The sequence below is a fragment of the Artibeus jamaicensis genome, unplaced genomic scaffold (assembly GCF_021234435.1).
Source record: "Artibeus jamaicensis isolate MK-2021 breed Jamaican fruit bat unplaced genomic scaffold, CSHL_Jam_final contig_391, whole genome shotgun sequence".
Classification (NCBI taxonomy): domain Eukaryota; kingdom Metazoa; phylum Chordata; class Mammalia; order Chiroptera; family Phyllostomidae; genus Artibeus; species Artibeus jamaicensis.
Window position 1 is genome coordinate 9403015 of NW_026521814.1, and position 288358 is coordinate 9691372.

At 39.8% G+C, this 288358-nt stretch overlaps 3 protein-coding genes across 14 annotated transcripts; 2 read left to right on the forward strand and 1 right to left on the reverse strand.

Moving 5' to 3' along the window:
* Positions 1-43404: 43404 nt before the first annotated feature.
* Positions 43405-146594, reverse strand: METTL8 (methyltransferase 8, methylcytidine). 5 transcript variants are annotated; one of them, XM_053665078.1, is made up of 10 exons: positions 146574-146594; positions 90708-90862; positions 67329-67420; positions 57658-58025; positions 55999-56048; positions 51054-51117; positions 49707-49846; positions 44860-44966; positions 44654-44719; positions 43405-43893 (listed from the first exon to the last, which is right to left on the reverse strand). In XM_053665078.1, the coding sequence occupies exons 2-10, from the start codon at positions 90854-90856 to the stop codon at positions 43703-43705; spliced, it is 1227 nt and encodes a 408-aa protein (XP_053521053.1). In that variant the 5' UTR covers positions 90857-90862; positions 146574-146594; the 3' UTR covers positions 43405-43702. The 5 variants fall into 5 exon arrangements, with proteins under 5 accessions (XP_053521053.1, XP_036995426.2, XP_053521051.1 ...); XM_037139531.2 differs by lacking the exon at positions 146574-146594 and adding an exon at positions 127215-127405; XM_053665076.1 differs by lacking the exon at positions 146574-146594 and adding an exon at positions 126685-126747.
* DCAF17 (DDB1 and CUL4 associated factor 17) lies at positions 127612-160077 on the forward strand. Of its 8 annotated transcripts, none has more exons than XM_053665072.1 (15): positions 127616-127826; positions 128439-128542; positions 128614-128733; positions 132313-132403; positions 134749-134885; positions 135635-135695; positions 136816-136905; positions 139304-139408; positions 139700-139805; positions 145609-145751; positions 149040-149149; positions 152067-152154; positions 152863-152946; positions 154462-154617; positions 155453-160077. In XM_053665072.1, exons 4-15 carry the CDS (start codon positions 132344-132346, stop codon positions 155588-155590), a joined length of 1278 nt encoding a protein of 425 aa, XP_053521047.1. In that variant the 5' UTR covers positions 127616-127826; positions 128439-128542; positions 128614-128733; positions 132313-132343; the 3' UTR covers positions 155591-160077. The 8 variants fall into 8 exon arrangements, with proteins under 8 accessions (XP_053521043.1, XP_053521044.1, XP_036995419.1 ...); XM_053665073.1 differs by having other exon boundaries at positions 128439-128527; XM_053665068.1 differs by lacking the exons at positions 128614-128733; positions 155453-160077 and adding an exon at positions 154704-155442 and having other exon boundaries at positions 127612-128036.
* Positions 160078-196541: 36464 nt separating this feature from the next.
* LOC119044948 (plasma membrane ascorbate-dependent reductase CYBRD1) lies at positions 196542-228433 on the forward strand. The gene is made up of 4 exons (XM_037139547.2): positions 196542-197009; positions 211364-211572; positions 224183-224337; positions 225183-228433. The coding sequence occupies exons 1-4, from the start codon at positions 196817-196819 to the stop codon at positions 225481-225483; spliced, it is 858 nt and encodes a 285-aa protein (XP_036995442.2). The 5' UTR covers positions 196542-196816; the 3' UTR covers positions 225484-228433.
* Positions 228434-288358: the final 59925 nt, after the last annotated feature.

Consider the following 288358-nt stretch of genomic DNA (forward strand, 5'->3'; position numbering starts at 1 on the left):
CATGAACCGTGTGCCCCACCCTTCTTATTCACCCAATTTCAGTCTGAGTGAATTCTTTTTGTTTCCCCAGATGAAAAACGTCTTCAAAGAGAAACATTTTGCTGATGTGAAAGACGTGAAACAAAAAACGGCAGAATCACTAAAACACATCAAAGTCAATGAGCTCAAAAACTGTTTTGGGCAGTGGAAAAGATCTCAATAGGTGTACTGCATCAGATGGAGAGTACTTTGAAGGTGACTGGAGTTTAAACATGTAACAATAAATATACATTTTTTTATAAATAAGTTCTGGGGTTTTTTGGTCTCCCCTTGTATTTACTTTAGAGATTTTTTTCACTCTCTCATCACCCTCTTTATCTTCTTCAGAGCTCATTTACCATCTATAAGTAAAATATTTATGTACTTGTTTATTTTTGGACTCCTCTCTTAGAATGTAAACTCCATGAGGCTATCATTGACTACTCTATCACCAGCACCCACTACAGTGCCTGGAACATAGTAGATACTGAGATTTTTCTCCTGAGTGTCTGTTTAGCCAAAAAGAAAAAAAAATAATTCCCTTAAGAAGTCTTCCCCCACGAGAGCCCAGGTCCAGTTCCCAGTCTTCTTAAGATTCCCGATCTCAGACCCGGGTCCTGGAACACATCTGCAATGGATCTCGCTCTGTCACTGGGGGAGGCAAGCTTGTCAAATGATTAAAGCAGTGTAGTACTTGCAGTCTCTTGCAGGAAGTGACATCATTAAACCACGCTGGTTTGTGGGTCTCAGAGAGGCCTGTGACGGGTTTCCCAGGATCCCCATCTTCATCCAGACAGCCATTTGCAGCCAGGACTGACCATCCACTTTAAGATCATCATTTCTGTAAAATCTTGCTATTCCAAACATTCAGCCACAGACCAATGGTTTCCAAATACTTGGATTTGTTGTAACACTACATTTAGCTTTTTGGTCACTCCCTCATCTAAGAGCTACAGGTATCTATTTTGATTTTCCTGAACTAAAAAGAATCATAATGAAGTGATTTTTGAAAGCGGTTTTGAGACTTCTGCCAGTTTCTTGAAGCTTGATAAACACCCTCAGGTGTCAAAAGACCAGCAGTCCAAATCACTCATCTAAAGGCCTCTCGACAATTTCATTAGTACTAAAGGTTGGTTACCATTTCATTTGGCCTTATCAAGTGTTATTTTTTTCTCTGTAATTCACACTAGATCTTCAGCCAAGAAAATGTACTCTCAGCTTCCCTTCAAGGAAGATTTTGCTCTTATTGCTTTTACTGAACTTCTTTTCCCTTAATTTTTTCTTACCTTGTGAGAACATGCCATGTTCCCTCTACATTTTATTCTGAAATTTAAGCCCTTCAAATGGTATTTAAGCCCTTGACAACCTGCTACCTTTATCGATAACCAAATGGTGACTTATTTGTCTCTTCCCTTTGAAACTCAGGAAGGAATTGTCAAGTGTGACGATTTTAAAAAAACACAACAACCAATAAACCAACTGTATGGCTTTGGCAAAGCTTCACTGCTACATTTGTGAATCTCCTCCCCAGTACTTTTCCTGGGACTGACAGTTTTTTGGTCTGTTTCACTGGCTGCTGTAACATGTTCCCTTACGCTGTCTCATTCCCAGTGGTTTGGTAGCAAGGTTGTGAGGAATGAGTCATGGTGAACTAGAAACTAGAGTCAACACTCGGAGCCCTCCACTCTCTCTCTTGACCCTTGTATAGGCCACCTCACATCTCTTACCTGCTGCAAGGAGACAGCTAACTTGCATTAATACTTAGTCATCTGTCTACAAATGGAGGTTATGAAATCTTTGTGAGAACAAAACATGGCTGCCATATCTAAATTTTTTCTGCTCCCCCTTTCCCTTGAAGAGTTTACACTGTTTAAAAATTTAACTTTTCTGATATTTAAAAGACAGTTTCCTTGTTAGGAAAAAGAGAGAGTGAATGTTAATAAGCAACATTTTTAATCAGTCCTCTCAAGCTTTACCCAAACCAATCAACCATCTTACTGCTAAGAAGCATTCTACAAACACTTTTCCGGACGGAAACCCTTTGGACTGGTGCTTTTCAGATCGACCTTGGGAACAATTGAATGGGACTGGGTGCTTATTGTGTTCAGTTTCTTCAAAGAAAAGTAAATATTTACTATATTTGATACTTTGTCTCTACTCAACTGCTTTTTTTTAAAGACAAGGTCTTTCTGAGCACTTTATTTCCTCCTAAGAAGTCTGAAAAGCATTCTGTTTTGCAGTGCTCTTCATAATGTTCCATCTGTTCTGATTTTTCAGTTTTTAAAAGTCTCCTCAGAAAATTCAATGAAAAAAGGTAAAAGGCTTTTTTGCCAGTAAATTTCTGTTTCTCTTCTTTCTGGGAAAGAGCCAGTTTGAGTTTAAAAATAGACCTGAGAAATGTCTACAGCTTGAGATTCATTCAACCCACTAATATTTCCTCTAGAATAATGAGATTTGATACATCTGAACTGAAATGATTCTCATATTTGTCACCTTTCCATTTCAGATCAGATAAAACACCATAGCAGCCTTCTGTCTGAGCAAATTCCATTATGTTAACCACCTCCTCTCTCTTATTTTTAACTTATCCTGAAAAAAACTAAAGTTGGCAATTTAGGTCATTATTAAGTGTCCCAGGTCAAACATTTATCAAGGGTTGTTATTCATTATTAATTTGCCGTATCAGTTACTATGGCCCTAACACCAGATATCCACTGGGATAAAAATATTGGGGCAATTAAATAAAGAATGATAATTTTAAAGTTTAATACTTTTCTAAGGAAGACATATAGATGGCTAACAGATATACGGAAAGGTGCAGAACTTCACTAGTTATAAGGGAAATACAGATGAAAACCACTATGAGATAGCACCTCACACCTGTGAGAATGGCTATTGCCAACAATAACAAGTGCTGGAAAGCATATGGAGAAAGGGACTCTTGTACACTTCTGGTGGGAATTCAAATTGGTGCAGCTGCTACAGAACACAGTATGGAGGTTCCTCCAAAAACGAAGAATAGAGCTACCACGTGACCTAGCAATCCCTCTTCTGTGTATTAACTGGAAAATTTTGAAAACATTTGTAAAGAGATATGTACCCTTATGTTCATTGCAGCATTATTCACAATAGCCGGGATATGGAAACATTGTATTGTTTGACCAGTGATTGGATGAAGATGTGGTACATACACACAACAGAATACCACTTGGCCATAAGAAGGTGAAATGTTGCTGTTTGTGACAACATGAATGGATCTGGAGGGTGTCGTACTAAGTGAATAAGTCAGATGGAAAAGGGCAAGAACCATATGATTTCACTTATATGTGGGATATAAAACAAAAAGCAACAAATGAACAAACAAGACAAAGAAACTCATAGATACAGAAAACAGAATGGTGGTGACAGAGAAGGAGAGAGAAAGAGAGAAACACTGATGTGAGAGAGAAACATCGATCGGTTGCCTCTAGTACCCACCCCTCCCTGGGACTGAACCCACAACTCAGGCAGTTGCCTGAACTGGGAATTGAACCAGTGACTTTACACCTTGTGAGACAATGTCCAACCGACTGAGCTATACCAGTCAGGTCCAGAAACTTTTTTACTTCGATATGATTTCAAACTTATAGAAAAGTTACCAGAATAATACAAGGAACTCTGACATTCTCTTCACCAACATTCACCAATTTTTACATTATGCCGTAACTTGAATTTTACATTTAATTTTTTTTATTTCGGAAAAAAAATTAAGGTCTGGTTCTTTCTGAAGTTTTTAGTTCACTTATTTCTAGTGTAAGTGGTAGAAAAAGTAGCCACAACATTTTGATTTTACAGCTTGGGAGACTGAGAGGCAAGAGAATCTTGTCGAAGAACTTTGGAGACTCAGCACTAACCATAATGAAGCCAATCACCATTCAGCTTTGTAGCCCAGCTTTGCAGCCCATTTCCTGACCCCTTCTTGGTACCCATGGCTCTTGCTTGAAGCCCTTGTACTTGACTCCCATTTTGATAACCAATATTACTCTATAGTGCTCTCATTATCATCATCGTTGATGTGTCCTCTACCATTTGTCGTTCTGGGAAAGAGACTACTCAGTTCAGCCCATTAGAGACCGTAACCTGGTATCCTGTTTTGCCCGAGCCCAGAGAGCAGGCAAGGGGACAAGCAGCAGTATCTTCCAGGCTGCACAGCCAGTGATACCAGCCATCCCAGCACCCAGAACCAGAGAACTGAGACATATCAGTGCTGACAGCACCATTAGACCATTCAATGTAACTCTTTCATCTTCAGATCAGGACGCTGAAGCTCCAAGAGATTTAATATTTTACCCAATGTCACACAGTGAGTGGGTAGCAAAGGCATGACTAAAATTCTGGCTTCATGTTTTTTTCTACAATATGCCACTGTCTCATGGTGTATGCTCTCCACTGTTAGTCACTTAGTAGGTATTTCGGTCTTTTCCCCAAGAATAAGGGTCTTGTTTCCCCAAATAGAAATCAGAGTTCTTGATGATAGGAGAACCTTGTGCCTCTCTGAAAGTACAGCAACTAGTCCATGGTACGTGTACAAAATGAATAAAAAGGAACAGTGCTTCATAGATATTCACATGAATATAAATGAATTAAAAGTGGATACGTTGTGAAAGGATGTTATGTGTTGTTGAGTTAACAGTCAGGTAACAAGATAGTGTGCAGTGTGGAAAGATATTCACCAAGCTGAGTGGTGCGACTTGTTTGTTCATTTGCATGTTCTACTTTTTAGAACAAAAGAATACATTTTACTTACAAACCTAGGAAAATATTATACAAGACTTAAAAAAAAAATCCTTACCCAAGGACATGCTTGTTGGTTTTAGACAGAGGGGATGGGAGGGAGAGAAACATCAACTGGTTGCCTTTTGTGCACTCCCCTGACTGAGGATTGAACCCACAACCTAGGCATGTGCCATAACCAGGAACTGAACACACCAATTTCCAGTTTGCAGGATGATGCTCCAACCAACGGAGACATGCTGGCCAGGGCTGTACTTTTTAAAATTGAATGAAATTCTGGATTCCCACTGAAAATTTGGACACTCAAGAGACTTTTCAAAATTTTCACCCATCTTTAATGGCTGAGGGATGTTCTTACCTGGTGAGAGGGATGTGGACAAATTCCCTTTAACACAGGGCTGTTCTTTAAACACCCCAGGCCGCTTTTGAAGAAAGAAGGCTAAGGTATCCTCAAGAAACCAAAAGGGAAGCCCTAGGAATATTAGAAGCAACCTAATGGTCTAACATTATGGGATTTTAAAAGTAAATTATGGTACCTCCAGTAATTAGAACATTTGCAGCCATTCAAAATCTATAGTTTATAAAAGTATTTTCTTATTGACATAAGAAAATGCTTACATTTTAACTAAATTTAAAATGTTATATGTAGTGCTATGCTATTTGAAAAGAGAATTCTATATGTAATTTAATTTCCAAGAGGAACTAGACCCAAATATTAATAAACATTATCCCTCAGTAATAAAAATATGAATAATTTTGGCTTCTTTGCCACTTTCTCTATTTTTAAAAAACTCCTACCATGACTTACTTTTATAATTAGAACACACACAATCTTATAATTATTTTTAAAGAAGTTGGCTTGGTTCCCAGTGAAGATGGCAGCACAGATAAATAGGGTACTTGCATTCTCCCACTACCACATCAAAATTACAGCTATACTACAGAACAACCATCGTTCAGAACCACCTGAAATCTAGCTGAATGGAAGTCCTACAGCTAGGGACTTGAAGAAGTCACATCGAAATGACAACAAAGACACAACTATCAACAATCAAGCCTAAAAAAAAAAAATCAAGCAAACAGCTAGAACAGGAACAGAACCACAGAAATGGAGATCACATGGAGGGTTATCGGCAGGGGTGGGGGAGGGGGAGAAAGGGGGAAAAGGTACAGGGAAAATGGTAGGTAGAAAATAGAAAGCGGGAGGTTAAGAACAGTATAGGAAACGGAGAAGCCAAAGAACTTATATGTGCAACCCATGGGCATTAACTAAGGCAGGGGTGGTAATGTGAGTGAGAGGGGGTGTGCATGGTAGAGGGGAATAAAGGGCAGGAAATGGGACAACTGTAATAGCATAACCAATAAAATACATTTAAAAAAATTTGAAAAGACTGGCAGAAAGGGTGGAGACACAGAACAGGCTGGTCCTACACCCACATGTGGCAGTTTGATGTTGGGAGGGATATCTCGCACGGTGGAAATCCCCAGAGGAGCAAGGGGTCCCAGCCCCACACCAGACCTCCCAGCCCATAGTTCCAGAGCCAGGAAAGGAAGTCCCCATAACTTTTCATTGTAAAAAACAGCAGGGATTGTGGCAGAGTGAGGAGAGCTGCTGCAGTCCCAGGCAGTTCCTCTTAAAGGGCCCATAAAACAGACCTACTTTGACTCACTGCCTCTGAGCTCCAGCACTGGGGGAGCAGTTTGGGACTACAGGGAGGAAATCAGGGCAAGAGCTGGGGGGCAGTTTCCTGCCAAATATAGCTGCTGGCAGACGCCATTTCTGAGCACTCCCCTTACAGAGCTGATAGGATGGTGCCATATATGAGTCTTTATCAACCTGGCTCACACTGTTTGCCCCACCCTGGTGATTCCCTGAGACCCTGCCCCACCCTACTTTTGGACCCACCCAAGTTTCTAGTGGCTTTTCCATACAACTAGCCTATCTTGTCTTATGCTTTGGGATTTCCTAAAAATCTCTCAAACAAGCAGCATATGGCCTTTATGTTCCCAATACCTCTTGCTAATTGGCCCCAGGCCTTGCACTAATGGCAGTTTGCCTTAGTTTGCAACTTGGCCTCAGCTTGGTCCAGCTTGGCCTGGACACCTCTAAGCCCAGCACAAGTAGCAGCCATTTGCAGATCACTCTGTAGCTTGTTCTGGGTAGCCCCAGGCAAGTGGCTGACCTTGCACCTTTTGGGAGGACCCAGAGCCAGTACACTTAGTGGACAGCTTCACACTATGCTGGATTGCAACCCTACTACCAGTATCACACTCAAGGGGTGGACTTGGTGAGCACCATAGCCCCACTAATGCAGTTCCTGCTCCTGAGCAGCAGCTCCTCCACTGTAGTCACAGCCGGTCCTCATAGCCTATTGGCCTGGGAGTCAATCACTCCTAGTGACGATAATACCAATCCAGACTCAACCACAACAGCACAAAGCACACAGCCCATACAGAGGTGCACCTGGAGTGCCCAGCTCAGATGACTGTGGAGCTGGGCCACTGGGCCCCATAGGAAACCTTCTACACAAGGCCACTCTACCAAGTCAGGGAGACATAGCAGCTCTGCCTAATACACAGAAACAAACATGAGGAAGCAGCCAAAATGTGGAGACAAAGAAACAGGACCCAAATGAAAGAACAGGAGAAATCTTCATTAAAAAAAACACCAAACCTAACCAAATGAAATGGAGTAAGCAGACTACTAGATACAGAGTTCAAAACTATGGATATAAGGATGTTCAAGGAACTTAGTGAGACCTTCAAGAAACTTAGTGAGAACTTCAACAGCATGAAAAGGGATATAGAAAGCATCAAAAAGAACCAGTCAAAAATGAAGGAAACACTAAATAAAATGAAGAATAATTTACAGTAATCAATAGTAAAGTAGATGATGCTGAGAATAAAATCGGGAATTCATAATATAAGGAAGCAAAAAACACTCAATGAGAAGAGCAAAAAGGCAAAAAAAATTTAAATGAAGGTAGTGTAAGGAACCTCTGGGACAATGTCAAGTATACCAACATTCACATCATGGGGTGCCAGAGGGAGAAGAGAGAGCAAAAAGTTGGAAACCTATGTGAAAAATAATGAAGAAAATCTTTCATAACCTGGTGAAGGAAGTAGACATACAGGTCTAGGCAGTGCAGGAAGTCCTAAACAAGATGAACCCCAAAAAGGCCCACACCAAGACACATCATAATTAATATGCCAAAGATTAAAGACAAAGAGACAACATTAAGGGCGGCAAGAAAAAAGCAGTTAGTTACCTACAAGGAAATTCCAATAAAACTGTCAGCTGATTTCTCAACAGCAACTTGCAGGCTAGAAGGAAGTGACAAGAAATATTCAAAGTGATAATAAGCAAGGACCTATGACTAAAATTACTCTACCCAGCAAAGCTATCACTGGGGATAGAAGGACATATAAAAATCTTCCCAGACAAGGAGAAGGTAAAGGAGTTCATCACCACCAAACCAGTATTGGATGAAATGTTGAAGGGTCTTCTAGAAGAAGAAGAAAAGATAAAAATATAAACAATAAAATGGCAAAAAATACATTATCTATCATCAATTGAATCTAAAAATCAAAATAAATAAGCAGAAAAGAAACAGACTCATAGATACAGAGAACATTTTGATGGTTGCCAGATGGGAGGGGAGTTGGGGGGAAGGGTGAAAAAGCTGAAGGGATTGAAAAGTACAAATTGGTAGTTACAGAATAGCCGTAGGGATGTAAAGCACAGCATGGGGAATATAGTCGATAATATTCTAATAACTATGCGTGGGTGAGATGGATACAAGATTTATCAGGATGATCACTTAGTAAGTTATATAATGTCTAATCACTGGGGTGTACACCTGAAACTAATAGAATGTTGTACATCAACTGTAATTAAAAATTTTTTTTTAATTAAAAAAAAAAGAAGTTGGCTTATAGAACTGGAGAGCAGTTCATGGCACAGGCTCTGAAGCAGACAGCCTAGGGGTAAATCCTGGTTCTCCCAGCTCCGCCCATCACTATCCCTCTGTGTGCCTCCCTTTCTTTATATTAAAACAGAGATAATGATACTGCCTCCCTCATGGGGTGGTTATAAGACTACATGTATTAATTTACAATAGAGTACTTAGCATAGTGCCTGGTATATAGGAAGCAACCCCCAAAATATCCTGTTATTATTACTAATATTGTAGGTTGAAAGTTCCAGCCTTCTACCTATTTACAAGTTCAGCTATTTCATTAAAGCAATTATCTGAATATAATCCCTGACCTCCAAGACTCAGTGGGGCCTGTATACAATATTTATTATTAGATTAAAAAAAACAACATAAGAATTTCCTTGATCATCAGGTGTTTAGCTTGCTGAATTAAGCAATGAAGAGCAAATGAGTTAGAGACCACCAAGTGACTTCTTTGCTTTTCTTTGTGGCTTTAATGCTGCAGGGGTGATCACTGAGTCACACTTCTTTATTCAAAGAATAGAAGGGTAAAGGAACCCTCTGCATTTCTGTTTGGTGGACTCTGATTTTAGAACTCTGAGAGTCTTTTTCAATCCTGTGGTCCTGAGATTCCACGCCCAAGATCACCCAGCTAATGAGAGGCAGATGTGGGATTTGAACTTGTATCTATCTAACTCCACACTTAGGTTTTAAGTTATATCTTATACCTTCCAACTAAGAGAAGAAAAGCTTCAAGAAGGATGTTTTGGGACTTCCGCCAAGATGGAGGTGTAGGTGGAGGAACCACCTTGCCTCTGTGCACAACCAAATCTAAGAACAACTATTTTTAACAGCAGTCACAACCAAGCCACACGGAAAATCGACAATACGGAGTCCAAAGGACAACTAGATACTCAGCTGGACCGGTACGAGGAGCGAGGCCAGCAGCAGAGCAGGTTAGCAGGAAAAAATTCCCGGGGCGGTGACCGGCGCGATCGCGAGCGAGCTGGCTGCCGGAGCGCACAGGGAAGAGGCGCGGAGGATCCGTCGGTCGTGCATTTACGTGCGGAGAAACCAGTGAGAAGGGAAGCCTGCGCGGGGAAGCAGCCTCGCACAATTCCGATCGGATAAACAAGCCCGAGGCGTGTGGTGTGACTGGACGGGCTGGGCTAGAGGAGAGGAGCGCCATTGCTCCTTCTCTGACCACGCCCCCCCACACACAGCGTCACAAACCAGCGACCTGGGTCTCCCCGTCCTGGTAAACAACTAAGGCTTCGCTCCACTTACTTAACAGCACGAATAGACCAAAAATGGCTCTAGGACAACTCAGAGCCCCAGAACCGATAGATCTAAGCGATGAAGAAATAGCCAGTCTTTCAGATGCACAGTTCAAAACACTGGTTATCAGGATCCTTACAGAACTGGTTGATTTTAGTCACAAATTAGAGAAACATATGGAAGCTAAACTAATTGAGATGAATGGTAATACAAAGGAAACCAATAGTAATGGAAAGAAAATTGGGACTCAAATCAATGGAGTGGACCAGAAGGAAGAAAAAAATGATCAAACAGAAAAGAATGAAGAAATAAGAATTCAGAAAAATGAGGAGAAGCTTAGGAACCTCCAGGACATCTTTAAACGTTCCAACATCCGAACTATAGGGGTACCAGAAGGGGGAAAGGCACAGCCACCAGTGGAAAACTTATTTGAACAAATAATAAAGGAGAATTTCCCCAAGCTGGCAAAGGAAATAGACTTCCAAGAAATCCAGGAAGCTCAGAGAGTCCCAAAGAAGTTGGACCCAAGAAGGAACACACCAAGGCACATCATCATTACATTAGCCAAGATTAAAATGAAGGAGAGAATCCTAGAAGCAGCAAGAGCTAAGGGGACAGTCACCTACAAAGGAGTTCCCATCAGACTGTCAGCTGATTTCTCAAAAGAGACCTTACAGGCAAGAAGGGGCTGGAAAGAGGTATTCCAAGTCATGAAAACCAAAGATCTATAACCAAGATTGCTCTACCCAGCAAAGTTTTCATTTAGAATGGAAGGACAGATAAAGTGCTTCTCAGATAAGATCAAATTCAAGGAGTTCATCATCACCAAGCCCTTATTATATGAAATGTTAAAGAGACTAACCTAAGAAAAAGAAGATAAAAAAGATGAACAGTGAAAGGACAGCAAACTCACAGTTATTAACAACCACACCTAAAACAAAAGCAAACTAAGAGGACAGCTAGATCAGGAGCAGAACCATAGAAATGAAGATCACATGGAGGGTTAGCAACAGGGGGAGTGGGAGGAGGAGAAGGGGAGAGAAGGTACAGAAAATAAGTAGCATAGACAGTAGATAGAAAATAGATAGGGGGGAGGGTAAGAATAGTAGGGGAAATACAGAATCTAAAGAATTTGACACACATGTTCATGAACTAAAGGGGGAAATGGTGGGGGAGGGGTATGCAGGGTGGAGGGGAAGGGAGGGGGGAATAGAGCAAATGTAATGGCATAATCAATAAAAAAAGTTAAAAAAAAAGGATGTTTTAACTGTCAAAACTTGATAGTGGGATGTAGAAGAGATCAGTATGTTTCCCACTCCTCATTCCTAAATGTCATCAACATAGTTCAAATCAGGACCCAGCGTGGCATCTGTACAAAGATAAGCTCCTAAATTATAACAGATGATGGTGCAAAGGGACCTACTTTCTTCATAAAATGGAGAAGGAATTAGAAAAGGGGCCCCATGTGCACCATGGATTGGGCTAGAAGTCTGTGTCCCAGTGTTGTTATCTCAGGAAAACTAATCTTCTCAGTTAGGCAGCAACTGTAGGTGAATGTTTGGGAAAGCCGGGGCACTTGGTGCTCTGAGAGCCTGGGGTTTCCCCAGCTCCTGCAGCGATTTACAGGCTGGCTATCAATCCCTATCTGTCTGTTGCCTGTACCCCTGCCTGCCTCGCAGTGATCTCTTTTCACATGTGGTTATCCTAGAAGCTGTCACCTCTGTGCAGCCTCTGGGAATAGCTGGCCATTCCCTGCCTCCTGAGCTAGCAGCTCTGGGCCTGTTTCATCCCGACATGGCTTCTCACACTATGTATTTTTGTTCTCTTCTTGTCACACCCCAATTAACCTGGTGAAGTCAAAGAGTACTACATGCTTTAGGATTGATGGGAGACAAAACTGAGATGATACAAATAAAGTAACAGACAGTGTCTGGTACATAATTGGTGCTCAATAAATACTCTCCCACTCTGTTGGCTTTACCTCTGGAAGACCCGGCACTTGGTGCCATTCCTTCAAGGCCGTGGTTACTAAACAGTTTTCCTGAGTAAGTGAATGAGCAAATTAACAAATGCATTTCACCCCTGCCTTGAGGGCAGACATCACATCTCCTGTGATGCCGTCTTTTATTTCTATCCTCTGCACAGAAATACCTATCTTAGTTGTAACAACTGAAAACAGTAAATAACTGGATGGATTTTCTCTTGTTGCAGGGATGCTGGTAGATTGAACCTTTTCCTCTGGGACAGTAACAGGAAACATGTCTTCCATCATCTGTTTCACCTCAGATGAGTGGGATTACCAGGGGCCTTAGACATAGAGCTCTCGTCTCTTGTAGAACTTTAGCGTAACCCACTTGTTAAGGAGAGGACTGTTTTCCTTCCTTTCCTTCTAAACAGTTAATGACCAATATAAACTCCAGAGAAACAGCACCCCAAAAGTGCGAACACTGATGGAATCCAAGTATTCACTGTTATGATCCTAAACAGGCCTGGGAAGTCTCATTTATTTCATACCCCCCTGTGCCAGCCTAGTATTTAATGCATTTGAAGCACTCCAGAAGTTTTCTTTAATAAATGAAGTCCCTTATAAGGAAATAAAGAGGAGGAAAATAATGAACTTTACAGTTTAATTTTGTGATAACCCATGACTTTAAAGCCACAGTGCAGAGAAGAGGTGAGAAAATAATAATTCACATATTGAGATAGCATTATACAATTGTAAAAACATTTTCCCACTTGTTTTATAGTATTATTTAGGTTCATTAATTGAGCCCCTACTGTATAATCGGTGATTTACATACCATTATGTTACCAATCCTGACAACAGATACCAGAATTAGTATCTGTTGCTGACAATAGATACCAATTCTTAGAACAAATCTTGGAATGTTATGATATACGAATTTTACAGTTGGAACAAAACAAGCTTAGAGGGGCTCAGCAACTTGCCCAAAATCTAAGACTGATACTAATTCCTCCCTGCCCCTGCGCCCCATTAAAATGTGAGCTTCACAGGGAAGCACCTCTGACACCGACAATAGCACCTAGCAGCGAGTAGATGCTTCGTCACACAACTGGTTTTCTTTTAATCATTTCACTTCAGAGGACCATGGGCCTTGAACTTTTCTGTGAAGAGATATGTATTCAATAAAACTTCTTAAGTTTATACAGACATAATTACACACACACACACACACACACACAGATATATGTGTGTATATATATCCAAATAGATTCTTCTTCTCTTTATCCCTTCTATTTTAGTACAAAAGAAAATGTGTGTGTATATTCTACTACTAATATAAGTTAGTAGCTGCTCTGGCAGGTGTAGCTCAGTGGATTGAGTGCTGACCTATGAACCAAAAGGTCACCAGTTCAATTCCCAGTTGGGGCACATACCTGGGTTATGGGCCAAGTTCGCCAGTGTGGGTTGTGCAGTGTGTGAGAGTCAACCAAACATTGATGTGTCTCTCCCTCTCTTTCTCCCTCCTTTCCATTCTGTCTAAAAATAAATAAATAAAATATACAAATTAGTAGCTATGGCATCTCCCAACTGGGTATGTCCCTATGCTAGGTATAAAATGAGTAAGTAAGTACATACACAAATAAATTAGTAGAAGTTCACACATTCTATACTTCATTGAGGAGCATGTAGAGAAACACATACCAAACCCACAGACAGTCAAATAAACCCATTGTCTGATATAATGGTTGATGAAGTATTTCTAACTATGTAAGCCAAGGGACTAGCCCATTTCAGTATCATTTCTTCCTTGCATTCAAGCTCTCTATTCTTTCACCTTTTTCTGTCTTTCTTTCCTTCCTTCCTCTCCTCCTCTTTCTCCCCTCTCTCCTCCTTCTTCCTCTCCTTTTCTTTTCAAAAAATTTTGGAGTATTTCCCCAGTCAATCTTTTCAAAGCATCAATATGTGAGTAGAGACAAACCAGAGCCTATTCTGGTTACATCCACCTCAGGAATCCACACGTATAAGTTTCTGGCAACAGCTGGCAGAAAAGCCATACAACCCACTCCTGGTAGGGAAAGAGGTGGTCAACCACGGCAGCAGTTCATGTGCTGACAGAGCCCCAACAAAGGAGATTGTGTGTGGCCACAATCGCCAGTCAGATATGTCTGCCTTTTGCAGCTGACACATGGGTTCCTGAATTCTCACATTATGTCTGGTGTGTGCCCTGACAAAGCTCACTCTAAGAACGCCATGGAGTCCTGGAGCTACGTCTTCCCTGGCAATTGTTTCTCTCCTCACCCCCATACTTAATGACTCCCCGGTGCACGGAGAAATACTTGGCAAGGTAAGAAAGAAATCCAGTCTAGATGCCAGGGGTGGCTCCCGTTAAGGGGCAGGGTCTGTGATTGTCTCTTGCCCTTCTCACTTCTCCTCAGTGCACTTTTGCTCTCCACTAATTTTTCTATCTTATATATCTTTTATTGTTTTCTAAATATAGACATGCTACAGCCTCAGTGGAAAGACCATCTATTGAAGCAAGACTGATAGCAAGAGTAATGTGCTCAGTAGGCAAATTGTAAAACAAACAGAGGGTGCACTCAGCATTTTTGCTTTTGCTGCACAAAAGAACCCAAATAAGGCTCCTGGAAACATGGGTTGAGTAATCAAGTCCTTTTCCTGGATGTACAACAGCACAGCTTTGGGAGATAACGAATTCAGCTCGTGTAATTGTACACCCGTCTGGGAGAGCAAAAAGAAACACAAAAAGAGAGAAAAGGAGAGTGGGCCAAACTTTTAGCTGCTTGCCCTCCTTCTGCACCTGCCATGACTTGCAAGCATAATATCGTGTCCCAGCTGGCCACTTGTCCTGAATTCTGACACCCCAAGACACCCATTTTCCTTGGAATTAAAGAATTACAAATGGAATTCTTGCACCTGCAAATTAAAAAAAAAAGATAGTGAGAGGGCTTAGAAAAGACCCTTTGAAACATTTCTATCACTCTTGTCAGGCTGTGTTTCCTGCCCCCAGTGAATGCTAACCAGACATATGAGTAAGGACTCTTGAGGACCATTTTGCTGTTTCACTGAAATTAATTTTGGTTCTTACAGATTAACCATAAGAACATGTACTGGCTGCAGGTGTGCCAAATCCAGCATTAGGAGCAAACCCAGAAAATTTTGTGGAGATGGTTAATGACTCCTGCAAAATTAATTTAAATCAAAATAGGATAAGAACATATGTAAAGAATCAATCATTTCCTATTTTGAGTTCATATTATTTTAGCATGCATATATTCCTGATAGAATTTTCTTCATTTCCCTGAAGGGTTAGGATATACTCACACATTAAGTCATTTTGCAAAAGAGTAGATTCCCTCCCATCCCCAGGAAGGAGGAGATAGGTGTTTCATAAATCTTTCTCCTTGTCTACCGCTAACATGTGCACTCAAGGCTCCAGAGACAATGGTGAAAGCCCTTCCCAAAAGCACACCTCTGCTCTCAGGGTATTCATGTTTTCCTAGTGTCTGGCCACCGGCTCTGGCTTCCATTTAGAACATGATCTGGGCCCACTTGTTATTCATGTCCGCATGAGCTGGATGGCTTAAGGAATTTAAATGTGAAATGAGAAGAAAGCAAAGAGGCAATCACACTAGAATGGAAAATGTAAGAGAAAAATATTTTTCCAGTATTTGGAAGGAAATGACTACATTAACAAAAATCCCACAGCCACATGTTCACATTCTTGCACTCCCATCGAATGTGCAAAGCCATCTCCAAAGTGCAGCTCAAGTGTGTGTCGAGGGGATGAAAGCAGAGGTGGGCACCCCCATTCTGAAAGAAGGATTCTCAGGGCAGGACTTCCACCAATATTGTCTCTTCTTCTGTATAGACATTCTTCAAATACATTTATAGTTTACTTACCTAAATCACTCATACTGCAGATACTTACAGATATTTAATTATATTTATTCATTCTTTATTTAATAAATTTGGATTAAGATTCTGCTCTGTAACAGGTATTATGTTAGGCACAGGGTAGAGGAAGGTAAGAAGAAGAAAGACTAGGTCTATTCTGCAGCATCATATACATTGGGGTCAGACTGACACATGACCCCTGAATTTAAATATAGCAATATTGTTCATGCAAAAATGACCTACTGTTATTTTTCTTCTTTTACTTTGGATTTATTTTCACATATCTTTATTGGACATCTTTCATGTGCCAGACAGGATGCTAGGAATTGGGAATATAAATTTGGATATAAAAAATTCAAAGAAGAATTTCAAAACAACATTCCGCAATTCTAGGGACAGCAGGAAAGAAATCAGAAGACATCTATTTGGAGTATCTGTGCCAATGGAGGTAGAGCAGAGAATTCAGAAAATACAGGGAAAAAAATCGTTCCTATGCAGCTTTGGCAGAGATCCTAAATGCTGTGGAAAGCCCGGGAATAGGCAGTTGTGAGGAACTAATGACTATCTAATTCAACTTTCCTTAGGCTGATGTTACAGCTAATCCCTGTTCCCTAAGCATTCATTAGCTGGAGGTGGGGGCCTGATGGGGAAGATTAAATATACAGATTCCAGGAGCCAGACCTCAAACATTAATTGTATAAAGTCTACAAAAGAGATCATCTGGAATTGGCTGTATAAATAGTAAAAAGTAGGGAAAAAAAAGGGGACATGAGATTGCCAGAAAAGAAGTCCTCAAGAGAAAAAGAAAGCCGAACAAGAGTAAAATAAAAGACAAAAGTCAGACAGTAACAGACCAAAACAGCAACACTCTTCTTCCGACCTCACCAACCAGAACCCTGGTGCTTGAGCACGCAGCCAGTTGGTGTAACCAGTGTAAGTGCTCCCTTCCCCACTAATCCTTTGGGGCTATGATTGTATTCTGGTTCCCTAAGTCTCCAAACCTCAGCACAGGGCCAAGCCCAGGGGTGGCCTTCAATAAGTGTTGGTTAAAGAGCTAAAAAAGTGAATCAAGTGAAGGAAAAGATAGAAATAAACACACACATGTATTCTGTACATAGAAGTCATCTGCTGCGTCCCATAAGTTTTAGTATGTTCTGCCTTCATTTTCAACCATCGCAAAGTAGTTTCTGGTTTCTTCTTTGACCCATTGGTTATCCCAGCCATATGGTGTTTAATGTCCACATATTTGGGAGTTTTCCATATTTTCCATAGAGAAATAATAATTTTGAAGGGCCTCAGCTTGGGGGGCCCAACAAGAACAGCATTTAGAGAGGATACAGGTTAGAATGAGCACAAGGTTTCCTGATAACCTCTGGTCGGGATGAACTCATCTGTACAAACCTGCCCTCCAGTTCTCCACTTAGAGAACACAGATGTGCTCAGCAAGTGCATATTCTTCCACATCATAGGAGAGAAACATACATCCAGTCCACACATAGAAAGGTATGGCCCAGAGCAGAATCATGGTTCTGGGCAGAATCATAGAGCATCAAGGTTAGGAGCTTAGTTTCAAATTCCTATTTTTCTTTCTTTCTGGCTGTATGATCATCTTTGGAAAGGTACTTAATTTTCTAGGTTTAAATTTCATCATTTGTAAAATGGGGATATCCCTAGTACATCCCCCATAAGGTTATAATAATAATAATAAGCATAGAACCATAGGAAGTATTATTGTTAGCACTCTGGAGCCTGGAGTCTGAAGCCTTTAGTAGCACCTATGCTGCTGTATTCCTGGGCCCCCTCTGAGTCCAAGATCTGGAGCCAGACCTCCTGGGTCTGAGTCCTGGCTTTCCCATGTAATAGCAATGCAACCTGTACCAGATTACCTAACTTCTCTGTGTCTCAGTGTCCTCATCCCTGAAAGGGGGTTAGAACGTTGTTGTGAGTAGATAAATGAATAGAGGTACAGCTCTGAGAACAGTACCCTCTGTACCCATGCTGAGTAAGGACCCAGTCCCTGCAATGATATCAAAGATTTAAATTTTTTTAAGGAAACAGACAAAAACCAATAAAGAGACAATTTAACACAACGGTCACAAATTATGATGAGTGATGTGAAGGCAATAAAATAAGAGGATGGGAAGGGAACCTAATTAAGATATTAGGTGGTCCGGGAAGCCTTTCCTGGGGAGTCAATGTCTGAACTGAGAACAAAGGAGAAAGGATGGAAGGGATGGTCACCCTTGCCAGGAACTGAAGGGGAAACTTCCAGGCACAGGGAACAGAAGATGCGACGGCCAGAAATGCATTTCTAAGTGAACTCCTAACAACATCTGCAATTGTCACATTTCCTTAATGTGCATATAGCATGTTCACAGAAACAGGGGTTCAGACGATCTAACATGATGAGATATGGGAACAGGTGCTACATATACACAGCTGAACTTTGCCTGGCACTTCATTGGGCTATGCACATGTGCTACTGTGGTATACAACCATGTACAATGTTATATAAGGGGACATGTGTTGACCTCAATTTTTATCAAAGACTAATGCAGACCTAAACCTTCCTAATCAATGATACATTTAAGACATTCAAATAAAAGTCCAGAAGAGGCAGAAGGGCTCTTATTTCTAGGCTTGACCCAAACCAAATTTACCTGGCAGCACAAGGTATTTCCAGTATGTTCAAAATTTTGATATGTAACACATCTGGTGTGCCTGTTGTTTTAACAGAGTACTTTAAGTGGTTGGAAATATAAAACACATTAAGAAGTGCCTGTGGAACCCCTAAAGTTACTGCACTAAACTCCTAGTGTGACAGAGCAGTTTGAAAAGCACTGCTGCAAAAAGACCCCAGGTGGGAAAATTAATGTATCAATGTCCTCCAACCTCTTCCCATTGGCTAGTTCTCATTCATTCATTCAACACATGTATTAAGCCCTGTGCTGATTAGTCTTCATCCTCTGCTCCCTTCCTGCTCTGATCTATTCTCCACTCTGCACTGCTTAGTGCCATGCAGAGTGGGAGGCGACTCCTAAGGCCTCCCTCTTCAGCCTCCCTGGCTCGCAGGTTTTTCTTTCCCTGCAGCCAGTGGAAGCACAGCAGGTCAAAGATAGGTTCTCCTTGGTTCTATGGTTCTGGCAGTGGCTGGGCTCTTTTATAATCAGAAGTCCTGCTACATGATCCTCTGAATGCACCGCCATGCTCATCAGCTCTAGTAACAGCACTTCTTCCCCATCTTCTTTAGGTGGAGTGTTAACTGCTTGCCTCTGTTGCTAGTCACTTGGTGCTTCAGCCTCTTTGTGATTTCTTAACCTGCTCATACTTCGGTAAGTTGTCCCTTTGTTAATATCTCTTCAAACCGAGTATATGATTTTTTTCCTGCAAAGACCCTGACTTGAACAAGCCTCTCCTATGTTCTAGACCAACTCTGTCTAAAAAAATATAATGGGAGCCACATACAGAATTTTATTTTTAAAATATTTTATTAATTTATTTTTAGATAGAGGGGAAGGGAGGGAGAGAAACATCCATGTGAGAGAGAAACATTGACTGGTTGCTTCTTGTATACAGCCTGACCGGGGACTGAACTCGCAACCCAGGCATGTGCCCTGACCAGGAATCAAACCAGTGACACTTTGCTTTTCAGTATGTTGCCCAACCAACTAAGCCACACCAGTCAGGACCACATATATAATTTTAAACTTTCTAGTAGTAAAAAGAAATGTAACATTAATTTTAATAGTCTATTTGAACTCATCCAAAATATTATCATTTAAATATATAATCAATATACAATTGGTTGAGATATTTTACATTCTTTTATTCATACATCAAAATGTGATATGTATTTTACACTTGCAGCATGTCTCAATTTGAGCCGGTCACATCGCAAATGTCTAATGTAGTTGGTGGCTACTGTGCTGGACAAGGCAGCTCTGGGTGCTGTGTTAAGGCTGGGGAGACAGAGAAGAGATGCTGTTCCTACCATCATGGAGTCAGTGGTCCAGTCATGACGCTGGACAAGCAAACCATTACAAAACAATGTGCGTACCAAATGCATAGTCAGTGCCATGCACCAGATGCTATGGAAGTGGAGCTCTTTCCACCGGTGAGATTTACAGGAGGTAATAAGCAACATCTGAGTGGATCCTGAATGTTTAGTAGGACTCTGCCAAGAAAACACAAGTGGAAAGGACGATGCAGGCACACAGAGACTCCTCACCTTTCCATCTGTCCTGGTTACACCAGCTCTTCTCTGACTCCACACCCGAGGGGCACATCCTGACTACCTCGCGTGGACTTGGATCTCCCTGGTTATTCTGGTCCAAATTTGGATAGATCTCTGCAGTCTTAGCACAGACTCTGAGATGAGAAGTTTTCAAAGGAAACTCAACTTGGAAATAAAGAGTGGGTGCTGGTGAGATATGTATATGAGGAGAATGCCTATAATCAGACACATTGAGAGAACCCGGATCTGCTTCCCCAAGTTAACGTAAATCTGGTCACTGATTGGCTTAGTTGGCAAAGGTTCCTGGGCATGAAGCCCAGCTTAACTTTCCTCATCTCATCTATTTCTTTTGCTATTCAGTAAGTGTTGTCACTGGACAGATATTAAAACTCATTGTTCCTACACTTTGGAGATGCTTCTATTGTTGTTATTTTTCATCACTTGTCTTTATGAGCCTCATTTCTCTAGTGGTTCTGAGGACTTAAGGCCCAGCATCAACATCCCTAATTCTGTTTCTCACATGTAAATCCCACTGCCTTTAGCCAAGTATGCCTGTCTTTTCCCACTTGAAAATGCACACTCTCTATATAAAACAGCTCAAGTTCTTGCTTCCTGTCTGAGAGGCACTGCTGGTGCTTTGCCCTTTGAAGGGAAGAGATAACTTAAATGACATTCAGGAATGGTCTCATCTGTCCTACCTCGACCTACCTTCTCAGCATACATCGTTAGGTATTTTTGGAAGACTCACTTGACTCTCCTGAATCCCCCAATTTCTGTGTCTAGAATAAAAGTACTTGACACATAACAACAGTAACAAAATAGAGATGTCACCTTATAAGCTGAGGGCCATATGCGAGGTTCCTCTGATCCTCCTTGGGAAGTAATCAAGTGCCCTACACATCTCTTTGGGTGACTGCATGTTGCTTTCTAGCTGGCAGGAATTTTTAAGGATATCCAAACAGTAATGGGGAAGGAAAGGAGAATGACTATTCTTAGATTCTAAAAAAGAAGTGTGCACTTAACTCAGGCAAACATTCTGGTGCCTTTCTGTGTGCGCAGAGCTCCAATTTCTAGGAGGTTGGAGAGCGATGGCTGTTTACATCCTTGTCTACAGCAGTCAGATGGTATGCGCTGTAGCCTTCTTTTCCTTGTCTCCTTCTTAAAGCAACCATAAATCATTTTCAATGCCGAGCTTTCCACAAAAATTCCCTGTGGTTTCTTTCAGTCTCTCACTCCAACTATCACATTGTGATTCCCATTGGCAATTATGTCAGCATCTGTTCTCCATACCAGCACTATTTGCAAATACTTTGAAACCAAGTCCTTGATTACTACTCAAAAGTTCAACTTCTGTTTTCTCAGAACCAAAACACATACTGCGTTACCCAGTTTAAATAGCTTCCAGTCCTCATCACGGCAGTGGGCTTCTTCACTTCCTCCCATTACTCATGATATTTAATTTATTGCTCTTAAAACTTTCAATCCACTCACTGTATGATGATTAACTTCGGTCTTTTTAAAAATATATATTTTATTGAGTATGCTATTACAGCTGTCCAAATTTTGCCCCCCTCTGTCTGGTAACCCCCATTCTCTCCAGCATTCTCCCCCTTAGTTCATGTCCATGGGTCATGCATAAGTCATTTGGCTTCTCCATTTCCTATACTGTTCTTAACATACCCCCTTCTATTCTGGACCTAATAATTTGTACTTCTTAATTTCTTCATCTTCCCCCAAACTTCCTCTTTCCCCCCTTCCAACTGATAACCCTCCAAATGATCTCCATATCTATGATTCTGTTTCTGTTCTGCTTTTTTGCTTAGTTTATTTTTAGATTCAATTGTTAATAATTTGTGAATTTATTGCCATTTTAATGTTTGTGGTTTTGATTGTCTTCTTTTTCTTAAATAAGTCCCTTTAACATTTCATCTGATAATTAAATTTTGGCAGCCTCCCTGTGTTTTGTTTCTATGTATTAGGTACAGCTGCTTTGACTCCCTGGCTCAGTAGCATTTAGAAAAATGCACCTGTAAGTTGGATGGGGCAGAGCACTAGGTAACTGCCATGGTAGGGCAACCTGTGTGAACCAGGTTGCGAAGGTCTCCATATGGTGTGATTGCTCTGTGGCTCTGTGTGGGGAAGGCTCAGAGAGGGAACAATGTGGCTGCCTGGTCTCTGGACTTTTGTCCAGGAGGAAGCTGTTCCCCAGCACTTGCTGTGAGGCCAGACACTTAATTTTTTCCTTGTATACCACTGGTGCCCTTCGAGCTTCTGCCCAGGTGCTGGAGCCCAGAAAGAGTGAGTCTTTGTAAGTCCTACGTCCGTTGTGAGAACTTTAAGAGGAGACACCTGGGAATCCCGGTTTCTTCCGCCATCCCTGTTCCAACCCCGACTGGTTTTTACAGCAGAAGTTATGGAGGCTTATCTTCTTGGCACTGGAACCCTGGGCTGGGTGGTCTGGTGTGGGGCTGGGATCCCTCGCTCTGGAGGTACCCCTCCTGACTTTTATCCACCACATGTGGGTGTAGGACCACCCATTCCACACCTCCACGTCTGTGTGTCTCTGTGTATCCTACTCGTCTGGATGAATGTGACTTCTTTAATGCCATGGTTGTCAGACTTCTATACAGCTCAATTTTCTGACAATTCTGGGTGGTATTTGTTTTGCAATTTAGTTGCAATTTTTGCTGTGGTTGTGAGAGGAGACAAACCGTGTTTACCTACACCTCCATCTTGACAGGAAGTCCCTTTCACCTGACTTTCATCTTGAGCACTACTGACTCGACCCTTCGGAGCTGTGTGTGATGTGAACTCTGTGAGTTCTTTCACTCTCAGAGGCAATTGGTTGATACCACCTTTTTGTTTTCCTACCAAGTAGTCAGAGTTAGACTTCTCTATGCCAGGAGTCAGGCAATGATTTTGCACAAAGAATCAGTTACTCTTAAAGAAAAATTTCCATGGTGTGCATCTAACTTACTTTCATCTCTCTGGCTTAAAACATCTGTAGTTTCATTTACTTGTAATAGATGTGTGTGTATATACATGGTCTGTTTTTGTTTTTGGCTTTTGAGTGTATGCATATAGTTTGACTTTGGTTTTGTTTAATTGTTTTTCTAAATGACTTGGTTGAACAGTTTTTCAACAGAGCTGGGTGTATCGTTCTGAGCACTGTCTGCCATCAACATTTTTATGAGCTTCCCCTTTCACACAGACTCCGTGTTTCTGGACTTGTGAGAGTACATAGTCACACGCTTAGGTGTACAGGGGTATCATCATACATATGCAAAACAAATACCAAAATTAAAACAACAATCTGGAGAAAACGTTATACCAAACCAGTGACCAAAGAAATCACATCTGTAACATAGGAAGAGCTCTCTTAAAACTTAATCAAAGATATGTATGCATTTATATAAGGACTAAAAGAAATCATATAAATTATAAAGAGTCCTGGCTGGTGTGCCTCGGTGGATTGAGCACTAGCCTGTGAACTGAAAGGTTGCTGGTTTGGTTTCTGGTCAGGACACATGCCTGGGTTTTGGGCCAAGTCCCCAGTGGCGGGTATGCAAGAGGCAGCTGATCAGTGTTTCTCTCACACATTGACATTTTACCCTCTCTTTTTCTCTCCCTTCCCCTCTCTCTAAAAATAAATAAATAAAATCTTTTTTAAAAAAGAAAAATTACTAATATCCTATTAGATAACTAATAGTAGTGTTACTACTAACTTCAGCATTTTGGGGGGCAGGTTTTCCATGTGTCAGGTACTATTACAGATGCTTTATATTTAGAAATCCATTCAATCCTTACAACAACTCCATCAATGGGTTATTATCCTGTTTACAGATGAGAAAACGGAGCCACAGAGAGATTAAATGACTTATCAGTGGTTGCATAGCCAGGTACGTGGGAAAGGGCACAATGAGATAATTCACAGGAGATAACATGCAGTCACAAAGGGAGAAATACGCAGGATTGCCAGTAATCAAAGGAATGTACTTTAAGACATTGTCATTTCATGCCATACCATTGGCGAGGCTGCAGTTAAACTGTCAGCCTCAGATACTGTTGAAACAAGGTAAATCAATGTAAACTTTTAGGAAAGCTGTTTGCCAATACTTACAAATAGTCATCAAGAGGCGCCCTTAAACTCAGTAGTCACTCCCCTAGAATTTATTCTTAGAAAGTTATTCAAAAGGAGAGTCATATGAATAAAAAGTTTGCTGCTGCATTTTTTATGTTATCAAATATTGAAAGCAAGCTAAATTTCCAAATACAGGAGATACTTAAGTACATTATAGTATGTCAGTGAAATGTGTAATATTATAGTAGCCATCTAAACTATAATTATGAGTGATAACAGTAATATGTTATATAATGTCTATTTCAACTATAATTATGAGTAATAACAATAATATAAAAATGTTATATAATATCAAATGAGCCAAATATCAAATTTTATCTATCTTATGGTTGCTTATGTATACACATGTTCATGGACCAGAATGGCACATAAAATGAAAACACGTGAGATGTTAGGATGGCATAATTTGAAGTCCATTTTTTCTATTTTTAATTGTCTTTATTTCTGTTGTTTTCCCTATGATGGCAAAACCACGAGTTGGGAAAAAATAGGTGATGCTGTTTTTGCCTTTTGATAATACATAATTTACCTGAGAAGTCCTACAATCACTGACTTTCAGAGACAGAAGAGAACTTATTTTACTATTGGTACGACTTCCTAATTTTACAAATACATCCTCTGAGGCAGAAAAAGACTGACTTGCTCAATGACACATTTAATTAGGAGCCACAAATTCCAACCGCAAAATGACTCTCAATCATTTGGGTGTATTTGTTGTAGAGCAATGTTGTTAGGACCCTATCTTGAAATATGGCACATCACTAAAAATGACTACTTTAACCCAATGGACTTTCTTATTTGCACTACCAAGTGCCTCTTTTCGCCATCTCATATAAGCTTTATGCCAAAGCAAGAGCCCTAAGTCTTTACTGTATCATATACTGCATGCATACCTTTGACATTTCAAAAAATGTCAAAATATTTATATAGAGAAGATATATATTTCAGTAACAATGGGAAAGCTGCTAGTCACTTTCCTGTGATGGTAACAGCAAGAACTCAATTAAGATTTGATAAATCCATTAAGTTAAGTTTCACTTTGAAGTATTTTAAAATGTTTTCTAACACTGTTGGACTAAAAAAATATTTAACCCTCCAAAAAGCTCGTTTTAGTGACAGAAATGGAGAATACGAGAGAGTCCATAAACGTTCACATAAGCCTTGCAGAAAGGCCCTCATCTACTCACCTGTGACCTCGAGAGAAAAGCACATCTTCAGGAAAAGAGAGACCCACCTGGCAGGTGAAGTTCTGTCTTCTTCAGCCCATTAGATCATGATAGGTTCTGGCTGGGCCCTCTGAGAGGACAGATGAAAAACAAAAACACGTGAGAAGAAGCTAAAGAAATTTTGGGATTTGCAAATTGGTATGGGGATACCAAAGTTGTTCCAGTTTTTACTTTTTTTCCCTTTTGGGGTGGGGGCAGCTTATGTCAAGCCCACAAGGCTGACTTGCAAGGTGTGTGTTAAAAGGACATCTCGAGGCCACGATGTGCTCACTACTGGGGTCAAACACACCTGGGCAGTGCGGCTTTAGCCTACAGAGTGGCGGGGGGGGGGGGGCAAAGTTTGCTTTGCCCCGAAGCTGCCTTTTGGTATATGGATTTTAGGCTGGTTAGTATTAAGCACCAGAAAGAACTTTTGGCCTTCTTCAGGAAGGAAATCTTAGGATGTCTGTGGTAGCCTAATTTGAATCGAGTATGGTGGGTGGGAGGGCTCCAGGCAGGGGCCTGGGAGTTAGAACACCCTGCGTTCCACTGAAGCAAGACTCTGCTCCTCATCGCCCTGGGTGGTGTAGCTCAGTGGATTGAGCACCGGCCTGTAAAGAAAAGGGTCGCCGGTTTGATTCCCAGTTAGCGCACATGCCTGGATTGCAGGCTGGGTCCCCAGTAGGGGGCACATAAGCGGCAACCACTCATTGATGTTTCTCTCCCACTCTTTCTCCTTCCCATCCCCTCTCTCTAAAAATAAATATATTTTTTAAAAAGACTGCTCCACAGACCCTATGCTCCACTTTCCCTCAACTACCTTTAAATTGCCTGCTTCCTTTGCAATCCCATCACTACCCACCGGCTTCTCTCCTTTATCCAAAGTGATGTATATACCGAATTTTACCACTGTCTTTGGAATTTTCATGCTTATGTGGATTCCCCTTGTGCACATATTAAAATATGATTTCCTCCTGTTAATCTGTTTCTGCTACTTTGATTATTAGCCCAGCTACAACTTAGAAGGTAGGGGGGAAAGTATAGTTTTTAGCCCCCACAAACCAAACAGTACCAGCAGCCAAAGTGTGCGTGACGGCGGCTCCCCACAGCACTGGCACCTGAGCCATCAGCAGCAGCAGGAAGCAGCACCAGCTTCGGGCACCAGACGGGCGCGCAGCTCTCCCACTGGGCTGCTGCTCTCCTCCCCCATGAGCCCAACACCACTTAATACAAGACAGCTGTGCAGACGCTCTAAGACCTGGGGATGTAGGGAGGAGAAAACGAAGACTTAAAATAAGAGAAGATGTTTAAGGAGAAATCGCTTGTTACATACCATCTGTAGTTTCAAGTTGATTATATATATATTTCGGTTAAGAAACCTATTCAAATGTAACATTCTGGCTCTGCTTTTTGCAACGCTAAACCAGTTCAAAATTCATGGAATTCTCTGTGGCATTTTCCTTGAAGTCATACTCTAACCCAGTGCTTCTCAGCCTTGGCTAAATAACAAAATCTCAAGAGGACATAAAGCAAACACACACCAATACTCAGGCCCCACAGAGGGTGAACTCAGACTCTGGTGGTAGGAGAAGGCACTGTATGTTCGAAGGGCTTCCCAGGTGTTTCTCGTGAACGACCCTGGCAGACGTCCGTTTCACCGACAGGAGCAATCAGAAACTTTCCAGAACAGTTCTGGTTTGGGTGTGTATATGAATTATCGGAGGTCTTGTTAAAATGCAGATGCTGATTTGATAGAACCTCTGGGCTGGGGCCTGAGATTCTGAAATTCTAACAACTTGCTAACAACCTCCCCTGTGATACTGATGCTGAATCACATTTGAGTCAGGAAGAGATCTATGGACATGAAAATAGGTGGTTTATCCCAGAACAGAGTGGGCAGAGATAAGCAACTAACAAAATAGTGACCATTTTTCTAAAAAATAGGGCAAAACAAAGCATATATGACCTCTTTTGATCTTACCCAAGCTTTTAACTTGGTCCCTTAACCTAAATATTCTATAAAGCCCAGAAAATATTAATATTGGTAGCAGAAGTCCTACCTCACAGGTTTATCATATGTGACTTGTAGTCATGTCATATTTGTTCAGGAGGGCCTGCTGGGAGTGACAACCCTTAGTACTAAGCTTCAGGCAGCACAGTTGGAGGGGACATTTGGATTGAAATAGCAGGGAAGCTGAGTTCATAGGTGAGAAGATTAATATGAACTCTGAAGGGAGATGTAAGATCAGAAAAGGGGAAATGAGTACTTTGGTCAGAAGGCAGAAGACTAGAGAGCTGAAAAATGTATATACAGTGCTTAAAACTTGAAACTAAGGCCCTCAACAAATGCTGGGTTTCTTCCTTTATGTCCTGCCAGCACACTTTGTGGGGATGGTCAAGCATCATTCCCAACCACGAGTGTTGGTGGAAGGGCTGAAAGTCTTCTAGGTTTGCTTGGTAAAAGGTTTTGATGATCCATACTTAGGGGTGGGGAGTTATGACAAGCGACTGTGGTGATGGCAGCCCAAGAATTCTTGTACTTAAATTAAGCCCACTCTCCTGGGACTGGGCGATGAGAGGGTGTGCAAAGTGCTAGGATGAATCCAAGTGGGCAGAGGGAGGCATCGTGGGGGACAGGATGATGTGTGTGGGAAATGGGTGGAAAGAACAGAGAGCTGGAGAGAGAAGACAGCAAGTTCATGATTTTGGAAGGTCAGGTTGAACATAGAGCTAGGTGGTTAGTTTTTAAATTGTGATAAGATACACCTAAGATAAACTTTTACTGTCCTAACCATTTTTACTGTTCAGCACTCAGTAACATTGTGTGCCACCAGCACGACTGTCCACCCACAGAATTCTTTCTCATCTTGCAAAATTAAAACTCTATGCCCATTTAACAATAACTCCTCATTCCTCCTGTCTTCCAGGCTCTGGCAGCTGCCATGCTACTTGCTGTCCTACAAATCTATTCTAGATACCTCAAATAAGGGGAATCATATCCTATTCCACTTCTTTGGTGATTGGTTTATTTAGCATAATGTCCTTAAGGTTCTTCTATTTGCAGCATGTGCCAGAATTTCCTTTCTTATTAAAGCTGAATCCTGTTCCTTTGCATGTCCATACTGTGTTGTGTTTACCCACGCCTCTCTCTGTTGATGGACACCTGGGTTGTTTCCACTTTTTGATTCTCACAAATAATGCTGCTATTAACATGGGTGCACAAGTATCTTTGGTCTCTGCTCTCAGTTCTTTTGGATACATATCCATAAATGGGATTTCTGGGTTATATGATAACTCATGTTATCATATGAAATTATCCATATACACTGTGGGGGAGGGAAAAAATTTCCTTTCCCTTCTCTGGCTCTTTTTGGCTGGCCAAATAATCAAATGGAAGGAGGCGGACTGACAAGAGAAAGTAAAACTTAATCTTGTGCATACAGGAACCCCATGTGCATGGCAGAGTGAGTGGTATAAAAGGGGATTGAGGTATATAAAACACCTTGAGCTAGGGAGGAAGTAAGATGCTTTAGGGGTTTCAAAAAGTTATTGCAAACTTCCACCAAGATGGAGGTGTAGGTGGGAACACTGTGCTTTCTCGAACAAACAAGTTTAAAAACAACAAAGTTTTAGCAACAAAAACACAGCCAAATCACAGAAAATTGAACTATATGGAAGTCTGACAACAACAAACCCTTCAGCCAAACCGGTAAGAGGGGCAGAGCCAGCAGCAGAGTGGGGTTGGGCAGGAAAGATCCACCAGACATACCTGGGTGTGCGATCCAGGTGCACCAGCAGCCGTGGGCAGATCCCAGGTGTGGAGTAGCGGGTGGACCCACTGAGGGCGCAAGGTGGTGGACCCACTGAAGGCTAACTGCGGTCACATGTTCGCACGCAGATAAACCAGTGAAGGAGCAAGCAGTGAGATGGACCACAAAGGCCCCAGCGGCGGGAAGCGGCAGAGGGGACCGCTATTGTCCCTCTCTGACCCGCCCCCACATACAGCATCATAAACTAGCGACCCGGGTGGCCCCACCCTGGTGAACACTTAAGGCTCTGTTCCTCATACGTAACAGGCACAAACAGATCAAAACATGGCTCAAGAACAACTCAGAGCCCCAGAGCCGATAAACCTAAGCGACAAAGAAATAGACAAACTTTCAGACGCACAGTTCAAAACACTGCTGATCAGGATGCTCACAGAACTGGTTGATTTTAGTCACAAATTAGAGGAACATATGAAGGCTAAACTAATTGAAATGAAGGGATTAGAAAGAAGGAATGCACAGGAAACCAATAGTGATGGAAAGGAAACTGGGACTCAAATCAAAGGAGTGGACCAGAAGGAAGAAAAAAATGACCAAACAGAAAAGGATAAAGAAACAAGAATTCAAAAAAATGAGGAGAGGCTTAGGAACCTCCAGGACATCTTTAAACATTCCAACATCCGAATTATAGGGGTACCAGAAGGGGAAGAGGAATAGCCACCAGTGGAAAACTTATTTGAACAAATAATGAAGGAGAACTTCCCCAATCCAGCAAAGGAAATAGATTTCCAGGAAATCCAGGAAGCTCAGAGAGTGCCAAAGAAGTTGGACCCAAGAAGGAACATACCAAGGCATATCTTCATTACATTAGCCAAGATTAAAATGAAGGAGAGAATCCTAGAAGCAGCAAGAGCTAAGGGGACAGTCACCTACAAAGGAGTTCCCATCAGACTGTCAGCTGATTTCTCAAAAGAGACCTTACAGGCAAGAAGGAGCTGGAAAGTATTCCAAGTCATGAAATCCAAAGACCTACATCTAAGATTGCTCTATCCAGCAAAGCTTTCATTTAGAATGGAAGGACAGATAAAGTGCTTCTCAGATAAGATCAAATTCAAGAAGTTCATCATCAACAAGCCCTTATTATATGAAACGTTAAAGGGACTTACCTAAGAAAAAGAAGATAAAAAACATGAACAGTAAAAGGACAGCAAACTCAGTTATTAAGAACCACACCTAAAACAAAAGCAAACTAAGAGGACAGCTAGATCAGGAGCAGAACCATAGAAATGAAGATCACATGGAGGGTTAGCAACAGGGAAGTGGGAGGAGGAGAAGGGGGGAGAAGGTACAGAGAATAAGTAGCATAGGTGGTAGGTAGAAAATAGATGGGGGGAGGGCAAGAATAGTATGGGAAATATAGAATCTAAAGAACTTGAGACACGTGGTCATAAACTAAAGAAGAGAATGGTGGGAGAGGGGGTGTGCAGGGTGGAGGGGAATGAAGGGCGGAAATAGAACAACTGTAATGGCATAATCAATAAAATATATTTTTTTAAAAAAGTTATTGCAGGGTAAGAAGAGTGGACGTTCAGTAATTGGTAGTTTGCCCTGCCCTATAGACAGATCAAAAGAAGTTATCTCTGATCATCTCTTCTGGGGAAGGCCTTCAGTTCAAATTCTTCTGTGTAAAGCAGCAAGGGTTGGGGGGTGGTTCTTCTGGAGCTTAAAATCTGTAACTGTCTTTAGTTCAAAGTAATCTGCATACCACTGAGTCACATCGTGGGGTGGCTTGTTCTGGACCCCCACACCACCCTACTGTTTTCCATAGATATTGCCCCATTTTACATTCCAACCAACAGCGTGCAATGGTTCCAATTTCTCCACGTTCTCCCCAACACTTGTTATTTTCTTTTTGATAGTAGCCATCCTTATAGATGTGAGGTGTTATCCTATTGTGGTTTTGATTAGTGATACTGAACATCTTTCCATATGTTTACTGGATATTTGTATATGAAGAAATGTCTATTGAATCCTTTGTTCATTTTAAAATGAGTTTTTGTTGTTGAGTTGTAGGAGCTTTTTACATATTCTGGATACTAACCCCTTATCAAATAATTTGCAAATATTTTCTCCCAGATTGTCAGTCCTACATTTAGATTTCCCATTCATTTTGAAGGGCTAGTTTTTGAGTTTATGTGACAGTCAGGTGTGACAGCAGCAAAAGGTGAGCCAGACCAGGTTCGTTCCTTGGATTACTAACTCAGATGAATGGTGCATGGTGAATGGGATGGGTCTTTGTAGCACTATGAGGGGGAGTTTGCAGATCCCTTGTAGTCAGCCCAGGTCCTGTTTCAACTGTGACCAGTTGGATGGATTAAGGTGATGCTGAATGTTGCTGAGAGGTATTGTGAGTGGAAGCCCTAAATGCTAACACAGGGGGTGGTCTGTGTAGAGGCATGAGTAGCATTGTTAGATGCAATCTTGAACACCAGAGGGTATGCAGCACAGGGGACACACCTTGAGGACTGTTTCACATGCTTTCTTTGGCTTTTGCTGGGTAGCGCATGACTAGATTTATTGATGGAGAACTTTGAAAAGGGTCTGTCAGTGAGGATGGCATGAGAGACCACATCTCAGAGAAATGGGTACCCACTCTAAGTTGTAGGCATCTAAAGAGCAAGAGCCAAGCCTTACTCATTCCAATATTCCGTGGCCAGCACAGTTTCTGGTACATAATAGATGCTTAAAAAAATATTTGAACTAAATTGGACATAAGCCAAGGACATAGCAATGACTTTCTGAAATAAGAAAACTGAACTCTTCATAATTAGTGTGAACCCTGAGGACTAAGAAGTGCTTCTGGTGGCTAACTGGGCTCAAATAAAAAGCAAACACACACACACACACACACACACACACACACACACACACACACACACACACAATCCCAACAAAGCCATTTCTGCACAGGTGCCACTCAAACAAACTGTACTTTCCAGAGAAGCCTCTGTGCTAAACTGCCTGCCTGCACTACTGTATTTCTGACATCTAAGCCAGCCCTTACAAATGTTTCCTGGAATCCTACTTTAACCAATAGGATTGAAGCTTTCCCTATCCAATCAGAGCTGCACAGTTCTGACAAATCAGAGGGTCTCTGTTATAATCAATCTGGGAAGCACCTTCTGGACCAATCAAAATGAGAGAATTTGGCATCCTCTTTTGCATGAAAATGGACCAATCAGGAGCCAGGGGTGGGGACCTCTGTCCACATTAGTCAGCTCCCCTCTGGCTCCAAAAGTGCAATTTCCACAGAAGACTGCATATTCTGGCTGGAGCTGAAACACTGAATGTGTCTCCATGTATGGCAGCAGTTCCACAGCAGTGTTTTCTTTTTCTTTTTTAATAATTTTATTTATTTCTTAGAGAGAGGAAGGGAGAAAGAAGGAGAGAAACGTCAATAAATGGTTGCCTCGCACACTCCCCCTACTGGGGACCTGGCCCACAACCCAGGCACGTGCCCTAGACCGGAATCAAACCAGCGACCCTTTGATTCAAAGGCCAGCGCTCAACACTGAGCCACACCAGGCAGGGTCCACAGCAGTGTTTTCACAGGCATGCTGTATCACTGTTTGCACTGAAGAACGTTTCCTTCTTCATTGCACCCCAAGTTGGGGGTTCCTGTTGGCGTTGAATTGGCACCAATGACCGTCAGTGGATATTAGCAATGGTTACTTATAGCTAACTTAAATTATTTATACTGTAGGAAGAGTCCATTTCTCCTCTCTTCAAAAGAGATGAAGACTTAATCCCTTGTTAAAAACTCCTGTTAATAATGATATTAACACTTATTAAGGACCAATCATATCCAAGCATCATGCCTTGCACTAGAAGTGCATTATATTTAGTCCTTGCAACAGTTCTCAGGTAAGCAGCATCTCCAATTTATAGTTGAGGATGGGAAGGCTCAAAGATATTAAGTGTCTTGCTTAAGGTTATACAATCAGCAGTAGCAAAGCTAGGGTTTACATCCAAATGGGTCCCACGCTTCTTCTCTGAGAACCTTTCTATCCCTTTCTACGTGGGAGCTGTCATTTTCATGTACTAGTGTGCTCTTCTTCTGGGTGAATAAACACACTTCCTTCCGCCTCTATTCATGACCCTTATAAACAAACTATTAATAATCTTTTATCTGTCTCTGGCCTTTCCCTAAGTTCTCCATGTTCCTTAAGTTTGGCATTGATCCAGTCTTTAAAATATCATTCAGTGGGAGAAAAAAAATCATAAGTTTTGACTTTAACAACATAATAAAATCATCTCCATTTCCATTTTAAGTCAGCACAGAAACTATTTTGCACCTATTTACACATTCACAAAAAGTCAAAATTTTAAAAGTGAATGAATAATAAGAACAATAACCACCAGGAGCCCCGGTGACAACCAGGTGGCCAGGTGTTTCCTATGCTTAACACAGTCAATTGCATGAAAAAGATACCAGGGGCAGCACAGCACAGAGCATCTGGGCCAAATATTTTCTAGGAGCAATATAGCCCAGGTCCTGGCACTGCACACTTCGAGGTGAAGAGACACCTCAGGGTTCAGGAAGCAAAGCAGGACCAGTACTATGATGTGGCTGTTTTGTGCCCCTGTGGTCCAGAGAGCAGAGCAGCAGCTCAAGGTGGGGGCTGTGGGCAGGTGCTGGTCTGCGAACTGTTTCACTTCTCAACTGTGACGAGGTAAGTAGAGAAGCCAAGTAAGTTTACATTTGTTGAATCTAATAAAAGTCTTGGGCTTACGTATTATCTATCTTTATTCTTTCCTGTCCATCCCTTCATTCCCAAAACCAAAGTGGTGCCTGGAATGCACTGACTGGAGGTAATAAAGAGAGACTCTGGGGAGAGGGTGGAGACCAGGACACAAAATGCCAGGAACTGGAGTTCATCATTCTTTTTTTCCCCCAGTACTTCATCTTCATTGTGTTTTACAAAAGTATTGGTCTGCAACAGGCTGGAAACCGGCAAAACAAAACAAAAAGCAACAACTCTCCCTTCGACTCAGGTATTGGAGAACTGGTCTGAGCCTCGGCTGTTTGTTTTGCGAGTCCGTGCAGGAATGGTGCTCAGCAGAGATGCTAGACTGCCTGGCCACTATTTATCAGTCCAGTCAAGATTTCAGAGTAGTGACATTCCCAGAATTAAGTCACTCGTTATAACTTTGGAAACTCATTTTGTTTGCCACGTCCAAGCGTCAGCACATACCTGGCAAGTTCCAACCCCCACTAAGGCAGATAGATGCTGACAGGTCGGGTGAGCTGCCCTACGCTTACAGGTAACGCTGAAGAACCACTGACTATCCCTCTGCGCAGACAACTCAGCAAGTGACAAAGAGACAAAGTATTTTGCCCCTTTCCCCATTGTTCTAGCTTGGTCAACGTCCCCTTCCACCTGCACCTCTCTGGATGTGTTTCTCCTACAGCTGTACCCCATCGTTTCAGGTTCTTAAAGATCAATCAACTCATATTTTCTGACATGTCACGGTAAAAAAACAAACACAAGGGCTCTGGAATCAGAAGGAAGTGTCAGGTAAAGGCAAGTCTGGTCTTCCACAAAGTGTCAACAACAAAATGTCTTACTAGCGGCTTCTGTGGTATAATTCAGGCAAGCAGAAAAAGCTCACGGCCTCTGTAGGCTTCCCATTCCGCAGGCTCAGTTAGGGCTCTTTGACTCTGCTGAGCCAGGCCATGGGGCATTTCAGCTGACAGTTCAGTTCTCCGCGATCCAGTTACAAGTCACTCTTGCCACAATCTTCTCTGACGTTGTATTTTCCTTCGGATCACTGGAGCAGTGTTTGGCTCATCTGCCTGTGAACACTGTCTATTTTCTCTAAGCCAGAATGTGGCTTGCTCCTGCCGGTAGGCTTTTGCAGCAGTGCCTGCCTGTGCCTGTCTGAACTTCAGAGGAACGGCTGACCCCACACTCCTTGTCACCATATGGACATGGTACATGTCCTCAACTGGACCTTGCCTATGCCGATGGCTTTGTCTTTGTACTGCTGCTCCCCCAAATATGGTATTTTATTTGCCATAGTGCCCTATATTACAGATTAAGGCCTTAAAGAAAGACAAGACCTACTTTAGATCCTTGTCAGTTGGCGTTTCTTATTTTTATCATTCAACTTTTCTAGTCCAAGCATCTTTTAATGTAAAAGTGCATTAATATATATAATTATAGGCTCCAGGTTTAGAAAGCCTTTCTCTTTGGATAGTTAGTGACCACATAACAAACTATGAATAAATTCTCCAAGGTAGGATGAACAAAGAGTAGCTTATATTCATATATAAACATTATTATAGTATGGATAGAGTTGCATACCTAGAATAAAATTTAATGTAAATGTGCCAGAGAGAAGAAAGCACCAAAGATTTACAAAACTTACATAAAATAAGACAACGCTCAACTGAGTATTAACCAAAATGTCATTAACTCAGCAATCTTGGGGACCCAGGAAGTGAGGTGGCCCAAGCCGAATTCCTCTGTGTTCCTGCTCCTCCTGTGCCAGGCCAGACAACTGGCAACGGAACGGGAGTAGGAGTAAGTCCTGCGTATGTTGCGCAGCACGCGTGGCGTAGGTGAAGAACAGCAAGCAGGGAATTCATTATTCTTCAGCATTTCTCTGTGCACATGATCAGATTCTGCATTCACTAGGAGGAGAAACAACCCTATTAAAACATCTTTTAAAAAAGTCAAAGCTAAATAACTAAACATGACAACTTTGAGAAATGGGGGAAAATCTATGAGGGAAACATCAGCTCACTAATCCAGGGAATGAGCAGAACTTCCTTCTCATTCTAGCAAGTGGCTGCCGGGCACCCAGCTCCTTTCACTCCCGGTAGAAAACAAATCCCCAAGTTGCTACTGAGCCAAACTCTAAAGGCCAGTCAGGAAACGAGCAGCACTCCTAAACGAGAAAGCCTGGGTCAGTGTTTTTTTTCTTTCTAAAGTAAACAAAAGATCTGCAAAAGTATTTCCTTCCACTCTTTGGCAAGGGAAAGAAGCACCTGGAGAGTGAGTCAAACAAGGATGGTTGAAAACAGGGCCGCATACTAAACCTGACAAGCTCAGAGGAGGCCTTACAAACTCAGAGACCTAAAGTAACCCCGTAAGATGGTCTGCAATGAAAACTTCCTGATAAAAGGCAGTTCATGGCAGGTAGTCAGGTCCTAGACCTACATCTTCCCTGACAAAGGTCAACCTTTACCTCAACTGAGTCTGTCTGTTGTCTTTTTGCACCTACAATAACATACATTTAGAATATCAGGGTAAATTTCCTTTTCCAAACCCCTCAGGGCACAATCTCCTACTGGAGCATCAAACCACAGAACCCCTCACTGTTTGTACTGTGTATACCGTCTGTCTCTATGTGCTATAAATGTTAATTGTTAACTACCTTTTGCCCACCAATATGAAAGACATGTGTCTATCCATTTTACTCTTTATGCAATCTCAGAGATTCCCCCACTGTGCTTTCTCCCGCCTCCCTAATCTATCACCAGTGGATTTCATGGAGCCCCCTTATGCCTTCTCCTTTGATTATGATGTATAAAATAAAGTGAAAAACTGCCATTCTCTGTAGCCTTTCCTCAATCCATTGAGATTTTGCTTCCTGGCAATTGTTGTCAGTTTGGCTCAAATGAACTCATAAAAATTCTCTACAGGTTTGGACGTTTCTTACTTCGACAATGGTTATAATGAAGCTTTGTTTCACTAATCTCTAGAGCCCAAGCGTTCTATTAGGAAACAAGGCTGCAAATGAAGAGACCTTGGAAAGGCTGATTAAGAACACATACGTTCATAGAAAGGATACACTCATAGAATAAATACTTTTCTGGATCCTCAATCTCATCTTTCACTTGGATTTTTAAAAACACCGTAAAAATATCTTCTAGAGGGTCAAAATGGAATATATACATGAAAAGAAATGAGGGCTCTGAAAGAAGAAGTGTGAGCAATGAGAAAAGCAATTATCCTTGGAGACAGAAATTTCCTTGCCTCAATGCAGCATGTGATGCTGGCAATTTCAGCCATTCTCTTTCAGGTGATTTTCGGTGCTAGTTCCAAATGCAGCTTGAGGGGACACTGCCAAGGGAGTGGGGCATAACTGAGGATGTATGAAGAGCTATCACATTCTTTATGCCAAACATTCTGTTCAGCAGGACAGCCTCGGGAGAAAGACAAGTCACTCTTGGGAAGCAAGAGATGAGAAAATGTGAGAAAAGAGGCAGCAATTGCAGAGTGTTGGTTATGTTCAGTACATAACATTAACAAAAAAAACTAATGCAATTGACACAACAGTATCTCATCATTAATTTTAGGAAGTCACTTGGTTTTAGCACTTTTCCCCTATGAAAAAGGTTTAAGATACATGGCATGATAGCTGTTCCCATATTCTTTTTGAAACAACCAGTAATCAATATATAAAGATTAACTGAGAAAGGAGGAATGGGTTGAAAACTGCCAACAAATTTGTAAAAGGGTAACAAAACTCAGTTTTCGGGGACCAAACCCCATGTGCCCAAGCAGGAAAGATGATGGTAGGGGCTTTTTAGGAGGTAACCAATGGCCTAGCTAGTTTGGCAGGGAACAGCTGATAGAAGAGCATATGTTTTCTGGGGCCCAGGCTGCAGAGGAGCCTGTCTGCTAGAGAAAATTAAAGATAAAGACGCAGATCACTGGGATGCCAAGGACGTAGCTAACTGGACACTGTTTATAAATGTATGGAGTCCATGTACTTTTCAAGTATTGATCTTTTTTCTATGTAGAGGGGAGCAGAATTTGTCACCCCAAAATACACCTCTTTGGCATACCAATTATTTTAGGCTGATTATTTTGAAGAAAATAGCAGACAGAGAAAAAGCTCTGATAACTGAGTAAAAGTTACTCTTATTTGTAAAAAGATTTTATTTATTTATTTTTAGAGAGAGGGGGAAAGAGGGAGAGAAACATCAATGTATGAAAGAGACATCGAATGGTTGCCTCTGGCATGTCCCCACTGGGCACCAGCGGCAACCTGGGCACCGCTCTAACTGGCAATTGAACCTTCTGGTTTGCAGGGCAGCACTCAATCCACTGAGCCACACCAGCCAGGGTGAAGTTACTTTTAAGAGACATTTACACAAAGCGAATATCCATTTGTAACACTGTCTCCCTCTCAGTAACAGAAAGGGAAGGATGACTCTAAATCTCTAGAAACGCTTTCAATGGAGAAGGCAAGAACTCTGCCTAACAACCTTGCCCTTGTTTACTGTGCTTTTCCTGGTTACCTCCCTGAACTGGCTCCCCAACCCAAACATCTTTTGTTCTCAGCCGCAGGTGGCATCTAAGGTGATGGCTTGGCCATTCTGGGGAGTTACCCAGTTTACCTGGGGTCTCTCCCATGTACAGAAGAGGTATACATGGTATTAAACTTTTGTTTTTCTACTGCTCATCTATCTTTTAATACAAAGATGTCTTAGCCAAGGACTTAGAAGGGTAGAAGAAAATAGTGTTAACGTGTATTTACTCATTCACCTGCCTCTAGCTACTCCTTGCTAAAGGTTAAGTGGTTGTGAAACCTCATGTGCTGTAGAATCCAAGCAGCTGTTCACACTCTTGGACAAGTAGTGGTACCTTGTAGCTGTATCTGACGAGTTGCAGAGGCAGTGGAGGGTGGGCTCTCTTCCACCATCTGGAGGTTTTAATAGGCTCCATCAATCTCATGCCAACCTGGCTTGCCAGAGCCCGGGTCGCCGTGCTCTGAGACATTTCAGGACGGTACTCCCGGGAGCGTGCTCCGCAGCAGCCTGGGCCCCTGCTGCAGGTGCGCTTGCCTTTTCAGTTCCGTGCTGTTTTTCTTACCCTCTGTGGGCACTCACAGCAGAGCTATTATTACTTGCTTGTTATTGCATGTTGCTGATTCATACTCAGAGGAAAAAGAAATTTTGTCTCCAAGACTCTTCCCTGTCACTTAAGACATGACAGATTTTGGCATCCATTCTTCTCTGTAGCTTTGAGGCCACAATATCGATTCATTATAAATGAAGATGCAACTGTTATTTTATTTCTATTCATATTTATAACTACACCAAAGCTATCCTGCTAGTACCTTTGTGTCTCTCAAATCCCAAACCATATTCTAAGAAATGCTCAATATTTCATGCTCGAATTGACACTGAAGTACATACAATGTTTTAAACAAAGATGTTTTTGCTTGTATTTTATTATTGACACTCTGAATTCCTCTATATTAGATTAGGCTAGAGCTGAGTCCCTTTGAAGGCCTTTCCCCCCTTGCTGTGTGGACTAATTTTTCCTTTAAGTGAGGAGTATGCAAGTATTGGGTGCTTTGCTTACTCAGAAGAAAGCCAAGTGCAAGGCTGAAGGCTGAAGGCTGAAGTGGGTGGGGTGAGAGCAGAATTAGACAGAATGCTGAAAAGAATGAATAGAAAGAATGTGCTTCATCATTCCTCCCAGTTCCTTTTCTTCTCTTCCTTCCCAGTTTGTTACTGGGGACAGGTGCAGCCTACTTATTTCATAGACCACTGGATCTGGAATGAGCCACAGTAACCTTGAAGGCTGTCTGATCCAAATTCCCATTCATCACAATTCCCCATTTTACCCAGGAACTCTCTTCTGCAGCAGCTTTCTGAGCAGCGTGCTCGAGCCTTTCAATTAAAAGTGCACGGATGACAGGGCGGAGGGAGGGGGATGGTGTACAAGGGACACGTGGTAATAGAAAAACACAATAAGATGCATTCAAAAATTTTTTTAAATGCAACTTCAGAAAATAAAAAAATATATTTTAAAAAAGTGCACTGATGAGAGCAGAGGTTTTGGAATCAGGTTTGAGGACAAAGTATAGCTGTCCCCAGAATCTAGCCAGCATCTCAGTCTCAAATGTTAGTCATAATAAAAACTAATTCACAGAACTGCAAGGATTACATGAAGTAAATAAAACTGTAGCACATAAAAAACTTGGCGGGCAGAGCTAAACGGAGGGTAGCTAAGTCTTTCAATAGGCCCAGGACCCACGCTTCCCGTCTGTCGCCAGACCATACTCTTCCGCAGCACCTTACTGACTTTCCCACAAGGTCTCTTAAAACCATTGAAAAAGTCCCTATTGCTGGAGTCCTCAGCTTGCTGCCTGCAGACTGTAAATGTTTTTATTAATAACAACACCTCACATATATTCAGTGCTTTAGAATTGACAACGCACTTTCACAAGTCCAGAAAAATACCCGAGCCAACACTGTACTGACGACTAACCAAGGCAGGAAGCAGAGGGGCAGGGGTTCTGCAAGGTCTACTAGGGATGCAAATGGAAGTGATTTGCACTGGTGAGCAGCACAGTAAACATTAAAACCAACTAGAAGTAACAATGCAAGATACGTTCCAGCTTGGGAACTTGGCTTTGGCAAATCAGAAGACCATAGAAATATAGCATAGGAATTTTGGGGCCAAGAATTTAAAATACCTGAAGTTTAACCATCCAAATGGTTCGATGTCCAAGGGGGCAGCTTTTTGCATATGGGTGAATTTTCACTTATAAAGTAGAGTATAGCAACAATTTAGATTGCATAATGGTAGAAGCTTCAGTGTGTTCATAATTTAGAGACAAAAGCAAATGGAACTGAAACAAAGAGCAAATAAGTTCTCAGAAATCCACATTAACTGGGTGTTTCAGTACGACAAATGTGTCATGCTGCATGCAAAACTTTTATAAATAGAAACTGTTACCTTGGCTTTTCTCACAACCTTCTCAAACAGTTCTTCCTGTGTGTGAGGATTTTTACATTTGGAAAATGCTCAAAAGTGAGTTTTTAGAAATGGAAAAAAATGAAGGTGCATTTTTTAATATAGCATATTTCATTGTTTCTGTATTCTAAGAAGATGAAGGAAAATATCTTTTTCTGTTAGAAAGAAAATGGTCCGTTTAACATCTAGCTCCCTCGGAAGATGAATTTTAAAATATCAAACACTGCCTAGCTCACTAGTCCTAGCTTTATGGACACAAGGGAGGAATTAGAATTACATGCAATTGTCAAATATTTAAAATTAATATCCAAGTACATATATTCGCAACACTTCATGGTATCTTAATACCTATAGACAATATTGCAAACCAGGTCTTTCTCTTTTTTTTTCCCCTCTGCCGAAAATCTACATTTTGTCTAGCAGCAAACTCGAAGCTGGTGGGGGTGGGGGAGGTGGGGTTTGATTCAGGTCAGCTAATGCAGAGACAGACTGACCATCAAGCTTCAGACGCTGGTAGAAATGGCCCTGCCGAGCAGCTGTGGGGAACAGGTCTTCACTAGACAGAGCCCAAAAGAGGACAGTTTATGTCTCACAGTCCAAATTTGGTGGATGTATTTTTGAAGTTTCTAAAGGTTAACTACATGCTGTAATACACTATAGAAAGAGGCGAAGATGAATTTTACTGTGCCAGTCAAGAGGCTGGCTTGAATCTGCTATTTAGGACTAAGAGAGACAGTACAATTTACATGTGTGAGGATGTGAGAATAATTTTACCTTCTGTTGTTTTTAAAACCACCTTGGGCCATGATTTTTAAATTGAGACACGAGAAGATCTCCTGAGGTTCCCATAGCAACATTAACTTATCTAACTGCCCTTGCGGTATGTAATACTTTCATCACTAGTTTGGCTTTTAAATGTACTTTTTACTTATGAAGTACAACTGAATTAAGAGTCTCAGGCAAATTTTTAAGTTTTATGTTTACTGACTGATGCATGTTTAAACAAACCTTGATATTGTACTTGTGAAGACTTGCTACCAAGTAACTGGGCTCAAAAACCTTTATGCGGTCTTCCTTGCTCCTGCCTCACTGCTTTCCATCCCACAGATGACCCCTCACTTGATTGCTCTAAATACACTGATGACATGTTATGACTTGGATAAAAGAGAAACCAACAAACCTCAGATGGCTCAGTCTGGAGATTAGAACCCAACGTGTCCTGTATTCCAGTCTTTCTATAATGGGCTGAGCCCCTCCCCATTTTTTCCCCACCATTCTTCACCATGAGTGTCCTACACTGAATACAAGTGTTTTCTAACCATCTGAGAGAGTACGTTCAGGGACCAGCCTGGGACCTGCCCCTCCCAGAGCCCTGGTTCTTCCCCCGTCCTTCCCACAGAGGTCCTTCTCTTCTCAGAACCACTGTTACTACTGGGACCACCACCATGTGATGTGTTGTTTGTGGCTGGGCAGCATGCCTCCCTTTTTTGAATAACAGTGTCTTAATTTTCCTTTGAGGAACTTTCCTCCATTCTATACATTGTGGTGGTACCAACAATTAAGCTGCTCTGCCCCAGCCTGTTAAGAGATAATCCATGACCTAAGTTGGACCAATCACATTCTTCCAGGAAGTTAAATTTTAAGTAAATTCAAAAAAGGAACAAGAGTGGGAACTGAATTATTTGAGTGCCCATTTCTTCCAGATTTCTGTCACTCATAATCAATGTCCACTAGTTGTTAAGCTCCGCATTTGAATACTTGTTCATATATTATCTTAAATATTGATTTAGAGGCTTGGGATGTGTACATTTTCTTTTGCCAGCTAGATACTATTTATACTGTGACCTCTGAAGACAGGGCTGGGTCTGTCTGTGTTCACCGTATTATTCCGCAAGACTCAGCACAATGTAAGTACTTAGTAACAAATGGAAAACCAATTTTAGAAACTCCATTCTAATAATGTGCAACATGTAAGCCAATTTATATCCTTTCTGAGGCAGGGTGGTAAATAAATTTTTAATTGCTACAATTGAAAGTTTTTCATGGGTATAACAGTTGTCTTATGTAGAATTTACAAGGACCTGTACACCTAATAATCTGCAAATAATGTTAGCATGGGTACTACTTCCCCAATATTAGAAAAGGAAAGAGAAACTAAAATTCTATTTCAGACATTAGTTTCTGAATTAAAAAAAAGTTTTGGGGAAAACAGGCAACAAAACAAAAACCAACACATCTTTGCCTTGGGTTTGTGATTTTCCCTAGAAACAAGGTGAGCTGCCTCTCTCCTACCAGATAACACCAGAGGGGAGTGAAATTTTGTTGTTTGACTAATATATAGAGTAGGTGATTTTTTCCACTTCTAAAAAATAAAAGGTTATAGTTTCTCAGAATCATCTGACTTATAACAGTAATTTAATTGAATGCTTACAAAATTCAAACAAACAAAATGGTCTGACATCATAAACCCAAACAAGCTTGATCATATTCAGTTCTGAAAACAGAATATGGTGTACTCTTCCAAATCACTCACATGTGCTTAGAATACACATGAGTTCGCCCACGATAAACAGTAGAATATATACATTTTCTCCTTCTGATTGTCTTTTCAAAAATGAAAACTTTATGGAAGTCTTTGAATCATGTAGTCCTGTGGTTTGTACCTTAACATGGTACATAGCTCAGCTATGATAATGGTGTGAAAATACCAATTTGGAGCTTTTTTGAGTCAAGTGTAATGGTTTCTGGAATTTGCCTTGAACCCACACTCGGTGCATTTTCACTTGTTTTTTCCTATTAACTTGCAAGCGATGATCAACCAGATTTTGCTTCTCGTCTAAACCAGCCTTGCAGAACATACTGTGGACTTCCCCTGTGGGACAAAAAGAGCAATCAAATGTATGACGTGTGACTGGGGTAGGGGGGAGCAGTCAGGGACACAGAACAGTAAATGGAATGACTGACCATCTCACTTTCATTCACACTAACAAACACTCCAGTGTAAACTGGTGAAGGAAGAAACATGTGAAACCAAGTGGGTTTCTTCTACTTCACACAAATATACCAAATGTACACAGGTGACCACACCAGGCACAGACATACACCACTATTGGTTACAACTTCTGATGTTTTGAAGGTTGTCCCTTGTTTGAGATTTTGTTGGTTTGCAGAGACCCCAAATGACACACTGGAATAGTTTTCACAAAAGCCTGGGGAAAGTCTCTGAATGCAAGATTCATGTTAAATACTTTTTTAAAATGAGAAATTAAAAGGAGCTAAGTAATTTTCTACAAACTCTTAAGATCATATTCCTTCCTTTGGCTGTGGCATATCATCAACTTTTTTTCATATCTGGACTAACACTACCTCCAGAATGGAACAGACTATCTTTTCATTTGGTTATAAGGATGGAACAAGTGATTATTTAAAGCAGTTTCAACTGGAAAAAGATTAGAAGGCAAAAAGGCCATTTTCAAGCTTTTATGTAGAGCAGTGTAGCCACCAAAGTGTGAAGACATCTAATATTTAATCAACTACTGAAGCCTCATTTTCAGAGCTTTTGAATTTTTTTCTGCAAACAAAACCAAAAAGATTTTTTACAGCTAATTATTTCCTCTTATAGATAAGCAAACCTTTTGTAAAGAAATAGGCTCTGGTACCATCTCCTCGAACATAAAAATTTTCAGATAAACAATGCCCTGGAAGGAAAAAAAAAACAACTGTGAGAAGAGAAAGTGGTCCTTAAACTACAGAAACAAAAACAAAATCTTGGCATAAAATATAAATAAGGCATTCTTTAAAATGGATGACAATGATTTGAAGCAGAATATACTGTTACCCCTTCGGAAACGCAGCTGAGTCTTATCATATCTCCCATAGTCCCGAAATAGCAGCATCCCACCAGGTTTCAGTAACTTGGACAACTGGTTTATAACACCTTGCATCCTTTGAAAACAAAGCAAGTTAGTGTTTGCAGAAATCTTGTTGTATATGCCACATTTAACTTTCTTAAAGATAAAATAAGAAAAGCTCGCTCAACAAGGCCAAAGAAGTCTAAACCACAAAAATAAGGGCAACAAAAACAAAAAATATTTTGTATAGAAGGAAAAAACAATACCAACTTGCTGAATTATCAGATTCAAAAGGCAGAGTATTTCTTGATCCCACATGACCAAAGTGGTACCTTTATAGAGCTTGACGTACGAGGCCAAATCTCAACTACAAAACCACCTGGACATTGGCTCTGCCTGGGTAGCTCAGTTGTTTAGAGCATCATCCTGAAATGCCAGGTTGTGGGTTTGATCCCCAGTCAGGGCACATGTAAGAACCGACCAATGAGTGAATAACTAAGTGAAATAACAAACCTCTCTGTCTTCCCCTTCCTCTCCTGAAAAATCAATTTTTAAAAAAAGCCTACATAGACATTTTCTGATATTTATAGCAAATTAAGGTAGTTCCAAGTCAAACAAAAATGGGTGTTGCTCCATTTTCCTTGCAAGATGAACACAGATGCCAGAGCCATTCCAGGTTGTACGTATCCAAACAGGGTTCACCTCTCTTCCACAGCTCCCTCCTTTTACTCTGACTCTTTAGTTCAAAGGCACCATCACTCAGGCATATCCTTGACCCCTTTTATTTTCATAGTCTTCCAAGAGCCTCTCCAAAACCATCTGGTCATCAAATTCTGTTTTTTAAATGACATCCCTGATACTTTTTTCTACCTTGTTTCCCATTGGTACTCCCATAGGCCTGCTACCTCCTCAGGCCTGAAAACAGAAAAGCTTCCTATCGTGCTTTATTGTTCTCCTTGTCAATTCTTTCTGCATATTACTGATGAACTGTTCTGTTTAAAATGATGGTTTTGTCAAATCATTACTTTGCTCAATTAATTTTTACGACCTCTTTCCCACCACTTCCTAACCTGAAGCATCAGCTCTAACCCAACTATTACAGGCTTGGCTCGGAGCAGCCCCCTCCTTTGTTCTTGTGGTTTCCCCTAAAAGAACTCTTTTCTCACTCTCTATTTAAATTCCATTCACATTGCAAGCCCCAGCTCAATAGTGGGAAGCCTTTACTCTTTCTATTATTATTCATTCCATTCATCTGGTTCCCCCATCAAATAGGACCCCTTGTCACTGCTCTTGACATAATGTTTTTGGTTAAGTGTTCATGGACTTACATGTGGTTATGGGCGAGAGATGGCAAAGATTTCAGATCTTATATCCATGCCCAGTGTTTGACACTGGCTACCCACTGAGCTGTATTGAGAGGAACTGTTAGGGCTCATTGGGAATGAAGATCAGCACAAACCAGTTATCGATGTCTGCCCGGGGCAAAGAGTGGTCAGTAGGAGCTGGCACGCTAAGACCCCACCATCTTTGCTTTCTCCACAGTACTTAGAGCTTCTGAGACTTTTTATTTTTAAAATGATGGGTTTGGACCAGATAATCTGTACATTCCTTCCAATTAAAATGCTGTTCAGTGGAATGATAGGGTGAAGAGCCTCCAGACTCTGGCAGGTTGTAAAAGAAATGGACAGTAAGAAAATGAAAACAACTGTGTAAACAAGAGAGAGGCATAGAAGAAAGAAGTGGCATGATCAGGTGAAAAGCTCTTTTAAAAAAACTGGAGTGTAAGTACATGAATGGGAAAAAAAGTACTTTTCCTTGTTTATTTTATTACAGTTTTTTTCACTGTGCTTATATCTTTAGGCTTTGGCAATTAAATAAAGCTACACCTAAACCTTAAAATAACTCACTTTCAGGGTGTTTTATTTATAGGGAAAAGTCTCTTTCTGCAATTATTAGTAAAATGAGCATGAAGTAAAAATACAAAAACATAAACAGCCAAATACAGTTGACCCTTGAAAACATGGGTTTGAGCAGCCGGTCCACTTATACATGGACTTTACCCATAAATATATTGGAAGCTTTTTTGGAGATTTCCTTACCACCAGGAAGCAACAGTATTGATCACTCTAGGTTACCATACAGCTATCATATTGCTGATGATGTTATACCTCTAAATAAGTATGGATTTCTCCTGCATAGTATCTTTTCATTTTTGATGTCTAGTGTTAGTAGTATTTATAACATTGACAGAGTTTCATATCATGTAAGGTAACACCGATGCAGGTGCTGACAATCCAGCTTGGAAACAGATGACATAAACTTACAGTGTCAGCACATACAACACAGCGCTGTAAATGCATCTCCTCTTCCTTATGCTTTTCTTAACAATATTTTCTTTTCACTAACTTTATTGCAAGAGTACAATAACATCCAAAATATATGTTAAGGTTTGACCATTTGTGGTAAGGTTTCTAGTCACCAGTAGGCTATTAATAATGACTGAGTTTTGGGGGAGTAAAAAGTTATACGCAGACTTTCAACTGCGTGGGGGCCAGCACTGCTAACCCTGCTTTGTTCAAGGGTCAACTGTAGTTTAGAAGGTAGCTGCCTCCTTCTGTAAACCCTTCCTTTCCAACTCTCCTTTAATGTCTGGTGTTGTGGCTAAAAGGCAAGGGGTGGGAGCTGCTTTTCTTGAACCTCCCGTGGTAGCTCATGATGCAGTTCCAGGGCCAGGTCCTAGGAGCTGTGGGTGGAAGCAGGCTGGCAGTGAGACGGGCCAGACAAGAATGGGAGAAAGCCCCTTTTCTTTCTTTACCTGACTTGGGCCAATTCTGCTATCCTCACCTGTCTCTGGATGAAGGAAAAGAAGATATTTTTAAAAACACATATTGACTGCCCAGTCTATACTTGGGTCTTGGCAAACATATTATACTTTCTTTTATTTTAGTGACAAGAAGGACAGTAAGCTCTTCTTTTTTAGCCTCCTATGGTTTATTACCACCAAAGCTGGGACGCCAGCCCTGGCTGGTGTGGCTTAGTGGGTTGAGCATCGGCTGGGGAACTGAAGGATCACTGGTTCAATTTTCAGTCAGGGCACATGCCTGGATTGAGGGCCAGGTTCCCAGTTGCGGGTGTGTGAGAGGCAACCAGTCTATGTACATCTCCCACGTCGATGTTTCTCTCCCTCTCTTTCTCTCTCCTCTCCCCTCTAAAATAAAAAAATTTTAAAAAGCTGTGACTTGCAGACTCAAGGTCTAGCTGAATTTTTTGCTGTTCATTTGTGCATGGATTTTACAAGCTGGCAAGAAGCTACTTTTCTAGAAATTTCTTGGGGCTGAATCTACTACCACAGTCCTAAATGACCCTAAGATACTGCCTTGCCTTTTTCTTTACTATTGCCCTCTTTCTACTCATTCACCTTATTTTTAGATCATTCCCATGTAGGTAAGAAAGTGACATGATACATCTGAGTTTACTCTACAATAAATAAATAGAATGAACATACTGAACTATACAAGCAATCTAAGACACCTGTTTTCTTTTCTCTTTAACATTCAATTGAAATCATGAGAAAAATATTATCTAAACTGATTTCAAATAGTCGTCTTGTGGTCTTATTGGGAATTTAAACATTTCCTGTTATGAGTGTCAAATAGAAAATCTTGTTCTCTAGCCACCTACTCCATCCTTTTTATTATGAAATGAAACACATCACTACCACCTTTCTACTAGTAGTACCTGAATAATGCCAACAGTCTAAACGGATTAGCCAAAAATACAGGTTACGGAGACTGGGAGAAGAAGTAGCTTCATGGAATCTGATACAGTCACTAAGTACAAATAATATCTTTCATTCAGATTTATTCAGAAATCTAATTTGTTTTCCCACAAGTAATCGAAGTGCTCACCTCTGAATGAGAAGTCAAAGGACTGTAAAGAGTCCTAGTGACCTTATAATTGCAAAGAAAGAAGCGCATGGTAACTCAGCTTCTTTGGGAAAGGACCACACTCATCAGACAGAAGGTGGCCGAGGTCAAGTCTGCACCTGCCACCAGAGGCTCCTTCCTGGAGCTGCATCTACTCCCACAGCAGAAAACCCAATTTTAAGGAAATTTACGAAAGCACAACATCCCCTGACACCACACATGGGCCTTAATACATATGAGATGGCAGAATTTTTAAGAAAAGTGATCATTTTAATTGCTGGTAATAGCTCTTTGTGCTTCCTCTAAGGAGAAAAGCTGTGTTTACTGTTTCAGAACATTATGTGTGAACCAAAAATTTAAGTCATAAATATTTAAATAATTTCGCTAGGTCATTGTTAGATTATAAAGGTCCAAGGTTAATCTGGCATATCTTGATAATCCATAATTCCCTAGTGGGCTTGTTTAAAACAACTTTCGTAAAGCCCCTTGACAGATCTGTGTGAAGCCACGTAGATTCCCAGCCCACCTCTTCATGAACGTTCAGTAAGATGCTAAATCAAAGATGTCTGCTTCTGATCACCAAGTACAGTTTCCCTCTTGGGAGTCTATTAGGCTGCTGGGAATTTGTAATTTCCTTGAAGCACTGTCACTTTTAATAGGTATGTGTTTTGTTGGAACGTGCTCACTTCATTCTGACAGTGACAGAAAGCTCACTAATGAAGTCGTTTGACCAGTTTCTTTCTAAAAGTCTGAAGAAAGAAAAAACTGTATTTAAAAGGATGCATATTACGCATAACGTAGTTCACTGAATATATTCAAAAATTGTCAATTTTGCCTTGATAGTTCTAAAAACCACCACTGACAGAGGGGCTTCCCACACGTGCTTTGCCCTTTTCGCCACCACTCACCTGTCGGGGTGGATGGACGAGAGCACGAAGACCAGGAGGATGACGTCCAGCGTCCCCTCCGGGAAAGGGTAGGGTGCGCTGTCATCACAGACGTCCCGAACGAAGGCGCAGCACTGGGCTGCTCTGTAGGACGGGTGCGACTGTCGGGATAAAGGGATACAAAGAGAGAAAGAAGACTAGTTAGACTTATAGTATTCTTCTTAAAATAAAAAGGTCAATTTTTTACTTCTCCTAAAGAAGTAAAAAGTACGCTCCCAAGTGCCTTTCCTCTATAAATGTGAATGCACTTTATTTCCGATTCAGAATTGCTAGCTTATTTCAAAGCTGCCATCAAAATTCACTTCTAACACTTGGACTTGACTGCAATCCCTCTTTGATTTTCACGGCGGAGTGGGGCAGTTTTCCTGACCCGGCGGCAGGCGGCAGCGCTGCTGGGACCCAACCCTGTGTAGGTCACAGGCTCCACAGCATCCTCCCTCACCGCTGGTTCCCCGCCTCATCTGGCTGTCAGTGTCTGACACAATGAAGACCAGATAGTGGTGATGGTCGCACAACTTGTAAATACACTAAGAACCACTGAATTATGTACTTAACATGGAGAACTGTAGGGTATGCAAACTATATTTTAAAAGATTGCACTAGAGTCTACACACGCACGCAATTCACCTACGAAAACAACAGTACAAGGACATATACCAAAATGTTGACCTTGACTTACCCTCGGACTCTAGGAAGTGTAATTGTAAGTAAATTCGGTCTTCCCCTTTAGGCTTTTCAGTATTTTACAAAAAGTCTAAGATGAATAACTTTTACTCTTATTATCCGAAATTATGTTCCATATGTTCAATACACATTTTTGTTTGCAGGATTTCCCTTCCTTTTCCATTTCCTAACATTAGTAGTACCACTCCTTGCTAAGGTTATGGTCACTAACATTTGGGGACTAGTCAAATAAGCCCAGACTCCCCACTGTTTTCCTTACCTTCTAGGACATTTCAGTTGTTTTTTGGTCAACATTTTAAACATAATGGGCACCTACTCTGTGCCAGACTGTGTGTAAGGCTTTGGGGATGTAAATATGAACAAGATCGCCTTGCCAGAGCTACTGGCCTTTCTAGCTGTATTAGTCCCTTCAACTCTACGTTAAATTCAAAACAACTTTTACTGTTTTAGGGTTATATCTTAGGCATCAGTTGATCATATGGTTCCCAGAAATAGTAAAAGTTCAGTTAAAAATGGTCACAGATAACATCTGAGGGGGACACACCCTCCCCACCTCAGCCAATCACTTCAACAGCAAATAAATCAGATTCTTATGTGGCTGTTTAAAGAACATGCAAGGCATACCTTTACCAGCTCCACAGCTCCAGAAGCAAAATCACAACAGTAAAGAAAAGACTCTGGAGCATTCCTATAAACACAAATGGAAACGCTGAAATCCAGAACCCAGATATGCTCAGACTACAAAAGAACAAAAAATAGGTTTGAACTAGTTAATAAGTACATCCTTAATAGACTTCTGGATGACACTTGGCTTGTCGTTACTTTTTTGTACATATTGTTCTCTATATAGTGGTTTATGGGTGGCCTTCATGTTGCTTCTGGCAGTAGTGGATTTTATAGCCTACTCAGGGACATAATTGGTTTTAATGCAACTACTATAGGGGTGTGGATAGGACTGGCTCCTAGAAGTAGAAGTCTTAAGAATTTTGAAGGAGGAGGATAGCATTACTAAGCAGGGAGGAGGGGAAGGGAATAGGGTTTAGAGGTGGGAGTCACACTCCAGGGATGAGAAGCAGAGCTGATCCCAAGACCCCAGACTGGTACGAGGCAGGAAAGGCAGGAGGGTTTGAGGCACACAATTAGAACTTCTGATTTGATTCAGGAAGCACCTCAAACAAGGAGGACTTTAAATAAATATGGAATATAAGCACAAATATGCATTTAGCAAAATCTCCCCCAGGCTCAGATTACACTCTTAAATGCTGCGAATTGATGACTACTATGTTCATGTATAATTCACTTGTTCTGTGGCACTAGGGATTGACATTTGATTTAAGATCTGCCCAAATAAATTTAAGTTTGAGGAACAGAATTTGGTCACACAAAGTTAACCAGCACAGAATCGAAGTTCAAATTTGCTCTGGTTGTTTTCCCCTGTCTGCCCCACATGAACCCAGTGACTGACTGTAGCCATACTCCTCTCGTTTCCTATGAAATCCGTGTATTTGTGACTGGTAATTGCTGGCAGCCACAAGTGTTTGAAATGTTCTCAATAAACACTTGGATGCGCACAGCACTATGCCATACGATGGCCAAGGTGAGGGCTCTGGAACCAGACTGCCTGAAGCTGGAGACCTGGCTTTACTACTTAGTTGTGGGACCGTGGAGTGTAGTACATCTCTCTGACACTCTTGTTTCCTCATCTTTTAAAGAGATAAACATGGCACCTGAGGTGGTTAGGAGGATTGATGAGTTCATGTAAGTTTCCAGAAGGCTGCCTAATTTAGAGCAAGCACCTAATAACTGTTAGTCATTCTTATGCTATTACTATTGCTATTACTATTATCACTATCATAATATTAAAGGAAGATCTCTCTCTGCCTTCCAGGAACTTAGAAAGGTAAGAATTTAACAGGGTTCTATAAAAACTTCCACTTAACTCAAAATGCTGCTCTGGACACTGCCACGTGTAGTTCATTATGAAAGCTATGCAGCCTGCCTTTGGGCAGTGGTCACTAAAGGCCCACACAGCACAGCAGTCTAGTTGCTAAAGGAAAGAATGGGCCACTTGCCCTGTGTCCTACCAGGGCAGCAGCATGACCTCTGAGACTGAATTTCCACTGTACTGGCAGCCCGAGTTGAAGTCTTGTGACCACTCAGTGATATTTCAGAGCTTTTCTGTAGTCAGCTGACCGCCTTGGCCCTTCTCCCAGCAAGCAGGTGTAAATATCACTACTACCACCAAGCACTATCTTGGAGGGGGGGTTAAGCATTAAATGATCCTTGGAGAATGATATGACTTCTCAATTCTGAAGGTGTAATTATAGTAAAATATTCTGAAAATGTAAAACATTAACTCTATACTCTCCAAAAGTATAATAAAACATAATTTCTTAGGTGGGGAAAAAAGTCTGATATTTCTCTGGGAAGGTTAATCACTCACTGGTTGCCTTTTTAGAATATTTAAAAATATGTTTATTGATCTGAGAGAGATAAAGAGAGAGAAAAACATTGACTGGCTGCCTCCCATAGGCACCCTAACCAGGGATCTAAACCCTTAACCCAGGCATGTGCCCTGACTGGGAACTGAACCTGCAATTGTTTGGTGCATGGGACGATGCTCCAACCAATGGAGTCACACTGGCCAGGGCACTGCTTGCCTTTGAAAGGATGAGTTAGTGAGCTCAGATTACTGAGGTACAGTGATGTCTAAAATGGGAATATGAGGCAAAATAAAGACACAGACAAGAAAAGTCAGGGAGTGGAGGAAGCCAGAGCTTGCAATTATTAGTTAAAGGAAAAGTAGAGAGGTAAAATTACAACCAACAAGTGGGGAATAAGAGATATTAATGAGTCAATGTGTACTGAGCTCAAACCATCTATATTGTACTGCTAGGCTACCTGGAAAAACAGATTAGGGTAAAATATGCTCTCTCTCAAAAGGAATATAAACAGTGGTTGGAGAGATAAGATAAAAAGAAATGACATGCTAAATAAAACCTTGAGATGAGTCATAAAGTAACACATAATTGACTGCCAATGTAATAGATTTCTCTGTATTACAAGCTTGGAGATCACTGGCTATGTGCTAAAAGAACAGAAAATTTCAGCCCAGAAATTGGAAAAGAAATAACAGAGGAAATAAGTACAGAAAGAGAAAGGCCATTCAGAACTGACAATTTGCCAGCATCACTTCTGCCTGCCTACTTTAACCAGTGAAATTTGATGCTATTAGGGAATACTTACTCTTCATTATGTTTGGTTTATAATACTACTGGAGAATGTCCTGATCTTCTGGGGATACTTCCTAAGACCCATCATAGTTAAAAATAAAGTGTCATAATGTTGGCTTTATATTAATAATTGTTGAATCAAGGTGGTGGGTACATGGAGATTCATTGTGTAACTCTTTACTTTTCTGAAAGCATTTACATTTTCATAATTAAAGTTAAAATAGCATCTTTAAATTAAGAAATATGCATTGAGAAAAGACTGAAAAGAATGACAACAAAAATTCTGTCAGCAGCTGTTAGGATCATTCCCCCACCTCCTCAACGCCCCTCCCATTTCCTCTAATGGAAATGTCCTGGAATGTGCTTATGCTGATTGATAAGGGAAAAAGAATGTAAAAGCTATTGTGTAAACTTCCAACAGAGGTAAAAGGTGTTAGAAAAATTTTGTAAGGTGTGTTCTGTCCTGGAGATACTAAAACATACAGGTGAGGTGTGGAAGAGGAAAGGCAGGGCAGGCAAACATCTCCGTCCCCACCCTCGACTTCTTTTTTGAGTATTAGGGTTAGTTGCTGTTAGCCCCAAACAATTTCAAGTCTAGAGACAATTATTTGACATCGAAAGGTTTTATCCTGGGTGTGGCTCCAGAAGTAATAACACAATAAAATGAGGATTATAATATAAGCTTTAAACGCAATTCTTTAAATGTAAAATAACACCTATATGCCCCGGAGGAGGAGGAAATCTTTGAAGTTTAGCAATTCATAGCTTAGTAGAAGGATTAAATCTCTTGGCCTTTTCTTGCTCTTTTCTTATTTACTCTTCTACACAAACACGAGCTTAAGAAAATACTTCACTTTGAGGTGGACAATCCATGGCTGCGAGACACTATTTTCACAGTAGTTCCCAGTTCACTTGAAATTAAGCTCTAAGACTAAGACACTGCTTTTGAAATTTGCCTTAGTCTTTTAAAAAATTTATTATTTTTTATTGAATTATTCTTCAAGTAGTCTTCTGTCTTTTATGCCCATCCCAGCCCACCCCCCCACCCTGTGCTCCCCACCTCCCTCCCATTTCCATGCCCCTTAATTGTTGTCCATGTGTCCTTTATATTAGCTCCTCTAAATCCCTCCCCCTTTTCCCCTGAAATTCCCTCCCCTCTCCCCTCTGGTCCCTGTCCCCCTGTTCTCTATTTCAGTGTCATTGTTTTTATTTTGCTTGCTTGTTTGTTTTGTTGTTTAGCTTCCTGTTAAAGGTGAGATCATATGGTATTTGTCTTTCAATGCCTGGCTTATTTCACTCAGCATAATGCTTTCCAGTTCTATCCATGCTGTTGCAAAGGGTAGGAGCTCCTTCTTTCTGCTGTATAGAATTCCATTGTGTATATGTACCATAATTTTTTTATCCATTCATTTACTCATTGGTGCTCAAGATGGGCACCTAGGTTGCTTCTAGCTCTTGGCTATTGTAAATTGTGCTGCTATGAACACTGGGGTGCATAGGTTCTTTTGGATTGGTGTTTTAGGGTTCTTAGGATATAATCCTAGCAGTGGAATTGCTGGGTCAAAAGGCAGGTCAATTTTTATTTTTCTGAGAAAATTCCATACTGTTTTCCATAGTGGTTGTACCAGTCTGCAATCCCACCAACAGGGAACTAGGAGCCCTTTTCCCCACAACCTCTCCAACATTTGTTGTTTGTTGCTTTGTCTATGATAGCCATCCTGACTGGTGTAAAGTGGTATCTCATTGTGGTTTTAATTTGCATCTCTCTGATAGCTAGCAATATTGAGCATCTTTTCATGTGCCTCTGGATCCTCTGTATGTCTTCATTGGAGAAGTGTCTGTTCAAGTCCTTTTCCCATTTTTTAATTGGGTTAGTTGTCTTAGAGTGGAGTCATGTGAGCTCTTCGTATATTTTGGAGATTAAACCTTTGTCTGAGGTATCATTGGCAAATATGGCTTCCCATACAGTTGGTTGTCTTTTTATTTTAATACTGTTTTCTTTAGCCGTGCAGAAGCTTTTTATTTTGATGAGATCCCATTTGTTTATTCTTTCCTTTATATTCCTTGCTCTAGGGGACATATCAGTAAAAAAGTTGCTGTGTGAAATATCTGAGATTTCCCTGCCAATGTTCTCCTCTAGGACTTTAATGGTTTCATGGCTTATATTTAAGTCTTTCATCCACCTTGAATTTATTTTGGTGTATGGTGTAAGTCGGTGCTCAAGTTTCATTTTTTTGCCTTAGTCTTTATTTGTATGCAAACAAGGACTCTACTGGTATATACATGACAACATTCTCCCAGAATTTCTCAACATCCCATACATATATAAAACTTACTGCAAAGTGTTCAGAATTGGAAAAACGCTATTTCCAGCCCCACAGCCAACCTAAAATCAAAGAACAAATAAATATCATGAAACCAGGTTAAATGTTCCTAATGTCAGATTTTTAATGAAAAAAAAAAAAAACTCCAAGAAATTTACTGGATCTCTGGATATAGGAGATTTTTCTAAACTCAAAAGCAATGGAATTAATCACAAGAAAAATACTGAGATATTTGACTATGGAAACATTTAAAATTTTTACACACCAAAACCAAAATAAACTGAATTAAAAGATGACCAATATAGTGTCAAAAAACATTTGCAATAAATATGATAAAGGATAGAGAGCTCATAAAAAAAAACTATGGGTAAATAAGCAAAGAAAATAAAGAGAACACAAAAGAAGTACGAATGGCTTCTAAACATCTGAAGGACTATCCGACCTGCTTAATAATCAAAGAAATGAAAATTAAAACAAAGTGTAATGTTTTGTCTTAGAAAGTGGAAAGCAATAAAAGAAGAGTATTCTAATCAATGCAGATGTAAAGAAACACACACAGGTTGCCATGAACTGTGTGTGAACTGTGTTAGTACAGCTTCTTACACAGCAATCTGGTGGTGTATCTTAAGAGTGTTAATTCATTTATATAAATTATGAATCAGTAAATCTACCCAAGATAATAAAAGAAAATGTGAGAAAGTCTATACCCAAAGATGTTTGCTGTAGAAATCTCAAAACAACTTAAATGTCCAGTAGTGTAAAAAAAAAATAAGTAGAATTATAGTACTCCACATAGTAAAGTATTTTGCTGCCATGAAAATATTTATAGAAAAATTTTATAGATAGGAAAAACAACTCATGAAATAATGTTAAATAGACACAAAACAAGACCCCAACTATAGCTCAATTATACAAAACAGTGTAAATAAAAAGAGAAAATGTCAGTAAAATGTTAACAGTGCGATTACAGATAATTTCATTCTCTTATCTACTCTTTAGCAAATTCTCTGTAATTAGTATGTTCTACCTTTATAATCAGAAGGAAGAAGTATATTTTTAAAAGTAGAAGATCAAAGTCCACACCAAATCATAGCAAATTATATATCTGACATTTCTATTTCACCTAAAAAGGAGTAATAACAGAAAAAGATGATGGAAGTTAAGGCCAAAACTTTATTAGTATTTAAAACTGCCTTCAAATTAGATATTAAAACTGACAAAGTAAAAAAAATTAATATTACACACTTAACACCTGACTAATTAAAGATAAGAGTTCCTTAAGTTTTTTTATATACAAAAGTATCCTGAAAATAGCCCTAGCTGGTGTAGTTCAGTGGATTGAGCGTGGGCCTGGGAACCAAGCAACCATGGTCTGATTCCCAGTCAGGGCACATGCCTGGGTTGCAGGCCAGTTCCCAGCAGGGACGCACAAGAGGCAACCATACATTGATGTCTCTCTCCTTCCCTTCCCCTCTAAAGACAAATAAATAAAATCTTTAAAAAAAAGAATAAAAAATTAATTTAAAAAAAGCATCCTGGAAATTTATTTAGTTAGATATGATCACTGTCTCCTGAGAAAAACCTGGATCACTAATAAAAGTGCTATGGAATGTGCACCTTAAGGCTACTGGCCACCTCCCGCCTCTGCCCTACAGCACATTACACACGTACCTCTAGGATCCTGAACGTGGCTTTGCTACCAGGAAACAGCTCAGTCTCCGGGGGTCCTTTTCTGTGTGCTTCAAGGTCAAGTTTGGAAAAATCAGATTCCATCTCACTTTGACCATCTGACAAGCTAGAACTTTCCTCACAGTGTTTTTCTTCGGGTACAGTAGGACAGTGCTTTCTTGAGAAACCATTTGCAGCATTAGTTTTCACATGGTCCCATGATAATTCTTTTGTCTTCTCTTCAGTTTTTTGATCAACTGGAAGAATTTCAGGAAATTCCCTCAAGAGCCAATTTCGATCCTTGAAAAACTTATTCTTATGAATCTTGTAAAATGTGTCCCAATATTTATAAGCTTCACTCTCATACTTAACTAAAATAAAGAGAAAAAAATTATTTTACTATGAATACTATTAATTATTTTAATAGCAAGATATATTTAATAATTAAATCTGTTAAGTATATTATATCCATTATTTATCATTTATAACAACCATATTTACTAGGAATAACTTTAATATTATAATTATCTGATTTTTTTACTCTTAAAGGTTAAAACTACAGAGTATTAATTCTCTCAAAGTGTGTCAATGTGTGGGGTATTTAGTTCATTTGTTTCTGTCTCAATAGTTTGGCCAGTAGGTTTTTGTGAGGAATATATAATTATTGCAAACAACTTTCAACAGTCTAATCTTGGAATCTTCATAATCACATTTTTACCAATAACCTATAAGGCTCTTTATTATCTTAGAGAAAGGACACCTAATTTCTTATCTGTGTAAATGCAGTTTCAACACAATGTCTGTGCAAGTTGGTAATCAGACAGGAAATTGTGGTATTATAAATTACATAATCTTAGAGCTAGAATGGCCCATTGAAATACTCTACTGCAATACCCTTGTTTTGCACTGGAAGAAAAACAGCAAAGAATAGATGAACCCAGCCCCAGGGCCTGGAGTCTTATCACAGCAGAACCAGGACCCTGTATAATATGTGCCCTGGCTCCTGGAATCTAGGGGCCATCCCATACCCCCATTCTTCCCCCACTTCCAGAGACATCTCTTCCTACTGACATCTCCCAACATGAAGCCCTGAAGAGAATTTCTGATGGCTTTTTAAAAAAGATATGCCTTTTGTGATGTTATCCCTTAGATTTCAAAGGATCCCAGGGTCAGGGTTAGGTCAAGAGTCTCAAAACTTGAGGGAATTTTTAGCTTTCTGCCTCTATCCTATTTGTACCTTAAACTAATAAAATAATTCACTCACTTCCTCACTCACTCATTCAACAAACATTTCTTGGATACTGTTATATACCAGGCCTACTCCCTAGGCCTAATCGATGGCTTAAGAATTCCTTTCACCAATGTAGGCACATGATATTTTTAAAGTGCTTCAAAAGAATAAAAAACCTAGTGATACAGAATTTCCACGATGCAATGTTAGGTGAAAATCAAAATGTAGAACAGTATGTTATGATGCATCATTGGTTACAGGAAAAAGAAAAAAGAAAACGTGTGTGTGCATACACAGAAACACACGTGCATGTATATATACACATTTACTTGTGTCTGTATAGAATAGTTTGGGAAGGATAATCACCTAATTAGTAATACTGGCTGCCCCCAAATAGGGGAACTCAGTGGTTTCCTAATTTTCATTTGAATTTTGATCTGTGTGCAATTATTGTAAACCAAAAATAAATTAAACTAAACTAAAATTAAAAATAACAAACTCATTTCTTTCACATGTTTAGAGAGGTCCCTACACTCAGAACAAGCAATGCCAATAATCGGGCTTATTGTTGTTACAGAGCTGCGTCCTGATGCCCTTGTTTTTTCTTTTCTTTCCATTTTTATCTTTATGACCTTGTACCATGGATCTCCACCCATTTGGCCACAAGACTTCCTTCCCATCAAGGCTGAACTGTATCTGACAGCAGGACTGCTATAAAGGCAGAAACTCCCATCTGTATTTAAGGTCTGAAAAATGAAAGTGGAGCTCTGTAACAAAAGAATTATGTGATGCTGAAGTCCAAGACATACTCACATCCACACTAATGGAAGGAAGACTATTTATGATTAATCTAAAACTGCTACATATTTATCTTCACAACAGTCCTCTCTACTTTTAAGACTTGGAATATACCTGATATACAAAGAAAACAAAACAACATTCTGAAAATCAGACTCAGGGGGAATTAGGAACTGCCTAATTTCCCCAGGGTCTTCTTGTACCTTATATCTTTCTTTTTACCTTAAAAACTCTTTGTAACTTACTCTATGCTGGTAGAAGATTTTCCTGCTTCTAAAAAGCAACCACCTAACAAGACCTACCTTTAGTAAAATCTATAGTACTTGCGTTTCCATTAGCAAGCTACTTGTGAAGTGAGTTTGAACCTAACTACCAGTAAATAGAATGTAAAACACACCTTGATTAATGTGCAGAATATTCCCCTAGGAATTAATTGGGGGTAGGGAGGTAGACAGCAGGGGAGTAACTTGAAAGGAAAGATATTCATAGCAGTGCTATTTGTGAGAGGAAGAAGTGGGAAATATCTCAAATACCCAACAAACCGTGGCCAAGGAAACTAGGCAGGTCAAAACTGAGTAACCTTATACAGAAATCAAAATTTAAAGAATGATAATGAGACAACATTCACACAGAATGGTCTCTACACTGACTGCAACTCGAAAATCTATTTTACATTCATATATTACAATCAGATGGAAATTTGGAGTGATAACAACAATTTGATAATTATTATGTAGTTCTTCCTTTTACAAAGTTTTATCTATATCTTACACAAAGGGAAGGAAACTTAGTTGATTCTTCATTCAACTTGCCTACACGGTTTCCTCCTTTGATGAGGAGTTGAATGTACCTCTATATTCAAGCCCTAAAAAATCTGTGTACTTTCCTATTAAACCCCATGAACTTACAGAGAACATTAAACATTATCAGTTCTACAAATTACAAAATCTTGGGTAAGACTGCTGTTACAAATATAAGCCTATATTATTGTTTTGATTTCTACAATTTAAAGAGAAAATGAATCTGTAGCAAGTGACTGGAATCTGGTTCAGATACCAAACACATCAAGTGTGTAAATTCAGGCCTGGCCCGCGAAATCTTTAACAGGATCTGATGACTACTAGAAGATGATGGTCAATGTCTGCGAATGTAGACACTCTGAAGCCTTTTTCAAGTATTTCCTTCTCATGAATTAGGAGGAAAAAACCCAAACATTTACATAAATCATTACACCAGTAACATCATTGAAAATAACAATTATATTAACACATACTAAGTGTAATTTATGTGCCAGGTGCTTTGTCCAATGCCTTCCTTGAATTTTTCTTCTCATTTAACCCTAATAATACCTTTCTAATGGGCATACTATTATTCCAATTTACAAATAAATTCAAGGTCGAAAGGGTTAAACAAATTATTCCAATTTACAAATAAATTCAAGGTCAAAAGGGTTAAACAATTTTTCCCAAGGGCCAGCAAAGCCAGGACCCAGTCCAAGTCTATTAAACTGTAAAACTCATGCTCTTAACACAATTACAGTACATTGCCTTCCTAACACAAAACAGTAACTCCCTCCAAAATACCTCTGAAAATATCTGTTTTTCTTTTTGTTTTCAGGTTTCTGCTGATACTTTATTTTTATTTTTGTATTCAAATTATTTGTATTAGTTTCAGGTGGACAGACAGTGGACAGACATTCATACAGGTTACAAAGTGTTGCCTCTGACAGTTCAAGTGCCACCCCGGCACCACAGGCAGCTGTTACAATACTGTTAACCAAATTCCCGGTGCTCTACCTTACATCCCCACAACTGCTCTGTAACTTGCTGCCAATCTGTACTTTTTACTCTCACCACTTCATTTCACCTCGCCCACCACCTCTCCTCCATCAGTTTGTCTTCGGCATCTGTCTGTTTCAATTTTGTATGTTTGCTTACTTTGTTCTTCAGATTCCACATACTTATAAGTGATATTAGATCGTATCTGTCTTTCTCTGACTTATTTCACTTAGCATAATACCCTCTAGGTCCACCCATGCTGTTGGAAATTAATCTCTGCTTTTCTGATTTTGTACTTTCCTCTCCTTATGACGCATTAAGTTAAGATCAAAACTTTGTCGACTGGAGTGAATTTTCATAAAAATAGGTCAGAAATACAGAATTAATTAAAGCTCATTTGAATAATATAAAATATAAATTATGCAAGGCTATATGATGAAACTGAGGTGAGCAATGACAACATAAAATGCTCTATGAGAATAGATAGATTTGTGGGACAAAAATCAAAACAGAAACAGCACCCAGGATAGGCCGGGGAAAGGTTAACAGTTTGGGCATTATTTTTTCTTTTTAAAGTTGCGTTTTCAGCAATGCCTCCAGTCAATTCTGGAAATGCCGTACTTCCCAGCAATGTGTGACAGCTTCTGAGACCCCACAGGAGTTCAATCAAACTTGTAATTATGTTTATGAGACAACATAAACACCTTCAGTGTATGATTTAATTTCCTGAACTGAAAGAGTATCTGTGATAACAGGGGATTTTGAAGAGTTACTTTCTTGACCATGAGTGAAACATTTAGTTTCAACCTACTGTTAATCTATCTCAAGTTCACGCCAATAACGAAAAAACAATATAGTGTGAAGAAATCTGCCCTATCTTCACCTTGTCTAACTGGCCTTCTAAACAGTTCTATTAATGATCAGTTTTTCTTGGAGAACCATTTTTTCCTTTCACATTCCTAGGTTGCCATATCAGAATTAATTGCTCTAAGCCAGTGGCGATAAAAGGGATGTAGTGATCTGTTTAACCACAGCCAGATGAAGCAACTTCTCAATTATTCACTTATTAATACAGAACTGCTGAGGGGAAGAAGGAATATGATACAGTAATAACCATGCTTAAATATTCAGAATTCATTCTGAATCACACTGAATATCACAACTTAGAAAAAGAATTAAACCACTTATGTATCTGACATATATGATATGATTAATATGAATTATGAAAATTTATTCTAAGTTGCAGTGAAACAAAAAGCAATTTAAAGTTATTTTTGCTCATCAATTACGCAAATACCTGAGCTCTCAATGCTGAAAATTTCCACATGTCGCTGATAACATTCACTGTCTAATAAAGAAAAACTTTTAAAGTTATGAAATAAAAAGTACATTTCTAAGAGCACTGCATGAAATTTTAAACAACCAAAGCTGACTTATAAACAATACCCTAAATTTATTGGCACATGAAACTTTTAGCTACTTTTTTTTTCCACATAGGATATCTCCTCAAGTGGTAAGGTATTCACAAGAAGGTATAGTGGGATTCTTTTACTGTTTTGCTTGACATAGATAACTCATCCTAGCTAGGTAGTTATTTACCAAGATATTTTAGAGTAAAAATCACAGCTGCCATTGGTATTAAGTTTTAAAAACCCATTACATTTGCTAAATAACCAGCTGAGATATAACACACTGGGGATGTTTTTAGAAAATTATAAAATAATCATGTTAACTCAAAAACTGCCAAATGAATCTTGCCCATTTCTCAAATTAACCTGCTTTTAAAAGAAACATGAGCTATAATAAAATATAAAAGATATTACCAAAGGATATGTGGAATTAAAAATCATTAATCTGGGCATCTAATTGAAAGAAATATTGCTAATGAAAACCTGGATGCTATATATTTTAATCACAAAAATGAAATGTCAACCATCTCATAGCAAAAAAGACTCTTAGTTGTGATGGATAAGTTCTTATTTTCAGAATTGTGAGGGTGTTTTCCTGACTTCGATTCTCACCAACAAGTGAAACAGTGGATGAGAAATGGGATACAGGAATGACAGGACAGACTGACACACACAAAGACCGAAAGAAATGTACTAGGGAGTTGGCCAGCATGGGAGATCAACCAGTATTTCCTCCCAGTGGCATTAAAGCCAGTGAGATAAAGTCAATAAACAGTGATCATGTTGTATAATAATCTGCTAATGGGACACTCTGTGATGGGAGAAAACTGGCCCCTTAACGACGTAGGTCTGTCCTAGGTAGGAAGAGATGGTGGTTAAATGAGGTGCTGGGAAAACTGGGTCAGAGCTTCCTTTGGGTTTTCACAAAGGTTGGGAGGAGAGCTTTTAAACAGATCTATTCCCCTTGACCCATATTCATCAGAGACATTAAATATCAAATCAGAAGCCTCACCTAGGGCTTCTGCAGACTAGCAGCTCTATGATCCCTGGCAGAGACTGGACTGGGTGGCTGGGTAGGCATTTACTCTCATTGTAATGTCCTGTCACTGAAGTTTCTCGAAACAGAAGTGTTCTTTCTTTGCCATCCTCACAGCAGCCCCAGCTGCTACTCTGTGCAACCCTGCTTAAGTGTGATGAACCAGTCACCCTCCCTGTGTGTCCCTCTCCTTGTTCCCTGACAGGCAGGAAGTCCACCGCACTGAGTAGTGTTACAGGGGGGACGCACATGGGACCCAGCAGAAACCGCGATCACTTTGAGTCATTTTAAAATGGAATCTTTTGTTCTGTGTCTCCACAGCAGCCAGAAAACTTGCTCAAAAAGAGACTGGACATGCTAATAAGCAAAGCAAATGCTTCAAAGCAGCAGCATCAGTCTGCTCCAGCCTGCTTTTCCTGCTTCTTCCGAGAGAGCCCAGTCACCACCTTTCTATTTCAGTCACACTATGGTTCTGTGGGAACTGTCATTTTCCTTTACTGCGGTTTCCAAGGCCCTAAAATAACCTTCTCATTAGCTTCACTCAAGTTCATTGTTAACATAAATAGGCCAAAATAGGCAGCCGCATGCAGAGCACTGTAAGGGAACATTATCAGCACTGCTCATGTATTTATGTTCTAAACAGAAATACTCAAAGGAGCATGAAAAAAATCCTTCGTTTTTCAAATTATCAGGAAATATACTGTGTATAATTTTCAACTTCCTGGAAACGAATTAAGATGACTGATAACTTTTAATTCAGTTTAGGCTTGACTCTTTCTGTCACATCCAGGTGGCCCCTAGCAGAAGCTTGAGTAATGTGGAAAATATGTCTGTGCAGCTGCTGGCAAAGAAGCAAAATTATACTTCCTCAGAAACAGTGTGACAGAGTTCCTGCAGAGGAATGCAATGCTGGCTGATCTGTAAGCAGAACTGCCGCTGGTATGCACCCTCAAATCCAACCCCAGCACTCCCTGGCCACATCCCACTCAGGGGTGCATGGCCGGGGCTCAGAAACACAGAACGGTTCCTCCATGGATCAGGTACTCTTCTTCCTTGGCTGCCTCCAGGACACACTCAAACTTAGAATAAGAGAAGAGAACAAGCTCTAAGGAATAGCAAATGATGCCAGAGGGTAAGAGGGCAGCACAGTCCCCTTCAATGGTCACTGGCAGCCAAAGAGGGCTGTCTCATTAGCTCAGTTTCTTCAATTATAGACTAAAGTCACTAGAACAATAGTTAACTACCGATGGGATTAGTGATTTTCACAATGCTTGGCTTGCACAGAGGAATGTAACCATCTTTCCCTGGGGAATCTCAGGACAGCTGATCAATCTATCCTGAAAATTGTGTCTCAGGGGTTGGCAAACTTTTTCTGTAAAGGGCCAGATAGTAAATAGTCATTGTGGGCTATATATGGTCTCTGTTGCCATTATTTAGCTATGTAGACAGAGCTCAAAAGCAGCCATAGAAAATATGCAAAGAAATGAGTATGTCTGTGTTCCAATAAAACTTTGTATGAATTGGCAGTGGGCTGGATTTGGCCCGCGGCCAAAGTTTGCTGACACTTGCTCCATCTAATGGGGACACTGTTGCTACAAGAGTGACTACAAAATGGTCATGACCAGAACCAAACTGTTCTGGCAAAACTAACCTGTGGTGTTGGAAGCCAGAATAGCAGCTGCTTGTTTTGAGGTCTGAGGGGCTGGGGGAGGTGTGGTCATTGGAATGGAACATGAGGAAGTTTCTGGGTTCTAGTAATATTTTATTTCTAAATGTGGGTGTTTGGAAAATTCATTGAGCTTTGTGAGAATTAATTTATAAGTTGTGTAAATTTCTGTATTTGGCATTTCAATAAACTTTTTTTTAAAAGAATAAAGAACCAAGATGTTTTAAAGAAGTGATTTTCAGAAAGATAAGGGTAAAAATCCTATCTAGAGAGTGTAGGTGTTTGGCAAAGTTTCCCAGCAATGTAGTGAGGACAGAGGCCATTTTGGAGGGTGCTTTTTAAAAAATTGTGGTTAAAACAACACCCAATGTAAAACTTACCAGCTCAATCATTTGTAAGTGTACAGTCCCACAGAAGTATATTCACACTGTTGTAAAACAGATGTGTTGAACTTTTCCACCTTGCAATTCTGGAACTTCATACTCATTAAACAACGATTCTGTGTTTCTCCTTCCCGCAGGCCTTCATAACCACCATTCTACTTTCTGTTTCTGTGAATCTGACTACATTTGATAGCACATATAAGTGGAATCGATACAATATTTGTCCTTCTGTGACTGGTTTATAGGGTTTTCTTCCTTTTTAAGGCCGAATGATAATAATCCACTGTATGTATATACCACATTTTGCTTATTAATTTATCTGTTGATGGACATTTGGGATGCTTCCACCTTTTGCCCAGTGTGAATAGTGTTGCTATGAATATGGATGAGCAAATAATCTCTAAAGACCCTGCTTTCAAGTTTTTCTGTCTTTCTTTTTCTTTTTATGCCCACAGGTGAGGTTGCTAGTTCATATGTGGTAGCTTAATTTTTAATTTTTTAGGGAGCTTCTATACTGCTTTCCATAGAAGTTGTACCATTTTACCATTCCACCAACAATACGTAAAGGTTCCCACTACATCCCCACCAAGATATTTTCTGTTTCTGTGATAGTAGCATAGATCAGTTTTTTTTTAAAAGATTTTATTTATTTATTTTTAGAGAAAATGGAATGGGGAAGAAAAAGAGGGAGAGAAACATTGATGTGTGAGAGATATATCAACTGGGTGCTTCTTGCCTGCCCCCACCTGAAGATCTGGTCTGCAACCCAGGCATGTGCCCCAACTGGGAATTGAACCAGTGACCTTCTGGTTGGTTCACAGGCTGGCATTCAATCCACTGAGCCACTCTAGCCAGGGCCATAGATCAATTTCTTAGAAGCCATTTTTGAAGGTTGGCAAGGCCTTATCTAAATTAAACTTTAAATATCAATGGCTTTCAAGAAAACTACTTTTAATCCTTATTGGTACTTTATCCTAAAAGACCACCAACGTTTTGATATGACTTTATCTTCTTTGCTCAAAGTTTTTTAATTTGTTGAACTTTCCTAATAAATGAAATGCATAAAAAAAGACTTACAGCAAGAGGAAAATTTTTAAGTTATATTTTCATATCTTGTTTGAAATGCCACCCATGTGTGTTTCTTCCAGAAAAAGCAACTATATGACAAAAAAAAAGAGCAAGAATGAGGCCAATATATAATTTAGTTCATTAACTTTGGTACTGCCACAGTGGAAAAATTGGGAATTCTCCCAAATGAAACACGTAGATTGGCACAGGGAGAAGAAAAGAACCCTCCAAAGTAATGACCGAGCTGAATTAGCAGGTCAAACAGAAGAGCCAGGCCCCAGGCACCACAGCAGTGAGTTGCCCACCTTGCTCTTCCGGAAGGACTCGCACAGCCGAGTTTTCCTCTACTTTTTTTCTGGCTGCTGCTGCTTCTTCTTTTGACCACTGCATATGATCCCTAGAAAAAAAAATAAGACAATTGTGAAACATGCTTTATAATTGAAAGAACCAGAAAAGGGAGGCAGGGGATACATCTGTCACTCTACATTACTCAAAGACAAATAATACAAATTAATTCCATGATGACTGAATATATTTTGTATCAGATGTTCCTTCTGATAAGTGCTGGTACAACCCTGAACTCTTAAGGTTTCTTTGTCTAAATCTGGTTGTGTTACAAGCCCCAAATCACCTTTTGGACATAATTGCTGAGTGTCCTGGAAGCAGTATTATGGCGTGTGGTTATCTGTATGCTGGCGTGGTTTATCGTATTTTACTCTACAGCTAAATCCATTTGCTTTTTTGTTAATTTATTAACAAGGTATTCTTTTTTTTTTTTTAATATTTTATTTATTTATCTTTAGAGGGGAAGGGAAGGAGAGATGGAGAGAAACATCAATTAGTCCCCCACACCAGCCAGGGCACAAGGTATTCTTTATAGTTTTTGAATGCTCTTTTTCCAATAGTTGTAAAATATTTTGCACTTACCCTCAGTTTTTAAAGTAACTTCAGACTTTTCTTATTGGCTGCCTTAATTCTATAATTGGTTTCATTTATAATTAAAGTATAGACTACTTGATATAGCATATAAAAGGGCCACCTTCCTAAGACCTGGCATTTTCCTCAGAATTTACTTTCACTATACGAGAAGAGAATTTATTTTCTGCCACACACACAAGCAATGTCTTTCTTGGAATAAAAGCAGAATTTTTTTACAAAGAGGTGACTTTTTAATTTTGTTTTTACAAAGTTTTTATTTCCTTTTTGCAATGGGTAAAACTATAGTGAGTGATGTGATTTCCTGGAATAAACCATTTTTTTTCTAAGCAATAAAGAAATCACATACTAAAAAATTCAAGTTCTACAGAGCTGATTGATAATTGTAAAAAAATCACTAACATTAATATCGCATGATACCTGTAGCTATCTCATTGAGGAGAAAGGGGTAAATGATCAAATTCCTGATATGCATCATTATGGTGACTGATAAAAACTAACTGATATGTGTATGAAGTCAAGGGTATAGACGGTTTATACAGGAAACAATAAAAAAACTCATTTTGATTGGTTCTCTTGGGTATAATTGCAGATGAAGTTAGGAGCTGGGTGTGGCCAGAATCAGAGGACCTCAAGTGTGAACAGCTTAGTAGTGTGCAAGAACAATTTATGGAAGAGGGACTGGAGGGAGGCCAATTAGAAGACTGTGGCAGTGATCTGGGAGTAATGAGTTCCCGGACTAAGATGGCAGCAATGGAAAACAGAAAGGAAGAGTGGAAGCAGAGACACTGTGAAAAAAACCTGTTATGTCCTGGAGATTAAATAGATGTTGCAGGAGTAGAATAAGAAGAGTCAGAAATGAATTCAAGGTCTCAAAACTGAGTATCAAGAAAACTGGGACCCTGGCCAGGTGGCTCAGTTGGTTGGAGCATGGTCCTGTGCACCACAATGTTGCGGGTTCGATCCCTGGTCAGGGCACATACCTAGAACTGATATTTCTCCCATCAATGCCTGTCTGTCTGTCTGTCTAAAAAAAAATCTACAAATATATCCTTGGATGGGGATTTAAAAAAAAGAAACTAGGGGTAACAATGACAGAATATGGAGTTGGTTTGGGTAGAATGATGATAAACTTGGTACTATTTTAAGTAATATGTGTGCAATCAGATATGAGAGGGTGTATTCCAGTGAACCACCTATAAATACACCCATGAAAGGTAAGAAACTGCTTTCTTTACAAAGAATGAAAATTGGTACAATGAAGTCCCCTGGAAAAGCAAATGATAAAATGTAAAACTCAGTTTCACAGATGAAACTTTAACCAACATTATTTTAAATAAAACCTAATTTTTTATAACCCAAATAATCATTAAGCAGCTTTGCCACTTGCTTTAGTAAGATTAGAATAGATTTTGTTTTGACTTACTTTAATACATATGAACAATCCCATAAATAACTCTGAGCTGGTAACTATATACTTACTGTTCTGTATATATAAATATACAGGGTGGGGCAAAAGTAGGTTTACAGTTGTTCACATGAAAAATACTACAGTTATTAATAAATAACAATAAGAGTAAACTCTGTTTCATGTACTCACAACTGTAGACCTACTATTCCCCTTCTGAATATAGAATATTATTAAAAAGAACAAATCATTTATTTAAAAGGTATTATTATTAAGGCTGGGGATAAGTCTCTTCTGTAACCCTCTACAACATATAGAAAACGATTTCCCTGTAAAGAATCAAGCTCTGAGACAATGAGAGCGTACGTGGTCTTTAGCTTTAAGCGTGTTTTAAACTGTTAGTTTAACCTGTTTCATCCTGAGTATTTAGTAGATTTAGTTATTTCTTAAATTGCTCTAACTAACTCCCTTACACTGTTCTTTATGTCACTTCATTTTCTTAACTGCTAAGTGCGGGTAACATTACACCCGAAGCCATCGCAGAACAGATTTTCCACTGTACAGTCACAGAAGCCCCACCGACACCATAAAATGTTCCTACTGTATTTATGGGACTTCCTGCAGACCTGCAGCTTTATGGCAGTTTTTATATCAGAGACGTCTAATTCATGTATACCAAACCCCAACAGACAGCAATAAGAATCACTCAAGTTTATAAGTAATAAATACAACTGCAATAGAATTTAAGCATAGAAACAACTAACAAATGAGGTGAAAATAATCAGGCATTTAACAACAGCCACCACTACCACTACCCAAGGGAAAAGAACAGTTTACACTGTTTGACCTATGTATTGCCCCTCTGGGAATTTATTGTCACAAAGTAACTCCAAAGAACAGTGAAGTTCCACACAGAGAAGTATTTGAACCATGATATTCACTGGAATACCAAAAAATAACAGCAAAAAACTGGAAACAACCTTAGTGATAAGGTAGTGAAAAAATTATGGTGACTCAAAGGAATGATATACAGACATTTACAATGATAAATATGAAGGTTATGTAATGATGTGGAAATATGTTTATGAAATAACATGAGGTTAAAACAGCAGATTCCAAAACTATATATGTATTACAATCACAGCTATATAAAGTTATATACATATTGGGTGAAATGAGTTATGTTAGAATAGTGGAGTTAAGAGATAACTGTCTTAAAATTACCTTACTATTATATAGCTGCTTCAACTAGAGAGAATTTTTTAAAACTACTTTTACAAGCCTGGCTGGTGTGGCTCAGTTGGTTGGAGCATCATCCTGTCCTGTAACCGAAAGGTTAGGATTTGACTCCCAGCCGGGGCACATACCTAGATTGCAGGTTTGATTCCAGGTCTGGGGTGTGTACAGTCCCCAGTCTGGGCACACATGATCCTGGTCCAGGCTCGTACAGGAGGCAAGCAATTGATGCTTCTCTCTTGAACTGGTATTTCTCTCTCTCCCTTTCTCTCTCTCTCCCTGTCTCTCTAAAAAGCAATGAAAAAATATACCCCTGGGTGAGGATTAAAAAAAGCTATATTTACATGAAAACAATACTGTATGTTTAAGGCATGTAACAATGGTCATTAAAACTTTACATCACACTCCTTGGGGGAAAGGAAACCCAGCAATCTTTATATTAAATAGAATATGTTTTCTTAAGAAAATATAAAAAAAGTAAAAAAACAGAATTGAGCAGAGAATAGTATTAAATATACTGAATTTTTTTCAAAACTTGAATTTGAGAAAGAGATATCAAAACTAAAAGATAGGATTTTTGAGTAAGAAATTTTCATAAAATGATTGGTAGAATTAGTTTTATAATTTTGTGGTTGTCATAAGTTCTATTGTAACAGAGCAGACAGGGGGCTGTCCGAATTGTGCCTTAGCCTGTGACTCAGTAATCAGCACTGGAAGGAACAGATCTTTTTTCTTTTTTTTATAATTAATTTTATTTAGTTATTTTTCAAGTACAGTTTTTTGTCTATTTTTCCCATCCCAGCCTCCCCCGCCCCTTGCTCCCCACCTCCCTCCCATTTCCACCCCCCCTTAGTTCTCGTCCCTGTGTCCTTCCTATTTGTTCCTCCCAATCCCTCCCCCCTTTTTTTACTTAATTTCCCTTCCTTCTCCCCTCTGGTCACTATCCCCTTGTTCTCTATTTCAGTGTCTTTGTTTTTTTTTCTGCTTGCTTATTTGTTTTGTTGTTTAGCTTCCTGTTAAAGGTGAGATCATATGGTATTTGTCTTTCAGCACCTGGCCTATTTCACTCAGCATAATGCTTTCCAGTTCCATCCATGTTGTTGCAAAAGGTAGTAGCTCCTTCTTTCTCTCTGCAGCATAGAATTCCATTGTGTATATGTACCACAATTTTTTGATCCATTCATTTACTGATGGGCACCTAGGTTGCTTCCAACTCTTGGCTATTGTAAATTGTGCTGCTATGAACATTGTGGTGCATAGGTTCTTTGATATTGATGTTTTAGGATTCTTAGGATATAATCCTAGCAGTGGAATTGCTGGGTCAAAACGCAGGTCGATTTTTATTTTTCTGAGAAAATTCCATACTGTTTTCCATAATGGTTGTACCAGTCTGCAATCCCACCAACAGTGAACTAAGGACCCCTTTTTCCCACAACCTCTCCAACATTTGTTGTTTGTTGCTTTGTTTATGATAGCCATCCTGACTGGTGTAAAGTGGTGTCTCATTGTGGTTTTAATTTGCATCTCTCTGATAGCTAACGATATTGAGCATGTCTTCATGTGTTTCTGAATGTTCTGTATGTCCTCCTTGGAGAAGTGTTTGTTCAAGTCCTTTTCCCATTTTTTAATTGGGTTGGGTGTCTTCTTAGAGTGGAGTCGTGTAAGTTCTTTGTATATTTTGGAGATTAAACCTTTGTCTGAGGTATCATTGGCAAATATGCTTTCCCATACAGTTGGTTGTCTTGCTAATTTAATACTGTTTTCTTTAGCCACGCAGAAGCTTTTTATTTTGATGAGATCCCATTTGTTTATTCTTTCCTTTACATTCCTTGCTCTAGGGGACATATCAGTAAAGAAGTTGCTGTGTGAAATATCTGAGATTTTCTTGCCAATGTTCTCCTCTAGGACTTTAATGGTGTCACGACTTACATTTAAGTCTTTTATCCACCTTGAATTTATTTTGGTGTATGGTGTAAGTCGGTGCTCAAGTTTCATTTTTTTGCACGTAGCTGTCCAGTTCTCCCAACACCATTTGTTAAAGAGGCTATCTTTACTCCATTTTATGTTACTGCCCCCTTTGTCGAATATTAATTGACTGTAGAGAGTTGGGTTGATTTCTGGGCTCTCTTTTCTGTTCCATTGGTCTATGTGCCTGTTTTTATGCCAGTACCAGGCTGTTTTGATTACAGTGGCCTTATAATACAGTTTGATATCAGGTATTGTGATCCCTCCTACTTTGTTCTTCTTTCTCAAAAGAGCAGCTGCTATTCGGGCTCGTTTATGGTTCCATATAAATTTTCTAAGTGTTTGTTCTATGTCTGTGAAATATGCCATTGGTACTTTAATAGGTATTGCATTGAATCTGTATATTGCTTTGGGTAGTATGGACATTTTGATGATGTTAATTCTTCCAATCCATGAACAAGGTATATGTTTCCATTTGTTTGTGTCTTCCTTGATTTCGTTCTTCAGGGCTGTGTAGTTTTCTGCATACAGGTTTTTTATCTCCTTAGTTAGGTTTATTCCCAGATATTTTATTTTTCTTTTTGCTATATCGAATGGGTTTTTTTTCTTTATTTCTGCTTCTGCTGATTCACTGTTGGTATACAAAAATGCCTTTGATTTCTGGATATTGACTTTGTAACGAGCTGTTTTGCCACTCATTAATTAGTTTGAGCAGTTTTTGGGTAGAGTCTATAGGATTTTCCATGTACACTATCATGTCATCTGCAAACAGTGACAGTTTTGCCTCCTCCTTTCCTATTTGGATGCCTTTTATTTCCTTTTCTTGCCTGATCGCTGTGGCTAAAATTTCCAATACTATATTGAATAGAAGTGGTGAAAGTGGACAACCTTGTCTTGTTCCTGATCTTAGTGGAAAAGCTTTTAGTTTTTTCCCATTGAGTATGATATTGGCTGTAGGTCTCTCATATATGGCCTTTATTATTTTGAGAAATGCTCCCTGTATTCCTACTTTGCTGAGTGTTTTTATCATAAATGGGTGTTGTACCTTATCAAAAGCTTTTTCTGCATCTATTGATATGATCATGTGATTTTTGTCTTTGCTTTTGTTTATGTGATGTATTACATTTACTGATTTGCGAATATTGAACCATCCTTGCATACCTGGGATGAATCCCACTTGATCATGGTGTATGATCTTTTTGATATATTGTTGGATGTGATTTCCAATATTTTGTTGAGGATTTTAGCATCTATGTTCATCAGCGATATTGGCCTGAAGTTTTCTTTCTTTGTTGTGTCTCTATCTGGTTTTGGAATTAAGATGATGCTGGCTTCATAAAAAGAATTTGGGAGTTTTCCATCCTTCTGGATTTTTTGGAATAGTCTGTGGAGAATAGGGGTTAGCTCTTCCTTAAATGCTTTGTAGAATTCTCCTGTGAACCCATCTGGTCCTGGGCTTTTGTGTGATGGGAGTTTTTTGATTACTGCTTCAATTTCTTTTGCTATTATTGGTGTATTTAGGTTTTCTGCTTCTTTTTCACTAAGTTTTGGAAGATTGTATTTTTCTAGAAATGTGTCCATTTCCCCTAGGTTTTCAAATTTCTTGGCATACAGTTCTTCATAGTAATTTCTTACAATCCCTTCTATTTCTGTGGTATCAGTTGTAATCTCTCCTCTTTCATTTCTGATTGTGTTTATTTGTATCCTCTCTCTTCTTTTCTTGATGAGCCTAAAGGCTTGTCTATTTTGTTTATCTTCTCAAAGAACCAACTCCTGGATTCATTCATCCTTAAAATTGTGCTTTTAGTTTCTATGTCATTTAATTCTGCTCTAATCTTGGTTATTTCCTTCCTTCTGCTTGCTCTGGGCTGTCTTTGTTGTTGTTCCTCAAGTTCTTGCAGGCGTAGGGTTAGATTGTTTGTTTGAAATGTTTCTATCTTCTTTAGGTAGGCCTGTATTGCTATACACTTCCCTCTGAGGACTGCCTTCGCTGTGTCCCATAAGTTTTGGGTTGTTGTGAGATCATTTTCATTTGTTTCCAGAAACATTTTGATTTCTTCCCTAATTTCATTCTTGACCCATTCATTGTTTAATAGCATACCATTCAGTCTCCATGATTTTGGGTGCTTTGGGTTTTTTTCTTTGGGGTTGGTTTCTAATTTCAGTCCCTTGTGGTCAGAGAAGATGCTTGGTATGATTTCAATTTTCTTGAATTTTTTGAGGCTCGTTTTGTGTCCTATCATGTGGTCTATCTTTGAAAATGTTCCATGTGCATTTGAAAAGAATGTGTATTTAGCTTCTTTGGGATGAAGGGCTCTATATATATCAGTTAAGTCCATTTCATCTAGGGTGTTGTTCAATGCCACAATATCTTTGTTGATAATTTGTTTGGAAGATCTGTCCATTTTTGATAGTGGGGTGTTCAAATCCCCTACTATAATTGTGTTGCTGTCAATATCTTTCTTGAAGTCCTCTAAGATTTTCTTGATATATTTGGGTGCCCCTATGTTTGGTGCATTTATGTTTACAGTGTTAATGTCTTCTTGGTGGATTCTTCCCTTGAGTATAATGAAGTGAGCTTCTGGGTCTCTCTTTATGACCTTTTTTTTGAAGTCTATTTTGTCCGATATGAGAATTGCTACCCCAGCTTTTTTTTCTTGTCCATTTGCTTGGAAAACTTGTTTCCAGCCTTTCACTTTTAGTCTGTGATGGTCTTTTGTCCTGAGGTGGGTCTCTTGTAGGCAGCATATGTGTGGGTCATGCTTTCTTATCCATTGAGCTATTCTGTGTCTTTTGATTGGAGCATTTAATCCATTTACGTTTAAGGTTATTATTGATAGGTACTTATTCATTGCCATTTTTGTACCTGTGTTCCTCTCCGTCTCCCTCTTATCCTTCTTTCCCTTAAAGCAGTCCTTTTAGTATTTCTTGTAGAGCTGGTTTGGTGGAGGCGTATTCTTTTAGGCTTCTTTTGTCTTGGAAGCTCTTTATTTGGCCATCTATCTTGATTGAGAGCCTTGCTGGGTAAAGTAGCCTTGGTTGTAGGCCTCTGGTTCTCATTACTTGGAATATTTCTTGCCATTCTCTTCTTGCTTGAAGTGTTTCCATTGAGGAGTCAGTAGCTAACCTTATTGGGGCTCCCTTGTATGTTATTTCTTTTTTCTCCCTTGCTGCCTTTAAGATTCTCTCTTTCTCTTGGAATTTTGCCATTTTGATGATGATGTGTCTTAAAGTGGGCCTCCTTGGGTTCCTCTTGATTGGAACTCTCTGTGATTCCTGGATTTGTGAGACTTTTTCTCTTATCAAATTAGGGAAATTTTCTCTCATTACTCGTTCAAATACGTTTTCTATCCCTTGTTCTTCTTCTCCTTCTGGTATTCCTATTATTCAGATATTATTACGTTTCGTATTGTCTTGCATTTCTCTTAATCCCTCTTCATTCTTTCTGAGCCTCTTTTCATTTTCTTGCTCTTTCTGTGAGATGTTTTCTACCTTGTCCTCCAACTCACTAATCCTATCCTCCGCTTCATCTATCCTACTTTGGAAACTTTCTACTGTGTTCTTCAATTCGGAAATTGTATTCTTCATTTCCTCTTGTCTCTTGCTGATGGTTTCCATTTCCTTTTTCATGTTGCTGTAGTTTGCAGAGATCATTGTAGTTCCCCTGTAGTTTCTGGTAGTTCACTGTGAGCTCTTTGAACTTCATAATAACCAGTGCTTTCAATTCACTGATAGTTGATCAGCCTCTATTTCATCTAACATTCTTTCTGAATTTTCTGCTTTTTCTTTCATTTGGGGATTGTTTCTTTGTCTTCCCACTGTTTGAGACTCTTCTTGTTAGTCTCTGCTTCTAAAATTGATCTGTTCTGAAACCCTGGTTTTATGGTGTAAACTTCTGTGGTATGATCCTTGTGAAGTTCAGTGGTGCAGACTCCTTGAAGTTTCTTGATGTTCTTCATCTCCACCTACACTCACACTGGTCCTCGTACTGGTCCCTGCGTTGGTCGCCTACCACTGCTGAATGTCCCGGCTCTAGTAGCTGCCTCCTCAAGCACCCAGGCCCGTTACTACAGCAGGGGCACAGAGGCTGGGAATGTCCCGGCTCCCATATCTGGCTCTCTCTGCTGCCCAGGGCCGTCACAGGGGTTTGGAGTGTCCCGGTTTCCGCACCTGACTCCCCGGCATCTAGTCCTGTCTCTATGGCAGTGGCACAGAGGCTTAGAATGTCCCAACTCCCGTACCTGATTCCCCAGTGTCCAGTCCCGTCGCTATGGCAGCGACACAGGGGCCTTTGGTGTCCCAGCTCCTGCCACTGACCCTTCCATTGCCCAGGCCGGTAGCTATGGCATCAGCACAAGGGCCGAGAATGTCCCTGCTCCGGTTCCTGACTCCTCTGTCTCCCAGGACCGTCACAGGGGCTTGGAGTGTCCGGCTCCCGTACCTGACTCCCTGGCTCCCAGGCCTGTTGCTCTGGTGGCAGCACAGGGGCAGCGTGAGACCCAGCTCCAGTAGCTGACTCTGCTGCCGTCTAGTGTTTCAGCGTCGGTCTCAATCTCTGGTCTTTTAATTTCATAAATGCTGGGTAACCGATGGTTTATTGTGCTGTTTCTCTATAGATCTGCCAGGATTTTCACCCATGAGTACAGGAGCTAGCATCAGCTCCATCTTACTCCGTCACCATCTTCCAGCATGGAACAGGTCTTTATATACAATATTCCAACATGGCAGGCACTCAGCACTTCTGCTCAGAGCCCTGTTTTCCTACGAGACCCAGCACTTCTCTTGTTCCCTTATAAGCCAAAAGCAAACCCAATAGTTCCCCCATATTCTTATCATAAGCCAGCTGCACAAAGAGTTCTGGCGAGCCCAGATGGGACTATAAGAACCTGTACTCAGATTCCAGCCACACAGGCCATACCCACAATCTCTTTAGCATGGCTGTGGGGACTTCCCAGGCTCAGGGAACTGCCTTGCATCCCAGCTCAAGGCGCTGGTCTCCAGGAATGCCAGAATGGTGTAAAGGAGCAGGGGAGGTGTAAATGGTGTGGGGAGGAAGGGAACTCCTAGGTTTTTGTGAGCCGAGCCTGCATGCATGCTGGGGTTTGGACATTAAGAAGCATGGGTACACCTGAATGTTCCACCATGGAGGCTGAGTCTCAGGGGCACTCCACTCTCTTTAGTGTGGCACGTGACCACTCCACCACACTGGAAGTAGGCAAGGTGGTGGTTGGGTGTGCTCTCCAGGTTATGTGCTGCTGCCACGTGGGAACTGTATCAGACGGGTTCTCTGTGCAACTGTGTTCTGATAGGGATGGCTCTGGTCCTAGGGCCATGAATTGGCATCTAAGAGTGACAGTGTTTCTTGTATTTATGCATATGCTTGTAAAGCTAGAGACTTTCAACTGCCAGATACTGAGTTTGAGCATAGTTCTTCCCAGTGTAGAAAAGAACAAGGATTAAAAGCATTTATGGTTAAATCTGAATGGGTAAAGATAAATGGAAAGGTTGTGGAAGTTTTACACCTGAAGGAAAGGAAACTTCAGCTCTTAGGTATGGTTATTCTTTATTTGCTTGTGGGTTTCTGATCTTGTGGGCCCCTGTTTTGAACCTTGCTATTTTGGGTACACTAGGAATTGTCTGTCTCTGCTTTTTGGTCAGTGAGACCTAGGAGAGGTTGTCTGTAACCGGCTGGGGAGAATACCTTTGCCATGGAACACCAGGAAGGGTCATTTGGGATGCGGATGAATATGCCAGCCTGGGGCAAAGTGAGCGTGTCTCTGTGGAAAGAGGCTGAACCTGAGAGGGCCTGCCTCTGCGAGAGGGCGAGAGGGCGAGAGGGCGAGAGGGCGTCTCTGCCGCTGGAGTGAGGAGCTGTGGAACACCAGTAAGTGCACCAGCTGACTGGTAAGGACAGAGACGAGGTTCTAAAGATACTCTAGTCCCCATCCTTTTGGGACTCTGTTTTTGTTTTCAATTTTGCTGTTTGCTCTGGAAGGAAATTGAGGTTTCCCAGGAGGAGTTAAAACTTCACACTATGTGAGGATGTGAACAAGGGAAAGCATAAGGGATGAAAATGAAATTTTAGTGAATCTGAATGGGTAAGAAGGTTTGTAAAAGGTATATAGAAGGCTGTGGAGGTTTGTGAAAGTTTTGGAGAAAATTGTATGGTTTTAGTAATTATAGATATAATGTGTGGAAGTGCAATTTTGACGGACAAGGACTTTCCTTTACACTTTACATTTTTCTCTGTACCTGATCCAGAATTTGGCATTCTGAAGGAATAAGTGATGATATAAGGTTTCTTTGCATAAAACCAAAGAGACCAGTTGCCAATGCTGATTTTGCAATCCAAGACTTTGATTGGAATGTCATGCCTGAAGGAGGTGTGCCTGGGCTCTGGGTGTTACCAAAAAACCCCAAGGAACTAGGATCGACTTTTGAAGCTAGTGAAAGCCCACAAGAGAAAGCCTGGTCCCTTGACTGGTTATGTGGTTCATGGCAGTCCTCCAGGGAAGGCATGAAGGCTGCTTTCCTAAGAGATGGCTGGGAAGAATCTTAAGGCACAATGGAAACCTCAAGGACTTAAGAGAAGCGGGTGGTACAAGCAAGGCCAGATGGCAGGTGGGTGTGGCTCAGCTTCTGTGCCCCGAAGGGTGGACTGAAGAGTCAATCTAAATGTTCCCTGTATAAAGTCCAGCAAAGCAGACTTAAACATCACATGTGATCAATTACTGCTCTGGCTGTGTTTATGCAAACAAACAGGCAAAATTAAAACTGGACTTAATGCACTCCCTTTAATGAAAATGAGGGTGATCTTAGGGAGAAAAATCGTGATTCAAAGAAAACCACAATGCTCAGTGGTGAATATTGGACTAGTGCAGTTAGTTTTCGAAGTTTGTTTGCATTTTCAAATTGAAACTGGGTTTGTGACATCACCAGAGATCCTAGATTTACAGGCAAGAAGGATCTGTCAAATTGTCACTGTTAAATGTAACGCCAGCAAAGTCCTTGCAACTGGACGCCTTCCCAAAAGATAGCCTTGCAAACTCAGAGACTGGTTTGTGGGTTGTGTGAATTAACATGTGTGTCTTCCTCCTCTTTTCATAGGACATAAGCCTATGATCTCATTACATGAGTGGTTGTTCATACAACGTAGGCCTCACTTAAGAAGCCCATCTGCAGCGCCACCTCCTGAGCCTCAACGGTTTGACTGAACTGAGTGGTTGGATTGGTGAAGTATGGGGATTCCTGTGGGCTTCACTTTAAAATTGGTTCCCTTATCTGCCCTAACGGCTTGGACAGAAAGGGCCCAGAAGTCAAAAAGGGGGAATCCTAAAATATCCCCCTCAGCCCAGCTACGTACAGTGAGCAAAATGGCTTTGGGCAGGTGTGACACGTGGTGCACACCTTCCTCCAGATGAGCCACTCTTCCTAATGTAGGCCATTGGAGAATCGGTCCCTGCCCTTGTCACTTAGTGATTATGGGTTTACTTGTGCCTTCTAAGCCTCTTGCCAAATCTCTTGCCTCCAGAATATGACAAGGATGTCAACATGTTGAGGAATGCCCGCCCATGGATACCGAGCATGCCATCCTTCAGGGACAGCCAACTGACCTGCACGGTGCACGGTCCTTCCCTACATGTGAAGGCCACTCCCTGCCCCACACGCCCACTCTGCTAGGGATCCCTGGATCCAGGGGTAGGTAGGATGGCAGCTATGGCCAGCAGGAAGTAGCTCCCGAAGATTTCGAGACTTTCTCCCATTGTCCTTTATAAGATTAAAGAGGGTCCAATATCTGAAAAGGGAGAATTGTAATGAGGTATAGAGCACAGGTCAGAGAATAATCCCCTCGGAAACCTTGGTTGGGGGGTGGGGGAGAGTGGATGACGGGATTAAGATACTTTGCATATCTACAGCAACTTGTTTAACAGCTGTGTTAATAGTTGTGCTGCCACTTTGGGACTAGGTGGATATGACTTTAAGGGTATATCTCGACTCATGACATAGCCAGGGAGGCAGGTTCCCCTGGATCACTGAGTCACTCTTGCCCTGGCTGGGAATGGCAGCCGAATGAATGTAAACTACATGAGAAAACTGGCAAATGCCACTCATAGTGGGAGGAGTTGGAGATGAGGTCATGCAGGAGACTCCAGACCAGGATTTGAAACTAAGGGTGAAGAGTGAGGCAGGAGCCATGTTGTTGGTAGTGAAGTAGCAGCTATGCAGTTTGTAGGGGTGCAGCCGTGCAGCTTGGAAGCAGGTATGACAGCCATGAGGGAGGAGTGATGTAGCAGCCACATGAGAGGGAGAAGTAAGCAAGCAACTGTGTAGTTTGTAGCCAGGATCTGCCATGCAGCCTGGTGTAGTAGGGAAGGAGACATGTTGCTGCTCTGATCATACCTGCTCTAGCTGACTCTGGAGCCACCGAGGACTTGGCCTTGTGAGATGCTGACCTGCTGCCATGCAAACCCGAACTCTTTCTAGACTCTTGAGACTTGTGCCTTTCCTGGACCTGGCCATGATCCAGTGTAATACAACACATACTTTGCTGCACTATAACACAGAGACTGATGACAATGTACCCCAGATTCTGAAGAAGAGAACTGGTGTGTGAGGATGGCAACTTTGGTACCTTCCAGAGGGACTGGAGAATGTTTGCACAGCTGGCTTAAGATAAGAACACGGGGCCCTGGCAGGTGTGACTCAGTGGATTGAGTGCTGGCCTGAGGACCAAAGGGTTGTCTGTTTGATTCCCAGTTAGGGCACATGCCTGGGTTGCAGGCCAGGTCCCCAGTTGAGGGCGTGTGAGAGGCAACCGCATACTGGTGTTTCTCTCCCTCTCTTTCTTCCTCCCTTCCCCTCTGTCTAAAAATAAATGAATAATATCTCTAAAAAAAGATAAGAACATGGGGGAACTTTTGGTATTTCTGGCTTATAGCCTTTTGGGGAACAAGGGAAGTCCTGGGTCTCATGGGAAAGGTGGGCTCTGAGCTGAAGTGCTCCCAGAGCCCCCAGAGTTAGAATATTGTAAATAAAGACCTGTTCCTTCCGATACTGATTGTTGGGTCATTTACTGAGGTGCCATTGTGGACAGGCCCCTGTCTGCTCGGTTACACTATGACTTCAGTTCGTACTTGTGTGTGTGTGTATTTCCTATTCCTTTATAAGAATGATGTACTTCAATGATGATTCCTTACTTTAGCTTTAAGTTGATGGCTATAACAGCATAAATAATTGTGTATTTGTCTTGCTTTGGAAAAGTTAAAACACACATATACATGCACATACCAATTGTTTACCTTGAGTGCTAATGTTATTGAGGATTCTACCTAAAGACAATTCTTCTGAATGTGATGTCACTTCCTCTATAATTTTAACAATCTGATGTAAACCAATCACCCATTGTAAGCTATGTGGATAGAATGTTTTTGTTTTTGACATTTATTATGTATGTGAAAATCTCATTATACAACAAAATTTAAAGATAACTTTAACAGATGTATTAGGTGACTAGTGAATTAAAAATAAAATATTATTAGGTAAAAGAAGAAATAGAGTTTATTAGTTTCAGCTTAAAACTATTTCAATAATCCTTAATTCTACAATAATTTATATTTATGACATAATTATAACAAAAAATTTTAAAGATAAAAAGTCTTGCCTGTCATTTACATATGCTAATAAACTAAGTTAGTTTTTCAAGTTCCCTTCCTGTGTCTGTGTATATACAAATACACATTTTTCTGCATAGCTACAAAATCTTCATAATTAGGATTTAAAACTTCTATATAGGACTTGTGATTTTGGCCCTGACAGCATAGCTGGTAATGAGCTTACCTTCCTGCCATAAACAATGGTGAGACTGGATAAAGTATATAAAGCAACTGTTTTTAGACACTGGACTACATATCAGACAGTGAGGGCTGTGATACTCAAGAGTAGAGAAACATAAAAGGTCGTCTCCACACTCGCCCTGTTGTCTGCCTGGGGATGCATTCTTGACTGGACTGCAGAGGTGGAGTCTGGGCAGAGAGCGGCTGCCTCACGGAGCAGCGGTTTTGTGTCTTGAGGAGGTGGTAAGACTTTGTACAGCACAATGTTGAAGAAGAGGAAGCTGGACAGAGTAGAAGGCCCTTGAAGCCTGCGAGAGTTCTCCTAAGGCTTTTAGCTAGTGGTGGCTGTTCGCCCACAGGACAGACTCCACTGGGCCTATGAAGAGGATTCTGGGGTGATGGTGGAGAGAGCTGACTGGACACAGGTGGTGCTGTGCTGGGATATCCGAGTCTGGCTAAGGCAGAATGGAGAGATCTTTCTGAACACCTCAGGCACGCAGTTAAGTCCTCAGGGATGCCATGCCATGGAGGGAGAGTCATACTATAGACAGGACAACACCAAAATAGTCTCACCCTAACAACACCTCAAATTAAACGTGACCTGACCAAGATTTGGAAGTACTTTAACCACTTGCCAGAAAATACCTCAACCTTAAAGGAAGACAACATAATCCAGATTCATACAAGATATCATCTATAATGCCCTCCCTATTATCAAAACTATGAGCGTGTGAAGGTGTAGAAAAATGTGACCTGTCACCAGAAAAGGCCATCGAACACAGACTCTGAGAAATCTAAATGCTGGAATTAGTATATGAGGACTTTAAAATGGCTTTTTAAAATATGTTCAAAGATTTAAAGGAAGTCATGAACAGAATGAATAAATAGATGTGGACACCTCAGCAAAGAAATTGAAGCAATTAAGAGAAAATTTCAGAATTAGCCCATATCCAATTATGAAATTAAAAATTAATTGAGTTGGCTTAGTAGCTAATAGATATCACAGAAAGAAAGGATCAGTAAGCTTAAAAACTTAAGATGTATAAATTGTTCAAACGGAAGAACAGAGAGAAGAAAGAAAGTACGAATCTTTGTAACCTGTGGGATAATTCAAATTGGTCTAAGAAACGTAAACTAAAGAGCTATAAATTGAAAAGGTATAAATAAGGAAAAACAACTGAAGAAATAATGCCCCAAATTTCTCCAAAATTTGATCTTTTAAAAAGGCAACCATTAATCCAGGAACCACAGCAAACTCCAGGCAAGAAAAATACACAGAAAATTATTAAACACCAAAGATAAAGAGAAATCTTAAAGAGAGCTATTATATACAGGAAAAAGCAATGTGAACCACAGCTGACTTCTCATGGGAAACAATAGCGGCCAGAACTCAAAATGACATCTTTAAAGTGCTGAAAGAAAAAAATCTGTTAACCTGGAATTTACAGGCAGTGAAAATATCTTTCAAAATTTTAAAATAAAGATATTTTTAGATATGCAAAATTTGAGAGATTTTTTTTTACCAGCAGAATTCACACTACAGGAAATGTCAAAGAAAGACTTCAGGGTAAGGAAAATGATACCAGATAGCGACTCAGTTTTACAGGGTAGAATAAAGATACCAGAAGTGATATAAATATGTGGGTAATTACAAAAGGCAATTGTTTTTATTCTTTCTTAATTTCTTAAAAAATGATTAACTGTAAATAGCAAGAATAATAACAATGAATCGCAGAACTTAGAACACATAGAGAAGTCAGTTATACGGCAACAATATAATTGAATGGATAAGCAGAATCATACTGTAAGGTTGTCACATACTAATTCTAAGTAGACTCCTTAAGTTGAGGAAGCATTACACTGTAATCTCTAGAACTGTGGTTCTCAAAATGTGGCCTTCCCTTTCAGGTGGTCCAATAAGTCAAAACTATTTTCATAATAATACTGTTACTTGCCTTTCTTGTGGTGTTGACATTTGCGCTGATGGTACAGAAACAAAGGTGAGTGAAACTGCAACCGCCTTCACATGAGAAAAGGTGGAGGCCCTAGTGGTCACTGTACTCCACACCTCCATCCAGCAGGCGGTAAAGATATACTAATTTTTCTTGGAAAAATTCAATTCATTGAAGAATGCACTTGATGAATCAGTAAAAATTATTTTATGAAATGCAGACCCCTGGGTACACACATTGTTAACAGGCTTTGTGACAAACTGGGAGGCACACACAGGGCACTGCTGCCGCACACTGAAGGACAACGACTGACTTACAGAAGGTCACTAGCACAAACGTTCGCACTGTGAACTTAACTGTCTGCATTTTTTTCCACAGAATTCTATTTTTACGTGAAAGAGCAACTGTAGACAAATTATAGTTATTCAGATGTGGGTATTTGGCAATCTTAAAAGTAAATGACACAAACCTATTACTTTAAGAAAAACATGTGACACGATTTGGTGTTAAAAATAAATTGTGTACTTTCGAGAAAAAATTAGAATTTTGGAAAAATTATGTCTACAACCATAAGTTTGAGAACTTTCCAATACTTAGGGACTTTTAATGATGAGAATAGTGATGATATTAACAAATGCAATTTTTCAATATTGTATAATGAAATTGTCAGCATTTGGAAGAGCTACATAAAACATAGAACTAACCTTTTCCAAATTATCCATGCATGATATTATAAAATATGCGTAATTAAAAAACCCTCTCAAAGTGCACAGTGTGCCGGTGGATTATAATATAGCAGAGGATCAACAGCTCATTAGTATGTGGGTTTTTTTTGGATATGGTTTTACATTAATATTGCAACTACAAAACTACCATAACTGAGATTTAGTGGTAGTTTCTTAGTTACAAGATGGAATATTGATAGTGTAATATCAAGAAAAATACCTACAAATATCTTAAAAGGCTTTTAAAAAACTCCCTTCCTTAACAAGTACATACCTGTATGAGGCCAAATTTTCTTCACATAATTCAACCTGAATAACATATCGCAACAGATTGAATGAAGAAGCAGATATAAGAATCCAGATTTTCTACTAACCTAGACGTTAAAAACACTCACAAACATTTAAATCAATGCCACTCTTTGTAGCATATTTTTTGAATAGATATTTTCATTAAAATACATAATTTCTGTTAATATGTAATGGGTTTATTGTCATTTTAAAATGAATTAATAAATACTGGGGGGGAGAAGTGGGAAGAAAATACAGACAACTATAACTGAACAACAATAAAATAATTAAAAGATAAATAAATTCACAATGAAAAAATGAATTAAAAATACTTTCAATGTTTGTTTTAATTTTTATATGGAATATACACAAATAGATACAATCCACACAAATAAAAGGTCTTCAGGGTCCTCAGTGATTTAAGAGTGTAAAGGGGTCCTGAGATCAAAATGTTTTAAACTATTTTCTAGAATGACATCTAAAAATAAAGTAAAAATGTATAGCTAAAAAGCCAGTAGAGAAAATAAAGGAAAAGATGAGACCAAACAAACAAAAAAGATAACCAAACAGCCTGTATTAATTTACAATGCTACCAGGATTTGGTGTTCTTAACTTTCTCTCTCTCTCAGAAGGTACTGTATTATTTATTTTGTCTTTCCTTTGTTGCTGTACATTGTCCCATATGCTCAAATGTACTTCCTACCTGTTGCCCATTTATCCATATAACAAAAGGTCTTCATACGTTTCTAATAATAAAACAAATACTCAAATGTTAACCTGAATGTATGGCAGTAGAAAATCAGTTGAACTGTCGCAGTCATACAATAGATAGATCTCATTTCTATTAACTGCTACATTCTTTCCTAATATATGGATGTAACACTATTTTTAATGGTTTTATTGAGGTGTCATTGACATATTGTAAATTTCACGTATTAAAATGCACAGTTGGATAAGTTTGATATACGACATCATTACCACGATCAAGACAATAAATACTTGTATGTTTAATTTTTTTTTAAAAACTGCCAAGCTGTTTTCCAAAGTAGTATTCCATTTTGTATTCCCACCAGCAGTGTGTGCAAGTTTCCATTCCTCTACACCCTCATGAACACTTGGTACGGTCAGTACTTTGAACTTTAGCTGTTCTAATGAGTATGAGGCAGTACTTCACCCTGAAGTACTAATGAACTTTAATTTGAACTTCTGTAGTGACCAATGTCACTGAGCATCTTTTCATGTACTTATTTACCATCTATGTAACTTCCTGGTGAAGTGTCTGTTCAAATATTTTGCCCATTTTTATTGGGTTTGTTATTAAATTTTGAGAGTTTTTATACAACTGATTATGAGTCTCTTATCAACAATAAATATGAATAAAATACTGGGGATATAACATATAGCATGGTGAGTATAGATAATAATACTATATTTGAAAGTTGCTAAAAGAGATCTCAAAAGTTCTCATCACAAGAAAAAAAATTTATTTTACTTCCAGCTAAGATAGAGGCATAGGTGGAAATACTGTGCCTCCTTGCCCAACCAAATTTAAGGGCAACAAAGATTTAGAAACAAAAACACAACCAGAACAGACAGAAAATTGAATTGTACCGAAGTCCAACCACAACGAACCATTCATCCAGACCAGTTAACAGGGGCAGAGTCACCAGCTGGCCGAGAAGGGTCCCAGCAGGAAAAGGCAGTGGTTGGCAGACACAGGCTCGGGGAGGAAACGAGCAAACCCAGTAAGGTTCACAAGGCAGCTGGTTGATCGTGGTCACACATTCACATGCAGATAAACCAGGCAAAAAATGGGCAGTGAGACAGACCGCACAACCCAGGACTCCAGCAACAGAAAATAAAGCCTAAAAGCACCAATTAGAAAAATTTGCAGGGGTTGAGGTGCCAGGAGTGGCTCCCAGCCTCACAGGAGAGTTTGTGGGAGAGACCTACAGGGTCCTAGAATGTACACAAGCCCACCCACCCAGGAACCAGCTCCAGAAGAGACCAATTTGCTTGTGGAAAGTGGCAGAGGGGACTGAAATCTGAGAAACAGTAGAACAAGTGCCACTGCCCCTCTGATCCCTCCCCCACATATAGCATCACAACCCAGCTATTCGGTTGCCCCGCTCTAGTGAATACCTAAGGCTTTACCCCTCACATGTAACAGACGCAACCTGACCAAAAATGGCTCAATCAGAACAAATCAAAGCCCCAAAGCCAATACTTTTAAGTGACCAAGAGATGGCCAGCCTATCAGATGCACAGTTCAAAACACTGGTGATCAGGATGCTCACAGAACTGGTTGATTTTGGTGACAAATTAGATGAAACAATGAAGGCTACACTAAGTGAAATGAAGGCAAATGCACAGAGAACCAATAGTGATGGGAAGAAAACTAGAACTCAAATCAAAGGAGTGGACCAGAAAGAAGAAAGAAGCAACCAAGCAGAAAAGAATGAAGAAACAAGAATTCAAAAAAATGAGGAGAGGCTTAGGAACCTTCAGGACATCTTTAAACGTTCCAACATCTGAATTATAAGGGTACCAGAAGGGGAAGAGGAACAGCAACAAGTGGAAAACTTATTTGAACAAATAATGAAGGAGAACTTCCCCAGTCTAGCAAAGGAAATAAACTTCCAGGAAATCCAGGAAACTCAGAGAGTCCCAAAGAAGGTGGACCCAAGGAGGAACACACCAAGGCTCATCATAATTACATTAGCCAAGATTAAAATGAAGGAGAGAATCCTAGAAGCAGCAAGAGATAAGGAGCCAGTTACCTACAAAAGAGTTCCCATCAGACTATCAACTGATTTCTCCAAAGAGACCTTGCAGGCAAGAAGGGGCTAGAAAGAAGTATTCCAAGTCATGAAATGCAAATACATCCAAGATTGCTCTATCCAGCAAAGCTTTCATTTAGAATGGAAGGGCAGATAAAGTGCTTCTCAGATAAGGTCAAGTTCAAGGAGTTCATCATCACCAAGCCCTTATTCTATGAAATGTTAAAGAGACTTATCTAAGAAAAATATAAAAAATATGAACAGTGAAAGGACAGTAAACTCAGTTATTAACAACCACACCTAAAACAAAAGCAAACTAAACGGAGAGCTAGATCAGAAGTGGAGCCACAGAAATGGAGATCTCATGGAAGGTTAGCAACAGGAAAGTGGGAGGAGGAGAAGGGGGGAGAAGGTACAGAGAATAAGCAGCATAGACGGTGGGGAGAAAATAGACAAGGAGGGCAAGAGTAGTGTGGGAAATGTAGAAGCTAAAGAATTTATGACACATGGATGTGAACTAAAGGGGAGGAATGTGGGGGAAGGGAGTATGCAGGGTAGAGGGGAATGAGGAGAGAAATAGGACAAGTGTGATGGCATAATCAAAAAGATATATTTTAAAATTATTTTATTTTATTTATTTATATTTAGAGAGAGGGGAAGAGAAGAAGAAAGAAAAGGAAAGGAACATCAATGTGTGGTTGCCTCTTATATGCCCTACACTAGGGACTTGGCCTGCAACCCAGGTATGTGCCCTGACTGGGAATTGAACCAGAGACCCTTTGGTTCACAGGCCTATACTCAATCCACTGAGCTACACCAGCCAGGGGAGAAAAAAATTTTTAACTGTGTGTTAACTAGATATCATTGTGATCATTTTGCAAAATACACAAATATTGAATTAGTATGTTATATACCTGAAGCTCATATAATGTTATATGTTAATTATATCTCAAAAAATGCAAAATAAAAGAACAAACTATGGATACATACAACATGCTAAATGCAAAATAATTATGCTAGTGAAAGAGGCCAGACAAAAAAGAGGGTACATATTCTCTGGTTGGCTTAATATAAAATATTGGAAAAATCATACTAACCCATAATGCATGACATGTTCTTTCTTCTCTCTTTCTTTCTTTTCATTCTGTTTTTCTACAGATAAATTATCTTTTTTTTAATGGTTTCACTTCTTTTTTAAATTAATTTTATTTATTTATCTTTTGAAGGGAAGGGAAGGAGAGAAGGAGAGAAATATCAATGTATAGTTGCTTCTGGTGCATCCCCTGCTGGGAACTGGCCTGCAACCCAGGCATGTGCCCTGACAGGGAATCGAACTGTGATCTTTTGGTTCGCAGGCCCATGCTCAATCCACTGAGCTACACCAGCCAGGGCCAGATAAATTATCTTGATACTCAACCTTACATAGAGACCTATTTATCTTTTCATATAAGTTCCAGTTTGAAGCCTGGGTGTATTTTCTCCAGTTTTCTGTAACTTGAGAGTGTCAGAGGTGGCAGGGAAAGGGGAAAACTCTGCTGGGTAGTAAGCAGTCTTTATGAGGGTCTGCTTCTTTTTCATTTTTTTTTGTGAGGTTCATTAAGTCCTATGCTAGGTTTCATTTACCTAGTTAGGATGTGTCCTTGGGAGTTGGATAGTTTTCTTAAAAACAAAACAAAACATAATATTACTTATTTATTTTTAAATCCTCACTCAACGATATGTTTATTGATTGGCAGGGAGGTGGGGAGAGATACATCGATCTGTTGCCTCCCATACACACCCTGGCTGGGAACGAACCCACAACCTAGTATGTGCCCTGACCGGGAATCGGACCTGCTACCCTTCAGTGTATGGGTTGACGCTCCAACCAACTGAGCCTCAGGGTGAGAGATCTTCCTTTATGTGTCAATTATACTTCAACAGAGCTGAAATTAAAAAAGAAAGAAGAGATCTTCCTCACTATGCCAAAACAGAAGTGATTTTGCATTGCTGAATTGTTCTTACAAGGTGTATACCTATATGCTTTATAAGAACATGCTGGGCCCTTTCAGTTTACTGCCTTGCATAGCTAATTATCAAAATTTCCTATAAATCTCTGTCTTCCCTGGGAGAAGGTGAATTTCCTGAAAGCATGGACTAGGGCCACACCAGTGTGTACTCTCTGGTGTTTATTCAGCAGCAAGGATTGAATACACATTTGCCCAGTGACAAGGACTTGCCGAGAAGAACGGCCTGTGGGCAGGAAGAGGATTCTAGCTAGAAAAGAGGCCCAGAGTGATATGCTAGCAAAGCAGGGTGAGCAGGAAGGCCTGCAAGAACCCCAGAGCTGAGGAAAACACTTGAAAAGTTTCACTTTTCCAATTTTATTTGCACAGAATTGAATTTGAAATTAGAATTGGCAACTCTTAAGTTAGAAGTGCCAATTCTAACCCCTCAGTTGGCCTCAACACCGTAAGTTAAGTGATCAGCACTCAAAATCCCTTCTTGGCACTAAATAAAAATAACAACATTGGTGATGTTTGGTACACATACATAATACCAGACCTAAGAAGACAACTCACCACATGTTGTGCTCAAAAACTTTAGCTGGGTCAGTTAAAATCCTCGATCCCAGAGGGGCCACTGGGTGACGACCACTTTGGTATCTGCGTGGCAGCTTTCTTATCCTTAGACAAGAAATAGAATTTCTCCAAATCCCATTCATCTTCATCGGTACCTAAAAAATTACAAACAATTAGTCAATATGCATTAAACAGTGTATTGTTTATCTAATAGCCAAAAACTGGTCCAAAAGGTTTACAACCTGAACAAAGGACATGAAAACTAAATGCTTTTAAATGAAAGGTGGGCGTGATAGCTTTTATCTCCAAGTATTTTCAAGCTATGAGAAGGAAAAAGAATATTTACAGTGTGTGACAATTTCTGGCATTCTTTTAAAAAGCTTTTTATTTATTGATCTGAGAGAGAGACAGAGATTTGTTATTCTACTTATTTATGCATTCACTGGTTGATTCTTATCTGTGCCCTGATCGAGGATCAAATCTGCAACCTTGGAATGTTGGGATGACACTCTAACCAACTGAGCTACCCAGCCAGGGCCCTGGTTGTCATTCTCTATAAGCCGCAGCCTGGCCAACTGTGCTTTGTTTGGTATTTGCTTATTTAATATTAGTATATGGCCAGAGCATGTAAGCCCAGAACATGGATTTGTGTGTTAAAAAGTTTTCTTAAATGATTTTATTATTTTTGTTTCGGAATTCTAGAAAAACATGTTTCTAGGGGATATTTTGTGACCACGAGACCAAAACCCTAAGTACAGTAGCAGAATAGGTAAATAAACCCATTGTCTCATTCCCTGGGCTGAACTAAATAATATGAAAAATAGTCAAATAAATAAAGAAATACTGTATTGAGATATGATCCCAGCAATTCTTAACTCTAACAACCCTGTATATATATACTTTTAAGAAGTCAGTAATATACTTGCAAAACAGGTTTCCCTGTAGAAAAAACACGCTTTAATTGTAGCTCATTAGTTGACTAGCCAAATTCATCCCCATTTCTGGAAGAATAAACATTTAAATAGTATGTCATCTTAATTATGTATTGGCAAATATATCAGTTTAAAATGTTTATGGAAAACTATCAGAAAGAAGCTCTGAAGAGCTTACTTTCCCCAGTGAGGACCCATTGCAACACAGGTGGACACTGCACCCCCATTCTGTTCGTCTCAAGGCTCAGCCAAACGCTGGAAGCTGTCAGATGCAAACAGATGCTCTAAGGTGTGTGTACATAACACGCATTAGAGACTGCCCACAGTGCTGTTAGGCATAGAAATGACATGTATTGTACACCCTTTACCACCTTATTGAAAGTCAATGGGTTTTAAGACCATGAATTCCAAAATGAAGTGTGGAATAACAAAAACATCTTGTGTTTTTGTACATAAAACTCAAGATACTCCTTTTGAAAAAAAAAAAAAGCTTAGTTATACACACCAAAAAAGACTGTAATGGTTCGATTCAAATGTGACTAACAATGATGAGAAATGAAACATTCAATAGCTAGTGCTGATCTCCTGTTTCTTGTTTATTTTTCCTTCTCCACTAAATACAAGCTTTTTGGTGGAAGCAAATGAAGTTAAACGCTCCGCCTACCACTACCTTTCCTCTGATGTGCCTTTGTTCTTTTTCCCTGCCAGTGTGCAGCGTAAGACTCACAAAACCCTACTTGCACAATTATTTTTAGAGCTCTCTTTCTGCACTGAACACTACTCATAAAATCTTCTGTATGCTGAAAAGAAGAAACTGATTACAACTAGAAAGAGAGGCAATTCATGCTCAAAAGTGTAAAATGATGTAAACATATTCCACCCAGGAAATCTGAATCAAAATGAAATTTCAATTCTTCAAATAATCATAGGGTGCTTTTCTATATCTATATATAAAAGAGGAGGAAGAGAGAGAAAAATATATATGAGTTCCTCTCACTATAATTGACCAAGAACCTCTATAGACGGTTGGAGACAAAAAGTCATAACCAGACTGGATATGAGGCAGGCAATTCAGGAAGATGTAGAGATGTGTGTGCCTTGCAGGCTGGCAGTCTGTAGAGAGAGAGTAGAATGCAGCCAGGACCTAAATATGTGGCAATTTGTCCTGCTCAGGCAGCTGCTTTTCTAACTAACCACGTAAGCATCTTTATCTATTTTATTATTTGTAAACATCACTCTTTATCTTTATCTTTTGCATTGCTTTTTATTTTTTATTATATAAATATACAAATTGATATAATAAATATAATACAAATACATGATAAAATTACATAAGTGCCTTTTCATCAAGTAAATTGCAAGCTTTGAAGGGTGGCCTCAAACAGCTTGTGAATTATTTGACTGATTACACACAAAAGAATGATACTTGTCTGATATAAATTTAATTGGGAGAGAGATTACTTCATATTTTCCAGGATAGCTCCTAAGATTTTTACAGTGTGGAAAAAGGAAGGGACAGAAGAATGTGACAGTCCACATGCAGCTATGCAGTTGTATTGACCACGCTGATTAAGAATTGCATGCTTCATGTTAGGACTGTCGCGGTAGCGTAATGTCTACTAGGCCATGGTTCCATTTGGTGATGGGAGAAGAGCAGGGTTAGCCAGAATTCTGGAGGAGAAAGTTGGTTTCTGCTACCATAGTGTCCATTCACTTTATGTGCCCTCTCTTAACTCTCTTTTGGCATACTCTAATTTGAATACAGGTTTAACTAAGATACTATTTGCAAAATGAAGCTGTATGGGTAAGTAGTATTTTTATTTGAAATAACACAAAGAGGTACAGCTCAAATTATTCCATCCACCTGAAAGAAGGCAAGAAAGGAAGAACAGAGGAAAAACAGATGGGACAATTAGTAACCAAATACCAAGATGGCATATTTAAACCCAACCATATCAGTCATTACATTCAATGTAAATGGAATCCAGTTAAAAGACAGAGATTGTCAATATGCATGAACTAACTATATGATGTCTATAAGAGAGGCACTTTGCATATAAAGGGACAAATGGATTAAAGTTTTAAAAAGAGGTATCATGCAAACAGTGCATGAAAATTACAGTAGAGCTGTATTAATAGACAAAGTAGACTTTTAAAAAAAGACTGTTATAGAGCTAAAATGGAACATTTAATAATGATGGGCCAATGTGTCAAGACATACCAACCCTAAATGTGCATGTACTGTATGTTTAGGATGGTAAGATGCACTGGACCATAAGATGCACCTGGGTTTTAAAGGAGGAAAATAGGGGAAAAAATTGGAAGCAAAAAATGTGGTAAAATATTTAATAACCTGTGACCCTGCTCCCCTCCACAGTGAGCCAGGTAAGCTACATTTGGACTATAAGACACCCCCCCTTTTCTCCCAAATTTGGGGGGAAAAGTGCATCTTATAGTCCAAAAAATATGGTACATAATAACAAAGCTTTAAAATACATGGAGCAAAAATAGACCGAAATTTTTAAAAGAAGAAATTAACAAATTCGCAATTAGAGAGCTTAATATTCCTCTCAACATTCAGTTACTATCAAATATCAACAAATATATAAAAGATTTGAACATAAGCAACTTCAATGATACAGAAAGAACATTATATCTCTAATGACAGCAAAATACACATTCTTTTCCAGTGAATGTGGAACATTAGCCAAGGTAAACCATATATCCTAGGCTACAAACAAGTCTCAATACATTTCAAAGTTTCTCATACAGAGTATGCTTTCTGATCATAATAGTATTAAAAGTTGGTTTTTTAATGAATTGACTTATAATAAATATCCTTTCTTATGTCTGGTAATAGTAATTTTCTTGAAGTGTGCTTTGTCTAATATTAATATAACCCCATAACTTTCTTAAGCAGTGGTGCGCATGGTAAATCTTTTTAAAATGTATATGTGTGTTTACATTTAAAGTACTTCTTTCACAGAAGCATATTGCTGATTTTTGCTTTTTTATCCAAACTTAAAATAATAATAAGATATCTAGAAAAATTCCTAAGCATTTAGAAGTTAAGCAATACACTTTTAAATAAACTATGAGTCAAAGATTTACATGAGTTAGTAAATGGTAAGGTAAATTATACAATATATTAATTGAATAATAAGGAAATCTTAAAACATCAAAATTTAGAAATTCTGTACAAGGTCACCACCAAAAGTAAAAACAGAAATTTACTTGTGAAAACGAGTTTTGCTGTTAAGTGCTGCTGACTCACACCTTTCAACAATAGAATTGCCTAAGAGTTTAGATTAATTTTCTCATAGAATATGATTTACTTGTACAGTCACCTTTTGTGACTGTACAAGTAAACATATATATGTTTATATATATATACATACAAATATATCACAAAGTTAAAAATTAAAATTTATGGGGTATAACCAAAGCAATATTTAGAGGAAAATTCATAGTTTTAAATGCTTCTATTAGAAAGGAAGTAAGATCTCAAATCAACGATCTCAGCTTAAATCTTAAATAGAAAAAAATTAGATAAAAAATAAGTAGAAAGAAGGAAACAATAAAAAGCAGAACTCAATAGAAAATGGATAAAGCAGGGAAAATCGAAGTCAAAAGTTGGTTCTTTGAAAAGATTTTAAAAACTAATAAACCCTTGGCAAGACTGATTTCAAACATCTTTGTTTCAGAAAATACAAATTTCTGCCCTGGCTGGTGTAGCCCAGTGGACTGAGTGCTGGTCTGTGAACCAAAGGATCGCCAGTTCAATTCCCAGTCAGGGCACAGGCTTGGGTTGCGAGCCAGGTCCCCGTTTGGGGCTGTGCAAGAGACAGCCACACATTGATATTTTTCTCCCTTTCTCCTTCCCCTCCCCATCCCTAAAAATAAATAAAAAAGAAAGAAAATACAAATTTCTAATAATAGGAATGAAGGAAGATATCACCACAGACCCTATAAATGTTGAAAAGTTAGTAAGGAGATATTATAAGCAATTTTATTCTACTTATTAGATGAGAAATGTTTTGAAAATCACAACTTACCAATAATAATATACCAGAACAGCACAAGAAAAAATTTAAATAGCCCTAAATCCTTTAAATAAATTAATTTTGTAATTTAAAAAATAACAAGCATCATACCCATTAGGATGACTATTATTTTTAAAAAACAGAAAATAAGTGTTGGCAAGTTTGTGGAGAAATCAGAACCTTTGTGTGTTGCTGGGGGAACATAAAATGGTGCAGGTTCTATGGGAAACAGGATGGCACCTTCTCAAAACAGGAAGCATGGAATTACCATACAACCCAGTAATTCTACTTCTGGACATATGCCCACAAGAAGTGAAAGCAGGGACTTGAGAAGGCGTTTGCACACTATGTCTGTAGAAGTATTATTTACAAAGACAGAAGGTAAAACAAACCAAGTATCCATTGGAAGATGAATGGATAAACATGATTTATACATAAAATGAGTATTATTCAGCCTTTAAAAATTTTTTGACATGGTACAACATGGATGAGTCTTGAAGATACTATGCTAAATTAAATAAGTCTATCACAAAGGACAAATGTATCACTCCTCTTACATGAGGTTCCTAGAGAAGAGAATGGGGAGCTAAGGGTTTCATGAGTGCAGAGCTTTAGTTGAGGAAGATGAAAAAGTTCTGGAGATGAATGATTGCGATGTTTGCACAACAATGTGATTGTTACTGAACTGGACACTTAAAAAAGATGAAAATGGTAAATTTTATGTATATTTTACTACAATAAAAAACAAGCCGGCAACAACGAAACTTTCCTATGAATTTAACCACAAGCCTGATAGCTTCACTAGCGAATATTGAACATTCAAGGAAAAAATAACACCAATCTTACACAGACTCTTTTAGGAAATAGAGAACACTTCTCAATTTTGTTCTATGAAGCCAGTATAACCCAGGTAAGTAGTACATTTGCAGGAGGTAAATGTTTGAATATTGGCCATGTTGTTATAATGCAGGTTTACCACACACTTAGTGCTTCTGTTTATAGTATCAAGTGTTTGTCAGGAATAAACGAGGCTGTCTGAAAGGATGAAACCCAGGTAACAGTTTTCCAGGCATGTCTCGGTGTGCCTTCGCTGCTGAGGCTGATACTTAAATTGAGTTACTCCAGTTCAGGGCAGAGTAATATGAAGGCAAGAAGAATCTGCACAAATCCTTATTAGGTGTTTTTTATTTATTGTTTGTGGCCCTGATTCTTCACTTAATTTAGCTCAAACTAATTCTGTGATATCATATTCTAGTCCATGTAGTCAAGCGTCATTTGTTGTACTTACAATGCCTATAGGTTCCTGCTTTCTTCCTCTCAGTGACCTTAGGGCCAGGTCCCTCTGAGATCTCAAGACTAAGACTCAGTTGTGAAGTCAACTGGCTAAAGCAATCCCTGAGGAATAGATCCAGAAAGAACTGAAGCTCATATGAGTGCCGAAGTGACAGAATTTCATTATAAATAGCACTTATTATACTATCAAGTACACAGAGGTATGCCATGAGGAGCTGACAGACTTCCTGCCAGCTCTGGGCCTATTTTAGAATGCAAGGAAAAGAACACACATATAAAATGACTTGGGTTTTGCATACAGTATGATAAGCCAAAGAGAAGATGGCTTTAGTATTTAGCAGTTTTCTGGGCCCACCATTACTGCCACATTGTGCTTGTAAGCAGAACAGTCCTTGGTATAGAAGAATGACTTGCAGGGAAGCAACCTCTGCCCTCTCTCCAGATTTGGGCTAGCTACTTTGCTTTCCACTAAAATGGAGCCCTTTTCACAATGACTCACACCTCTGCCTCACCATACCAACAAAATATAACATACGATAGCAGAATAGGTAAAATATATATGCAAGGATATTTCATAGTACAAGTGTGAAAGTATGTCTGAAAAAACTGCAATTTTTATTTTTGTAGAGTAATTGTTTTAAGTACTTTTTAAATAAAAAGGATGATTTTAGTTAAAGAAAATACTCCATACTAGACTTTGCAAATTGAAAAAAAAAACTTTGAGGAAATAAGGCACCAATTCCAATTCATTTTTCATGTAAATCTGAATTTTTTTTTTAAAAATTAAGTGTTTAGTGCCCTGGCTGGTGTGGCTCAGTAGGCTGGGTGTTGGCCTGTGAACCAAAGGGTTGCAGGTTTGATTCCTAGTCAGGGCACATCCCTGGGATGTGGGCCAGGGGTAGGGGGTGTGAGAGGCAACCAGGTGATGTTTCTCTCACATATCAGTGTTTCTCTCCCTCTCTTTCTCTTTCCCTACCCCTCTCTCTAAAAAATAAATAAATAAAATGTTTTTAAAAATTAAGTATTTACCATGTGTAAGGCCTTGTGCAAAAGCACTTTACATGTGGTGTATTATCTTATTTAATACTTCCCATCCATGTTACAGAGGAAAACCCCATATAGGATGAGGTAACATAGTAAAGCCCCCATCCAACGACTGATGGGGCTTCCATTCGAACCCAAGCAGTCTAACTGGAGAGACACACTATTTTTTCTAAACATCTTTGCTATTCACATACATATAATTCATCCATTTGCATTCCATGTTTATATACTCACACATGCAAGAAGGATCACAGTACTGACTCTCCAGTCTGTACTGGGGTTTCTAATTTGTTGTAACTGATTTAAGGAGGCCACAATTCCTTTTCTCCCTTCATCTCTCCCAATTCTGTTTCTTCTCTTGGGCCTTAATCAAGTAGCAAGTAATGCCACTGCAAGACACCAGGCCTCAGATTTAGGAGAGCAGTTATTCTTTCTAGTACTCAAATCTCAAGATACAAACAAAGCACTCTTGCCTCACATAAATACTGTAACACTTTAACACCCAGTTCTTTTTAACTGGTGTGCTTTTACACAGCTGAGGAGAAGCAAAGAAGGGCTCATTTCCCTTGCTACTAAAGCTTGATCCTAAGATTGCATTCTCACATCTCAAAACTATTAGCAGAGAACCAAGGAACTAGAGCAAACAATACTGCTCGTTGTGTGGATCTATAACGATTATCCTTGGAGCACTTAGCCAGCTCTGAGAAAAAACTATTTGTAAGGCTCTCCAAGAAGGATTCCCAGTTGTCTCGCTCACCGAAATCTCAGGGGAAAAACAGTGCTGTTAATCATACACTAAATGTCTGCCCTCCATTTAAAAGTTAACCTCCCTTTGATATTTCTTGGTTTCTAAGCATCCTTTAACTAAATAAATTAGACATTCATGTTTTTACTTTTGTAACTGTTTAGCTTTCCTTTTCAGCTTGGAAGATGGTACAAAGTTTTCACTCAAAGGAACAAGCATCATCTCAACAAACATTACCCGAGAGGCTGGCATTAATGAGAGCAAATTGAAACAGTATTGTTGTACTGTGTTGGATAGTGAAAGCCAACAGGTAAGAAACACTTAAGTATCAAATGCACTGCTATGAAAACCGAAGCTTCAATTAACCCTGCAAATTTCAGTGAACTCCGAGGGTGACCATTTGTGAGGCAAACACTTCAGACAACTCATACATCTTGTTTTAATCTTTCTTTGGATGATTACAATTTGGGAGTATAAATGAGGTTATTAACGAGAACAGCAATTACAGTAAGTATTTACAGAGCACTTTAATCGCACTTTGACGTCAGTCCCTCTGCAGCTTCTAAGTGGGAATCTCAAGCTCAGAGTTTGCTCTCTGTGACCACCCTTAAAGGTGCCCATCCCAAGTACTCACACACAAAAAAGGCTTAGTTCTTTAAGGCATTCCATGTAAACCCATCTCAAATCTGGCTCAATCCAAAATATCTGAAGGGTACACTATTCCAATTACTCTGGAAGTTGTCTCCAAAAACATTATGCTGGACCAGAATGAAATCTGTTTTAACTCATCCACCTGGCATTTCACATTTGTGTGTGCTACAGAAACTTTGGGAAGTATTAATCAGGCTTATAAAGGATATTAAGTTACACTCACACTTAATGCACTATCAGTCCTTACAAATTCCAGTAACAATTCACGTAGATGAGGTTAATCTACATGAATTTTCTTCCCTTAATTGGACTTCTGCTTTCCTATTCATTGCAAAGGTCCCTCAGTATACTAGTTGACAGGAGATGCTTTTACCTTTATGCAGGATTTACCCAATCATGTTTGGACTAGAGTATCCATAAGGTAGCCCTGGCACAAAACATAATATTATTAACAAGTCAAGTCATAATGAACATCAGGTATGAAAATTTGAACAATAACATTAGGGAATAAAAGTGTCCAAATTTCACTTCCAAATAAAAGTGAAATTTCCATAATTTCAAAAGAATGTGAAATGTAGGTAGGCAGAGGTTATAGCATTTTGTAAATTCCATTTTAAAGAACCACAAATAGTTACAACTTGCAGGAAAAGCAAGGCAGACGGAGCCACAGGCTGGCAGGTGAAATTCTGACCACCACACCATAGGAGATGCAGTGTGGACAGAAAGGGGACCAGAGAGTGGAGAGTAAAAGTCGTAGGAATGGCACCATTTCTACATGAGAACAGATAAGTTGAAAGTTTCCAGAGAGCACTCAGAATTCTGTATAATTATAGAGTGGGAGGCCAGAGTATGTTAGATTCCTCCTTAGCTGCATCTGTGCTTTTTACCTGTAACAGTCAGATGCTGCTCCCACTGGGAGTCACTCCTTTCCTCTTCTTATCTTAAAGAGGTGCATCTTTCCTCAGGCCTTTTATCCAATAGGAAACAAATCTCTGATTTCCTTGTGGCCTTGTGATTACTTGGAGATTAACTCCAACATTTTGTTCTTATTCAAAAGATTAGTTTAACTGACAATGACCAGAAGGGAGTGGGAAGGGGGATAATGGGGTGGGGAGAAGGGGAGAAGGGAAGAAGGGGAAGGTCAAGTCAAGGAACTTATATAAAGAACCCATTGGACAAGGCCAACAGGGGGCAAGGGGAAGATTGAAGGTGGGGGGATGGGTAGGGCAGGGGAGAGTAATGGGGAAAACATGGGGACAACTGTAATTGAATAACAACAACAAAACAAGAAGATTAATCATTCTAAAAAACTCACTTCTCCACTACTCTCTCAGCTAGAGCAGACATGTGACCATGTTCTGGCTAAAGCCTTTGCTTAAACGGAAATGGGCTGGGAGACAGCTAGCTGGTATCAACACACCTGCCTCTTTCCTCAACTTAGATGTGATGCTGTGTACAGAGGAGGAAAAGGATCTGGTTCTTGATGGCATCACTGAACAGGTAAACAAGCCACAGTTAGGTACCATCTTCTTCTGGACTTTTTGCTAGGTTTAGAAAAATAAATCCTTATATATTTTAGCCACTATTAGGTTTTCTGTTATTTTCATCCCAGAGGATTCTAACAAATAATTACCATTACCATTAAGCCCTGGGAGTCCAGGGATAAATTCATTTGGTTCCTGCTCCCAAGGTTCTTACCATCAAGTGAAGAAGAATGAGATAAACACAAAGATACGTCTGCTACATGTAATGCAGACGTAGGTATAAGGTGATATCAGAGTACAGAGGAATGAATAGATCTATTGGTAGTGGCTAGGAACAGTTTCCTAGTAGGAGCAACATTTGTGCTGGGGATATTCCAAGTAGGTAGGGGTGAAAGCCAGGGCATCTCAGACAGAGAAAGTAGCACAAATAGAGACAAAGAAATGTGAAAGTGCACGGTATTTTCAGAGAATAAAAAGTAATTTGGAAAAATATGCTAAGTAACTTTAGAAATGAGTCTGTAAGTCTAAAGGCAACAGAAACTATAATTAGCACTGTACTCCAGTTGATAAAAGGTCAACAATTCTGAGACCAGTATACACATACACTGGAACAATTCAGAAATAGATAGCAGATGGTGGGATCCAAGGTTCCCACCAGTGTAAATATGTATTCCTTACTTCGCCAGCTGACAGTGCCCAGAAGCACCCGTACCCCAATGCAAAAACCACGCCAAGCACCCTGACTTTGTTTTCTACCCCCCGATCTCTAATAAAAGGAACCAGGGCACTGTGGAGAAATGGCTGATTACAGGACTGAGGTAGGGAATATAAACTAAGTCTATAGCATCTTATAGTGCCGGAAGGTAGGAAAGTGCTTAAAACAACAAACAAGACAAAACAAAACGAAACAAAATCACACCCCTGTACATCATACAGGGGTATGTCAAAGCCCTGTCAAAGGCCAAATGAAAGAAAGAGCTCCCACTGGCAAAAGCTGAAACACTCTGAGAAACAAAATAAAGCAGTTCTGGATCATAGTCCAAAGTATAAATAAATATACATATGTTCATACTAATACAAATGATTACTTGAATAAGTAAATAAAAATGGAAGAAAAGACAAATCTCCCATGCAAAAGCATTCCAAATATTTTATGGAGGCACTGCCCTCAAAGAGGTGGGGCATAACTCCATGCCTTAAATGTGGGCTGTGCTACGTGACTTCCTTCTAAAAGTACAGTATGGAAAGGGGGACACAACTACAGTGGAGAAGCCTGACCAGCGCTACCTCAGTCAGGGGATCAGGGTTAGCAGCAACAGTGACCAGTCACGTTGAGAGTGGGTACTCTTGGAACACGATGAGAATGGCACTTTACTTCTGTCTCATCCTCCCCAAAGCCCCAAACCCCAGTCTAATCCCAAGAAAAACATCACACAAACCAGCTGAGGACCATAATTGGGGGAGGGGGGACACACAATTCAGGCTATAACAAAAGCTGTCTTAGAGCCATCCATGAGTGGGCCTGCTTTAGGAGGGCACAGTACAACTTGAGCATGAAACCAACTCTGAGGAAGGTGAATTGGGAAGATTAAAAGAAGTTAGTTGCCATTGTTAAGTGGCTGGATTAGGTTTCATTTCAAGCCAGTCCCACCTCTGACTTTTTCAGTTACTGAGACAAAATATTTTCTCAGTTTTTCAGTTGTCTGAGTTTTCTGTTATCTGCAACCTAAAGTAATCTGATAGAGAAATTATGTGATTTCTTCTACCACCTGGCAGTCTAGGGGGGAAACCTTTGGTTTTATCTGGATTAGGCCTGGCCAGGCTGGTAGTACAGAAGGCGGTGATTTAGGATGATAACATTGAGGGAAAATATGACTGAGGCAGTAAGCCCCAAGTGACCAGAAATCAAACACAAAAAGCAGAAGCAGGGATAAAGGGGTTTTGGGGTGGGACAGAGCGGTTGATGAACTTGGTGTGGCTGAAGTCTGGATTCAACAGAAACAAGGAGAAGGGAATGCCGAAGGTTCTGGTTAGTAATTAGGCTCTCTGAGTTTGTTAACCAATGTTGCTGAGTAACAGAAACAGTAACTCTAACAATGTGAAGGAAATCCTACTTTGAATGAGAGGCTTTTGCAGTGTGGTTAGAGAGAACCACCAGGCCATAAACACCTATAAAAGAGAAACATTTTGGACCAACGCGAAAACAAGGACTCTCCTCAATCACCTCATTTTAATCTGAAGGTCATCATAATAGATCGCCAACCCTCACTCTTCAGGAACAAGCTCCCACTGGCCACGTCTATTAAGCCAGAGTTTGTCAAACTAAGGTCCCACAACAAATTTTGAAGCTCTGTTTTTATGATGATAATAATCTAAAAAATCAATAGCAGCAAATGGAAACTGCTAGTTGATTTCAGTGCTTGTATTTGCATTTATGATCTTGCTAGCAATAAGCAGCACTGAGATAACACGTAAGTGGTGCGTCTTAGTACACGGCGCACTGTAAAAGACTCTGCAGTGCTCCGGATGGAAAAAGTGGTGAGCGGACCGAGAAGACGCACAGCACACAGCACAGTACAGATGGCTGAAATCAAAGGAACCTGAGAGGCGGTGGTCAGTACCCTGTGTATAATGAGCACTGCAATTTAGTTTTGGTAAAATATTAGCAGTTACATTACAGTACTGTTAACTGGAATTTTATTGGCTTTGTGGTTATATCTCTCCACTTATTTTGATTTTGTAGTTGAATTAAGAGTTCTGTGCAGCCCCGGCTGGTGTAGCTCAGTGGATTGAGCACGGGCCTGCGAACCAGACAATCACGGTTCGATTCCCAGTCAGGGCACATGCCTGGGTTGCAGACCAGTTCCTTGCAGACCAATTCCCAGCAGGGGACGCATGAAAGGCAACCATACATTGATGTTTCTCTCCCTCTCTCCTTCCCTTCCCCTCTAAAGATAAATAAATAAAATCTAAAAAAAAAAAAGAGTTCTGTGCAAAAGAAGCTTATACCTGATGTATGTAACAATACACTAAAAATATTTTAAGTCAACCTACAGATCTGAGATTTTTTCCTTTTAAACAGATGTTTATACACATTTCAAACTGAGAAATACAGTATTAGAAGATTCTGTTCCATAGCATTCTACTCTTAATCCTCCTTATTAGCAGAAATAACCCAAGAAGAGCATAACCACCTCAATTCTTCTTAGAAAGTAATTCTAGGTGAATAGGTAAAGGGTTTGGACTAGGTTGAATCCAGGCTTTGCCACTGGCTACCACATAACTCTGATGTGATACTTAATTTTGTGAATCTCAATTTCCTCAATATGATGTGGCTAATAAGATTATTTCAAAATACAAGAAGGTTACAGGAGGTGATCTCTGTAGCATATCTGTAGCACAGTACTGGGTGCGTGGTGCACATACTCGGTAAACTTCAGCTGATATCACTGTTATCATTAGTGTGGCTCTTCTTACAGTTCCCATGGGGCTTCGTGAACACCACAGGACCAACCCTTTTATTATGTTCCTTAAACAGCCCTACGTAGTACATACTTCCCAAGAAGGTGAAAGACTCTTTATCATTGAAATAGGAGTTGTGTAATAGCAAACACTGAATATAATAATATTCAGACTATAATAAGCCTCAAGTCCAAATCCTGGCTCAGCTATCTACTAATCATAATTTGGGGGAAAGTCACTTATTTTGCCTATAGGCTCATCTGTAAATTGGAGATAATTCCCAAGTTACAAAATTCTTACAAAGAACATTATAAGCTACCTAATGTTTTACAAATATAAAGTCAAATTGTTAGTCAGTGAATTCTAGAAACATTCCTGAAGGGCACCCCTTTAGGGTGCCCTAAAAGCCATGAAAAATTCATAAATTAGGAACAAACACTATTCCCATCTCTCACTGTTGAGCCAATCAGGTGTTGAGATGGCCGATTAGGCCAAAAGCCAAACTGAAGTGACGACCAAGAGTGACAACTCTTACTGTAAGAGTGTAACTAAGCAAGAGACCAAAAGAGGCATGAGCTCACCAGCGCTCCATTTCTCTGTGTGGAATGGCACCAGGTGAGAAGCAAGTAGATGCAGCACAGATGGGGAAACTGTCCTGCTGCCCAGGAGCCTGGGGTGTGGGAAAGGGAAAGGGCTAAAAGTGGAATGGTCCTGAGCCAAAGTGGAGAAAGTGTCTATGCAGAAGCCACCAATAAGGAGTCCTCTGAATGCAGTCCTTTGGGCTTGGAATTGTTTCCAAGCCCAAAACTAAAAACTAAACTAAAACAATCATGTAACAAGTTTGATGTCCTTTACTCAAAGGAAGCCAATCCATGGATTGGGGATGTCGACATATGAGATGTCTAACCCCATAGAGAATTTTATTTGCCAAACTAATGACATAAACTAGGGGCAGGGGAGAGGGGGGAGGTGGATGGGTGGTAACCAAGGCTGGGATTTGATTACAAGACAGTTAACAAGATTATGTGTTTTCTTGAGGGTTAATACCCCCAAAGTTGCACTAACCTAGATGCACAAGAACAATGGGCAAGTTTGGCTTAAAACCTTTCACTAAAGAAGTTGCAGGCCTGGGGCATGACTACACACCTTGACCTGCCCAGTTAGGAATTTATGATCAGATCACCCTTGAGGTTATTTTCCACAGAACCCTTTTCATCCACAGGGGAACACAGTGCCTCACAAGCAGTGGAGCATTCTTCCCAAGGGACTTGGGGCAAGAGCAAGAATTTATAGAAACTTAGAAGAGGCAATAAGAAAACAGAGCATGGTTGGCTAGAAGAGCAGGGATTTCCTTTTAAGACTAGCAGGGCCTATTTCCTAGGAGAAGGTAAACTAGCTAATGGTGAGCTGGAGGATTGCAGTTGGTATATGTTAGGTTTCCTCAACAGGTATTTCCTGAAAGTGAAGGCTGGCTAGGCCATAGCAGAAACCACTATTTGTGGGTCTTGATATAAAAATTAACTTTATCAGAATACAGATACACATATGAACATGGCTGCCCAGGGGGCCTTGACAGAAATCCCTCCAGAAAACTGCAATGCACTGGCTGTGCATCGGTTTTGGTGTGGGGAGGTCAGCTTCTCCCAACAGGCCTTCCAGGAGAACTCTTGTAATTGCCTGTGGTCAGGCCTGAAAGACGAGGCACAGGAGTCTGAACTGTAGCCCGCTCCTCATCCAAAGAAAAAAATATATAAATATTCTTTACCCAACACATAATAAACGTTATTCCGAGAAATTATATAAACTAAAATCCAATAAATTTAATGTGGATGAAAAAGGGGTTCTATGGAAAATAACCTCACGGGGTGATCTGACTATAAATTCCTAACCGGGCAGGTCATGGAGGGCAGTCACCCTCCAGGCGTATAAATTCTTCACTGAGAAAAGTTTAGGCCACCCCTGTTCATTGTTCTCCCGCATCTAGGTTAAGACAACTTTGAAATGGTCTTAGCAAGCTGACAAATTCCATTTTCCTAAAAAGCTGAAACACTGCCTGGGGAAACTTAAATCTTATTTAATATAAAAACAATCTGATTAAATGATCCTTTTAAAACAACAACTCATTATTACCTATTAGCCAAGCCATCTCTTTGCCACCTGATCACACAAGGTGTGTCTATAAAGCAATGCTGTTTAACTAAAAACTAGATCTGTCCATCAAAATAAGTGTTTCCCCTTCAAATAAGTCACCTTAAGGGATTACTATTTACTCTAATAATAGTAAAACATCTTTGAAATTCCATTTTCAGATAATGTCCTCATTGCAAGCTTATTGATTCTTTTTCATATCCTCAGTGGTGGCAAACTATTTGCTTTAAGATATACGCCTCATTTTGTCTTAGAGTAGGCTGTTGTTCTTGCTGCCATCAATGTATAGACTCCCAACATAATCGCCATGGAAGAATCATATTCATTGAGAGAGAGCTCATGGAATGTTCTGTTTTCTTAAACAGTTTTAAGCCGTCAAATCAAGTTCACACAGTACAAACTGTACTACCACAAATGATAGTATCCTTTTTGCTTATTCTTTTTTAAGAAGCCAAAACTATCTGGAAATATGAGCTAAATGTTTTTTTTTAAGTTTTAAAAACATATGTATGGATAGCAAAGATAGGAAATTACAGGGAAAAAGGTCCCTCTTATGATTGCAACAAAAAACAATGTGAAATACCTAGGTACAAACAGCCAGAAATGTACAGGAATGACATAAAGAAAGGTATACAACTTAACAAAGGGGCGTGGCACATAATTTTACTAAATCATGTATAAAATCATCTACAAAACTAAACTAGTTCCAATCAAAATTCAAAAAGTGTGTTTGGAGAACTTGAACAAATAATTTCAAAGTTCATTTGGAAGATAAAATGTAGGGAACACCAGGAAAATCCTGGAGGGGAAGTAAATGATGTTGGTTGTGGTGAGATAGGGTAAAGTGGGCTGGGGGGGTAAGTGCTACCCTTCCAGACATGAAAATATACTATGAGGGATCCAAGATGGCAGCGGAGTAGGTGAAAGGTACACTCACCTTCTCCCAGGACCAAACTGGAATTACAACTAAATTATAGAACAATTATCCTGTATAACCAACTGAAAACTAGCTAAGGAGAAGTCTTATAAACAAGGATTCATAGAAGAAGCAACATCAAGACTGATAGGAAGGGTGGAGACATGAAAAGGGCTGGCCCCACTCCTGTGGGCAGCTGAGGCTCCAGAGGGATATCTCAGCTGTGGGGGTTTCTCTTGAGAAGCTGGGGTCTCAACCCCAAGCCGGGATCCCCAGCCCAAAGAACCAGAGCTGGAAAGAGATGCATATACAACATGTGGCTGAGAAAATCCGCAGGGATTCTGTCCACCAGGGAGAGACAGGAGTCTGCTAGAAACACAGGTGCCCTCTTCAAGGGCCAGCACACACAAAAAAATCTCATTTGCAGCTACTTACCCTGAAGAGACAGCCACCAGAATTCCTGTGCTGAGTCACACTCCTGAAGTGCACAAACCATCTTTCTTGGGTAGAGCACTACCCTCTACAAAGCCTCAGTCTGGGAAAGCAATAGCCCTACCCTCTGGGCTCGTTGTCACTCTACCCTGTGGAGCTTCTGTCCTGCTGAGGAGACAGAATCTGTCTTGGTTGGGCAGATTCAATAAGTGTCAGTGACTGAGTTGTGTGACTTTGGAGCAGCAGACATTTACCTTACTTTCCTATGAACTTGACTGGCAACTCCCTCTCATGAGAAATCCACTAGCCCCATCATCCCGACTCCCAGCAGCCCTGACCTGTTGAAATTGGGCTCCTTGAAGAATCTGGGACAGACTAAGTTGTGTGGCTCTAGGACAGGGGACACGTTCCCCCCAACATGTCCAACTGGTGCAGAGCCCTCTCTTCACACAGCAAAATCTAAGCCTGTTTGGGCCTGATAAACTCTGCAGGCCTCACTCTGGTGACTCCCTGAGACTCCACACCACAACAAAGGTGTGCAGCCCAAGCGGGTGGCAGGTAGACTTGGTATACCCTGGAACATCTGACCTCAGACCCAGCACTAGCACTGAGTTTGAACCTGTATCAATCTGGTCACTAAACACCACTTATCCTTACCTAGTTACTCACTGAGAATCTACTTCATGCAACTCAACTACTGCCAAAGGCTCTTTCAGTGCCTGAGCCTAATAGGCAGGTAGCAGGTGGAGACAAGTGGAGGTGGATCTTGGGGTGCCTTGGGACTTTTGCAGACCTACATTGAGGCCTCTGGTAAAAGCCAGCCCTCAGCTTGGTACACAGCTTGGTCCTTCCCATGCACTTCCAGGCCCAGAAGAAGTAGCCACAAACTACGGATAGTGTTGTGGCCCCAAATAGGTTGCCCAGGGCCAGTCACAGGCCGTGTCTCACACTTGTCTATACCATAATCCCTCCCAAAAGGCCCCACAACCAACACACCCAGTGGGAATAGAGGGAACATAGCTCAACTTAAGAAAGGCCACATATGACAAACCCACAGCCAACATCATATTCAATGGGCAAAAACTAAAAGGGTTTCCCTTAAGATCAGGAACAAGACAGGGATGTCCAGTTTCACCACTCTTACTCAACATAGTACTGGAAGTCCTAGCCACAGCAATTAAACTAGAAGAAGAAAGAAAAGGCATCCTAATTGGAAAAGAAGAAGTATTACTTGCAAATGGCATGATACTGTATATAGAGAACCCTAAAGATTCTACCAAAAAACTACTAGAACTGATAAATGAATTCAGTAAAGTTGCAGGATACAAAATGATTTCTGATTTCCAGAAATCAGTTGCATTTCTATACACCAATAATGAGCCAGCAGAAAGAAAAACTAATGCCCTGGCTGGTGTAGCTTAGTGGATTAAGTGCTGGCCTGCAAACTGAAGGGTCACTGGTTAGATTCCCACTCAGGGCACATGCCTGGGTTGTGGGTCAGGTTCCCCATGGGCGGTATGCAACAGGCAACCACACATTGATGGTTCTCGCCCTCTTTTTCTCCCTCCCATCTCCTTTCTCTAAAAATAAGTGAATAAAATCTTCAAAAAATAAAAAAAGAAAGAAAAACTAAGAAAACAATCCCACTGACAATTGCTTCAAAAAGAATAAAACACCTAGGAATAAATTTAACCAAGGAGGTAAAAGACCTGTATTGGAAAATTATAAGACACTGAAGAAACTGAAGAAGATACAAATAAGTGGAAGTTATACCATGTTCATATATAGGAAGAATTAACATCATTAAAATGTCCATATTACCCAAAGCAATCTACAAATTCAATGCAATTCCTTGTAAGTTACCAATGGTGTATTTCACAGAACTAGAACAAATATACCAAAAATTTATGAGGAACCACAAAAGACCCTGACTAGAAACAGCAATGTTGAGAAAAAAGAATAAAGGTGAAGGAATCATGATTCCTGATATCCAACTGTACTAAAAAGACATAATAAGACAGCATGGTACTGGCATAAAGATAGGCATATAGATCAATGAAACACAACAGGGAACCCAGAAATAAACCTACACCTTCATGGTCAATTAATATTTGACAAAAGAGGCAATAACACACAATGGGATAAAAATACCTATTCAATAAATGGCACTGGAAAACTGGCCCGATGCATGAAAAAAAGGAAACTAGACCACCTTCTTGCACCACACACAATAATAAACTCAAAATGGATTAAAAACTTAAGATTTGAAACCATAAAAATCCTAGAAGAAAATATAGGTAGTAAAATCTCAGACATTGCTCATAGCAATATTTTTCTGATATATTTCCTTGGGTAAAGGAAAAAAAGAAAAAAAAACAAATGGGACTACATTAAACTAAAAAGGTTTTGCACAGCAAAGGAAACTATCAATGAAGTAAAGAGACAACCCACTGAATGGGAGAACATATTCACCAATGATACACCTGATAAAATGTTAATATTCGAAATTTATAAAGAACTTATAAAACTTAACAACAACAAGCAAGCAAACAAACAAACAATTAAAAAATGGTCAAAGGCTCTGAATAGACACTTTTCCAAAGAGGACATACAGATGGCCAGTAGATACATGAAAAGATGCTCAATGTCACTAATCCTTACAGAAATGCAAATAAAAACCACAATGAGCTATCATCTCACATTTGTCAGAATGGGTAACATCAATAAGTCAACAAACAACAAGTGCTGGTGAGGATGTGGAGAAAGGAAAACCCTCGTGCACTGTTGGTGGGAACACAGACTGGTGCAGCTACTGTGGAAAGCAATATGGAATTACCTCAAAAAATTAAAAATGCAACTGCCTTATGATCCAGTTTTGGAAGTAACCTGAAGAAACCTGAAACACTAACTTGAAAGAATATATACACCTCTGTTTTCATTGCATTGTTATTTACAATAGCCAAGATTTGGAAGCAGCCCGAGTGTCTGCCAGTAGATACATGGATATATAAAGCTGTGGTACATTTGTACAATGGAATACTACTCAGCTGTTAAAAAAAAAGGAAGTCTGCCCTGGGCAGGTGGCTCACTTGGTTAGAGCATTGTCCCAATATACCAAGGCTGTAGGTTCAATCTTCATTTAGGGCACACCCAAGAAGCAATCAATGGATGCATAACTAAGTGCAAAAACAAATCAGTGACTCTCATGTCTCTCTCTCTCTCAAATCAACAACTAAAAATTAATAATAATAAATCAGTAAAAAAGAAAGAACTCTTACCCTTTGTGACAGCATGGATGGATCTGCAGAGTACTGTGCTAACTGAAATGAGCCAGTTAGAGAAAGACAAGCACCATGTGATTTCACTCATATGTGCAGCCTAATGAACAAACTGAACTAACCCAAACTAGAAACAGACTCATAGAGAATAAACTGACAGCTGTCAGAGGGGAGGTGGGAGATGCAGGGCTGGATAAATAAGGTAAAGGGATTAAACAAAAGGAAAAAAAGAAATTCATATACACAGACCACAGCATGGTGATTACCAAAAGGGAAGGAATTGGGTGTAAGCAGAAGAGGGTCTAGGGGGGTGTTAAATGGTGATGGAAGGAGACTTGACTTGGGGGGGTGAACACATAATACAATATACAGATGATGGGTTGTAGAATTGTACACCTGAAACCTATATAACTTTATTAACCAATATCGCCCCAATAAGTTCAATAAAAAATAAAGTACAAGACATATCTACAAAGCAATCTCAAAACAATATACTACAAAACAAGTATATCTTGGCCATGTTCGTGGAGCTAGGATATACAATTCAAGCAGTGGAATGGAAGAGAAAGTCCAGAAAGTAGTCAAAATGTACATAAGAATTCCATTTGTTACTTGATATCAAACTATATTGCAAGGCCACTATAATCAAAACAGTCTGGTATGGCATAAGAACACACATGTAGACCAATGGAACAGAACAGAGAGCCCAGAAATAAACTCATGTAAATATGGTCATTTAATATTTGACAAAGGGGGCAGGAACATAAAGTGGAGTAAAAATAGCCTCTTCAACAAATGGTGTTGGGATATCTGGACAAGTCCACGCAAAAAAAAAAGAAAAGAAAAAAAAAAAAGAAACTAGACCACTAACTTAACACCCTGCACCAAAATAAACTCAAGATGGGTAAAAAAACTTAAATATAACTCGTGACATCATAAAGGTCCTAGAGGAAAACATAGGCAGGAAAATTTCAGATATTCCATGCAGTGATATTTTTACCAATACATCCTCTAGGGCAAGGGATATAAAGGAAAGGATAAACAAATAGGACTACATCAAACTAAAAAGCTTCTGCATGGCTAAAGAAAACATCAATAAAATGGAAAAGGAACCAACCTCATGATACAGAAAACATATTTTCCAATGATACCTTGGACAAGGGTTTGATCTCTGAAATATATAAAGAACTCTTACAACTCCACTCCAGGAAGACAATCCAATTAAAAAATAGGCAAAGGACCTGAACAGACACTTCTCCAAGGAGGACATACAGAGGGCCTATAGACACATGAAAAAATGATCAACGTCACTAGCCATTAAAGAGATGCAAATTAAAACCACAATGAGATACTACTTCACACTGGTCAGAATGGCCATCATTAGTAAATCAACAAACAAGTGCTGCCGTGGTTGTGAAGAAAAGGGAACCCTAGTGCACTGCTGGTGGGAATGCAGACTGGTGCAGCCACTCTGGAAAACAGTATGGAATTTCCTCAAAAAACTAAAAATGGAACTTCCTTTCAATCTAGCAATCCTATTGCTGGGACCATACCCTAAGAATCTTGAATCACCAATTCAAAAGAACCTATGTACCTCTGTGTTCATAGCAGCACAATTTACAATAGCCAAGTGCTTGAAACAGCCTAAGTGTCCATCAGTAAATGAGTGGACCAAAAAACTGTGGTATATTTACTGCATAGCAGAAAGAAAGAACTCCTACCCTTCATGACAGCATAGATGGAACTGGAGAGCATTATGCTAAGTGAAATTAGCCAGGTGGTGAAAGACAAATACCACATGATTTAACCTATAAGTGGAACCAAATCAACAAAACAAACAAATGAACAAAATAGAACCAGAGACACTGAAAAAAAAACAACAACAAACTGACAGTGATGGGGGGGGAAGGGGCAGGGGGGAGAGAACAATGGGGAAAGAAAGTGAGGAGGCAAGCGAAGGAACAGGAATGGAGGACTTATGGGCACGGACAATGGGGGAGGACTGACTGTGGGGGTGAGGTGGGGACAGGGCAGGAGTGAGAAATGGGGAAAAAGATGGGATAACTGTAAATGAACAATAATAAATTTTTTTAAAAAAGGAATTCCATTTGTAATAAAGATAGTATTTCACTTTAGGGGGTTAAGGCTTGCCTATTTGAAGAACTGTATTAAGAAAATGGCAGGAACTGGTATCTGCTCCGTCCTATTCCACCTAGCCAAGAGTTGGAAGCAACCTAGGTGCCCGTCAGTAAATGAGTGGATCCAAAAATTGTGGTACAAATACACAATGGAATTCTATGCAGCAGAGAGAAAGAAGGAGCTATTACCTTTTGCAACAACATGGATGGAACTGGAAAGCATTATGCTGAGTGAAATAGGCCAGGCATTGAAGGACAAATACCATATGATCTCACCTTTAACAGGAAGCTAAACAACAAAACAAGCAAGCAAACAGAATAAAAACAAAGACACTGAAATAGAGAACAAGGGGATAGTGACCAGAGGGGAGAGGGAAAGGAAGTTAAGGGGAAAAAGGGGGAGGGATTTGGAGGAACAAATAGGAAGGACAGAGGGACGAGAACTAAGGGGGGGTGGAAATGGGAGGGAGGTGGGGAGCAAGGGGCGGGGGAGGCTGGGATGGGAGAAATAGACAAAAAAACTGTACTTGGAAAATAACTAAATAAAAAAATGATTAAGAAAATGGACTACCTATTTGGAAAAATTAAGTTATATCCCTACCCTATATCTAACATGAAAATAAATTCTAGGATGTATTAAACTTTTTCATATAAAAATACTTCTAATGTGTGGGAAGACATACTATAACCAAACACTGTGTTGTGATGGGCAGGAGGCAGGGACAAGCTCCCTCACACACCGTCGGGGAGATGCACTGAGGGAACTGTGGCAACACATGGAAAATTTTAAAGACAAAGTTTTATGGAAAATTCTGTTTATAGAAATATATCCTAAGAATACAAGCAGAAGGATTTTAAGGATTTGTCACAGCAGTGTTTGTACATTATACTGAAAATCTCCAAACAATCTAAATACTCATCTTTAGAGGGATGACTAAATTATTCTACATTCATATAAAGAAGATTATGTAGCCATTTAAAATGTTGCTAAAATATAAATTTATTGACATGTAAAGAAGTTCATTATTTATTAGGTGGGGAGAAAAGGCAGGTACCTTTAGTGTGATCTTATTTTTAAAAATTAACATATATACCAACAAGTACAGAAAATGTCTAGAAGAATTCACCGTAGTTATCTTTCATTAAAAGGCTCAGGAAATTCTAGTATGTCTTCTTGGTACATCTGGAAGTGTACTTTTCCCTTTCTTTTTAAGTAAACTCAAAATACCTTTATAATCAGAAAACATAAAAATATTTTAAAATCACTAAGTATACAATTCTATATAATATTCATGGGTAGAGGATCCATGCTTGAGAAAAAACAAACAAACAAACAAGATAGCATAGAAAACACTAGAAAGGTTTCAAAAATTTCCTGGTAGACACCATGAAAATGTATGGAAGAGGGCATGGAATTTATAAGAACTGGTTAATGGTGGTTAATGGGACCCAGAAAGGCTGCTTTAAAATAGCAGGCTGTTTTGACATGGGGGTGGGGAGAGGGGTCCTGGTGACAAGAGGCGGAGCATCGCTCTTGGACGGTTCTTAATAGGCCCCAACCGGTACAGGTCTGAGGCCTGCGGGGGTTGGGGACCCCTGCTTTAAAATACCCCAATTTGTTATACCAGGTAAGGAATGCAGATGCTGAGCAGGTAGCGCAAAGAACCTTGAAAGAAATTATTGGAAAAGGCAAAGAGTAGCAGAAGATGAAAAAAGAGATAAATAATCCATACTAGAATGTCAAATTCCAGTTACCCAGAAACTTCCTAGTCACCAGATATGGCAGGTACGTGCTACTTGCTGCACTGCTGTTTGACATTATGGCTGCTCTCTCTTTCCATTTGGTAACTGTTTCTGATGTGCCAGAACCTTTTCATTTATAGTACTTGTTAATCGTCATCAGGCAGCAAACACAGATGGCACCAGTCAGGTCTGCCCAGCCTAACTCCGGGGAGAGCTCGCGCGCCCTCTGCCGGTCAGCTGCACGCCAGAACAAGAGGGTGTCTGAAGGAGACAGCTTCCCCAAGCACAGGGATACCCTGGTGTTCTCCACACAGCTAATTTCAGTGAAGAGTTTGGAAACCATTTCCTCCAACTGCATCCCCACCCAAAGAGACAATTCCAGATTAAAACGACGCCTTCCTTTGTTACACCAGAGAAAACCATAAAAACCAAAGTTCTATGAGAAAATACAGCATGAAAAGTGTTTTAAATTCAAATAATTTCACCTTACTATATAATAAATAAAAAGGTATGCAAAACAATATGACTACAGAGCCCATTAGAGTTTTATTCTGGTTGAGAGCCTGAAAATTACTGTAACAATAAGATTTGTATAGGTTTTACAACTTACAAAAAGCTCTCATTTTCACACCTAACCCTGAAAACCATCCTATAATCCAGGGAGGAAGGCAAGATAAGCTTTTCTACTGTCGCCATTTTACAGATGTGGCAGATGAGACTCAGAGAGATTCCCTGAGTTGCCTTGATCACACACATACAAGAGCCAGGGTCCAAGCAGGCCTCCTAACCCCAAATTCTACGTTCTACTCACTGCACTATTCCACCTGTGCTGCTGATCTCTAAAGAGTTTTCCAAAGAGTTGGCATGTATATTAGGTAGAGAAGTAAAAGGCCTAAAACACATGCCTTCTATAATACACTCCATTTTGTTTCAAATACTACCAAAAGTTTAGGTGCTGAATCTGAGGGAGTTTTGCATTGGAGGCAGTGCTTTGCCCTAAAGGAACATCAGTTTGACAAGGGAAGTGGTCACTTTAGCAAGGAATCTCCTAACAAACAAACGGAGTTAACTAAAGCGTTTCTATGTGCAGCTTGTCTGTGCCCATAAAAAGGAGATCCCGTCAGGCTTTCTGGTTTCTGCGTTCACTTAGTCATGCAGCACGAAACTAGCATTGGCAGGCCTCAAGTTCCCGTTCTGCTTTCCCTTGAATCTTTATCATCCTAATGATTTTCCTCTCATAACCAAAGCATTATAGATACTGTTTTGTTGGAGTGCCAAACGAAAAATCAGTATGCTGAAGAGAGATTCAGTGAAATTCAGCTATTATCACAGAGATCCCCCAAACTAAAGAACAAAGCAAAGTAGTAATGATAAATAAAATCAAAGAATTACATAGTGCTGACTAAGGGCCAGGCATATTCCAGGTGCTTTACATACAATAACTCATTTAGTCTTGCCAAGAACCCATTAACAGGCAAATACATTGAGGCACAGAGAGGTAGTAATTCTAGTTACTTAGGATAACCGTGTTTGCACAGATAGTAAATAGTGAAGCTGAGACGTGGACCCAAGCAGGCTGGTAACTGAGTTCCTTAATCAATAAAGCTATGTTGCCTCTATACAGTGGTGTTTTCCATCTTGTTTTTGTGTTTTTAAAGTATACTTTTAATTTTAGAACAGTTTTAGATTTACAGAAAAGTTGCAGATAGTACACAGTTCTAATATATCTGACAGTTTCCCCTATTATTAAAATCTCACACTAGTAAATTAAGCCGATATTAATACATTATTATAAACTTTAGTCCATACTTTATTCACATTCCCTTCATTTTTATCTAGTGTTCTTTTTCTCCCACAGGATTCTATTTGAGACATCACATTACATTTAGTCATCAGGCCTCTTAAGGCTCCTTTGGCTCTAACAGTTTCTCAGACTTTTGTTGTTTTTGATGACCTTGGCAGTTAGGTTTGGGGAGTACTGATCAGTTATCTGGTAGAATGATTCTCAATAAATATTCATCAATGTTTTCTCCTGAGTAGACTGAAGGTATGGGTTTTAGGCAGGAAAACCACGGTGGTAAACTACCATTCTTACCACATCATATCAAGAGCAAATGATATAAACATAACTTATTACTGTTGATGTTAAATAACCTTGACCACTTGGCTGTAATGACTGACAGATTTCTCCACTGTAAAGTTGTCCCCTGCCCCGTCCACTGTATTTTTTAGAGGAAAATCAAGCATATACACACATCTTTACCGATAAATGTTTCTCATGTATCTGTCTATATCTACAGTAAGCTAAACTGGAGTTCATACTAACATCTCCAACTCTAATCCATTACCATGGGGATGGATCATTCTAGCCTTTACCTCTTGTTTGTCTATAACTTCTCACTCCAACAGTAAGAAACCTAGTTCCCATCATCCACCAACCAGTTATTAATTATTCAATTCCAGTACACATGTACTGTGGTTTCAGAATTAACCCATGCCTCTACAGGAAACTACCAACTACAGTACAGTGCATATGTACAGTTCCTATTGTCTTTAGTCTTCAGTTTTACTTTTGAAGTTACTTAGATCAGCACCTTTCCCCTGACCCCTTTCAGTGCAGTTATTGCCTAGATTTGTAATGCAGTTAGATTCTTATGGTGCAGCCTGCATTCCATCCTGGAGTCCCCACTTCACCTTAATTATTTTTTAAAATTTTACATTCATTAAGGTTTACTCTTTGTGCTGTGAAGCTCTATGGATTTTAACGAATGCATAGTGGCATGTATCTGTCATTAGAGAATTGTACAAAACAGTTTCACTACCCTAAAAAATCCCCCATTCTACTAATCAACCCTCACCCCTCCCCAAACTCCCTGTTTCTGTTACATTTTCCTAACAGTCAATGCACTTGACATCATTGCTTCTCATCCTTTCCCCTTACAACGATGTGTTCACATTTATAAACTCATGTGATTCTCACTTCAACCCTGAGTGTTTCCACTCAGCAGATGATTGAATGAAACTCATGAGAATAAGTGGCTTGGGCAAGATCTCACTAAGTGGTGGTGATTGCTGGAACTATAACTTGTGCTTTTTAACTCCTGGTATGATGCTCTCTCTACTATGCAGCACTGTTTTTTTCAGCAAGGAGGGAAATGGCTGTGCACAGAGACAAGAAGAAGAGAAGACAGAAATGATGAATGGTAAGCGATCATATCCGACATTAATGGAAACTTTTAGACTAAATATATAAGACAGGGGAATTCTAGTTCCGATGATTTGGTGAACTCACACTCCAAAAAACCTTTCTGCTATAAAATACTCCCAAAAGGCTAGTTAAATTCATTTAAAACTATATCTTGTTAACTCTGTCATTGAGTCAGCAAGAAGGAACGAGAAATCTTCAAGAAGGATCAAAACCTAGCAAAGGTCCAGAAAGCCAAGTGACAACTGAAGCCATTACCTGCCCTAATCCCACAAGGTATTAAACACACACAACTTCTCTAAATAAACTCATTTGGTTTAATATTAGAAAATATTGTTGTGTAATTCACTATATTATCAGATTAAGGAAAAACAATTATATGACCTCCTCAACAAATAGAGAAAGTAGTTGATGAAATTTTACACCCATTTGTAGCTAAAAATCACATAAATAAAACTTTTAGCAAATATGGAATGGATGATAATTTCATTAACCTGATAAAGAGTGGCTACCAAAAGCTTACGTCATCTTCAATGATAAAATATTAGAAATATTAAACATGAATAAGACAAGGATGCCCACTATCACTGGTTCTATTCAACTGCACTACAGGTCCTGGCCAGCCCTGGAGAAAAAAGGAGAAATCAAAGGTAAGAGTTGAGAAGGAGGTAACAGAACTATCAGGGTTTCCTGAGGTCATGATTGTCGACACAGAAAAATATCCAAGCCCTACAAATGACAAGTATTCCTTTAAAAAATAAAGCCTGGTAAGGCTGCTAAATCAATATACAAAAGTATATTTTATTGATTATGCCATTATAGTTGTCCTATTCCCTCCCTTCATTCCCCTCCCCTCCCCCACCACTCCCCCCCCTTTTCGTTTATGTCCATGTATCACAAGTTCTTTAGATTCTGTATTTCCCATACTATTCTTGCCCCACCCCCATCTATTTTCTACCTACCACCTATGCTACTTATTCTCTGTACCTTCTCCCCCCTCCTCCTCCTCCCACTCCCCTGTTGCTAACCCTCCATGTGATCTTCATTTCTATGGTTCTGCTCCTGATTTAGCTGTCCTCTTAGTTTGCTTTTGTTTTAGGTGTGGTTCTTAATAACTATGAGTTTGCTATCCTTTCACTGTTCATCTTTTTTATCTTCTTTTTCTTAGGTAAGTCCCTTTAACATTTCATATAATAAGGGCTTGGTGATGATGAACTCCTTGAATTTGACCTTATCTGAGAAGCATTTCATCTGCCCTTCCATTCTAAATGAAAGCTTTGCTGGGTAGAGCAATCTTGGATGTAGGTCTTTGGATTTCATGACTTGTAATACTTCTTTCCAGCCCCTTCTTGCCAGCAAGGTCTCTTTTGTAAAATCTGCTGACAGTCTGAATGGAACTCCTTTGTAGGTGACTGTCCCCTTATCTCTTGCTGCTTCTAGAATTCTCTCCTTTATTTTAATCTTGAAGGAGATTAAAGCCAAAACTCTTGGCTAATGTAATTATGATGTGCCTTGGTGTGTTCCTCCTTGGGTCCAACTTCTTTGGGACTCTCTGAGCTTCCTGGATTTCCTGGAAGTCTATTTCCTTTGTCAGACTGGGGAAGTTCTCCTTTATTATTTGTTCAAATAAGTCTTCTACTTGTAGCTGTTCTTCTTCCCCTTCTGGTATCCCTATAATTCAGATGTTGGAATGTTTAAAGATGTCCTGGAGATTCCTAAGCCTCTTTTCATTTTTTTGAATTCTTGTTTCTTCATTCTGTTCTGGTTGAATGTTTCTTTCTTCTTTCTGGTCCACTCCCTTGATTTGAGTCTCAGTTTCCTTTCCATCACTATTGGTTTCCTGTGCAATTCCCTTCATTTCAGTTAGTTTAGCCTTCATTTGTTCCTCTAATTTGTGACTAAAATCAACCAGTTCTGTGAGCATCCTGATCACCAGTGTTCTGAACTCCGCATCTGATAGGTTGGCTATCTCTTAGTCGCTTATAAATATTGGCTCTGGGGCTTTGAGCTGTTCTTCTTGAGCCATAATGTTTTTGTTTGTTTGTGCCTGTTACATACTGAAGGGTGGAGCCTTAGGTGTTCACCAGAGCGGGGCAACCCAGTTGCTAGGTTGTGACACTGTATGTGGGGGTGGGGTCAGAGAGGTACAATGGCTTTTGTTCTGCTCTTTCTCGGATTTTGGTCCCCTCTGCTGCTTCCCACAAGCAAACCTGGCCCCCCTGGTGCCGGCTCTCAGATATGTGGGCCTGTGCACCCTCCAGGACCCTGTGGGTCTCTCCAATGAACTCTCTGTGAGCCAGGGAGCCTTTCCTGGCACGTCAACCCCCTGAAAGTTTTTCCAATTGGTGCTTTTAGGCTTCAATTCCTGTTGCTGGAGCCCTAGACTGTGCGGTCTGTCTCACTGCTCACTCCTTCGCTTGGTTATCTGTGTGTGAATGTGTGACCATGGTCAGCCAGTGCCTTGAGCCCCCACTCGATCCGCCTGTCGCCACCCCACGCCTGGGATCTGCCAACTGCCACCTGCACTCCTGGTTTGGTCCAGCTGCTTTTTCCTGCCTGACCCCGCTCCACCAGCTGCTGACTCTGCCCTTCTTACCGGTCTGGCTGAATGGTTTGTTGTTGTCGGACTTCCGTACAGTTCAATTTTCTGTGTTTTGACTGCATTTTTTTTTTTTTACTAAAACTTTGTTGTCTTTAAACTTGGTTGTGCGAGGAGGCACAGTGTTTCCACCTACGCCTCCATCTTGGCCAGATGTCCAACAATTACATTTTTATATCCTAGCAAAAAATATAGGTAGAAAATCTAATTTTTAAATATACCATCTATAACACTAGTCAAAAATATAATAATGTTCTTAGGAAGCTGCAAAATATGAAATCCTTTTAAAAAAATTACAAAACTTCATTGAAAGACACTAAAGATATACATAAATGGAGAGACATATTGTCTACATAGGTAGGATAATTTTATATGGTAAAGATGTCAGTTCTCTTCAAATTGATATACATATTTAATGCTATACCAATCAAAATTCCAGTAAGGGTTTTTTTTTGTGGCACTTAAGCTGGTTCAAAAAGATATATGAAAATGCAAACTACATTAAAAAAAAGGAATAGATACTCCTGAAGAAAAGGGATAAGCAGAGGACTTGCCCTATTAGCTCGCGATCCTTACTACTGAATTGGTCAGGTATTAGGCTGAAAACAGAACAATGGAAGAGAACACAGAGCCTAGAGACAGACCTGACTATAAAGGCGAACTTGACACACAACAAGAGTGAGCACTGCAGATCTGTGGGGAAATGAGGGACCCTCCAAAAAATGGTTCTGGAAGAAGTGGTTATTCACACAGAAAAGACACAGGGATAATAAATGGCACTGGGTTAGGCTGCTACATTTTGGTAATTTATTACACAGCAATAGAAAACACATACATGCTCTAACAAGTGTGCCAGGAGGCAGGTTTAAGAATGTCTATAGCAGCACTTTTCTAGGAATAAAAAAACCTGAAAGAAACTAAAGCCCAGCCAGTAGGAAATGGGTAACTTGTAGTAAATTCATACAATGAAATACTATACAGCAGTAAAAATAAATGCAATGAGCTAAGGCACTTTGTCAAGTGTACTGTTGGAAAAAATAGGCAATTTGTAGGGGAGTATATATATATACAATATGATTCAATTTATATGGTGCCCAAAAACATTAAAAACTCACAATATTTTATTTATATAAAGAGGAAAGAGGGACTTGGGAACCAGGAGGGGCACATGGGGGTTGTCCAAATTTTAGGTAATATATTTTTTTTTAAGTTGGTGATAGATAATATAGGTATTCATTTTATAGTTATTATTTATATATTATGCTATGTTGTCTGTACATATTCTTTGAATAAATAAAATACTTTATCTTTTTTGGCTATGACTGCAACTTTATTCTTTCCAATGTAAATAAATTACTGTTTGATATTTAATGACACTCATCAATAGATAATATGAAATACTTTTTAAAATAAGAGGAATAGTTTGCAAACTTTACTACCAATCCTTTAAACCTAATTCTTTCTGAATTGTATATATGTATTACATGTTATACACACACACTCACACACACATACTACATATGCAGACAAATAAAATATATATAGGAAAAATAACACAAGAACCAAATTTGTGGTCAAAAGCCTCAATAATTTTTTTTAAATTTTATTTATTTATCTTTAGAGGGGAAGGGAAGGAGAGAGGAAGACAAATATCAGTGTGTGGCTGCCTCTCATGAGTCCCCTGCTGAAAACTGGCCTGCAACCCAGGCACGTGCCCTGACTTGGAATCGAACCTCGATCCTCTGGTTTGCAGGCCCACGCTCAATCCACTGAGCTACACCAGCCAGGAAAAGCCTCAATAATTTTGAAATAAATTTCCAAAAGTGACTCTCACCTGAACTACTACAATTACCTGCCAACTGGTCTCTGTATTTTATTCTTGTACCTATTTCTTGTCTCTATTTCACACTGTTCCCAACTATCTCTTAAGGGGTATTATCACTGGTGATTTTTACATCACATTATGATGATACCACATGATAATAACCCCTCTCTACTTTTAGGCTCTGATTTTATTCCCCTCTTTCCACATGCCACCACCACAGAACAGATCCTAATATACTTTAGCATTAATGTCTAAAATACTGATGTGTATGTTTAATAAAATATTGACATTGTATCATGAATAGTTCCCTGTTTTTCATTTGTTTTGGGGAACCTGGGGATGTTTGTTTACTTGTGGTTCTGCTTTGTGATGATTTCACTAGAATGTTTTTTCTTCATCATTAATATCCACTACAGTAGAAATCCTGTCATCTCTACTTCCAAAATATGTCCTGAATCTGTTCACTTCTTTCCATCTCTCCTGCAAGCACTCCAGTCCAAACACTATTATCTTTTACCTGGACCAACAGAACAGCCACCTGTCTCCTTATTTCCATTCTTGCCCGCTGCCCATTACATTCTGCACACCACAGCCACAGAGACCTTATTATAACACAAATTAGATCATGTCACTCTCCTTCAAAAGGCTTCCCATTATAACAGAGTAAAATCTGAGATTCCTTACATCGACATAATTCAATTCCAGCCTACCTTCTCTAAGTTCATCTCTCTCATGCACCATAAAGAGCCACACTAGCAGTTCTGACAGTTTTAGAGTAAGCCAAAGTTGTTATTGCCTTGGGGGCAACCTGCATTTAAGCAAGCATCTCTCAACCTGGACTATTCTAACCTTTGTTCTTTGCAGATTCTTTCCCACCATTCAGGGTTCAACTCAAAGTCCATCATTCAGAGAGGCCTTCCCTGACCACTCTGGCTAAAGCAGGGCTCCCGACCCCTGTCTATCAAGCCTATCGCCCTGTTTTATCTTCTTCACAACATTGTCTATCTCCCCAACATGTAGGGACCTTGTCCATCCTGTTCACTGCTATACTCTATGCCAAAATATTTCCCAAAACGTTGTACATAAAAATAATTACATGTTGAATGAATGATCTCTCATGAACCAATGAGAGGTCATTCATTCAACAATTTGAACCAATGAATGACCTTGGTTCAAATTGTTTGGTCTCTGAACAAATGTTCAGGTTTAATGCCTGAGTGTTTATATATTGATTTGGTTATAACATGCTTCATTAAACAAAACCCATTTTAACTTCTGATTTCATTATCTTCTCTTCCTTGTCTTTAAAATATGGAAAAATGTCTAAGTATTTTATAAACACCACATAGATACAGACTAAAAAAAAAAAGGAACCAAAGTTTGTTCTATGCCCAAAATTAAGAGAAATCATTTCCAAATCCTAAGCTACGGATATTTGTTCATGCCATTTGACTTTCAACAAATGGAAAATAACTACTTTATGGGTAGAACTGTTGGGATTCAAGTTTTTAAAAAGTTATTTCTTCTTATTAACCTTGTGGTTTCCTACTGATTTAAAGATTGAAGGAAGACTAAATCTGTATCTATGTTAAAAATACTTAGTTGCTGATAAAAGATTGCCTACAAACATTGTCTTTTTTTTAATCCTCACCCAAGGACATTTTTTCATTCCTAAAGAGAGAGGGAGGGAGGGAGGGAGGAAGGAAGAGAAACACTGATGTGAAAGAAACATCAATTGGTTGTCTTTCTTGTAGCCACCCTGACTGGGGATCAAACCTGCAATCTTGGTATGTGCCCTCACCAGCCATCCAACCCGTGACCTTTCAGTTACTGGGTGAGGCTCCAACCAACCGAGCCACATTGGCCAGGGCCAAACATTGTCTTTAGAGTAGTCCATTCATTCCATATATATATGCATCCTTAGTGCACTGCCTGAGATAGTTAATGCACATGCATGTTGAGTAAATGAATGGACTACCTAAAAACAATGGTGGGAAGTCAAACAACAATTCTAATATAGTGCCACAACCTCCATATGCAGAGTAACATGCTGGAAGAGGGCAAAGCTACAACTACAGAGGAGGGGTCAGAAAAAGTGTCTGAGTGGTGCTGTCACACTTGGGATGAGTCTTGAGGTAAACAGATAAGAGATGGAAAGGACGGGAGCTCCAGACAAAGAAAATTTGAAATGTAAAAGCATGCTGGCTTTGGCAAGTGAGCGACGCAGCAGAATCATGAGAACAAACATGAAGAGTGGAAAGAGATGAGGCTGAAAATGTGCGCAAGTTGCAGATAACAGAGTACTCCATATACAGTACTAAGGGATTTAGATTTTGTCCTACAAGGTACTTAATACAGATCCCTATGGAATCATGTATGTAGCCTGTAGGTTAAGAGATTTCTCTTAAAGAAACCTTTAATTTTCAGTTTGATAAAAACCTAACCAAAAAAAATGTTCCTAACAAGAGGACACTCTGGATCACCTGGATGACCAGCTTTTAATCAAGTACTGTCACAAGATTTCGGTTCACATTTGTGTTTAGGAGTGCACTGGTAAATAAGTAGTACCATTTGTCATGGGCACAGGTTAATGAGAAAACAACCAGGAGTACTTCATGTAAATGATGTTGTTTGCCAAGTGAAAGTCAAATAAAATCCTGACACAGTGAAGGACTGAAGATTTTACAGTGGTTTAAGGAAAGAAAAGGGTGAGGGCATTGAGCGAACGATCTCTCCACACAAAGACAAAATGGACGGGACTTTCTATAATAAGGAAGTTATAACAGGGAGAACAAAGAACATTTGCTTTTAGAGTTTCTTAGGCCTGGCAAAAACAGTTTCATTGGTAACAATGAATAAGTATTCATTTGAATTTGTTTTTAGTTTTGCTACATTTAACTTATAACTATTTATAAGTTACAGTTGCATAAAAGATACAACATAAGGAATTTATATATAGTTTTCTATTTGCATATATTTAACATACTGAAAATACTTTAACAATAGAGAATCCTGGGTATATACTTGGGTTTGACAAATTCTGCTCTGGGTGATTGGGAGCCATTCAAAGATTTTAATAGAAAAATAGCAGATTTGTGCTTTAGAAAAATCACTGGCAGCTCTGTAGAATGGCGGAATCAAAAGTATTTAAGGCAGAAAGGAGGTTGCTAATAAAATAATATCTTATCCAGAGAGTATGATAAGGATGGAGAAGAGCTGAATCAAAAGGACTTGGTCATGTGCCCCACCAGGTGGCTCAGTGATTAGGGGACCATCAATTACACCCAAAAGGAGCTAAGGTGGGTGGGACTGAGGGTGGCAGGTGGGCCTGGGTAGGGCCTGGGAAAGTGGTGGTGGGGAAATGGAGACAACTGTATTCAAACATCAATAAAAAAAAGTGTACACCAAAAGGTTGCAGATTCCATCCCTAGTCAGGGGACATACCTAGCTTGGGGTGTTCATTCCATCCAGGTCTGGGCGTGTGCCAGAGGTAAACCCGTCTATGTCTCTCTCCTCTCCCACCCTTCTCTCTGCCTCCCATCCACCCTCTGTCCTTCCCTTCCTCTCTCCCTCCCCCTCTCCCTCCCCCAAATAAAAAAATATATAATCAGGGGACTTTTTTTTAAAGGACTTGGTTATGGGTGAAGGGGTAACAGGCATCTAGGATGACTGTCTCTTGGGGGATTTGGTGGTGAGGTAAACACCACAAGAAGGCAAAGAAGTGACCATGAAGGGGAAAGAGAGAGAAAAGAGAAATGATGAATTCAGTTTCACAATGATTTGAATTTCATTTCAGCCAAAGAAAATCCAGTTATCTTTTCTGAGTCTCAGTTTTCTCAGTGACAGCTGCATTCATGAATTACCAAATTAACTATTTTAGCGCTGTCTAAAAATACACAAAGCACTCCACAATATGCTGTAAATAAGTTATGAAAAATCAGCAAAAGCCCAGCCCCTAAAGGAAATTCAGCAGGGTTAAAAAGGTGTATGCCAAATTTTTGCTAAACAATGTACTTCAACTACAACCCAATGAACCCACTCGGTATGTCACTTTTTGCTGTCCGATGTCATCTCTCCCTCGCGTACGTATTGAACAAGAGACAGCATGCCAACCCTACAAGGAAGATGCAAAGACAGCACTCTCAAACGACTTACAAACAGAGCAATGGGACGCATCTGGTACAAGATTACTAAAAATGTAGTGTATTCGGAACTTTGACCCTACAGGCAGGGTTAGCTATTTTAATTTTATTTAGAGGAATCAACATGTAATATTTTAAAGTTCAGTAAGAATGTAAACATTTCACATTTTATTTCCATTAAGGGGAAAAAAGGAGGCGAGTAGAAGGGAAATGCTGCTATTATCCCAAAATCAGCCTGTATCCTGGCAAGCCACAGAAGGGCGGGCCTACAGGAAAGAGTAATTCAACCTTGGTTTGGTGGGCATGCCTAGCATCCATCACTAACTCATAATACAAAAGCACAGGGTTTATAGACCCAAAATGTTTAACCATGAACCTCATCCACGTCGTCCAACTTGTTACTGAAGGGGAAAGCCGCGGGGCGTACCTTTAGTACAGGACGCTGCTTTGGGGGATTGCACTGGACACAGCGCTTCCCACAGAGAAAGTCAGGGGCTGAGAGGCGTGGGGGCAGCAGGCCGCCTGGGACAGGTCCCTGCGTGCGGGAACTGCGCTCGCAACCTTCTCCTTGCGGCCAGAGCAGACCGGAAAGAGGCGCCAGCTTTACCGCGCAGCCTCCGTCCGGGCCTGAGAGGACAGGGCGGAGCCAGAGGGCAGGGAGGGGCCAGGGGGCGGGGCAGAGCGGCAACTGGGTGGGCGGGTGCCGCTGCCCAAACCAAGCTCGGTCTCTGCTGCCTGATGGGAACTGTAGTTCTGGAAGCAAGCCCGGCTCCCTCAGAGGGCACCGCGAACTACATTTCCCGAGTAGGGAACGGCCCCGGCAGACCCTGCGTTCCGAGGGCGACGCAGCCGCAGCCGGGTCCAGAATCAGAGGGTGTTTGGGGACCAGGCCGTAAAGAGGGGTGGCTTTTCCTTCACTTTTCTTGGTGTCCGGGTGGTGCCAGTTCTGTGTGCCCTTGCCCCATTGCCGTGCGTCCCCTGCCCGGCTCCCTGTGTTTTTCCTAGTCCCCGCAGGGAGTTGGGGCCTCGAGGTTCCGAGGTAGGGGTCGCTGTCCCGCGCGGGGGTTGGGGGCGCGCCCCTCCTCCTAGGCCCTGTCAGCCTCGCCGCCCGGCCCGCGTCTCTATGGGCCCCACCCGGAAGCCCAACGTGTGTCCCCGGCTGAGTCGTCGGGCGCTGGGCTTCTTCTCGCGCGACGCAGGCGTGGTGCAGAGGACGAACCTGGGCATCCTGCGGGCGCTGGTGTGCCAGGTGACCACCGGCCCCGGGGAGCGGGGCGAAGGGCTGCGGGGTACCCGGTGGCCAAGCCTTCCGGGGTGCCTATTTTACGCGGTGGAGCCCCCTTTTTAAGAAGGTTATGTGTGATGGGCAGGAACATCATGCCCTGAACCTGGGGTTAGTCAGTAGGTATTAATAGGACCGCCAGATGCTTTTAGTTTTTTAAGCTGCTTATGTCGTTCTGCAAACAATCGTTTTCAAAGTCAACTCACTTAAACCAAAACGTCGGAGTGAGACAGAGTGAGGAAAGATTGAACATGTTTTTAAATAACACGTGAAATTTCTTTGAATACCCTAAATTTATGCGTCATAAAATTGGTGCACGGTAGAGGGTTATGAATTATTTCCTAAACTGAAACTCTTTGTGTCTTTCAGGAAAGTACTAAATTTAAGAATGTTTGGACTACTCATTCCAAGTCACCTATAGCCTATGAAAGAGGAAGAATATATTTTGATAATTATCGGTGCTGTGTCACCAGGTATCTTGGGGGGAAATTTTTTTGCTATGATCCACTTCACTGTTGATCTTAACTCTTATTTTTTTTTTTAGAAACACATGCCTACATTAGAGCTTAGTGATACCGGAGAATACAAAATGTGTCCAAAATATGTGGTAAAATGCATGTAATTTGAAAATTTTGTTAAATCTAAAGTTTCAGGTTTCATCTGTGTAAGTACCATTTAAAATGAAATTACTTTGTAGTGCAGGCAAAATGATAAATTGCTCCATAAGTTTCTTTAAATTAACACTACCTCTCCATAGGTGGTGCTGCCAGTAGTGTTTCTAATTCCTCCCTACTGCTTTTTATAATACTGCTGTCATTCATTTTACTTATATCCATAAGTTACAATCACTGAATACCTTGTTGCTATTATTATTGACAAGTTTTTATCTGTTATTAAAAATAAGGGTAGCCATAACCAGGTGACTCATGGTTGGAGTGTTGTTCCATAGACCAAAAGGTTGCAGGTTCTATCCCTGGTCAGGTCACATAGCTAGGTTGTGGGTTCCATTCGTGCTGGGGCATATACTAGAGGCGACCTACTGATGTTCCTCTCTCTCTCTCCCCCTGCCCTGCACCCCTCACCCCCTTCTTTCTCTAAAAATCAGTAAACATATCCTCCAGTGAAGATTTTTAAAAAAAGAAGAAAGCATTTTGTTTTACCTTCACTTATTCTCTAACACTCTTCCTTTATGTAGATCTGAGTTTCTGACCCAGATCATTTTTTTCCTTTCTGAAGCACTTCGAAAATTCCTTCTAAGGCAGGTCTACTGGCAGCATATTTCCTGAATTTTTGTTTGAGAAGGTTTGTTTTGTCTCATCTTTTGAAAGATAATTTCATGGGATACAGAATTTTAGGTTGGTGGGTTTTTTTCTTTTATCACCTTCAGTATTCACTCCATTCTCTGCTTGCATGGTTTCTAAAGACAAGTCCAATATAATTCTTATCCTGTTCCACCACAGGTTAGGTGTTCCCCCCACCACCCCATGCTTCTTTTTAAAAAAAAAAAAAAGAAAGAAAAAAAAGAAAAGAAAGAAAGATTTTCTTTATTTTAAAAGAGGGGAAAGGAGAGAGAAAGGGAGAGAAACATCAATATGTGGTTGCCTCTCATGCGCCCCCTACTGGGCACCTGGCCCACAGCCCAGATAAGTGCCCTGACTGGGAATGGAAATGCGACCAGCCTGTGAGTCTACTGAGCCATACATACCATCCGGGGTATCCCTCTGGTTTTTAGGATGTTCTCTTGTTTTTGATTTTCTACAGTTAGAATATGATATGCCAAGGTATAGATTTTTTTGGGGAGGGAGGTAGTTAATTATTCTTGATGTTCTGTAAGCTTCTTAAATTTGTGGTTTGGTGTCTGACAATTTGGAAAATTCTCAGCCATTATTTCAAGTGTTCCTTCTGTTTTGTTTTCTCTTTCTTCTGTTATTCCTATTATGTATATATTACATTTTTCTACTTATCCCATAGTTTTTGGATATTCTATTCTGCTTTTTAATTCTTTTTTTTTCTAGTTGGGAAATTCTGTTTTTCTCATTCTTTTTACTTTCTAGTGTGGGAAGTTTCTGTTGACATGCCTTCAAGCTCGTCCAAGACATTCTTCATTTGTGTTAGGGTGTTTTTGATTTCTAGCATTTCCTTTTGACTTTTTCTTTGACTTAAAAAAATGTCTGCTTAATTTTCCATCTGTTCTGGCATGTTGTCCACCTTTTCCATTAGAGCTTTTAGCATATTAATCATAGTTATTTTAAGTTCCTGATCTGATTAAAAATTCTAAATTCCCAATAAATTCCCAATCTAAATTCCAATATCTTATCTGAGTCTGGTTCTGATACTCACTTTATCTCTTCAAACTTTGTATTTTACATTTTAGTAGGCTGTATAATTTCTTTGTTGAAAGTTGTCTGTGATGTATTAGGTAAAAAAGAATTGTGGTAAACACGTCTTGAGAGTGAGGTTTTATGTTTCTCTGGCTAGGAATTAGGCTATGTTTGTTGTTGGCTGTAGCTGCAGGTGTCAGAAGCCCAGTTTCCTCTAGTGTCCTTGTTTTTGTCACCCCAGTACTGACTAGTGGCTTCCTTCTGGGTTTTGCTGCTGGTAAGGTGTGATTCTTGGTATCCACTGCTCTCTCTAGTGTTGGGAGCTGAAATTTGCCCTGTAATCTCAATTGTTTGATGGATATAGTAAGAGTTGTTGATTTTTAGTTTGTTCTTTTGTTTGTTTCTTGTAGTGAAGACAGGCATGATGACTTCCAAGCTCTTTATATTTTGGACCAGAAACTAGAAGTTAGGATAGTTTCTTAGGTAGTGTTTTAAATTTGTTCTGACTCAGGATGTCTCCTTCCAGCAATATTTTTCTAGTTCTTTCTGAGAAACTAGCCTGCTTACAGTTTAGCTTGTATGGCCAGTGAATCACCACCAATCTCTTCCCATTTGTTCATCACAACCTTCAGTGGTTCTGAGAGTACTCTTAGGCTAGAGCTTATCCATACTCTGTTTCAAATGAAGTCAGTTCCTGTGAGCATGGACTAGGGGCTGTCTGCTTTATGACCTGCTTCTCCACCCAGGCAAAATCTTGGAATTTTCCAAGAGCCCCACCAGGACTCTGGAACTGGCGATGATGGGGGTCAATGGCACACTTCTGTCTAAGTAACTGCTCTATTGTAAAAGCTGAGCATTTGGTGATGGGGCAGGCATTAGCCTCAGGTTTTCTTGCCTTTCTCAATGTGGAACCACTGCTTTATACGATGGGATAAGACAAATCCAGGCTCTAATGTTCTTTTGCTTTCATTTCCATGAAATTCTTTTTGATTTAAACCTTTGAATCAGTGAGAGAATATCAAAGGTGAATAAAATTATTACCCTCAAAATTGTGTCTAATAGTAGTTTAATTTGAAAGTTCAGTTAAAAAATGAAAACACTTATCAGCACATTTCAGTAGTAACCAGAGTAGTACAAATTAAAGGTAAGAGGCTATTTTCACATCAAAAATGTAGTGTTCAGTATTGGCAGAAGTATAAACTTGTTCAACCTTTCTGAAAGGCATTTGGGGAGTAAAAATTCTTAAAGGGTGTTTCCTTTTTTATCTACTAATTTGCATCCCAAAATAATGGGGCTCTTTATATGATTAATTTTTATTTAAGAATATTAGAGTAATAAATATGAATACCATGGATTTCAGCTAGGATATTCATAGTAAATGTTCATGGTTGTGTTTTGGAAAATAATCTGCAAGTAGATATATGTATGTAAAGAAAAACTAGAGGGAGCCCTCGCTGGTGTAGCTCAGTGGGTTGAGCGCGGGCCTGTGAACCACACGATCGAGGTTCGATTCCAAGTCAGGGCACATGCCTGGGTTGCAGGCCAGTTCCCAGCAGGGGACTCATGAGAGGCAACCATACACTGATACTTCTCTCCTTCTCTGCCTCTCTAAAGATAAATAAATAGAATATTAAAAAAAATAACTAGAGGGAAATGAACCAACATGTTAATAGTGGTTAGTTTTGATATTTTTATAGTATAAGTATACTTAGATTTTATTACATTTTAAAGAGTTTTTTCTATGAATATGCTTATAAATTTTATGATCAGAAAAAATGTTAACTAAGAAGACGAAAGTAAACAAGGTCAAGAAGTAGTATTTGGTAGTCTAAATCTCTGAGTAGAAAAAATAATCACACAAACTTGAGCAAATACTGTCTCAGTTAACAAGATGAATAATCATTAATAATTTTTTTCCTCAGTGTTGCATCAGAACCCAGAAAACTTTATGAGATGCCAAAATGTTCCAAATCAGAAAAAATAGAGGATGCTCTATTATGGGAATGTCCAGTGGTAAGATTTGTTTCTAAAGCATTTGTAGCCTACAACTGATTATTGTTAATATATTACATAAGGGAATAAAATTTAAATGTAGCGATTCTTGAATTTAGAAAGAAATCATAAGAGTTTATATTTTGATTATTATGTTTCCTCATAAAATAATATAAATATATTTTTAATGTGATACTATTTGTTAATCTTGAAAATTAGAAAAAGTATGAGCTGATTAAAAGCTCCATAATACAGAAAAACTAGTTTATAATTATTCTTCGTGCTTATGAAATCATTCTACTTGTTATACTGGAACAAAGTGTTTTTGTTACATGTTATGCTACACGTTATGGGCAACAGCGATGTTACATGACTGTTTGAAAGGGGATTCTTATGCGTTTCCTCTGAGAATCTTGTTAAGAAAATCATGAGATAAAGATAAAAGAAGAAAATAGGGTAGGCTCATTTTATTAGACCCGCATTGCCCCATAGTGTATTTTTCAGGACACTGTTTTGTTTAGATGCTATTATCTTATCATTGCTAAAGGGATTTAGAGGAAGTGGGTTGTAGACAAATAATTCTGGGATATCCTGAGTGTGAAAAGTTAAACAAATTTATAGAGTTACTTCTTAGAGCCTTTAATAGTAATAATGCTTATAATAACACTAAACTGCATGGTGATTGTCCAACCATTTTTCTAAACTCTTGATCATAGAACTTCCCTTTTTGAGGTTTGTTTCTAAATATTAGTCTTCCATGGGATCAGAGTATTAGAAAATGCCCTAGAAGATACAACAAATTAATCAGGTGTTTGAATCTGGTTGTTTCTTCTTTAGGGGAAATAGAACTCACAATATGTAATCAAAAATAATGTTTAAAGGATAAGAAATTATATTTTAAATTTACTGTTAAAATTGTTTTTAAAAAACAGTGTTGTTTTTACATAAAATTGGTGTTCTCTTTAGCAACTGCTTTCTTTTTCCCTGGGCACTTATTCTCTGTTCATAGAAGGATCCATTTTAAAAATTAGAAAGCTTTAAATCTGTGTTTTCTTCCCTAACTTCTTATCAAAAGCTAAAAATGCCTGTTGTGCCCCAATATCAAAAGCTTTTACATTGATTTTCATTGGTGCAGGGAGGACAATGATGAAATTCTTATTTGAGAAAAGTTTTTGAAGGCACTAATACAAAGCACCAAAAATTTAGAGCAGTTCTGTAAAAACAGAGTTTCAGGTAACCTAATTCCCAGTCTCATTTCTCATTAAACATTTTGTTCTCATTTGAAGTGAAGCAAGATTTTCCATTAAGGAAAACTGAGAAGCATATTGCTTTGTTTTTAAAATACTGATGTGAAACTATATTTAGCACCCTTCTTTTCTGAGACATTGTGTGGAATATAACTTTTGGTTTAGGAAAATAGCTCAAACCTATTATATATGCTCCTATATATATATATATATATATATATAATATATATTTAATAGTCAAGATATAAACAGTACATTTTTTAAAACTTTAAAAATCTCCATGAGATGATACTTATATAACATACCATAGAATAAAAAACTGATTAAAAGAAAAACTGTTCACTTATAGCCTAAGCAAACACTACATTAATTTTAACTTTCCTGTTTTTAACTTTTCTCTTATAACTTTCTTTTTATTCCACAAATCAAAGTAGAACCCTTTGCTTTCTTTCTCTTCCTGCCTCAGACTTCTACCTTGTGGTGGCTCTTCTGTGGCAGACCCACCCAAGCAGCCATCCTCTTCCTTTTTGGGGTGTAATTCCTTGGTGACATAGGTTACCTTTCAAACCATGGCTATCTTCTGTTCTTTTCTGGCTCTCCTGTTTCTGGATTATAGCTTTTCATTTGGAGTTAGAGTAGAACTAGTGAATAGTGGGATAATTTGCCCTTTTGCCATTTTGACTTCTATCAAAAGGAAAACAAGTCTTTGAATAAAGAGGTGTCTATTCTAGCAATGACTCTTAATTGCTATGTTGTTCTATATGGTTTTAAGAACTTGTTATTGCTATTATCATGATCACAGCAGCATCATTAGTAATACTCCTACTTTTATGATGATTGGTTAACATTTGTTGAATACTTAATGATTAATAATAATTAATAAGTAATAATTTATTTCAGGTATTGTTTAAGTGCTCTATCTGAATAGATTCAGTAAATTGATGATGAAAATACTCATGTTATCTTTCCTTGTCTTAATTCTCTCTTTGTGCATTTGAACATTTGCTGTTTTTTTGTTTACTTATTTGACTATTTAAGTGTTTAGCTATTTTCTTTGGACATTGAATACTGCAGATTGTTCATGGCCAAGAAGTTTTATTTTTACATCTCATTTTTTAGGGGGAAATGCTGCCCAATTCATCGGATTACAAATCTGCACTCATAGCACTGACTGCTCATAACTGGTTACTTCGTATATCAGCAAGTACAGGAAAAGTCCTTGAGAAAATATATCTTGCTTCGTATTGCAAATTCAGGTATTATTTGTGACTTTATTATTCAAGGTTTTATTATAAAAATTTGAGACTTGTGCAGGAAAAGCAAAGCTTTCAAAGCTGCTTTTTTAAAAAAGTTTTCCATTATATACCTGGATCTCGATTTATAAACCCATTCTTTTGCTCTCTTTATGACTACATTCAACCATCTGAGGGTACAGACCTTTTATAATTTTCTTTTTATGTATCCTCGTAAGTAATAAGCCTATAGTAGCTGGCAGATAAACTTTAAAAAATTCTTGTGCTTTCCATCTATAAATAACATTTTATATGTAAGATGTACTTTACTGTATGTTTTCTTGAAGGCTAGTCTGTTTTAGTTAAATTACCTGCCTTGTGCAATCTTAAGAACTGTTATTTTAATTACTAGTTTTATAAATCAGGTATGAATTTTTTGGAGAAAGTATGTGCTTTCAGGATGTGATGGTAACACTTTTTATAACTTCCATTTTAAAGCAGAAATAGTTATTTTGTTTCCTAAGTTTTGAATACTGTTAGATCAAACAATTTTTATTCATGAAATCTCTGGAAGGAGGGAATTGTTTTAGCTATTTACTTGTTTTTAGTATAAATTACTTTGCTTTTATAACTTAAATAACTAAAAAACTTACAAAATATCTATTATATTTTGATAAAACTTACAAAATATCTATTATATTTTGATTTAGAGTATCAGGAAACCTCCCCTCCCCCTTTTCACATGATCAAACTTTGCTTTACTCTTTTAAAAGATACTTGAGCTGGGACACGCCTCAAGAAGTCATTGCAGTCAAGTCAGCATTGGCCCGGCAGGTAGGCATCTTAAAAAACATTTAAAAAAATGAAGACTTTTTTTCCCATAGGAATTTGTCTTCAGATTGGTCATGAAAGAACTAATGATCTTTGTTTTCTGAAGCATGCTATAAAAGTTTACTACAAATTTAAGTAATTCCCATTAAGCCCCAACTGGTATGGCTCAGTTGGTTGGAGCATCATCCTGTAAACCTGAAGGCTGTGGGTTCGATTCCTGGTTAGGGTGCATGCCTAGGTTGGAGGTTCGATCCCCAGTCAAGGAGCCTATGAGAGGAAACCAATTGATGTTTTTCTCTCTTTCCTTCTTTCTCCCTCCCTTTCCTCCTCCCACCTCTCCTCTTCTCTCTAAAAGAAATGAAAAAAATGTCCTCAGGTAGAGAATAAAAAAATTCCTGTTAAGCCACTCTGGGGTAGTACAGATTATTTTACATTTCATAGTAGAAAGAAACTGACTGGATACTATTCTTCAAAGTAAGGGAGTAATCCTCTTCCAGCAGAGAAATCGCTCAAGCTTTTATTGGCGGTGTTTTTTTCTCATTTCATAAGGTACATCAGTGCAATACTGCTTTCAAATGACGGGATCATGAAAACTTTGTGTGTAGTTGGATTAGACTCTTTAGAATTAGAATTCCAATTTACAGTATAAATTATCAACATACTCTATTAAAGTAGAATGTTATATAAGTAGGTATATTAATTTGTTATATTAAAATAGAATATATGACTTGTTATCACTACAAATATGTGTTAACTTATAGTAATACACAGTATGTAATGTACAACATATGTTTTATCCTACAGTATATAAAATGTTTTTGTTGTACAGTATATAAAGTATATTTTGTTGCTAAGAAAATGTTTAATGTTATGTTTGCTTTGGTAAGTTCTTGTATGTATGTGCATGTGTGTGACTGAAGGGCTAAATGTGTAATGGAAGTATTTTGCATATGTATGCCTTCCTCCTTAAATAACTCTGCAGGGTAGATAGATGGCGGTTTTCAAATCATGGAAAACATCTATAAACTGCATGCTAGGACAGGTGGATGTTTTCAACTCATGAAGGCAGAGTGCTTCTGAAATACTTTTGAGAACTGCCGGTAATGTTAGTCTTTTCTTTTAGACGGGCCTTCAACAGTCTGTTTTGCTGTACCTTGCAGTGTTCCATGTTCTACCTTTTTCACTCATAGGGATTCTGGAGATCAGCAAAAAGGTAAGAATTCATTTCTTTTTTTTTCAAAAGATGTTATTTATTTTTAGAGAAAGGGGAAGGGAGGGAGACAGAAGGAGAGAAACATCAACATGAGAGAGAAACAATGATTGGAGCCTCTCATATACCTCCAAAGAATTCATATCTGAGTTAATTGCAACATTAATTTTTTGACAGTAAGATGCAATGTACTCATTTAATTATTTATTAGGTGTTTTGATTAGAAATGTTCCCAAGTACCCAAGACAAATGTGACTGTTGTTTGGGCATCATTCTGCAAACCTAAAGGTCAATGGTTCAATTCCCGGTCATGTCACGTACCTAGGTTGCAGGTTCAGTCTCTGGTTGGGGCACATAGGAGAGGCAACCCATTGATGTTTCTCTCTCACATCAGTGTTTCTCTCCCTGCCTTTCTCCCTCACTTACCCTCTCTCTTTTTAAAAAAAAATGTTACTTTGTTACTTACTGTAAAAAGCTTGCTGATCTAGTTTATTTTATTTCACAATATATGAGAATATTTGACATGGGAAGAGAGGTTAATCATTTCTTTATCTTTCTGCGTGTTTTTATACCTCTCATGTAGATAGTGTTAAATACCTGTGGTCATTAACAAACCACTATTTTATAAAATTATTAAATGAGTAAGGTATTTTTCCAGAGGGCTCTTTCAAAGTTTGTTAAAATGAGCATTAAATAAGGCAAAAAGATGCAACAAAATGCCTCGTTTTAATGACAAGATATAGATGTGAAACTTATGATATATAAGCAAGCCTTATAATTAAATATGTACATTTCTAACTCAGTTTTGGATTTTATTATTATTGCCATTCTTCTTGATTTGTGGAGTGGTTATATGGGAGAAAAGAAAGGACAAATTTCTTTTGAGTAAAAGACTTAATAGTCTCCTTTCTTTTAAAAAAATGGTTACTTATTTTGGGTGAATAGTTATTTGTTCTACTAGTCTTTAACTAAGCCCATAAAATATTATAAAGGACCAATCTTAGGGGTCCACTAAAATTCATATACTAAACTGCATAAAGACTAACGAATAATATTAGTTCTTTATGAATTGTTTGTTTTATACAAGGCAGTTTGAGCATTTTACAACATTATAACCTAATGTATTCAACTAGAAAGTTAAGCAGGTAGTAAATGGAGGAGCTGGGATTTTAGTCTAGATTTGACTCCAAAGTACAAACCAAATTTTAAAATAGAATGGCTACTTTATTATAGCACTCATTATTTGAAACTATGTTTGTATTATACAAGTTCTTCAAAGTGGGGAAGGAGGATCAGTGAGCAAAAAGTCATGAGCTAATCAAGAGCAAAGCAATGTATAATTTACCTTCTGAGAGATGACTAAAACTCATGAATATAATATTTCTCTTTATGCTTGTATATTAAGTAATTGTGTTTACTTATTATAGTCTACAACAGGAATGAACACTTAGCAGTCATAAATTGTCTCTGTTTATTCTTACATGTCCAAGATTAAATGGTTACTTGGATTACTTTGATTATAGTTACTTGGAATTGAAGTGTATCTCTCACTTACCATGTATAATAAGGCCGCCAGGCGCCCAGCTCAGAATGCACTTTAAACTATTTACTGGGGTAGTAAATCTTTATGTAATTTGTTTTTAGTAGAAATAGACACAGATTGTCACATAATTTCTAGTTGTCCTTTCATTGCTGTGAATATTCGTCTATGTTAGCTTTTGTTAAATATTAAAATAGGCATAGGATCAAGTTCATCAGAGCTCTGGAGAATCAAGGCAGGGTCCAGTGCACAGAAACAGTGAGAGAACAATGAACCAAAGCCTTACTCAAGGTTAGCTAGATTAATGGCTCAATAAGTGTTTGGTCTTTAATTTGTTTGATTTTTATATGACTAAAAAATTAAGCACTATTAAAGATTTAAAGAACAAGGTAATGATAAAAATCTGGAGCTGGCTGTTTCTTATTAGAATTACTTTCTTAAATCCAATCTCTCCTCCTCTAATTAGTTAAAAAAAGAAGTCTCTTTATAAATAATATTTTAACAGAAGAGTAGGCCCCTGGTAGGATATGCACAGTAAATATTCATTTAGAGTTAGATGGACCCAGTGTCAACCTATATGCATGAGGAATACAATTTGTTATTAAAAGATATTGATAAAACTGTGAAGCAAATGAATGCTGCTGCATCTCTAATTAGTGCTTTATCCTGAGATTCCAGTGACTTACCACTCATTCCTAATAACACCTTAGTTTCAAGTTTCTAAATTATAAATACCATATGATCCTAGGCAGCAATGTTGTAGTGATAGCGTGAATATTAAGCAAATGTGCAAACCACTGTGAACACTCAGAGGATTGGCCTTCTGGTCTTTTCTCAGGTGATATCTACCTTTCCCCTCAGATTTTCGGGAACGTCACAGACGCTACCTTATCTCATGGAATACTGATTTTGATGTACAGCTCAGGACTGGTCAGACTCTATAGCTTCCAAGCCATCACTGAACAGGTAGAGAAAACTTGAGTTCACCATATGATTAACTTGAGGTTTGGATTGAGGTGTGATGTTTTTAATGCAAAGCTTTCTGAGTAAGACAGTTGTATAAGTTTCTACTCTGCAAAACTATATGAATGCAGGAAGACAAAGTAACCTTTAATAGAGGGGTGGGAAGATAAACAGAAAAGCCCTTGAATAAATAAACATTTTCTATTGTATACATGTGTATTTGATTTTTTTCTCTCTCCAGACAACAAATAAGTAGGTGCTAAAGACACCATTTTTTTTTTGTTTTGTTTTTAGTTCATGCAACAGAAACTTGACTTAGGGTGTGCATGCAGATGGGGTGGGACTACTGGAACTGTGGGAGAGGCTCCTTTTGGCATTCCTTGTAATATTAAAATCACAGGTATGGCTACTATATAGTATTTTTTTGCCTTTAAAAATAAGTGGTCATGTAAATTATTAACTGTAATGATCCAGATGTTTTCCTTATAATTTAGACTCAGTTTTATTTTTGTACAGTATACTACTTGCTGTTCAATAGATGTCAACAAAAATCTATCATTCATTCATTGATGAATTGCAGAAAATGATACTATCTTTGGCCCCTTATCACTTAGTATTTTATAATTCTATAAAATTAACCCACTTCTAAAAAAAGTATTTTCCAAGGAAAATATACTTACCATTCTATCTGAACATAGAGCTTAGACACAGAATCTTCTAGTATACTTAATAGTTGACAAAACACAAAAAATAAAATTGTATAAAATTCTATAAATATAATGGAAATGTTCTATATTTAACTAGCTTATGGAGTTCAGTTTAATAAGGAAAAATTAAATATTACTCAAATTCAGCAATGTCTGTTAAAAGAAATAAACCATGACTGACCAGAATTCACCTTAAAAACCCAAGGATGGTTTAATGTTTGCAGAAAGATACTAAAATCACATGAGTAGCCCTGGCTGGTATAGCTCAGTGGATTGAGTGCTGGCCTGCAAACCAAAGTGTCGCCAGTTCGAGTCCCTATCAGGGCACATGCCTGGGTTGCAGGCCAGGTTCCCAGTAGGGGCACACAATAGGCAACCACACATTGATGTTTCTCTCCCTCTCTTTCTCCTTTACTCTCTCTAAAAATAAATAAATAAAATCTTTTAAAAAGCCACATGAGTAAATTTAAAAATCAAATATATTTTATTATTCTGCTCTCTGTTTATCTATATTCTTAGTTCATTAAGAGTCATTCCTTACTATATTGAGGATGTTTTATTTCCAACTAATAAACATCGTATTTTTAGATGAAATTCCAAAGGGTTTTCTAATATAGTCAGAATTTCTTTTTTTTAGCACTTTTTTAAAAATTTATTTATTTTATTGATTATGCTATTACAGTTGTTCTATTCCTCCCTTCATTCCCCTCTACCCTACCCCCCTGTCCCCACCATTACCCCCCTTTAGTTTATGACCATGTGTCTCAAGTTCTTTAGATTCTATATTTCCCATACTATTCTTGCCCCCCCCCATCTATTTTCTGTCTACCATTTATGCTACTTATTTTCTGTACCTTCTCCCCCCTTCTCCTCCTCCCACTCCCCTGTTGCTAACCCTCCTTGAGATCTTCCTTTCTATGTTTCCACTCCAGATCTAGCTGTCCTTTAGTTGCTTTTGTTTTAGGTGTGGTTGTTAATAACTGTGAGTTTGTTGTCCTTTCACTGTTCATGTTTTTTTAACTTCTTTTTCCTAGATAAGTTCCTTTAGCATTTCATATAATAAGGGCTTGGTGATGATGAACTCCTTGAATTTGATCTTATCTGAGAAGCACTTTATGTGTCCTTCCATTGTAAATGAATCAATGGAGTGGACCAGAAGAAAGCAAATAATGGCCAAACAGAAAAGAGTCAAGAAGCAAGAATTCAAAAAAATGAGGAGAGTCTTAGGAACCTCCAGGACATCTTTAAACACTCCAACATCCGAATTATAGGGGTACCAGAAGGGGGGAAAGGAACAGCCACCAGTGGAAAACTTATTTGAACAAATAGTAAAGGAGAATTTCCCCAATCTGGCAAAGGAAATAGACTTCCAGGAAATCCAGGAAGCTCAGAGAGTCCCAAAGAAGTTGGACCCAAGAAGAAACACACCAAGGCACATCATCATTACATTAGCCAAGATTAAAATGAAGGAGAGAATCCTAGAAGCAGCAAGAGATAAGGGGACAGTAATATAGTCAGAATTACTTAAGACAAGAATTTTTTGTATCATTACTTAACATATTATCAACACATCAAGAAACAGAAATAGATTTTATTGTTTGAAAGATGTTCTTTTTAGTAATAAATGACAAACTATAAAATCCACTGAGCATTCAGTATAACCAATTAAGTTACCCAAGTTTTTAAACAAATTGGACCAGTTGAATTAGGCAATTTTGTGAAAACTCAGCCCAACAATAGTTTCTATAGTCAGTACAAACACTCCAGCAGGAATCTATTAAGAATTTAAAACTATCATCTCTAATGGTAACTAAAATGTTATTTTGAAAAGAATTTCCCCAAATGGTAGCAATGTTATTGTCGAAATGCAGATAAGTTAGTAAAACAAATAATAAATAGGGTGATAAAGTACATAGGGCCTGCAGGGTTGTGCTGTGGGTTAGGTAGGTCTGTATTTGTGGAAAGAGGGCTGGATTTGGAACCAGAATCTTAGTCTGCTACTAGTAACCATCAAACCTGTCTGCTAACTCAGTGGTGTGATAGTGGGCAAATACTGAATCTTTCTGGGCATCACTTTCCTCAACTTCAAAATAATAATCTTTGAAAACATATATGAAATCAGTTGTCATTGTAAAACATTACAAATTTGTACTTTTCTGACATTCGACTAAGAAAAGTAGCATGTTTTATTGGAAAGTTTGAAGTTTTAAATAATCTGTAGAGACTCATATCCTATTCATTTCTTCAAACTTGTTTTTTTAAGATCATAAAAGTCTGTACAACATAATGTTTATTTTAATTTTAAATAACATTTTTCTTAATGCCAGGCATTCATTTTTACTATAGAAAAAAAATGAATGAAATAGAGAAAATTTAAACACTCATAGTCCTCCTGCGTGGTGTTAACTGTTATCACCTTTTAGAGTTATTTTTTACTAATCTTATATTGTGTATATTCTATATGTCTAAAACTAAACATTTACTGTAAATACTCTTTCATAACTTGCTTCTTAAAAAGTCAACTTTGTTGCGGTATAATGTACAAGCACTTAAATGCACTCATTTTAACTATATGGTTTGAGTTCTGCCAACTGTATAGAATCATGAGACCACCACTACAATTAAGATTTAGAATAGTTTTATATTCTAAATTTTCCAAAATGTTCTGCTGTGCCCTTTCCAGTCCATTTCCTCCTCAACCCCAGCCTTAGGCAATTGCTTTCTTTCATTATCAATTAAATTTATATTTTCTAGAGTCTCATATATATGGGACTATCTGATGTTTTTTGTCTGGATACTTTTGCTCAGCATATTATTTTGAAGATTTCATTTTATATTGTCACATATGTCTGCAGACTCACATACTCTTAAATGTTAAAATAATGGGTTGGTAATTTGTTTACATGAAAATAAAGTTCTATATAGCAAAATACAATACAATGTAAACCAATTAAAAAATCAAACAGCAAACAGGACATATTTGCAAAATATACTATAAGGGCTAATTTTCTCAGTATGTAAAGAGTTCTTCAGATCAGTAAGAAAAAGTGGTAACAACAGAAAATGAGCAAAGAATATCGTTCAATAGGAACAGAAGTGTAAATGGCTTTTCATTAGGGGAGGACAAAGCCCAATGTCACTGATAAGAGACATGTAAGTTAAAATTATAAGGTACATCATTTCAAATTCTGAAACGTCAAAAAGTTAGATAACGGGGTTGGCAGAAGTATAAAAGAGGCACTTTCATGTATTTCATATATTGCATGTTCTCCTTGAGCAATTCCATTTCTAAGAATTTATCCCAGATATATCCACATGTGCACAAAATGACAAATGTAACTATCCCCTATGTTATAAAATTACAGAAAAGTTATATCTTATTATAACCATTCTTTTTTTTAATAAACAATACAACAATCATTTGGAACACTTGATGTTAAAACTCCCCTTTGAAGTATCATTGTTTGGCCTTTCACAGACTCAAAGCCTTATAATTATTATTTTATTTTTAATTAGTCTCTTTTATAGTATAGCCAGAAGGACTCATTTTGCTGGCTATCTTATTCTCTTAACACCCCCCAGACAATCTTGTAAATACCTTCCTTTATAGTGACTACTGGAAGGTTTGTGCCTATCCTAAAATTCCTCTCCCCAAGACACGGAATCAACTCTCTCTGAGAACTTCCAGAACATTTGTAAAACAATGGGAGTAGCCTTAGAGGTTAAAATCTGGATTTGGGGGTTAGCAGGGACCCATTAGATGGAGTTGTGCTGCGCAGTCTTGCTGCTTCTTTTGGGCCATTTTTAGCAATTGCTGGGGGAAATATTTCTTTTTAAATACATCTTTTTGCATTGATTTTTTTAAAAATTGAAACCTCTTTTATATTCTCCGTATCTACTTAAAATTTTAATCCCAAATTCAAATTCTAATTATATTTTTTTCTTTTTATAACTCCTTTTTTCCTCATCTACTGTCATTTTGTAGTCACCATATTACTGCATATGATGTTTGTATTTCTTCCATAATTTACATATGTCATTTGTCCATTTTCCTTTTGGGGTGCTTATATTTTTCTTATTATTTAAAAGACCTCTTTATATATTAAGAATATTACCCTTTTCTTAGTTTTAAAAACCTTTAAATATATTTGATATGTTTATGCCTATCTTTTCCTTCTCAAGATTGTCAGTTTGTGAACTCACTCTTCATTATTTGGCTTTTTCCCTATGTATAACACTAAGTAAATTGTGCTGATGAAGAGGCCTAATAAAGCACACATTTCTATGATAACACGACTCAAGTAAATGTTCTCCCTAAGATAAGCCACTTTACTGACACCATACTGAGAGCTGATGGCCACCTCAACCAAAGATTACACTCTCAAGTCAAGGAGTAAACAAAGGAATCATAGATCAGCCACTTGCACAGACAGACATGTGGTGCTTCACAAGGCTGCCCAAAAGGAATTCTGATCTTCTAAAGCTGCTTTACCATCTGCTTATGTATTTTTGTAAGAGTAAGTCTATTACACTCTACCTAAAATTAATTGTCATCAAAGAAGAAGACTGAGTAGCACCAACAGATTATGGATATACTTTGGAGATATTGTGGATTCGGTTCTAGAACATCACAATAAAGCATACCTCAAAGATGCTGTGAGCTTGGTTGCAGACCACCACATCAAAGCAAAGCATTGCAATAAAGTGAGTCAGAATCTTTTTGTTGGTGGAGGGTCTTATCTCCAGTTTGTAAAATATGCAACCCTTGTGAAATGCAATAAAGCAACGCACAATAAAACAAAGTATGCCTGTATTTCTCATATGATGTCAATCTCCGAAAGACAGTGACTGACTGGATGTATCTAAACTACCTTAAAGTTAACTTGGCTAATGATATAGTAGTACTGGCTGTCCTTTAATAAAGCTTCTATTGTGACAGGACCTATCCTAACTGGTTACATTTATGGTGACTAATATTGCTTCTACACTGGAAATCCGAAGCAAGACTGCTCTTGCAAAGTTTGATAAGTATAACCTGTTAGTGTAGATTGTAGAAGGTATCTTCCTCACGTTTGAAGGAAATATTAGACCTAATTACCTTACAGGATTATTATGAGAGTTGGAAATAGTATCTAACCCAGTTTTGTATGTACACAGCAGATGCATAGTAAATGGCAGCTGCTTTTATTGGATGTTCTTTGTCATTTTTGCCACCATAAGCACCTTCAGTCCTCTGTTTATCTCTATTCAGCTCCACACATACCTGAAAAGAGATGTCTAGAAACTTGACTCATAGCCTAACATTTGATTCCTATCAGCTTTCTTTTTTCTTAGCAATAAGCATCTTTCCTGATAGTATTTTCTTAAATGTAGTAATTTTTCATTAATGGAAACTCATAGATGATGTATGCAAAGAAAGGTTGAACTCAGTTAATCAATGTTCCAAGGCTACCAGAGCAGAGAAGGCTAATAAGTTTCTTTTGCCCATCTCTACAGACACGCCGCCGCTGCTCTTCGAGGTCTCCTCCCTAGAGAATGCCTTTCAGATTGGAGGCCATCCTTGGCACTACATCATCACACCTAATAAGAAGAAACAGAAAGGAGTTTTCCATATTTGTGCCCTTAAAGACAATTCCTTGGTAAATCATAAGTGATCAGACCTTTTAGTAGCAAATTAGTGTCAGATTCTTTCTTTGCTACCTCTCTAATAGGTTCACGTTCCTAAGGGTTAATTTTTTGTTTGTACTGATTTGTGATTAATGTATAGTAGAAAAGAGAACAAGAATGTAGCAAAGGCTTGTGTTACCTAGAATTTAAACATTAACATTTGAACATTTTTAGGGCACCAGAGATTACTTAGGGTTTTTTTTCCTTACCAACCTTCTAGCAAGCAGTTCCCTGCAAAACATCTCTGAAGCTTCCATGGTGGGAATCGTTGATGAAATATGTTCAGGCTGCCTCTGAAATTGCTGGTGGAATGTGTTGGTGGTTCTGCTTTTTCATGGTTTGTTGCTATTTGCTTTCCAGAACAGAACCAAATAGAACTCTGATGTTCAGAATGTAAGCCATGAAACACTTTGTACTTTCAAGGCTGTTCTTAAATTATTTATGGCAAAATAGAAATAAATGGTACATGGTAAGACAACAGAAATTTCTACCCATTAAATCTATTTTTCTTCATTTAAAAAGTTATTTAGGCATTGATTTATCATTTAATAAACATTATTTAGGATCCACTGTGTGCCAGACATGACTGGGATACATTTCCTCCCCTCAGACTGCTTACACTCAAAAGAAAGCAAATATGTAGATAAATTATGAATAGCTGCTGTCTGTTAAGTACAGTGATTCAGGTCAGTGCAAAAGAGTGAGTGCACAGAGGAGGGGGTTCCATCTTATTTCGTATTGCTGATTTAGTTTTGTTTATTTCTGGAACCTCTTGATGTATCAAATGAACTTACTTTTCTGAGGCAGACTCAGCTTATTCCACACCCATCTCCTCCAGGATCTTCCTCAGTCCCTGTTGGACCCAACAGATTTTAAAGTCATGAGTCACCATTTACCATGCTGAAGATCAGCCCAGTCTTGGGTTCATTTCTCTATTTCCCTTGATGTCATGGCCACCAGGGGGCACTCTGTATAGTGTCTTCTAGTTTTGTTTTTGTAAGAGCATTGTTCCCTTCTGATTTTTCATTTACATCTCACATATGGCAGCTCCTGGTTGGCCCAGCCCAGAGATACATTCTTCCACAATAGACTCTTGAAGGGCACTTTCCTGCCATGACGAGTCTGGTTTGATTGCTCACCTCCCAGCCATGAGGACCCCCTTCAGCCAACAGGACCTTGATCTCATTTCTTACTTAACTCTTCCTTCCAGTCAAACCTTACACAGTTCACACAGTTCACATTCTGGATATTTAGTACATATTCTTATATAAGAACTGATAATATTGTTTCGTGTGTGTGTGTATAAAATGGCCTTCAAAGTTCATATCAAGCGTGCCTATCAAGCGCTCCTTCTGAAATAACTGATTATGATCATAACATTTAGTCAAATCTGTATTTCAGCAAATTCATAGAAAATGCCAAATCCAGGGGGAGTTAAAATCCTTGTCCCAGACAGCTTTATTGCAGTGCTGTAGTGATGTATAAGCCCATTACCTCTCCACCTGTCAGTGGGGAGAGTAGATAACCACAAAACACACGCATCCAAACTGAAGAATCCAGAAAATGTTTCATGGCCTTCTATTTAATTGAACTTTAAAATCTACCATTCAAATAAGTAATAAAAATTACAGTAAGTTGGTGATAATGCTGCTCAATGTTTAACACAGAGGGGCGATGTTTCTTTTGTGTTACGGAAGACACTGCAATAAAGAGAATGGTCTCCTAAAGAAAGACAGGTATACTATGTACATGTTTTACAGTAGAGGAGTGTCTGAAGCCAGTGCCCTCAAGGGCACATTCATTTTAGTGGTGGCAACCAAGATGTTTAATTTTGTTGATTTTCTTGTAAAATGTAATGATACCATTATTCCTATTAGGATATTTATTAGATCCTGGAAAATTAGAACTCATTCTCTAATTTGGTACATAAAGTATGTTAAATTCCATTTTTTAAAAAGCATGGCATAGGAAGTGCCTGTGCTGGATCCCCAGCCTGCTCCTGCAGGCTGCTGCACTCTGTACATTTCCGTTTGATTCTGGCTGCTGCTCATGTTTCTGTACACACATGCTCTGTGGAGTTACACTCACGTGCTTTCAATTTTGCTGACTATTCTTTCTAGCCATTTTCTGCTCATCATTTAAGGCTCTATTTAAGCCTTTTTCCTTCCTGAGATTCTGCTTGCCTGGATGGAGGCTTGACAGTGTCCTGTGTGTGGCTCGGTCACTTTGTTTCCCACACTGCCTCATTACTGTCTGTTCATTTTATCTTCCCTCTCGATTATGAGCTTCTTGATGGCAACGATTATGTTACAGCCATGTCAAGTACAAACGCCCAGTGTAATACCTAAAACATAGTGTGCTTTTAGTATATGCCAATGGAATGAGTACATTTGTATTTCAAAACCTGTTGTGAGTATCAAATAGAAAAGATGGTATCATTTCATTTTAAATTGGAGAAATTAAATAATTTGGAGGGCTTGCGTAAAGCAGTGAAGTTTATGTATTCCTAGTACTCCGGTATGTAAGGTAAAACATTCATGTACATATGTGATTGCATATCATGCAGTCTGTACCTTTATTTCAGTGTCTAAATATATTACTGTGAAATAAATCTCTGTACTTAAAGGCTAAGCAGTATTGGACCATTTCCTCAGCATTAGAGTTTAATATCTGACTTATCCAAGGAGATCATATGACCTGTGTCTGAGATTTTGGGTTTATTTTCACATTACCCACTCCTCTGAGTGACAGTTTGCTTGGGATGGGGTGGTGAGGAAGGTGTAGGGGTTGCATGAGCATAGTAATCAGGGCAGAGTTACACAATGGATGTCCATGGACTTTGGAGTCATATCTGCTGTTTAACAGGTACAAAACATTGGACAAATGATTCATACTTTATGTCTTCTCATCCATAAAATGTAGATAACAATATATACTTTGAATGTTAACATCAAATGATATAATGACTGTAAAGCATCTAAGGCAGGGCCTGATAAAAGTTAGGTGTGTTTGAGATGTGGTAACTAGGTTATCATTTGTGAGGTATAATGTATGGTATAGGGTAAGTCTTTGAAATTTCTGAACTTAAATGTTCTAGATTTCTCAAGTTTGAGCGTCCTGATTCAGCCCTCATACACACCCCACTTCAACTGGTTAATATTTTCCCTTCCCTGTCACTGACTGATCTGTAACTGCTGATAGAATTGAAAAAAAATTATTTTCTTTTAATCTCTGTTTTCAATATTTTACCCCAACTTCAGGCAAAAAATGGGATCCAAGAAATGAATTGTTGTTCCCTAGAATCTGACTGGATCTATTTTCATCCCGATGCTTCTGGTAGAATAATACATGTTGGCCCAAATCAGGTCAAGTGAGTATTTTCATTAGTTGTTTTAAAATTAAAAGCAGCTTTTGGTAGCATTTATTGGCATCTTAATTTTTTTCCAGCTAACTTTTGAACCAAGTATGGAAGTAATTAGCTGCTTATAGGGTGCTTTCTCAGAGACTAACATCTAGAAAACCTAACTTTATTTATTTTAGCCTCATCATTACTGCTTGTAAATATTACATTCGAATATGTTCTTTGATGGAGATATATAAGTGAAAGAAGATGACAGATTGGCTCATCCTTATTGGGTCTTAGTTCTCCAGGATTAATGAGAACAAAAATGATTTGTCCTTGTTCTTCTTTTAAAAAAATTTTAAAAAATCTATTTTTAGAGAGGGGAAAGGAGGAAGAAAGACAGGGAGAGAAACATCAATGTGTGGTTGCCTCTCACATGCCCCCTACTGGGGACCCGGCCTGCAATCCAGGCATGTGCCCTGACTGGGAATCAAACCAGCGACACTTTGGTTTGCAGGCCAGCACTCAGTCCACTAAGCCACACCAGCCAGGGCATAATTTGTCTTTGTTCTGAATGACAGCCTTACCACAGAAGTAGCGATTGTTTGTCATAAACCTTGTTTTGCTTTGTTTACCCCCATCTTCCAAGAGGTAGCCTCTCTCCTCCTCAGAAGCACTCTTCACTTGACTTCTCTGACACCACGGTTTTCCTTTCTCTGGGATTTTTCTTCGTGTACTTTCATGTTCTCCTACTTTAATGTCAGATGTCCTCAGAACTTGGACCCTCTCCCCTTGTCACTTTTTTCCCTCCAGGATTCTGTATTCTCCTGGCTTCAAAGATCAGAAAATTTCAAATTTTTTATCCCAGCCCAAACCTCTCCCCTAAGATAATGTTAGAAATTTGGAATCATTCTTGGCGCTTTCTTGCCTTCTTGTCTTTCATCAGTGTTCATATACTTAAACAGTCACGTGCATATTTTCTCTCTCTCTGTCACAAACACACACATACCATATATATCCTGTCAGTGCCATTTATTTTGTTATTAAATATTTCTTAAATCTGCCCCTTTCTGCCCTTAGCCACTCTCCCATCTCATTCAGATTATTGTCATCACTAGCCTGGACTGTAGTAATTTAATAGTGTACTCCAAAAAATTCACTTTTGCATTCTCTAAGTCTATTTTTTTTCTCAGAAGCTAAGAGTGATTTTTACAAATGTTTACAAACACAAAAAACTAACCACGTGAATTCTGCTGTAACCTTTTCATGACTTCTTACTGCTCTTGGCATGGTCTGGAAGACCCTCCCTTCAATGCATTCTACTTCAGTCATGCTCTCTGTTCAAAAAGCAGAGGACCCGTTCCCTCTGTTAGGAGTCTTTTTCCCTCAGCTACTCTCCTACCTAATTTCTATTCATATTTAATGCCCCAGCTTAAATATCCCTTTTTCAGAGTCCTTTCCCAATATCCTTATTAGATTAGCTCCCCTGTCATATTTTTATTGCACCCACTATGTAGTCTTCCTCTGTAGCACTTACAGCAATTTCAGTTAATTATTTGTGTGAATATCTGTTTAAATATCTAGCTTTGGAAGAATGAGCTCCATAAGCGAAAGAGTCTGGTTTTCTGATGCCTATAATCCCAGCACTGAGCACAGTGCTTAGCAAGACTAGGTGCTCAGTAAGTGTCTGTTGAATGAGAAGGGCAGTGTTTGCCTTCATTATTCCTTCTGCTTTCGGTTAACTAGTCTATTCTGGATTGAGTATGAGGAGGGCAACTGGACTTAATGAAATTATGAACTTTTATTAAAAGTCTTAAAAACTGTGGTTCAGCTTTAGTAAACCTCACTTTTAATGTTTGTTGCCACCCATCTTTTAACATTAGTTTTCATTTAAGAAAATGAAGCCCACAAAGACTGTGTGCCCTTTTGCCAGGTTTTAAAAGATAGGCATTTTAAAATACTGTTACTGAGAATTCAGTAATTTTAAATGAATCTGATTTCTTCATTTTTGGAAAACTCTAAGGCCTCTGGCTCTTCCTGGCCACAGTAGCTGCTACTCCCTGCTGTTCTCTTTGCCGGCATTTGAGACTTTAAACTTTGAGAACATTGTGCTTTTGAAGCTTGTTAGTGCTATGAACAGATTTGTGTGGGCAGTGAACAAATTATTTTTTCTTGATCCAGGGTGACCATTTGCACTCAGAAAACCCAAATCTGTAAATACAACCCTAAGAAAAAAGAGAAGTATTAAGTCAGTTGCAGTTTTTAAACATTATTCATGAAAACTGTTAGGTTAGGCTTAGTTGCTAATCCAGTCTGTTTTATAGTTAACTCCAAGCATTGTTCATTGATATCTCATTCTGTCTTCAGAAATAAAAATGCAAATATTTACAGGCATACCTCAGAGATATTGTGTGTTTGGTTCCAGACCACAGCAATAACACAAGTATTGCAATAAAGCCAGCCTTAATGTTTTTGCTGGTCTTGCCTTCAGTTTGTAAGAAGTGCAACATCTGTGAAGCACAAGAAAGCGAAGAGCAATAAAACGAGGTATGCCTGTACTGTAATGCCACTGTAAAAGCTGAAACATTAAAGACATGTTGCAGGATGGCACAGATGAGGTTATTTAAAAGTTACTTTCATTAAGTCGGTTTGGAAGGTCTCTTAAGTCTGAGCACACTACTTCATTACCTACCTCAGTAGCATTTGTGGTCACAGATTCTACATTTTCCTGTTTAACAAAATCTCTGAATTTGAAAGAATGTATAGACATCCAAGCGATTAGACATTAATATTTCAGACCAATGAAAAGGAGGAGAGGTAACTCAGTGTTGTTACTATAATTTTCACTTGTTAAATTTCATTTCAGTAGTTCAACTTTGGCGTTTTGATGGTTCATTGAAATCTTAGGTTCTTAGAATCCCTTTTTTTTTTTTTCCCTTTTCAGAGTTTTAAAGCTAAAAGAAGTAGAAAATAGTAGTGCCCAGCATCAGATCTCTGAAGATTTTGTCATTTTGGCTAACAGAGAGAACAAAGTAAGGAGTACTATAAAATCCTTTGTTTATCACTGTCTTTTTAAATAAGAATATGATAGTGCAAATGTGTTTGCCTTCTAGTGTGGTTGAAAAGAACAGCATAATTCTATAAAAGTCTGTTCATTTTGTCTACATGGGTAGCTGGTCTTAACTCCATGTACATAGATTTGAAGAAGAGTTGAGTATATTGAGTTTATGTTTTTCTTATTTCTATTTTTTTTCTGGGTTTCTCTTTAAATTTTTATTGATGAATTATCAACGGTTGGGTTTAATTGCACAAACTTAGAGTAACTGGGGGAAGATATAAATCTTTAAAAATCACATACTATGCTTCAACTCCAGATAGTCTTTTTTCTTTAGTACATAAATTAAGAATATGAAGAAAATCATGCAAAAGGAAATTTCCAAAGCATATTCACTCTATTTGCAGTACTATACTAACACAGAATCAGAAGGGCAAATAAAGTAGCAAATCTGTAAACTTTGTGTTTATTTTTTGCCTACCTTAGTATTTCATTCATTAAAAACTTTACTGTTTTTTACTAATTGGAAGATTAGTAATCTGATTCAGAATTTTATCAGTTGAGAAAAGAATTGTGGATATTGGAGAAGGGTTGGTTAATTTTGCCAAAATTTGTTAATATAATTTGGCAATTGACTGCATGTTATAGGACTTGTCACATCTTTTTATTTCTTTCCATATGCTAGAATGAAAACTCACACACTGTTACTGCTTCTGGACGGGTGGTAAAAAAGAAATTTAACCTTCTGGATGACGACCCAGAACAAGAGGTATTACTTTAGCCAGAGATAACAAATCGAAGTAGTGTGCACTTGCCCTGTGGTTTTTAAATTGTGCTTCCCAGACTCTAAGGTAGAGGTTGGGAGTAAGCTCCACACAGGCTTGCTGGGCGGGATTGTGCGTACTATTCCAACCAGTGCGTCCCCAGTATCTTCTCTTTTCAGATTGAAATTATTCATAAGATTTTATTTGCAGAAAAGTTCATAGGACTGAAATAATTTGAAAATACCATTAAATTATTGATTTGTTTTGTTAATGTGCACACTTTCTAGGGATATCTCTTAATAGAAAATTCTTGAGTTATATCCTGATGACTTTACGGCTTTTGCCTTATTTTTTACCTACTAGACATGGATATGTTTGGTAATGTCCAGGGGCCATGGAAGAAGGGTATTAAGTATAGTAAAGCAGTCCGGCCTCTGGCCTCACTCAGCACTGCTAGTCACTGAGCTAATTCATTTTTATACTTTTATTTTAAAAAGGCATTGGAAGGGCTTTTGAAATCAGCTCACAGTTATCATGCTTCAGATATATAATCATTATATACATACTAAATCCATTTAGACCATAAAACTATATTGTTTGTGTGACTCTTTCCAGGTAGAAATATTAGAGTAGTCTTCTAAGGATAGTTTTAAAAAACTTTTTTTAAGTATATTTTATTGATTACATTGTTACAGTTGTCCCATTTCTTTTCTCTTCTTTCTCCCCCTCTGCCTGGCACTCCGCTCCTTCCAGCATTACCTCTGCCCTTAGTTCATGTTCATGGGTCATACATATAAATTCTTTGGCTTCTCCATTTCCCATACTATTTGTAGCCTCCCCCTGTCTATTTTGTACCTACCAGTTATGCTTCTTATTCCCTGTACCTTCCCCCCATCCTCTCTGCTTCCCCTCCCTGCTGATAAGCTTCCACATGATTTCCGTTTCTGTGATTTTGTTCCTATTCGAGTTGTTTGTTTAGTGTTTTTATTTTTTTTTAGGTTCAGTTGTTGATAGTTATGAGTATGTTGTCATTTTACTATTAATATTTTTTATCTTCTTTTTCTTCGATAAGTCTCTTTAACATTTCATATAATAAGGGCTTGGTGATGATGAACTTTAACTTGACCTTATCTGGGAAGGACTTTATCTGCCCTTCCATTCTAAATGATAACTTTGCTGGACAGAGTAATCTTGGATATAGGTCTTTACCTTTCTTGACTTGGAATACTTCTTCCCAGCCCCTTCTTGCCTGTAAGGTCTCTTTTGATAAATCAGCTGACAGTCTGATGGGAACTCCTTTGTAGGTAATCTTTCCTTTTACAGAAAGTCTTGAAAATCCCGAAACTGGTGTTTTAGGCACAAAAGTAGAGACACATTTCTCCTTATATTCTCACCCATTCATTCTTTTTCTACATATATTCACAAGTAACAATATAGTTAGACGACAAATGCAGAGATAATCTAACTGAATAACTGGATTTGTCCCTCTTTTCCTCTGTCTTACCGTCTATTCCCCCAAGACTTTCAAAATTGTGGACTATGAAGATGAATTGGATTTGCTTTCTGTGGTAGCTGTTACCCAAATAGATGCCGAAGGAAAAGCTCACCTAGATTTCCATTGTAATGAATATGGAACTTTACTGAAAAGCATTCCACTAGTGGAGTCTTGGGATGTGGTGAGTAGAGTTCATGGAATACAAAGTGGTAAGAGTTCTCTTTATAGGTGGCATTTATTAAAACAGATGTACTCTGTTTGTGTCAGTCCAAGCTCACCTGGAACAATGGCCACCTGGAAGAGGTTATTGGACTACACTCTGGACAAAATGATTGTCCAGATTGTATTTCGTAAGACTTCCTTCTCTTGGGACTAGAGGATGTTGCCTTACCAGTGGCCTTAAAGATAAAGCCTTATGGTTTTTTTCCTGAGACATGCTGTTTATTTCCTTTCCATAGTGTTTGTTTTCTCTCACATTTCCTTACCATGGTCTTTCGTTTCTCTCACATTTTAAAAGTTTGGTAACATTAAAAAAAAAAAGGTTTGCTTATTGTATTGCATCCCCACAGTTATTTAATAGAGGTCATATCTCAGTATGTAGGGTTTCCAGGCAGTCTTGGAAGCATTGGTCTACTCTTCTGAGTATTATAGAATATAAGAGTTGTTAGGAATAGTAGACATTATTCTATCCAATTCTTGTTTTATTAATGGAAAACCTGAGGAGTTTAGCAATGTGCCCACAGTCACATGGTAAAACAGTTGCAGGGTTGGCAATAAAATCTGGGTGTTCAGACTCCTAAGTCTGGGGCTCTTTTCATTCTCAGCATTTTGTGCCATGCTTTTCTCATAAGTGACCTGCATATCCACAAGTAATGAAAAATAAACCATTTCTGGCAACTATTTTGCCCCCCGGTGTATATTTGAAGATCCCTAATATGGGTACTGTGATGTTTTAGTGTTATGGGAGTGAATATGGTTATATGAAGAGCCTCCGTTTGACTGTGTTTTCATTGCAGACGTACAGCCATGAAGTTTATTTCGACAGAGACTTGGTGTTGCACATAGAGCAGAAACCCAGCAGGGTCTTCAGCTGCTATGTTTACCAGATGGTCTGTGACCCTGGGGAAGAAGAAGAAACCACAAACAGAAGTTGAAAAAAAGAGTGAGATCACTTTAAATTTTGAGATGTAACGTATGAGGCTTTCAGCCAGGCACCCCAGCAACTGTGTCCAGTCCTCTTTTTTATTACCCACATATCAAGTTCTCCAGCATTTTCCAGAAAAGATCTTGTAATTACTTTAGATGACTGTGACTTCTTTTGTAAACTTGCCATACAAGAGTGGTGAGAACTTCATCTTATATAAAGGATTTTTAGAATGCTCTCCCAAGAAACCTAGCATTTTAGAGCTTTTAGGTAGGTGGTGATGTAAATGTAAAATGTATTTCAATTAGGTGTTTAATATGACTCTTAAAGGGTAGTGTGAAATTGTGATTGCTAAGACTAAGAAGGAAAGACAAAAAGAAAGATAAAAAGATAAAGAAAGAAATTCTGTGTCCTCTATACCAAACTTTGTTTAAGGATGAGAAATGAGATCTGGAATGTGAAAGCATACTTTTGAACCAAAAATGCATCATTGCAGTTTTTTAAAAAATCTTATATATGTGTCTATGTTTTATATTTGTACAGATTATTTTTCCTTCCATGGTTTTATTCTCTTGGCCTGATTTTCCTTAGATTATTTGTGTTTCCATCATAGACTAATGTAAAAGGTTCCAAGCAAACTTTAAGTGAAATTTTTTCCAATATGTAGCTTATTTAGCTATTGATTATTAAAAATATTATACTCATTTAACCATTTTGTTTATTTGGTGTATCTTCCAACTGTATTTAGGCAATCTTATTGTACACCTGTAAAATAAGATAAAGGTACTCTGGATTGCACCAGTCTTGCTCCTGTAGAAGAGCAGGTAGTTCAGAAGTAGTTTGGGAGCTGACTACTTAGCTAGAAAAAAACTGTTGGCTTTAACATATTTGTGAAATGAGTATTTTTTCTCCTTTGTTAGAATTGATCCAAATATGATCCTTGAACTCAGATAATCCTTCTTCAGAATGTTAAATAAAAGCAACCTAAGTAAAAGGAGAAAATATTTCTTGATGCTTTCTGCTTGAGAAATCCTGTTGCTCGCAACACACATGTTCAGTACATTCCACTGAGTCAGCCTTACACTGGTGAAAATACAAGGGGAGAAAACAGCAGTGAGAAAGTCATTGCTCATTTGAATTTAAAGGTAAAAGGGATTTTAGCTTCGATGATTTACATTAAAATCCTTCCATTTTTCCTTCAGCTTTGGTTTGATCTCAAGTTAAGAATCATGTAAATTCTGCCCTTGAAGTTTGCAGGTAAATTTTAAGCTTATTAGAACCAACAGGGCTGAGGAGAGAATAGGTATTAGCTATTCTAGAAGTCAGGAAATTAGCAGACTCCATAAATGTGAAAGAAATAAAAGGAACAAGCCTAAAGCCATCTTTTGTGCAACAATAAAGGAGATTTGTAACATTTTAGAATAAGAGAAAACATTTATATGTGGCTAAAAATTTAATCTGTGTATTATAACCAGTGATTACTTCATCTGCAAGATGATATCTTCATATATTGAATTTGAATATTTTTATAGCCACTAATTGAAAAATTCATTCTAGTTTTATGCATATTTAATAATACTATTCAATATTCGAAGCTTTCAGAGCATTTTAGAGACATGATGTGATTACAAAGCAGTTGAATAGTTTCAATGTGCTAGATAAAACCCCAAACTTCCAATTAGACACTAAGTAAATGGTCCTGCCCAATTAATTTAAATCTTGAAAAAGAGGGAATAGATTAAAAATAGCAGAGAAAAGAAAGAAAGCAGTGTTTCAAAGCAGATATATAAAGCCTACTCTTTGTTTCCATGAATGTTTCAGGAAAGGATGTCCTAAGACTGGAATCCAGTAAGATTTTTTCAAAAAGAGGTTTATTGAGTTTCTTCTTGTCCTTTAAGTTATTTCCTTCTTTTGATGAAATGCTAGAAAGGAAGTCATCTACTCAGAAAGGCATCTGAGAACCAAGATTCCAGTCTTCTTTGTTCATGAGGGGTATGTGGGTGTGTGCTTCTAGACTAATGTCTCACCACTGCCAAAATCAAAGCAGACTAGGATCTAAATGCCACATGGGCCAGGTGGGAAAAGTGCATAGCGTGAAAACAGTAGGGAATTGTGGGCCATGTAACAAACAGGAGGACTGTGCCCCTGTTGAAAGGACAAGGACAACTGCTACTACTTAGTTTCAGGAATTTGCAATGTTACATGGGAATGTGGGCTGCATGAGGGTTAACAGGATGGTTGATGAAAAGATGGCAAACAATACAGAAGATAGCAAAGAATATGGGAAATTTATAGATAACACACATACCAGGAGATAGTATAATGGTTCCCAGAAAAGAAGCTCCTCATCTTCCCCCAGTGGTAGACAGCTGCTCATTCTGTCACCTGCCAGGCCTGAGACTGTCCTTGTGGGGATGGAGGGCAGTTGTGGTTTAGAGCCTCCCACCCCACTTTAACCCTCCTCTATCTGACTGTGTTAGAGGCCTTCCCTGTGTGCCACCTACGTAACAGGTGCTAGCGCCAGGTGTACAACATTATGGGGTGACATTTCTGAGTGTTTAATGCAAGACTAGGTGAAGCAGAGTAGCTTCCTTCAGCAGGTCTAAATGGTAAGCTTTAAGAGGTGTATTTCTTCATTTTGCTTCTTGATCTAAGATTCTGTATTCTCGCCATATCAATGCAGCATGATTATTCTTTGATTTTCTAAGGCATTTCTCATAACACTGGGAGAAAACAAAAGATATCACAGTTACTATTTGAACTACCTAGTGAGGTGATATTGTTGTACTTAACAAATTAAGGTGCTCCACATTCTTCCACCAATTGAATGTTTTGTGTCTTGTACATACTATTTTTTAAATGGTAGGTTATATTTATTGAGTGCTTTCTACCTACCAGTCATTGTGATACAAGTGAAATGAATTGTTTCAACATTCAACATGACAGTATGAAGTGTGAAATACGTTATACAGATGAAGAAAGTGAGGATCACAGAGTTAATTCGCCTGGGTCCCACAACCAATAAGTGCAGAGATGGGAAACATCCAGATTTGTTTGACAGAAATTCATGCCAAATTTCCTCCAAAACTCCCAAAGAGCAAAGGATGTTATTTTACCCCATATATAGCGTACTGACAATTACAATGTTGGATACATAGGAAAATGTTTAATAAGTGGTTTTTAAATGATGATTGAATGGGATAAACAATGATAGCCAAATTTGGGACAAAGTCTGGTTGAATATAGTTGGCTGATCTGTATGTCACATATGGAGACATAGGAGACGATTCTTCATTCAATGGTGAGAAATAATTTTTTATTATTTATTTATTTTTAGAGAGAGGGGAAGGGAAGAAAGAGAGAGAAAGAAACACCAATGTGTGGTTGCCTCTGCTGCGCCCCCCACTGGGGACCTGGCCCACAACCCAGGCATGTGCCCTGACTGGGAATCAAACCGGTGGCCCTTTGGTTCACAGCCCACACTCAATCTATTGAGCTACACCAGCCAGGGCAGAATTAATTTTTAAAAAATGTACAAAAAGTGTACTCTCATCCTATTTATGGTGTTAATAAACATAGTATTAGTAATTACTTTTAGTATAACTTGGCTTTCTTTTCAATAATATTTATATATTTTAACTTTTTTAACCATATTTACATATATCATCTATATTTTAGAATTTCAGGAAAATTTCAGGGGCTGATTTTTGGTTCCTTTGTTGCTGTAGAATCTCTATCTTATAGAAAAAATAATTTATTTTGGGCAAAGGCTATATTATAGAAAGAGAAGACCAACTAAGGTTTCCCCATCATTTCATTATCAAACTTTTCAAAGATATTGTTATTAGTTGACAGAATTTTATGATAAATACCCAAATACCAACCACATGGATTCTACATTTCACTCTACATTGTTTTTTTAATTTATCTATTAATGTTACTTTTATAATTCATTTCAAAATCAATTGCAGGCATTGGTATTCTCCTTAATACTTCAACATGCGTATCATTATATAGTTTAATACTATTCAGTTTTTAAACTTTTCGATGTCCACTTACATGCAATGAAGGGCACAAATGTTAATCATAAATTTGCTGAGTTGTTGCAAGTGCACCCACCTGTGTAACCTAAACCCTTTACAAAACTCAGAACATTATAGTCACCCCAGGAAGTCTCCTCATGCCCCTTTGCAGTCAAGCCGGCTCTACCCATCAGGTGGAACTACTGTTCTGATTCTGTTACCTCACAGATTAAATTTGCTTATTCTCAAACTTTATATAAATGATACCATACAAAGCATAATGATTCTTTCAATCGGCATGTTTTTGAGAATACTTCATGTTGTATTCATCCATGGTTCATTCCTTTATCGCCGAGTATTCTTTGTATGAATGTGTCACAGTTTTGTGCGCGGTTTTTTGTTTTTCTGTTGATGGACACCTGGGCTGTTTCTACTTTTAAAAAACCCTATTATGAATAAAGCTGCTGTGAATATTCTATCATATGTCTTTATTCCTCAGAGGTAAACATCTAAGGATGAAGTTGTTGGGTCCTAGAGGAGGAATATGTTAAGTGTCATAAACTGCCAGACTTTTTTTCCAACAGTCTTCCAGTGCTCCATATTTTCTCCAGCTTTTATGGTTTTTTAATCTTTTTTATCTTAGTGTTTATGGTGGGTGTGTAATCTTTTCGCTGATGCTCAGGTTGTTTCTACTTGTGCCTAGCAGTCCTGCCCTTGGGTTTACCACTTTACCTCTGTGACACCAGCCCCCATCAGGAACTAATGGAAACATTTCTGTGTGTGTGGTAATAGTTAAGATAACTCAAAACTCCACTTGAATTGTTCTTTTTCAAACATGCAATACATTGCTCAGCAAGTCCTTTAATGGAGACCAACACTGGAGAACAAACCTGGGTTCCTAGGGGTGCACGTTAGACTGTGGCGTGTGGCTAAGGGGGCGGGATGGAACAGCACCAGAGAAGAGGCTCCATGAAGCATTGTAATAAAAGAATATGATCATGTTCTTTAAAGGCTATAAGTTCATGTTATTTCTAAATCAGTGAGATTTCTGCTCTAAAATGGAAGCATGTTAAACAAGCTTTATCCTTTCCCCAATGACGGTTATGGAGCCCAATGTGGTTTTAATTTATATTTCTTTATTAACTAATGGTGATAAGCACATTCTCATGTTTTTATCTTCCATGTGTAAATTTTACACTTTATTTACAAACTCATTGGGGACATACAATAAAATATATATGTATTTAAAGTGTACAATTTGGTGTTTTTATATGTATACATAACATGAAGCCATCACCACGATCAAGGTAATTAACCTCCATCACCCCAAAGTTTTCCCTTGCTTCTTCATAATCCCTCCCTCTCACCTCTCCCCACTTTCTAAGAAAACTGCTAATCTGTTTCACTTTAGGTTAGTTTGAGTTTTCTAGAATATTATATAAATAGAAGCACACAACAAGTCTTTTTGGCTTCTTTCACTAAATATGGTTATTCTGAGATCCATCTGTATTGCACATATCAATAGTTCACTTCTATTCCTGAGTAATACTACATTGTTTGTGGATAATCACAATTTAATACATTTACCTGTTAATGTCCATTTGGGTTGTTCCCATTTTTTTGGCTACCACAAATAAAGCTCCTGTGCATATTTGCAGACAGATTTGTATGGACATATGCTTTAGTTCTGCTTGGTAAAAACCAGGGGAAATGGCTGGGGCATATGTTAGCTATGTGCTTAACTTTTTAAAGTTTCCAAATTGTTTTTCCAAAATGGCTGCACCATTCTATATTCCCATTGTCAGTCAGTATATGAGAGTTCCAGGTGCCCCCAAATCTTGCCAACACTTGCTTTGGTCAGTCTTTTTAATTTTAGAAATTTAGGTTTCACATTTAGATTTATAATCAGTTTTTGTTCATTTGTATGGTGCAAGGCATGGATCAAAGGGATTTTGTTTTATTTTTTTGTTGTTATTTTTTGCATATGGCTGTCCAGTGCATAAAGATAGTATTCAGTTCACCACTAAGTATGATATATTAGCTGTAGGTTGTTCATAGAAGCCCTTTATCAATTTGAGGAAGTTCCCTCCTAGTCCCAGTCTTCTGAGTTTTTATTGAGTATAGATGTTGGAGTCTGTCACACTCTTTTTCTGCATCTATTGAGATGATCATATGTTTTTTCTATTTCAGTCTGTTAATATAGTTAGTTACATTGATTGGTTTTTTAATGTTAAACCAACCTTGAATTCTTGGGATAAACCCATAGGAGACCTCCAAATTACCAACTGTGTTTTAAGTCAGATAATTTCTGCTGTTCCACATTCACATTGTATGAAAAATAATTTGTAAAATTTACCATCACATCTGTACTGTGGTACACATTAATAGATTCAAGCTCATTACATTTAGATGACTTTCTGCCTTTACAAATAATTTCCAGACATTTATTGGCCCTTTGCCAGAGGTTTCATATTCATATAAACAGAAGTTAGCAAGTTAGGATTTATGACCTTGAAGGAAATACGGGCATGTTGCCAGCCTCTTACTCTCTTATTTCAGTCCACAGGGTTCAGATGCTAAATTGTACCTGAAGTAGAAAAGTCAGTTCATATCTTCATGACCCCGGTTACTTCTTTGAACCTATTTTAGTTTAATATACTTTAAAACCTTGAACCAACTTCCAGCCAAGATGGAGGCATAGGTAGACACACTGCCTCCTCGAACAACCAAAATAAGGACAACAATTCAGAAACAAAGTAACAACCAAAACTGAAAGAAAATTGAACTGTATAGAAGTCCAACAACCAAGGAGTTAAAATAGACACATTCATCCAGACCGGTAGGTGGGGCACAGTCGGGTGGCCGAGCACAGAGGGGTCGCAGCACAGGAAGCAGTGACACTGGGCGCGCAAGGTACCCCAGGAGCTCAAGGCGGCAATAGCAGACCCTGGGCACCTAGGCGGCAGCTGGCAGACCCCGTGCGTGGGGTGGCAACAGGCAGACCCAGCAAGGTGCTGATTGAGAAGCAGGGCACCATGCACAAGGCGGCTGGCTGACCAGGCAGCGGTCCCACATTCATGTGCAGGTAACTGTGGAGTGAGACAGATTGCACAACCCAGGGTCCTAGCAATGGGAAATAAAGCGTCAAAACACCGATTGGAAACACTCGTGGGGGTTGAGGCGCAGGGAAAGACTCCAACCCTCACAGGAAAGTTTATTGGAGAAACCCACAGGGTCCTAGAATGCACACAAGCCCACCCGCACAGGAATCAGCATCAGAAAGGCCCAGTTTGCTTGGGGGAAGCAGCAGAAGGGACTGAGGTACAACAGAGAGCAGAGCAAAGCGCCATTTTTTTTCCCTCTTGGACCCCACCCCCATATACAGCATCACAACCCAGCAAGTTGGGTTGCCCTGTCCTGGTGAACACCTAAGGCTCCGCCCCTCATACTTAACAGGTGCAAACAGACCAAAACATTATGGCTCAAGTAGAAAAACAGCTCAAAGCCCCAGAGCCAATACTTCTAAGCAACCAAGAGATAGCCAACCTATCAGATGCACAGTTCAAAACACTGCTGATCAGGATGCTCACAGAACTGGTTGATTTTAGTCACAAATTATATGAGCAAATGAAGGCTACACTAAGTGAAATGAAGCAAAATGCACAGGGAACCAATAGTGATGGAAAGGAAACTGGGAATCAAATAATGGAGTGGACCAGAAGGAAGAAGGAAACATTCAACCAGAACAGAATGAAGAAACAAGAATTCAGAAAAATGAAGAGAGGCTTAGGAACCTCCAGGACATCTTTAAACATTCCAACATCTGAATTATAGGAGTACCAGAAGGGGAAGAGGAACAGCCACCAATGGAAAACATATTTGAACAAATAATAAAGGAGAATTTCCCCAATCTGGCAAAGGAAATAGACTTCCAGGAAGTCCAGGAAGCTCAAAGAGTCCCAAAGAAGTTGAACCCAAAAAGGAATACACCAAGACACATCATAATTTCATTAGCCAAGATAAAAATAAAGGAGAAAATCCTAGAAGCAGCAAGAGATAAGGAGACAGTAACCTACAAAGGAGTTCCCATCAGACTGTCAGCTGATTTCTCCAAAGAGACCTTCCAGGCAAGAAGGGGCTGGAAAGTATTCTAAGTCATGAAAGACAAGGACCTACATCCAAGATTGGTCTATCCAGCAAAGCTTTCATTTACAATGGAAGGACAGAAAAAGTGCTTCTCAGATAAGGTCAAGTTTAAGGAGTTCATCATCACCAAGCCCTTATTATATGAAATGTTAAAGAGACTTATCTAAGAAAAAGATGATAAAAAACATGTATACTAAAATGACAGCAAAATGAAAATTACCAGCAACCACACCTAAAATAAAAACAAACTAAGGAAACAACTAGAACAGGAACAGAACCACAGAAATGGAAGTCACATGGAGGGTTAGCAACAGGGGAGTGGGAAGAGGAGAAGGGGGGAAAAGGTACAGAGAATAAGTAGCATAGATGGTAGGCAGAAAATAGACAGGGGGAGGGCAAGAATAGTATGGGAAATGTAAAAGCTAAATAACTTAAGACACATGAACATGAACTAAAGGCGGGGGAATGTGGGAGGGAGAGGGTGTGCAGGGTGGAGGGGAATGAAGGGGGGGAAATGGGGCAACTGTAATAACATAATCAATAAAATATATTAAAAAATAAAAATAAAACCTTGAACCACCATGGAAGTGGTGACAGAGTTAACTAAATTCATAAAGATACAATTAGTGAAGGAATTCATATTGAGGCCACTTTATCTGCTTGGATAATAAGCATTTTTAAATTGGTCTCTCAAATGAAATTAAAAAAAAATAATTTACTGATGGTTCTTTACCAATTCTTTTTACCAATAAAAGTTTAGTGGCTCAACTAAGTATGTCTGATTTTCTCTTAGAAGGGCATTTGCTCAAGCAGCTAATTGTTTCTGAATCCTATTTTCTTTATTGTATAGCCAACCCTTTCATTTATGTTCTTTTCTTCTCTTTTTTTTAATGTTGTTTAAGTACAGTTGTCTCCCTTTATCTCCCACCTCTTAAACTCCATTTTTTTTTCTTTGAAAATCACAAACTTCAAGGGCACAGCTTTTCATGCTCTGCCTGTAAGAGCAGCAAGACTGGCTAAAGCAAGGTTAAAGAATTACAGTTTAAAAGCCATTCTAACACTTAATTTTCCTGTCTGTAACTGTCCTTCCCTCTTCAGAGAGCAAAACCAGTGAGACATAAAGCACTTCTGAGCCCCAACCTTTCCTACTTCTGAAACCTAAATTATTACACAATGTCTGCTTGAAGATACACTGACAGTCTTGTGTGAACTTCGAGAGGTCCCTGGGCCCGCCGCCTCCTCTAATACAGCATTGCAAACATTCCACTCCCAAGTTTGTCTTCGTCCCTCCTATCAGCTGGACTCCTGACACAGTGTTTTCCATTTGAATTTCTGCTAGAAAGTCTCAGGTGCCTTTGCCACTTTAGCTAGAGTTGGAGTGATCATATAATTCATTATCCAAACAGACTCTTTTGATAGTGAAAAACACTACTAATCATGTCTGGGCAATAGGCATAAATCAAGCCTCTTCTAAGCATGGTTACCTTACCCAGAGCTAACAAAAGTAACCAGGAAATTAGAAAGCTTCCCATTCACATACTGTAGTTTCTTTTTGATTAGTATGCCAATTTCTCATAATCAAGGAGGCAATGGACACAATCCATTGAAATAATTTCTTATTTTCACTCACAAACCATTTATCCCCTTGATAAGAGGATCCTACCAGGATCCTACCAAGAGTTATCCTGGTATTCCAGGGCATTTCTCCTGCCCTTTACCTATGTCTTCCTCTAAGTAACCTAGTCATTTTAAGGTCTGGGGGGGGCGGTTTGTGTTAGGTCCACTTCCAACATCATTTTGCGCTATCAAACAAAAATGTTATGAATGGTGGGAAGACGGCAACAGACAGAGTTAGGATAGGAAAGCTTCTGTAACAGAAACACACGAAAGTTTACAGAGATGATCCCCAAATTGCAGGGGACCACAAAGCATGCCAGAGGACAGGCTTTACAAACTCCCATGGCTGTATAGCTGGTGCTGATACCACTTGTGCAGGGTGAGGCTTCTCTTGGTGTGAGCTGCTCACTTTTGCCTTGTCACGGGGAATTCTATACTTTCCTGATGCTACAGACTCCAACTCTGTGCTTCTTGTTAATGGGCACAGCGAGTACAAAGCAATCCCAGTACATTCTTCAAATTTTACTGTGAAACAAGGTAAAGGTCAGTGTTCCGGGTTTCACATCCCTCCACAGGCCAAGATTTCGTACCTGTTTGGGGTCCATTTCTACACAAGGTCAATGTTGCCAGGTCTTGTGACTTTTTTTTTTTAATGGTAGAAATCTTAGTTTGTGTTAATATTCCAATTTTTATTTTTATTTTTAAAAGATATTCAAAATTTTGAATGATGGTCCTTAATTGTGATTCGAAAACACTGTACAAGCCAAGTGGAATTAACCTTCAGGTCAGGACTGTTCTTGCGCACACTCGTGGACAAGATCTCTGCCGGAGCCAATAGTGTTCGCATTGAAACCTCGTTTTCCCAGTTGTGTGTGTTACTGTCATCATATTATTTGTTTATTACATTAATCCATGAAATGTGAGCATTTTTTAAAAGAAAAGTTTGGGGGTTTTTCTGTTGAAAAGATTCAGTGCTTTGGGAAGACTTGCTACAATTAGGTCTCTAAAAATTGCTGTCAGATAAGGAGTGGACAAAATAACTGTGAAAAGATTGACATATCTTAGCCTTGGAATCTCTGCAAACAGCCTGAAGCAAAGGTTTATGGGCTACTTCTCTGATGAGGAGTGAAATCTCAGCAGGAATGAGGAACAGGAGGAATGTTGCAGATTCAGAAGGAAACTCAGCATGAGCATGTGGTAGCAAGCTGGCCACACTTGTGAAACAAAAATGCTTAATCTCATAGACCATCTTCCGAGAAACCATATAAACTGTACCTCTGGCAGTATGTGAGGGACAGGTTGGGAGGAAGCAAGAAGAATGTATCTCTCAGCTCTTATCTACCACTCTTCAAAGGCTCACCCCCAGAACATGGCTTTTCTAAATCTCCAGATTGCACAAGGCAGAATTCACCTTGACATCAGTGGGCAGGAAGCAGGGGAGGGTCAGAGCAACATGATATGAATGAGGTCTGAATTTTTGCAAGTGCCTGGTAAAAGGGGAAATTGGGAAAAATTGGAAGGATTCTGAACTAGACTTCTTTATATGTGTCTTTGGAAATTATATCCAGTGAACACGATTAATGCCAGGAAGATGGCAGAGAACACCAATCAGCAAACTCAAGCCTAAAGTAAAGGTCTTGGCCTTATATCAAAGATAGGTAAATAAATGTACTCTCGTGTGTTTTAAGTGTATATACATCTAAATACAATGATTTCTTTTTTAATTAGCTTTATTCATTTAAGAGATAGGAAGGGGGGGAGGGAAACATTGATGCCTTTTGTACTGCCCTCACCCTGTGACCAAACCAGCAGCCCAGGCGTGTCTTGACCCAGAAGGGAACCAGCGACCTTTCACTTTGCGGGGTGACACCCAACCAACTGAGTCACACCCATCAGAACTCCTTTTTAATTAACTTTCAAAATGAACTGACCAATCTCAATAATGTCTGATAACAGAGCTTGTTTAATCTTTCTAAATATTTAAACCTTGTTGATTTTTTAATAGTTCTTTGATTTTAATAATGGGGTAATCTATTGATTTTTTAATAATAATTTTATGGGCCCTGGCTGGTGTGGTTCAGTAGACTGAGTACCAGCCTGAGAACCAAAGGGTCGCTGGTTCAATTCCCAGTCAGGGCACATGCCTGGATTGTAGGCCAGGTCCCCAGTAGGGGGTGCGCAATAGGCGACCACACATTGACATTCCTTTCTCTCCCTCCCTCCCTTCCCTTCTGTCTAAAAATAAATAAAATCTTAAAAAACATAATAATAATAACTATTTTGGGCTATAACATACCCCCAAATTCACCCATTTAAAGTGTACAATTTAGTATTTTTACTATATCCACAGATTGTGCAACCATCACTAATTCTAGAGCATGTTCAAAGAGAAAGCCTGTACACATTAGTAATCAGTCTCATTCGCCCTTCCCCCCAATCCCTGGCAACCATGAATCTACTTTTATCTCTATACATTTGCCTGTTCTGGACATTTTGTATAAATGGAACCATGCAGAATATGGACTCCTATGTCTTTTTTCACTCAGCATGTTTACAAATATCACCTATGCTGAAGCGTGTATTAGTACTTCATTCTCTTGTATGGATGGTCAAATAATATTTCATTGTTTAAATGTAACACATTTTATTTATCTTTTCATCTTTTGATATCAGGTTGATTCTAGTTTTTAGCTATAATCAATAATAGTGCTGTGTTTGTGTACATGTTTTTGTATAGATATATATGTTTACATTTGTCCTGATAAATCCCAAAAGGTAGAATTACTGGGTCATATGGTAGCTCTATGTTTAACTCTTTGAGGAACTGCCAAGTTTTTCCACAGCAACTGCACCATCTTGCCTTCCCAACAGCAGTGTACGAAAGGATTCCAATTCCTGTACATCCTCACCAACACTTTTCATCTTCCATTTTTTGTTATAGCAATCCTAGCAGGTGTGAAGTGGTATTTCATCACTGTTTTGATTTTTATTTCCCTAACGACTAATGATGAGCATCCTGTTGTGTGCCTACTGGCCATTTGTATGTCTTGTTTGGAGAGAGAGCTCTCTAGTTTTTCACCCATTTTTAATGGGATTGCCTTTTTAGAAAAGAGTTCTTTATATACTTTGGATACAAATCCCTTACTAGATATATAATTTGCAAATATTTTCTCTCATTCTGTAGGTTATCTTTTCTTTTTATTGATGGTGTCCTTTGAAGCACGAAGTTTTTAATTCTGAAGTCCAATTTTCCTACTTTCCTTTTGTTGTTTATGTTCTTGTTATATCTACTAAACAATTGCCTAATCTAAGGTCATAAAGATTTCCTCCTATGTTTTCTTCTAAGAGTCTTTGGTTAACTTCCATTTATGTTGGTTATTTTAATTTGTAATATTGGAATGGATGGAATTTAATGTTAATACTACTTACTTTCTTACTCCTGTTCCTCCTAATATAAATGAAAACAAGTGGCAGTTTGATAAGTTTATTCACAAGTGTGGGCCTGGGAACTGCCCTGGGAGGAGTGAGCAATGGGGGTGTTGTGGGGACCCCATTCCCAGTAGGAACTGATGAAAGAAACAGGACCCCACCCCTGGCCTCACTTGGAGCTGCAGGAGTGATATTTCACTACTCCTAAGAGGAAATGTCGGGAACACGGAGTTCCTGCCAACATTCCAGTGTGGAGTGTTTCTATCCCATAATTCATTTTTGTAAATATATTTTATTGATTATGCTATTATAGTTGTCCCATTTTCCCCCCTTTATTCCCCTCTGCCCTGCACACTCCCTCACACTCACATTCCCCCTTTTGGTTCATGTCCATGAGTCATACATATAAGTTCTTTGGCTTTTGCATTTCCCAGACTATTCTTTACCTCCCCGTCTATCCTCTACATACCATCTATTCTACTTATTTTCTGTAGCTTTTCCCCCTCTTTCCCCTTCCCACTCCCCTGCTGATAACCCTCCATGTGATCTCCATTTCTGTGATTCTGTTGCTGTTCTAGTTGTTTGCCTAGTTTATTTTTGTCTTTGTTTTAGGTTCAGTTGTTAATAACTGAGTTTGTTGTCATTTTACTGTTCATATTTTTATCTTCTTTTTCTTAGATAAGTCCCTTTAACATTTCATATAATAAGGGCTGGGTAATGATAAACTCCTTTAACTTGACCTTATCTGGGAAGTACTTTATCTGCCCTTCCATTCTAAATGAAAGCTTTGCTGGATAGACCAATCTTGGATGTAGGTCCTTGCCTTTCATGACGTGGAATATTTCTTTCCAGCCCTGTCTTGCCTGTAAGGTCTCTTTTGAGAAATGAGCTGACAGTCTGATGGGAACTCCTTTGTAGGTGACTGTCCCCTTATCTCTTGCTGCTTCCAGGATTCTCTGCTTCATTTTTATCTTGGCTAATGAAATTATGATGTGCCTTGGTGTATTCCTTTTTGGGTTCGACTTCTTTGGGACTCTCTGAGCTTCCTGGACTTCCTGGAAGTCTATTTCCTTTGCCAGATTGGGGAAGTTCTTCTTCATCATTTGTTCAAATAGGTTTCCACTTGTTGCTGTTCCTCTTCCCCTTCTGGTACCCCTATAATTTGGATGTTGAAACGTTTAAAGGTGTCCTGGAGGTTCCTAAGCCTCTCCTCATTTTTCTGAATTCTTGTTTCTTCATTCTGTTCTGGTTGAATGTTTCTTTCTTCCTTCTGGTCCACGCCATTGTTTTGAGCCCCAATGTCCTTCTCATCACTGTTGGCTCCCTGTACATTTTCCTTTATTCCACTTAGCATAGCCTTCATTTTTTCATCTAATTTGCAAACAAAATCAACCAGTTCTGTGAGCATCCTGATTACCAGTGTTCTGAATTGTGCATCTGATAGGTTGGCTATCTCTCTTTTGCTTAGTTGTATTTTTTCTGGAGCTTTGATCTGTTCTTTCATTTGGGCCATTTTTTTGGTCTGGACACACCTGTTACGTAGTAAGGGGCAGAGCCTTAGGTGTTTGCCAGGGTAGGGCAACCCACATCACTGCGTTGTGACACTGTATGTGGGGCATGGGTCTGAGAGGGAACAGTGCTGGTTGCTCCGCTCTCTGCCAGTTTTCAGTCACTTCCCCCACTACCCACAATCAAGTTGGGCCCTTCTGGTGCTGATTCCTGGGTGAGTGGGTCTGTGTACATTCTAGGACCCCGTGTGTCTCTCAAAAAAACTCTCCTATGAGGCTGGGAGTTTCTCCTGCCATCTCAACCCCCACAGGTGTTTTCAATCAGAGGTTTTGAGGCTTTATTTCCCCACTCTGGACCCCTGGGTTTTGAGGTCTATCTTGCTCCCCAGTTGTTTCTCCCAGTTCATGTGCACTCAAATGTTGGACTGCCCGGTCCACAGTCCACTGCCTTGCTAGGTCTGCCAGCTGCCTCGCCCACCCCAGTCCTCCAGCTGCCACCTTGCCTCAAGTCCTCTCCACCTGGCTGCTTATCTCCATCCCTCCCACTGCTCTGGATGAATATGTCTTCCTTAACTCCTTGGTTGTCAGACTTCCATACAGTTCATTTTTCTGTCAGTTCCGGTTGTTTTTTTGTTTTTAAATTTGTCATTGTCGTTCTTTTGGTTGTGCAAGGAGGCACAGTGTGTCTATCTATGCCTCCATCTTGGCCAGAAGTCTTTAGTGTGCTTCCCCAAAGTTCAGGTTTTCACATGTTCCTGCAGTGAGTGAGTACACATTCCATGACCCAATAAAATTAATGCCTGTTATTAATTCAACTGTTTTATAGATTGGCTATAATAGGTGATAGCAAAATAGTGGCTGTGTTACAAGCTTGTATGACTTTTTGAGCAGTTACTAACTTTTTCCATCTTAGAATCTGTATCAGAGTTTAATATATAAACATTAATAACATTCTACAGGAAGCCCTAAAAAAACTCTTAGCAAATTATGGATAGAAGGAAATATTTAATTTGTTAAAGGGTATCTATGGGGGAAAACAACCAATTACAGGAAACATAATACTTAATGGTAAAATGTTAAAATTGTTTACTTTGAAATCAGAAATATACTGGAAGCCCTAACCAATACAAGAAGGCAAGGAAAAAAAAAGAATAACAGGTTTCAAGATAGAGGAAATAATAAAATAGAATTACTTGAATTCTTAGAAAATAAAATCTACAGATTAATATTAAAATTATTAGGTGAGTTTAACAAGGACTTCAATATATACATTTTGGGGGTACAAAACTTAACCCATAAATATGGGGTTGGGTATTAAAAACTTAAGTACAATCCTCTGAAAGAACCATAGATTTTCAGTCTGAGGAAATGAAGACTTCACAAATGCTCAGTTAAAAACTCTGACCCAGCTCAACCACTGTTTGGGTTGAGTTGATCATTGATCTGCTTAACTGAGAAAAGGGGGACCCATCATTAATGGGAGATATCAGCTGGAGTCTTCTTCTATTACCTACAAGGGCTGTCATATAATAAAAGATGATTAGACCTGTAAAGGAGCAGGAAAAAATGACCTATGACCAAGAGAAAGTACTAGTAATAAAAGCAAACTTCCTTTCATTGAGAAGGTTTTAAATTGCAGATGCAATTTGTTTAAAAGTTGTTGAATTATCTGGTTTCTTGTGTCAGTTTTGGAGAATGGGATCTTGCTAGAAAACTGTCATTTTCACCTAATTTTTCGAAGTTATAATAGTAAAGTTGTTTATAATATCCTTTTATGATTTTTTAAAAAGGTTTTATTTATTTATTTTTAGAGAGAGGGGAAGGGAGGAAGAAAGAGAGGGAGAGAAACATCAATGTGTGGTTGCCTCTTACACACCTGCAACTGGAGACCCGGGCCCGCAACGCAGGCATATGCCCTAAACTGGAAATTGAACTGGTGACCCCCTGTTTCACAGGCTGTTACTCAATCCACTGAGCCACACCAGCCAGGGCCCTTTTGTGATCTTTTAATATCTAAAGGATTCTTAAAAATACGAGATTTACTTTATGGTCCAGCATTTGGTCAATTTAGCTTAATTTTTCATTTGTACTTGAGAAGTTCTACTTTTCTCCCAAATTTGCCTGTTCATTTCTGCTCTCTTATGGTTTGTCTGTGTTAGCAATGGTTTCTTTCATTTTCTTTAAAAAATAAACTGTGAAATATAACATGCATCTTAGGGGGGAAAGTATCAAATAACCTCATAACCCAGGTCAAGAAATAGATTAACAGCACCCTAGAAACTGTATATTTACCTGTCTGAACACTATTCTATCCCTCCTTCATGATGTAACCAGTATCCTGCCTTATTTTCCCTCTTTTTCTTTATAAATGCGTTACCTCTGTATGCATCTCTAAACAAAAGGGTTTTTTTTTGCCTCTCTTTGTAAGTCTATAATTACATTGAATATACTGTTTTGTGTCCTGCTTTTTTACTCAACATTAGGTATGTAAGATTCATTTACATTTTCATATGCATCTCCAACTTGTTCATTTTGTTGCACTTTAGTTGATTTTTATTTAGTTGATTTTTATTGGTCCCTTTCAAGAACCAAGCTTTACAAAGATTTATTCTGCCAGACTTTTAATCTAATCAATGAACTTGTGAATCATTGTTTTGAAATTAATGTAAATAGGATGCAAGTCTGAAGTCCTGTAAGAGATTAGATATCATGGAATTGAAGGTACACAGCTAAATAGGCAATGGATTTTATTATTTCCGTTGCATTTAAAGTTAATAACACCTTTCAATGACATTTTATAATACAAAATTAGCTTCTTCAGCCTTCATTAAAATGCAGTTAAATCTTAAGACTATAAACATTAATCATTAACTTACTACGTTGTTGACTAAAATGAATGCTATCTTTTGGTTTTAAATTACAGTAGTATATTCTTCTGCAAGCAAACAAGGGAAAAGAACTTCCACATCATCCAGGCCTTCCAGTTTAGGGCACTAGAGTAGCTACCACAGAGTATCTTCAAGGAAAGCTAGTTCACACTCACATCACTTTAAAAGTTTTTTATGTCTCTGGGGACCTGGTAACTTATATCTATTTGACCAGCAGAATACACTCTTATACTTTCTATGCTCTAGCCACTGATTGAATTATATTTAATTAAACTGCACAAGAATTTGACAGTTTTTCTTTTGAATATATCCAAACTAAGTATATAGCCTTAACATTATGATTAGAAAATCTGACAGTTAAGCTTCAGTTATTACATTTACAGTGTATGTAGTCCATCACTTGCCCTGAGAAAACCTAACAGACATTTTAAGCATTTGGGCCACAGGTAAATACAATTTTTTAAAGATTAAATTATTTTAAGATTGGAGGAATTCTGAAGAAATATTGTGGCTCATCCAACAGATAAAAGGAGCTCAAATGTACAAGACTTTCTAAATCTGCTTCTAGCATTTTAATTGAATTATCAGTCTGTTCTAAGATTCACTGGTTATGTACCAAAGATGCTAGTAATAGAGACCATTAAAAAAATAACCTTTCATTCTTTGGAGCTGGATTTTACTAATATATAAAGCGAAAGTTCTGAACAACTAAAATAGCCATTCTAATGCTTATAGAGAACCATCACTTAAAAGGTTCCCATCCCAAATTTAAGAATGTTGGCAAATATCTTTGCCCCCCAAACTATACCACTCTAGAGTCAATGTAAAGTCTTCTAAGTTTACTCTAGAAAAACTATTTAGGAGCAAAATACAAATATGTATTCTTATTTTTAATGTTTTTGCCAAACCAGGAGCTAAGGCTGGACTTTCAGATTGTTATAGACTTCCATAAAAGACCTTCTCATGAATTTAACCAGGGTGAGTCATGCAAATCAAAAGAAAAAAGTCATTCATTCTTTATTACCTTAAAGACTATTCTCACACAGTTGGGTGTAGTCAAAACCTGAGTCAGAGTAAACATGGGAAAGAAATACTATAACTCATTTCATGATCGGCAGGTACTTTCTGTCTTTGTCAGAAAGCATTTTTACGGTACAGACTCCAACCAAATCAAGTCCTCCATTTAGTAGCTTTTATGACTCTGTACACAAGCAAAGAAAGCTTTCATGGTGTCACAGGAGGTTACTAAAACCTTGTTTTAGCATCTTAGACTTATGTAGTCATCTTAACACATCTTAAGTGCGCATTTATTGCCTGGACATGGCTACAAGGACTTGGAGGAGTCTCTGTTTTGTTGTAGCTTGGAATACAGCAGTACCTGGACTTGGCCTGGTTAATTGCAGTGGTCTGGGACACACTGATCCCTGTCGTTGCTGAATCCTAGAGTTAATCTGCCTACCAGGTAGAGGAAGACACTGAGGGAACTGCCCTACCCAATGATGGCCATGGGTAGATGTCCAGTCAGCAGATAGAACATGGTATCTAAAAGCTATGGCCACAAACAGCAGTTTAAAAGATCAAGTCAGCAACAGGAAGATGCAACCTGGGGTATCTTAAAACATCTCTGAGCTAACAGTTAGAGTTGTTCAGATGCACTACACAACCCTGTGTAGTGCCATTTACATAGATGGTATGTCCCAACAGGTCAATCAAACCCAGACACTGGGAATGCAGGAAAAACAAATGAATGGTTCTCCAATAGGTATAGGGAAACAGTTGGAACAGAGAAAATCTACCAACAGGAATCCAGAGGCAGAATTCTAGCCTAAGAAGATAGACCATGAAGAAAATATTTTTCTCTTTAACAAAAAACAGAATTAAAAAATTTGTCACCTTGGGATGTCATCAAGGATTGATTCAGCAAGTGGGTCTGACCACTTTCTCTTGAAGTTCATGTCCTCTGGATTCTCACTCCTGCCATAGGAACAGCGGTCCAGTGGTCCACTGCTCTGCCATTAAAACAAGTGTGGACAAAAAAACCTCATTTTGATTGTTCTCAATAGAGTAGAAAATAAGCTGGAATGTTTACAAAAAATAAATATTTAAAGAAACCTAAAAATGAACTATTTTTAACCAGGAAATACTTATAAATGTGTTAAATAGGGCTTGATCAGAGAAGCAGAACCATTACGAGTGATACAGAGGGATTCGTATAAAGATCAGACTGTACGGAATTGTGGGAGCTCGTTGTGCAGTTTATGAAAGTCTGAGGCTCTTTGGTGCATGGCCTAAGCTCAGTGGGCAGCAGTTAAGAAGGGAACATGCATGAGAAGTAGGAGGGAGTGGGAACAGGATTAGCTAAAACCAGTAAGATGGACCTGAAACATGCTTCTCCCTGCTTCCAAACACCCAGCTTCAGTGATCTGGAAGACTTTGAGATCTCTCACATTTCACCACAGAACTGCATTTCACCTGGGCTAAGATTTGGAGGAACGGAAGGAGGACATCTGGTAGGAAGTGGATCTGTTAGGCCCAGATAGTATCTCACAAAGAACCAATGGGGTTGCTGCAGGCCTGGGTGCCAGGCCTTCTAACAAGACAGCTGATCCATGACACATCCATGACTGCAAGGGTGCCTGACCTACACCAGTCTCCCAAACATGAGCATAACAGCTGACTCATTTCCATCTTTCAAATCTCATGCAAACTTTTCTTTTTTATGGTTCTCGTTATACCAGAACTATTCAAGGACAGGATCTGGGAAATAAAAGCTCAGCTTACTTCAATTGACACAATACAAAGTTGTCATTGAATGAATGCCAAAAATTAACTACAGAGATTTTCATTGCAGTTATTTATAATGATGAAGAATAGGATACAATCTAACTGCCTGACAATACAGAAATGATTGAAATGTATGGTATACCCACACATAAGAATATCATGTACCGGGAAGGATGTAAAACAATGTCTATGTCCATGAGCTTATGTTCACAACACAAATATTATTGTACCTGGTTTTGTAAATACAAAGTTTTGATTGAGGCATTGTGGTAGGCAGACTAATGACCTCCCCAAAATGTCCACATCCGAACCCCAGAACCTGACATAGCAAAGGAGAATTGAGTTTGCAAACAGAGTTAAGGTTAATGTTCAGCTGAGTCTAAAATAGGGAGTTTACCAGATTATTCAGGAGAGACATTTAAGGGTACTTAAAAATGGAAGAGGGAGGCACAGAGAAATGAAAAGGGTCAGAGAAAGAGATAAGATGATGGAAGAAAGGCACAGAGAGGTGCAGTGTTGCTTGAAGATGGGGGAGGGGCATGCACCAAGGCACCTGGGTGACCTGTAGAAGCCAGCAGGGGAAGGGAAAGGAATTCTTCCCTAGAACCTCTGGAAAGAAACGTAGCCCTGTAATTCCTTGGTTTTGGCCCAGTGAGACCAATGTCAGACTTCTTCCCCACAGAACCATAAATTAATAAATTTGTGTTGGTGAAGCCACTGAGTGTGTGTTAATTTGTTGCAGCCATTGTAGGAAATGACACTAGCACTATAATATAATAGATGTGAAAATCCAAAGGGTGGTGGCCAGAAATATCAAAGTAGATGACATAGAATATGTTATGAAGTTCTAAAACCCTCGAGGGACTTCTGGCCAAGATGGAGGCGTAGATGGAAACACTGTGCCTCCTCACACAACCAAGTTTAAAGACAACAAAGTTTTAGTAACAAAAACGCAACCAAAACACAGAATATTGAACTGTACAGAAGTCTGACAACAACAAACCATTCATCCAGATCGGTAAGAGGGGCGGAGTCAGCGGCTGGTGGAGTGAGATTGGGAAGGGAAAAGCCTCTGAACTGACCCAGGAGCACAGGCGGCGGTTGGCAGATCTCAGGCATGGGGTGGCAATGGGCGGACCCAGTCGGGGAGCAAGGTAGCTGGCTGATCAAGGTCACACATTCATGCGCAGATAAACCAGGCAGAGGAGCAAGCAGTGAGACAGACCACACAGGCTAGGGCCCCGGCGATGGGAATTGAAGCCTAACAACACCAATTGAAAAAGCTTTTGGGGTCGAGGTGTCAGGAAAAGCTCCCAGGCTCACTGAGAGTTTGTTGGAGAGACCCACAGGGCCCTGGAGGGTGCACAAGCCCACGTACCTGGGAGCCAGCACCAGGAGGGCCCAGTTTGCTTGTGGGAAGCAGCAGAGGGGACCAAAATCTGAGAGAGAGGAGAACAAATGCCATTGCCCCTCTCTGACCCTGCCCCTACATACAGCGTCACAACCCAGCGACCTGGGTTGCCCCACCCTGGTGAACACCTAAGGTTCTGCCCCTCCTACGTAACAGGCACAAACAGACCAAAACATTATGGCTCAAGAACAGCTCAAAGTCCCAGAGCCTATACTTCTAAGTAACCAAGAAAGAGATAGCCAACCTATCAGATGCACAGTTCAAAACACTGCTGATCAGGATGCTCACAGACTGGTTGATTTTAGTCACAATTTAGATGAAAAAATGAAGGCTAAACTAATTGAAATGAAGGGAAATGCACAGGAAACCAATAGTGATGGAAAGGAAACTGGGACTCAAATCAATGGAGTGGACCAGAAGGAAAAAAAATGATCAAACAGAAAAGGTTGAAGAAACAAGAATTCAAAAAATAAGGAGAGGCTTAGGAACCTCCAGGACATCTTTAAACATTCCAACATCTGAATTATAGGGGTACCAGAAGGGGAAGAGGAACAGCCACCAGTGGAAAACCTATTTGAACAAATAATAAAGGAGAATTTCCCCAATCTGGCAAAGGAAATAGACTTCCAGGAAATCCAGGAAGCTCAGAGAGTCCCAAAGAAGTTGGACCCTAGAAGGAACACACCAAGGCACATCATCATTACATTAGCCAAGATAAAAATGAAGGAGAGAATCCTAGAAGCAGCAAGAGATAAGGGGACAGTCACCTATAAAGGAGTTCCCATCAGACTGTCAGCTCATTTCTCAAAAGAAACCTTCCAGGCAAGAAGGGGCTGGAAAGAAGTATTCCAAGTCATGAAATCCAAAGACCTACATCCAAGATTGCTCTATCCAGCAAATAAGGACAAAGAGTGAAGCAGTCATTCCTGCAGGATGTGGGTCATCCCTCAGGAAAGAGGAGGCAGATGATGGAGCTTCTACAAGAAGAGTGAGTGAAACCCCAGCTGAGAGATAAGAGCAGCCCAGGAACAGACCGAATCATTAAAACAAGAGAATTACAGCTACAAAGGCTCACCAGAGGACTCCCCCATTCCGCCCCCCCCCCCCAAGAATCCAGAAAAGCTCCTGTGAGGGAGTTTCAGCTCTACAGGACTGTAGGCCTATGACAGTGCCTGTCAAGTAAGATCACCCTCTCCTCCACCCCTCTGTGAGTGGAAAGGGAAGTTAACTGTTTTTCTCTTTAGAAGTCAGACATCAACCAAGTTCAGGTCCACTACTAGGAAGGGCAAAGTATTATCTTTGAGTGAAGATTGAGGTGTTGATTCATATATTGGCTTAAACATTTCTAAATACTTTCTAAAGTTGAGATTTGCAACTTTAAAGTGATCACAGGACCCTGTATGATCTGAGAGGGACTAGAAAAGCCCTGGGGCCTGTTGGAGGTTTTATCAGGAGCACGGAGTTACTCCCCTACACTTCCACAGGTGACCCTTCTGAAGGATAGCAAGTAATGTTGTTTTGATTACACACACTGATTGTGCTCATTCAATGCACATTTGCAATGAATGGAATCTGTCAGGTAATTCGAGTAGTGGAGAGTTTATTCTGAGGGCAAGTACATATGTGTACACATATGTCAAAAATGTTTGAAAAAATATAATGCCATATGATAGTAATAGTTATCTATGGAGGGTGGGATTATAGGAAAATATTTTATTTGTTGGTTATCTGCATTTTCTAACTTATTTTTCTCAAAATAAACAAATACTCCTTGTGCACGTTTTGAAAAATTAAAAATGCAAAAAGCAACCAAGGAAAAAAATCAGCTAGGTTTGTAAAATAATGGTCCTGCCTATTTTATAATCTGGATTCACAAACCTTGCCTCATATCACATTCTGTCAGAAAGCCTGAGCCCGACAGCATGGTTATAACTCACTAAGGACCTGGCCCAGATTTCTCAGTCTCTAGCCTCTAATCTGTTTCTACATGGAGGCTGCTCTCTGGTGGCCTACTGAATGGGAGCTGGACACCATTATATCTTCGAATACGGTATTGGTTTTTTGGGACTGCCTTACAACTCCAACCCTGGGTTCCATTCTGAGAAAATGACCTTTTCTCCAGGTACTTGGCAGGAATCTGGAGAGTAACATGTTAGCTTCACACTTCAGGGGAAGCCTGCATCCCCTCTACCCACCTCTCTAGAATGCGTGCTTTACGAGAGCGCTGGTCTTTGCTTTGTTCACTGTTGTGTTTTGGGGCCTAAAAGAATGCCTGGCATGTTAAAGACTCAATATATTGAACAAATTTCTTCTGCATAGGAAACAGCTTAGCCTTTTATAAATCACACAACATAATCCTTAGTTTTAAAATCTAGGACAAAGACATCTATCCTTTGTCCCTCAAGCTCCACCATTATCATTCCCTAGGAGAGGAGTGCCAATATGTTAGTCAGAAACCCTAATAAGGATTGGGCTGAATTTTCTAGAGACAGCATTCAAAAAAGTTAAAAGCTCAAAGGTGAGTTCTTGAGGAAATCCCATTGGTTTGAGTTGCAGTCTTGGAAAATCACTGACCCCTGTCCCTGGCACCAGCTAAGCATCTGAAAGGGTTACACCTGGCCAGGCTGTAGTCTCAAGTTGATGATTGTCTGGTGCTGAGCCCCTTGAGGTGGTGATTTTATCCTAAAGTAAAACTTCTCAAGCTTTAATATGCTTCTAATTCCCTAAAAGCTTATTAAAGTGCAGATTCTGATTCAGTAGCTCTGTGGTGGAGACTAAAGTTTGGATTGCTAAGAAGCCGGCCTGTGGGCCACACTCTGAGTCGCAAGGACCTGGAACACTGGACTCCCTATTACTTCCATAGGCAGGAGCTGCTTTCGCCCCTGCTAGTAGAGTGAAAGTCATTTTTGAAAGTGGCAAGCTATTTAAACATTTCATACCCCTGTTTTATCATTTTTTAGATATGAGTGACGTTAGAGGTAAAGCCCTTTTCTTCATGAGAAAATGAGCCTTCTAAACGTCTCAATAGCTTACCTACATAAGGGATTTCTCTCAGCCCTGCATGGTAAACAGAAATCATGAAATAACATGGTAGCAACAAGTCCAAAATACCAACTCAAGATAGATTAACTTGACTTTTGAGAGACAATGACTATCAGATTGACTTCTTCCTAACATTTTATTATAAAAAATTTCAAACATGCAGAAAAATTGAGAGAATTGTAAATGGCCATGTACCCACCACTTAGGTTCTACAATTAATATTTGCTTCACCTATGTCTCCATAGGTAGACTTTTAAAAAATCCAATTGCATGCCTTTATACAAAAGACATCTAAAAACAACACATATTTGTAACTACGTGTGCTGATGGATGTTAACTTATTGTGGTAATCATTTCCCAATCCATACATGTACCAAATGATTGTATTATACATCTGAAACTAATATCATATGTCAATTATGTCTCAATTTAAAAAATAAATTCAGAAGAACCCAGAAAAGTTAAAAATAGGATTCCAAAGTCATTTGCAGCTTATTTTATCTTATTATGAGTTTGAGTTCTACATGTTTGAAAGAATGGGGGAAAACAAAAATAAAAATACTAGCCCTATACTAACAAATTTGAGGGTTCTTTATTATGCATTAATATCCACTACTGGCCTTCTCAATCTACTATTTGTGTGACAGCTCAATTTTGTTGACTCACGCCCATTTCACTCAGAGCTTAGGCCCTTTTGAAATGACCTACCCTCCCCAAATTCCGGGGTTCCCAGGCAGTGTCTCACAGGTGCTTGTGCACAGACCTCTCCTGCCAGACACTTGGCAGAGGGCCCTCAGGCACTGCAATCTTCCACTGGGCTGCGCCGCTGCCCAGAGCCCTCACCGCGTGAGTCCACTTGCAGAACAGTACTGAGCTCTCCCTGTAGGCTGCTGAGTGTCCTGGGGAGACAGCTTACTTACTTTTTGTTCTACACTCCATGCCTAGAAAGGTTTTTAATTAAAATAATCACTATGTTGCAATGAAATGACTTTTTTTTACATTTATATTTCCCCTCTATCAATCAGAAAATGCATTGGATACGCTTGACTGACCTAAATATGACCAACAAATCTAACTCAGCAATGCTGAACTCAGTATACATTAAGCAACCACTTGGAACAGAGTGGTTTAAAAGAAAATAATCTGTCTCTTCTTATGCAGATGCTTGATTTAGAAATCCTAACCTAGTAAAGTACTCCACATTTTCCTCAGTGTAAACCTAATAGAATCCAAACCTGTGAGAAGCTGGGATGCTACTTCTTCGTTCCCAGCACAGCTGGGGTGAGCACATTGCATATTTAAAACAAGCAACATGATCTGACATTAAAGGACTCTTTTTCTCTCTCTGCACCATTTTTGTCCTCGTTTTTACTCAACCGAATCTTGTCATTCTTATAATTTATTTTTTGCTATATCAAGTTAACTTATTTGGTTAAAATATCTTATTCATTTCACAGTCATTTTCTTAATTATCTTATTATATACCTGAGAAATGTATGTCTGTTCAGATGTTCAGACGGGTGATTAACATGATCATACCTGTGAAGATCTCATGAGCCAGTTGTAGTTGTTTTCACTGATTTGTAACTACTTATCCAGGCTGGAATAAGTCTTCAGGCAGAGCATGGGTCGTGTGGCCCACAGACTGCAGTCTGACGCAACAGTGTGCGTCAGAAGATAAGAGACCCTGTTGGAATAAAGCATCCTAGAAACTTGTTTGGAAAACAAAGAATTTTGAGGAATGCACCTACCATTCTGTCTCTAGACTGAGGTTCCTGCCTGCTGATTTACCCTACAGATAGGTCCTGGACTTGAACTGCAACGTCCAACTGGATTTTCCATCTCCAGTCTGTCCTGACCACTTTAGACTAGACAACCCCTACAATCCAGCTTGGCATGAACCAGTTCCTTAACCTACCCCATCACTACTGCTTCTCCTGGCTAAGAGGAATTTTGTACAATGAAGTGACTTTTGTATGCTGACAACAGCTCAGTTTGTCTGAAGTCTGAAGTCAAAGGGAGATTATTCTGTTGGCGACCAAGGACCTTTCAGTTCATTCCTGAATGAGCTTTTCTTCCAAATTACAACTCAAGGTGTTACCTGTTTTCCTGGCCCTGTAAAGTTTACTTGTGCCCACTAAACGTGGATAGACAGAATTTTACCAGCCTCTAGTTTCTCTAATTGTTTAATATACCCTACAATGTCTACTATATCACATCCCTAAAGAAACCTGTTCATTCATCTTTACATTTCAAAAATCTGGACATAAGGCCAACATATACTTATGCTCAGTATTTAATGGTAAAATTTAAATAAGTACAATAAAATGTGAACACTGTATGCCCATTTAAAAATGATAAGAGAGATGCTGTATGTGGGGGCAGGGTCAGAGAGGGACAATGGCGGTCCCCTCTGCCTCTTTCTGCCACTGGGGCCTGCACGGTCTGTCTCACCGCTTGCTCCTTCACCAGTTTATCTGCTCGAGAATGTGTGACTGTGATCAGCCCTCAGTGGGTCCTCCTGCTGCTACTCCACACCTGGGATCCACCCACGGCTGCTGGCACACCTGGGTTGCTCGCCTGGGTAAGTCCGGTGGATCTTTCCTGCCTGACCCCACTCTGCTGCTGGCTCTGCCCCTCTTATCAGTTTGGCTGAAGGGTTCGTTGTTTTCAGAATTTCATATAGTTCAATTTTCTGTGGTTTGGCTCCATTTTTGTTGCTAAAACTTTGTTGTTTTTAAACCTGGTTGTGTGAGAAGGCACCATGCTTCCACCTACGCCTCCAAACACGTAAGGCTCCACTCCTCATACCTAACGGGCATGAACAGATCAAAACATGGCTCAAGAACAACTCAGAGCCCCAGAGCCAATAAATTTAAGTGATGAAGAAATAGCCAAACTTTCAGATGCACAGTTCAAAACACTGCTGATCAGAATGCTCACAGAACTGGTTGATTTTAGTCACAAATTAGGAGAACATATGAAGGCTAAACTAATTGAAATGAATGGAAATACACAGGAAACCAATAGTGATGGAAAGGAAACTGGGACTCAAATCAAAGGAGTGCACCAGAAAGAGGAAAAAAATGACCAAACAGAAAAGGTCGAAGAAACAAAAATTTAAAAAAATGAGGAGAGGCTTAGGAACCTTCAGGACATCTTTAAACATTCCAACATCTGAATTATAGGGGTACCAGAAGGGGAAGAGGAACAGCCACCAGTGGAAAACTTATTTGAACAAATAATAAAGGAGAATTTCCCCAATCTGGCAAAGGCAATAGATTTCCAGGAAATCCAGGAAGCTCAGAGAGTCCCAAAGAAGTTGGACCCAAGCAGGAACACACCGAGGCACATCATCATTACATTAGCCAAAATTAAAATGGAGAGAATCCTAGAAGCAGCAAGAGATAAGGGGACAGTCACCTACAAAGGAGTTCCCATCAGACTGTCAGCTGATTTCTCCAAAGAGACCTTCCAGGCAAGAAGGGGCTGGAAAGAAGTATTCCAAGTCATGAAATCCAATGACCTACATCCAAGATTGATCTACCCAGCAAAGCTTTCATTTAGAATGGAAGGACAGATAAAGTGCTTTTCAGATAAGATCAAATTGAGGGAGTTCATCATCACCAAACCCTTATTATATGAAATGTTAAAGGGACTTACCTAAGAAAAAGAAGATAAAAAAGATGAACAGTGAAAAGACAGCAAACTCACAGTTATTAACAACCACACCTAAAACAAAAGCAAACTAAGAGGACAGCTAGATCAGGAGCAGAACCATAGAAATGAAGATCACATGGAGGGTTAGCAACAGGGGAGTGGGAGAAGGAGAAGGGGGGAGAAGGTACAGAAAATAAGTAGCATAGATGGTAGGTAGAAAATATATAGGGGGGAGGGCAAGAATAGTATGGGAAATACAGAATCTAAAGAACTTGAGACACGTGGTTATAAACTAAAGGGGGGAATGGTGTAGGGTGGAGGGGAATGAAGGGGGAGAAATAGAACAACTGTAATGGTATAATCAATAAAATATATTAAAAATAAAAATGATAAGAGAGAACATGACATTTGGACGACAGAATAATCCACTCAGGATGGTGGCAGCAGAGACTGATGGAGGAGAGGGGAGAGAAATGAGACTTGGGTGGTAAGTAAGGAATTGATCGTGCCGTGCCAAGGAAATTTTCTTTAGAGCTGGTGCCATTGAAAGACTTTTAATCAGGGGGATGTGCTTGGTTTTGTGTTTTGGGATTATTAAAATTTTTTTCAATTACACTTGGTACACCATGTCATATTTGTTTTGGGTACACAGTGTCGTGATTAGATACTTCTATAACTTATGAAGTGATCACCCCCAAAAGTCCAGGATGATGTTTTGAAGTAGTACAGTAAATGCATTGTCTGGGGAAGTAGAAGCCAAATAACTAACTGGATGGTTGTTAGCTAACCTAGGCTTGATATGAGGCTTTGCTAGAACCAAAGTAGCAGTGATAGGGGAACTCAAGAGTTGGAAATATTTTAGTTTTAAGTTATTGGTAACAAGCTTAGTAACGAATGCATATAAAAAGCTTTTGATCTGGCAAATGAAGGTATGGCCCACCCTGACTCCAGGGCGCCACATAGAAATTCAGTCTTGTGCCCAAGAGGACTGCAAACAATCAAAATGATATCTGAGCCATTGTGCTCCAGGGAGAGACATCTGCTGCCCAGGACACAGATAAAGAATCACTGGTCAACAGATGATGAGAAGCTAGGAAAATTACCAGACTGCAACTTTTATCTGATTAACATTTTCCCTGAATTTCAAACCCATTACCTACTTTTATTCTGAATTCCAACCTCCCTTACCTATACATTTTTTCCTTATGAAAAAGGTCAGCTTGAAATGAAATATAAGGTTGTCTTCAGGGTACATAATCCACCATTTTCTCAGAATGCTGGCAATTTATATAAAGTGCCCATAAAGATTCAATCCTTGGCCCTGGCTGGTGTGCCTCTGTGGATTGAGCACCAGCCTATGAAACAAAGGGTTGCAGGTTCAATTCCCAGTCAGGGCACATGCCTGGGTTGTGGGCCAGGTCCCCAGTTGGGGGTGTGCTAGAGGCAACCACACATTGATGTTTCTCTCCCTCTCTTCCTCCCTCCCTTCGCCCTCTCAAAATAAATAAACAAAATCTTTTAAAAAAAGATTCAATCCTTGTCCCTACTTATTGGTTCTGGTAATGACAAGCAGCACAAATGTTGACTTCTCTGATCTCTAAGAGGGTAGAGTAGACCTGTTAAATGGATATAGGAGCTAACAGGGCAGGGGGAGAGCCTCAAGAACAAGTAGGTATCCCTTTTCCCAGTGATTTCTGAAAAATATGGAAAAATAGACCCTCATGGTGTACAAATTTGATATTCTATAGAAAAGAGTAATTTAAGGTAAAATGGGTGATACTAATCAGTATGTGTGCTAAAAGGCAACATCAAAGAAAAGTTGAGAGGAGAAACATGCTTAGTAGAGAATGCTGCACTCTACAGTGAAAATAATAAAGAGATGTCTATCCCATTCGCAGACATTTTAAAAATACAGACGCGTAATAGCCTTTATTGGCAATGGTGCGAAGGAGCATGATCATGCAGTCTGTTCAAATTGGTACAGTCTTCTATGAGATGATTTAGGAATTTGTTAAAGAAAATTAGTAGTTTCACTTTTAGGAATTTGTTTCAAGGAAACAACCAGAAATGTGTAAAATTATTTATAGAGAGACTTCATGAAGGCAAGTTTCTAGCAGCAAGAAACTCTAAACAAATAAAGGTCAATGTCAACAAAGAAGGAATTAGTTAATAAATCATGGCAGCTCAGTGTAGTGTTTACAAGCAAGGATTCTGGAGCCAGACTATTTGATTTTGAACCCCAGTCTCATTGCTTCTTTAGTCAAGTTGTCTTCTGTGTGCTCAGTTTCCCCATCTATAAAACAGGGTTGTTGTAAGAATTAAATTAATAAATAAATACAAGAAGAATTATAGTTCATAGAACTATACCTGGCACATGCTAGGTGACCCATAAGTATTAATAATTTTCATGGGCCCTGCCTGGGTAGTTGGTTAGAGCATCATCCCAATATGCCAAGGTTGTGGGTTTAATCCCTTCTCAGGGAACATACAAGAATCAACCAATGAATGCATCAATAAGTAGAACAACAAATCTCTCTCTCCCCCTCTTTCTATCTTCTTCCTTCTCTTTCACATCAATAAAAAAATAATAATTTCCATGGTTAGTATGATCACTGACCATCCATACTTAGTGTGAAACACACCTGTTTCTCCATACTGGAAGAACATGAAGAAAGGTTAGTCTCCATTTAAGACCTTGATGGTGGAACAACAATTTTAAAAAAAGACCTTGATAGTGGGTAATATAGGTGGTAGTATGAGTGTTGGGGTTTCTTGCACAAAATGTAGGTGTTGGGAAGGAGAGGGACCAAGGTAGGGAAGAAAAATATAAAAAGAGGGGGCAACAGGGTAGTCCTGATAAACAGGATCTGTTTGACACTCTTGTCTGCCCTGGCTATGCTTATAGAATACCCCACCACACCATCGGTAAGCAAAGATTAAGCAATCAAGAGACAGACTTTTTATTCTCAAGGAAGTACAATGCTTAGGACAGCTCAACATTTAACAATAGCTCTGGATTAAGAAGATATAAGGCTTTCCTATGTTGGTTTTTCAAGAGACATATCAAGTTCATTAAGCGTTGTTTTTTACATTCCTGTCATGGTAGGATGGTGACTGTACTTTGTAAAGATGTGAACTTGATTTAGTTGATAGCCTTCCCCTGAGTTTCTGGGTCCAGTTGTACAAAGCAGAGATTTAAAAGCAGGAATAAGCCTTACAGGTAATTTAGCTTAGGGATTTTCAGCCTTGGTGTATATGGGCTCTTTAAACAGACTAATAAGGCCTATGAACCTCTCCTCCAAACATTGTTAAAATGCATACAATGATAAAAAAAAAACAAAAAAACAAGGATCACAGAGGAAATCAATTCCATTGAAAAGGAGTTACCAAAAATTTTTTAAAAATTTGATATAATAGTATACAGGCTTCATTATTGCTGCATTAAGTTCTAACTGCAGGTCTAACAATGGCTGCTACTCTGAAGGAGCACTGAGTATATGTGGTAAGTTGAGAGATCTGCAACAACTCTTAATGAATGGGACACGAAAATATCAGTGATTTATACTGGTAACAAAGTCATAGCCACTGCCATACTAGAAGGGCTTGCATTTATAATGAAAGAAATTGCTAAATTTCAGTTATGAGTTAATGACAATGAAGGTGCAATTTTTCTCCCGTTCAGGTTTTATCTATCCATAGACACTAAGTTAAGGACCCTGATCTAGTATAAAGCCACCCTGTCACAGATTAACAAACCATAGCCCATTTTTGGGCCCTGTGAATTGTTCTATTACATAGCAAGCTAGTAGCAGATTGGAGGCCCTCAGTGGAGTGTCCAACCTTTTGGCATCCCTGGGTCACACTGGAAAAAGAAGAGTTGTCTTGGGCCACATGTTAAATACACAAACACTAGTGAAAACTGATCAGCAAAAAAAAGTTTCAAGTAAACTTACAATTTTGTGTTGGGCCACATTCACAGCCATCCTGGGCCACATGCAGCCCACAAGCCATGGGTTGGACACCTTCTAGAATAACGTGTATTCCCTTATTCCAAACTGCTTCCTGTTGACTGAAATCTCAAGGATCTAGGCTTGGCGGCAACATATAAATAACAGAAGCCAAGCTAAATTATCTTGGAACAAAAGTAAAATTTGGACTTAACACCATTTGGTGTTCTCTTTTTTATATATAATATATTTTATTGATTATGCCATTACAGTTGTTCCATTTCCCACCCTTCATGCCCCTCCACCCTGCACACCCACTCCCACTCACATTCCTCCTCCTTAGTAGTTCATGTCCATGTGTCATAAGTTCTTTAGCTCCTACATTTCCCACACTATTCTTGCTCTCCCCCTGCCTGTTTTCTCCCCACAATCTAAGCTACTTATTCTCTATACCTTCTCTCCCCCACTCCTCCTCCCACTCCCCTGTTGCTAACCCTCCATGTGATCTCCATTTCTGTGGCTCCACTCCTGTCCTAGATGTCCTCTTAGTTTGCTTTTGTTTTAGGTGTGGTTGTTAATAACTGTGAGTTTGCTGTCCTTTCACTTATCTTCTTTTTCTTAGATAAGTCCCTTTAACAGGTCATATAATAAGGGCTTGGTGATGATGAACTCCCTCAATTTGACCTTATCTGAAAACCACTTATCTGTCCTTCCATTCTAAATGAAAGCTTTGCTGGGTAGAGCAATCTTGGATGTAGGTCATTGGAATTCATGACTTGGAATACTTCTTTCCAGCCCCTTCTTGCTCGAAAGGTCTCTTTTGAGAAATGAGCTGACAGTCTGATGGGAACTCCTTTGTAGGTGACTGTCCCCTTATCTCTTGCTGCTTCTAGGATTCTCTCCTTCATTTTAATATTGGCTAATGTAATTATGATGTGCCTTGGTGTATTCCTTCTAGGGTCCAACTTCTTTGGGACTCTCTGAGCTTCCTGGATTTCCTGGAAGTCTATTGCCTTTGCCAGACTGAGAAAGTTCTCCTTTATTATTTTTTCAAATAAGTTTTCCACTTATTGCTCTTCCTCTTCCCCTTTTGGTACCTCTATAATTCAATGTTGGAACATTTAAATGTGTCCTGGAGGTTCCTAAGCCTCTCCTCATTTTTTTTTTTAATTCTTGTTTCTTCATTCTTTTCTGTTTGGTCATTTCTTTCTTCTTTCTGGTCCACTCAACTGATTTGAGTCCCGGTTTTCTTTCCATCATTCTTGGTTCCCTGTGCATTTTCCTTCATTTCACTTAGCATAGCCTTAATTTTTTCATCTAATTTGTGACCAAATCAACCAGTTCTGTGAGCATCCTGATCACCAGTGTTTTGAACTGTGCATCTGATAGGTTGGTTATCTGTTGGTTGCTTAAAAGTATTGGCTCTGAGGTTTTGATTTGTTCTTCTGTTTGAGCCATAATTTTTTGGTCAGGTCGCACCTGTTAGGTATGAGGGGCAAAGCCTTACGTGATCACCAGGGTGGGACAACCCAGTAACTGGGTTGTGATGCTGTATGTGGGGTCGGGGTCAGAGAGGGTACAATGGCACTTGCTCTGCTCTCTCTCTGATTTCGGTCTGCTGCTTCCCACAAGCAAATTGATCCCTTCTGGTGCGTTTGGGAAGGTGGGTGGGCTTGTGTACATTCTAGAACCCTATGGGTCTCTCCAATGAACCCTCCTGTGAGGCTGGGAGCCTCTCTTGGCACCTCAACCCCTGAAAGTTTTTCTAATCATGCTTTTAAGCTTTATTTCCCAGCATTGGGGCCCTGGGTTGTGCGGTTTGTCTGACTGCCCGTTTTTTGCCTGGTTTATCTGCACATGAATGTGTGTCTGCGGTAAGCCAACTGCCTTGCATTCCTCACTGGGTTTGCTCCTTTCCTCCCCATGCCTGTGTCTGCCAACCACCGCCTCTTCCTGCCGGGACCCCTCTCCCCTGGCCGCGGACCCCGCCCCTGTTACCGGTCTGGATGAATGGTTGTCGGACTTTCATACAGTTCAATTTTCTGTCTGTTCCGGCTGTGTTTTTGTTTCTAAATCTTTGTTGTCCTTAATGTTAGTTGTGCGAGGAGGTACAGTGTTTTCACCTATGCCTCCATCTTGGCTGGAAGTTTGTGTTCTCTTTTGAAAAAGCTTGGCCTGCTAACAGAATTATAATCAAGGCTTCCTGAGATCTAGTGAGGTCTGGGTAAGCTGTTTGCAAATAAAATTTATTTAGCCAAATACCTGGCCAACTAAAAGAGCCTCTTTGGTCTACTTTCAAAGTTTTTTTTTTTTTTTGGACATGCATGATTCCCTCATACTTCAGTAAGATCTCGATATTCATGAGCCAAAATTTTGGAAATATATTTCTGAGACATTTTCTGTGAATGCCCTTTAAAAAGATGCATCAGTGACAGGGAAGACTGTAATTAGAGCACTTATTCCTGTTATTACAAAGCCAAGCAAAGAAGCATTCAATAAAAGTTTTCCAAAGGTAAGTGATGTTTTTGGCTACTTGTTAATTATAGTATAGCTCAGTTCCTCACATACTATAATATACCATCCAGATAATGCAGCGTTCGTACAAAATTTGGTTTATGTAGAAGAAAACTTTGTTAAAAGAAAAGTGTTCCACAGGGTTCCTTCCCTTGTCATATCTTAGGCTCTCCAGTGTGAATTTCTAGTTAGTCTGTTGGTGAGTCAGCCCACGAATGTGCTTTTTAAAGGGCTTTCCTCTGTTCATAGTTGTTCTAGGCTGTAGTAACTATATTTTCTTTTTTTTTTTTTCATATTCTTGCTGCCCTAGTATTGAGAGGGGGCTGTGGCCTGGGGCAAGTGCCCCTTTTAGGGGTAACTAATTCCTAGTGGTAACAATTTGCTTGCTAGAATACCTTTGATAAGTAGACCAACCAATCCTGAGTCCACTCTCACCTGTCTTCTTTTATGAGAGTTCTGCAGTCTGAGACACCTTCCCCCACCCCAGTCACTACAGGGCCGGGTACCAGGCAACAGGAACACCCCTATAACTCAGAGCTTACTGGGGTTATTAAAAATATCCAATTATAAGCTTGTTCTGCTTGCTTACCTTGCATCTCCCATTCCTTCCCTCAAAAACTACAGTAAAGTTTCCTGCTTACAGTTCCTTCTCTCCCTGCCTGATCATCTTGTTTCAGACCTTCCCTGTGTGGCGGTGTGTGGCATCCAATGCCTCCTGCTTCCGGGGAACCGTGAATACTGAAAGGTAACTTTTTGTTTCATGGCAAGCATTTTTGTGTCTGTGTGTCATCCTACACCTGCTCAAAACAAATTCCAGCACAATTTTAGAACATGGGCCCTGGAAGAACAGCAGCAAATAAGATAGATCAAATTCTCACCTTGAAGGAGCTTATATTTTCATCTAAGATGTTAACCTAACAACAAAAAGCCAAACTGAGATGCCGCACACAGTTCGGGGCGCAAATTCAGGCAGAACCATGAACTGTGTCCCAATAACAGGGTGAAAGCAAGAGTGGTTTTATAAAAAGAGTTTATTTACTTCTTTTTGCTTTTTTAGAGAGAGGAGAAGGGAGGGAGAAAGAGAGGGAGAGAAACATCCATGGGTTGCCTCTCACGGACCCCCAGCTGGGGTCCTGGCCCACAACCCAGGCACCTGCCCTGACCATTGCAGGTCAGCACTCAATCCACCGAACCGCACAAGCCAGGGCTGTTTTTCTGGTTTTTGTTCTTGTTTTTTAAATAAGGAAGGGAGGGGAAATAATTACATAAATAGAAGAAAGAAATTTCTATTGGTGTTAACAAACTATGTTACTCTTTAGCTATACACAATCGATTACTGATTTTATTTCAGAAAGACTGTGCATGATCAGGTGTCCTTGTGGCCACAATGCCTGCTTTCCTTATCATTTTACAGTCGTTTCATAAGACAGTGTTGGTTTCGCCCAGTCCAGAGGTTATTTTGCCCAGTTCAAACATTCCAGAGGTTCAAGGAACACAGTATGCAAGCCGTTCTGGTATGGCTGCTGTGGCTTTTTTAAACATGGCTCCACTAATGTCAAATTTTTCATAAGGTTTTATAAGAATGTATGGGGACAAGGGCTCTAAAAGAAATAAAATTTGGTCACTAGGTGTGACCAAATACCATTCTTTTTTTTTTCTTACCTGGTGGTAGATGAAAATTGAGGAATCTTGGAACTGAATCCTTTTTTTCTTTTGCCTGGATGAAGACCAGACTCTTTGCCTGAACTGGACTCTCCCAAGTTTGGGCTAAGAAGGTCGGGGCAGAATGAGGTTATAATTTTGTCTTGCCAGATGATTAAGAAGGTGATGGATGATTAGGAAGTTACAAATCTCTTTTCTAAGTGCTTTCTGCCTGACCAGTTATCCCCAAAGCCAACTCAAACAGAATGATGATAGAAGCAATTTAAAAAATTAAATGAAGGGTCAGATAGATCTTACTGAACACTATAGGAAGCGGATGTATGGTAAGAACATAAGGAATGACTTGGTCCAGCCCATTCTCACCCTCCACATCTCCCCAGACATCGTCTTCTCCTTAGGTCTGCTTCCTAGTCTATGTGCTTCTTTGCTCCCTCAGGAAGAGTTACATTCTGCCTCCTTCCAGACTGTGGCCACATACAAATGAAATCTTCCCTTGCTTCAGCCTTGCCCTCGTGGGGTGGATGGGCTCTGGGCGCCTCCTGAACTAGGGAGGTGGTAGAGACTGCTTCATTGCCAGTCTCCACATGACCAAGTCCCCAGAAAAACACCTTGGCAGAGCAGACATTGGGTTTTCTCCCTGAAGACAATACGGACTACCCTCATGTGAGGAATGTGTATTCCCCCCATTAACATTGATTTGACTGCGCTCATTTCAAAACCATATCCCTTGCTTAATTTTCCTAAGGAGCCTTGGACCACTGCCTGGGCTTGGCTTATGTCATGAGTCACAGTGCCAGCTGGGAGTCATTTCATTTTAGTCATCTGGGATCAGCTGTGAGTTGCTTTGTTTTAGTCACCCAGGTCAGCCTTCTCATCCCCAAATCTCTTGTCTAGTCGAAGGGAGGACAGGAAGATGTGTGAGTTTATTCCTCCAGACTGTGGGTTTCTTGCTTCATATGTTCCTCCTTTCATCATGTGTCTTCAGAAGACATAGGCAACTAGGGGGGGATTAAGGAAATGGCATTGGGCCATAGTATTTTTCTACTTATTTCTGTCCGGGTTCCACAGGAAACAGCTGGTTAACACAGAGGATGCTACTGAAGAGCGTTTCATAGAGGAACCATAGCCCTGGCTGGTGTAGCTCAGTGGTTGAGTGCTGGCCTGAGAATGAAAAGGTTGCCAGTTCAATTCTCAGTCTAGGTCACATGCCTGGGTTGCAGGCTAGGTCCCCAGAGGGGGGTGTGCAAGAGGCTACCACATACTGATGTTTCTCTCCCTCTATTTCTTCCTCCCTCCCCCTCCCTAAAAAAATAAATAAAATCTTAAAAAAATAAAGAACTATTTACAGAGGGGCAAACAGACTTAAGAGAACCAAACAAGGAAGGGTGAAGACCTGGCACAAGCAACAGCAGGTGGCCAATACCCCACACAGGCCTGTGGAAGCAAGGGCTCATTGCTGGGTTACAGGGAAAGCTGTCGCTGTGAAAGGGGGGGCACTGGAAAGTTGTGGCAAAGGGGACACAACCAGCACAAAACCCTTTTCTGGCAAAGAGGCACAATGGGAGATAAAGAGTGACCTCTTTCTTCCTGCTCTCTGCTCTCCTTCCAGCACACCCACTGACCAAAACTGAGTGGAAGCCGGTGGGCCAGGAGCCTGCCAGGGCACAAGGCGAGGCAGAGAAAGGTGGGAAATGGAGAGGCAACCAGCATAGCCAACATTTGAAAGTTTAAAAACTAGCCCACTTATCCCATAAAGCAAACCACTATGTACAACTTAGTATACTTTACATTAGAATACTGGACTTCTGTGTGTACCAAGAGAAATGCAGCATTACTGCATGGAAGTTTAATAGATAGATGGCATCTAGGGCATCTGGTTCCAAATGTCATGATGGGTGGGCGTTGGATTTTCTTTCCCTCCCTCTTCACGTCATATCTCCTTACTCTGCATTCAATGTCTACACCAGGGACAATAAAAATCTGTGTTAGTGGGAACATGTCTCCAGAGTCGCAGGACTTTAGGAAGGCTATGTTGTTCCATGCCCCCCCCCCGCCCCATCCTCCCCCTACACACATCAGGATCCCTTAGGTAACATTGCTGATAGGTTACCTAGTCTGGGCAAGGACTTTGGTAACAAGTTGTTTACCATCTCTTGAGGGAAACTTTAATTGAATGACTTTTAAAAAGTTGTTAACATTATAGTAAGATTCAGTGAAAATTTTCCTGTTTCAAGTGACAAGTTTTATCAAAGTTAGGCCCTAAAAGGAAACTTAAAGTTGAAGTTCTCTCAGGTTAACTTTTAATTTCAAGATGATTCGACGCCATCTGTACCATGTGGCCATGCTCTTGTCGAATGGGGTCTGGATCCCGAAGATTCTTATTCGCTGCCGCTCTGCTGCTGCTGCGGAGCAAAACCAACTCAAGAATCGGATGGAGGCATTGTGTCAAGGGGGTGAGGAAGTTCACTGATGACAAAGGCACAGTACTTGCAGAGAAAAGAATAGGAACACAATGATCATTGTTGTTTAAATTACTAACTATGGGTCCCAAAAGAAGAGAAACAGCATAAAATTAAACAAAATATTTGCAGCACTCAGGAATCAAAAAATGTCTTGAAAAAAGCAAACTAGAAGATTCAATGAGTTTCTTTGATTGAGGAGTTTCTTTAATTCCTACAGATCTACTCTTACCTTTCTCCACCCTACCGTGTGCCCCGGGGAGGCTAACTATTGGCCTAAGTCAATGGCCCTCTGGCTTTGGATTAAGTTAAGCCATTGGTACTGGGCAGGAGCTCGCAGGCAAGGAGAGTGAGGCTGGAATACTCCCACCGCCCATCCTTTCTCCCCGTGGGGTCCCTGCAAGGCTAGCTGCCTCCCTCAACTCCAGGCCTCAGCTCCAGACAGACTGCCTTTTCCACACAGTCCCATCTCTCTAGATTCCAGTAGGCTTCCCCCTCTTGAGGCCCGAGTATGGCAATGTCCTTGTGGTTTTCCACACACTGCCCACAACTTTGTAAAAACTCGTCCTGTTTATTTTTAAATTGCCCAATGGAAATGTGCCTTCAGTTCCCTGCCAGGACTCTAACTGATACACTCACTCCCATTTATCTCCCAGCTGACATTTACTGAATAACTACTATATGTCAAGGAGAATGAAATGATCAATTAGACGGTTAATATCCTCAAGGGGCAGGCAAGGAGGTGGAGACAGCCAGGGAAACAGATGGTTATATCACATCTCGACAAGTGATAGAGAGGCATTGAATGGAGCAGTGGGGAAGGTGTAAGATGGGGGCCTAGGCAGACTCGGGGAAGGTTTCTGGGTAGAATGGGGTCGGGCCCATTTTGAGGCAGGGATGTGGAAGGAAGTGGTCAGGACCTGGAAGAAAAGACTACAGCCGTGGATATCAGGGCCAGTCAGACTGTGGTCAAGGATTAGAGTGGAGGGCTAGGCTGGCCCAGACCACGGAAAGCCTTGTACTGTGGGGAAGGGTCCTGCTATTCCACGTGCTTATTCTCCCTCTCTTTCCTAATTCACCAAGGGAAAAAGACAGACACAGCGGAAGTCTGCAGCCTCTAACTCTTAGCTATTAACCCTGCCCACAACAAGGGCTTTGCACTCCTACTTTCTTGGCCTAAAACGTGTCTTTTCCATGGAAAATCACCCCCATACACTTCCCACACATTCTAAGATCTTTCAAAATGGCAACAAGACAATATGGTAACCTAGTCCTTGGAGATGAGCTGGGAGAGATAGCTAGAAGCGAATGTTCCTAAATACGATCCAGAGGTCCCAACAGCCACAGCTTCGTTTTCCTCAATAGCAGTAAACACCAGCGCTTTTCTTGTCCAATGGAGAAGAGTGATAATAATGTTGGGAAAGAGGGAAGGGACTGAGTTTCACTTCATCAAGGAGAGGCTTTGGTCTGGGCCTTGGGCAGGTAGGCACTTTTCGCATCTATTTTATCACAGTTTATAGGCAAGCCCAAGGTTCAGGAGGTGTCTGTCTTCCCTCTGGAAAGCCAAACTGCAAGCAGATCCCTTGCTAAGTAGGGCCAAAGCCCATTCCAACCCACAGGTTCCTCCTTGGTGCGTTCTTGGCATCGAAGACAGCCAGTCCTCTAGGACCGAGACTCAGAGGCTTCGTTAATCAGAATCACACACACAACCCCGCCCAGCGGGCCCCTCTGGTCAGTTAACCGGGACTGCACACCACTGCCTTATGCGGCCTCCCACAAATGAGGAAGACACACAGGAACAGTGAAAAGAAAGTGGTGGTTATGAAATCAGCCGAGCTCTCTCAACTAACTGGATCGGTCATTGGAGCGCTCGGCAAGGCGGGACGCGGAGCCAGGGAGCGGCCAGTGCGCAGCCAGAGCTCTCGGCAGCCACACGGTCCTTGAGGAGGGACGGGTTTCGAGCTTATGGCCCGCAGCGCACCCCCTGGAGGCCCCACACCCCCCTGCAGGCGTCAGGAAAGCCCCTCCTCCCGGGCGGAGACTGCTGCCAAAAGTCCACGCCCGCGATCGCCGTGAGGCCAGTACCCCAGGCCGCCGCCGCCCGGCCGAGTTCCCGTGGCTGCCGAGACTCCGGGTATGGGACAGTGATGGCCATGGACGGCTACAAAGGCTTCCTGGCGCTGCTGGTGGCGGCTCTGCTCTTTGGCTTCCTGTCCGTGATCCTCACCATCGTCTGGGTCCTCCACTACCGGGGGGGCCTCGCCTGGGACGGGGGCTCACTCGAGTTTAACTGGCACCCGGTGCTCGTGGTCACTGGCTTCGTCTTCATCCAGGGCATCGGTAAGGGCACCTCCCGGGAGGCAGCAGCGGGGGAGCAGCCGGCCGGGAGTCCGGGACTGAGTCCTAACCGAGTGGGGCCGACCCCAGCAGCCTAGGAAGTGAGGGAGGGTGCAGGGTGCGCTGGGGCCTGGGAGTGGGGCGCTCCGCCCGGAGCCGCGGCATTAGTGGGAGGTGGGTGGGATTCGGGCCCCGGAGAGGCGTCGTTTGGGTGCAGGGGGAGGATGGACAGAGCTGGGACTGTGGCGAATACGGGCGATCGCGGGAGTGGTGGCGCTGCTTCGAGATGTGTTGCAACCAGGCAGCGCTGGCCGGGAGCGCCTGCCCTACTTGGTTAACTCTTTGCAGCGAATGGCTGGGACGCATTCCGGGCGCCCCACGACTCCCGAACCGGGAACCGAGGTGAGAGGCCTGGCCCAGCCCAGGCAGCCCACTCGTCGGGGAAAACTGATCCCTGAGGCTGCAGCCTGCGCAGGCGAGGGAGGGAAGCCTCTCTTTAGGCTAGGCGTTTCGTTGAACTTACTTCTGGGCTGCAGGTTAGGAGAGAGAGGCAATGTGGGGTGGAAATGGATGTGCGAGAATTTGCTCCAGGTAACACGCTCAGCCCTGAGTGAAGACGCCCGACAGCTGCAGCCGGGGTGAATGGCGCATCTGCTCTGGAGCCCTGAGTGTTAAGCTCAGTCGAGCCTGGGAAACTGCCAGGACTCCACCGGGTGTTTTCGCGACCCTGTTTGGTCACTGCCTGTTCAGTCTTGAGCCCAAGTTGTTTATGTGGCCGCAGGTGACAAAGTTCCCCCTCCCGGCTTCCTGTGAGACTCTGGCTACTAATTCCAGGTGGAAGATGCCCTCCGGAGTGTGCGGCGCTTGGCCGCTGCCCAGGATATCCCTGAGGCCTGCTGCGTGAGCATTTGGCTCTGGTCCTGCATTCTCCTGGGTGAGGCTGCAGCAGAGGAAGCAAGGGCTCAGTCGATGGCAGTTTATTTTTTGGACATATAACGGACATATGACATTATATTAGTTTTAGATGTGTAACAGTGATTCAATGTCAATATATACAGCTAAATGATCAACACAATACATCTAGTTATCATCCATTATCACACAGTTATAATTTTTTTCTTATGAGAACTTTTAAGATTTACTTTTAGCAACTTTTGAATACATAATACATTATCATTAACTATAGTCTCCATGCTATTTATTATGTCCTGGGACTTATTTGTTTTATAACTTTAAGTTATTTTATGACTTTTTGACCCCCTTCACCCATTGTATCTGCCTACCTGTTCCTCACCCTTCTCTGGCAGCCAACAACAAATGGCAGTTTATTATTGTCACATAGAGTCTATCACAATGTCCTGACAATTTCCTTTGGCTTTTGATTGGCCCTCTAGCTAGGGGTGCAAGTGACATTTATTTGAAAACATTTTCAAACACGAAGTCAAGGCCTTGGCAGAGAAAGTATTTTTAAAAAGGTCTAATGTGGTGGACTGGGCTGATGAGAAGTGGAAAGAGTTTGGAAACAGGTTCCCACCAGTGCTGGAAACCTCTAGCCTTGCCTCTGAGCGGGCTGCCTTTTCGTCACAGATATTTAACTTTCCACAAGCAAGTGAACAAGAAAGTGCCCACCGCATTCCTACACAAAAGGAAACTCAAGCTGCAGCCGCCAGCGGGTGTGGCAGGCACTCTCCCACTCCGAGATGTGATGGCCGACAAGTAATGCCTCGCCGGGGCCTGCACACTTCCCTGGTATGAGACTAGCACCAGGATGTGAGTTATTTCATTGCATAAGTCCCTGTTTTTCTCATTAAACTCAAATGAGAAACACATACCCAAGTTCCCAAGTCACTGTCATCAGAAGCACTCTTCCCTTTATGGGTGGGCCCTTCAGTTTGACCGGAGCTGTCAACACCTCTGTTTGCTCCAAGTACTAGGAACAGTCTCTTGCTCTCTTTCAACCAATTCTTCAGAGCAGCTCCTACGACCAAGAAACTTTCTAGAGGTTGTGAAATACCTTCCCCTCATAACTGAGGATAAGGGAACACAAGTGGTGTTGTGTCCTGACTTACCAAACCAGAGACAAAGTCAAAACCGAGTTTCCAAAAACAAGTACTTTCTCTGTGCCCACTAAATGCATTATTTCATATATATAAGAATAAGCTGAGGTACCAAGCAGTTAAGTAACTTACCCACAGATATAGTGTGTTTCCATGGCCTTATTTTCAAGGTTGATTTCTCTGTTTTTATGGGAATATGCTTATTTTCTGCAAAACATTCTTTTTAGAGAAGTGAAAGGCTTGATCTGAAATGCACGTTGGAACTCTTTATTCACATTAGACGTTATTATGGCTTTCCTAAAAAGATTTATAGTTCTCCAATATTTGGACTTTTCTTAATCTGTTCTACTCACTTTGGGGCAAAATGTGTATGTAAGTGGACGTTTTGCAAATTTTCATCTGCTGCTTTTACGCAAATCTTGTTTTCTTTAAGCTTAGTTATTCTATTTGTATTAGTTTTGGAATTTTGTCCTGTCAACATTACCCATCCTGTTTATTATTTAGATTCCATATACTGCAGTGCATTTAACCACATACTACATTTCATTGATGTGAAGATAAGCTTTTTCATAAACACAGGCGCATGCATAGTACTCTCGAGTTCTTAGACATCTTGGCTCACTTTCCAACAGTAGGAAGGCTCCTGTGAAGGGAGTAGGAATAAATAGTTGGCTTTATAGGCCGGGAGGGAAACACAGATGTTACAGACTAGCCATGTTGCTTCCTATGGGGCATTGCTTCAGGAGAAAATTTTTAGGCTATGCTATTGCAACTCTGTAATAATGGGCATTATGTAATTGAGTTCTGTGATACACAAATATTTACAGACAAGGAAGGGAAAGCTAAAGTACACACAGTTATTACTCTTAAGTAATAAGGTGCTTTACAAATACAATATATGGTAAAACAGTATTTGAAACCATGTGAGAACAAGTACAAGTCCTTTGAGACACCTTTAAGAAGTGTGGTCTGAAGCAAGCAAGGCTAACAGAGAACTGCAAAATAAATCTCTCTCCCCACGTATATTTTGGAGAATATTTGTATTCCAAAATAAAGTACGACAGACTATAGGATATCTAAAACCAAAATAAAATTTTAAGCGAGTAGGAAGTCTAGTGAACACTAATGAGGAAGAGTTTCGAAGACAACTGTAGAAGAGGCTTTGTGCTTCTCCACAAGGAACGTTTCCCAGGAAATAGGGACACCGCCAGGAAATCAGAGAAACAACCTTGGAAAGGCCACAGAAGACTGAAACAAATGAATGCTCTCAAAGTGGCAGTTGACCTTTTAAAAGGTTCAACAAGGTGGAATGTGTTCTTTGGTAAAAGGTAGAAAATTCAGGTTTATAAATTTAGCGAAAAGAAGTCTCAGCAACTCTATACTCCTCACTTCTCCCCTTGTGGAACTCTTTTTACTGTAGAAACTGAAGGAGGAGAAATTGAATAGCACAATGATATCAAGTTGCTTTTGTTCAAGAATGTAACTGCACTTAAAAGACTCACAAAAAAGTAGCATTTAAAAGACTCACAAAAAAAGCAAGTTAGAGTAGTTCTTAAAAGGCTGTTGAGATATCCTATTAATGTATCTAAAAGTGACCACATTTCAAGACCAGTTAAATATATTTGAAAAGGCTCTTGGGTAAAACCTGGCAAAAAAAGACAATGGAGAACGTGCCCCAAACATATACTCCAAAACCAGCCTGGGGACACAATTGATAATAAAATGTTTCAGTGTTAGGGTAACAAGGGCTTTCGCAAAATATAAAGACAATTCAGGGCAATCCAAAACAAATTTTTTGTTATAAATAAATGCATGCAGATCTGTTTAGAACATAACTAATCAAAATGTTGTAGACGTGGTTATTTTGTTCACTGCTGTGTCCCCAACACTTGGAATGACACCTAGACCTGGTACATGGTAGAGCAATAAGCAGTTGTTCAAAGATGAGTGATTATTTCTGTACCATCATTAAACTGTTAGTAACAAAGTGCAACTTTACAGCCACTGGCGTGTGATGATAATAGTGGCATCTGAAGTGAAACTGCCCTCTCTACTCCTCAGTGATTCCCCTGTTGGGCCAGTTTGGAAGCACAGGTTTAGTCAGCCTTGCAAAAGAATGGCCATCATATTACATCACATATGCATCTTTATTCTAAAGGCCTCAAGCTCATAATGTTACCATTGAATTATAGTCTGTGCCTCTTCTGTGTGTCTGCTTAAGGACATCACTTCCTCAATTCTCCCCTGTTCCTTCTGTGTCATTAAGTTTCTCCCCCAATGCATTATTTCCAACAGGTTACAATTACTGTCATCTTAAAAACAACCATACTTGTGACCCCATCTTCCCCCTTCAGCTACTGCCTCAGTTCTCGGTTTGCCTCCCCACAGAGTGTGTCCTCAATGCCTGCAGGCATCTGTTCCTCTCCTCCTACTCTCTCTCAAACCCACTCTAGTGAGGCTCTTGCTCTACTGCTCCACCAAAATCTCTCTTCACGTAGCAACGAGGGGCCTCCACATTGCTAATTCCAGTGGTCAGTTCTCAGTCCTCATCTTGCTTGACCAGAAGGCAGCATTTGGCATACCTGACCCCTTAATCCTCCCTGGGACACTTTCTTTTTTTTTTTTTTTTCCATTTTGTAGATCTTATTTTTTTAAATATATTTTATTGACTATGCTATTACAATTGTCCCATTTCCTCTCTTCATTCCCCTCTACCCTGCACACTCACTCCCACCCACATTCCCCCCTTTAGTTTATGTCCATGTGTCTTAAGTTCTTTAGCATTTACATTTCCCATACTATTCTTGCTCTCCCCCTATTTTCTGCCTACCATCTATGCTACTTATTCTCTGTACCTTTTCCCCTCTCTCCTTTTCCCACTCCCCTGTTGCTAACCCTCCATGTGATTTCCATTTCTGTGGTTCTATTCCTGTCCTAGTTGTTTCCTTAGTTTGTTTTTATTTTAGGTGTGGTTGCTGGTAATTGTGATTTTGCTGTCATTTTAGCATACATGTTTTTTATCTTGTTTTTCTTAGATAAGTCCCTTTAACAGGTGATATAATAAGGGTTTGGTGATAATGAACTCCTTCAAGTTGACCTTATCTGAGAAGCACTTTATTTGCCCTTCCATTCTAAATGAAAGCTTTGCTGGATAGAGCAATCTTGGTTGTAGGTCCTTGTCTTTCATGACTTGGAATACTTCTTTCCAGCCCCTTCTTGCCTGGAAGGTCTCTTTTGAGAAATCAGCTGACAGTCTGATGGAAACTCCTTTGTAGGTGACTGTCCCCTTATTTCTTGCTGCTTCTAGGATTCTCTCCTTCATTTGAATCTTGGCTAATATAATGATGATGTGCCTTGGTATGTTCCTCTTTGGGTCCACCTTCTTTGGGACTCTGTGAGCTTCTTGGACTTCCTGGAAGTCTATTTCCTTTGCCAGATTGGGGAAATTCTCCTTTATTATTTGTTTAAATAGGTTTTCCACTTGTTACTCTTCCTCTTCCCCTTCTGGTACTCCTATAATTCAGATGTTGGAACATTTAAAGGTGTCCTGGAAGTTCCTAAGCCTCTCTTCATTTTTTTTTAAAATTCTTGTTTCTTCATTTTTTTGTTTGGTTGTTTCTTTCTTCCTTCTGGTCCACTCCATTGATTTGAGCCCCAGTTTTCTTCTCATCAGTATTGGTTCCCTGTGCATTTTCCTTCATTTCACTTAGTGTAGCCTTCATTTTCTCATCTAATTTGCAACCAAATTCAACCAATTCTGTGAGCATCCTGATCACCAGTGCTTTGAACTGTGCACCTGATAGGTTGGTTATCTCTAGCTTGCTTAATTGTATTATTTCTGGAGTTTTGATCTGTTCTTCTGTTTCAGCCATTTTTTTTGTCTTCTTGTACCTGTTACATACTGAAGGGTGGAGCCTTACCTGTTCACTAGGGCAGGGCAACCCAGTAGCTGGGTTGTGACTCTGTATGTGGGATTGGGGTCTGAGAGGGAACAATGGCGCTTATTCCTCTCTCTCTCGGATTTCAGTTCCTTCTGCTGCTTCCCCCAGCAAACTGGGCCCTTCTGGTGCTGGTTCCCAGGTGGGTGGGCTTGTGTATGTTCTAGGACCCTGTGGGTCACTCCAATGAACTCTCCCGTGAGGCTGGGGGTCTCTCCCTACGTGTCAAACCCCACAGGTATTTTCTCTTTTTTTAAACCTTTTTTATTTTTTTCATTGTTGTTCAAGAACAGTTTTCTGTCTTTTACTCCCATCCCAGCCCACCCACCCAGTCCTCTCCCCTTCCTCCCATTTCCACCCCTCCCCTAGTTTTTGTCCATGTGTCTTTTATACTTGTTCCTCTAAACCCTTCCCCTTTTCCCCTGAAATTCCCTCCTCTCTCCCCTCTAGACATTGTCAGCCTGTTCTCTATTTCAGTGTCTTTGGTTGTATTTTTGCTTATTTGATTGTTTTGTTGTTTAGGTTCCTGTTAAAGGTGAGATCATGTGGTATTTGTCTTTTACCACGGGGCTTATTCCACTTATCATAATACAGCACCCATTTATGATTAAAACACTCAGCAAAGTGGGAATAGAGGGAACATTCCTCAACATAATAAAAGCCATATATGGAAGACCTACAACCAACATCATACTCAATGGGCAAAAACTAAAAGCTTTTCCACTAAGATCAGGAACAAGACAAGGTTGTCCACTTTCACCACTTCTATTCAATATAGTATTAGAAGTTTTGGCCACAGCGATCAGGCAGGAAAAGGAAATAAAAGGCATCCAAATAGGAAAGGAGGAAACAAAACTGTCACTGTTTGCAGACGACATGATAGTGTACATAGAAAATTCTATAGACTCCACCAAAAAACTGCTCAACATAATAAATGAATTTGGCAAAACAGTGGGATATAAAGTCAATATCCAGAAATCAAAGACACTTTTGTATACCAACAGTGAAACAGCAGAAGCAGAAATCAAGAAAAAAATCTCATTCAATATAGCAAAAAGAAAAATAAAATACCTAGGAATAAACCTAACCAAAGAGGTAAAAGACCTCTATTCAGAAAACTACACAACACTGAAGAAGAAATTAAGAAAGACACAAACAAATGGAAACATATACCTTGTTCATGGATTGGAAGAATTAACATAATCAAAATGTCCATACTACCCAAAGCAATTTACAGATTCAATGCAATACCTATTAAAGTACCAATGACATATTTCATAGACATAGAACAAACACTTCAAAAATTTATATGGAACCATAAACAACCCCAAACACCTGCTGCAATTTTGAGAAAGAAGAGCAAAGTAGGAGGGATCACAATACCTGATACCAAACTGTATTACAAGGCCACTGTAATCAAAACAACCTGGTACTGGCATAAAAACAGACACATGGACCAGTGGAACAGAACAGAGAGCCCAGAAATAAATCCACGTCTCTATGGTCAATTAATATTTGACAAAGGGGGCAGCAACATAAAATGGAGTAACAATAGCCTCTTCAACGAATGGTGGTAGAAGAACTGGACAGCTATGTGCGAAAAAATAAAACCCTATAGGTATTTTTAATCAGTGTTTTGAGGCTTTATTTCCTGGCACTGGGACCCTGGGTTGCACGGTCTGTCTCACTGCCCAGTTATATGCGTGTGAATGTGGGATTGCTCGGTCAGCCAGCCACCTTGTTTGCAGTGCCTCACTTCACACTTGCCCCCTCGCTGAGTCTGCCCATTGCCACCCCACACCCAGGGTCTTCCAACCACTGCCTAGGTGCCCAGGGTCTGCCCACTGCCATCTTGCATGCCTGGGGTGCCTTGCATGCCTGGTGTCACCTCTTCTTGTGCTTCAACCCCTCTCCGCTGGGCCACCTGACTCTGCTTCGCCTACCGGTCTGGATAATTGTGTCTATTTCAGCTCCTTGGCTGTCTGACTTCCATACAGTTCAATTTTCTGTCAGTTCTGGTTGTTATTTTGATTCTAAATTTTTGTTGTCCTTATTTTGGTTGTTCAAGGAGGTACAGTGTGTCTACCTATGCCTCCATATTGGCCAGAAGTGGGACGCTTTCTTCATTTGACTTCCAGGACACCCGACTCTCTTGGCTCTTCCCTCCTCACTGGCTGTTCTTTCAGTGTCTTTTGTTGGTTCCTCCTCATATCCCCAATCACTTAAGGTTAAAGTGTTCAAGGCTCAGTTTTCTGACCACTTCCTTCTTGATCCACTCATTCTCATGGTGATCTCATCCAGGCTTATGGCTTTAAACACCATCTATTTACTGGAATCTCCTATATTTTTATCTTTAGCCCAGACCTGGACACCCAAATATTCATCTGTTTACTCAAACTCTGTACTTGGATGTCAGACAGACATGTCCAAATTTGAAGTCTCAATCTTCCTCATGTCCCCAAAACCACTCCTCCCATAGGCTTCCCCACCTCAGTAAATGGGACCTCTTTTAGATCAGTGATTTTCAACTGGTGCACCACAAGAATTTTTGAAACATGCCATACCTAACTATTTAGTCAGGGTCACTGACTTTTTTCCCTTAGATTATCAAATTAAAAAGTGATGCCCTGGCCAGTGTGGCTCAGTTGGTTGGAGCATCACCCCGTAAACTGAAAGGTTACAGGTTTGATTTCCAGTCAGAGCATGTGCCTAAGTTGTGGGTTTGGACCCCTGTCAGGGTACTTACAAGTGGCAGCCAATCACTGTTTCTCTCTCCCATTGATGTTTCTCTCTCCCATCGATGTTTCTCTCTCCTTCTCTCTCTAAAATCAATAAGCATGTCTTTGGGTGAGGATTAAAAATTAAAATAAAATTTAAAAAAATTTAAATGACAATAGTCAAAACAACCATAGCCATTCAGTGTGAATGCCCTGTCTTGAACCATAAATACATAGGTCATTTAAGAGAGTTGTATCTTATTGGTCACATTGCAAAATAAGGTTGAGTCTGATTGGTTGATTCTTGGTACCAGAAATCTTTATATATGAGTACAGACATCTGATTTGTTTAAAAAGTTACTTTGGAGCAAAAAGAGTAGGTAATTACTACAACTACTACTACTGCTACTATTGTAAATCAATCAAAATTATACCTATTTTTGTCAGATTGGCAAAAATTATACTTTTTGGTGTGCCACGGAATTTTAGTAACCAGTTTATGTGTGCCATGAAATGGGAAAGGTTGAAAATTCAGAATCTAGATGTCCATGACAAAGCTGTGCCATCATCCTGGATTCCTCTTCTTTTGTAATTCCCATCCAGTTCACACAGGAACATCGTATAGTCTCCAAATTCAAAACACAGTACTATCCAGATTCCGACCACTGACTTGTTAAACTACTTATTCATTTATTGTCTGTCTTCTGCATTAGAATTTCAGCTTCCTGAGGGGAAGGACTTTTTCTGCTTTCTTCACTGCCCTCTATGGTGTGTAGAGCATTGCATAACATGCAGTATGCATAACATGCAATATTTATATGCAACATGCAAATAAATATTTACTAAATTAATGAAAGTTTGGCCAATCTTTTAAGCTAAGGGTTGCACCTACAAGGACAACACAGAGAGTGAATAGATGAAGGGAACGGGTATGCAGCACCTTGTTGAGCGCCAGACACTGTGTCACCTTGTCTATAAGCTACTCCCATGCGAGTTTGTTAGATCTGAGTTTGGGTTTCCTTTTTGAAAACCTGAGATCTTTAGAGCTGACTGGGACTTTAGGTCTGACTTCTAATTTTAGAGATGAAATACCTATCCAGGGTCCGGTGATATTGGAGCCAACACCATTTCTGATCTGTCATAATATTTTGACATGTCACATGAAAATGTATCTGATGTTTCTAAACACACAAAATTTGTGCATATTTGTAAATGTCAAGTCAATTAATTACATTTTTCTTTTTTCATACACTATTTGGTACCAGTCTGTCAACTTTGTGAGGACTTCAGTCACTTCAAAGAGATGCTTCTAGTGATGAGATGCTAAAATAAATCTCCCAAATCATACAAATCACTTCCTTCATTTTGATTCTCCAAATGTTTTTATTTTCATGCTATTCATGCAGTGAGGCAGTTCAAATGCACAGGCATGTTTCAAAGCTCAACTGTAGGCTAATGTACGTGTTCTGAGCATGTTTAAGGTAAGCTAGGACAAGCTATGGTTCTGTAGGTTAGATGTATTGAATGCATTATGATACTTTCAACTTATGATGGCTTTATTGGATGTAACCCCACCTAAGTCAAGCCCTTGTATGTGTTCATGTTTCCCTTCCCTTTCTGGAGAAAATGGTCTTGCCAGCTAGGATCTGTAATAGAAAACTCTTGTTTCAGTCACAAGTGGCTGTTTGATAGCAGCTTCCCTCCTCATGGACTCATGAGGCCTCTTTCTTCCTTCCCACTGAATCTCAGGAATCTAGGTAAATGCCAAGCTAAAGAAGCAAGAAGTATTTAAATTCTGCTCGGCAGTTTTTGTAAGTGTTGAGAACAAATTCTTGTTGAAGAATGTGGTTTGATTTGTGAGGGTTGACTTTTACTCCTGAATTTCACCACATTTTGGTTATTTATACATTTTTAAAGCATGTAAACACCTTATGCAAAGGCAACATTTTGCAATTATCCTTCATTTATCCAGAGTGTTCTGATTCAACTATACAGCAGAGCTTCTCTGTGGCCAGGATGCTGAAAATTCCATGCTTTACTCACGCGAGCCCTTCCAATTCCTGCATGCTGCCTATTTCTTTTTTTTAAAAATATATTTGATTAACTATGCCATTACATTTGTTCTATTTCCCCCCTTCATTTCCCTCCACCTTGCACACCCCTCCCTCACAATTCCCCCCTTTAGTTTATGACCACATGTCTCAAGTTCTTTAGATTCTATATTTCCCATACTATTCTTGCCCTACTGTGCATCTGAAAGTTTGGCTATTTCTTCAACGCTTAGATTTATTGGTTCTGGGGCTCTGAGTTCTTGAGCCATGTTTTGATCTGCTCGTGCCTGTTATATAGGAGGAGCGAAGCCTTAGTTGTTTACCAGGGTGGGGCCACCCAGGTCGCTGGTTTGTGACAGTGTATGTGGGGGCGGGGTCAGAGAGGGACAATGGCGGTTCTTTCTGCCGCTTCCTGCCACTGGGGCCTATGCGGTCCATCTCACTGCTAGCTCCTTCACCGGTTTATCTCGCCGTGAATGTGTGACTGCAGTCAGCCCTCAGTGGGTCCTCCGCCTTGCGTTCTCAGTGGGTCCGCCCGCTACTCCACACCTTGGATCTGCCCCCAGCTGCAGGCGCACCTGGGTTGTGCACCTGGGTAGGTCCGGTGGATCTTTCCCGCCCGACCCCACTCTGCTGCTGGCTCTGCCCCTCTTACCGGTTTGGCTGAAGGGTTTGTTGTTGTCGGACTTCCATATAGTTCAATTTTCTGTGGTTTGGCTGCGTTTTTGTTGCTAAAACTTTGTTGTTTTTAAACTTAGTGGTGGGAGAAGGCACAGTGCTTCCATCTATGCCTCCATCTTGGTGGAAGTCCCCTCACGCTGCCTATTTCATCGTGGAGACTAGTTTGCTATGGGTTTGCAAGTTTACAAAAATATTGTTTTAACTTTGAAACAACTATACAAAAAATAATTAAAAGATCGTTCACCACCCAAATTGAACAATGTAAAGATTTCTGCCAACATAAAAAATGTTTTTAAAGATTTTATTTATTTATTTTTAGAGAGAGGGGAGGGGAGGGAGAAAGAGAAGGAGAGAAACATCCATCTGTTGCCTCTCTCATGCCCCTAGCTGGGGACCTGGCCCACAACCAAGGCAATGTGCCCTGACTGGGAATTGAACTGGTGAACTTACAGTTCTCAGGCCTGGCACTCAATGCACTGAGCCACACCAGCCACAGTGCCAACACAGAACTTGGAGCTGGTGGGAATAAAAGATAAGGCAAGATGGAGGGAAGAGTTTGGAGGCATGCACCCTAACCTGAGCAAGAAACTAAAAGAGGAGATAGAAAAAAACTCTAAACTAGACCCAGGGGCTAAAATCGATAATTGTCTGGGCCCAATAAATGTAGGGTTAGCTGCTGAATCCACAGGGAGAAAAAGCCTGAGGAAGGGTGGCCACAGTGTTTGCCATCACTTTGATTTCCACCTTTGATCCATCTACAGAAACTGCTTTACATTTGTTTATGTAAAAATACTTACGGGCCACACACACACATAAATGGAACTAGTGAAACTGAATAAACTCAAGTGGATTATGTTGACATCAATTTCCTGGTGCAGATACTGTGTTATAGTTATGTAAAATGTTACCTGTGGGAGAAACTGGGTATAGTATATGGGATCTCTCTGTATTGTTTCCTAAAACCTCATTTGAATTTAAAATTATCTCAAAGTAAGATAAAAATACTACTTATAGAAGTACATGCTTTAAGCTCTGGGCTGTCCTAGCTCTGAGGCTACAAATTTCTGAGGAGAAACAAATGTCCTGCCTTTAGAGAGGATGAAATAAAGATGAGAAAAGGCCTTGAATGAGCTTTTAAAAGTGTACTCTTTAAGCTGTTTCTTTAAATGATTGGAAAGGATTTATTGAATATAGAAATAATTATCCAAAAGTCTCCATGTCATCAAGGAAATATTATCATAAACATTTATGACATACCCTTAAGCACTAAAATTAGTGAGTAACAATCCACCCGAGTTCAGATGAGATCATAGGAATACTGTCATAAAGGTGAGGCTGTCAAGTGTTGGAATAGAACCAAGAATAGGAAAATTGACATCTCATGCCAAAAGGTTTAAAGAGGCTGGCTTCACATTGGTCTTTGTAAGTTTAGATGCATTTCTGTCTGAAGGGGAACTAAATAATCCCTTATACTTTTATGATCTTATGAAGTTTCATATATTTAAGTTATGTATGTCTGTGGTGGGAAAAGGCTTTTATTTTTATTTTTTGTTGGAATTAAGAAATATAAATGATACACTGCTGACATAGTGAAACCCATCTTCCAGGAAAGGATTTTCAATCTGCTGTACTTTGCCAGATATCTAAAAATTTTTTGACATGGACTGGAGGGGTGGGGTGAGGGTGGGTAGAAGCAGGATATTGTCTTCAGAAAAAAAGTAGTTGCAAGCTGGTTCAGGTGGCCACATAATCCATTGCTTAATCCGGGACACTTAAAAAACTGTTTAAAAATTGTTTTTGTTGAAGTTTAATCTATATGCAGAATTTTGCTTGTTTGTATGCTTCATGTAAATTGGATCATGCAGTATATACTTGTTTATGTCTTGTTTCTTGGGATTGACATTATAAGTTGATCCATATTGTTGGGTGAAGTTCTAGTTGTAAATTGTTTATTCTCTTTGCTGCATTATATTTTTCCATGGTGTGAATGAACATATCACAATTTACTTCTTCATTCTGAGCCTGGGCATTTGGGGAGTTTCACGTTTGGGCCATTACAAATAGTGCTACTAATAATATTCTAGTACACGTCTTTTGGTGAACATATTTCTTTGGATTATACACCCAGGAGTGGAATTGCTGGATTATAAAGTACTCATAAGTTTAGGTGAAGCAGATACTGCTAATTATCTAAAGTGTTTATTTTCATTTAAACTCCCAGCAGCAAAACATGAGAGTTCTGATTGCTTCACATTCTCTTCAATATTCAGTATGTTTCATGTTTAGCCATTCAGATATGTGGTAGAGATATTCTCATTTGATTTTAATTTGCACTTCTCTATTGAATAATGAAGTTTATACCTTATGTTTATTAGCCACTTGGATATATTCTTTTGTCTATTTAAATCTTTTTGTATATTTTTCTAATCCTTAGTCTGCCTTTTTCTTACCAAACCAAAACATTTATATAAAGAAACCATAATTTAGTTTTGGATGTGTGAGGTTTGAGATATTTGGGAAGAATCTATGTGGAGAGGTCAAAAAGACTCTGGATGATGTGGGTGTGCAGTTCAGAAGGAAAATCTGGGCCGGAGATGAAAGTCTAGTAGTCCCTGCCGTGGAGGTGGCAGCTCAGGGACAGAGTCCATGAGATTGCCCACAGAGAGCGCAGGAGAGAAAAGTCCAGGACTAAGCCTGAGGGGTCTCAAAGTTGGTTCACAAGTTGGAAGTGAAGGAGGTGCCAGCAAAAGAGTCTGAGAAGAAACCATGGAGAGGCAGGGAACTGGGAGTAGAAGGCAAGAGAAAAGGGTTTCATGGGGGTAGTATTCAGTGTGCCGCAGTGTTTATCTTGTGTTGATATTAAAAGAAAAGCAACAACCACACCACATTTCACCCTCTCTCTTCTCCCTCCAGCCATCACTGTATACAGACTACCATGGACCTGGAAATGCAGCAAGTTCCTGATGAAGTCCATCCATGCAGGGCTAAATGCTGTTGCAGCCATTCTTGCAATTGTTTCTCTAGTGTCTGCTTTTGACTTCCATAATACCATGAACATCCGCAATATGTACAGTATGCATAGCTGGATTGGACTGGCAGTTGTCATATTGTACATGTTACAGGTCAGTGTCTCAGCATATTTCTAAATACAATGTAAAAAGTAAAACAATTCAGATGCTATAGATGTTTTTTGTAGATACAAGGTGGTGGTGGTTGGGGGGCCCAATTTTTTAATTATAAAAAATTGTCTGTTTATTCTTACATGTTTAAACTTCATTTACCTTCAAAGTACTCTCCATTTGATGCAATACACCTATCAAGGCGTTTTTCCCACTGCTCAAAACAGTTTTTGAACTTGTTGATTTTGATGCCTTTTAGTGCTTCTGCCATTTTTTGTCTCACCTCTTCCACATTGGCCAAAATATTTCCCTTTGAGGACATTTTTCATCAGAGAAACAAAAAAAATATTTTCTCAGGGCAAGATTGGTTGAACAGGAAAGGTGGGGCACAAGGGTCAAGCCATTTTTTGGTCAAAAACTGCTGAGCACTCAGCACAGTGTGGGCAGGTGTGCTCATAAATCCCCCATCATGAAATGGGCAAACGCATTGAAAAGAGTCTCATAAAAATTTCACTGAAGCCAAACACAACCTCTCACAACAATGCCAGCTGGTACACTGATACAGATGGGTTCATAGAACACTCACTTACTGGGAGAAGCCTGCCCTACAAGGAGCCGGCCCTCCAGAAGATAATTCCAGTTTTTTTGGGGGGGGGTCTCCCCTCTTAGTTTGTTAGAGATCATGTTCTTATTCGCACTAATCCTTGTTCTACTTGTGTCCATTATAAGTAGTTTCCCATAGAGGGGCTCAGGAACTGCAGAATTCAGTGTATGAGTTGGAATGTCAGATCTAAATATGGGCATGTGTATATAGGGGAATTGCCATCCGATAGCAGTAGACGGCTATTGTTGAAACTTCATGTGTTATGTGCTGAATAAAGTAGCATGGACAAGAGCTATAGATTTCTTTTCCATACCTGTCACTTCTATTTTCTAGATTTAACTTCATGAGTTGAAAAGATGAATTAATATCTCTTTGTTTTTTATTAGATTTTGAAGACCCACCATTTTTTTTTCCTCTGTCTTCACTTACCAAACACACATACCTTTGACAGTACTGTGTTTAAACATAATTTAAACACCAATTAAACATAAATTGATAGCATTGTGATAGGGATTTGGCTGTTCTGACTCATAGGAGAAGAGGTAAACTTTTAAAGTCTTCATGGCTTTATTAACCACTTTGTTGAAAAATCTTGGAAAACTATGTTGATTTACTTCCCTTCTTTAGTTAGTACATTATATATTCAATTACCTTATTTGGGACATCATTGTGAGCGTTAGTTTTCTGTAAATATAGAAGAAACTAGAGTGAATCTACAAAATCACAAGGCATATCTTAAAATATCTGAATGACTGAACTTTCAAAAAAAAAAAAAAAAGGACCTCTTACCAGACATTTATTTGTCATTTTTCTGCTTAAGGCTCTTTGAATATTAATTAAGGTTAGTATTTAGGTACACACTATTAATTATTTAAGTTCACATTGCCATGCCTGCAGGTAGGAACTGGGGAATGGAAAGGTGTCAGACAGGAGAGAAGCACAGAGAAAGCCCTGCATCGAACGTGACTTTCCTGATCAAGAAGGAACAAGGAAAATGAGACTCTTCAGGTGGTGGCTGTGCCTAGCTCATACTTCCTGTCCACGAGTGAATTTTCCCGCAGTTGCTCAGTCACTGCCACATATCTGGGAGACAGCTTCCTCTGCTGCCACTGGCTGGTGGACCCTCTTCCTTAGAGAGCAGGATGGCCACAGCAGGGAACATTGACATGCTGACAGGTGCTTTGGGGATCCTCTTTTTTGAAAGATTTTATTTATTGATTTTTAGAGAGAGGAAAGAGAGAGAAGGAGAGGGAGAGAAACACCAACATGAGAGAGAAACATCCATGAGCTACCTCCTGTACACAACCTAGGCATGTTTCCTGACTGGGAATCAAACCTGTGACCTTTCACTTTGCAGCATGATGCCCTACCCAGTGAACCACCTTGGGAACCCTCTTGACTTACTGACATCCCTTCAGGATGTTTCTTAGCTGTCTCTCCTGCTTCCAGTGGCTCATTCCTCTGGCATTGCTCCACCTCCTTTGCACCACCTAAGAATGCAGAGTTCTAGAGCCCGAGCACTGTGTGAAATATTCTGCTTCCCTCATGTTTCCTTTAAGTGACATAGCTTTATCAGATGCTCGGACACACAGGTTACACAGTTAATGGCAGAGCTGGGACTCGTACCCAGGTGTGTCCAAGTTCTGGGCCCTCCCCACAAGCACTTGGTTCTGTTGTTTCCAGGATGCTCCCAGGACCACCCAGCTCGTGTCTGAGCATTCTCAGGGGAGGGCTGAGGAAGAGAGTGGAAACCACCCAACCTCTTTGTAGCTTCCCAGTGACAGGGTTCTGTGCATCTGAGTACAGTAGTGAAAATGGACCAAATAAGGCAAACTTCAAACATCTGGAAAGATATGCACTTGAATGGTAATGCTGTTGGTCTCTAGGTGGCTGCATTCCAGTTGATTTTTTTCTTTTTACTTTTTAAAAAATTTATTAAATCTACTGGCAAAAAGTTTTATTTTATTCTTTTATTATTCTATTACAGTTGTCCCAATTTTCCCCCTCTGCCCTCCTGTGCCCAGCCCATCACCTGGTCCCACAGTCAGTCCCCACCCTGTTGTCCGTGTTCATGGGTCATTCATACATGCTTGTTCACTAGTCCCTTCCCCTTCTTTCCACCATTATCCCTCCCTTCTCCCCTATAGCCACTGTCAGTCTATTCCCTGTTTCCATGTCTCTGGTTATACTTTACTTGCTTGTTTGTTTTGTTTATTAGGTTCCAGTTAAAGGTGAGATCATGTGGTATTTGCCTTTCACCACCTGGCTTATTTCACTTAGCATAATACTCTCCAGTTCCATCCATGCTGTTGTGAAGGGTAGGAGCTCCTTCTTTCTTTCTGCTGTGTAGTATTCCATTGTGTAAATGTACCACAGTTTTTTGATCCATTCACCTACTGATGGGCACTTAAGCTGTTTCCAGCTTATTGTTTGGCTATTGTAAATTGTGCTGCTATGAACATAGAGGTGCATAAGTTCTTTTGCATTGGTGTTTCAGGGTTCTTAGGTCTTTTTACTTTCTGAATCTTCTAAACACACATGCATTCCCTGTATAGTAGTAGTGGTAGTAGTAGTAGTAGTAGTAGTAACAGTAGTAGTAGTAAGTCTTTAAAGCTTAAAAAAAAGCTTTCTATACCAGATATGCATTTTTTATTGTTAAATTTATGCTTTTTAATCTGGATTTTCTAAAACCAATTTATACTCTGCTCTATATCTTAGTATGCAAAATTAAAAATATCTAGGGATTAGCAGAGACAAGAATACTTACTCTAAAATCTGTGGGTCTTAGCTAAAAGAACTCTCAGGGGAAATATAAGTTTAAATACTTGTTTTGGCAAGAAAACTTAGAATACGTAAACTAATTATGCACGTAAGAACCTGAAAAAGAACAGCAAAATAAGCCAGGAAAAATAAATAAAGACCCCTCTCTCCCAAAAAAGCCACCAACAGTCATGTTAATGTTCACCATTGCTGCTACGACAAATTACCAGACTTCATGGCTTAAAACAACACCACTTTATTCCCTCACAGTTTCTGTATGTCAGAAGTCCAGGTCAGCTTGGCTGGTTTCTCTACTCTGGATCTCACAAGGCCAAAATCAAGGTGTTAGCTGGCCTGGGCTATTACGGGTAGACTTTGGGATACAATCAGCTTGCAAGCTGATTTAGGTTATTGGGAGAATCCGGCTCCTTGTGGTTGTAGGACTGTGGTACCTAGTTTCTTGAGGAGTGTCCTCAGCTCTGTAGTCCTCTCTGAGTTTGCCTCCACCTCGGAGCCAGCAAGAGGGCACTGAACCTGTTTCACTGTCTTGGAGCCTCTTTGACTTCTTCCTTCTCATCTCCTTTCCCTTCAGCTTTTAAAAAGGCTCATGTTATTAGACTGGGCTGCTCAGATAATCCAGGGTTATCTTCCAATCATAAAAATTTCTAACTTAATTACATCTGCAAAGTGTCTTTTGCCAGTAACGTAACATACTCACAGCTTCTCAAGATTATGGCATGGACATCTTTTGGGAGGGGGGGTCTTGATTCAGCCTATCACAGCTGTATATAAAAGGGGTCTGTGCATAAGAGGGAGGGGTCTTTATTTATTGTTCCTGGTTTATTTTGCTATTCTTTTTTAGGCTCTTAAGTGAATAATTAGTTTACGTATTCTAAGTTTTCTTGCCAAAAAAAGTATTTAAGTTTATATTCCCCTGAGAACCCTTTTAGCTTAGACCCATAGATTTTAGAGTAAGTATCTTGTTTCTGCTAATCCCTAGATATTTTTTATTTTATGTACTAAGATACAGAATGAAGTATAAAATTATAAACAAAATTATAAGTAAAATTAAAAGCTGGTCCTTTTAAAAACTGAGATAAAGTAGGTAAACCATGGTAAACTTGATTTTTAAAAAAAATAACAAAATATGAAGCATTCAGAATGAGAAGGAATACAATCATACTTTATAAGTAATACTTTATATAAGTATTACTTTTGTAATACTTAAGTAATATAAGTATTACTTTAAAGTCAGGATAGGTGATTAAATTTTAATATATTGTTATATACTTTAAAATCTTAAAGAAAGAAAAGGATGCCTTCCTTGCCAGACATAAACTATCAAATTTGACCCAAGAAGAATTAGAAACTTAAACAGACTGATAACATTAGAAAAATTTGGTAAGGTCAATAGAAATATATCACTAGAAAAAAGACATCAGGTCCAGGTTGTTTTACACCTTCAACCTTCAAGGAGCAAACTTGAAACTACCCCAGTGCCCTGGGGGGAAATCAACTCCTCCTAGACGTGGCCCCGCTGTGCACGGACCACTTTCACACCTCGTGTGGCGGCTCTGAGGGTGAACACCTTTACCAGTGTCCGTCCGCAGCCATCAGCTTAAACTATGAACTACTGCAGATATTTCCATTAAAATACAAATAAGGCATACATGCTTGCTACCATTGTTGTTCAATTTTGTTTGAAAGGTTTTAACTAATGTACAAGATAATGAAAAACTCTGTAGAGAGGATAGAACATTTGCTGAGGTGGTACTCCAAAGTTGGAGGACTTAAACTCTCATATGTTAAGACTTATTAAAAAGCTGCTATAATTGAGACAGTGTGGTATCGATGCTATGATGAAGAAATAGCCCAGTGAGGTGGGTTACAGAGGCCAAACCAAACCTGTACTTAAATACGGTGACTTGATTTATGATGTTAAGTGACAGTGCAACACAGAGGGAGAAGCATGTACTTGTCAGAAGATGGTGCTAAGTCAACTACATGGACATATAGTCCATGGACATATAGTCCATGGACATAAACCTTGATTCCAACGTGATACGAAAGTTATTTCCAAATGGACTGTGGATCTAAATGTTAAAGGGAAATCTATAAAGTTCTGGAGGAAAACAAAATAACGCCTTAATAATTTTTAGAGATTGGCAAATGTTTCTTAGAGATGACAGAAAAAATTAGTTTTGAATGAAAATTTGATATATGTTATTAAACTAATAGGAGTAAGGTCATTTTATGGGAGGAGCAAGAATTTTACAAGGGTAGAGGAAGCAGGGAGAGGTTAGAAAAGGTATAGAAGGCCTGAGTATCTAATACAAACTATGGTGATAGCACTGCATTGTGTAATTGAAATGTTAAGAGAGTAGAACTTGTGTTAAGGAAAACAAATAAGATACACATGTGAGGTGATGGATATGTTAATTGACTAGATGGAGGGAAGCCTTCCACAGCGCATCCATATATCAGATCACTATGAAGTACACTTCAAATACCTTACAATTTTATGTCCGTTTTACTTCAGTAAAGCTGAAATTTTAAAATTGAAAAAAATAGAAAGTTTGTGACTATCTTCTCCATATCATATAGTATATGTCTAAAAACTCAAGAGATGACTACAAATAATAAGAGAATGTAAAAGGTGTCTAGATATAAGAAAGTTATGCATAATCCAATAACTTTTGCTGGTACAAGAATAACCACTTAGGACTTCCGCCAAGATGGAGGCATAGGTGGATAAGCCGTGCCTTCTCACACAACCAAGTTTAGAGACAACTAAATATTAGCAATAGAAAACACAGCCAGAACACAGAAAATTGAACTTTTCGGAAGTCTGTTAACAACAAATTCTTCAGCCTGATCGGTAAGGGGCGAAACCAGCAGCTGGTGGAGCGGGGTTGCACAGAAAAACTTGGTCAGACGGACTCAGGTGCATGGAATCCAGGTGCAGGGTTGGACCTAGTGGGCAACTCAGCAAGCAATCTCGGGGAAACAGCGAGGGAGCAGGGCTGCGGGTTGACTGTGGCCGTGCATAGGTGCTCAGACAGACAAGCAAGGGAGTGGGGGATTGGACGGGGACCCAGCCGGTCCCCATGGCAAGGAGGGCACCGCCATTTCCCTGCTCTGACCCCACCTCCACATACAGCCTCATAACCCAGCGACTCTGATTGGCCCAGCCCAGGTGAACCACCGAAGCCTCTGCTCCTCACCCAGCTGTGAGAAACAGCAGAGGGGGCCGCCATTTCCCCGCTGACCACGCCCCCACATACAGCATCACAAACCAGCGACCTGGGTGGCCAAGCCCTACTCCTCACACTTAAAGGGCGCGAACAGACCAAAAAATGGCTCAAGAAGATCTCAAAGCCCCAGAGCCTATAAATCTAAGCAATGAAGAGATAGCAAAACTCTCAGACGCACAGTTTAAAACACTGGTCATCAGGATCCTCACAGAACTGGTTGATTATAGCCACAAATTAGACAAATATATGAAGGCGAAACTAATTGAAATGAATGGAATTGCACAGGAAACCGACAGCAATGAAAAGGAAACTGGGACTCAAATCAATGGAGTGGACCAGAAGAAAGCAAATAATGGCCAAACAGAAAAGAGTCAAGAAGCAAGAATTCAAAGAAATGAGGAGAGTCTTAGGAACCTCCAGGACATCTTGAAACGCTCCAACATCCGAATTATAGGGGTACCAGAAAGGGGAAAGGCACAGCCACCAGTGGAAAACTTATTTGAACAAATAATAAAGGAGAATTTCCCCAATCTGGCAAAGGAAATAGACTTCCAGGAAATCCAGGAAGCTCAGAGAGTCCCAAAGAAGTTGGACCCAAGAAGGAACACACCAAGGCACATCATCATTATATTAGCCAAGATTAAAATGAAGTAGAGAATCCTGGAAGCAGCAAGAGATAAGGAGACAGTCACCTACAAAGGAGTTCCCATCAGACTGTCAGCAGATTTCTCAAAAGAGACCTTACAGGCAAGAAGGGGCTGGAAAGAGGTATTCCAAGTCATGAAATCCAAAGACCTACAACCAAGATTGCTCTATCCAGCAAAACTTTCATTTAGAATGGAAGGACAGATAAAGTGCTTCTCAGATAAGATCAAATTCAAGGAGTTCATCATCACCAAGCCCTTATATGAAATGTTAAAGGGACTTATCTAAGAAAAAAAAGTTAAAAAAACATGAACAGTGAAAGGACAGCAAACTCACAGTTATTAACAACCACACCTAAAACAAAAGCAAACTAAAAGGACAGCTAGATCAGGAGTGGAAACATAGAAATGATCTCAAGGAGGGTTAGCAACAGGGGAGTGGGAGGAGGAGAAGGGGGGAGAAGGTACAGAAAATAAGTAGCATAGACAGTAGATAGAAAATAGATGGGGGGCAAGAATAGCATGGGAAATATAGAATCTAAAGGAAATGAGACACATGGTCATAAACTAAAGGGGGGTAATGGTGGGGACGGTGGGGTAGGCTGGAGGGGAATGAAGGGGGGAATAGAACAACTGTAACAGCATAATCAATAAAAAAATTAAAAAAAAAGAATAACCACTTAGAATAAGTAGTAGAAACCATTTATAATATGGATTTAAAAAGCTATAAAGCACAGAAATAAAATGAGCAACAAGAATACAAGTTCTATGTGTAGAATATGTAAAATACAATAAAATTTTATTAAAAACAAGACATGACATGATTAGAGCAATGCCATGTTACTGAAAGAGAAAAAAATAAATATCTTTCCCTCTTCAATGAATATTTATGTTTAATATGAGTTTAATTTTTATCCCAGTGAAAGTCTTAAACTTTATACAGAAGAACAAATACCCAAGGATAGCCAGGAAAATTTTATAAAAGAAGTGAAAGGAGACTTGTCTTATTAAAAGCAACTTATTAACACAGGAAAAAACAAAATACATGCGTGGGAAGAACAGAGAGGACAGAAACAGTCCAAATGTGTGTGAGAGCTTTCTCTGTGATACAATGGCATTTAATTTTAGTGGGGAAAACATGCTTATTTAATAAATGTCACTGCCAAAATTGACAATCATTTTAGACAAAAAAAAAACAAACTCCAGATAGATTAAAGGTCTAAATATGAAGTAACCAAAGCCAATTAAAAGAGAAAAAGAGAATTAAGAGGCATCTAATCTGTATAATATGAGGTAGGGGAGGCCACACAGTTGACCCAAAATCCAGAGGATGTAAAGTGAAAAAGAAGACATAATGAACTACATAAAATTTTTTAAAAATTATATGTGACAAAGTCAGCAAAGTCAACAGAAACTGCACAAAGAGATATGGAAGCAATCATGTCATGTGCTAAGGGTTTATGTATTTAATGAACAGAACTCCTAAACATTAAAATAAAAGGGCAACCCAATAGAAAAGTGAATAAAAGATTTGGACAAGCAGTTTAAAGAAAAAAAATCAAATCACCAAGAGTGTGATGAAATGCCCAACCTCACCGAGAAATTAGGGAACTGGAAGTGAAAAATCATGCCCCCTCCCAGAGACTGACAGCTGTCATAGACAGGAGGCTCAGGGTCCTGCTTTACACTTGCTGATGGGGCATTGAATTGTCACAAAATTTTAGGGAAGTAGTTTATTAATATCTATTGATTTTTTAAAAAATGATGCTTACTTTTTGAACTAGCAGTCGCACATCTGTGGGGAGCAGAAATAAAGTACTGTCACATAAGGCTCTCTAAGGAGGGTATTTTGTGTAGTCAGAACATATAGTCAGGAAGTGAGAAGCAACCCAAATGTCCAAATAAGGGAATGAAAGAGTAAATAATCTGGTAAATCCATACTGTCAGCTATTGCACAGTTATTACAAAGAATGTCGCTCTATCTACTGATCAACAGTGAAATCTATGATGTGTGCTTCAGTGTGAAAAACCACTGAAGAACAATGTGTCTTAAAAATGTCATTTTGAGGAAAAAGAGGAAAGAAAAAAGGCAAAAGGCATCTATATGTGCAAATGAGTAAAGAAAGGTATGGGTGTATATACCAACCTGACAATATTGTGGGCATGGGTGGGACTGGCCGGGGCGGATTATTAATTTTTAAACTCCATGTTGTTTGATTTGAACATGTCACTCTTTTGTTTGAAATAGAAGTCACACATGTTGGTTAAAAAATCATACATACATAACTTCTTAAACTGAATTAAGCAAACGGTGGTCCCTTATCCCAGTTGTGAGCACCCGTGTGATGCTTGGTGCCTTCTGGCTGTTCTCTCAGGAGCCAGTGAGTGGCTTCCTGTGGTGGACCCTGGCAAGCAGAGTCCGCCTGTTGTGGCTGATGGTGAGAGTAAATGCACAGGTGACAATAATACTGAGGAGAAAAAGGGAACGGCACGGCTACTCCCTCAAAGGGACAGTGCCTATGGTGCCTCGGCCACTCCATCAAGAGGGGAGCGCCCTGACCCTTGCCTAGACAGGCTTTTATTGTTTTCCTGGGGTCTTGCATTCAGAGAAAGATTTATTATCTATTATATAGAATATTATTGTCTACATTTTAGGTACAGTCAAGAAAATGAAAATAACATGCAGAGGGGAATGGCGACGAGCTAATTAGCTCTGACCTTGGGAAAACTTACATAGGCTTTGGAAATTACCTGGAAGATAGACAATACACATTTGTTGTTTTAGACCAGGGTGTTGGAGTTTTAGCAAGAGCAAGCCATAACAGTCTGTATGCATTTTCTAGGCCTGACTCCCACAGGAAAACTTGGTTTGAAGGTCTGGCTCCTGCCCACCACTTCGCCTCTATAGGTTTTCCATACAGAGCTGAGTCACATTCGCCACACCAAAACAAACCGGTCCCCTACAGCTTCCTGCTGCTGTTCTGGAGAAAATGACTCTGTTCCAGCTTTCTTTTCTTATTGCACAAAAGCTGTTTTTAAGTGTTTGCATTGCTTGTCCACAGAAGTGACAGAACAGATTGCCCAAGTGTGCTAGCAAGAAATTAAATAAAAAAACATATCCTTACCCATTGGAAAGACACCACTTCGAAGCTTGCTTTCTTCACCTTTGATAGGAACCAGCTCTGTCCTTACTGCGATTTCCATAGATGCCTGCCTTCATGGTCTTATTTGCAAAACTACAAGCCTTAAAAATACACTTTTGACACATATGTGTTTCTATTAGATTTCTTAAGTTAAGGGGGGAAAGGGGAAGTGGTTTCTCTTTCCGAACGAGGGGCACTCTGAGTAGAAGTTGTCCCAGCTACCACTGTGGGTGCAGAGCAGGAAAGTGTACTCCGAGCAAGGGAAGCAGCTGCTTCTGGCTGATTTACAAAACCAGCAGCACCTGTGCTCAGCAACAGCAAGTCTAATTTTGTGCCCCTCAATCGTCCACATCTGTGGACGGTCGGGCTGGACTACCCCCTCAGCACGGCCCAGGGGTGCCTATCACGGGGTGTGACAAGCATGGGAGAGATTGTCCAGATCCATCCTCTCACCTTGGTGCTACTCGGTTTGGTTTAGCCACTGTGTGTAAAATCAGAATTTCACCTGCCAAAGGAAGCTAGTGTCCAGTTGTTTCAGCAAATAAAGGAAGGAGGGAAGGGGGCAGGCAAGCAGTAAAACAGTACAATTAAGAACAGGTGAAAGGTCTCCACACTTCCTCATGCATATCTGGATTATGAAGCATTTCAGTGTAGAATTCTTTTCTACTTGTAACACCTAGCCTCTGGGGCACTTTTAAAAAATAACAAAGTATTATATGTAACTTGAATACAATGTATATTAAAGTTATATATTATGATAAAATTGATTTCCATGATTCCACCATCCAACCTAATTTAGAAAACATTGAATCCCAACCCACCTTGATACCGCATCTCTCTACCTATCTCAACCTGTAGAGGTGACCATTTTCCTGAAGTTTTTTTTTCTCATTCTCTGTTTTTTCTTATCATTTTATTATGTACTGTGAATCCCTAAACAACATATCGCTTATGTTTGCCTTAGCTTTTCAAAGTTTCATATGTATTCTAATGCAACTATGTTTTAATTCTTCTACACCCTTTCTTTTCACTGTACTAATTCAATGATGTCATTTCCTTTAGCTCGTTTTGCTTTTATGCTCCATTGTATAAATATACCATCGATTTACTTATTCATTCTCCTGCTATTAGACACTTGGGCTATTTTCAATTATTTTCTGTCATAAGCAATGCTGCATTGGACATTCACATACATGTTTCCGGTTCTCCTGTATGCAAAGTTTTCTCTGGATATGTACTCAGGAGTGGAATTATCAACTCCACCTAAAAACTAATGCTAAATTGTTTTCCAGCCTGGTTGACCCCAATTATGTTCCTATCAGCAGTGCGTACGAGCTCCCATATGGTACATTCCTGCCAACATGTATCCTCTTCAAATGTTTTAATTATTGCCAAACTAGTGGGTATGGAATGATGCCTTCTTGTGGTTTTAATGTCTATTTTACTGAGTGCTCATATTTTCCTTCCAAGAAACAACTGTTCATGTCTTTGTCTATTTAAGAAATGAGTTTCTTTTTCTTTTTCTTAAAGATATGTAGGATTTCTATGTCAAATTCCTTTTTATGTATATGTATTTGCATGTACCTTCCAGTTTGAAACTTGTACTTTTTCTCTTTTACTAGCGTTTTTTAAAATAAAGTCTCAATTTTAGTAGAACAAATTAATTGTTTTCTTTTAAAGTCATATGTTTGTTTTGGTGACTTGTTTATGACTTGCAGTCAAACAGGGTGTGAGGGCCTGTCTCAGCCCTGCCAGGTCAGCAACTGTGAGGCGGGGCCCCCAAAGTGGGCTCTCCCCGGCCTGTTAGGTGACTCATGCAACTGATGTCTGAGAACCACTAGAATATCCCTAAGTAAAGAACTGAATAAATTATATAACATGCTTAAAATAGAGTATTAGCCATTAAAAAGAATCAACTAGATAATCATGTGCTGATCTGAGAAGATATCCAAACACACGAGATGCAAAACGAATGGGTATGGACACACACACACAGAGAACTTTTCTGGACAGACGCTTCAGAAGGTGGTAACCGGCGCTGCCGTGGAGCAGGACGGAACCAGAGAGGGGAAACTGACTTTCCCTTTATGCCCTTGGTTCTACATGGAATGTTTTCTCATTTTGCACATACTGCTTTTAAAATGATCATTTTAAAGTTACTGTAGTTAGTACGTAAAATTAAATAACCTTTGCATTTTGAATATCCAGCTTCTCCTAGGCTTTCTCGTCTTCCTGCTTCCGTTTGCCCCACCGTCCCTCCGAGCGCTTCTCATGCCCATACATGTTTATTGTGGAATCTTCATCTTTGGAACAGTGATCGCAACGGTGCTGATGGGACTGACCGAGAAACTGTTATTTTCCCTGTAAGTGACATAGTTTTCCTAATTGTATACTGAAGCCATAAAATATTAAGTACATGTTCATTGGAAAAAGGCAATAAAATATAACAAAAATTTTTAAATGTTGAACACTAAAAGTTTTAAATATTTACTCTTAAAACATTTATTATATTCTGTGTAATACCATATAGCATTGTATGTAATATTATACAATTTATTATATTAGACAATCAATATTGCTAAATGCTTGAAGGAGGGCTGAATGGCCTAACAAATTGTACTGCTCTGAAAACAGCTATTGACATCATTCATGCCCTTATAGTCTTTTTGATGTGCATGTTTTTATTCATTGGAATTATGGTGTATGTACATTTTCATATCATCCTCTTTCCATTACACTTTTTTTTTTCATTTACTGATTTCAGAGAGAGGGGAAGGGTGGGAGAAAGAGAGGGAGAGAAACACTGATGTGAGAAAGAAACATTGATCAGTTGCCTCCTGCATGTGGTCCAACCGGGGACCAAACCTGTAACCCAGCCATGTGCCCCTGACCAGGAATCGAACCCATGACCTTTTGGTCTACAGGACAACATCCAACCAACTGAGCCACTCCAGCCAGGGCGATCCTTTTTTTCATTTTTTAAGTAATACAAGTGCTCCAGATACTATGTTATTTTCATACCAGGGATTTTTTAAACAATTGTATACTCTTCCATGGAGTGAATTATAGCACAAATTCCTCCTTGATATCAAGCTTTAAGGGAATTGCACTGAAGCTATACCAGTGTGCATTTTGAGCAGATAAATTCAGAACTGTCTGGCACATTGCTGTCTCACTATTTGTAATTGGACACTCTCTTTATTTGTAGGAACAATCCTGCCTACAGTTCATTGCCACCAGAAGGCGTTTTTGTCAATGTCCTCGGCTTTCTGGTTCTGGTCTTTGGAGGCCTCATTTGTTGGATAGTCACCAGACCACAGTGGAAACGTCCTAAAGAACCAGATCTGACCATCCTTCAGCCCAATGGGGGCACTTGCGAGCGAGTGGAAGGCTCCATGGCAATCAACTTTGGCGAGATGGACAAATCCAACTCCGAGTTAAATGATGAAACAGCAGCGAGGAAAAGGAATGTGGCCCTCGAGGAGGCTACTCAGAGATCCACCATGTAAAATGTTGCAGAGGTGTGACCAGGGGACTTCGCTAAACTCGCTCTATGGTTTAGCTTGTCCTGTTTAGCCATAAAATGATTACGCTTCATAGAGTTAATGTTTGTGTTAATCCTGAAGTAGGATTTATTGAAAGAGTGTCTGAGTGAGGCCTGCGAACTTGCCTGGACTGGAAAGGAGATGGTGGATGTAAATGATCGCAGCTGTGAACTGTGGTTCTGTTACCTCTTGTTGAGGACCAAAGCATCCTGTGCCTTGCAGAGAACAGATGCTCAAACTGCGTCGGTTTGTTAGTCAACCTGAAAACCTGGCAGCCCTGGAAGTTTTTCTAAAACTCAACTTCGTCCCAAGGCTTCCCTGGGGTTTGCCATATTTTATCATCCATTTCCAGACTTAATTAGAATGGGAATATGCCTGTATTCTTAAGCAGCATAAACTGTTCTAAAAATCTCTAAGAGCACTTTCCTCAAGTTCCTATTTCTATTTTTTAAAAGTACTTGCATGGCACTTGTTATGTGCCAGGCACTACTCTAAGCGCTTTGCAAATCTTAGCTTATTCAGTCCCCAGATGAACCTTAAGAGGTAGGAGCTATTATTATCTCTACTTTACGGATGAGAGATCTGAAGCTTGAACAGTTGGTAACTTGCCTCAAAGTCCTAACTGGTGGAACTGGGATTCAAAACCTGCCAGTCTGGCTCCTCAGTCTATGAGTCTAACCACTCCACCAGGCTATTTTTTCTATTTTATACTAATTTGCACTTACTTTGACCCTCCCCTGAATAGATTTCAGTTGCTGGCATGCAGTGGAGTCATTAATGTTAACCTTTTTGGCCTTTTTTCTTAGGGCAGGCCCCTCAGATAACCAAGGAGATAGGTCCCAGGCACCTTCCACTGCCTGCGTTGCGAGCCGTGGCCTGCCTTGGTGCCCTTTGGGCGGCATCAAGTTGTGTCTTGATGACAAAGAACATTTATAGATTTCAGAATAATCAGTCACAATTTTTGTTCTTCGTGATCTCAGCTGCTGAACAGTTTTGGGTTTGAAGATAGGAGAGGCTTACCTCATGGTCTGCCCTTCCTGGAGGCAATATCTAGGGGGCGCCCCAGATCTGCGGGGTGGATTTTAGGGGATATCTTGAGCTCTGTGTTCTCAGTAGTGAATTGAGACTCAGAGGTGACAGCTTTTGTGCATGGAGACCTCTCCGGGCTGACTTAAATTCCAACCTGGAATAGTGCCTTGCTGAAATAATGTTTTTCATTTTGGGATCAATTTTTGGTTTCCCTGCATTTTGAAAATGGGGCATTTTAATGTGGATAAACACCTTATACTTTTACGCCAAACACATTTGAATTTTTTGGTGTCTAGTGGATTTCCTTTTAGGATAACTGGCAATTCCTTCCATAGATTGCATATTGAATATACTTCCTCACACCCCGTAAGCTTCATGGATAACCATTCAAGAGTCCCTAACTGAAACACTGTTTTCTTCTTACATGATCCTATTTCCAGAATTGGTAGTAGTAGTCAGAAGAACTGTCAGTGCCCAGCTCAATGCCTGGCAAATAGTAGGCACAAATTCCATTTAATAGTAAAGCATACTACAATTTTGGTGCTAAGTAGGAGTAATTCCATTGTCACACACAAACATTTGGTAAATGGACGTTTCATGACATAGTGAGGCACAGAGTTCCAGGAGTTTTTGTGGGGATGGGGTCAGTGACAGCCTCAAAAATTCACACTTCCATTCCATTTTATACAGGCCAAGAAAGGCCATCAGTGGAGTGTTAATATGGACTTGGTGCTTTAATATTCTGCTCCATTGCCAAGTGTTCGAGTACCCTGCATCTCAGCCCTTCAGCTTACCTTCCCTGTGGGCTAATGTTAGGGTAATCGTACAGATATCACAGGATCGTTTCTCTCTTTCTCAGCCTCTGGGAAAATAATGCACAATCAAATATACCCAGAACAACTTTCTGTTTGAGGCTTCTTTCACTGGGGGTTCTATTCTAAAGATAATTGTTCCTTTACTTTTCAAAAGCTAACATTTGCTTCCTAAAGCATCTCTCCCCAAAATATCTTATTAAAAAGCCCACGGAAAGAATAGGGGAGAAGAAAGCCTTAAGTATCAATTGCAAACCAATGACTGAAATCTCCACAAATACTTACAGTTTATATCATCTGCAGAGATTGAGCTGGCTTGGCTTACCCCATAATCTAATTTTAGGGCAAAAAAGCTTTATTTGAACGCTCATGTAAATTGACACTAACGCCTTTTCTCTGGAAGGGTTTCTTCCTGAGAAATTAGAATATACGTTTTGATTTAATGTTATCAAAAGTGTACAGCTTCCTACGCGCCTTGTGTCAAACGGAGTCCACCCGCCGAGGTACTTTCTTTCCTTTCTTTGTGTGGTTTCATTTCAGTTGTGACGATGAGAAACAGCATCTCAGACCTTATGATCAAATGACAAAGAAGGCGATCACAGCTTTTAAGGGCTACTGACAGGTGGATTCTGTTTCTAGAATAAAGAGGATGTCTTACTTTTAATTAGGCTACTTTCCCCGCTGAGTTGGAAATTCCAGTTGCAATACCAGTTGACCACAGCCACCAAATCTAAAAGCTCAAAGAAGTAGAGGTTTATGCTAATTTTATTGCCACATGATAGAATATTTATCTTGGCCTGTCCTTTCTTCAGATGATTCCAACAGGAAGTTGTAACTGCTATGTCTTAGAGCGGCACATAGAAAAGTATAGAAGAAAGACAACTATTATTCTTTATTCTTTATAAGGTACCTGGAAAAGATTTGTATGTTCGAATTTGTCTTTTTATCTCAGCACATTTATGGAAAAATATTAAATATTCCTGAATATTTTAAAATATTGTAGAAGAAAATATGCACCTATTTTTTCTTGACTTGTTTTTATATAGCAATAAAATTATATAGCAATAAAATAATAAAATTATTTTGCAACCTATTTGTCTGTGATATCAATTTGTTCAGGCTAGCAGGAGTAGGCATTGTTCTAAAAGTTTCTTTCCCATGGGAAATTTTTGTAAGCTCTTTTATTGTAGATGCTGTCACATTCCTCTCCACAGTGTGCCCCGAGTGCCATACTTTTGCATGACAAGAAGGGTTAGGAGACCATTTCAAAGCTGCCGTATGTATGTCCTGCATCCAGGATGTGAACTGCAGCCACGCTCAGTGTGAAGGGCAGTCACTGATGTAGGCGGCCCAGCAGGCACAGCTGGAGCTAGAAAAGCATGGAAGAAGAACCTGTTAAGTGCTGGTTATTACAAAACTCTGTGTCACTAGTTCCTTGTCCTTGAGAAAGTACATAGTTAATAATGGACAAATTGTTGGGATTTCTATTTCCCAAATAAGAAAGATCATTAGCACCCAAGTAGTGCCTGCACTCATCCAATCTTAATTTAACCTCTCATTTAGGCTTTTTTTCACTGACTCTCTGTCTCCTGGAAAGTGTTAATGGTATTTTATATAGCAACGCCATGATGTATATAACATACGTCCTATTGTTTCCACAGAGTTGTAATATTGTATGTGAATTAAATTTTAATGTTATATTTTGTCACTGTTTTATATAATTAATCCCAGGGGTCTTTAATTTCACTTCAGACCTTAATTGGCAAGTACTTTTGACACTTCATAAATACATGGCTCAAGTACATTGCCATATCATTTTACACTGTATTAGCTCATTTAATATGCAGTTGTCCCAGTGCCCATGATGCTCTAGCCCCTCTGAGGCAGCTCTGTTTTACGGACTACATGCTACCTGTATCTCAGCCATAATTGATTGGATGAGGGTGGGAGAGGACATGTCACCCACATACACCCTCACCACGGCTGGTAAGTCGGCCTGGCATGGAAAGAAGGTGTCTTCTCATTTCGCTTCAGATTGAGGAATAAGTGTAACAGGGTGCAGTCAAGGGGGGCCCCCAAATAGGGATTTGTAATGGGGTCCAAAACCCAGGGTGTCCAGGAAATGTTAGAGGAAAAAATATATATGATGTCCTCACCCCCACCAGCCTGAGCTGGGGGATGGGACACATGGAGCAGGGCCATTGAGAGCAGTTTTGCATAGCAACAGCTTTGCAGATAACCTTTGGCATGGTCATTTAACATATCTACAACCTTTAACTGGTTTTATAGGTATGTTAAGTAGCTGTGGCCATGCTTTGAGCCAGGGGGATGGGAGTGACTTCAACCCAGGATATAACTGGGAAGCAACTTTCCCTGGTTACAGAGCCTGCGTGAGAGCTTGGAGGTGATTGGCTCCATTGCATGGGGCCATGCCTGCCCAGACTTACTATGGCAGCCCAGTAAAGCCCAAAGAATACAGGAATGCTGGCAGGTGTAACTGATCGTGGGAGAAGTTGGAAATGGGGCTGCAGAGGAAGATTGGTACAGGGATTTAAACCCAGAAGTGGCAGCCATGACAGGCAGGACTGCGAGGCTGTGGCAGAAGAGGGGAATCACCAGTTGGCTTGGGCAGAGGTTGGGACCACATGGCTTTGGGTTGCTCCCCTTTTGCCACATGGCTTAGGAAGCAGGAGAGACTTTGCCTGGAAGAAAAGGGGTGAAAGGACTCTTGCTGGTGGGCCATGAGAGGGTGCCACATGGCTTTGGATTAACTGGAGATTGTGGCACCTACATAGCTGGTAGTGCCAGAAGCCTGAATCACCAACTTCTGGACTTCTTTTCCTGAGATAAGTACCCCGGACTAGGGCAGAGGGAGAAGGAAGGACTGTGTGCATCTGTGGGAATTCTAAAGGACATTAGTATTTTAATGAAGACATTAAGTCATTACTCTAAGTCTATAACTTTTAAATAAATAATTCCTTTCCTTTTCAACAGTCTCTGGTACTGAGAGATGTCTTTCCTCTGGCAGCGGGCAAAGTGAACCTAGTGGGTAGGGGGACCCCTGGAGAAAAGAAGGGGGGTCCTTTTGATAATAGTATATTGTTTGTCCCCCACACACACCTGGTCTGTTCTGTAACATAAGGATTTCAGAGGAATTTGGTTCTCTCTCTTCTGGGAACTTGAATGGGGAAAGACTTCAAGAATGAGTTAGTGAGAACAGATGCTAGATGAATGCCTGAGATAGGAGCCACAAGGGAGAGTCTAATTTAGGGACCAGGAAACTGTCTCCAAAAAGCCAAATAGGTTTTGTGAACCACACGGTTTCTGCTACAACTACTCAACCCTACCTTTGCAGCTAAAAGAGGCCACAGACAATAGCAAACGAATCAGTATGACTGTGTTCCCATAAAGCCGTGTTTGTGAAAACCGTGGGAGGCCACATTTGGCTTGCTACCTCACAACACAAGTGGTCTAAAATAATGGGCCAAAGTTTGCCAGTCCCTGGCCTGGACTATGAGGTTTGGCCATGATACTTCATGGCAGGCTGAACTGATGAGAAATCAAGAACCAGGTGGTAAAGAGAAACTACGATGGTAGAGAGGAAGAACTGGTAGCTGGCGACAGGAAACACAAGAGAAGAGTGTAGCAGTGTTGGGAAGGGTGGCCAACCCAAATGGATGGCGGGCACTGGAGTGAAGATCCATGGAATTCTACTGAGGATTCCTCAGGGCTGGGAGATCTCTGTCTCCTCTTTGGCCCTAAATAAAACCCAGTGATTTAAATGCCATTAACGCTACCTTGTGAAGAAGAAGAAGGGAACTCAGGTTCAGAGAGGTCCAGTGTTTGCCCAAGTGCCCAGGTGGTAAGCAGCAGTCAAAACAGACACCCAGCTCTACTGACTCTTAAATTCAGGACGCTCCCTACATCAAAGCAACACTTCAGTGCCCTTGGAAACGTGCTGCCTAACACACCACACCCTGTGACCCGAAGAGCGAAGATTGCTTTTGTAAGATAAACAACCATCTATTCATTTGTAAATTTTAAACATCTTTAATAAGGCATACAATCTGTGCTTTAAATGGAAGTTTGGGTACCAAATCCCTGCGGTAATCTCCGAAGACGGCCATCAGCAGTTTCCCTCTCCCTGCGTTCGCCCTCCTAGCGGGGGTGGCGTCTCTGTCCTCTTTCGTGGAATCTGGCCTGGCCTCGCGGCTTCCTTTAAGTAATGGAATGTAGGAGTGACATCCTGAGAGTCTTTCCACACCATAACAGAACTTACAGATTCTCTTTCCTTCTCTTGGTCTAGCCATCATGCTGTTGAGGAAGTCTAGAAAAGGCCACTTGAAGAAAGACAGTGAACAATAATAAATGGTCGTAATTTTAGACCACTGTGTTTTGAGGTGGTTTGTTATGCAGCAAAGGATCTGTCACACAATTCTTATTTAAAAGATTAAAATGGGTGTAGACTAAATAGGAAGTGTTTTCCAGGGTATTTCTACTACATTTTCCTTAGGGTATGTGGGGTTTTTTTTTCTTTGTTGAAAAAAGGGTTTGGAAAACACAGAGTTAAACAATCTTTTCAATGTACGACTTGCATGTACCTTTTCCCCCATATCTTATTACGAACATTCTAAAACATACAGAAAAGCCGAAAAATTAGAACGAACGTGTGCACACTTGCCACCTAGAGCCTGTCATTAACAATTTGTTATCTTTATTTTATCACATTTCTGTCCATTCCTTGATTCATCAAATACTCCTTAAATTTCTGACACACTTCAAAATGTTGCAAACCAGAACATTTTTTACTTTGTTCAATATTCTAGGAAAAACCATTCGATAGGGTATCATTAAATATGTCATATATGATCTTCATCAGGTTGTGGAGTTTTAATTAGCTAGTTTTTTTTTTTAATCATGAGTGAAATTATTAAATGGTGTCAAATGATTTTTCTGCATCTGCTGATATAATTATATTGGTTTGTCTGCTGAATCCTGTGAACAGGGGAGTACGTTGATCAATGTATGAATATTAAACCAGCTTGGCGCTCCCGGGACTCACCGCGGTAGGCCGCGACGCACTGCCCTTTCTGCACACGTGCCGCTGCAGGGGGTCGGCTGACTGCGTTACGGATTTTTACTTCTTTGCCCACAGAGATATTGATTTGAAATTTCCTTTTCTATAAGAGTTTTGTCAGGTTTTACTAGCAGTTAAAGTTCGCTTCACCAAAAGTTGTTGGGATGTGTTCCCTCCTCTATTTTCTAAAATAATTTAATACTGCCATTATTGCTTCTTGAAGTTTGATAGAATTTGTCATTTAATCATCTCTACTTAAAGAGGAAGAGCAGGGAAATCATCCCAACCTGAGTTTTCTTTATAGGGAAGGTTTTGATAATGTTTTTGATAATGAATCTAATTTCTTTAAAAGTTATAGGGCTATTCAGATAATCTGTTTCTTCTTATGTTAGTTTTGGTAAATCGTATTTTTCAAAGAATTTTTTTCAACTAAGTGGCTTTGGAGAAACCAGGGTCTTCCCCCAGCAAAAAATAAATAAATAAAAGGTAAACATGGAAATGTATTCAGTGCCATTCCTGTCTTTCAACTGACTGTTCTACTCTAATTTCTTTTTTCCAGTGTCTTCAGGTAGTTTTTAAAAAATATTTCTTTCGGCCCTGGCTGGTGTAGCTCAGTGGATTGAGCGCAGGCCCGTGAACCAGAAGATCGTGGTTGGATTCCCAGTCAGGGCACATACCTGGGTTGCAGGCCAGTTCCCAGCAGGGGACACAGGAGAGGCAACCATACATTGATATTTATCTCCCTCTCTCCTTCCCTTCCACTCTAAAGATAAATAAATAAAGTCTTTAAAAATATTTCTTTCAGAATTATGGGTTATTAACTATGAAAAGGTTTGTCCAATATAAGCTACTCTTCTCTTACTGGAAGCCAGAACTTGCATCTTTGAGATACAGAATATAGTACTAATTTATTTTGACCAGAGAGGGTTTTTTTTCAATGGAACAGCTGCAGAATGATGGCTTTGCTTTGGAAACCCTGATCAAAAGACAGCCTCTCTGAAGGTGCTCTTACAACTCCTCACCAGGCACAGACCTTGCTTATTATCCACTTAGATTTTCTGCTCACCTTATTAAATGCTGTATAAAACACTGTAGCTTTAAACACCTTGCAAAATCCTCAGGCAAGGGAAGCAAAAGAAAAAATAAACAAATGGGACTACATCAAACTAAAAAGTTTTTGCCAGCAAATGAAACCATTAACAAAATAAAAAGCTGAATGGGAGAACATATTCACTGATACATCTGGTAAGAGGCTAATATTCAGAATTTATAAAGAACTTATAAAAGTCAACACCAAAAAACCCCAAATCATACAATTTTTAAAAATGGGGAAAGGCCCTGATTAGACACTTCTCTGAAGAGGACGTACAGAGGACCAATAGGCATATGAAAAGATGCTCAGCATCACTAATCATCAGAGAGATGCAAATTAAAACCACAATGAGGTGTCCCCTCACACCTGTCAGAATGGCCTTCATCAGTAAATCAACAAACAACAAGTGCTGCCCACAGATTTTTTTGGTGTTTCTCCCGACAAAAAAGCAGAGCCTGACTCCCCTTCCCTGGAACAGCGGTTAGCCGGCTGTAGCTACCTGCTTCTGACTAACAGGACACGGCAGAGGTGATGCTGTGTGACTTCTCAGACGAGTTCTCAAAAGGGAAGACAGCTGTTGACGGGTTTCATTCTCTCTTGGGGTGTTTGCCTTGGGAATCCAGCCAGCATTTTGGGAGGAAGCCAGCAGCTGCATGGGCAACCCCCACTGAGGTGCTGGTTCACAGCCAACACCAACCAGCAACCCGTGGGTAAGGGAGCTTTCAGATGCCTGCGGCCACCCCAGGGGATGCCCCACGGAGCTGAGGCAAACGGTTCGCCAAGCTCTGCTCAAGTTACAAATTCATCAGAAAAATAAGTGCAGCCATTGCTTTAAAGCACTACATTTTGTGGTGCTTTTTATGCAGCCACAGATAACCAGTTGTTGCTATGCAAATGTCTACCAGAAATATCCATATATCTAAATAAAATCTGTAACAGTTACAACATTTTACACATTATAAATTTGTTACTTTATGGCCCTCAGATTTATCGCTTACTGGCTCCGGGTCATTCAGTGAGTCAGTCTCCTGAGCGTCAGCTGCTGCAGCTGCAAGATAGAGATAGAAATACTTGGCTTTAAAATATGTCACTTGTGAAGATTATGTCGCAACGAGGAAAATGATGATATATTGACAGTTATAAAACTAGACACAAATGATTACAAGTGTAAAAATGTGAGGATATGAGGATAGATGAATTAGATTCATAAATTAGAAGTAATCTTTCCTTCCATTCTCCAAATTTATGTAAGATTATTTACTTTAGTAATAATAAGAAAGTAAGTTTAAAATCCTATTGTGCCCTTCCAGCTCAAACCCAGTGAGTGGGTGGGGGATGGTTTCTTCTCACTGACCCCCCCCACCCCCTGCTGGCTGGAGCAGGTAGTGGCTTCGAACTGAAACGGACCGAACAGCGTCCTGTTGCTTGGTGTCTAGGGGTCAACTGAGGATTGGCTCCAGAACTCGGACTTCCTGCCTCCCCAGCCAGCACGGCGTTCCCTCACACTGCAGCTTCGCAAGGCTAGTTAGTTCTCTCCTCTAACGCACTAACCCTTAACCTCAATGTCACGTTAAATCCCTGTTAAATAACCAGAAGTCTCAGCTACCTGAGCTTAGAGGTCATGTCATCCGGGGGTCGGTCCACAGGCACAGGTTGGAAACCTGCCACCACCACACACTGTCTGGGCGCTCTGTGGATGTAAGTAAGGATTGTGAGAGAAGCTCATCCTGGATTACATGGGTGGGCCCTAAATGCAGTGACTAGTGTCCTTATGAAAAAGGAAGACACACAGAGAGCCGAAGGCCATGTGAAGTGGGAGGCAGAGATTGGAGTTATGTAGCCACAGACCATGAGTGTCTGGAGCCGCCAGAAGCTACAAGAAGCAAGGAACAGATTCTCCTTCAGAGCCTCGGGTGGGGTGTGTGTGTGTGTGGGGGGGGGAGCACAGCCCCGAGGCTCCCTTGACTCGGCCTCCCAGTTGGCCTCCCAGACCTGAGAACCGGGCGAGGGTGCCTGCCTTTCTGTCAGCTAAGCCACCGGGAGCTGTCGTTCAATGGAGCAGCCCCATGAAACAGGCGCAGTGGGTGGACCGCACAATCGCAACACGGGGAAAAAGTCAAGGCACAAAAAAGCAACACTTAAAGTCTTAAGAACATGAAACTGATACTTTATATTGTTTATGGATACACATTTATTGATCAAAGTATTAAGAAATAAGTGGGGATGGTCAACAGCAAACCAAGGGAAGTGAAGGGAAGGAAGGACACGCAGCAAGGGGACGCAGAGGGCGTCACCTGCATTGGTGACATTGCATTTCTTAGCGCTGAGTGACAGGGCCGAGCATGACCGATATCGCATTTTCCTACCACTGTGTATGACCTTTTCCACAACAATTAAATTTAAAATAACATTTAAAAAAAAAAAGGAAGTACTAAGCCCTGGCTGGTGTAGCTCAGTGGATTGAGCACGGGCCTGCGAACCAGACAATCGCGGTTCAATTCCCAGTCAGGGCACATGCCTGGGTTGCAGACCAGTTCCCTGCAGGCCAGTTCCCAGCAGGGGACCTATGAAAGGCAACCATACATTGATGTTTCTCTCCCTCTCTCCTTCCGAAGATAAATAAATAAAATATTTTAAAAAAAGGAAGTACTGATAGCATTTTGAAGTGGGGACAGCATTCTTTCTTCCACACGGGACGGCCTTTCGAATGTCAGCTGAAGCAACTGACTCGGTGCACGTGTAGCTCCCGATCCTTACTTAACAAGCTGATGAAAATCGCTTTGTTAATATGCAGTATTCTGATGGTGGTTATAAATAATTCCAACAGTAACCTTTTTCATCGGAGAAACACCTGTACAGTGCCGACTCTGATTACTCCCTGTGGATACTGCTTAGCTAAAAATTAATATATCATACTTTTCAGAATGACAGACTGTGGGCTGGAATAAGAGAAAACAGTAATTTATAAGATGGAGTAATTACTGGAGGATCCAGGTACTATTTACTGATTTCTTTGTTCTCAAGCCAACAAAATTATTCAGTCCACCTTCCCAGAGTCCTTTATTAGCCTTAATCTTAGGTTGTCTATCAAAAACAATACTGTTGTGGATTAATAAACGCCACAAACCCGTAATAAGCTGCTCAGGCCCTTGGTCTTAGAAGGTAATAAGTGAGCTCAGCTGAAGCATTATCAAAGTGTGACTGATGACTGGGCTGTGGGGCACGTGCCCCCTGGGCGGGGCGGAGGCCGACCCCCTGGCTGCACCATCTGGAATATCCACGAGGTGGCAGCAACTCCACGGCTACCAACCAGTGTCCTCCAAGGGCAACCAAGGTTGTCCTCCGACCTACTCATTACAAAAGGGCGGCTGTAGTTTCAAAGTGAATGTGGTTGTTTCTTTTGGTGCTGGGATTTAGAAAACATTGTGACTATTTTCAGTGGAAAGTTATTTGGGTTCAATCACAACTACTGTGAAAAATAATTTAATATCGGGTATAAGCAACCTTCCAATCTTATGCCCACCCTCCCTCTTTCTGGTACACTCGGTGAAACACTTCATTTTAAAGACATGCCTAGTTCCCAAAGTGCCACAGGCATGTGAATAATTTTAGTTAATAAGACGTACATTTATGTTGTGAAGGTGCAGTGGGAGCCAACGTCTACAGGATTCAGAGAAACACTTCCCAACAATTTGCATTTTACAGAGGGGAAGAATCGTTTGACAGCAGGTAAATTACAGCTGGTTCCCTCGGTCTCTCCTTGCGGGCACTGTTGCTGAAGTCCAGATCCCGCTGGGATGACCCATCAAGTCTCTGCTCGGCTCACTCCGTCTGCAGCGTCCAGACTGGGGGGCTCTGAGCCGTGAGCACCCCAGCTCCCCAAGGGCTGCCCAGGCGGTGGTTGGTCCTTGTTTCTGAGCTGACACCGCCTGCTTTTCCATGTAAAGAGAGACTGCCTCACATCCCTCGGGTGTAAACGTTCTAAGCAGGCTCAGGATGTGTAAAGAGAAAAAACCATGAATTAGAAAAATGAACGTAAACGTGGCATACTAGAAAGATCGCTGCCGTTGGCGCCTGAGAACCGGATGCGAGCCCCTTCCCCAGGGCCTGTGGGCCTGCGACGGCTCCCCTGTGGACTGAAGAACGCCTCTGGTACTGACCACCGGTCACTGTGAGACGCAAATGGAGCAAATCATCTAGATGCTCGGTAAGTGTGTGTTGGATATTGTTAAACGAAATGATGGCAAGAGGACTTGAAAAACCATGCTTTAAAACAACCCCAAATATATGAGCACAGTGTTTCATAACCACAGCAATGTGCTAATAATTTTTAGAAATGAGCTATGAATATGCTTCCATCCACATTGACCAGTGGCCCTGAACTCTAAGAAGCTTTTAAAAATGCCCAGTGCCCAGGGTTTTCGGGGTGGAAAGCTGTCGTCGTTTCTACGTTGTCCTTTGGTCGGTTTAAGCTCACTGGGAGCTATTAACAAGCGCCAGGACTGAGAGCCAGCGCTCTAGTGCAAAAGGGAGTTAGCGTCATTATCGAATACATCTACCACTGAATCGGAGTAAAAATCAGTATCTGGTTGAAAAGAACTTCAACTATTTATGGCCAGAAATACAGGGTGTGTCTGAATCACTATTGTTTATTATGAAACACACTCTTTTCTTCTCTTTCATCAAACAAAATATTGTTTGATGCCGAAAATGTGAACAGCGCAGTAGTACTTGGTGAAGACAAATCCTCAACTCAGGCATGTGCCCTGACTGGGAATCAAACCAGCAACGTTTTGCTTTGGGGAATGTTGTCCAATATCTACTTTCAATAATGTATTTATTCAAGCCACTTCATTTGGACTTTGCTTTTGAAAGAAACATTTTTTTCTCTTTATTTTTTAGTACTTGCTCTAATTTCCAGGCGACTGCAAGTAGCTTATCTTTCAGAATTTATAATTACATGAAAGAGAAAACTCAAGGTTTTATAGCTGAGACTGAGGACATATCACGAATCCCAGGCGTGAATAAAGCAGACCCTTCCATCTATTTATCAATGGAATCTTTCCACTCTGAAATGCAGAGAACATCTTAGTAATTGGTGGGGGTTCCAGGAAACATGACATTTTTTTGACCAGAAAAAAATTAAATAAACAAGTATTTCACAGTTTTTGTTTTAGCAGGGTAAGGTAACCTACCAACTACTTTGAATACTGACAACATGTAGCATTTAAACAACTTTATTACAAGAGACCAATGCATACTCATTGTAGAAAATTTGGACAAGTTAAAAAGTATTAAAAAAATTCTTAAATCCCTTCACCCAGAGACAACCTTTGTTAATAATCTATCACAGGTATCCCCAAGGACCTTAGTAAATTAGGAATATCCTCCTTTCCTCTCTGGCTCATAAATCTACTTCCAGGCAGAAATCTTGTCCAGTTTTCCTGCTCCTTATCCGAAGAAGTCGACATAGTGAATCCGAGACACTTTAAAAACTATTGCTCCCTCGCATCCTCTGTATGTTCTATTTGGGGAACATTATTACTAAATCATCTAAAATTTTATGATCTTTATTTTCATAGTGAAATTATTCCACTTGTTTCCACAAGTGGAAATTTAATTGTTTAATGCTTTCTAGCTTTTTCCCAGCCCCCCTCAGCAACCCTTAGTAAGTTGGCAGCCCGCCTCATGCCAAACTAACTACGTTAACCCCTGCACGCCAGCTCACACACTGCGTTCAGTCGGCTGAAACACCACAGGACGCTGCAGAATAATCACTAGAACCATAATTTGATCAGTGCTTCAGGCTTTACAATAGGTACATATACAGACATTTCAAATATGCTTTATGATGTTGTCACCATAGCAACGCTGTGAAACATTAATTTTATCACTGTTTTATAAGTGACAAAACTGATGTTCAAAAACGTTAAGTGATTTCCTAAAAATTTTACATTCAGGGAGTGGCAGAACTGAGAAAATGGTACTTTTTTTGATTTTCTACTACTGACCAATTTTTGTTCTTAATTTTCTGATTAAACTGTTCAGAATAAAAAAGCCTTCATTTAAAAAATATGAGATACAAATATGCAGCTGTTCATGCTTCCTGACGTGCTGTAGTAAATTCCTTTGTTTCTGACAGTAAAGTAAATAAGATACATGTGGAACTCTGCACTGCCTTTTCAGGTTTTCTGTAAATCTAAACTGTTCTTTAAAACTTTATTTAAATGTAAAAAGGAAAATCTTACAAAATTACATATGAGTCAAAATATCTTTTATACAAATAGTTCTTTCTAAATTTCCATTTCTGCCTTGACTGCTGTATAATTAATTCTGTGATGTTCTGTAACCAGACCTCTGGGTGACACTCACGATTAGAGGGCTGAGATCTTCCAGCCAGGAGACCACACCCTGCATAAGCCAGTCTTCCTGTGAAATGAGGCACTTTTCCACTGTGGCCAAAGACGCATTTCCCCTCTGGGTTTCAGCCCAGAAAGGGGCCGGCATTCGTACATCCAATTTTTCCCCTCCAGCAGAAAAGCTTTCCTATGATTGACTCAGAGCCATGGGTGAACTTCAGTCACCGCTCGGCAGTCCCGTGTCCCCTCCCAGTGCAAGATCCCTCAGTGTGGCCTCGGTCTTCTCTGGAAGGTCACAACAACCATTAGCTGGTGACTCTTCTGGGAGAAATGGGGCCTGAGCACACCATCCGATCACTCTGCCTTCCTGTGGCATTGTGCTTAGAGTCACGTTTCTTTTAGAGTAACAAAATGTGGTTAGCAATCTTTTTTTGCTAAAGAGGACTCCATCTTTGCCCACTGTTTTCCTTTTCATCTTCCATCTTCCGAGGATGCATCTGCCAGAGGGGTTCTTGGGGAACTTGAGAAATCGAATTCAGAGGAAAGACTGAGGATAAGAAGCACTCAGGCTAGTCTTGATAGAGAAATTTCTCAGTGAGAATCCCTGGATTTTATCTGGCAGGTGGTCTTCCAGAATCTGTAGCTTCCTCTGAAGCTGGGTACGGCTCCATGACTAAGTTCTGGCCAATGGGATGTGAGTTAAAACAATGTGGGCAACTTCTGGTTTATGCATCTGAGAGGAAGGGGTTTGCCTTCCCTCCTTTCCCTTTCTGCTGGTGGAAATATTGGCGTTGGGAATGACCAAAAGATCATGAAGAGGAGGACAACACCCAAAAGATGATAGAACAGCAAGAGGGAAATGAACTGAGCCCTTAACTATTTGCAAAGAAAAGCCATCATATTTCACATGAAAGAGAAATAATCGTCTAAGTTGTTAACGCCACTGAATGCCATTTCATATTGGCCTGAGTGGATTTCCTCCCAATGTCAATATCTGTGTCAGCGCCTGGAGTACCTTTCAGGATCTGGGCCCTCCCAGTACCCCCCACCCCTCTGTAATTGACGGGGCCAGGTTTGGGAGGGTGCAAGGTACAATTTGTTCTGCACTTGCTTTCTCTACTCTGTCTGTGTCCTGTGGTTCTTAGGTAAGGTCTCTGTGAAAAGCATTACACAATGTTCTTTTCCCCATTCTGTTCTCTGCTCTTAGCTTTCAGTCAATCAATCAATCTCTCTTGCTCCCTCTGAGGCTCTGTTATGAAGCTCGCCACCTTTGTGCTGTTGGCATCTATTACAGCTGCAGTTCTGTGGTTCTGCTGCTCGTTCCCGACTGACTTGCTGCACAGTAGAATGGGGCAATTTACTGCCTTCGGAAGCCTCTATCTCCACATACACAGGAAAAGGACAAATTTCTCACATAAAACCACCAGAAAGATTACTTTCCCAAGGAAAACAAACAAATTCTCACTGTCCTGTTTCATGACACAGCCACTCTGGGAAGAACTAATTGAATCCCAACTGAATCCAAAGACTAAAACCCTCCCCACCTGACCTTATCCCTGCAAAAAGCTAGCTGTTATGTATATGTGTGCGTGGGTCATTTGCTCAAGCCAGAGAAAACTGTACTTTGAAACACAACAAATGATAGTCCAGGCAAGCTCTTGGCACCAATTATAAGTAGCTACAGGAATTACAGTGACTTCTTTAGAAAAATACTTACCCTAGGATACATTTATTGATCTTAAAGAGAGGAAAGGAGAGGGGCAGACAGACAGAGAGAAACATTGATGTGAGAGAGAAACAACGATTGGTTGCTTCCCGAATGCACCCCGACTAGGGATGGAACCCATAACCTCGGTATGTGCCCTGACCAGGAATTGAACCCACAACCTTTTTGGTGGATGGGATGATATTTCAACCAACTGAGCCACTCCACCCAGCCAAGGCTCCAGTGACCTCTCAAATGAAGGCAGAACCTGGCATTGGGACATCCAAGAGCAACGTATACTTGGAGAACTAGGCTTACAGTTGGCATGAAGGAGACCCTCAGCAGATAGCAGGACTTCAACCAGCAGGACTTAAACTAAAGCAGAAGTTTAAGGACTGCACTGTGGGCCCTGTGGCAGTAATTCTCAGTAGAAGCGATTTTGTGTGTCCTCGGGACAGGCGGCCATGTCTGGAGAGAAGCTTAGTTGCTACAAGTGGGGGGCCCAAGGCTCAGGCTCAGGCTCAAGGACAAGAGAGTAAGACCTCACCTCTCAAGCTGGGCTGAGAAGCAGGTCAGAGGAGCAGGGCCGAGCTCCTTTGTCAGAACCGGGGCACGATGTCACAGCCAGACTAGGAGCAAAGCGCATCAATCCCAAATCCCCAGGGATCCTGCTAGAGCAGCTTAAACCCTCCAGAAAACTGGCAGGATGGTCCTACGTCAGATTGCTAACCTGGTCCCATAAATCCTTTGGAGGCAGGGGGAAATCTTTGCACATAGACAAGGAGATCTTGACCCTCCTCAAATTATATGCGAAATTATATAATTTTTGCCTTTTCCTAGGGTAAGGATCCAAAGCTTCTCTCAGGGATCTAAAAGTGGATATAAGACCTCACAAAAGGTCAAAAACTACTGCTGATGGCCTAGGGCATCATGTTGAGCCTGAAGAAAGGAAACATAAGGTCTTAAGTAAAGAAAGAAGGATGTAAAAATAAGGATAACAGCTAGTGTTTAACATAATTAAACACTATGTCCCAGGTACTGTTCTGCTGCTTAATTTGGATAACTCATTTAATCTTCATGACAGTCCTTTGAAGCAGATGCTTTTCAATCCCGTGGCATAGATGAGGAAATTAAGGCAGACTTTCTCCAAGGCAAGCTTCCCAACTTTCTTCCCATCATGGAACATACAAACAACAGCTACTGTAGAGAAAAAATATTAGAATCAATAAGAGAGTATAAGTTTGCCATTAGTAAGATCAACAGAAAAACTACCATTGCAAATCTATACTTTAGAAAAGACAATTAAAAGAAAGATGCCAATTACAATGACAAGAAATTATAAGGTACCATGAAATAAATCCAGTAAAACATGTGCAAGAGCTTTTGGAAAAGTCAAAAAACATTTGAGTAATTTACATCAAAAGCACAGCGGGGTAAAGGGATGAGAATGCTCACGAGCAGAGGCAGCCTGGCCAGGGCCCCTGCAGCCCCGTGTCCTCTCTCAGCCTCAGAGGGCTGAGGGGTCGGAATCTCTGAAGGCCATTCAGAACATACCAGTTTGCTTACGTGGCACACCAGATAGAAAACCCTGCTGTTACTATTTAGAAAACTTAATTAATAGTTATAAGTCTTCCAACAAAGAAAACACTAGGTCTGGGTATTTCTAAAGGCAGGCACAGGCAAACATGCAAGACATCATTCCAATCGGACATGAAACCTTACAAAATAGAAAAAGAAGGAATGGTGTCCAACTTATCATCTGAGGCTGGTACAACCTTGATACTAAAAGTAGGTAAGAACTAGGAAAAGAAACTTTCAGGGGAATGTAAGATTAATACACAAAATAGAGTTGCAAATTTGTACTTCAGCAACAAATATATAGAAGACACAATTAAAAGAAAAATGCTCATTACATGGCACCAAACAATACAAGGCACCTTGGAATGGATTTAACAAGGGATGTGCAAGGAGTCTATGGAAAAAGTCATAAAACTTCAGAAAAGAACACTAAGAAGATGTAAACAATATTTTCCTAAAACAACCTACAGATTTAATGGTATTCTAATCACAGAACTTGACAAGCTGATCCTGAAATACAGGTGAGCAAAGAGCCAAGAATAGCCCGAACAATCTTGGAGAACAAGTAAAAGCAATGACATTAAGATTTTCGTAAAATCATTAATAAGTAAGAACATGTTAGTTCAGAGAACGAGAAGTGAGCCAAACCAGAGCCCAGAATTAGACCCGTGGGTGGATGAACATGAGGCGGACGCACCTATGGCGCTGCACAGCAGGAGGAGACTGTTCGAAACATGCTCGTCGATTAGCCATAGGAGGGGGAAACTAAGAGAATTCCTACCTTAAATTATACACAAAAATAAACTCCAGGTGGCAAAACACTTAGAGACAAAGCTCTCAAACTTTGAAAGAATATGTAGAATTTATCTTTCTAGCTTGGAGGTAGTAAATGATTTCTTGAAGCATAAATTCAACTACATTAAAATAATACAACTGCTATTCCTCAAAAGAGATCAAGGGGTGAAAACAGAAGCCAAAAACTACAAGCAAATAGTCACTAAACATATGGTGAACTCAGGGTTAATGTCTAGCCATATAAGCATCTTTAAATCAATAAGAAAAAGATACAAATCTAATATAAAATGGGCAAATGTGAACAGCCTCGCACAAAATGCATCTAGGTAATAAACAAATATATGCAAATATGCTGAACATCATTAGTTACTGGAGGAGTACAAGTTCCTGTTTTATACCCACTAGGTTGGCAAAATTTAAAGAAATCTGACAGTAGCAAGTGTTGGTGAGCACGGTTACTATCATACATTGTTAGAGAGTAATCTGGAAGTATCTGGTAAAGCCGAACATACACTAACTCTACCACCTAGTGATATTTCTTCCACTGTGGTAAGCAGGCTTCTAAGATGCCCCCAATAATCTTCACCTCCCAGCTTTCATGCCCACATGCACTTCCCTCCCCTTAAGGGTGGGCTGCACCCAGTGGCTTGCTTCTAAGCAATAGAACCCAGCAAAAGTGATGGGGTGCCTGCTGCCTTTGAGATGAAGTTTCAAAAAACTGACTGCTTAGCTCTCATTCTTTCCATCTCTTCTTACTTGCAAGAAGCAAGTTGTTGAAGCAAGCTGGAGCTACAGAGAGACCCACGTGACCAGGAATTGAGGGCTCCAACCAACAGCCAGAGAGGAACTGAGGTCTTCAGCCCAACAGCCTGGGACAAACTGATCCCTGTCAGCACCAAGCCAGTGAACTTGGAAGTGGATTCTTCCCCAGAAGATGACTAGAGCACCTCGATAGCAGCCTTGTGAGAGCCCGGAGCCAGAGGACTCAGCTAAGCCACATCTGAATTCCTGATCCATAGAAATCGTGAGTAATAAATATGTGTTGTTTTAAGCTGTTAAATCTGAGGATAATTTTTAAACATTTTTTTACTTTTATTAAATCTATTGGGGTGACACTGGTTAATAAGATTATATAGGCTTTAAATGTACATTTCTAGGATACGTGATCTGTATATTGCATTATGTGTTCACCATCCAAAGTCAAATTATCTTCTATCACCATGTATTTGCGGAGGGTAATTTTTAAAGCTACAATAGATAACTGACACATCTGAGTAAAAATCCTAGCACAGAGCTCCCTAACAGGTGAGCCAAGGCACACTGACTACAGGAGAGCCCAAGATAGTGTTTCTTCAGCCTCTGAGGCTGCCCAGAGCAGGTAGGTCAAGGCAGCCCTGGGTAAACAGAGTCAAGAGCAGATTGACTCTGAGGCCCAGCCAAAGCAGCCCCATCTATTTACCCCAGGCTGCCATACAATATTTGGTGGGCGGGGGGAGGTTGTGTGTGCCCATGATGTAAAAGGGTAGGGAAGTCCTGGATTATAAAATAACTTCCATTTCCTCTGGAGTGTGTTTGGTAAATTTATATTTTCTAGGACTGTGTTCTCAAATTTCATCAACTGGAAACTTGCTAAAAATGCAAATTGTCAGACTCTGCTTCAGATTTATTAAGCCAGGCACGCTAGGGCTGAGTTCATTTTTAAAGCCTGCCGGGTGACCCGGGTACACACTCAGGTTTGAGAAACACTGCTCCAGGAATGTGTGCGTTTCATCAGTTTTCCAACTGATTGACAAAAAGGTTCCAAGTGTTTTCTTGAATCCTTTTCCCCTTTAAGTCATGTCTTCTTTTGATTGCTTTTGTTTGTATTTTCTTCTACTCCTTGGCCAAGCTCTCTGAAGTTTGTCAGTACTATTAGTCTCTTCAAATTATGTATTGTTTCTTCATTTTCTATTTTATTGATTCTTTCTCTTATTTTTTCCTTTCTTCTACCTTCTTTAGATTTCTTCTGATGTTCTGTTCCTGTTAACCAAATACTTGGGAGCACACTAATCCAAATATTTGGGTTAGATTTGTTGGGGGGTGGGTAACACGGTATCAGTTCTGGTCTCAGACATGTGACAACAAACTTGTGGTTAGATATTCTCCAAGTATTTTTCTACTTTTATTTTTAAAGATTTTATATGTATTTATTTTTAGAGGGGAAGAGAGGGAACGAAACATCAGTGTGCGAGAGAAACATCAATTCATTGCTTCTCTCAGGTCCCCAGCTGGGGACCTGGCCTGCAACCCAGGCACGCACCCTGACTGGGAATCGAACCTGAGAACTTTTATTTTGTGTTCAACCCACTGAGCCACAGCAGCCAGTGCCCATTTTTACTTTTTACTCAGCTCTAACAATGATAAGTGAATTCCACCCCCATCTCTCTCTCTCTCTCTCTCTCTCTCTCTCTCTCTCTCTCTCTCTCTCTTGGGGGCCCTCATCCCCACCCTCACCACCACACCCCAGTTCAACCCTCTGGAGTGAACCTGACATAACCCTTCTGCAGTGCTGGCTTCATGTGAATATTTTCCAGTCCATCATCTCGGGGGACAGAGAGGCCTCATGGTTTTGTCTGTCTCCTCACCAGCAGCCTCCTAAGTAGCCACACACCTACATGGCAAACACCCGCATCAGATGCGCTTGCTTCTTCACATTTTCACTTTCCTATTATCTATGGCAAGGATACTCCTTATTTTCCCAACAGGCTAGCCAAGTATTTCAAACAATTTTTTTAAAGTGTGTTTCATCCAGGGCTTTCGGTTCCCTGCTGGAAGGCTGCCTCTGCCCCTCTGCCTTAGAGGCAGAGACAGAAGGCAGTGTGTTCATAACCAACATTTCCTTTGTCTTTTCTGAACTTTGTAAGTTGAATGCTTATTTCATTTTAAAGGCTTTCTTATTTTTATATTTTTAAGCTATAAATTTCCCTCTGAGTACCACTGCCCCCCATAATAATGGCCAAGATAAAATTTGGTTGAGTACTTACCATCTTGTGCCATGTTCTCGGGACACAGGTGCAGCGCAAAACGCTCTGCCTGTATTGTCTTGTTAATCTTCGCAAAACCCGTGAGGGGTGTGCTGTTATTATTCCTCACCTCAGAGTAAGGAGACTGAAATGAAGAAAAATTCAGTATTAATATCCCTAGGATCACAAAAGTGGGTAGGATGCAGGGAAGCTAAGTTTGCAATCCACATTTGCTTGAATTCAAGTACATGGAGTGAATATTGGAAATGAGAGTCAGAAGAAAACAAAGACATCACTTGGTTTTAGACTGTTAGAGTAAAAAGTACCTCCCAATTTGAACTGAAGGAGAGAGAAAGATGCGGTTTGTGAAGGGAATAACAAAAACACAACCTGCACTCAGAGACCGCGTTGTGGACTGAGGAAGCGTGGCTGCAGGGGCAGGCGTGGCTGGAACCGTCTGGGTTGGCAGGTGCTCGGAGATAAACTCGTACTTTTCTGCCTCATTCAAATGATCACTTTGTGCTTTGCTGGGCACAACCTACCAGAAAAAAAAACCCCACAATTTTAAATCCAGATGACCATATTTGTAATGTATAGAACCATCACTGACAAACAGATTTTTAGCCTCAAATAAAATAGTTTCTCCTGCTAATCCCAGATTTTGGCTCTAAACCAACTGGCTCCTTGCTTTTATTATTTGGGACAGAATCCAGCATTCAGAGGGAATAAAAGAGCCGAACAGGAATATAACTCTTGATAATATTGTCTCTGCGCGTTGGGCACTTACCCTTTTTGTCTCTCCCCAGGAGAAGAGCAGTTATTCTTACTTATGCTAAATCCAGTTGTCCCCCACAGCGGCATGTAAATCCCGGCGGGCACCACCTACGCCGGGAAGAAAAGTCGAGGCCGTGGGAGGCTCTCGCACAAATGCAATAGGCAGCCCCAAGGCCCCAACTGTTCCATCCATTTTCGCCTAAAAATAAAGGGTTCTATTCATCAAAAACTTTTATATACCCTTGTGATTTTTCTTATAAAAAAGCCAACGTGATATGCAGGCAAAGAGCAACAAGTCCCGGTTCACAAATCATGCCATCCTTTCATTTCCCAGAGTAAGTAAATCACCCAGAGAGGACAAACAGGGGAGGGAGGCTGGCATTTGCTGTATTCACTAAACCAAAAAAAAAAAAAAAGTCGTATGCAAAAAAGGATCTGACCTAAAATTAGACATCTAAATTGTTCAGTTTGAGGGAAACTGCCTTCTTTCCGCACACCCATTTACTAAAATGAATTACCCAAAGCCTACATGTGAGAGATGCTATAGTTTTGTTTTAATGTGATTTCTAAACATCACAGATTTCTTATAATTTCTTCCCAGTCAAGAATTGATTAGTTAGAATTTACCGAAATTTAAAGATTATTTAGACTCTATTCTTCTAGTCTCTCTCTGTTTCCTATCTTTAAAAACAATCTTTCTATTATAAATCCCAATTATTGTGTGTTTTAGAAAGTTTCTTCTGCACATTAACACAATAATATAATTTGCTGACATTTAAAAACAGCTAAAAAACACAATTCCACCACACTAAAAAGTCAGCTGGTTTCCATTTTCAAGGCTTCTTTTCTGCCCTGAATTTGCCTGTGTTCATTTTCATAGCTGTGATCCAGGTATAGATTGGATTTTTAAAATATTCTTAACATTTTATCATGCCCTGGCTCCTTTCCTGTTTCTTTCTTCCTTAGTATTTTCCTCAAAGACTTGGCAATGAAGGAAAAATTCCAAACTAGTGTTTTAATTATTTTACTAGATATAATTGTTCATGTCCAGAAAAAAGAGCATGTTTAGATAGATGTTGAATATACTGGTAAAAATGAGGCAAGTAGATTAGTGGTGGATTTCACTTGTCTTACATATAAAATTGGGAAAACATGTTTATGTAGAAAAATCTACTAATGGAGCCCATTCAAAGATTGGTTGTGTTGTAGGTCAGATTGTTGCTTGTGGACAAGGAGGGTCAGGCAGGTTTCTCCATGTAACTCAGGAGATTTATGCCGTAAATTATCCTAGTGCCTAAACATCAGCATTTTAAAGGGGATTTCTGTGCTGTGTCTCACAGGTTGCAAGACACTCAAATATTGTAATTTAGGTGGGAACATTTTGCAATATCAATTAAGGTTTTATCCTCAAGCTTCCATGTAACCATTCCACTCCCTCTCCTTGTCAGACGGCAGGTAACTTTCCACGCTTGCTGTCTTCAGGAAGAGAACAAAGAAATCACTGTTCAGCTCTGAGTTGCAATTTAATTCCTAAAACCAAGGAGAGAAACAAAAACTGTCTTGGAAGTAAATTTTCCAATGCAGGAGCCAGAGGGGTTGAGAGAGACCAGGCCGGTTGTGTTCCCAGAAAGGGCTCAGTGCCTGAGAGCATGACGCCACCACCCACAGGTGAGAGAAGCAGGCAGGCCCGACTATACTACAGCAGGTCACCTGTCTTGGAAAAGTGGATTCTGAGCAGGGGATGGGAAAGAAGATTCTAAAAGAACACACCCAGGACTTGGGCTTCATCAGCACAGGCTAAATCAGGTGTGGCAGAGTACGGATTGTGAAATGAAAGCTAATATTTGGTGGCTCCATGGACAGAAGGGCTATGCCTGGCCACCAAGCTGCAAGCCTCGTGGAGAGGTGCTTCATCCAACACTGCTGCTGAGCAGATTGTGATGGCTGGTGGGGGTCCAGGCAGATTCTAGATTTTCTTTTCTTTCTTTCTCTCTTCCTTCCTTCCTTTTTTCTCTTTTTTTAATGTTATTTATTTATTTAGAGAGAGGAGTGGGAGGGAGAAAGAGAGGGAAAGAAACATCAGTGTGTGGTTGCCTCTCACATGCCCCCACTGAGGGCCTGGCCCTTCAACCCAGGCATTTGCCCTGATGGGGAGTTGAACTGGCAACCCTTTGATTTGCAGACTGTGCTCAATCCACTGAGTGACACCAGTCAAAGCAAATTCTAGATTTTCTATGACTAGATTAGGCATCCTCTCTCATTCAGTGAACTCCTACATTGTTTGGGGAATACATCCAAGAGTCTCTGATCATCCAAAAGAAAGTGGAGGTGACCACTTAGGCCACTGAAGGAGGAAAAGGCACAGTGTCAGGCCAGTTTCAGAACCGTTGGGCTTAGAGCCACCAGCCAGAGATTACGTAGAAAGAAAGGAGATCCCTCAGGCCCACCTGGACCCCTGGGGGATGGTGGGCACTGCACAGACCAGAGCCCCCTCTGGATGCCAGGACTCCGTGAACATGCCCACTTCTCCCCACATGGGAATTTTTATCCTTACAGGGAGAAAGGAAGGAGAAGGCGGAAGGGAGAATTCTATATCTGACATGTATCTACCCAAAGAGACTGAGTTGAAACGAAAGATAACAGTTGAGGTAGAAAATCATCTTTGCACATATGCATCCCAAAACTCTAAAATTCATACCAGCAATGCAGGGATAAATGTGCAAAGAGGCCTTGGAAAAATCCAAATAATTAGACCTTAGTAAAAGCAGAGTGGGTAGTTGGGCTGAGCCATGTAGGGCCTTCTCACTTGCATTTAGCCATTAATATGATTCAGCTTGGTCCAGCTCATCTGTTCACATCAAGTCTCACCATATGTAGGCAGAACAAAGACTTCCTTGGGTCAGTCTCACCCCTGATATACCCTTCCAGCTTCTCCACATTCCCCACCACCCATGCAGGGGTACATGTAAACCTAAAGACCAGTAAGGTTATCAATAGCTATAGTGAAAATGTGGGAGAAATATATTCATTGTATGTCACTGGGTTCTAGATTTTTTTCTGCTTGTTAGCAGGCACTTAAATGAGATAGTATGTGGGCATGTATCACGCATGGGCTGACATGTTCTGGAGCCCTCAGTGTTAGCTGTCATTGCCAACAGAAATGGCTTAGAACAAAACCCTGGCCTACTTTTTTTCCCTCCTAAGTCTCTTTGAAACTCTACTTCCTTCCTCAGGAATTCTCTAATCACTCTCTGTAATTATTCCACACATCTAAATCCTACCTGTCTAACAAGGCCAGAAAATCCTTTAAGAGTTTTTTCTATTTTTCTTTTGGACCCTCCACAGACTCTGGCAGAGTATTAAAAGCACAGAAAGTGCTTAAATGACAGAATATTTTTCAGTTATTCATTTGTTTTGCTAGGTATTCACTTAATTGAACCAAAAGTTTACTGAACGGAATTAAAGTTTCCCGTTAAGGAGACCATAACTGTCTGGAACACATAGGAATTTTACTGACAGACGCCTGCAAGGCAGCGAGGCCCCGCAGACAGGCCACGCGATTCCAGACCTGTGTGTCTTTGCGCGAGTTGTCCACCTGGACAGCACGTTTTCATTCTTTCAAGACATTGTGCTAAGTCCACCTTCTTTATGAAGCTTTTCTTCAATTCCATCCTAAGATATAATGTACCAATCCCTTCAGGCTTCTCTAAACTTTGTGCCTGCTTTATTATAATAATGTATTTATTATGAATTATATGATCACCTCCCCAAGACAGTGTAAGCTCCCTGAAGTCAAGAGCTGTATTTGATCCATCTGTGTGCATGTCTTTCATGGTTCACAGTGTGCATTGAATGTCAAACGGCTGCTGGACCTCCCCCCAAGTCGTTTCAAAGATAATGTGTCAGGAATAGGTGGCTTGTCAGAGGCTGAGAGAGCCAGTCAAAGAACAAAGCAGCACCGTGCAGTGCCGCCACTTCTACACTCCGTGCATCCAACCTGGACAATGAACAAGATGTAACAGCAGAAAATGCCAAATGGTTTCAGACCTACTAGATAAATCTAAAAGATAAACTGGTCGTTTGTAAAGAACCATTTCTTATGTAAAACTTAAGACATATACAGAAAAATACAGACTAATTTAATGGAATCCCCAGCATCAAGATTTATCAACATCTGGCAAATCTTAGGCCATTTATGCTCTTATCCAATTTCTCTCCCTACTGGTTTACTTTAAAGCTCAATGTAAATGTCTGTTTACATTCTTCTGTAAAAATACTAGGATTTGAGGATATATCTCTAAAAGATAAGGGATATTCTATTAGATGTAGCCATAATATCAGTACCACTAAAGTAATACTTTCTTTGTATCATCAAATATTTAATCAGTGTTCAAATTTCCTCAACTGCCTCACTAATATTTTTTCAGAATTTTGTCATCAGGATCAAAATGAAGTCCATACTTCACATGTGGTTGATGTTTTTCTTAAGTTTCTTTTAAACTGTTTGTCTCCTTTTCTTCCCTTGTAATTTATTGGTCGGAAGAACGGGGTCATTCGTCCCGCAGAGTTTCCCACATCCCGGATTTGGTGACAGACTCCTCCTACTGGGTGACTCCTTTTGGCCGGTTTCCTCTTCTCGAAAACTAGTACTTCTGCGTTTTTCGGGCTATTAGACGCACCCCCCAGTTTGGGAAGAAAATGGGGGTACGTCTTATAGTCTGAATGTAGCTTTACCTTTACACTGGTGAAATATTATGTTATTAAATATCTTACCACATTTTTTCTTCAAAAAATTTTTCTCCTACTTTCCTTCTCTAAAACCTAGGCATGTCTTATGGTCCGAAAAATATGGTACTTGGATTTTCGGCCCTGTCTGATAAGATTTTCTGTGATGATGGGAATGTCCCGCTATTGTGACTGAGGGACTGAATTATTTTGTTTCAATTTATTTAAATTTACTTAGCCACAAATGGACAGCACAGAGAGGTTAATTTAAATTTAAATTAAAATAGACAGTTGCTAATGACTGCCATATTGGAGTCAGGTTTGCTTGTTTATTAAGAATATTTTATAAATGGTGAACTTCCACTAGGGGGCACAAAACATCCCATTGTCTCTACAATGTTAACAGCCTATTGATGATCATTGTCTATACCCATTAAGTTCATTAAAGGGTTGCAAAATGATCATATTCTATTTCTATCACCTTTTCACTTATTAGTTAAAACTATCAAGAGAAACTTCCCCTCACCTCTTCAACAATTCGAGTGTCCTGAGGTAGAATTAATTTATGCAGGAAAGGCAAAATAAATGCTTGATTCTTTTCATTTTTCAGAAAAATGGTTTGGTTTCCCGAGATGATCAATAACATTTGTTTGCCTAATCATTATAAACTCATGGGTTTAAACATATTTCATCCCATGGTAGCTATGATTATTTCAAAGATTTTATTTATTTTTAGAGAGACAGAAAGGGAGGCAGAAAGGGAGGCAGAAAGGGAGGGAGAAAAACATCAATGTGAGAGAGAAACATCCATCAGCTGCCTCTCATATTCGCCCCGACTATGGACTGATATGCCGCCCAGGCATGTGTTCTGACCTAGACTGGAACCTGCAGCCTTTCCCTTTGTGGAGCAATTGCTCAAACAACTGAGCCACACTGTTCACGGCCATTTTAGCTCTTATTCATCTTGATGCTGGAGTTGCTATCTAATCTGGTAAGATATTCTGGGCTTATCATAATCATTTCCTTCCCTAGTTAATTAGCCATATCCCCAAGAAGACCTAGGGGTTTTAAAAAAATGTTTTTCTTTTTTCTGAAGATATTTATTTATTTATTTTAATATATTTTATTGATCATGCTATTACAGTTGATCCCAATTTTTTCCCTTGATCCCCTCTACCCTGGTAGCCTCCATTCCCTCTGGCAACCCTCACCCCCTTAGTTCATGTCCATGGGTCATGCATATAAGTCCTTTGGCTTCTCCATTTCCTATACTGTTCTTAACATCACCCTGTCTATTCTGTACCTACCACTTGTACTTATTTTCTCTCTCTCTTTTTTTATTGTTGTTCAAGTACAAGTGTGTCCATTTTCTCCTTACCACTCCTCCCAAAACCAGCCATCCCTATGAATTTGTACTTCTTAATTTTTGCATGTTTTCCTCCACTCCCCACTTCCCCTTCCCAACTGATAACCCAAGTGATCTCCATATTTATGATTGTGTTTCTGTTCTGTTTGTTTGCTTGCTTAGTTTGTTTTTTAGATTCAATGGTTGTGAATTTATTGCCATTTTAATGTTCATAGTTTTGATCTTTTTCTTAAATAAGTCTCTTTAACATTTCATTTAATGATGACTTGGTGATGATGAACTCATTATCTTGTGTTAGTATAGTTTAATGAGACCAGGTTTGCCATTGTTCCCAGGCTTTACTGGTAGATAGAATTTAAAAATATTTTTAATAGAAAATGCATTATTCAATTATATTTCCAATTCAAATTTAGGATTACATGGTTTTTACTTAGCTTCTCTGATTCAAGCTTTTTATGTTGAAAACCTTGGCTTCTAATAAATTACAATATAATTACTTTGAATTTTCCTATTATATATATAATAGTCTAGAATAATTATACCAACACTAAAACTAATAATATAACTACTAGAAAAGATTTTAAGTTTGTTTATTCATTTTTGCAGGTGGGGTTTTGTCATCGGGTACATTCTAGTCATATTGTTATGTTTTAAAATACCTTAAAATAGTTCTCTGTATGGTTAAGATACTCACTCATTCCACAATTGGGTTCATTAGTTTTATTTTTTATTTTTGTAGTTATTTTATTTGAATCATGTAAAACATTTACAACATTACAAAGTCAAATGTTTAAGTAATTTTAGAACTATCTAACTTTCATCACTATTCCCTCCTTTTGTCTTTTCCACCTCTCTGGGAAATTTTTTTAAATTAGATTTTGGTTTGTCTTCTACTAAAACTAATAAATCTGGAACTTCAAAAAGATAAGCATGCACCTTGAGCCCAGACATTCCCCTCTTACTCCAGCAGGTCAGGTCCCATCCCCTTGTCACCAGCCGGGTTGCCCAAAGTGAAGGTGGTGACAGTGAGAACTCCAGTGGCAGTTTGCACAAGTGTGGCTCGGGCCCGCAGTTGAAAATATGGGTTGTTTCATCGTCCTTTGTTTATGTTTGTTAGAGTCACAAAGTAGATCTGAAACTACTTCATAGTTTCTGCTCATATATCCTTCACTCTCTGAGAATCAAAATGGTTGCAGCAGTGAGATAGCAGCATCAAAACTTGCCCATCCTCAGGGAGAAATTCAGGACCATGCATTTACTGAAGCTTGGAAAGAAAGAAAGCCAGTGGAGAAGTAATGTAGTCCATTACGCTGCTCAGGTCTGCACTCAGTGTATTTTAGGTAACCATCATCACGATCAACACCAAAAATACATGTGTAATAGAGCATCACCCGTGGTGGCCATGAGAACCCACCTCCCAGACCTGCAGCCACAGGGAGGGTAACTGACTGAGGCCCCAGCAACTGATGTGCTCTGAACCCACTGCAGCATGTTTTTAAATATAGCCTCTTTATTGAGATATAATTCGTATACCATTCAGTGGTTTGGTTTTTTTTTAGTATATACACAAAGTTATGCAGTCCTCACCATTACTCTCCATTAATTCCTTATCACTGTAATCCCTCCAAAAGAAAGCTCTGTACCCTTCAGCAGTCACCCCTCATCCTCTGCTCCCTCCAGCTATGGCAACCACTAACCTACTTTCCGTCTCCATGGATGGGCCTATTCTTTACATTTCTTATAAATTGATAGTACGGCATATGGCCCTTTGTGTCTGGCTGCTTTTGCTTCCCATGTTTTCAAGGTTTATCCATGTCATGGTATACATAAGTACTTCATTTCTTTTTTCCTTTTTTAAACTTTGGTAAATAAGATACACATAACCTAAAATATACCATTCTATCCCCTTTCAAGTGTACAGTTCAGTTATGTTAAGTACATTCACATTGCTGTGCAGCCAACTCCAGAACTCTTTTCATCTTGTAGAACCGAATCTGCATCCATTCATCAGCACCTCCCATTTCCTCTCCCACCAGCCTCTGGCAAACACCGCTCTACTTTCTGTCTCTATGATTTGACTACTCTGGATACCTCATGAATGTGGAATCGTACATTGGTTTTCTTTCTGTGATTATTTCACTTAGCACAATGTCTTCTGGGCTCATCATGTAGCACCTCACAGAACTCCCTTCCTTTTTTTAAGGCTGAATGATATTCCCGTGCATGTGTGTATGTGTGGTGTGTGTGGTGTATTTCATTCCCTTATGACCACATCATATTCCATAGATCATACCACATTTTGTTTACCCATTCATCAGCTGATGAACACTTTTTGCCTGATGTAACACTGCTATGAATATCTGTGTATAAGTTTTCAAGTGGACATGTTTTCAATTCTCTTTGTTATATACCTACAAATAGAATTACCGGGTTGGAGTTTAACTTTTTGAGGGACTACCAGACTGTTTTCCAAAGGAATTCACCATTTTACATTCCTACCAGCAATGTATGAATATTCCAGTTTCTCCACATTATGGTTAACAATTGTTATTTTTATCTCTTTCATTATAGCCATCCTAGTGGGTGTGAAGTATATCTCCTTTGGTTTTGATTTGCATTTTCCTAATGACCAGTAATATTGAGCATCTTTTTGTGCTTACTGGCTCTTTGTATATCATCATCAGAGAAATTCACAGTCAGAGCCTTTGACTATTTTTAAATTGGGTGACTTATCTTTTATTATTGAATTATGTTCTTTATATATTCTAGATATAAGTCCCTTATCAGATATATGATTGGCCTATATTTTCTCCCATCCTGAGGGTTGTCTTCCACTTCTGTGTCCATCACAGCCACTGCACTGAGATCATGATGCACATAGCTGGTCCCAGCCAGTGGATGAATAAGGCATAGACACTAAGGCAGGCTTGTTCCAGGGAGGTGTGCGACCTCTCTCATGGCTGACTTAGGATCAAGAACTCATCAAAAGCCTTGCCAAAACTTCCTTAGACTGCTTGGTGGTCTTGGATGCTCCCATCCAATCTTCCCCCCTTTTCTTCTTCACTGGGATCAGACTTGCATTGCTGTCCAGCAGTTTTCAGCCTTTTCCCACTCCTGCCCCACATTCTCTCACCAAAAACACTTCCCCTAAGAAAACCTTTGCACATTCAATTTTGTCTGTGTCTGATTCTTGGAAGATGTTGACTAACACACCATGCAACAGCAATGGCTTCACTAAAGAAGGAGTTAAAAGGTTCATTTCCACAGTCCTTCTGTAATGGTGGGCAGCAGCAACCAGAAGCAAAAACGTGAAGATTTGAACTCATGTTTATCATGGTGTTTCTACACAGCTAAAAGAGCGATGATTTTTGAACCAGGTAGATCACACCTGGGCTTGACGATCAGTCCTCTCACTTGCTCATTTTGTGATTTTGATGAGTTATTTATTTCCCCTATGTCTTAGTTTCTCATCTTCAAAGTGTGCACAGTGGTGCTGTCTACCTATATTGTTTTGAAGATTAAATAATGTAAAAAGCATCTGGAAAAGTGCCTGACACATAGTGGGTGTTTGCCAAATGTTCATTTCCTTCTCATATTCCTTCATTTAGGCCTTAGTAGCATCATGCGCAGCTGAGTGGTTGAAGGCAAATAATAGCTTCACTCTAAGGTGAATCACATCTACTTTATAGGAGAAAGCAGCAGGGTAAATGTAGATTTTCCTTTTGCCTGTTTCTTCCCTAATCTATTCTGGCCCAGCCATGGCTTTCAGGTTCCTGGACATGGGAGGGATGAGCCATTCTGATCAGGGTTCCACACGGGGGACCTGTGCTCAGAGCTGCACACCAGGACGACCTGGCCACCTGTGCTGACGAAGCCTCTCTTCTTCCTCCTCACCTTGCTAGAGGTGAATTTTTGTGTTGCTCTGAAATGGCTCTTCTTTGCCTCCATCCCTTATTACCTTCCCAAATGCTCTGCCCCTTGCCCCAAGTTTTAACCAGCTTAATTTGTTCTTTCTTTCTTTCTTTCTTTCTTTCTTTCTTTCTTTCTTTCTTTCTTTCTTTCTTTCTTTCTTTCTTTCTTTCTTTCTTTCTTTCTTTCTTTCTTTTTCTTTCTTTCTTCCTTCCTTCCTTCCTTCCTTCCTTCCTTCCTTCCTTCCTTCCTTCCTTCCTTCCTTCCTTCCTTTTAACCTCCACACAAAGTCTGCTCTTTCTATTATTCTAGTAAGCTTCATCTTGGCATCTCCCCAACTCTTTCTCTAGATTACAAAGCACCTTTGTGGTCAGAAAGAGTTTTGGAGTAGTCTCTAGTCAGTCCCAACATGTCCCCACCCCAGGAAAAGCCACATTGTGGGTGGAAGTGTGGATTATGGTATATAATGTTGTATGGTAAAGATTACAAAGTTGTTCTTTTTCACCTGTCAGAAAATACATAGAAAATAAAAATGAAAGTTTACTTCCATATGATTATATTTTAAAACTTTAAATTCTGTAACCCCCCCATTAGTTAGCAGTGTTCTAGAAAGCATTATTAAAGAGATTGGATAATGCCTGCAGAAGAATTACCTTTACAGCCATGTAAAGTAAAAACATCTGATAAAGCATGGGGTTCTGCATAAAAAATGAAAGTTGGGTGGCCCCACAGAGTAGATGAGACCCCAAATCTGGACCAACAGTTAAATCATTTGTTTCTTAATACAATACCCTTTGTCTAGCCCACACCTGCTGATTGAATAAAAATCTCTGTAAGCCCCTTTACAGACATGAAGGAGTGTTCCAGCTCTCTCTCCATCTTCCAATCAATTCCTGGGTTGTCTGCCCATGATCTCAGCCACACCCTAGGCCTCCAAGACCATCTTTTACTTCCTCTCCACCTTATAATTTGAGAAATGGGAAGAGAAGAGGGAGAAAACAAAATCATTTGTCATAACAGCAATTTTCAACTAGTGTGCCACGAAGTTTTTTTAAAGGCTTTAAAAAAAAATCATCACCTAAGACTGCCAGACAATATGGAAACATAGGTAGATATACTTTGCCTCCTTGCACAACCAAAGGAAGGACAACAACCAGTTTAAAAACAAAAACAACCAGAACTGCCAGAAAATCAAACTGTATAGAAGTCCAGCAAGCAAAGAGTCAAAGAAGAAACATTCACCCGGACTGGTAGGAGGGCTAGAGACAGGCGGCTGGGGCAGAGAGGACCTGCAGCAAGATGACGCGCCGGGCCAGGCGAGGTGGTGGCTGGAGGACTGGGCGACTTCACATTCACGTGTGGATAAGCCAGGAAGAACAACCGGGGGAAAGACAGACAACAAACACAGGGTTCTAGTGCAGGGAAGTAAAGTCTCAAAACCTCTGACTGTAAAAACCTGTGGGGGTTGCAGCAGCGGGAGAAAGTCTCAGCCTCACAGGAGAGTTCATTGGAGAGACCAATGGGACCCTAGAATATATACAAACTCACCACCTGGGAATCAGCATGAGAAGGGCCCAACTTGCTTGTGGGGAATGGGGGAAATGACTGAAAGCTGGCTGAGAGCTGAGCAAGTGGCATTATTCCCTCTTTGACCCTCCCCCACACAGTGCCACAACACAGCAACATGGGTTTTCACACCCTGATGAATATCTAAGGATCCACCCCTTACAATGTAACCAGTGATCCAAGACAAAAAAAATATGGCCCAAATGAAATAACAGATCAAAAGTCCAAAAATAGAACTAAACAATTAGTAGATAACCAACCCATCAGATGCGGAGCTCAAAACACTGGTATTCAGGACGCTCACAGAACTGGTTGAGTATGGTCACAAAATAGAGAAAATGTAAAAGCTATGCAAAGTGAAATAAAGAAAAATAGACAGGGAACCAACAGTGAAGGGAAGAAAACCAGGACTCAAATCAATGGTTTGAATCGGAAAGAAGAAATAAACATTCAACCAGAACAGAATGAACAAAGAATTCAAGAAAATGAGAGGCTTTGGAATCTTAGGGACACTTTAAAGGTTCCAACATCTGAATTATAGGGGTGCCAGAAGGAGAAAAGGAAGAATAATAAACTGAAAACGTATTTGAAAAAATGATGGAGACGAGGATGGCTGGGGTCAGAGTTGGGGGAGTGGTGGGATGTAAAAGCAGACAACTGTAATTGAACAACAATAAAAAGTATGATAAAGGAGAACGTCCCCAATCTGGCAAAGGAAATAGACTTCCAGGAAGTCCAGGAAGCTCAGAGAGTCCCAAACAAGTTGGACCCAAGGAAGCCTGTACCACAGCACATCATAATTACATTACCCAAGTTTGAAGATAAGGAGAGAATCTTCAAGGCAGCAAGAGAAAAGGAGACAGTGACCTACAAAGGAATTCCCATAAAACTATCAGCTGATTTCTCAAAGGAAACCTTGCAGGCAAGAAGGGGCTGGAAAGAAGTATTCATGAAAGGCAAGGACCTACATCCAAGATTACTTTATTCAGCAAAGCTATTGTTTAGAATGGAAGGGCAGATGAAGTATTCCCTAGAGAAGGTCAAGTTAAAGGATTTCATCATTACCAAGCCCTTATTATATGAAGTGTTAAAGGGACTTACCTAAGAAAAAGAAGATGATCAAAACTATGAACAGTGAAATGACAATAAATTAACAACTCTCAACAACTGGACCTAAAACAAAACAAAACAAAACAAAACAAAAACAAACTAAGCAAACAACTAGAACAGGAACAGAGGGTGGGGAAGACTAGAGGGAAAAGGTACAGGGAACAAGAAGCATAATTGGTAGGTACAAAATAGACAGGGGGAGGTTAAGAATAGTATAGGAAATGGAGAAGCCAAAAAGCTTATATGTACAATCCATAGACCTGAACTAAGCAGTGGGAGGGGGGTGCAGGGTAGAGGGGAATAAAGGGGAGAAAAAATAATGGGACAAATGAAATAGCATAATCAATAAAATATACTAAAAAAATCATCACCTGAAAATATGTTTATTGATTTTTAGAGAGAGAGGAGAGGGAGAAGGAGAGACACAGAGAGACATGGATTGGTTGCGTTCTGTACGTGCCCTGACTGGGGACTGAACATGAAAACTTGTTCAGCGTGTGGGATGACACTCCAACCAGCCGAGCCACCTGGCCAGGGCTGCGCTGCAAGAATTTTAAAAACATGTGATACCTGACTATTTAGTCAGGGGCACTGACCTCTTTTCCCTTATACTGTCAAATACAAAAAATGAGAACAGCCACACAGCAGTAGCTATCTGCTGTAAATGAATCAAAATTATACCTATTTTTGTCATATTGGCAAAAAAATATTATGTTGGTGTTCCACAGAACTTCAGTAGTTTGTTTATGTGTGCCATGAGATGAAAAAGGCTGAAAAATTGCTCTGTTAGACAGCCACAGATTTGTTTGTTTTTTCTTTGTTCTTGACTTACTGCAGGACAGAATGGTCTACTACAAAGAACAGAGGAGTCTTAATTAATGGAACAGACCCTTATTTGAAACCAGCTAAATCACTTGCTATTATTGTGTTTATCATCTCCCATTTAAATTACTCATATACACGATTTTGAAATTACAGTGGTTTACTTTTCAATTTTGTAAGTGATACATGTTCATTGAAAAAATACACAAAAAATTGTAAAGATAAAAACCACCTGAAATCCCACCCTCCCTTCTATTTTGGCAAACATATTTTCCAAGATTTCAATATGTGACCCATGTAGTTATACCCTCTTCAAATAAATCTTGACTAGAGAAAATGAAGCGGGGACTACTTATTCAGGGCATGTGCAACACATTCACTTGTGTTGGCTTTTCACTAACAAGCTCAGAGAGACCAAGTGCAACGGAGTTGCCCCAGGAACTTGAACCACCCCTGTCAGATTCCACCAGTTTTTCTCCTTCCTTCGCCCACCCCACAGGCTCCCAAGTCACACTATCACAAAACATGTCAGGACTTGTTTCTTTTCCTTGGGAACGTGTTGTGTTTCAGGGGCTCAAAGGGCACCTTCTCTTTTTCTTTCAGTTCATTGTTTTCAGTGGGTACCTCTTCCATTCTTGGGCCAAGAAATTTCCCAACTTGGAGGTCATTTGGGGGAAATCTGAAAGTAAAACCAGGTTAGTGGGTGTTGGACACATTTGAACACCTGATATTTTACTGGGGGACCTTTAGCATCCTAAGAAAATTGTGGATACCATTCTACATGAAGGAGAATTTCTCTGTATTTTTTTTTTTACCTCAATAAAGACTTAAAATAAATATTTGGAAGGCAGAAAGTGGCTTCAAGCTAAATTACCTTCCCATATATTTTTAAATTTTGAGAAACCAAATCATTAAATATATCAATGGTTCCCAAAGTTTAGGGTGATTAATATAAAGTGGTGACAAAACAGTTTTGTGTGTTGACTGGAGTGGTGATTATATGATTCTGAAAATAAGATAAAGTGCCATAGAACTACACACAAAGACATTTTTAAAGAGCAAAAAACTGGTAAAGTCTGAGTAAGGTCTGTAGTCTGGTTAATTGCATCGTGCCAGGGTCAGTTTCGTTGTCAGTAATGTACCAGTTACAGATGTGGCCATAAGGGAAGCTGGCTGAGGGGTACTGGGGTTTCCTTATTACTTTTACAATTTCCTGTGAGTATAATTATTTCAAAAGAAGAAACAAAACAGGCAGTGGCTGAATTTGTCCAGGACATAGTTTGCTGATCCCATCTTTGGATAAAATAGTTTCTTTCCCCCTTTTCTATTTCAAAAACATCCCAGAAGAAGAATCTCATTGGGTCGTGTGCCTCTCCTGCATTGATCACGATGGATAGAAAGCAAGGTTATGTGATCACATTAGAACCAAAATGGGGTGGGAAGTTGATCACCCAAATAATGGAAGGGTGAGGGGTAGACAAAACCATAAATGTTCACTACAATGGGTATCTTAAAAGTCTCAAAGTTAGGAAGTACAGATGGGCCTTATGCAGAACTGGAGCCAGGAGCCCCCAAGCCACCAGGAGCTAAGAAGCTATGCTTTTCATGGAGCCAAATGGTCTCTTGTTTCCACTCTTTTCGCTGTATCAGCTTCCCCCTCCACTCAATTCTGCAGCGTGGCTTTGTCTGCTTTTCTGTGGGAGCTAAAGAGATTGCCCACGGCATCTGTGTTTATGTTTTGTCAGTTAAATTATTTATTATTATGTTTGTATTTTACATTGCGTCAGTGAATTCGTATTACTAATTACAGGCAATTTTTACCTTTATGATATTATTCTCATATCCTAGCCTAATAAAATTATGTGTATTATTTTAGAAGGCCCAGCACTATGTAAAATTTATAGTTGATTTAAAACAAAACAGTCTCTAGTAAGAGTCTGTGTATATTATTTTAGTTAAAATGTTTAATAAACAAATAATATTTTAGTAAACAGCGCAGAGACTGTTAATATCTGATGAAAATCTCTGAAAGAAAATTTTGGGCCAAGTGTTGTATTTTAACTCAATAATGATCGATGACAGGTGGAGGGAAGAGATAGCAAAGATATGGCCTCAGAGGTCCATCCTCTGATGCAGGAGTTCCAAGGACAGGGGGACCTGAAGGTCCACGACCCACTATGGATTCCTGCATTGCACAGGAAAGAATTCAATACGAGCCAGAATAGCTTTCAAGTGACAGAGTTTATTGGTGAAGCAGTAGGATAGAGAGTGGCTACTCCACAAGCATAGCAGCCTCAGCCTAGAGGGATTTATTTCTTTTGTTGAGACATTTATTCAAAGGGTAGGGCATTCAATAAGGGGGAGGGATATTCAGGATTTTTCCGAGAAAGGGTTGGGAATTCCTGGAAGAGCCCCACTGGCTAGTTGTATCCTCAAATGGACTTTCTGTTTCTGATTATGGTGGTGTGGGGTGTGTTGTTTAGTATGGTAATGTATTACAATGAACGTATAATGAGGCTAGGGGTTACTGCAGGATGAAATTACCTGTCATGTTGGATCAAGCTTGTCTTCTGCTGGTTATAAGCCATAAATCCATTGAGAGCTGGTCTTACTATCTCCACGACAGTCCTTGTAGCCTTTATCAGGTACAGCTGGTTTGCCACATACCCTATCTCACTTCTGGGAGGCTGCAGTTCCCAGAGATGGGGATATGTGCTGAGCAGTACCTATCACATCTGTCTACTCCACCACAGGACACAAACAGGGTGCTGACTACTGTGGCAAAGACAGCTTAGCTGTCCATCAGAAGTCATGACGCCACTTTCTTTTTTTTAAATTTTAATTGTTGTTCAAGTACAGTTTTCTGCCTTTTACTCCCATCCCAGCCCACCTCCCATCCCTCCCCACCTCCCTCCCATTTCCACCCCACCCTAGTTTTTGTCCATGTATCCTTTATACTTGTTCCTGTAAACCCTTCCCCTTTCCCCCTGAAATTCCCTCTCCTCTCCCCTCTGGTCACTGTCAGCCTGTTCTCTATTTCAGTGTCTTTGGTTATATTTTTCCACTTTCATAGGATAGAATTTGCACTAGAAATGAGCTGCTCCAGACTCCATTTCAAAAAAACTACCTTTCCCAAACCTCTGTGCATTTAAGTGGAGCCATGTGGCTAATGCTCGCCAATGGAATGTAAGCAGAAATGATGTGGCCACCAACCCCACCACCTCCCCAACCCCTACTTTATATACACTTCATGCCTGCTCTCCTTTTGCTACCTGGAGGCAGAGGACTCCAAAGGCCCAAATAGGGTTGGGCACTCTTTTATGTGAAGGGCCAGATAGTAAATATTTTATGCCATGTGAGCTGTATAGCCTACGTCAAAATGATTCAACTCTGTCATTGTAGCACAAAGGCAGTCAGAGACAATACAACAGATAGATGCGGCTGTGCTGCAATAAAATTTTATGTCTGCAAATAGGAAGTGAAAATTCAGGGGTAGGCTGTATTTGGTCATCAGGAAGTTCAAGTTTTAGTGCTGCCTTGTGATGTGGAACCTGGCTTGCGGGGTCCTCGACATTGTGAATGGGGGAGAGATATTCACACGGACTACCGAGTCCAGTGGAGGAAAAGGGCCAGCATGGCTTTTCTCTCAAGGGCATCAAAAAGCCTGGGTCCTTGCCGTGGCTGGCCTTTATTGGGTTTCTCAGCATATTACATGATGGTCCTCATTTACTATGCTACAGGTTTGCTTTAGGGGGTTACCTTTTACAGAAAACAAAGGAGCCTATGCCACTAATCACATCATAGAAGAGGGATATTTGCAAATAAAAAGGGAAACGTAGTTCAACCGGTTACACTCCATACTGGGGAGTTTAGCATGGATTCTAGGAAGTCACTCTGCAGTAAATGCTCACTGCAAATCAGGGTGAGGGAGTTTTTAGCAAAAGCAAGACTCAAAGTGGCCTGGGCATATTGCAGGTCTGATTCCCCACAGGAGAACCTATCTGTGGGTGTGGGTCCTGTGCATCTCTGAGTGACAGCTGAGCCCACAACATGCAGAACAGTCCCCTACAGCCTTGGTGGTATTGTGGTCCTGGCTATTGTGTATAATTCTCTGAGTCTCAGTTTCTTCATGAAAGTGAAAAAGAAGTTGGACTTGATCTCAAATTTCTCTAATAACTCAATTATTCTACAGTTTTAGTTCATCAACTTTTATTCCTACTCAACTTTTAGCCAGGATGTAGTCTGTGTGAGTGTATTTTAAGAAATATATAAAATCCTGATAACCTTGATACTTCACAGCATTTTATGAAAGTCAGAGAAAATTAGCTAAGAAATATAGCAATTAACCTTTTTTTCCCAAGTTTGGAAAAAAGTAAAGGACAAAATTATCAAGAGAAATAGGAAAGCCTCAGATACTTCTAGAGTTCATAAAATCTAACAGAATAAACACAACAAACAAATGAGTGAGTGAGTCCCAAGTGTACATTCTCAGTGAACCAGACCACAGGGTGCTGGGGCTTGACCGCTGCCACCCCACGAGAGGAAAATTGAAAGTCTTTCTGTGGGAACTTTACAGCATCATTTGTCAAATAACACTCTGAGACCTAAAGGATTGTTTAGCTCAGGGGCAGTGAGACACATGAGAAGAGCGGAATGATGACGTGAGTCCTTCCAACAACTTAGCAGTCTGCTCAGTGGAGGGAGGTAATGTATTAACAAAGAAACATGAGCTATAGAAGTCGTAATAATAACTGAGGTTTATATTTGTATTTGGGTGGTAACCTATGCTTGAGATGCTCTAATCACATGAACCCTCTCAACCCCACATTGATGGGATACTAGCAAATACTATACCATTATTCTCATTAAACAGATGAAAAACCTAAAGAATAAAACAAACAAGCAAACAGAATAAAAACAAAGACGCTGAAATAGAGAACAAGTGGGCAGCGACCAGAGGGGAGAGGGAAGGGAACATAAGGGGAAAAAGGGGGAGGGATTTTGAGGAACAAGTATGAATGACACAGAGATGAGGACTGGGGGGGGGAACGGGAGGGAGGGGGGAGACCGGGCGGGGGGGGGGGGGGGAAGAAAAAAAAAAAAAAACAGATGAAAAACCTGTAAAGGCATTTGTTCAGCTCACATTTATATGTATCCAGGTTTTAACACACCCAATATAGCTTCAGGGAAAATATTTTGTTGAATATTGAATAGAAGTTATTTCACACCAGAAACAATAATAGTAACAATTTTGGTATGTCTAACAATATAGGAACAATAAGACTCACTTTTCATATATAAGTTTCCATATTATTTTCTTTTAAAGCTTTTATTTATTTAGTTTTAGAGAGAGGGGAGGGAGGGACAAAGAGAGGGAGGGAAACATAGATTGGTTGTTTCTTGTACACACCTCAACTAGGGAACCCATAACAGAGGCATGTGCCCTAACTGGGAATCAAACCAGAAAACCTTCGCTCTGCAGTATGATGCCCAACCCACCAAGCCACACTGGTTAGGACTCCATATTATTTTAATATTTACAATAATCCAATGCTGTAGACTTAATTTTCAGTGTGAATCCCGCTGGGTAGATAAGAAAATTGGGGCACGTGGAGGTTGAATGGCATGTGCACATTCAACTAGTTAGCTAAAGCAGAATGAATACCAGGATCCAGGACTTCTGACTTGGAAAACAATTGCAAGTGTTATTCATGGTTTACAGCAGAAATGTAATCTTGGGTAATTGAAATAAAATAGGACCAATAATGTGTCTTCATGACTGGTATCATAAGTTGTTATCTTCTAAAGCCCACATACCATATATCGACATCTGAAGAAGTGTTCACACCTGTGAAAACTGGTACTACTCATGGAGAGTGTCTTTTTTTTTAATTGTTGTTCAAGTACAGTCACCTCCAAGAAAGAAGGAAAGTGTCTTCTTAGGGCGACAAAGTAAGGCTGGGTATGTAGCAAGAGCCAGAACGACCGAGGAGGTAAGAGGGTGTCACTACTGATGTTTGCCTCCAAGTTTGTCCAAGAAGATGCCAACAAAACCTTCAGTGCAATTCTAAAGTCATTAATCTCAACACAGACAAGAAATATTGACTAGTTCCCCAATGTTGAATACTCTTTCTCCACCCAGTTAATTCTAACTCAGCCTTCGGCTCTCAGTTCAAGCACTACTTCCTTAGAGAATCTTTCTATGACCCTGGTCCTTTGCAATATGTTCTCTTTTCCTTCAACATACTTTACTCAGCTAGCAATGATTTTTTAAATTTAATCTCTATTGCATTTTTTCATTACTATTTAGTACCCTTATACCCCTTTCCCCCCAGAAATCACCACACTGTTGTCCATGTCCATGAGTCCTTTTTCCCTTCTTCAGCTAGCAATTATACATTTGCTTTGGAGGTTATGTGATTATTGTCACTCTTCCCACTAGAGAGTCCCATGAGAGCAGGAAACATGTCTGTTTTTGCTCATTACTATATTCCCAGCACCTAGCAGAGTATCTGGCCACATAGTAGGTAACCAAGTAGTATCTATTTGAATTAATTCTGGGATGGATGGATAGATAGATGGTTGGATGGATGGATTGATGGATAGAAAAGTAAATGAGTGAATGAATGAATGAATGAATGAATGAATTAGACAATTGAAGTGTCCTTCAGTATCTGATTGAATAAAGAAGATGTAATACATATATACAATAGGATAGTACTCAGTAACATGAAAAGTTGAAATGCTGCCATTTGCAACAACATGGATGGACCTTGAGAGTATTATGCTAAGCAAAATAGTATCAAGGATTAGGGTGTCCAGGAATAATTCAGCACGCCTACTTAAACTTGAATTTCAGATGAACAATAAATAATTTTTATTACTAGTATTCCCATATAATATTTAGTACATACACTGAAAAATGACTAATTATTTATCTGAAATTCAAACTTATTGTATTTTTATTTGCGAAATCTAAATGTTGAAGCTGGAAGAAACATTGAAAATGATTATTCAAATTTTTCATTTTAAAGACAAAAAGTTTGGCACCAAGCGACAAGATATCAAGAAAGATTTCCCTTTAATGGTGATTGTAAATGCCATCATAAGTTTTTAAATTGCGGGTTTCCTTTCTAGCTTGTCTAACTGCTTTAGAGGAAGTCAGAGCCAAGAGATAAAGAGAGAGACAGATGATACTGAGACCTGGGATCCAGCGGTGCCTGAAACAATTCTCGAACTTTTCAGTAACATGAGCCAATAAATGCCCTTTATCACTTCCACTGATTTGACTGGTATGTCTATTCCTTTTAACCCTGAGAGACCTCACTAATATTGGCACTTCCACATTTTCTTATTCAAGTTGTTAGGCTAATCATCATAGCATTATTCATACAGAAGAATCTCAATAAACATTTATTAAATAAACCATAGCCTTGGTTTAGGTTATCACTTTTATGTTACCATTTAAACTTTTTCCTAACCCATATGGTATTTTTTTTTCAGTCTGAAGTTTTTTTCCTGAGTACACACACACAAAACTGGACTAAATTTATTATTTTATACAATGTAAACATGTAAAATAATGAAATTAGGGGTCATAATATATATCTGTACTGCTTTCTATGGATGGCTTGAGCATAAAAGTAGCCAGATTGAAGAGTTCTATATTTTTGAACACTTCCATTCTTCTTTTCCAATTAGTCCCAATTTTGCAGTATATGAAAACTAGATGTAAACATCCATAGTTCCTTTAGAAATAAAACAGGTATTTTAATCTTAATAAAGTCTTAAATAATATATTTCTAAAACTAAAAATGACCTTTTAAATAATTTATTAAAGTTCTCTCTCAGGACAAAAAAACCCCAGCTTTACAGAGGGGTGATTTCAGCAAATTTGCTTATTCAAACCCAGGTAAAAACCTCAGTCCTATATCTGAAAAGCCATTAGAATGGCTGAGTTGGTATTTTCCTTTCTCTTAATTCTCCAAGGCGCTCACATTTCTGAATGTAGTTTCTGCAGGAGTCCTTCTTTAAGTGAGCTTCCTGGATATTTGAGAGCCCAAGTCCAAGATAGTTTATATCCAGTTTCCTGTGAATATCTATTTCTGGATTAGAAATGGAACCACATATACAGCTAAGCACAGTATTCTTAACCATGTGGTATTCAAACAAGACAATCTCCCACCGACCCCCACATCAAACACATTCATTGCTTTAGATTGAATTCCAGATCATTTTCATCAATAAGCAGTTCTAAGTCTTCTTTACATTAACGTCTAGTTTTGGGTGTTGAGGGAAGTTGCCTAATAAAATTAACACTGGGATGATTGTTAGAGAAAAGTGTTATAATCTTTTAGATAATTGTATCTTGTTTTGTATTCAAACCTCAAATCTCAATCATTATTAAATGAAAATTTTCTTAACACCATGAAAACAAATATGTTTTTCATTCCAGTCAACTCTGTGACTATTTTAATATAATTGATGACTATGTGTGAGGAACTTCAGTAGTTTTCTCAAAAGTTTATTCATCCCTATTCCTCTCATTATACAATTACCAGGTTTATCTTTGACCTTCAAAAAAAAAGCCTTGATATTCATTTAAGCTGTGAGTTCCTGTAATATTTAAATTAAACATTATGCAATTCACCTGTTTCGACTTATGATTTGCCTGTTTTTGAACTCTGAGTTGTTTCTTTGTCTCCTTAGGCATTAGGCTGCTAGAAGCCATGGTACAGTTTGGTCAAGTCTCTTAGTGCCGAGTTAGGATGGAGTCATTTGTGCTAAGAGCTTCTGTGGTTCTCACAAGTCCAATGCCATTCAGCAGATTTTTGTAAGCCTCCCACGACGGTTGGAAACACCTTTTGTTGCTTGATATCTGACTGGGTTCTCTCAGTCTTTTATTGGACTATGTCTTTCATTACCCTCTTGCTCAGCTTTTAAAAATCTCTTCATGAATTTTTGAGGCTGCTTTGTCCCCACTTCAGGTCCTGGCTCCTCAGATCACAGGTTAAACTTTTTTTCTAGACTATGAGTGACTCAGGTCTTACTCATCTAGCACTTTGGTCTTTGTCCATCCCCATGTCATAAGGAGAGTGACACAAACTGAAATAAAATCTAAAACCAAGAACTTGAAGGGCAGTTTCCTACAAGGCAGTATTGTCTTTCAGAACTTGTCACTTAATTTCAGAACTTGTCAAAGTAAGATCTGAGGTAAATCATTCATTTCCCCCAGCTTGATCCTGCTCAGATGACCTGGGACTTAACTCTCTCTTCTACAAGCTGTGGGACAAAAGATAGAGATGATGTCTGTAGAGAACTTCAATTAAATGTTGTTTATAACATTTACTGGCTCCCTCAGCAAGAAGAGAAAAATGTTATGTGTGTTCCTTTAAAAGCTATGTTTGTGAAATTGCATCCTTGCCTCCTGCTCTAGGTTGCTGTCAGTGACTAACGTGACCTATTTGCCAGTTCCCACAGTTTCAAGGCTGTGACTACTCTGTAAGCTTACAGGAGAGAAAAGAAAAAAATTAAAAGCAACGAAGTTGAGGTAGGCTTGTAAAACAATGAATTAAAAATCCAAAAAGAGCAGAGAATGTAATAATTTCTCTGCTATGGCAGTTTGTCTTTGTTATAAATGTCCTCATTTTTAAAATGAGTTTCCAGGGTGCTAAGCCAATTAAATTGAGGCTATGCTTAAATATTCTCTCTTAAGACCTATTTTAATACATAAAGTGAAGTTTGACTTCAAATTAACCTTTCTAAAACAAATAGTTCTGACTTTCTTCTGGGGAATGGAAGACTTAGCTACTGTCAAACATGCATTTTCTCATAAAATGTACAATTACTATTCTTCAAAATTGGAACAGAAAAGATAAAGGCAACTTGGTTTCAAAACCATAAAAATACAAGGTTTAAGTTTGCTTTAGATTAATTTTTAAGAGGAATGTAATATTTTCATTATCTGTTCCTTAGGTATATTTTTTTCTTTGGTGTCAAATCTTTGTTGATTTTCTCTTATTAAACTTAAGATTCAACTACATGACCCCAGGGCAACCAACCTGAGCCATTTATGGCTCTTCAAAGCTTATCTAACCTTATATGTACATTTGGAATGTTTAGCCTTGCTTCTCTTGTATAAAAATGCTATTACTTAATTACGTACGTGACACTGTGAATGGAATTAATACAGCACTTCCTTTGAAAGTCTTAAAATGACATTGCCAAGCAGAGACAAACGAGGGCACCATAATGAACCCCAGCAACCTGAGAGGCGTTTTTATAACAATCTTCATGGGGGTTGTGGTGTAAGTTGGGCAGAAGGGAGAGTGGGTGAGGAGGGTGGGCCTTTATCAATGGCATTGATAAATTCTGACTTCTAACCTCAGCCAATACTTGTATTACCTTCTTTTTTAGTGACAATTTAATGTTATGTATTTTTAAAAAAATTGATCTAATGATATTTTGCTCTCTTAAGTGTAGCTACAGAAGGGAAAGAAAGAAGTGGTGATTATAGTGCAAATTAGATAGCAGTGGTTCTGAATGCTCAGCAACTCAGTATAAATCACAGACTGGATGTATAGGTCAATTTTTAAAATTTGACTTGGAACCCAAAATGAGTAATATTACACATACCAAGGAGTATCCATGAGTCCAATAAGAAACCTCTCTCTTATCTGAAAATTTAGTTCTGAGGTGTCTGAGGTGGTGCTAGAGAAGCTGCTAAGGGTGAAAACAAAAAGTAGTGCCCTGGCCCGAGTGGTCTCTAGCTCTTGATGGTTCTGTTTGTTGTTTTGCTGGATTGTATTTGCCTATAGTGGCAGGATTTGCAGGACCTTCATGTTATGCTTACCTGGATTAGAGATTTAGTAGTCCCACCTTGTCCATGGGAGATGCATTCTAAGACCTCCCCACAGTGGATGCCTGAAACTGCATATATTATTGAACTCAGACCAGACCCAACTCATCCTTCTGTGTTCCTTCTTTCTGTTAATGGCGCCACTGTCCTCAGAATTATCTTTGACTCCTTTCCTCCAATTTGTACATATTTAATCAATTGCTAAGTTATGTGAATTATACGAGATCTGTCCAGAAAAAGTCCAGCTATTATTAATATAATGAGAACAGTTTGCATGGCATCATGTAACCTGGCAGCCAAAGAGAGTGGACTAGAATGTTCATGCATGAACAATGACAACTTTGCTGTTCTAGTCAGTGGGGGCAGTAGATGCCATTGAGTGGGCACGTGTACTATGTGGCCATCACATTCGAAATTCACTGAGCAACAAATCTGCATCAAATTTTACATTAAGCTTGAACATTTCTTCATGGAAACTATTGGATGATTCAGAAGGCTGTGGAGGATGATGCAATGAGTGCAGTGCAAATAAAAGTGTGGTGCAAATGCTCCTAACATGGTCAAGAATCTGTAGAAAGTGATCCATGTTCTGGAAAGCCTGTAATAAGTGGATCACCTGAAAGTGTTGAACGTGTACCAGCCACAATCAACAAAGATTGGCGACTGACCATGTGAGAACTAGCAGTTGATCTGGGGATTCCAAAAACTACTGTTTCCAACATTTTGATGCAGGATCTTGACATGAAATGTGTCATGACAAAATTCGTTCCACAGCTTCTGCCACCAGACCAGAAGGAACACCGTGTAGTAGTTGCTAATGATGCTGGGAGAACTGCATGAAGTCCCATGGTGCCTACTTTGAAGGAAACTGAGGCATCATTGTCCTGTGTACAATGCTTCTCATATCTTCTTCAATAAATATCTGTTTTTCATGTTACGTGGATGGATACTTTTGTACAGACCTTGTACATACTTATGATAAAGCTTCATTTACAAATTAGACACTGTGAGAGATTAACAACAATAACTAATAACGAAGTAGGACAATTATATCAATACACTAATAAAAGTTGCGTGAGTGAGGCATTATTAAGTGAAATAAGGGTTACACGAACACAGGCACTGTGAGAGTCAGTCTGACAACCCTTACTACTGCTCTGTGGCTACCAGGTGGGAAAGAGATGCTGGACACAGGGATGATTCCGTCCTGTGCAGGAAGGAGCCAGATGGTGTGAGATTTCATCATGCCCCTCAGAACACTGTGCAATTTAAAACTTATGAATTATTTCTGGAATTTTCCATTTAATATTTTCAGACAGCAGTTCCCCATGGGTAACTAAAACCATGGAACGTGAAATCATGGATAAGGGGAGACTACTGTGTAGATTGCTGTGTTATACTTGCCTGGCTCTTAGGTTGTAGACTCTGAGAGCCCCCAGACAGCCCAGCTGCTGCATTTGAATTGTGCCTCTTTTCTGGGCCCCTGTGTTTTTCTCCTCAGGTCGCTCTGCTCCTGTGCAGTGCGATGAGACCACACTGTGATGCCAAGGACCACAGGAAATGAATGTTAGCTGCTGCCACTGAGGGCCACATCACAGGCCCTTACTTTATACTAACCCCAGCACCTATTTGTCAGCTCTTTCACAGAAGCCTAAAAGCAGCTGTGGCTAGTGGAAGACATGCTCTGTCTTCAGGGTGAGTAGGTGAAAAGGAACATTACTGAAACCACTCAGAATTCTACATAGGTTTGTTTGTTTGTTTGGGACATGTTTTTTGTCCCCTCATTTTGGCTGACTTGCATTTGTCTCTATGTACTATGTAGATCTGCTATGACTCCCAGTCCTGACAGAGTGAATTATGCAGAAGGTTCCTGTGAGGCTCAGCAGGCAGTCTCCTTGGTTGTCTGAGCCAGCTGCTGTAGGGTGTCCCCTGTGTAGGTTGTGTGTGTCCTCCTCTTGCAGTTGGGCCCTGAACGTTGCTAGCATGGCGGTAGTTCGGTTGACCCTCCGGCTGACTGGCTGTGAGTGCTGGCCGCCAGCAGAGTGGACGAGGTGTTGCGCAGGGCTGATCCCATGGAGCTGAAATGGCTTCAGTTGGGCTCTGCTGTCAGCCACGTCTGACCTTGGGGTGTCAGTTGTGGAGCTGGCTCACTGGGGCTCTGGTCTGAGCTGAAGCCTACGCAGGTTTAGGTAGATGTTTGTTCTTGCCAGATGCATTAAAGATTTACATACTTATATTAGAACTTTTTATAAGGCTTGTTTTAGGCTCTAATTCTTTATAATTAAAACTGGGCTCATTTTTTTCATATTAATCATTATCTACATTTTTAGATTTTATTTTCAACTAGTCTGAGGGTCTGAGTTTCAGGAAAATTTAAAAAGCACCCAAAAGTGGCTTTGTGCTTTTTAGAATTTAGTCTAAAAGAACTTTTTGAAAAATATTTTCTTTTTTCTTTCAATCTTTACAACTGTGTGTGTATGAGTGAATTAACAATGAGGACAGCCAAGCAGAAACCCAGATGTCAATTTTCCCCTCATACTAAAGTAGATTCTTTCCCTTGTCTACATAAAATAAGAATGTTTTCTCTGTCATTGGTTTGTTAATGGGTCCATTGCTGATAATTTAATGAAGTGGTTCAGAGGGAACATATTCCAGGCCATTCTAGGACTGGCCCACACTTGTAATATTTATATAAAAGTGTTCAGACTGAGCCGAGTTGCAGAACACTCTGGATTTCAGTGGCAAGCCAAAGTCATGCACACAATCGTCTAACCCCTTGTGGGAACCTACGTAAGTAGCAGTAACGCAGATGTCCACTGTTCCTCAGATATTTCGGGTCAGTGCTAAGATAAAATCCACTGTTCCTCGGATATTTCGGGTCAGTGCTGAGATACAACTCCCATACTTCTAGGCCTTCCTTTTACACCCATTAAATTAGAATCTCTAGAGAGTAGGCCTAGAATCTGCATTTTCAACTCTCCGCCTGCTTCTTATTATGCTACATCCTGAGACGCACCCTTCTGGGAAGTATATAATCAGGCAATCATCAGTCAACCTTGGTTAATTATATCACCCACCTGTCCATTTTCAAAGTCTATCGTGATTTCAAATATTCTGTTTTATAAGTGCATCTACAGTTTTCCAATCGATGGACCCGGTTTTAAGTTCGGACAATAGGTTATCTATTGGAATAATAGATGGATCCTTCCAAATCTATGTTACCCGATACCATAACTGAATAAAAGTTTTTGTTTCTGTATTTATAAATGTTTACAAAATATGACTTTTTGTATCATATGCCTAATTTGTAAAATGCTTAGGAACTAGGTAAGGTAACTTTTGATTGCAGAGAGCAGAAACCAGCATGGACTAATTCAAGCAAAAGAGAGAATGAATCACTTAGAGGCATTCCAAGGAAGTTTCTGGATTTCCAGGCATTGCTGACAATCAAAACCTGGAAAATGTAGGAGGTAGGGGGACTCCAGGGACTTCACCAGGAGATACCTCTGGGCATTGTCTTTAGACAGCTGGCAGTGAAGCAGTTCTTCATGTGGCAGGGTCCTGTTCAAATCCTGATTGGTTGGTGCCACTCATGATAATCCCATGCCCTTCGTAAGTGAATGGTTTATGAATGGACATGTGACACAATTCTTTCCTTTTTAAAAAAAGATTTTATTTTATTATTTATTTTTTACAGACAGAGGAAGGGAGGAAGAAATAGAGGGAGAGAAACATTAATGTGAGAGAGAAAAATAGACCAGCCACCTCTCCCACACCCCCAACCGGGGACCTGGCCCGCAACCCAAGCATGTGCCCTGTCAGGGAATCGAACTGGCAAACCTTCGGTTCACAGGACAGCACTCAATCCATTTAGTCACACTAGCCAGGGTGGCATGTGGCACAATTCTGGCCAATGAATGGTATGTGAGAGAAGTTCTTTTGGGTGACTTTGGAAAAAACAAACAGGAGATATAATCATTTATTTTTTTATACTGGACTGGGACTGTCATGTCTGCATGTGATGCCTGAGCCATAGTGCCTATTTTGCAGCTAAGATGGAAATTAACATAACCATGTCCAAACTGAATATGGAAAGGAACCTGGATCCTTGATGTCACTGTGGAATAGTACTACCTCTCTGATGTCATTGTGAGGCTACCCTGCCTCTTGAATATTTTGTTATATGAGATAATAAACACCCTTAGTATTTAAAACAGTAGATTTGGAGTTTTCCGTTACTTTTAGTCCACAGCATCTTAACTGATGCTTAAAGAGAGAGCATTTAATTAACCCAACTTGATTTAACCTTCAACCCTGCGTCTGTCAGCAGTGGAAAGTACTGACAGGGTCACATAGTGCTGTCAAAATCCCTTTGGGGCCTATCTCTACATATGAGGACTATTCTTAGAAAAGAAGGAATTTGGGGGAGTCAAGAAGCCTCCTAAGAAGTGATGAATATACCTTCTGTAGAAATTCAACCATGACAGAATAGACAATGGAGAATATAAAGATTGCCCCAGATATAACCATTGTATATCAATGTTAACACTTTGTATATAATTTTTCATGCTGCTTAACTATATGTAAACAAATGTATATAAACTTATTTAGCAAAATTCAAGACAACACCCTGATTATTGAGCAGGAGGCCTTATGTCCATGGAGCTAAGGCATAATGCATTATGAAATGTGGCTCAGTCTTCAGGTCCTCTCAATAAGGCCTTTGGGTGGGCCTCTCCCAGGCTTTCTCTGTCACAATCCACCTCCCTGATGCCCAAACCCTGCAGCCTGGCATTGCATAAGGCCTCACCTCTGAGACCTCACCCTGCACTTTGCAGCTGACTCCTTTCTCTTCCATGTCCCCAACCACAATCCAATTCTCTCTGTGCCCTGCTCTTGACTGGTTTTCAAGAGATAATCTAATTATCTCATCCTCATCAAGATGTCAGAAGTAGATTTTCTCTTAATGCATTAGTCTTTTAACAGGTATCTCTAAAGAGAAGACAGGGCTGGACAGGGCACAGTCTTAGTCCAACAAACTGAATATCTAGTGGGCTTGTCTGCCGGGGGTCATGGGGCAGGGCAGATCAGGGACAGCAGTGGTGGGGCAGTGGCAGGGAGCCAATTCCACCTGTGGGCTTGGTCCCATTTGTGCTGGCTTCTCCTCAGAAGGGAGGGTTTATATGTTGAAAAATTGCCACTGTGTTCCTCTCACCAACCTTGATGGCACCATGATTTGTCCCTTCAAATTTTATGTTGGGCTCAGTTTCAAAGCAAATTAAGTAATTCACCCATAATTATTATGGGTGACTTTCATCTTCTCCTGGTTCAGGGCCTTATTTTCTGCCTTTAAAGGAGAAGCTTCTAGAAAGCTGTACCTGCCATTTTTCTTGGCAAATGGAAGACAAATTGTGAAGACCACTGCTAACAGAAATTCAGACATTTAGCATGGGGATTGTGGAAATACTTTTAGCCAGAATTTTGAACTGTTTTCTACCCTCCAAGATTACACCACAGATCTGTCTCCCATAGGGAATTGTGTAATCTCACTGTTGGTAGATAGTAGGTTTCTTTAGTTTCCTATCACCATTATTTATCAAAACCCATAATGGAAGCATACCCATAGTTAACGGAGTATGTATTGAAATAGTGATGATCTTTTCCTTTCAGGACTAGGTCTGACTTGGACAAACCTATCCCTTCCCTCCTTAGGGCCAGATTTTCAGTCCCCCCTCACGTTGGTCTGTCATCTTACCTGTTCCTTCCCATCCTGTGGATCGTGTCCTCACCCTCCTGGGCCCTCTTCCTTCCCTTTCACATCATTTTCCTTGCTCAGCTGACCCTAACTTTCATCTTCTCCAGGTCCAGGGCCTCAACTCACTAATATGACTAATCAGTCACTGTTAAAATAGGATCGTGGCACAGTTTGCAAGGTTGGTTCAACATTAGAAAATTAATGTAATATATCATTTCAACAGACTAAAAAAAAGAATCACATGATTATATCAATAGATGCAAAAAAGCAGCATTTGACAAACTCTAGTAGCTCTTCATGGGAAAACTCGCAGTAAACTAGGAATAAAGGGGAACTTCCAAACTGATAAAGAATATCTACCAAAAGCCAACAGCTAACACCATATTTAATGGGGAGAAAGTTGAAGCTTTCCCACTAAAATCAGGCACAAGGCAAAGATGTCCCCTTGAACCACAGATGACATGATCATCTATGTAGAAAATCCAAAAAAAAATCAACAAAAAACTTCTGAAACCAATAAGCAATTTATAGCCAGGTTTAAAGATACATGTTAATATAAAAAAGTTGATCACTTTCTTATGTACCAGCACTGAACAAATGGAATTTGAAATTACAAACACAATACCACTTATGTTAATACCCAGAAATAAAATATTAGGTACAAAACTAACAAAATATGTACAAGATCTCAGAAAAACTACAAAACTATGACCAAGAAAATCAAAGAAGAACTACATAAGTGAGGAGATATTCCATGTACGTGAGTAGAAAGACTCAATATTGACTAACTCAAAATACCAGTTCTGCACAACTCGATCTATAAATTTAGTATAATACCTTCCAAATCTCAGCATGTTATTTTGTAGATATCAACAAATTTATCCTAAAGTTTATGTGGAAAGGCAAAGGACCTGACCAGCCAACACAATGTTGAAAGAGAATAAAATTGGAGGACTGACGTAACCCAAACCCACCCTATCATTCCCTGAATATTGTTTCTGTAAATAATGTCCTGATAACTAATATGTAACTGCAGATAAACAACCTGTTCACCTAAGAATTATAGGAACATCCCTGACTGGTGTGGCTCAGTTAGTCAGGCAACATTGGGCAAAGCAAAAGGTCACCAGTTCAATTCCCAGTCAGAGCACATGCCTGGATTGTAGGTTTGGCCCCCAGTAGAAGTGCGTATAAGAGGCAACCACACGTTGATGTTTCTCTCCCTCTCTTTCTCCCTCCCTTCCCCTCTCTCTAAAAAAGTAGGAGCTAGCTCTGGATGGTGTGGCTCAGTTGGTTGAGCACTGGCCTGCAAGCCAAAAGGTTACTGGTTTGATTGCTGGTCAAGGCATATGCCTGGGCTGCAGGCCAGGTCCCCAATTTCTCCCTCCGTTCCCCTCTCTATAAGAATAAATAAATAAAAACTTTTTAAAAAAACCTCTTTAAAAAGTAAGAACGAACTTCAAAAGAAGCAGCCTCCAGCCCTGGCTGGCGTGGCTCAGTGGATTGACAGTGGGCCTGTGAAGCAGGGGGTCGCTGATTTGATTCCCAGTCAGGGCACATGCCTGGGTTGCAGGCCAGGACCCCAGTAGGGGACACATGAGAGGCAACCACACACTGATGTTTCTCTCCCACTCTTTCTCTTTCCCTTCCCCTCTCTAAAAGTAAATTAAAAAAATTTTTTTTAAAAGAAGAAGAAGCAGACTCCAACCTCCAGACATTTTTTTCTTCAGGAGATTTGCTGAGTTTCAACTAGTTATTTGAACAGAGAACTCAACCCCCTCCTTTCGATCTCTTTCTTCTGATTTTTTTCCCCTTCTCCCTTCTTATAAACCCCCCTGCCCACATCCAATTGTTAAGATGATCTTTGTGACCTTAGTCTACCATCTTCTCAGGCTGCTGGCTCTTAAATAAACCTACTTTCCTTTCCCCAAGCCTTATCTCTTCATTACTGGCCTTTGAGCGGCAGGCAGCTGAACCTGCCTTTGGTATCACTAACACTACCTATCTTCAAGACTTACTATAGAGCTACTGTAGCCAAGATAATGTGACACTTGGCAAATGACTAGACAAACATCAGTAAAACAGAACGGAGAGCCCAGAAATAGACCCACGTGAACACAGCCATCTGATCTTTGACAGAGGAGCAAGGCAATACAATGGAGCAAAAATACTCTTTTCAACAATAGTTCTGGAACAACTAGACATTGTCATACAAAAAAAAATGAATCTGGACACAGACCTCACATGCTTCACAAAAATTAACTCAGGATGTATCACCTACATGTAAAGGTAAAACTATAAAACTTAGAAGATAGCAAAGGAAAATAGTTATGTTAGTTTCATTCTTAAGTTTATTCTCTTTGTTCTTTTTAAGATACATTTTCTTACTCTTTGCTACTGGCATATAAAAGTAAAAATTCAACTTTTGTATATGTCTTGTGTAAAACAACCTTGATAAGCTCTCTTATTCACTCTAACTATATGTCCATCACTTACTACTTTTTCTTAACCTGTTGTACAACCTCCAGTACAACGTGGATCAGACCTGGTGACATCCTTGACTTGTTCATAGCTTATAGGAAATGCCATTGTTTCACTGTTGAAAATGGTGTTTGCTATGTATTCATGAAGTTTTCTCTATTAATCGAACTTTGGTAAACATTATACAAATTTGAATCATCTAACCTATGGCTAATTGTATATATCTATTTACATAATCTTTGATATCTTTCTATTAACTTTTATGATTTTCTGTATACAAGACTTACATATTATTTGTTTTGAGTGTTTCTAGTCATCTTTTTAAAAAAATATTTCAAATGGTAGATATTTTTTAAATTACATTTCCTGTTTGTCCCTAGATTATAGAAATATGTTGGCTTTGGGAGTCTGGATTTCTAATAATTTATCTATACATTCTTTCAGATTTTTTATAGGGACAATCTTATCCTCTGGAAATATTGACAGTATTATTTATTTTTCTCTCTTACTTCATATAGTGTACTTCCAGTACAATATTGAACTGAAAGTAGTAATAATTCTACTTACTATAGTATTATAATAGTGGGTATCCCTGTCTTATTATATTAAAAAGAAGGGTTTTAACATTTCACATTTAATATTTGCTGTAATTGGTAGATACAGTTTATCAGGTTAAAAATTTCTATTGTTCCTGGTTTGCTAAGAACTATTTACAATAATAAATTCTTCTTGCTGTGTATCAAACCCTTTTTCTACATTGACTGAAATATTCATGTCCTTTTTCTCCTTTATGTTGCTAATATGGTAATGACAAATAGATTTTCTGATATTAAAGTAAACTCTGCTTTCCTGAAATAAACCATTCATCATGGTTTATTGTCTTTTCTATATATTTATGGATGTGAGCTGCCAATATTTCATCTGTGATTTGTACTTCTATGCTCATGAGAAAATTGCCCTGTAAATTTTCTTTCTTCTACTGCCCTTTGTTGGGAACCGCCCTGCCAGGTTTCAGAAGCTGTAACCCTCCCATGGCTAAGGCTGAGTGAGCGACCTTTTGACCGTAAATCACTAAGGAGACAAAGCTTATCTCCCTGGCAGAGCGCTGCTTCTGCTCCTTTTTCTTCACCCTGCCTGGCCCCCAATGCTTGGTCGGTTAGCCAATGATGGGTAAGATTCCCCAAGCGGGGAATCACCTAAGACAGGCATGATCAGGAGAAGGTCCCAGGGAAGGACTTGGGGGGCTGTGGAGCAAAGGGGTAATGGACCCTCACCCCTCAGCTTTGACATAGCTTGAGTCCTCATTCTGTCTGCAAGAAGTCTCTTAATCTCTTGGCTGCCTTACTTCCCTGCCTGACGTAAGCCTGGAAAAATGACAAAGGGCAGTGCAGCCCTCTGCTGGAAAGGGCAGGCTCTCTGGGTGATCAGGCCTAAGAAAGAATGTGTAAACTCCTGTGAAACCTGCTTTGTTAAGAATGCTTTCAGTTAAACAATAAAGGTCCATGCAGGAAATGAGGTTGTTTCCCAAAGTTTCATAGCCCTTTAGCTAACAGACCCTGACTCAGAAGGGTCCGAGAGGTCTTTGCCCTCAGAGTTCTTTGTATATTATTTATTGTTTGATCCTTATTGCCTAACAATGATTAATAAGCTTTACCTGTATTCCTGTGCAAAACGAACCCAATAAAATCCCACTGAGGAAAAGGCTCTTGGCCCTTCTCCTTTGAGAAATCAGCCACCTTTCCTCCCCAAGCAGATCATGTTTTGATAGATTTATTTTCATCTGTGGCAACTGGGGAGGCCCTGGGAGCGGAGCTCCCCCACAGCCTTTGTCTGTTGTTGATATGATGGCCATACTAGACCATAAAATGAGTTAGATACTGTTCTCTGGTTTTCCATTCTCTGTAAGAGTCTGTTTCAGACTAAAAATCTTTCTTCTTGTCCCGCTTCTGTCTGTGCTTTTCAATTTGATTCCTCTCATCTCAACTCCCCAATCCTCCTTTGCAAGATCTCTTCCTCTTCTCTTTATTTGTTCTCTCTTGCTATGTTCACCTTGTTTTTCCTTAAAGAGCATCTTTGACTTAAAAGTATGAAGAAAATTGGGTTGAAGCACAAGGACAAGGATATTTTAACTGATGCGTCTAAAATTTCCAAATATGACACTTCTTCGCATTCAGTGTGACCAGTTAGTACTGCCTAGTTGTGAAAAATAAGTCCTGTAGTCATTTAAAATAATACTGACTGTTAAATGAGAATTTCAATACTCTGTTCATAATTATATGTTTTAAAATATTTTTGAAACCAATTCAGTCACATTCATAACATAGTAATTCTAGACCTCTCTGCCTTCTAACACTCAACCATGAAGGGAACAATTCTGTGTAAAAAAACACATCAAAATTTCATGGGGGCAAGAGTCTTTTCACAAATAAGCTATGATGATATACCAGGGTTTTTATTCTTATAAGCCTTCAGTTCTATTTTTTATATATATATATATATATATATATATATATATATATATACACACACACACACATATATATGTGTATATATATCTGTGTTTGAATAGCACAAATGCAATTTTCTTGATGGTGCATTATTTCTAAATGGTAAAGATTACTTTAATTCTCTATAAAAAAATCCTTGGATTTTTTTTCTTTATTTTAGTTGAAATGTAAATATTTTAAAATCCTCCATATTAAGTTGATTTCCTTTCTTCTAGTGACTTAGTGTCTAAATACCAAATGTTCTTACAGAATGAAAATCTCTCATTCAAAATATAATTAAATTATAGCTCACACAGTTTATAAGCAATTATAGTCACATAATGTGTATAATTTCTTTTTTTTTGGTAAAAAGCTTATAAATGCACATCTACCACATTAGAACAAGAAATACTATAGTTCCTTTTTGGAAATAAGATATACTATAGCAAAAATACCATTTCTAGGTAAGAATGTAGAGTAGCTCCCCCTGAAAGAATACCAATTAATCCTGTCTCTATGGAAATTCTACAGGGGTCCTGTCTATTAATTTAGGTTATTTAGTACTAAGAACAAGTATACACATTTTATACTGAAAACAGGTATTCCACTAACCTTGCATTCTGGGTTAATTCTATTGTCAATACACTGATCAGATTATTAGTGCCTATTTTGTATCACTTAATTTGAGTAGTCCCTCCCCCAAAAAACCTTAACTGAGTTGAGATAGTCCAAAACAGATTTCTGAATTTTCGCAGGTTTAATTATTAACCCCATTTCTTCCCAACCCTTATGTTAGTGGACGCTGTGATGAGTGACCCAGATCCCCACTCAGGAAGGACTTCATATTAGTTTTCGAAGGATACTGCAAAAATAAATGAATGAATAAATAAATGGCCATAAACTGGGTGGCTCGAAACAACAGACACTTATGTCCCCCCAGTTCTGGGGGCCGGAAGTCAGAAAACAGTGTGTTAGCAGGATTTCCCTCCCTCCAAAGGCTTCATTGCTTCTTCTAGTTTCTGTTGTTTCCAAACAGTCCTTGGCTTCTGGTTGCATAGCTCCAATCTCTGCCTTGTCTGCCCCGTGTCTCCTCCTCTTCCATCTCTTATAAGGACACTGTCATTGGATTTAGAGGCCATCTAGGCAATCCAGGATGATCTTATCTTGAGATTACATCTACAAAGATGCTTTTTACAAATGAAGTCACATTCACAGGTTCTGAGGGTTAGAATGTGAACATATCTTTTGGGGGAGCCTCTATTCAATCTGCTGCAGATTTATTACCCCAGCAACTGGTAGGTCTACCAGAAGGCAGCCTCTGCTGTCAGCTCTCTTTGGAGATTACTGCTTTGAGAAAACTGCCTGTCTGCAAGGCTTGCTTCTATGGGCAGCCCATATCCAAAACTGATCAAACGGATATAAAAAACCTTGTCTTCTTGGTCCATTTGGAACGACACTGTAAGACCACACTAGTTTTGGTGTTTCAGCCAGCCCCCTTCCAGCCTGCCCCTTTCCAGCCTGTGGTTAGCTGAGGCCTTTGTTCAGACTGCACCAGAGCTAAGCTCCTCTGCCTGATCATTCTATTTATCCTCCTCTCTGTCCCCTGAATCTGCTTAACAGACTTTGACAAGGACTTCCAGTCAAGATGGCAGCATAAGTAAACATGGCTTGCTTCCTCATACAACCACATCAAAACTATAACTAAAATGTAGAACAACCGTCACTCAGAACCATCAGAAACCCAGGTGAATAGAAGTCTGACAGCTATGGAATTAAAGAAACCCCATCATCCAGACTGGTAGGAGGGGAAGAGACATGAAATGGGCTGGTTCCACATCCATATGTGGTGGATAAAAATTCTGGAGGGATATCTCAGGAGCAAGAAGTCCCAGCCCCCTACCAGGCTCGCTGGTTCAGGGTTCCAGTTCCAGAAACATAAGTCTCCATAACTTCTGGCTGCAAAAAAAGTGGGTATTGAATTGGTGGAAGAAACTTCTGGAGCCCCAAGTAGTTCCTCTAAAAGAACCCACACACAGATTTAATCAAACTTACTCCCTCTGAGCTCCAGCACCAGGGTAGCAGATGGAAGTCACCACTGGAGTACAGGGAGAAAGTGAAGTGTCTGGCATCAAGGTGAGAGCTATAGGACAGCCTTCTCCCAGACAGGAAGATGGGACATTGTCCTTTTTCTGAATCCTCCACAAAGAGCCACGGAGCTGGCAGGCTGGAGCCATATCTGAGACTCCATCAACCTGGCTAACACTGTTTGCCCTGCCCTGGAGATCCCCAGAAACACTGTCCCACCCAACTTACAGGCCACCAAATCTGCTTTTCTGCATGAATGATTCATCTTGTCTCATGCTTCACAACTTCTGAAATCATCTCAGACAAAAAACAGCGAGCCTGAGTGAGTCCTCAGTCTCCCATACCTCTTGTTAAGTGGCTGCAGGCCCAACACTAGCAGCAGCCAGTCTAGACTCACAGCTTGGCTTCGCCTGGGAATCTCCAAGTCCAGTACAAGTAGCAGAATCTCAGATTGCTTTATAGCTTAGTCAGGGTGGCCCAGGAAAAACACAGGTGGGGGCTGACCTTGGCCTGTACCACCTGGGAAATTCCAGAGCCTAAGTACCTGGGGGACAACTATAGACCACATTGGAGCACACTGGAGCACCACCACCTGGTCCCCGCACAGCTTATCCTCCACAGAAGGCAGAGGTTGGTGGTCAGTGGTCATGGACAGTCCTTGTAGCCGACTGGCCTGGATAAATCCCTTCAACTGACCTGCCAACAGTAATCAAGTCTCAACTACAAAGAAGCAGATGTACTCAGCACACATGAAGCACAGCTCAAGTACCCAGCTTAGGTGATAGGGGAGGCTGTGCCACCAGGTCCTATATGACACCTACTACATTAGTCCACACTACCAAGACATATGGAGTCATAGCAGCTCTACCTAGTACATAGAAACAGACACAGGGAGGCTGCCAAAATAAGACAAAGATACATGACCCAAATGAAAGAACAGATTAAAACTCCAGGAAAAGAGCTAAACAAAATGGAGATAAGCAATCTATCAGATATAGAGTTCCAAACACTGGTTATAAGGATGCTCAAGGAACTCAGTGAGGACCTCAACAGCATAAAAAAGATCAGTCAGCATTGAAGGATACACTAATGAAATAAATAACAATTTACAGGGAAATGACAGTAGAGTGGATGAAGGCAAGAATCAAATCAATGATTTTGAACATAAGAAAAAAAACAATCAGAACAAAAAGAAAAAAGAATCCAAAAAAATGAGGATAGTGTAAGCAGCCTGTGGGACAAATTCAAGTGTTCCAACATTCGCATTACAGGGGTGTCAGAAGGAGAAGAGAAAGAGCAAGATATTGAAAATCTATCTGAAAATATAGTGAAAGAAAATTTCCCTAATTTGGGGAGAGAAATAGACATGCAAGTCCAGAAAGCACAGAGGGTCCCAAACAAGATGGATGCAAAGAGGCTCACTCCAAAACACATCATAAGGAACATGCCAAAGGTTAAAGATAGAGAGGCCTGACTGGTGTAGTTCAGTGGATTGAGCGTGGGCCTGCAAACCAAAGGGTCACCAATTTGATTCTCAGTCAGAGTACAGGCCTATGTTGTAGTCCAGGTCCCCCAGTAGGGGGCATGCAAAAAGCAACCACAGATTCATGTTTTTCTCCCCCTCTTTATCCTTCTCTTCCCCACTGAAAATGAATAAAATATTTTTTAAAAAATTGTTTTAAAGATAAAGAATCTTAAAAGCAGCAAGAGAAAAAAGTTACGTATAAGGTAATTCACATAAGACATTCAGCTGATTTCTCAAAAGAAACTTTGCAGGCTAGAAGGGATTGGCAAGAAATATTCAAAGCCATGAAAGGCAGAAACCTACAGTCAAGATTGCTCTATCCAGTAACGTTATCATTAAAATTGAAGGGCATATAAAGAGCTTCCCAGACAAGAAAAAGCTAAAGGACTTCATCCTCACCAAACCATTATTATATGAAATGTTAAAGGAACTTATTTAAGAAAAAAGATCAAAACTATGATCAATAAAATGGCAAAAATACATATCTATCAACAATTGGATCTAAAAAGCAAATTAAGCAAAGAAGAACAGAGAGAGAATCATGGATATGGAGAGTGCTTTGATGGTTGTCAGATGGGAAGGGTGTTTTGAGGAAATGAGTGAAGAGGTCTGTGGGACAAAAAGGTTGCCAATTCAATTCCTGGTCAGGGCACATGCCTGGGTTGCAAGTTTGGTCCCCAGTTGGGATGCCTAGGAAAAGCAACTGATCAATGTTTCTCTCTCACATCAATGTTTCTCTCCCTCTCTTTTTCCTCTCTTCCCTCTCTCTAAAAATACAGAAATAAAATCTTTTTGAAAAAAAGAATGTGGATATGACCTACTTTTGGCAACATAGACATAGAGTTAGTCTCCTGGGCATGGGGTAGCTTTCCAGGAAAGGTTTCCTCATTCTTATTCTTAGAAGAGAGAGAGAAAGTCTTCTTTCTTTCTTGGGTTGTTGTTGTGTCTGAATGTGATGCCTGAAACTGATGAGCCCTCTTTGGTATCAACCTGACAATAAAGCCAGATTATAGAGGGGTGGGCGCATAACCAAGGGAATCCCTGAGAAGTGGACAGAAGCTTCTGCCCAGGAGCTGGACCCCTGGTTGTATCAGTTATGACATCTCTGCTTAAGGCAACTTCATTTGGGATTTTTTTGTTACTTGCAGCAAAAAGCATTGTAAATGGTTTAAAATCAGAGGTAAGGGTTTAAAATTAGACTAACCAGGTTTTACCATTAAACTTGTTATATGTAAACTTGAAAAAGGATTAAAATATTTAAATATCAGTCAATATTTAATATTTAAATATCAATATTTAAATACCTGTTCACCTGTGTACTGGGGCATGGAATGCGAATGATACAAAGTTGTTGTACAAATTTAGTGGAGAAATAAAGCTCATGAAATGTTAGCATAGAACCTGAAGCATGGGTAAGTGCTTAATAAAGAGTAGACTTAAACACGGAGGGGAAACACAAATAATCAATACCCAAATGACTGGCTCTTTGAAATGGCAATCAGACTTTCCCAGGCTGTAATTCAGACTCAGCCTTTAGTGAGAGTGGAAGACAATTAACTGATCACTTTTGGCTTGTAAAACAATTCATGCTGAAAAGGTCATTAGTAGAGATCCCATTTATTAATCTCAACTAAATATATAGAACCAAACTTATAAACTCATTACCCTGTGCTCTTACTGAAGGGACACAATAGTGTGACAAGAGTAGTGCTCAAATGTCACCATTATGTGTCCTACAAACAGTCACCAGGATGGTCTTTATTGTGTCAGCCTTTCTCAGCTGCAGTCTCCTAGCCGCTGTAGATGATATCTGGTAACTACTACCAATGCCATCAACCTTTGGTCTAAAGTTCCTTCCTCCCTCAAGCGTTGCAGAATCAAATCCCTTAGAGCCAACCCCCAAAAGACTATAGAAATACTATTTTTT

Excerpts from the sequence above, each read along its gene's own strand:
- METTL8 (XM_053665078.1), bottom strand. The coding sequence starts at position 90,856 with ATGAAGATGAATGGGATTTGGAGAAATTCTATTTCTTGTCTAAGGATA. Across the intron at positions 56,049-57,657 it reads CCACGTTCAGGATCCTAGAG|GTTGGCTGTGGGGCTGGAAA; the intron begins GTACGTGTGTAA and ends CTTTGATTTTAG. Across the intron at positions 49,847-51,053 it reads GAGCTGTGGAGCTGGTAAAG|TCGCACCCGTCCTACAGAGC; the intron begins GTATGCCTTGCA and ends TTATCCCGACAG.
- DCAF17 (XM_037139524.2), top strand. The coding sequence starts at position 127,911 with ATGGGCCCCACCCGGAAGCCCAACGTGTGTCCCCGGCTGAGTCGTCGG. Across the intron at positions 132,404-134,748 it reads TATTATGGGAATGTCCAGTG|GGGGAAATGCTGCCCAATTC; the intron begins GTAAGATTTGTT and ends CTCATTTTTTAG. Across the intron at positions 152,155-152,862 it reads TGGCTAACAGAGAGAACAAA|AATGAAAACTCACACACTGT; the intron begins GTAAGGAGTACT and ends TCCATATGCTAG.
- LOC119044948 (XM_037139547.2), top strand. The coding sequence starts at position 196,817 with ATGGCCATGGACGGCTACAAAGGCTTCCTGGCGCTGCTGGTGGCGGCT. Across the intron at positions 197,010-211,363 it reads CGTCTTCATCCAGGGCATCG|CCATCACTGTATACAGACTA; the intron begins GTAAGGGCACCT and ends TTCTCCCTCCAG. Across the intron at positions 224,338-225,182 it reads GAGAAACTGTTATTTTCCCT|GAACAATCCTGCCTACAGTT; the intron begins GTAAGTGACATA and ends CTTTATTTGTAG.